This window comes from Chiloscyllium plagiosum, unplaced genomic scaffold (genome assembly GCF_037043375.1).
Source record: "Chiloscyllium plagiosum isolate Xiang-an unplaced genomic scaffold, Cpla_swu_hap1 HiC_scaffold_14, whole genome shotgun sequence".
NCBI classification, from domain to species: domain Eukaryota; kingdom Metazoa; phylum Chordata; class Chondrichthyes; order Orectolobiformes; family Hemiscylliidae; genus Chiloscyllium; species Chiloscyllium plagiosum.
The window spans coordinates 1978291-2210936 of record NW_028270152.1 but is presented as its reverse complement, the minus strand read 5'-3'; the positions used below and the strand labels follow the sequence as shown (position 1 = coordinate 2210936).

The 232646-nt window shown below is 44.5% G+C and overlaps 2 protein-coding genes across 9 annotated transcripts; one reads left to right on the top strand and one right to left on the bottom strand.

Annotated features, from left to right (window-relative positions):
- The first annotated feature begins 21603 nt into the window (after nt 1–21603).
- On the top strand, nt 21604–195355 carry LOC122561367 (musculoskeletal embryonic nuclear protein 1-like). Of its 5 annotated transcripts, none has more exons than XM_087994035.1 (4): nt 21604–21796; nt 21879–22002; nt 49235–49663; nt 194896–194942. In XM_087994035.1, exons 1-4 carry the CDS (start codon nt 21788–21790, stop codon nt 194925–194927), a joined length of 594 nt encoding a protein of 197 aa, XP_087850161.1. In that variant the 5' UTR covers nt 21604–21787; the 3' UTR covers nt 194928–194942. The 5 variants fall into 5 exon arrangements, with proteins under 5 accessions (XP_087850161.1, XP_087850164.1, XP_087850163.1 ...); XM_087994038.1 differs by lacking the exon at nt 194896–194942 and adding an exon at nt 195333–195355 and having other exon boundaries at nt 21605–21796; XM_087994037.1 differs by lacking the exon at nt 194896–194942 and adding an exon at nt 92992–93220 and having other exon boundaries at nt 21605–21796.
- rft1 (RFT1 homolog) lies at nt 30923–132226 on the bottom strand. 4 transcript variants are annotated; one of them, XM_087994032.1, is made up of 14 exons: nt 131789–132225; nt 129667–129841; nt 129107–129192; nt 123116–123232; nt 104476–104665; nt 99140–99241; nt 88150–88284; nt 81969–82047; nt 60232–60282; nt 56523–56653; nt 53378–53522; nt 49928–50033; nt 45860–46109; nt 30923–41105 (listed from the first exon to the last, which is right to left on the bottom strand). In XM_087994032.1, exons 2-14 carry the CDS (start codon nt 129754–129756, stop codon nt 40947–40949), a joined length of 1641 nt encoding a protein of 546 aa, XP_087850158.1. In that variant the 5' UTR covers nt 129757–129841; nt 131789–132225; the 3' UTR covers nt 30923–40946. The 4 variants fall into 4 exon arrangements, 3 of the variants coding, with proteins under 3 accessions (XP_087850158.1, XP_043569058.1, XP_087850160.1); XR_015759355.1 differs by having other exon boundaries at nt 40970–41105; nt 45860–46038; nt 131789–132226; XM_043713123.2 differs by lacking the exon at nt 129667–129841 and having other exon boundaries at nt 131789–132224.
- Nucleotides 195356–232646: the final 37291 nt, after the last annotated feature.

Here is a 232646-nt window from a genome sequence, read left to right as displayed (position 1 = left end):
TCATGGTGCAGCTGAACAGGACATTAGGGATTCAAAACTGGTCTCCCTGCTATAGGAAAGATGTTAAACTTGAAAAGGTTCAGAAAAGATCTACAAGAATGTTGCTGGGAATGAAGGGTTTGAGCTACAGGAAGAGGCTGAATAGGCTGGGGTTTTCTTTTCTGGAGCATCGGAGACTGAGGAGTAACCTTATAGAAGTTCACAAAATCATGAAGGACACGCCATCGCCAGAGGCTTGGAATTGTCACTCAAGGCCGGGAATCATCACCAGAGGCCACGAATCGAAGAGAAGGAAAAACAGCACTAAAAGGAAGAAAAGAAGAAGAATGAGGGGAGCAGACAAACTCCAGCTGGAATGTCATACTCCACTGCCATCTTTCTTAATTTTCCCAGGATAGGAGAGTCCAAAACTCGAGGGCATAGGCAGAAAACTAGCCACCAGGATACATGAACACCAACTAGCCACCAAAAGACATGACTCTCTGTCACTAGGATCCTCACATACGGATGAGGAAGGACACCATTTCGACTGGGACAATACATCCATCCTAGGACAAGCCAAACAAAGACATGCACGAGAATTCCTAGAAGCATGGTGTTCTAACTGGAATTCTATCAACAAACACATCAAATTAGACCCCATCTACCACCCCCTGAGAAAAGGAACCAGGGGGGTGACTTCACCACAGGAAATAACATCACCACAGGAAATGACATCACCAATCCAAAGTAACCCAAACATATAAATAGAAAGCAGGAATTTTCAGCATTGCTTCACATGAGGTCCACTGAAGATGTTACCTTGTAAGGTAAAGAAACGTCTGGAAATGAACCTTTCATCTCAGCGAGCAAACCTACATCCAAAACCTCAATCTGAGCATCACATTTTGTGAAAACTCAAGGGCATAGATGTATGTGAGAGGTGAAAGAATTAGAAGAGACCTAAGGGGCAACTTTTTAATGCAAAGGATGGCATGAGTGTGAAACAAGCTGCCAGAGGAGGTGGTGGAGACTGGTACAATTAAAATATTTAAAAAGAATCTGGATGGGTGCATGAATAGGAAGGATTTAGAAGGATATGGGCCAAATGCTGGCAAATGGGGCTAGGTCAGTTTAGGATTTCTGAAGGGTCTGTTTCTGTGCTGCACAACTCTATGACACTAACAGGCAGATAGGTAGAGTAGGTGCGATTGTCTTGTTTGTAATAAATTTAATCAATAGCAAGAAGTGATATAGGGTCAGAAGCTATAGAACCTATGTGGGTAGAGTTGAGGAACCACAAAGGGAAACATCAGAGTCGTTGGGATGTGGAGCAGAAATTTGATCAGGAGATAGAAAAGGCATATATGAAAGGCACTGTTACAATAATCATAGGGGACTTCAAATGCAGGTTCTCTGGGAAAATCAGAGAGAGAGAATTTCTATGGAGATGATTTTTCTTTGGTGAAGCTTGTGGTAGTGCCCACTAAGAAACTTGGAATCCCTGCAGCATGGAAGCAAGACATTAGGCCTATTGATTCCACACTGACCATTTGAAGGCATACCATCCAGAGTCAATCCTTACCCTATCCCACTAACATTTTCCATGACCAATCCTACATAAACTGCATATCTTTGGACTGTGGGAGGAAAACTCACACCTATATGGGGAGAATGTGCAAATTCCACAGTCACCCAACGGTGGAATCAAACCTGAAACACTGGCAGTGTGAGGCAGCAGTGGTAACCACTGTGTCAGCCCAAAAAATATGCATGTATTCTCCTGCCTTGTTTGTCCTGCCCAAGTCCTGCATCAGAGGTCAGATCAGTTTTCCTTCGTGTGGATCCAAGGAAAATGAGGGGACCAGACGGAGTACAAGGCCGTGCACTCAGAGCATGTGCAGATCAAATGGCAGAGGTCTTCCCGGGCATCTTCAACCTCTCCCTGCAGCAGGCCACTGTCCCTGCCTGTTTCAAGAGGGCTAACATCATCCCTGTGCCTAAGAAGGCTCATGCAGCATGTCTCAATGACTACCGCCCAGTGGCCCTAACTTCGGTGGTCATGAAGGGCTTTGAAAGGCTGGTTATGGCATTAGTCAACTCCAACCTCCCCACTACTCTTGACCCACTCCAATTTGCCTATTGGATCAACAGATCCATGTCAGATGAAGGCGATAGGTCAGAGAGAAGGGTGGAGTGGATAGGTGGAAAGGAAGATAGGCAGGTAGGACAAGTCATGGGGACAGTGCTGAGCTGGAAGTTTGGAGCTGGGGTGAGGTGGGGCAAGGGGAAATGAGGAAACTGGTGAAGTCCACATTGATGCCCTGGGGTTGAAGTGTTCCAAGGCGGAAGATGAGGCATTCTTCCTCCAGGCATCAGGTGGTGAGGGAGCGGCGGTGAAGGAGGCCCAGCACCTCCATGTCCTCGGCTGAGTGGGAAGGGGAGTTGAAATGTTGGGCCACAAGGCGGTGTGGTTGATTGGTGGGGGTATCCCAGAGATGTTCCCTAAAGCGCTCTGCTAGGAGGCGTCCAGTCTCCCCAAGGTAGATGGGACCGCATCGGGAGCAACGGATACAATAAATGATATTGATGGATGTGCAGGTAAAACTTTGATGGATATGGAAGGCTCCTTTGTGACCTTGGATGGAGGTGAGGGAGGAGGTGTGGGCGCAGGTTTTGCAATTCCTGCGGTGGCAGGGGAAGGTGCCAGGATGGGAGGGTGGGTTGTTGGGGGGCATGGACCTGACCAGGTAATCATGGAGAGAATGGTCTTTGCGGAAGGCAGAAAGAAGCGGGGAGAAAAAAAATGCCCTGGTGGTGGGGTCTTTTTGGAGGTGGCGGAAATGTCATCGAATGATTTGGTTTATGTGAAGGTTGGTAGGGTGGAAGGTGAGCACCAGGGGGGGTCTGTCCTTGTTACGGTTGGAGGGGTGGGGTCTGAGGGCGAAGGTGCAGGATGTGGATGAGATGCGTTGGAGAGCATCTTTAACCACGTGAGAAGGGAAATTGCGGTCTCTAAAGAAGGAGGCCATCTGGTGTGTTCTGTGGTGGAATGGTCCTCCTGGGAGCAGATACAGAGGAGGCGGAGGAATTGGGAATACAAGATGGCATTTTGCAGGAGGTAGGGTGGGAAGAGGTGTAATCCAGGTAGCTGTGGGGGTCGGTGGGTTTGTAAAATATGTCGGTGTCAAGTCGGCCATCATTAATGGAGATGGAGAGGTCCAGGAAGGGGAGGGAGGTGTCAGAGATGGTCCAGGTAAATTTAAGGTCAGGGTGGAATGTGTCAGTGAAGTTGATGAATTGCTTAACCTCCTCGCGGGAACACGAGATGCTGCCAATGCAGTCATCAATGTAATGGAGGAAGAAGTGGGGAGTGGTGTCGGTGTATCTACGGAAGATGGACTGTTCTACGTAGCCAACAAAGAGACAGGCATAGCTGGGGCCCATACAGGTGCCCATGGCTACCCCTTTGGTCTGGACGAAGTGGGAGGATTCGAAGGAGAAATTGTTGAGGGTGAGGACCAGTTCAGCCAAACGAATGAGAGTGCCAGTGGAAGGGTACTGTTGGGGACAACAGGAGAGGGAGAAACGGAGGGCTTGAAGGCCCTGGTCATGGCAGATGGAGGTGTAGAGGGATTGGATATCCATGGTGAAGATGAGGTGTTGGGGGCCGGGGAAACGGACGTCTTGGAGGAGGTGGAGGGCATGGGTGGTGTCTCGAACGTATGTGAGGAGTTCCTGGACTTGGGGGATAGGACAGTGTTGACGTAGGTAGAGATGAGTTCAGTGGGGCAAGAGCATGCTGAGAGAATGGGTTGGCCAGGGTGGTCAGGCTTGTGGATCTTGGCAAGAAGGTAGAACCGGGCAGTGCAGGGTTCCTGCACTATGAGGTTGGAAGCTGTGGGTGGGAGATCTTCTGAGGTGATGAAGTTCTGTATGGTCTGGGAGATGATGGTTAGGTGATGGGGAATGGGGTCATGGTGAGGGGGCGGTAGGAGGAGGTGTCTTTGAGTGGCGTCTGGCTTCAGCGGTGTGGCTTTGGGGTGGCTTGATGGTGAGGTCGGGATTGGAGCAGAGGGAGTGGAGAGCTGCTCGTTGTGAGGGTGAGAGGTTGGAGTGGGGGAGGGGAGTAGACAGGTTGAGGTGGTTAATGTCCCGGCGGCAGTTGGAAATGAAGAGGTCGAGGGCAGGTAATAGGCCAGCACAGGGTGTCCAGGTGGATGGAGTGTGTTGGAGGCGAGTGGAGGTGGGCGGGATTCCTGATTGTATAAGTATGCTCGGAGGCGGAGGAAGAAATGTTCGACATCACGGCGATATTTAATTCATTGATGCGTGGGTGGAGGCATTTACAAGTTCGCTGATGACACCACCATAGTTAGTCGAATCTCAGATGCGACGAAACAGATTATTGATGGAAGGTGGAAGACCTGGAAAAATGGTGCACTGAGAACAACCTAGCTCTCAATGCTGGCAAAACCAAGGAACTCATTTCAGCGGGATGTCACTCATACCCCCCTATACATTAACAGCACAGAGGTGGAACGAGTGGAGAGTATCATGCTCCTGGAAGTGGTCATCCACAACAAGCTTTCTTGGACTCTTCATGAGGACGCACTGGTTACAAAAGCCCTCTTCCTCAAGCAGCTGAGAAAATTCAGCATGATGGCAAATATCCTTGCCAACCTTTATAGGTGCACCATCGAGAGCATTCTGTCTGGGTGTATCACCACCTAGTATGGCAACTGTACCATTCAAGATCTGAGACAGTTACAGAGAGTGGTGAACTTGGCCCAGACAATCACAAAGGCCAACCTCCCATCTATAGAATCCATCTACAAGGCCTGTTGTCAAGGAAAGGCTACCAGCCTTCTCAAAGATCCATCCCACCCTGGCAATGTGTTTCTACAACCGCTACCATCAGGGAGAAGGTACAGAAGCCTGAACACATGCACCAGCCGGTTTTGTAACAGTTTCTACCCTACTGTTGCTAGAATACTGAATGTACTCACAAACTCTTAACATTCACCTGTATCTGTGTTTTTGTTTTTGCAGCTGTTTACCTATTATTTACTTATCTATGCTACCTAACTCTGTGATCTGCCCTGTATTACTCACAAGACAAAGCTTTTCACTGTGCCTCTGTACACATGACAATAAATCCAATTCAAATTCAATTCAAGTGTATCACCTCACATTTATTTAGATTGAATTACTTTTGCTGCTTCTGACCAACACTATGTTTGCATTACTTATTAATTTCTTAAAACTTGTAGAAAATTGTACTACATGTTCTTATATTTCCAGTTAGACATCTCTCACATTTTAATTTCTCCCTTTGCTTTCTTGATCAATCTTTGTATTCTGCCCAAGCTGCCAGGAGTGAGGGTATAGAAAAGTATTTAATTGGGGGAGGGGGAATTACAATGTTATTAGGCAGGAATTGTGGCACGTAATATGGGAGCAGATATCCTCAGAGAAATACACGACAGAAATGTGGAGGTTGTCTAGGGAGCACTTGCAGATAGTGCTGGATAGGTTTGTCCCACTGAGGCAAGGAAGGGATGGTAGGGTGAAGGAACCTTGAATGACAAGAGATTTGGAACATCTAGTCAAGAGGAAGAAGGAAGCTTATTTAAGATTGAAGAAGCAATGATCAGACAGGGCTCTAGAGAGTCACAGGTAGCCAGGAAGGAACTGACGAATGGACTTAGGAGAGCTAGAAGTGGGCATGAAAAAGCTTTGGCAGGTAGGATTAAGGAAAACCCCAAGGTGTTCTACACTTAAGTGAGGAACAAGAGGATGGTCAGAGTGAGGGTAGGGCTGATCAAGGATAATGGAGGGAACTTGTTCTGGGAGTGAGAAGAGGTCGGGGAGGTCCTTAATGAATATTTTGCTTCAGTATTCACGAGTGAGAGGGACCTTGTCATTTGTGAGGACAGTGTGAAACAGGCTGATATGCTCAAACAGGTTGATGCTAAGAAGGAGGATGGACTGGAAATTATGAAAAACATGAGGATAGATACGTCCCCTGGGCCAGACGGGATATACCCAAGGGTACTACGGAAAATGAGGGAAGAGATTGCTGCGCCTTTGGCGATGATCTTTGCATCCTAATTGTCCACTGGAGGAGTATCTGATGATTGGAGAGTGGCAAATGTTTTTTCCTTGTTCAAGAAAGGGAATAGGGATAACCCTGGGAATTACAGACCTGTCTTACACTGGTGGTGGGCAGTTATTGGAAAGGTTTCTGAGAGACAAATTTTCATGATTATGGAAAAACAAAGATTGATTATAGATAGCATGGCTTTGTGCGGGGCAGGTCATGCTTCACAAGCCTCATTAAATATTTTGCAGTCACTTGCCAAGGGGCCAATCAAGAGCTTTTTACAATGCTGGACGCTCCTGAGACCACAACAACTGGTGTTGATTGAAAAGACATTTAGAAGACTGTCTCTTGGCAGAGTTGCATTGAACAGACAGACACGCGCGCGCGCACGCACGCACACACACACACACACAAGCACAATAGATTACAGAGAGTTGTGAATGTCAACCCAATCCATCATGAAACTGGAAGCCTTCCTTCCAGTGACTCCATCTACACTTCCCGTTGCCGTAGTAAAGCAGCCAGTACAATTAAAGACCCATCCCACCTTGGTTATACTCTCTTTCACCCTCTTCCGTTGGGCAGAAGACACAAAAGTTTGAAAGCATGTACAACAGATTCAAAAACAGCTTCTTCCCCACAGTCATCAGACTTATGAATGGACCTCACAAGAATTAGAGTTGATCTTTTTCTGCTCCTTTTCTGTAGCTGTAATACTATATTCTGCATTATGTTCTGTTACCCTGATGTATTTATTTAAGGTATGATTTGTCTGGATAGAGTCAAAACAATACTTTTTACTGTAACTGGATGGATGCAACAATATAAATCAAATCAAAATTTATCTATAATTCTTGCTTTCACTTCTCTATGAGCGAACATCGCACATACGACTCACAACGTTTTTAAAGTTTCAAACATCATCCTATTCAGAGTTTTCCATCATAGAAACAGGCCCTTTGGCTCACCACATCAATGCTGGGCAACAACACCAAACTACGCTAATCCCAATTACCTGCACTGGTCCATAGCCTACCGTGCCCTGGCATCGTAAGTGCTCTTCCAGATACTTCTTAAATGTTGTGACAATACCTGTGTCCACCACCCTCTCAGGCTGCATGCTCCATTTGTCCACCATCCTCTGGGGAAAAAACATTACTCAGAAATCTTCTAAATCACTTACTCATCACCTTAAACCTATGTCCTCTGCTCTTAGACACATTTGCCATGGGAAGAGATTCTCATGATCCACCCTGTCCATGCCTCTCATAATTTTGTGTACCACAATCAAATACTTGCTCAGCCTCCTCTGCTCCAGGGAAAACAAGCCCAGCCTATCCAGTTTCTCCTCATAACTGAGATTTTTCATCACAGGCAATATCCTGATGAATCGCCTCTGCACCCTCTCTAGTGCAATCACATTTTTCTGATTGTGTGGTGACTGGGACTGTACACTATTTTTTTTATTCACTCAGGGGATGTGGATTTCAGTGGCTGGGCCAGCAATTGTTGCCTGTCCCTAGTTGCCCTTGAGAAGGTGGTGGAGAACTGTTGTAGTCCACGTGCTGTAAGTTGGACCCACAATTCCTTTAGGGAGGGAATTCCAGAATTTCAACCCAGTGATAGTGAATGAAAGGATGGGGACCTGCAGGTGGTAGTGTTCCTATGTGTCTGCTGCCCTTGTTCTTCTAGATAGAAGTGCTTGTGGGTTTGTAAGGTGCTGACTAAGGATCTTCGGTGAATTTCTGCAGTGCCTCTTGTAGATAGTACACACTGCTGCTCCTGAGTGTTGTTGGTTCAGGGTTAGGGTAACCTGGGTCTAATTGCCTTGCTTCTGTGTGATGCAAATGTTACTTGCCATTTGTCAGCTCAACCCTGGATATTGTCCAGGTGTTGCTGCACTTGAACATGGACTACTCCAGTATATGTGGAGTCCTGAATGATGCTGAACATTGTGCAATCATCAGCGAACATCCCCACTTCTGGTCTTCTGATGGAGGGAAGGTCATTGAAGAAACAGCTGAAGATTGTTGGGCCTTGGAGACTACCCTGAGGAACCCTGCAGAGATGTCCTGAGATGACTGACTTCCAACAACTATGACCATCTTCCTAGACTTTAGATTTAGACTTTATTGTTACATATACTCAAGTACAAAAACACAGAAGAAAAGTGAAAAGTTTTCAATGTCATCACACATGCCACAATCTTAGGTACAAGTACCCAGGAACAAAAGTTTAAGAGCAAAATAGAAAGAAATAAGGAACAAAGTTGAAAGTTAAACTTTACAGTCCATCTTAGTATTAAATCAAAACATAAAGAAATAAAGCTAAGCATCCATTCATACATTTCTTCTTCAGTGCTTAGCCATGCCAGGACCGCATTTCCAACAAGGACTCAATCTCCTCTGCTTTGGTACCATTGCCTTATGCCTGGCTTAATCACCCCTGCTTTTGTTATCATTGTAGATGTCATGGGAACCTCCATCACTGCATTGGGCTTGTTCCTAGGATCTTAGACAACCAAAGTCCTGAACCAGGCCTTCAGGCACTGCCACACACTGGAACACCAAAGACTCTCTGCCTCGCCTTCAGCCTGTGCACTGGGCATTGGAAACTTGCAAGGTCAGAAATCACATGACACCAGGTATAGTCGAACAAGTTTATTTGACATCACCTGGCGAAGGGGCAGCACTCTGAAAGCTTGTGATTTCAAATAAACCAGTTGGACTATAACCTGGTGGTGGTGTGACTTCTGACCAGTGTTGTAGCCGCATTGCAACAGCTTAGCTAAAAGAACAGGATGTTATAGAGCCAAAGCTTTCAGTACAATTGTCAGACTGTTGTCAATGCCCATAGCCTTTGCTATATCCAGTGTCTCCAACAATGTTCTTGATATCACACAGACTAAATCAGGTTGGTTGAAGTCTGGTATCTGTGATGCTGAGGAGCCCTGGGGGAGGCTGAGATGGATCATCCACTTATCATTTCTGGCTGAAGGCTATTACTAATGTTTCAGCTTTATCTTTTTGCACTTACGTGCTGGGCTGTTCCCGCATTGAGGAAGGGGATACTTGTGGAGCCTCCTTCTCAACTGAGTTGTTTAGTTGTCCACCACCATTTGTGATTGGATATGGCAGGACTGCATAGGTTATATTTGATCCATTGGCTGTGGGATCACTTAGCTCTGTCTATTACTTGCTGCTAATGCAAGTAGTCCTGTTTGGTAGCTTCCCCAGGTTGTCACGTCATCTTCAGGTATGCCTAGTGTTGATCCTGGTATGGAAATGTGTTGCTGGAAAAGCGCAGCAGGTCAGGCAGCATCCAGGGAACAGGAGAATCGACGTTTCGGGCATAAGCCCTTCTTCAGGAATCCTGGTATGCCCTTCAGGATCCTGGTATGCCTTTCTGCACTCTCCATTGAACCAGGGTTGATCCCTTGGTTTGATAATAATGGTTGAGTTGGGGATGTGACAATACTATGACTTTAAGAGTTGTATTTTGCCCTTTTTTTATGAGGAGAGGTTGAGACAGAGGTGTTGAGTGGTCTGTTCCAAGCCAATAAGGTTAGCAGCTTAAGAACAAAGAAAATTTACGGCCAGGAATAGGTCCTTCAGCCCTCCAAGCCTGGGCCGATCCAAATCCACTGTCTAAACCTGTCGCCCAATTCCTAAGCATCTGTATCCCTCTGCTCCCCACCTACCCCTGCATCTGTCCAGGTGGACCTCATATGAATCTACCATACCTGCCTCTACTACCTCTGTTGGCAACACATTCCAGGCACCTACCACCCTCTGTGTAAAGTACTTTCCGCATGTATCCTCCCTAAACCTTTCTTCTCTCACCTTGAATGCGTGACCTCTCGTTATTGAATTCTTCACCCTGGGAAAAACATTATCTCTATCTACCCTGTTTATACCCTTCATGATTTTGTAGACTTCAATCAGGTCCCCCCTCAATCTCCTTTTTTCTAATTAAATCAATCCCAACCTACTTAACCTCTCTGCATAGCTAGCACCTTCCATACCAGGCAACATCCTGGTAAACCTTCTCTGCATCTCTCCAAAGCATCTATATCCTTTTGGTAATGCAGTGACTAGAACTGTACACAGTATTCTAAATGTGGCTGAACCAACGTTGTGTACAATTTTAACATGACCTGCCAGCTCTTATACTCAATTCCCCGTCCGATGAAGGCAAGCATACCATATGCCTTCTTGACCACTCTATCCACCTAAGCAGCAACCTTCAGGATAAAATGGACCCGAACTCCCAGATCTCTCTGCTCATCAACTTTTCCCAAGGCTCTTCCGTTTACTGTATAATTTGCTCTTGAATTGGACTTCCCAAAATGCATAACCTCACATTTGCCTGGATTGAACTCCATCTGCCACCTCTCCGCCCAACTCTCCAGTCTATTTATATTCTCCTGTATTCTTTGACAGTCCCCTATGCTTTCTGCTACTCCACTAATTTTCGTGTTGTCTGCAAACATGCTGATCATACCAACAGTGCCCTCTTCCAGATCACTTATGTATATCACAAACAACAATGGCCCCAGCACTGATCCCTGTGGAACATCAATGGTCACCTTTCTCCATTTCGAGAAACTCCGTTCAACTACTACTCTCTGCCTCCTGCTGCTCAACCAGTTCTTTATCCACCTAGCTAGAACACCCTGCACACCATGTGACTTCCCTTTCTCCATTAGTTTACCATGGGGAACCTTATCAAACACCTTACTAAAGTCCATGTATATGACAACTACAGCTCTTCCTTCATCTATCAACTTGGTCACTTCCTCATAGAACTCTATTAAGTTGGTAAGGCACGATCTCCCCTGCACAAAACCTATTGCCTGTCACTGATAAGCTCATTCTCTTCCAATATAAATAGATCCTATTCGTCAGTACTTTTCTAGCAACTTTCCCACCACTGACGTCAGGCTCACTGGTCTGTCGTTACCTGGAATATCCAGAATACCCTTCTTGAACAGGAAGGCAACATTAGCAACCCTCTAGTCCTCCGGCACTTCACCTGTGTTTAAGGATGCTACAAAGATATCTGTCAGGGCACCAGCTATTTCCTCTCTCGCCTCCCTCAGCACACCTGTGATAGATCCCATTCAGTCCTGGGGAATTATCCACCTTAATATCCTTTAGCCTACACAACACATCTTCCCTCCGTATGTCAACGTGATCCAGAGTAAACAAACTTCTATCTCTAATCTCAACATTCATCATGTGCCTCTCCTCAGTGCACACTGATGCAAAGTAATCATTGAGAATCACACCCATTTTCTCAGAATAGACACACAACCTTCCTTCTTTATCCTTTAGTGGACCAACCCTTTCTCTAATTACCCTCTTGCTGCTTATAAATGAATATAAGGCCTTGGGATTCTCTTTAATTCTGCTCACTAAAGTTATTTCATGACCCCTTTCAGCCCGCTTGATTCCTTGTTTAAGATTGGTCCTACTCTCCTGATATTTCTCCAAAGCCTGTTCTGTTCTTAGCTGCCTGGACCTTATGTACGCTTCCCTTTTCCTCTTGGCTAGTCATATGATTTCTCCTGTCATCCATGGTTCATGCATCTTTCTTTTCCTATCCCTTGTTTTCAAAGGGACAAGCCTAGCCTGCACTATCTTCAACCTATCAATGAAAGCCTCCCACATATCAAATGTGGACTTTCCTTCAAATAGCTGCCCCCCCAATCCACATTTCCCAGCTCCTGCTGAATTTTGGTATAATTGGCCCAGTTTAGTACTCGTCCCTTAGGACCACTCTCATCTTTGTCTATGAGTATTCTAAAACTTACAGAATTGTGGTAACTATTCCCAAAGAAATCCCCCAATGCAATTTCTACCACTTGGGCTGGCTCATTTTCCAACATCAGGTCCAGTATGGACCCTTCCCTCATCGGACTATTGACATACTGCTCTTCAAAACATTCCTGGATGCTCCTTACAAATTTTGCTCCATCTAGACCTCTGACACTAAGTGTATCACAGTCAATGTTGGGAAAATTAAAATCTTCCATCAAAGTTTGGGAGAAGATTTGTCGCTCGGGTGCTCGTTGTTGTGGTTCTGTTCACCGAGCTGGGAATTTGTGTTGCAGACTTTTTGTCCCCTGTCTAGGTGACATCCTCAGTGCTTGGGAGCCTCCTGTGAAGTGCTTTTGTGATCTTTCCTCCGGAATTTATAGTGGTTTGTCTCTGCCGCTTCCGGTTGTCAGTTCCAGCTGTCCACTGCAGTGGCCGGTATATCGGGTCCAGGTCGATGTGGTTGTTGATTGAATCAGTGGATGAGTGCCATGCCTCTAGGAATTCCCTGGCTGTTCTCTGTTTGGCTTGTCCGATAATAGTAGTGTTGTCCCAGTCAAGCTCATGTTGCATGTCATCTGAGTGTGTGGCTACTAACGATAGCTGGTCATGTCATTTCGTGGCTAGTTGGTGTTCATGGATGCAGATCATTAGCTGTCTTCCTGTTTGTCCTATGTAGTGTTTTGTGCAGTCGCATGGGATTTTGTACACTACTGGAACTGGACAGCTGGAACTGACAACCGGAAGCGGCAGATACAAATCACTATAAATGCAGGAGGAAAGATCACAGAAGCGCTTCACAGGAGGCTCCCAAGCACTGAGGATGTCACCTAGACAGGGAACGAAACGTCTGCAGCACAAATTCCCAGCTTGGCAAACAGAACCACAACAATCTTCCATCACTACTACCCTGTTGCCTCTACATTTTTCTGTTTACATAATCTGTTTGCCTATTTGTTCTTCTACCTCCTGCTCACTGTTGAGTGGCCTAACAGCATAGGCTGTCAGGGAAGGATGTCCTTGAAATGTGGAACCTTTTCAAGGAACAGATACGACATGTCCTTGATATGTATGTACCTGTCAGGCAGGAAAGAGATGGTCGTGGGAGCGAATCTTGGTTGACGAGGGAGGTTGAATGTCTTGTAAGGAGGAAGAAGGAGGCTTACATAAGGTTGAGGAAACAAGGTTCAGACAGAGCATTGGAGGGATACAGGATAGCCAGGAGGGAGCTGAAGAAAGGGTTTAGGAGAGCTAAGAGAGGGCATGAAAAATCTTTGGCGGGTAGGATCAAGGATAACCCCAAGGCCTTTTATGCATATGTGAGAAACATGAGAATGACAACAACAAGGGTAGGTCAGATCAAGGACAGTAGTGGGAGACTGTGTATTGAGTCAGAAGAGATAGGAGAGGTCTTGAATGAATACTTTTCTTCAGTATTTACAAATGAGAGGGACCGTATTGTTGAAGAGGAGAGTATGAAACGGACTGGTAAGCTAGAGGAGATACTTTTTTTTTTTAGATTAGATTACAGTGTGGAAACAGCCCTTCGGCCCAACAAGTCCACACCGACCCGCCGAAGCGAAACCCACCCATACCCCTACATTTACCCCTTACCTAACACTACGGGCAATTTTAGTATGGCCAATTCACCTAACCTGCACATCTTTGGACTGTGGGAGGAAACCGGAGCACCCGGAGGAAACCCACGCAGACACGGGGAGAACGTGCAAACTCCACACAGTCAGTTGTTAGGAAGGAAGATGTATTGGGCATTTTGAAAAACTTGAGGATAGACAAGTCCCCCGGGCCTGACAGGATATATCCTAGGATTATGTGGGAAGCAAGACAGGAAATTGCAGAACCGTTGGCAATGATCTTTTCGTCTGCACTGTCAATGGGGGTGGTGCCAGGGGACTGGAGAGTGGTGAATGTTGTGCCCCTGTTCAAAAAAGGGAATAGGGATAACCCCGCGAATTACAGGCCAGTTAGTCTTACTTCAGTGGTAGGCAAAGTAATGGAAAGGGTACTGAGGGATAGGATTCATGAGTATCTGGAAAGACACTGCTTGATTAGGGACAGCCAGCACGGATTTGTGAAGGGTAGGTCTTGCCTTACAAGTCTTATTGAATTCATTGAGGAGGTGATCAAGCATGTGGATGAGGGTAGAGCAGTGGATGTAGTGTACATGGATTTTAGTAAGGCATTTGATAAGGTTCCCCATGGTAGGCTTATGCAGAACGTCAGGAGACATGGGGTAGTGGGAAGTTTGGCTAGTTGGATAGAGAACTGCCTAACCGGTCGAAGTCAGAGAGTGGTGGTAGATGGTAAATATTCAGCCTGGAGCCCAGTTACAAGTGGAGTTCCACAGGGATCAGTTCTGGGTCCTCTGCTGTTTGTAATTTTTATTAATGACTTGGAAGAGGGAATCGAAGGGTGGGTCAGTAACTTTGCAGACGATACGAAGATTGGTGGAGTTGTGGATAGTGAGGAGGGCTGTTGTCGTCTGCAAAGGGACTTAGATATGATGCAGAGCTGGGCTGAGGAGTGGCAGATGGAGTTCAACCCTGTCAACTGTGAGGTTGTCCATTTTGGAATACAGGGTTAACGGTAGGGTTCTTAGTAAGGTGGAGGAGCAGAGGGATCTTGGGGTCTATGTTCATAGATCTTTGAAAGTTGCCACTCAGGTGGATAGAGCTTGTAAGAAGGCCTATGGTGTATTAGCGTTCATTAGCAGAGGGATTGAATTCAAGAGTCGTGAGGTGATGTTGCAGCTGTATAGGACCTTGGAAGGGCCACATTTGGAGTACTGTGTGCAGTTCTGGTCGCTTCATTTTAGGAAAGATGTGGAGGCTTTGGAGAGGGTGCAGAGGAGATTTACCAGGATGTTGCCTGGAATGGAGAATAGGTCGTACGAGGATAGGTTGAGAGTGCTAGGCTTTTTCTCATTGGAACGGCGAAGGATGAGGGGTGACTTGATAGAGGTTTATAAGATGATCAGGGGAATAGATAGAGTAGACAGTCAGAGACTTTTTTTCCGGGTACAACAGAGTGCTACAAGGGGACATAAATTTAAGGTGAAGAGTGGAAGGTATAAGGGGGATGTCAGGGGTAGGTTCTTTACCCAGAGAGTGGTTGGGGCATGGAATGTGCTGCCTGTGGGGGTGGCAGAGGCAGAATCATTGGTGACCTTTAAGTGGCAATTGGATAGGTACATGGATAGGTGCTTAAGCTAGGACAAATGTTCGGCACAACATCGTGGGCCGAAGGGCCTGTTCTGTGCTGTATTGTTCTATGTTCTAACGCACATCTCCTACAATGTAACTGCACCCTTCTTACTCTCAGCTCTGCCCATAATGCTTCACTAGTGAAGCCTCCGTAGTGTCCTCCTTTAGCACAGCCATGATATCATCCGTGACCAGCAATGCAACTCCTTCCCACTTTTACTCCCTCTCTGTCCTGTCTGAAAGGTCTATATCCTGGAATATTTAGTTGTCAATCATGCCCTTCTTTCAATCAAGTCTCTGCGATCGCAATAATGTCATACTCCCAGACACCAATCCAAGCCCTAAGTTCGTCTGCCTTACTCACTATATTCCTTGCATTAAAGTATATGCACTTGAGGCCGCCAGTTCTTTTGCGTTTATTGCTCTCTGCCTATTCTTCTCCTTGATAATGCTAACTTCATGATCCTGTTCCTTACAGTCTCCAGTTTCCTCCTCACTGTCTAGTAGTCTTCTCTTCTGGTTCCCAGCCGCTTGCCACATTAGTTTAAACCCTCCCCAACAGCAGTAGCAAAAACTCCCCCAAGGACATTAGTTCTATTTTGGTTCAGGTTTTGACCATTTAATTTGTAATCATCCTACCTTCCCCAGAACAGGTCCCAAAGTCCCACAAATCTGAACCCTTCCGTCCTACAACAACCTGCAAGCCATGTGTTTATCCAGCCAATTCTTTCATTTCTACCCTGGCCAGCATGTGGCACTGGTAGTAATTCTGAGATCACTACCTTTGAGGTCCTCCACTTTAACTTCTCTCCTAGCTCCCTCAATTCTTCTTTCAGGACCTCATCTCATTTTTTTTAACTTATATCATTAGTGCCTATCTACACCACAACAACCGGCTGTTCATCCTCCCCTTTCAGAATGCTCTGCAGCTGATTGGTGACATCCCTGACCTGAGCACTTGGGAGGCAACATTCCATCCGGGAGTCTCATGTTCGGCCACTGAACCACCTTTACAATAGAATCCCCTATGACTATGGCCCTGAGACTTTTTCATGCCCTTATGAACAGCAGTGCCCATCAAGGTGCCATGATACTAGCAACTGCTTCCCTCCCCTGGTGAGCCATCTCCCCCAAAAATATCCAAAATGGTATACCTGTTTTGGAGGGAGATGACTCCAGGGGACACCTGCACTGCCTTCCGACTCTTTCTCTGCCTTTTGGTCACCCATTCATTGTCTCCCTCAGCAATTCTAATCTGCAGTGTGACCAATTCATTAAATGTAGTATCCATGATCTCCTCAGCATCACGGATGCTCCACAGTGAGGCCAACCACCGCTCCAGAGCCGTCATGCGGTCAAACAAGAGCTGCATTTGGACACATTTAAGTCATAGAGATGTCCAGCATGGTAACAGACCCTCTAGTCCAACCCGTCCATGCCGACCAGATAGCCATATCCCTCCAAATCCTTCCTATTCATATACCTATTGAGATGCCTTTTAAATGTTGAAATTGTACCAGCCTCCACCACTTCCTCTGCAACTCATTCCATACGCTTACCACCCTCTGTGTGAAAACGTTGCCCCTTAGGTCTCTTTTATATCTTTCCCCTCTCACCCTAAACCTATGCCCTCTAGTTCTGGACTCCCCCACCCCAGGGAAAAGACTTTGTCTATTTATCCTGTCCATGTCCCTCATGATTTTATAAACCTCTATAAGATCATCCCTCAGCCTCCGACGTTCCATGAAAACAGCCCCAACCTATTCAACTTCTCCCTATATAGCTCAAACCCTCCAGCACTGGCAACATCCTTGTAAATCTTTTCTGAATCCTTTCAAGTTTCACAATATCCTTCTGATAGGAAAGAGACCAGAACTGCACGCAATATTCCAAAAGTAGCCTAATCTATGTCCTGTACAGCTGCAACATGACCTCCCTGTACTTAATCCTGTACTCAATACTCTGACCAATAAAGAAAAGCATACCAAACACAGTCTTCACTATCCTATCTACTTATAAGGAGCTATGAACCTGTACTCCAAGGACTCTTTGTTCTGCAACACTTCCCAGGACTTTACCATTAAGTGTATAAGAGTCGAGATTAGGGTGGTGCTGGAAATGCACAGCTGGTCAGGCAGCATCCGAGGAGCAGGAAAATCGATGTTTTGGGCAAAAGCCTTTCATCAGGAAGTGAATAAGCCCTTCATCATTAAGTGTATAAGTCCTGCTAATATTTGCTTTCCCAAAATGCAGTACCTCACGTTTATCTAAATTAAAATCCATCTGCCACTTCTCAGCCCATTGGCCCATCTGATCAAGATACCATTGCAATCTGAAGTAACCTTCTTTGCTGTCTAGTTCTTGCAAGTGTAAAAGTCAGGGACATCAGCCACATCCCTGAGCTCCTTCATTAAGCAAGAGACATATGCCACAGGTCTGAGGTCCCCTGCCATTGTTAGCCTTAGTTCTAACTCAACTAATACCAAACAATGCACTTAAATATATAAAAGAAAAAGCCTTACTCTACAGAGTCACAGAGTCATAGAGATATACAGCATGGAAACAGACCTTTTGGTCCAACCTGTCCATGCCGACCAGATATCCCAACCCTATCTAGTCCCACCTGCCAGCACTTGGCCCATATCCCTCCATACCCTTCCTATTCATATACCCATCCAAATGCCTCTTAAAAGCTGCAATTGTACCAGCCTCCACCACTTCCTGTGACAGCTCATTCCATACACATACCACCCTCTGCGTGAAAACGTTGCCCCTTAGGTCTCTTTTATATCTTTCCCCTCTCACCGTAAACCTATGCCCTCTAGTTCTGGACTCTCCGACCCCAGGGAAAAGACTTTGTCTATTTATCCTATCCATGCCCCTCATAATTTTGTAAACCTCTATAAGGTCACCCTTTTCTTTTGGTTAGAGGAGGGGGGGGGGGGGGGCAGGAGGGAGATACTACCTGTGTAGTATCTTGGGTTTAGCCGCTCCCCAAATGTATACTAAGTCCTTACCTTCCCGGCAACCTCCTGGTCCCGTCACCTCTGCTCTGTCTCCCGCTGCTCCTGGACAGGAAAAAGCTTGTGAGGCCTTTGGATTTTTTTTTAAACTTTTGAACGGACCTCTCAAATGTTAATTCTGATCATTCTCTCTCTGTGCCTTAACAATGTATTCTGCATTCTTTTTGCTGAAACTGATACACTTTGTACAGTATGATCTGCTTGAACAGCATGCAAAGCAACACTTTTCACTCTATCTCAGTATATGGTGGCTCAGTGGTTAGTACTGCTGTCTCACAGTGCAAGGGACCTGGGTTTGATTCCACCTTCAGGTGACTGTATGGAGTTTGCACATTCTCCCTGTGTCTATGTGAGTTTCCTCTGGTGTTCCAGTTACCTCCCACAGTCCAATGATATACAGGTTAGATGGATTGGCCATGGGAAATTTCCTATAATGTGCAGGCTGGAATTACCCATGGAAATATGCAAGGTCACAGGGATGGGTAGGGTGATATTCAGAGGGTTGGTATGGGCTGAATAGCCTGCTTCCACACTGTAGGGGTTCTATGATTCTACATGACAACAAATCAAACTCATTTTCTGTAATGATCTTCAATAAAGAGCTGTATGAATGTATTAATTAAGATATTAATTGTCCCAGTACCATCAAGGAGCTGTTCTCTTTCCAGGACCCAACTGGATATGAACTATTTTCTTCTGTCAAATAAATTTAGTGGTTGCTAGTTTGAGAAGTCAAGAAAAGTAGCTATAGTTTTCTGGGAGGAGTGAGATCGAGTTAATAATGGTTCACTTTCACATATTGAGCCATGACTTAACTTCAGCTTTATGGGTGGTATTTCTAGTCCAATGAGATGAAATATTGGGTGATGTTGGAAGTGAGAGAAATGGGGGTGGCACGGTGGTACAGTGGTTAGCACTGTATTCCTGATGAAGGGCTTTTGCCTGAAACGTCGATTTTACTGCTCCTCGGATGCTGCCTGAACTGCTGTGCTCTTCCAGCACCACTAATCCAGTGGTTAGCACTGCGGATTTGTTGGGCCGAAGGGCCTGTTTCCACACTGTAAGTAATCTAATCTAATAGGGTCCTGTGTGATAATATATGTAACTTGTAGCACACACAAATGAAACCACTTTAAAATACGACTAAATTGGTTTCTGGTGCAATTCTTAACACACTTTGAATTTAATGAATTATTTAATGAATGTTGTTCCATAGCAGAATCACATCTAGCATTGGACACACTGTTTTGCATTTTTGCAAGCATGGGCTAGTTTATGTGGTCAATAAGCTGCTCATTGTGAACAGTCAACAGGGCTTATTGTTTCAGGAGCATGGTACTGGAAAAGCACAGCAGGTCAGGCAACATCCAAGGTCCTGGAAAATCAACATTTCAGACATAAGCCCTTCATCAGTAATCAGGAATGAGTTCTCCTCTCTCTACAAGATCTCCTAGTTGATTTAAACCTTACTGTGAAGGCTCTTCCAAGGGTGCCTACCTTGAAGACGTTCTCCTCCTCTCTCTACAAGGGTGCCTCATTTCTGATGAAGAGCTTATGTCCAAAATGTAAATTTTCCTGCTCCTCAGATGCTGCCTGACCTGCTGTGCTTTTCCAGCACCACATTCTCGACTCTGATCTCCAGCATCTGCAGTCCTCACTTTCTCCTAGGGTTTATTGTTTGATTGGTCTGTCAGTAATTGGGACAAACAAACTATATAACTGGCATCACACCAGCACTGAAACACAAATATCACATTACTTAGTTGTGTTGTAGGCAAGACATCTTTTTGACTTGATTACAGCATTCTGTTAGTGGAGAAAATCACTATGGCTTATTAGCAGTTTGAGACAGCAAGCTTCATCTGTTGCTTAAACATTTGAGACACCTTCACTTTCCAGGTAATATAGTGTTTCTTTTTAAAGTTTGGTTTCTTCTGTCCTGGTCTGGTGAATACATGATGAAATGCTTTATTTCATGTGTCTTTTTTGCAAAGTTTAATATCCCATTTTCTCAATAAATATTAAAATAGTTGCAGAATTTCTCCAGTCACATCTTATTCATTCCCATTCCTTCCTTGCCTTTCAGCTATTTTGTTAGTTGAATCAATAATTTGTTTTCAATTCCATGAGTTTCAATTTCAGATTACCTCCGATTAAAGACTTAATCAAATCCTGCCCGACAGTTCAAATAATTGAAATTAATTAGATTTCCCTGTACACTATTTCAGTCATCTCTTAAAAAAAATCAGTTCTATACCTCAAATGTAATGTGATCTGTCAAATACTCCCGAGTGTGAAAACCAATCTTCATGTAACTGCCTCAACTCAAGCTCCCAGAGTTTTTTTTCAGGCAACTTCGATGAACCTTTACCTAGCTTTAGTTTTAATCATCCACTGTCTCACTGTTTAGACCTAGAAAACCAAAGATGACTTAAATCAACATGAATTTGGTACTGAATTGGCTATTTACGAGCCTGAGAATTAAACAAGACTTAAAAACAATGATTTCTCAGCAAAAGGGGCAAACTCAGATTGAAGTTTTGTACAGAAGATGGGAAATGAACAGTTCATAAACTGAAATTAATTTGGGTTGAAGCATAATGATCTACAGCATTGACCTGCAGCCCACTGTGTCCACACGGGTTCAAAAGCAACACCCTAACTATCCTAATCCCACTTTCCAGCACGTGGCCCATAGCCTTGGTGTCATAAGTGTACATCTAAATACTTATTAAACTTTATAAGGGTTTTTGCAACATCACTCTTACAGACAGGTATTCTTTGGGTATTATTTTTTCCACAACAGGTGGAACAGTGAATAGAGAAAGATCCAGGTGTCATTTGAGATGGAGACCACTCCGTTGACAATCTCCAGTCTGGACAATGGCCAAAGATAATCTTCTTCAATCCTAGATATGAATCTTCTCACAGAATGTTCATCACCATCAAATCCATGTAAAGATTATGATGATATTCTGTCAGCTGCAAACATTTTGAATATTTTGATCATGAAATTAAAGAGGGTACAAACATTGGGCAGTCTCTCTAAATGTCAGTATACAAATATAGGACCTGAGTCAGGAACAGCAGCTGGTTCTGAAAACCCCCAAGTCTGGCATTACCCAGCAGATACTTCATGAATTCTCTTCTTCCTGGTTCCCCCGTTAAATTTGCAACTGGCCCAATGATAATCAGTATATAATCCAGTTTCCCAAAAAAACCCGAGAGCGTAGTGATTCACCGAATTTCCCCCACCCCATCCCAAATTTTCTGACCAAAAAATACAAGATCTGCGATGACAGCTCCTGATGATGGCATGGGTTTTCCTATACGGAGTGGGGACTTTGATACACCCGAGAATGTTCTGTCTCTGTTATAAACTCACGTCATCTTACCCAGTTCAGCTGCAGCTCTCCCCAGCCCTCTCTTGTCAGTCTCTGCAGCTGCTTATGAACATCAAACATGTTCAGGAAATTCTGCAAACAAGAATCATGGGTCATAATAAGCGGCTGGTGACGAGCTCTGAGCTCATTCTCCCCAAAATTAGAAACTGAGCAGCAGCAACAAAACGCGGAGCAGCTCCTTGGATTCCAAGCGAGAGGCTCCGACGCTGGGTCACTTTGCAGCTCGCAGACCATGTCGCAGGTAAAACACTGCTTGTCTGCGCGGCTTTCGTTCACTGTTTTCTGTATGTTCTCAACCAGTTCTTGTAAAATGTACTGTCTAGGAAGTGCACGTTGTTAAGAAGAAACGGCCACCGATGAAGGAGGAAGATATTAAAGGAGCTCGAAGTAAACTGGGAAAAGAACAGAAAGTCCAGTCGAAAACGTTCCGCGTAATGCAGCAATGCGGTGAGTGTTCTTGGGGGTAGTTTCTAGGGAAGGGAAGCAGCTGAAAACTCAGCCATCCGTGCAGAATTGAACAAAGCGAATTCTTATTTTAAAGAGAGAGGTCGATTTTTTTGGGAACGATTCTTATTCGAGAAGGTGGAATTGGAATTCCTTTCAACGCACAACAAACTGACTTTATACACGGAGCCAGTTACTTCAGGAGCAAACTCAACCAATAAATAAATAAATACACGAAATAGAGAAACTTTTCAGTGGGAGAGCACTTTGGAAACAGTGATCCCAACTCCTTAAGTTTGAAGATAGCTATGAATAAGGGTAAGTCAGGACTTTGAGGGAAGGTAGTAAATTGGGGAGGTCAAATTACTTCAGTATTAGACAGGAGTTAAGAGTTAATTGGGAGGAGCTGTTATGGGGAAAATCCACATATGACGTGGGAATTGTTTAAAGACCTGATGAGAGTTAAAGACCGGCATGTTCCTATAAGGAGGAAGGACAAGGATGGCAATGGTAAGGGGGACCTTTGGATAGCGAGGGAGGTTGTGAATTTAGTCAAAAGGAGGGAAAAAAGCATATGTAAGGTTTAAGAAGCTAACATCGAACAGGACCATGAGGAACATAAAGAAAGCAGAAAGTACTCAAGCAGGGAATTGGAGCAAGAAGGGGCCATTAAATGACTCCAAAGGGTTGCACCCGAAACGTTGACTTCTGCACCTCCTGATGTTGCCTGGATTGCTGTGTCCTTCCAGCCTCCTGCTTGTCTACCTTGGATTCCGGCATCTGCAGTCTTTTTGTCTCTAATTGACCCTGGCAAGGAGGGTTAAAGAGAATCCCAAGGCATTCTGTAGATATTTAAAAAAAAGAATAACTAGGGTGAAGCTAAGACCACTCAAGAATAAAGAAGGGATCTTGTGCTTGGAGGCGCAGGATGTGGGTGAGATCATAAATGAGTACTTTCCATCGGTATTCACCCAGAAGAATGATATGGAGTATAGTGAGATGAGTGTGGGGCATTTTGAGATCAAGAAAGAAGTGGTACCTACCCCAGGTTATTGAGAGATGCAAGAGGGGCTCATTCCTGATGAAAGGCTTTTGCACAAAATGTCGATTTTCCTGCTCCTCAGATGCTGCCTGACCTGCTGTGCTTTTCCAACATCACTCTAATCTTGACCTCAAGATCTTTGTGTCCTCACGAGCCACTGGAGAGGTCCTGGAGGACTAGCAGGTAGCTAATGCTGTTCCTCTGTTCAAGAAGGGGAATAGGGATAATCTGGGAAACTATTGACCGGCGAGTCTCACACTGGTGGTTGGGAAGCTACGGGAGAGAATTCTTAAATATAGGATTTAGCATATTTGGAAAAGCATGGCCTGATTAGGGACAGCCAGCATGGCTTTATGCAGGACAGGACATGTTTTACAAATTTGATTGAATGTTTTGAGGAGGTGACAAAGGTGATTGATGAGGGTAGAGCTGTGGATGTTGTTTACATGGATTTTAGTAAAGCTTTTGACAAGGTATGCTCATCCAGAAGATTAAGATGCATGGGATCCATAGTGACTTGGCCATGTGGATTCAAAATTGATTGCCCCCTAGAAGGTACTGGTAGAAGGGTTTTTTTTAGGCTGGAGGTCCATGACTGGTGGTTTTCTGCAGGGATCTGTATTGTGACCTCTGCTGTGTGAGTATATATATAAAAAGCTCACTTGAATAAAAATGTAGATGGGTGGGTAAGTAAGTTTGCAGACAATATAAAGATGGGTGGAGTTGTGGGTAGCGTAGAAGGTTGTCAAAGGATACAGTGGGATATAGATTGGTTGCAGATATGCGCGGAGAAATAGCAGATGGAGTTTAATCTGGGTAAGAGTGAGGTGCTGCACTTTGGGAGATCAAATGTTAAGGAAATGTATACAGTTAATGGTAGGTCCCTGAGCAGCATTGATGTACAGAGGGATCTTGGGGTTCAAGTCCACAGCTCCCTGAAAGTGGCCATGCAAGTGGATAGACTGGTAAAGACAATGTATGGCATGCTTGCCTTTATTGGTCAGGGAACTAAGTACAAGAGTCAGGATGTCATGTTGCAGCTTTATAAGACTTTGGTTAGACCACACTTAAGAGTATTGAGTTCAATTTTCGTCGCCATATTATAGAAAGGATGTGGAGGCTTTGTAGAGGGTATGAGCTAAACGGGGAGCCTAAAAAAACTCTGGTTGTTTTCTCTAGAGCGGCTAAGGGGAGACTTGATAGAAGTCTATAAAATTATGAGATGCAGAGTTGACAGTCAGAATCTTTTTTCCCCAGAGTTGAAATGTCTAATACTATGGAGTATGCATTTAAGGAGAGAGGGGGAAAGTTCAAAGGAGACATGAGGGGCAAGTTTTTTTTAATACAGAATGTTAGAGCTCTGGAATGTCCTGCCAGGGGTGATGATGGAGGCAGAAATAACAGGGACATTTAGATAGCACATAATATGTAAGAAATGGAAGGATATGGACCAAAGGCAGGAAGTAGGGATTAGTTTAATTTGGTGTCATGTTTAGCTAACATCATGGGCTGAAGGCCCTGTTCCTGTGCTGTGCTGTTCTATGTTCTAACTAACTGTTTAATCCACTACTCATAAATAAAATCTGTCTATCTCAGATTTGAATATACTTTAAGACCCAGCCTAGAATAAAAAATTCTACAGATCGACTACCCTCTGAAAGAAGAAATCCCCCCTCATCTGTTTTAAACATGCAACCCCTTATTCTAAGGTGATGCCTTCTGGTCCTAGACTCTCCCATAAAGGGAAACACCCTCTCCACATTTACAATTGTCAAGCCCCCTAAGAATCTTGTATATTTCAATAAGGTTCCCTCTCACTCTTTTGATTACAGACCCAAATGACTCCACCTCTCCTCATAACATAGTAACTCCATATGTGGGTTGAGTATATCAGTCCTTAGACAAGGTGCCCAAAACTGTTCAGTGCATTCCAGCTGTGGTCTGACTAGTGCCCTGTATTGTTTTAGCAAGATCTCCCTGCTTTTCTATTCCATGCCCTTTGAAATAAAGGCCAACATTGCATTTGCCTTAGCTATTATCTACTGAAGGTGAATGCTAGCTTTTTGTGATTCAGGTACTCAGATCGCCAAATCCCTTTATTCTGTAGCTTTCTCTGATCTTTCTCCATTTAAATAATATTCAGCTCCTCTATTCTTTCTGCCAAAGTGCATCTCACATTTTCCTATATTATACTTCATCTGATAAGTTTTGCCAACTCAGTGGACAGAACAGTGGCTCAGTGTTAGCACTGCTGCTTCACAGTGCCAGAAACCTGGGTTCGATTCCATCTGTAGCTGACTGTCTGTGTGGAGTCTGCACATTCTTGCTGTGCCCGTGTGGGTTTCTTCCAGATGCTCTGGTTTCCTCCCACGGTCCAAAGATATGAAGGTTAGGTGAATTGGCCATGGGAAATGCAGGGCTACAAGGATAGGGGTGGGTTTGGGTGTGATACTCTTCAGAAGGTCGGTGTGGATTTGATAGGACAAATGGCCTCCTACCACACTGTAGGGACTCTATGATTTAGCCTGTCTGTCCCTCTGCAGACTGTGTCACCTCATGTCTTCCCATCATATTGTCAATCATTTGTGGCCTTTGAGACCTGGTTCACACTTGTAAGGCTACACTGAAGTACTGCAAACAATTCTGGTTGCTCTGCTATATGTTATTAAGCTGGAAAGGATACAAGAAAGATCACTGATACTGCACGGTTTGAGTTATATGGAGAGGTGATATAGGCTGGGATTTCATTTGCCTGAAACATAGGAGACTGAGAGGTGACATTATAGAAGTTTATAAAATCATGAGAGGTATAGATAAAGTGAATAGTCAAGGTCTTTTTCCCAGGGTAGGACAGTCCAAAACTAGAGGCCATAGGTTTAAAGATGAGAGGGGAAAGATTTAAAAGGGACCTGAGGGGCAACGTTTTCACACAGAGGGTGGCAAATGTATGGAACAACCTTTTCGAGGAAGTAATAGAGACAAATACAATTACAACATTTCTTATTCATGCAAATGTATTTTAAAAGTTTAGAGGCATATGGGCCAAATACAGGCAAATACGACTAGTTCAGTTTAGGCAACCTGGTTGGCATGGACCAGTTGGGTCAAAGGGCCTGTTTCCATGCTGTATGACTCTGTGACTCTATTGGCTGGGTTCAGCAGTAACAGATACCTCACAGAAAAGAGCCTGTGGAGCATATCTGTTTTCTAAAGGATTGCCCATTAACAATGCAGGCAGCATGGTGGCACAGTGGTTAGCACTGCTGCCTCACAGCGCCAGAGACCCAGGTTCAATTCCTGCCTCAGGCGACTGACTGTGTGGAGTTTGCACATTCTCCCCCTGTCTGCGTGGGTTTCCTCCAGGTGCTCCAGTTTCCTCCCACAGTCCAAAAATGTGCAGGTTAGGTGAATTGGCCATGCTAAATTGCCCATAGTGTTAAGTGCAGGGGTAAATGTAGGGGAATGGGTCTGGGTGAGTTGCGCTTCAGCGGGTTGGTGTGGTCTTGTTGGGCCGAAGGGCCTGTTTCCACACTGTAAGTAATCTAATTACACAAACACTAATAATAGTGTACTGTTTCTTTGCTGGGATGCATCTAATTTGTTTGGTAAATTCTTCATAAAACCATAAAATATATGACAGAACTAGGGCACTTGGATTGTCTTCTCAGCCATTTGATCATGGCTAGTATGCTTCACATCCCCATTCTTCTGCCTTTTCCCTGTAACCCTTGATCTCCTTACTAATTAAGAATCTATCAATCTCTGTCTTAAATACAGCCAAATAACTTGGCCTCCACAGCCTGCTGTGGCAATGAGTTCCACAGATTTTTGATCAACAATCTAACAAATCCATTCACCCTTCATGAGGCATTCTGACCTATCAGTAGTAGAATTAAAGATAATTGACCAATCAGTATCAGCATAATATGGCATAACTCTCACTGTCCTTTCAGCACAGGGATAATGACCTACTCTGGATTAATAATACATAGAACAGTACAGCACAGAACAGGCCCTTTGGCCCACGATGTTGCGCCGAGGATTAATCCAAATGTAAAATAACTTAACCTTCGCACCCCTCAATTCACTGCTATCCATGTGCTTGTTTAGCAGTCACTTAAATGTCCCTAATGACTCTGCTTCCACCACCACTGCTGGCAATGCATTCACAACTCTCTGCTGAAAGAACCTTCCTCTGACGTCCCCTCTATATCTTTCTCCTAATATCTTAAAACTATGACCCCTTGTGCCAGTCAATCCTGCCCTGGGGAAAAGTGTATGGCTATCGACTCTATCCATGCCTCTCATTACCTTGTATACCTTAATCAGGTCACTTCTCTTCCTCCTTCTCTCCAGAGAGTAGTACGAACTTAGTCAACCTCTCTTCACAAGGCAAGCCCTCCATTCCAAGCAGTATCCTGGTAAACCTTCTTTGCATTTCTCCAAAGCCTCTGTATCTTTTCTATAGTAGGGTGACTAGAACTGGACACAATATTCCAAGTGTGGTCTCACCAGTGACTTGTAGAGCTATAGCAAAATCTCGTGGATCTTAAACTCGATCCCCTGTTAATGAAAGCAATAGATAGAAAGCATGCTGGGAACTGAAAGCCTGAAAATGAGATTTCAAAAAAAATTTTTTTAAATCTCATCGAAGTTCCCAAGAGTTGATTCACATCTAGAATGAAGCTGGTTATGGCTATCCATGATTAAGCGTTTATGTATTGCAGGTTGAGTCCTAGCTTAAGCCTTGTGATCAATTCTGGACACCATCTTTTATGGAAGGTATCAAGATCTTGGAAAGAGTATGGATTTCATGTAGAGGGGGAGGGACTTTAGTTGCATGAAAAACTAATGAAGTTAAGATTTTGGAGAGAACATTAAAGTAAGATTAGGTTTGTGTGTTCAAAAACATGACAGAATAAATAAGAAGCTGATTGCAATAGCAAAATGATTAGTAACCAGAGAGCACAAATTTACAATCAGGATGTAATCACTTTATGGTTCAGCCTTTGGAATTGGTCTCAAGCATAACCTCTGGCTGTTCACCAACCTCGTTCAGAATGTCCTGCAGCTGCTCAGTGACTTTTTTTTCCAAGGAGGCAACATGGAATTGTCCTGTGTAATAAAGGTTCTTTCGTACACACTGTTTAAATGTGCTATGCTGCTCCTGAATGCTTCTACTCTAGATGTGGGATTGAAGTATAAAATAGGAGAAGTAGGCCATTCCAGCCATCAAGCTTGCTGTGCCATTCGATTTGACCAGAACTGAACTTCTATCTCAGTGACAGAATCCCAATCTCCCCAACCCATTGATGCCTTTAGTGTCTAGAAATCTACATTTCTTCCTTAAATTGGCCTTCACTGCCTTTTGCAATTAAGAATTTCATAGGTTCCTCATCCTCGAGTGAAGAAATTTCTCATTTCAAACCAATATTGTCTAATACATATCCTGGGACCATGACACCTTGTTTCAGGTCTCACAGAGAAACATCCTGTCTGCATCTAGTCTGTCCAGTTGTCATAATTTAATGTTTTCAGCAAGCTCACTATTATTCTTCTGAACTCCACTGAATACAAAGTCGAGAGTGTGTTGCTGGAAAAGCACAGTAGGTCAGGCAGCATCCGAGGAGCAGGTGAATTGACGTTTCGGGCCAGAGCTCTTCATCAGGAATCCGGATGAAGGGTTCTAGCCCGAAACATTGATTCTCCTGCTCCTCGGATGCTGTCTGACCTGCTGTGCTTTTCCAGTAATACACTCTTGACTCTGATTTCCAGCATCTCACTTTCTCCACTGAATACAGTCCTAGTCAACCCAATCTCTCATCATCTGAAAACTTGTCATCCCAGAAATCAGTCTGGTGAACCTTGGCTGTGTTTTTTCTATGGCAAGTACATCTATTCTTAGGTAAGGAAATCAAAATGGAACAAAATGGTTCAGGTGTGATCTCTCCAAGGCCCAGTACAGTTGTAATAAGATATCCTTGTTCCTGTACTTAAATTCACTTGCGAAGAGGTCAAAATATCATTTGCCTTCCTAAATCTTTACTGCACCAATAAGCTTGCTTTCAATGATTGATGAACAAAGATATCAAGGTACAGTCTACCATTTAAATAATACACTGCCATTCTGCTTTTCCTACCGAAGTGGGTAACTTCGCATTTGGGTAAAAACAATGACTGCAGATGCTGGAAACCAGATTCTGGATTAGTGGTGCTGGAAGAGCACAGCAGTTCAGGCAGCATCCGAGGAGCAAAAAATTGACGTTTCAGGCCCTTCAGCAGGAATACAGGCAGAGAGCCTGAAGGGTGGAGAGATAAATGAGAGGAGGGTGGGGGTGGGGAGAAAGTATCATAGAGTACAATAGGTGAATGGGGGTGGTGGATGAAGGTGATAGGTCAGGGAGGAGGGTGGGATAAGGTAGCAAAGAGTACAATGGGTGGATGGGGATGGGATGAAGGTGATAGGTCAGAGAGGAGGGTGGAGTGGATAGATGGCAAGGAAGATAGGCAGGTAGGACAAGTCATGGGGACAGTGCTGAGCTGGAAGTTTGGAGCTGGGGTGAGGGGAAATGAAGAAACTGGTGAAGTCCACATTGATGCCCTGAGGTTGAAGTGTTTCGAGGTGGAAGATGAGTCAGTTATTGGCATGGAGGTCCTAGGCCTCCTTCACCGCCACTCCCTCATCACCCGACGCCTGGAGGAAGAACGCCTCATTTTCCACCTCGAAACACTTCAAACCCAGGGCATCAATGTGGACTTCACCAGTTTCCTCATATCCCCTCCCCCCACCTCACCGCAGCTCCAAACTTCCAGCTCAGCACTGTCCCCATGACTTGTCCTACCTGTCTATCTTCCTTTCCACCTATCCACTCCACCCTTCTCTCTGACCTATCATCTTCATCCCACCCCCATCCACCCATTGTAATCTTTGCTACTTTCCCCCACCCTCTTCCCTGATCTATCACCTTCATCCCCACCCCCATTCACCTATTGTACTCTATGCTACTTTCTCCCCACCCCCACCCTCATTTATCTCTCCAACTTCACATTTAACCATGTTATAATACAAGAGTTAACAACATTTTGGCATGGATAGAGGACTGGTTAGCTAAGCGGGAACAGAGTGGGTATAAATAGGTAATTTCTGAGTGGAAAAAAGTGACGAACAGAATATCACACAAATCACTGCTTCACCTCATCTATTTATAAAGTATATAGAATAGGTACCCTACAATGTGGAAATAGGCCATTCAGTCCACTGAGTCCACACTGACCCTCCAAAGAGCATTCCACCTAGACACGCCCTCCTATCATATCCCTGTAACCCTGCATTTCCCATGGCCAATCCATCTAGCCTGCACATCTTTGGACACTCTAGCCAATCCACTTAATCTGCACATCTTTAGACTGTGGGAGGAAACCAGAGCACCCGGTGCAGACATGGGGTGAATGTGCAAACTCTACACAGGCAGTTGCTTAAGGCTGGACTTGAATCCAGGTTCCCTGGCACTGTGAGGCAAAAGTGCTAACCACTGTGCAACTCTTTAAGCTATATAAATGACTTTTATGAAGAGGTCTAATGCATGGATACTACATTTACTGATGACAATAGGAATCAAAGTTGTGAAGAGAGCATAAAATCTGCAAAGGGGTGTAGTTAGGTTCATGGAGAGGTGGTGGCATTGTGGTAATGTTGAACTAATCCAGAATCCCAGACTCTAATGTTCTGTAGCCATGGGTTCAAATTCCACCATGAATTCAACAGAAACCAGAATTTGTGCAGATTTAACTGTTCGCTTCAGTCTTTTTAATGATGAACCAGAAAAATTTGAGACTCATCCATACTTAAGATTGAAGGAAAATGAAACTCAGATATTTAAATAAGTCAGTAAACAGGTTTTGTTTTTACTGGTCAACAAATAAAACAGGTACGTTTGCATGAACAAATATATAATAGGTTGCAGTGCTTTGATTTACAGAAACAGCAAAAGGGACAGAGGCTTGGCCCTCCCAGTGCAAGATATTTTCAAGCTAAACAGCTTCTGAAGCACAAACAAATGCTTATTCCCAATTACATCTTATCAGAGCTACTACGGATAGCCAATAACTGCTGGCGTCACTGGTGTTCATGTCCTGTGAATGAATAAAAATATTTCCAGCTACTGACTGCCTCTGATTATTAGAGATGTCCTGAATTTAAAACACAGCAAACTGCTTGCTCACCTTATGGCAGTTCATAGAAAGACACTGCACGGGAAGACATCATTCAGACTTCCTTGCTTGTGCCAGTTCTCTCAAAGACCTACTTCTCTGCTCTTTCTCCACATCTCTGTTCTCAATTAATTATTTTACAGATGGTAATGCTACATGTGTCCTCCTTCTCCACAAGGTCATTCCTTTGGTTATTCCATTCCGAACAGTCAGTGATAGGTAGTTCAGTGAGGGCAAGGTCAAGCGTTTTATATTACCTCATTGCTTCAACACCCAAGAGAAGTACAGTTTAGCAGCTATGTCTTTCATGATCAAATTACCTTGGCCAATACAGGTGCTATCCAGTCACCCAAACCATATTCATTACCCTTCTACTCTTAGTGCCTCTTACAAGTGGTGTTCAGCAGAGATTGCTGAATCATCAGCTGAGGAAGACAGACAGTGTTTCCTTATACTTGTCTAACCTGATTAATAGGTTTTCTTGGGGTCTGGAGTTAATGTCAAGAACTCCCAGGCAATTTCCTCCTGACTATATACTATTGCTGCTCGCCCTGGTGAGTGTGTCATGTTGGTGGAATTGGACATTCTCAAGGATAATGATGGTGGTATCTGGAATGTTCGCTGTAAGTTATGACTCAATGAACAAGACTTTATTAGGCGTCTATCTCACAATTTCACCAGAAGTTCCCAGATGTCAGTGAGGTGGACTGGACAGGAATGGTAGTCCCTTATTGTGTTTTTGAGTCTTTGGTCAATGTCAGTGATATATATGGTATATGTCACTTGCGGTTTGATGCAGTTGGGTGGCTTGCTAGTCATTTCAGAAAGTGGTTAAGAGGTAACCACTTTACTATAGATTTGAAGTCAGCTGTTAGCTAGACAGGTTAAGGACAGCAGCTGTTCCTCCCTCAAACAGTAGCAAACCAGGCGGTTTACAACAATCCTGCAATTACACGATTACATGTTATCTAACATGCCTCACTCGTGACAGAGGATTGTTTTTATTTAAGATTTAATTAAGTGTGTAATTTTAGGATTAGTCAGTCTATAAATGGTAAATAATATCTGCACCACACAATTGCCAGGTCATTACCATCTCCAGGAAGAAAAATATTGAACATCCCCAACCTGGTCCCCAGTATTGCTGAATCTGGGCTCACACTGATTGTGGCTCTCTTGGTTTCAATTCTATAATGATTGCCAGCAATGGTGGGACTGTTCTGTAACTACGCAAATGTTTCTGAAGTTTACATGCTTTGTTTGTACTAACAGAGAAGGAAGGTGGAGCTGCTCCTTCTGTTTTCAGTGCCGCGAGAACAGGACAAGAGACAGTTTTCACAAAGGGAACCAGCGATCAGCCGAAGAGCGTCTTCAATAAATGAGAAAAGATCTGCAAAGTCACATCTGATTCTAAAGTGACAATAGCTATAAGCTAATTTTGTTAAGCCTTAGTATTGTCTGGAGTGAAAAAATACTTATTTTTATATAAATAAAACAACAAAAAAATGTTGTTTCCTGATTTTATATCACATACTCCATTTGAGGTCTGTGGTTTGAATTAGAAGATTTCACAGTTATTTAGCTTTTCCATCTGGTTTTCAATCAGACCACATTAGTACTGAAGCAGCACAAATCCAATCTGCTAAATCAGTGTACAACAGTCAGAGTTCTAATTCAAGGGCAGGACTATGTATTAAAAATTCCTGAATACAAGTTGTCCAGGAAAGGAAGGGGAGGGCTGGTAGTCCTGTTTAAATATAGCACTGCAATGCTGAAGAAAGAGGATTTCCCAGAGGAATCAAAGAAATTATTCATTTGAATAGAGTGAAAGAACAAAATAGGTGCAATTGCATTGGTTGGTGTTGTCTACAGATCATCCACTAGTGAGAAGGATGTAGAAGAACAAATTTGCAAGGAAATTATAAAGATATTATTGAGTAGCTATATTGGGAACTTTAATCATCTGAAAGCTGAAATGGAAGTAGTGTATAAGGCAGACCCATGTGTTGCTGGAGTATGTGGAAATTTTTTCGCAGCCGTATACGGAGCATGCATTTCTGGATCTGGCTCTTGAGAATGACTGGCCAAAGTGAATCAAGTGTCAAAGCGAGACCATTTAAGGGACAGTGGTCTTTGCATCATAACTTTAGGTTGGTTATAGAAAAAGACAAGAACTAACCAAAATAAGAATAAGATGAAGAAAAATTGTGTTTAGTCAAATAGGTGAATAATACAATTGAGAACTAGGCCAAGAAAGACATTTTGAGGGGACCTAAAAACAATGTAAGGAAGGAGAAAAAGATTGGTTTCCCCTTTATGTTAGCTGCAAAAATGTTCACCAGCTTATGATGAAAAAGGAGGCTGTCATGCACTTCAAGGTTTCAAAATAGATAAGGAGGAACCTATGAATAGGCTGCATTTAAATGTTCATAAAACATTTGGGTACTGAGGAAAGGGAGAGCAGAATTTGCAGAGGCACCAGCCAAAATGTCCAACCTTCAGCTAAGGATGATTCTCAGTTCTGCAAAATGATGTTGTGGCTAGTGCACCTAACTCCAGCTCCTCGAAAACCGCGTGACTGAACTGGAGCTGGATGAATCATTCGGGAGATGGAGGGGTTATTGAAAAGAGTTACAGGCAGGTAGTCACACCTCAGGTAAAAGAAGAAGGTAAATCGGTTACCATCATGGGACTGAAAGACAACCGGCATGCAGTGCAGGGATCCCCTGTGACCATTCCTCTCAACAACAAGTATACTGTTTTGGATACTGTTGGGGGGAACGACTTACCAGGGGAAAGCAATGGGGCACAGGTCTCTGGCACAGAGTCTGTCCCTGTTGCTCAGAAGGGAAGGGGGTAGAGGAGCAGAGCATTATCCATTGGGAATTCCAATAGTTAGGGGGACAGATAGGAGGTTCTGTGGGAATCAGAGAGACTCACGGTTGGTGTGTTGCCTCCCAGGTACCAGGGTTCGTGATGTCTCAGATCATATTTTCGGGATTCTTGAGGTGGGGGAGCTGCCGCAAGTCATGGTTCACATAGACACCAACGACATAGTTAGGAAGAGAGATGGGGATTTAAGGCAGAAATTCAAGGAGCTACAGTGGAAGTTTAGAGCTAGAACAAACAGATGTTGTCTGTGGTTTGTTGCCCTTGCCACGTGCTAGCAAGGCAAGGAATAGACAGAGAGAGCAGTTGAACATGTGGCTACAGGGATGCTGCAGGAGGGAGGGTTTGGATCCCTGGACAATTGGAACCTCTACAAACAGGATGGTCTTCACCTGAACCATAGGGGTACCAGTTTCCTTGGGGGGGGGGGGGGGATTTGCTAATGCTCTTTGGGTGGGTTGAAAGATGGGAACTGAAATTGTAGTTCGAATATATGGAAGGTTGAGAGTAGTGAAGTCAGAACTAAGATTTCAAGATCACAAGAAGGCACTGGCAAGCAAGAAGTTAGTTTGAAGTGTCTACTTCAACGCTCGGTGCATCCAAAATAAGGTGGGTGAACTTGCAGCATCGGTTGGTGCTTGGGATTTCGATGTTGTGGCCATTTCAGAGACATTGGTAGAGCAGGGACAGGAATGGTTATTGCTTGAGAGTTACAAGTTAGCCAGGAAAGACCTAAAGAGAGAGAGCTAAGCAGAGCCAGGAGGGGACATGAGAAATCGTTAGCACACAGGATCAAGGAAAACCCTAAGACTTTCTACAGGTATATCAGGAATAAAAGAATGACTACAGTAAGATTTGGGCCAATCGAGCATAGTAGTGGGAAACTATGCGTGGAGTCAGAAGAGATAGGGGAAGTGCTAAATGAATACTTTTCTTCAGTATTCACATTACAGGCTACTAGAGTGGATGGGATTGAGGTGCAGAAGGAGGTGGTGTTAGCAATTCTGGAAAGTGTAAAAATAGATATGTCCCCTGGGCTGGATGGTATTTATCCTAGGATCCTGTGGGAAGCCAGGGAGTAGACTGCTGAGCCTTTGGCATTGACCTTTATGTCGTCATTGTCTACGGGAATGGTGCCAGAAAACTGGAGGATAGCAAATGTTGTTCCCTTGTTCAAGAAGGGGAGTAGAGACAACCCTGATAATTATAGACCAGTGAGCTTTACTTCGGTTATAAGAGATAGGATTTATAATCATCTGGAAAGGAATAAGTTGATTAGGGATAGTCAACATGGTTTTGTGAAGGGTAGGTCGTGCCTCACAAACCTTATTGAATTCTTTGAGAAGATGACCAAACAGGTGGATGAGGGTAAAGCAGTTTATGTGATGTATATGGATTTCAGTAAAGCATTTGGTAAGGTTCCCCATGGTAGGTTATTCCACAAAATATGGAGGCACGGGATTGATGTTGATTTAACGGTTTGGATCAGAAATTGGCTAATTGAAACAAGATGACAATGGGTGGTGGTTGATCAGAAACATTCATCCTGGAGTTCAGTTACTCGTGGGGTACTGTAAGGATCTGTTTTGGGTCCACTGTTGTTTGTCATTTTTATAAATGACCTGGGTGAGGGCATAGAAGGATGGGTTAGTAAATTTGCAGATGACACCAAGGTCACTAGAGTTGTGGATAGTGACGAAGGATGTTGTAGGTAACAGAGAGACATAGATAAGCTGCAGAACTGAGCTGAGAGGTGGCAAATAGAGTTTAATGCGGAAATGTGTGAGGTGATTCACTTTGGAAGGAGTAATAGGAATGCAGGCTACTTGGCTAATGGTACGATTCTTGGTAGTGTAGATAAGCAGACATCTTGGTGTCCATTTATACAGGTCCCTAAAAATTGCCACCCAGGTTAATAGGGTTGTTAAGAAGGCATACAGTGTGTGAGCTTTTATTGGTAGAGGGATTGAGTTTCGGTACCATGAGATCATGCTGCAGCAATACAAAGCTCCAGTGTGGCCACATTTGGAGTATTGTGTACAGTTCTGGTCACCGCATTATAGGAAGGATGTGGAAGCTTTGGAAAGGGTTCAGAGGAGATTTACTATGATTTTGCCTGGTATGGAGAGAAGGTCTTATGAGGAAAGGCTGAGGGATGTGAGGCTGTTTTCGTTAGAGAGAAGGTTGAGAGGTGACTTAATTGAGACGTACAAGATAATCAAAGAGTTAGATAGGTTGGACAGTGAGAGCCTTTTTCCTCGGATGATGATGGCTAGCACGAGGGGACATAGCTTTAAATTGAGGGGTGATAGATTTAGGACAAATATCAGAAGTAGTTTCTCTACTCAGAGAGTCGTAGGGGCATGTACTGCCTGCACCAGTAGTAGACTCACCAACTTCAAGAGCATTTAAATGGCCATTGGATAGGCATATGGACGAGAATGAAATAGGGTAGGTGAGATGAGCTTCAGACTGGTTCCACAGATCGGTGAAATGTCAAGGGCCAAAGGGCCTGTACTGCGCTGTAATGTTTTATGTTCTATGTGCACACATTGAGAGGATGCAGAAGAGATTTACAAGAATGATTCCAATGATGAGAATCTTCTGTTAAATAGATAAATTGGAGATGATAGTATTTTCTCTGGAGAAGAAAAGGCTGAGAAAGGCTTTGTTAAGCTTATTTGAGTCATGAATGTTCAGGTCAATAGGGTGAAGGTAGTATAGGTACAATGGCCCAAATAGTCTTCTTCTGTATAGTAATCATCTTATGATTATGAAGACAGTATTTGTTTCAACCAGTCCCTGCCTGGGGGAGTTCCACATTCTCACCAGTCTCCAGCTCAGGTGATTTCTCCTGAATTCCTGAACTTTGTGACTCTAATACTGATGGCCTCTCATTTGTTCTTCCCCACAAGATGAAACATTCCCTCTGCATCCATTCAATCAAAACCTTTATTTTAAAGATCTCCGCTTGATTACCCTCAGGCATTTCCCCTGAGAAAACAGACCCAGCTGGTCAATCCTTCCTCGATTTTTCTGGCATCATCCTCATAAACCTTCCCTGACCCTTGCCAGTACCTCTACATCCTTTTTTAATAAGATGGTGACCAGACTGCCTGCATAGATTCACCGATTCATACAGCACAGAACAGGCCCTTAGCCCATCGAGTCTACACTGACATAACTACCACGAAAAGTGCACTATTTCAATTTCCTGCACTTGGCCCACATCCCTTGAAGAACACATCCAAACATTTTTCTAAAGATTGTAAGGTTTCCAGTCTCCACTACGTTTTCAGATTCCCACCATTTGCTGAGTGAATAAGTTTTTTTCCCCCAAATCCACTCTGAATCTCCTGCCCCTTACCTAAAAACCATGCCCTCATGTGATTGACCCTTCAACCAAGGGGAATAGCTACTCTATATTCACCCTGTCCACACCCTTCAAAATCTTATGCACCTCAATCATGATTCCCACCCCCCCACCCCAGCCTTCTCTGCTCTAAAGAAAACAATCCAAGCCTATCTAGTTGTCTTTATAGCTCAACATCTCCATTCCAGTCAAGACCTGGTGAACCTCTTCTGTACCCCCTCTAGTTCTATCACGTCCTTCCTGCAATGAGGTGACCAGAACTACACATAGTACTCCAGCTGTGGCCTAACCAACACGCTGTATGACTCCAACATTACCTCCTTGCTCGTATACTCTATGCCACACCTGATGAAAGCAAGTATCCCATATGTCTTCTTAACTATCCTATTCACGTGCTATGCTGACTTCAGGGATCTGTGAATAATCCTTCTGTCCCTCTAAGCCAGTATCCTGCCATTCATTAAACACTTCCTCATCTTGTTTCTTCTTCAAAAGCGCATCACCCTGCACTTATCAGAGTTAAATACTATCTGTCACTGGCCTGCCCATCTGACCAACCCATCTATATCTGTATGTGATCGTATTTGCTATTAACCAGGAGAAAGTGAGGATTGCAGATGCTGGGGATCAGTGTCAAAAAGTGTGGCGCTGGAAAAGCACAGCAATTCAAGTGGCATCCAAGGAGCCGCAGAATCGACGTTCAGGCATAAACCCCTCATCAGGAATAAGCCCACATTCCTGATGAAGGGCTTATGACCGAAATGTTGATTCTCCTGCTCCTCCAATGTTGCCTGGCCTGCAGTGCTTTTCCAGTGCCACACGTTTTGATTTTGCTATTCACCACTCTACCAATCTTAGTGTCATCTGCAACTTTACTTAACATTCCCCCACATTTTCATCTATATCATTTATTTATATAACAAACAATAAGGGTCCTAGTACTGATTGTTGTGGTACAGCACTGGACATTGGCCTCCAGTGACTCAAACAGCCTTCTATTACTACCCTTTGCGTTCTATTATTAAGCAAGTTTCTGATCCACCTTGCCAATTTACTCTCAATTCAACATGCTTTAACCTTCTCAGTCTCTCATCTGGGACCTTGCCAAAAGCTTTGCTAAAATCCATATAAATTACATCAATTAAACTTCCCTCATCCACACACTCCGCCTCCCTCTGAGGAAGCCATGCTGACTTCCTAAATAATCCAATGCTTTCCAACTGGGTAATAATTCACTCCTTTAGAAGTTCCTCCAATAGTTTTCCTATCTCTGGCATAAGACCTAGTGGTCTGTAAGTTCTGGTTCATCTCTATCAAATTTCTTAAAAGGTAGAACTGCATCTGCAGTCCTCCAGTCCTTTGACATTTCCTCCATGGCCAGACTGAAATTAAAAATTTGTATAAGTAAGAACCCCTGTGATTTCCTGCTTCACCTCCCACAGCAGCCTGGGGTACAATTCAGCTGGGCCAGGAAACTTGTCTATTTTTAAGCCCAACAAAACCTCCAATACCTCCCCATTTCCTATGTCAAACTGTGCAAATTCCTCACAGTCCCTTTTCCTGAATTCTATACAAATGTACATTATAAGAAGGATGTGGAAGCTTTGGTAAGGGCTCAGAGGAGATTTACTAGGATGTTGTCTGGTATGGAGGGAAGGTCTTATGAGGAAAGGCTGAGGGATTTGAGGCTGTTTTCATTAGTGAGAAGGTTGAGAGGTGACTTAATTGTGACATATAATCACAGAGGGTTAGATAGGATGGACAGTGAGAGCCTTTTTCCTCAGATGGTGATGGCTAGCACAAGGGGACATAGCTTTAAATTGAGGGGTGATAGATATAGAACAGATGTCAGAGGTAGTTTCTTTACTGAGACAGTGTAGGGGTATGGAACGCACTGCCTGCAACAGTAGTAGACTCACCAACTTTAAGAGCATTGAAATGGTCATGAGATAAATATATAATGTAGGATAGACAGGCTTCACCTTGGTTCCACAGGTTGGCGCAACATCGAGGGCTGAAGGGCCTGTACTGCATTGTCACGTTCTATGTTTTCCTTTTCCAGCGTGAAGACCGGAGAGAAGTATTCATTTAAAGCCCTTCCAATATTCTGCAGCTTTATACACAGATTACCCTCTCAGTCCTTAATGGGCCCTACTCTTTTCCTCGTTTACCTCTTGTCTTTAAAGCATTTATAAAATATCTTAGGATTCTTTCTAATCCTGTTTGCAAGTCCTTTCTCATGCCCACTCATTGCTCTTCTAATTGCTTTCTTAAGTTTCCTTCTGAACTTCCTGTATTCCTCTATGAACATAGCAGAATTGCTTCCTTTGGACTTGCTAAAAGCCTTACTCTTCTTCTTTATCCAGCTCTGTATTATCCAGGATTCTCTGAACATTTTGCTCCTACACCTCGCTCTAAAGGGTACATGTTGGACTTGTACTCTCCCATCTCCTTTTTGAATGACCCCCATTGCTCCATTGTAGACTTACCTGCAAAGAGCTGATCCCAGTCTACTGTGGCCAGATCCTGCTTTATTTTAATAAAAGCTGCCTTCCCCAATCTACAGCCCTTGTAGGACATTTTTTGTCCAGAATAAATTTGAGCCATACTATATTGAGGTTGCTATTGCCTAAATGTTCCCCCACTGCCTTTGCGAACACTCACCCAGCTACTTTTCCCAGAACCAGATCGGGCACTGCACCGTCTCTTGTTGGGACTTATGTATTGATACAAAAAACTCCCCAGATACAATTCAAGAAATCCGCTTCCTCTAAACCCCTACACTAATACTATCCCAATTTATGTTGGGCAAGTTGATATTTCCCAGTATAATTACCGATAATTACTTTTACAGTACACATAAATGTGGTCTAAACAAGGTTCAGTACAGGCTTAACATAACTTCTCAAATTTTGAATTCTGTCCTTTTTACTGTAGCATCTAATGCCTGTGATACAATCTTTAGTAGTCGGTGTATTTTGCTCCTTTTAGTCCACCAGTCACATACCTTCCATGGAATAACTAACTCGCTGACACTTCCCATCAAAAAGTACACCCCCATATTTATCTGTGTTGAAACTTCATTTGCTGATTTTACTTTCCTCCCAACACCACATTGGGAATGCATTAATTCCCATCTCCCCTATATTCCATTTATCTGTACAGTGCAAAATGAAGTATGAAGATAAGGCTGTTAAGAGATAAACAAAATTTGAACTCAATCTATTCAATAAATACAGTGCAGCAGGCTTGTTTCAAATCTCTGGTGAAATCCATCCCACACATTTGGAGCTGATGATTCCATGACTACTTTGAGTCTCTGTGATTTTATAATAATTAAAATGCAAAATTTTCATCCATCACCCTGGAAGTCCTCTGGTGTTGGTGTCTCTTGGCTTTGGAATCACCATTCTGCTTGTTTCATTCTCAATTCTACATTTCTTTCTTGCCCTGAGAAAGGAATTGAGTTCTAACGAACCAAACAAGCCTGGGCTCAGTGAAGAAGATCGTGACAAGGGTGATGGATAAACACAAAGCCCCTAGCAGAACATGGACCAACTGGGACATCAAACACTGCTCACTCAAAGTAGCCTGGGAAAAAACAAAACAATTCATTCAAAGCAACAAGGTCACATAAAGCATTGTATCAGTATCATCAAGACTGGTGAGGAGGCGGCGGTGTTCAGCACTAGTGTTCCACTGTGGGTGTTTCACTGGGCCAGGGGCCAGGGTCGCAGTGGCGCTGGGCCAGGGGCCAGGGTCGCAGTGGCGCGGGGCCAGGGTCGCAGTGACGCGGGGCCTGGGTCGCAGTGACGCGGGGCCAGGGGCCCGGGTCGCAGTGACGCGGGGCCAGGGGCCCGGGTCGCAGAGACGCGGGGCCAGGGGCCCGGGACGCAGAGACGCGGGGCCAGGGGCCCGGGTCGCAGAGACGCGGGGCCAGGGGCACGGGTCGCAGAGACGCGGGGCCAGGGGCACGGGTCGCAGAGACGCGGGGCCAGGGGCCCGGGTCGCAGAGACGCGGGGCCAGGGGCCCGGGTCGCAGTGGCGCGGGGCCAGGGGCCAGGGTCGCAGTGGCGCTGGGCCAGGGGCCAGGGTCGCAGTGGCGCTGGGCCAGGGGCCAGGGTCGCAGTGGCGCTGGGCCAGGGGCCAGGGTCGCAGTGGCGCTGGGCCAGGGTCGCAGTGGCGCTGGGCCAGGGTCGCAGTGGCGCTGGGCCAGGGTCGCAGTGGCGCTGGGCCAGGGTCGCAGTGGCGCTGGGCCAGGGTCGCAGTGGCGCTGGGCCAGGGTCGCAGTGGCGCTGGGCCAGGGTCGCAGTGGCGCTGGGCCAGGGTCGCAGTGGCGCTGGGCCAGGGTCGCAGTGGCCCTGGGCCAGGGTCGCAGTGGCGCTGGGCCAGGGTCGCAGTGGCGCTGGGCCAGGGTCGCAGTGGCGCTGGGCCAGGGTCGCAGTGGCGCTGGGCCAGGGTCGCAGTGGCGCTGGGCCAGTGTCGCAGTGGCGCTGGGCCAGGGTCGCAGTGGCGCTGGGCCAGGGTCGCAGTGGCGCTGGGCCAGGGGCCAGGGTCGCAGTGGCGCTGGGCCAGGGGCCAGGGTCGCAGTGGCGCTGGACCAGGGGCCAGGGTCGCAGTGGCGCTGGGCCATGGTCGCAGTGGCACTGGGCCAGGGGCTAGGGTCGCAGTGGCGCTGGGCCAGGGTCACAGTGGCGCTGGGCCAGGGTCGCAGTGGCGCTGGGCCAGGGTCGCAGTGGCGCTGGGCCAGGGTCGCAGTGGCGCTGGGCCAGGGGCCAGGGTCGCAGTGGCGCTGGGCCAGGGGCCAGGGTCGCAGTGGCGCTGGGCCAGGGGCCAGGGTCGCAGTGGCGCTGGGCCAGGGGCCAGGGTCGCAGTGGCGCTGGGCCAGGGGCCAGGGTCGCAGTGGCGCTGGGCCAGGAGCCAGGGTCGCAGTGGCGCTGGGCCAGGGTCGCAGTGGCGCTGGGCCAGGGTCGCAGTGGCGCTGGGCCAGGGGCCAGGGTCGCAGTGGCGCTGGGCCAGGGTCGCAGTGGCGCTGGGCCAGGGTCGCAGTGGCGCTGGGCCAGCGTCGCAGTGGCGCTGGGCCAGCGTCGCAGTGGCGCTGGGCCAGCGTCGCAGTGGCGCTGGGCCAGCGTCGCAGTGGCGCTGGGCCAGCGTCGCAGTGGCGCTGGGCCAGCGTCGCAGTGGCGCTGGGCCAGCGTCGCAGTGGTGCTGGGCCAGCGTCGCAGTGGCGCTGGGCCAGGGGCCAGCGTCGCAGTGGCGCTGGGCCAGGGGCCAGCGTCGCAGTGGCGCTGGGCCAGGGGCCAGCGTCGCAGTGGCGCTGGGCCAGGGGCCAGCGTCGCAGTGGCGCTGGGCCAGGGGCCAGGGTCGCAGTGGCGCTGGGCCAGGGGCCAGGGTCGCAGTGGCGCTGGGCCAGGGGCCAGGGTCGCAGTGGCGCTGGGCCAGGGGCCAGGGTCGCAGTGGCGCTGGACCAGGGGCCAGGGTCGCAGTGGCGCTGGACCAGGGGCCAGGGTCGCAGTGGCGCTGGACCAGGGGCCAGGGTCGCAGTGGCGCTGGACCAGGGGCCAGGGTCGCAGTGGCGCTGGACCAGGGGCCAGGGTCGCAGTGGCGCGGGGCCATGGTCGCAGTGGCACTGGGCCAGGGGCTAGGGTCGCAGTGGCACTGGGCCAGGGGCTAGGGTCGCAGTGACGCTGGGCCAGGGGCTAGGGTCGCAGTGGCGCTGGGCCAGGGGCCAGGGTCGCAGTGACGCAGGGCCAGGGTCGCAGTGACGCTGGGCCAGGGTCGCAGTGACGCTGGGCCAGGGTCGCAGTGACGCTGGGGCAGGGGCCAGGGTCGCAGTGACGTTGGGCCAGGGTCGCAGTGACGCTTTGCCGGGCGCAGTGGCGCTGGGCCAGGGGCCAGCGTCAGAGTGTTGAAGAGCCAGAGGCCAGCGTCAGAGTGTTGAAGAGCCAGAGGCCAGCGTCAGAGTGTTGCAGAGTCAGGGGCCAGAGGCCAGAGTCGGAGTGTCGTTGGGCCAGGGGCCAGGGTCGCAGTGGCGCTGGGCCAGGGTCGCAGTGGCGCTGGGCCAGGGGCCAGGGTCGCAGTGGCGCTGGGCCAGGGGCCAGGGTCGCAGTGGCGCTGGGCCAGGGGCCAGGGTCGCAGTGGCGCTGGGCCAGGGTCGCAGTGGCGCTGGGCCAGGGTCGCAGTGGCGCGGGGCCAGGGTCGCAGTGGCGCGGGGCCAGGGTCGCAGTGGCGCGGGGCCAGGGTCGCAGTGGCGCGGGGCCAGGGTCGCAGTGGCGCGGGGCCAGGGTCGCAGTGGCGCGGGGCCAGGGTCGCAGTGGCGCGGGGCCAGGGTCGCAGTGGCGCGGGACCAGGGTCGCAGTGGCGCGGGACCAGGGTCGCAGTGGCGCGGGACCAGGGTCGCAGTGGCGCAGGGCCAGGGTCGCAGTGGCGCAGGGCCAGGGTCGCAGTGGCGCAGGGCCAGGGTCGCAGTGGCGCAGGGCCAGGGTCGCAGTGGCGCAGGGCCAGGGTCGCAGTGGCGCTGGGCCAGGGTCGCAGTGGCGCTGGGCCAGGGTCGCAGTGGCGCTGGGCCAGGGGCCAGGGTCGCAGTGGCGCTGGGCCAGGGGCCAGGGTCGCAGTGACGCTGGGCCAGGGGCCAGGGTCGCAGTGACGCTGGGCCAGGGGCCAGGGTCGCAGTGACGCTGGGCCAGGGTCGCAGTGACGCTGGGCCAGGGGCCAGGGTCGCAGTGACGCTGGGCCAGGGGCCAGGGTCGCAGTGACGCTGGGCCAGGGGCCAGGGTCGCAGTGACGCTGGGCCAGGGGCCAGGGTCGCAGTGACGCTGGGCCAGGGGCCAGGGTCGCAGTGACGCTGGGCCAGGGGCCAGGGTCGCAGTGACGCTGGGCCAGGGGCCAGGGTCGCAGTGACGCTGGGCCAGGGGCCAGGGTCGCAGTGACGCCTGGCCAGGGGCCCGGGTCGCAGTGACGCTGGGCCAGGGGCCCGGGTCGCAGTGACGCTGGGCCAGGGGCCCGGGTCGCAGTGACGCTGGGCCAGGAGCCCGGGTCGCAGTGACGCTGGGCCAGGGGCCAGGGTCGCAGTGACGCTGGGCCAGGGGCCAGGGTCGCAGTGACGCTGGGCCAGGGGCCAGGGTCGCAGTGACGCTGTGCCGGTCGCAGTGGCGCTGGGCCAGCGTCGCAGTGGCGCTGGGCCAGGGTCGCAGTGGCGCTGGGCCAGGGTCGCAGTGGCGCTGGGCCAGGGGCCAGGGTCGCAGTGGCGCTGGGCCAGGGGCCAGGGTCGCAGTGGCGCTGGGCCAGGGGCCAGGGTCGCAGTGGCGCTGGGCCAGGGGCCAGGGTCGCAGTGGCGCTGGGCCAGGGGCCAGGGTCGCAGTGGCGCTGGGCCAGGGGCCAGGGTCGCAGTGGCGCTGGGCCAGGGGCCAGGGTCGCAGTGGCGCTGGGCCAGGGGCCAGGGTCGCAGTGGCGCTGGGCCAGGGGCCAGGGTCGCAGTGGCGCTGGGCCAGGGGCCAGGGTCGCAGTGGCGCTGGGCCAGGGGCCAGGGTCGCAGTGGCGCTGGACCAGGGGCCAGGGTCGCAGTGGCGCTGGACCAGGGGCCAGGGTCGCAGTGGCGCTGGACCAGGGGCCAGGGTCGCAGTGGCGCTGGACCAGGGGCCAGGGTCGCAGTGGCGCTGGACCAGGGGCCAGGGTCGCAGTGGCGCTGGACCAGGGGCCAGGGTCGCAGTGGCGCTGGACCAGGGGCCAGGGTCGCAGTGGCGCTGGACCAGGGGCCAGGGTCGCAGCGGCGCTGGGCCAGGGGCCAGGGTCGCAGCGGCGCTGGGCCAGGGTCGCAGTGGCGCTGGGCCAGGGGCTAGGGTCGCAGTGACGCTGGGCCATGGGCTAGGGTCGCAGTGGCGCTGGGCCAGGGTCGCAGTGGCGCTGGGCCAGGGGCCAGGGTCGCAGTGACGCTGGGCCAGGGGCCAGGGTCGCAGTGACGCTGGGCCAGGGGCCAGGGTCGCAGTGACGCTGGGCCAGGGTCGCAGTGACGCTTTGCTGGGCGCAGTGGCGCTGGGCCAGGGGCCAGGATTGGAGTGTTGAAGAGCCAGAGGCCAGGGTCAGAGTGTCGCAGAGTCAGGGGCCAGGGTCAGAATGTCGCAGTGACAGGGGTCGGGGCCAGGGTCGGAGTATCACAGTGAGAGGGGCCTGGGGCCGGAGTGTCGCAGTGACAGGAGCCAGGGTCGGAGTGTCATAGGGCCAGGGGCTGAGATCGCCACGTCAATGGGTCAGGGACCGGGGTCAGTGTCACGTAGTAGCTTTCCTCCAGCAACTTTGGAATGGTGACCATCTTTTGATTTTCTGCACCCACCTTCCCCAGTACCTACCTGTGAAAGTGCTGTCACTGTGCCACTGCCAAGATAGACTAGCAGTAAAGGCCCAGGGATCAGAAGGCCCTTGAGGGGCTGACTCTTGCTATGCTTGAAGTAACGGCTGATATACTGAAGGCTGTGAGTAATTCGGAGTCCCATGTTCAGGCAGTTTGCTAAAATAAATCCAACACCTCCTTGCCACCATGTCAAACAATAGGAAAAGCCAAGAAATGTAAGCGACAGAGCCAGCATCATAAAGTTATACCTTCAATAAAACAATCAAACATTAAACAAAATATTGAAGTACCTAATGGATCAACGAAGATTTGCAATTATTACAGAAACTTATGATCTTATGCACCTGCACTGAAGTATGTCAGAAACATTTCTCCCAGGGATTTTAATTGGCGCACTTGGTGCATACACTAAGAAAATCAAGAAGTGAAACTGTTAAATCTTGAAATCAGACCAGTGATATCTGGAAACTAGGTTGTTTCAGGTTCTAATGAATTGTATTCTGACATTTGACCAGCTTGAATACTGAACTTGGAACTGCAAAGCATTTGAATGTCTAACCACCAGATGTGTTGCAAACTCTAAACCTTAGAATCCTAGAATCAAACAGGAGAGATCCTTCAGCCTATTGAGTCTGCACTGACAAAAATACACAAGTGCCATTTTCATACATTAGGCACTCAATGTTATGATATTTCAAGTGCTCACCCAAGTACATTTTAAAGGTTGTGAGCTTTCCCACCTCACTCCCCTCCCAGGCCCTCACCACCCTCTGGGTGAAAAATATTTTCCTGCAATCTCCTGCCTTTTGCTTTAAGATTATGTCCCTTGTAATTGACTTATCAACTAACAACTGCTTTCTATTTATCATGTCCATGCCCCTCATACTCTTATATACCTTAATCTGAGCCTTTGCTATTCTAAACAAAACAACTAGAGTTTAGAGTCATAGAGATATACAGCATGGAAACAGATCCTCTGGTCTTACTCTTCCATACCAACCAAATATCCTAAATTAACCTAGTCACATTTGCCAAAATTCAGTCAGTAACTCTCTAAACCCTCTCTATTCATATATCCATCCAGATGCCTTTAAATGTTGTAATTGTACCAGCCTCCACCACTTCCTCTGGTAGCTCATTCCATACAAACACCACCCTCTGTGTGAAAAGGTTGCCCCTTAGGTCCCTTTTAAATCATAGAATCTCTACAGAGTGGAAACAGACCCTTTGGCCAAACAAGTCCACACTGACCTTCTGAAGAGTAACCCACCCGGACCTATTCCCGTTCCATATTACTCCACATTAACCCTGACTAATACACCTAACCGACACATCCCTGAACACTATTGGCAATTTTACACGGCCAATTCACCTTACCTGCACATTTTGGATTGTGGGAGGAAACTCGAGCCCCTGGAGGAAACCTACGCAGACACAGGGAGAATGTGCAAACTCCACACAGACAGTCGCCCAAGGCTGGAATTGAACACAGGTCCTTGGCACTCATTCCTCTCTCATATTAATCTATGCCCTCTAGTTTTGGACTCCCCACCGCAGGGAAGACATTGTCTATTTACCCTATCTATGCCCCTCATGGTTTTATAAACCTCTACAAGGTCAGCCCTCAGATTCTAACGGTCGAGGGAAAATAGCCTTTGCCCATTCAGCCTCTCCCTATAGCTCAAACCCTCCAACCCTGGCAACATCCTTGTAAATCTTTTCTTAATCCTTTCAAGTTTCACAACACCCTTTCTATAGCAGGGAGACCAGAACTGCATGCAGTATTCCAAAAGTGGCCTAATCAATGTCCTGTACAGCTGCAACATGACCAACCAACCCCAACACACAGTGCACTGACCAATAAAGGCAAACATATCAAACACCTTCTTCACTAACCTGTCTCCCTGGGACTCCAGATTCGTGGCACTATGAACCTGCACTCCAAGGTCTCTTTGTTCAGCAACACTCCACAGGACCTTACCATTAAGTGTATAAGTCCTGCCCTGATTTGCCTTTCCAAAACCTCACGCAGCACCTCACATTTATTTAAATTAAACTCCAATTGCCATTCCTCGGCCCAATGGCCCATCTTGATCAAGATTGCATTGTACTCTGAGGTAACCTTCTTCACTGTCCACTACACCTCCAATTTTGGTGTCATTTGCAAACTTACAAACTATACCTCCTATATTCACATCCAAATCATTTATATAAATAAGAAAAGCAGTGGACCAAGCACCGATATTTGTGACACACCGTTGGTCACAGGCCTCCAGTCTGAAAAGTAGCCCTCTACCACCATCTTCTGTCTTCTACCTTTGAGCCAGTTCTGTACCCACATGGCTAGTTCTCCCTGTATTCCATGTGATCCAATCTCACTAATCAGTCTGCCATGAGGAACCTTGTCAAAAGCCTTACTAAAGTCCTTATAGGTCACGTTCAACACTCTGCCCTCATCAATCCTTTTTGTTACTTCTTCAAAAAACTCAATCAAGTTCATGAGACATGATTTCCCACACACAAAGCCATAGCCTAATCAGTCATTGCCTTTTCCAACTATGTGTAAATCTTGTCCCTCAGGATTCCCTCCAACAACTTGCCCACCACTGACGTCAGGCTCACCGGTCTATAATTCCCTTGCTTGTCCTTACCAACTGTCTTAAATAAGGGCACCACGTTAGCCAACCTCCAGACTTCTGGCACTTCATCTGTGGCTATCTCAGCAAGGGCCCCAGCAATCACTTCTCTAGCTTCCCACAGAGTTCTTGGGTACACCTGATCAGGTCCTGGAGATTTATCTACGTTTATGCATTTTAAGGTATCCACAGCATCTTCTCTGTATTATGGACATTTTTCAAGATATGGCCAATTTATGTATCATCCACAAACTTATCACTCCCCACATTCTCATTAACATAACTTACGGATATCACAAAAAAAGGGACTAGCACGGATTCCTGTGGTACACAACTACACACTGGGCTCCAGTCACACAACAGCCTTTGCCCACCACCCTCTGTCTCTTGCCACAAAGCCATTTTTATATCCAGTTTGCCAAGTTGCCCTGAATTGCTTGTGTTATTACCTTCTTTATCAGTTTCCTATGTGGGACCTTGTCAAAGGCTTTGCTGCAATCCAATGCAAACTACATCGGTTATTCTCTTCTGCTTGACATACATAGACTATCTTGGGATTCTCCCTAATTTTACCCACCAGTGTTCCGTCATGCCCCCCCATTTTTAAAGTATTATTGCATTTTATATATGTGTAATAAATTTATAATGAGCTGACATTAATGTTTCAAGAAGCTTACTGATTTTAATAGTTAGGTTTAGCTTCACAAACAACTTCAGCTATTTTTGACTTTTGGCAGGATGTCACTCATGCCCCCTACACATCAACAGCACAGAGGTGGAACAAAGTCAAGCTCCTGGGAGTAGTCATCCACAACAAGCTTTCTTGGACTCTTCATGTGGATGCACTGGTACAAAGGCCCAACAACGTCTCTTCTTTCTCAGGCAGCTGAGGAAATTTGGAATGACGGCAAATACCCTTGCCAACTTTTATAGGTGTTCCATCGAGAGCATTCTGTCTGGATATATCACTACCTGGCATGGCAACTGTACCATTCAAGATCGGAGATGGTTACAGAGAGTGGTGAACTCGGCCCAGACAATCACAAAGGCAAACCTCCCATCTACAGAATCCATCTACCAGGCCCGCTGTCAAGGAAAGGCTGCCAGCATTCTCAAAGATCCATCCCACCCCGGCAATATTTTCTACAACCTCTATCGGGGAGAAGGTACAGAAGCCTGAACACACACACACACACACACACACACACATTTCGTAACAGTTTCTACCCTACTGTTGTTAGAATACTGGATGGACTCACAAACTCTTAACATTCGCCTGTGCCCGTGTTTTTGTTTTTGCCGCTGTTTACATATTATTTACTTATCAAATCTACTTAACTATGTGATCTACCTGTATTACTCGCAAGACAAAGCTTTTCACTGTGCCTCGGTTCAAGTGACAATAAATTCAATTCAATTCAGCTACTTACCGGTCAACTTCTTCCTTACTCATTGCAGCGAATGTGAAACATTCGGTCACTCCATTTATAGCCAGGAGCAGTACATAGACACAGTAACAGCGCAAAAGAGTTGGACCTACAGAGAAACAGCAAACTATTACATAGAGCATTACAGTATAGTACAAGCCCTTTGGCCCTCAGTGACCAGTGGAGTGCCACAAGGATCGGTACTGGGTCCTCTACTTTTTGTCATTTTCATAAATGATTTGGATACGAGCATAAGAGGTACAGTTAGTAAGTTTGCAGATGACACCAAAATTGGAGGTGTAGTGGACAGCGAAGAGGGTTACCTCAGATTACAACAGGATCTTGACCAGATGGGCCAATGGGCTGAGAAGTGGCAGATGGAGTTTAATTCAGATAAATGCGAGGTGCTGCATTTTGGGAAAGCAAATCTTAGCGGACTTATATACTTAATGGTAAAGTCCTAAGGAGTGTTGCTGAACAAAGAGACCTGGGAGTGCAGGTTCATAGTTCCTTGAAAGTGGAGTCACAGGTAGATAGGATAGTGAAGAAGGCGTTTGGTATGCTTTCCTTTATTGGTCAGAATATTGAGCACAGGAGTTGGGAGGTCATATTGCAGCTGTACAGGACATTGGTTCGGCCACTGTTGGAATATTGCGTGCAATTCTGGTCTCCTTCCTATCGGAAAGATGTTGTGAAACTTGAAAGGGTTCAGAAAAGATTTACAAGGATGTTGCCAGGGTTGGAAGATCTGAGCTACAGGGAGAGGCTGAACAGGCTGGGGCTGTTTTCCCTGGAGAGTCGGAAGCTGAGGGGTGACCTTATACAGGTTTACAAAATTATGAGGGGCATGGATAGGGTAAATAAGCAAAGTCTTTTCCCTGGGGTCGGGAGTCCAGAACTAGAGGACATAGGTTTAGGGTGAGAGGGGGAAGATATAAAAGAGACCTACGGGCAACTTTTTCACACAGAGGGTGGTACGTGTATGGAAGGAGCTGCCAGAGGAAGTGGTGGAGGCTGGTACAATTGCAACATTTAAGAGGCATTTGGATGGGTACATGAATGGGAAGGGGTTGGAGGGATATGGGCCAGGTGCTGGCAGGTGGGACTAGATTGGGTTGGGATATCTGGTCAGCATGGACGGCTGTACATCTCTATGACTCTATAACCTGTGAGGCCAATCTGAAGCCTATCTATCCTACAATACTCCAGTTTCATCCATATTTTTATCCAATGACCATCTAAATGCCCTTAAAGTTGGCGAGTCTACTACTGTTGCATGCTGTGCGTTCCACACCCCTACTACTCTGAGTAAAGAAACCATCTCTGACATTTGTCCTACAACTATTACCCCTCAATTTAAAGCTATGTCCCTCGTGCTAGCCAACATCATTCGAGGAAAAAGGGTTTCATTGTCCAACCTATCTAACCCTCTGATTATCTTATATGTCTCAATTAAATCACCTCTCAACCTTCTTCGCTCTAATGAGAACAACCTCACGTCCCTCTGCCTTTCCTCAAAAGACCTTCCCTCCATACCAGGCAACATCCTAGTAAATCGCCTCTGAACCCTTTCAAAAGCTTCCACGTCCATCCTATAATATGGTGACCAGAACTGTACGCAATACTCCAAGTTCGGCCGCACCAGAGTTTTGTACAGCTGTAACATGACACTCAATCCCTCTACCAATAAAAGCTAACACACCATATGCCTTCTTAACAACCCTATCAACTTGGGTGGTGACTTTCAGGGATCTATGTACATGGACACCAAGATATCATTGCTCATCCACACTACTGAGAATCTACCATTAGCCCAGTAGTCTTTCCTCCTGTTGCTCCTTCCAAAGTGAATCACCTCACACTTTTCCACATTAAACCCCATTTGCCATAACATTTTGCCTTCTTTTGTCAATTCTTTCTCTCATGGTGTATATCCATGCTGAAAACTACTTCAACAGCAAATGTTACTCTCCACTGGTTCCCTGAAGTGAATGTTCTTCAATGTAAAATTCAAGGCAATGATTATTCAGATGAATTATTTGACTATGTGTCAACAGCTGAAATCATATTTGTCCTGAGTATAAGGAAAAGAATTTGCATGGGTCTGCAACTCATTTCCAACTGCTGGATAACAATATTAATGAAATAGTTAAAAAGTTGAAGCGCTGTCATCAACAATAGAGATGTGTTTTTATAGTGCCTTTAACATCATATTAAGTCTCAAAGTTCTTGGGGGAAATGTTATCAAAGAATGCGAGTTGATGCATTTTGGAAGGTCGAATTTGAAAGCTGAGTACAGGATTAAGGATAGGATTCTTGGCAGTGTGGAGGAGCAGAGGGATCTTGGTGTGCAGGTACATAGATCCCTTAAAATGGCCACCCAAGTGGACAGGGTTGTTAAGAAAGCATACGGTGTATTGGCTTTCATTAACGGGGGGATTAAGTTTAAGAGTCGTGAGATCTTGTTGCAGCTGTATAAATCTTTGGTTAGACCGCACTTGGTTGGACTGGTTCCGATTGCCCTATTATAGGAAAGATGTGGATGCTTTGGAGAGGGTTCAGAGGAGGTTTACCAGGATGCTGCCTGGACTGGAGGGCTTATCTTATGAGGAGAGATTGACTGAGCTCGGACTTTTTTCATTAGAGAAAAGGAGAAGAGGGGACCTAATTGAGGTATACAAGATAATGCGAGGGATAGATAGAGTCGATAGCCAGAGACTATTTCCCAGGGCAGAAATGACTAACACGAGGGGTCATAGTTTTAAGCTGGTTGGAGGAAAGTATAGAGGGGATGTCAGAGGTGGGTTCTTTACACAGAGAGTTGTGAGAGCATGGAATGCGTTGCCAGCAGCAGTTGTGGAGGCAGGGTCATTGGGACATTTAAGAGACTCCTGGACATGCATATGGTCACAGAAATTTGAGGGGGCATACATGAGGATCAGTGGTCGGCACAACATCGTGGGCTGAAGGGCCTGTTCTGTGCTGTACTGTTCTATGTTCCAAGTAATATTTGGCATAAGGAGACACTGAGGCAGGATCTTGGTTGAAGGCAAGCTGGAAGGGACATTTTAAAAGAGTAAAGTCAGACAGGTTTAATCAAGGAATTTGCTTAAGGGACTGGCAATAAATGCTGGTCCAAACAGCAGAGCCCATATCCCACGATGGAGTAAAATAAAATGCTACCCCCAACACAATGAGCTTTTATCCTCTATATACACCTTATCAGAGCATGTGGACCACAGCGGTTCAAGAATGCAGCTCACCCCCACCTTTTCTAGGGAAATTAGGGAATGAGCAGTAATTGCTGATCTTCCTAGCCTGCCCATAAAACAAAAATGAATTTTTAAAAATTGCTTCTGAATTGCTGTTTCATGAAGTTGCACAAATTCCTTCTCTTGGGATTCCACAAAAAGATGTGTTGAAATTCAACACTCTACACAGAGACAGAAATACCTGGGCCCAAGCTCAGCATCGATCCACCATAGATATTCAGGGCCAGATGGGAGTATGAGTATCCAAACACAGTGATGGTCAGTCCAATCAACATCATCAGCTTCATAAGCATCTCCAGAACATTGGCTGCCATAGAAACATCCTCCTGGTAACCAAACAGGAAGTTTTGTGAGTATTCTATTCTTCATAATGTGGCAGCTATCACGACAAAAATTAATCCAGAGCATGATCATAAAATAGGAAGTGATACCCAGGCCATTGCACATCTGCTAGTTCTTTGAAACAGCTACTCAATTAACCATTATCTTCTGCATTCTATCCTCAGCTCAACAAAGTCCAGCTTCACATATTTATCCAATTCTCTTTGAAAGTTACTCCAGTATGAATCAGTTTCCAACATGTTACTGAAGTCCCTTATCCATAGCACATCTCCTCTGCATTCTCTCTAAGGCCTTGATATCCTTCCTAGAATGTGATGTGAACTAACTCAGTAAGGTAAAGAATTTTATAAAAATCAGCATAACTACCTCTTTTCCATACTCTTGGGAGTGATTTGGAAATCCAAGGATCTCATCTGCTTTTTTTAACATGTTCTTTTCCTGCCACCTGTGCATTTCTCCCTGCTCTTACAATTCCATCATATCTGTACCATTTACTGTACTTAGCATCTTCTTTCTCCTACCAGAAGGTAGCACTTGGCAGTTCTCGGTGTTAAACCAACTGTCATGAGTTTGCCTATTTCATCAATTTGTTCATGTCCTCCTGAAGTCTGTTAGCACACCCTTCACTGTTTACTACAGTTCCCTGTTTAAATGGGCAAATTTAAAAATTATTCTCCGTGCACTCCAATCTAATGTATGTTAAAAAAAGGCAAAGGCCCCAATACCCATCACTGGCAAACTCCTCTGTATAATTTCCTGAAGTCTGTAAATTCAACATCATCAAGACTGATCCTCTACCTCATTGCTTCATTTCCACTTTCACCCCAAGCTCCTTAACATCACTCCCTCAGGGCTCAATTATTAACAAATCTGTTTCATGATATTTTGTCAAATATATCTTGAAAGTCCACATAAACAATATCAACCTCTCATTCTTTGGAAGAACTTAATCAAGTTAATCAAACACAATCTGCTTTTAATTAATGGAGTGATGAGCGTAAAGATGGCTGCCCAAATGGTTGCTTGTGCACATAAAGATGGGCATGGTGATTGCTTTATTTAATATTATCATGGTGATGTCAGTTACTGGAGATTGATGTACCAAGCCAGAATTAATCTATGTTTGGTGCACAACAACATTGCACTGGTTGTGCATATGCAGGTGGCCTTACTGAGACCAAAGCTCAAGTAGCGAGGATAAAGTCTGGATATGAGGTCAAAGACTGGAAATTGAAGCAAAGGTCACAACAGTAGAGCCAAGTGTTCAGCTGGGCAGTTTTTTATGATGGGGGGATACAGTGGCTGTGAGCTCTATTGTACTTGGGGTGTGTTGTAGGGGGTCAGTGCTGATTGCATTGAGGACTTCACCCAGCCTGACACTCATCAACAATTACTTTGGTGAACACCAGAAGGCTCGTTAAACAGACTACACTTCTAGTCAGCTGCAGCTATCACTTGGCAGTGGCACAGTACTACTAGATCAAGTTTCTGTACCTGTGCTACGTACAGGTTGCATTTCTACAAAACACAGCCTTTAATCAATTCATATGGATATTCATTTATTCACACATCCTTTTAAAAATGTCAATTTATTTTGCACTGGATTAACATCTCTAAATGTTTTCCACTATTGTTGTTAGGCTGACTACTAGGTTTTTATCCTTCTCTCTTTTTTAAACATGAATGAAACATTTACAATTCCCTGGCACCTCAAACCCAAGGCCATAGCCTCCAGTGTTTCCATCTTTTCAACATATTTCAAAATTCATTGCCATCCAGATTAGATGTATTTCCCACTTTGACAGCTGTGAATCTTTTAAATATCCTCTTTTTATTCCTATTTATCCAATATCACTTCTGCCTCTTCCTCCTCTGCTTAGACACTGGCACAAATACCCTCCCTACTGAAGAATCATGCAATGCACGTATCCCTGTTAGGAGAAAGTGAGGACTGCAGATGCTGAAGATCAGAGTCAAAAAAAAATGTGGCGCTGGAAAAGCACAGCAGGTCAGGCAACATCCGAGGAGCAGAAGAGTCAACGTTGTATCTCTCTGGAAACAATGCATCATCCTCCACCATTTCCGCCACCTACAGTCAGATTCCACCCCCAGAGATATATTTCCCTCCCACCTCTACCAGCATTTTGCAGAGACCATTCCCTCCATGACTCCCTCATTAAGTCCACACACCCCACCAACCCACCTCCACTCCTAGCACCTTCACTTTCTCCGGCAAGAGGTGTAAAACCTGTGCTCACAACACCGCCCTCAATTCCATCCAAGGCCCCAAAGGATCCTTTCACACTTGTCAGAGATTTTCCTGACCATCCAAACACCTCATCTACTGTGTCCGCTGCTCCTGATGTGATCTCCTCTACATTGGGGAGACAGGCTGCCAACTTGCGGAACAGTTCGGGGAACATCTCTGGGACACACGCGCCCAACAAACCCACCACCCTGTGGCCGACCACTACAACTCCCCCTTCCACTCCACCAAGGACATGCAAGCCCAGGGCTTCCTCCACTGCCAAATCCAAGCCACCCGACACCTGGAGGAGGAGTGCCTCAACTTCCACCTTGGGACCCTCCAACCATACTGCATCAATGTCGATTTCACCAGTTTCCTCATCTCCCCTCTCTCCATCTTATCCCAGATCCAACCCTCCAAATCGGCACCGCCCTCTTTAACTGTCTTACCTGTCCATCTTCCTTTCCAACTATCCGGTCCACCCTCTGCTCCGACCTATCACTATCACACCCCACCTTCATCTACCCATTGCCTTCCAAGCTACCTTCCCCCGCAGCCCCACCCCCTTCCCATTTATCTCTCAGCCCCCTTGGGCACCTCTCCCCACCCCTCTCCCCCACCCCACCCAACACATTCCTGAAGTTGACGCTCCCATTTATTCCTGTCAGTATAGTAACAGGATCTCGAGATACCACAACACCTGACAGTCTGGCAGTTTGCTGCAGAAAGGCATTACCTGCTTCTGGTGTCCAATGTCCTTTCCTCGCTCAAGCACTTTGACAAAGAAAACATAGAAGCTTTCCTCAATGGGAAGGAACATGAATCTGGCCACCAGCGATCCCAAATTATTCACAACGTCATACACACCTGCATCAAAAAGCACATATAAGCAGTCATTCTAACACATTGCAAACACTTGTGCAGCCAGCACAACCTTTTATTCTACTTTTATTCTACTCTAAGATCAAACTGAGTTACATACCCTCCATTTTACTATCATCCATGTGCTGTTGCAAGAGTCACTTAAATGTCCCCAATGTATCTGACTCAATTACCACTGTTGGCAGTGCATTCCACACACCCACCATTCTCTGCGTAAATAAATGTCTGACATCTCTGCATAAAGAACCAATCTCTGATGTGAGCCTTACGTCTATTGTAGGAAATGTTTTGGAAAGGAGTATAAGAGATAGGATTTATAATTACTTAGCAAGCAACAATTTGATTGCAGATAGTCAACATGGTTTCATCAAGGACAGGTCATGTCTCACAAACCTCATTGAGTTTTTTGTGAAGGTCACCAAGCATGTAGATGAGGGTAGGGTAGTTGACTTGGTATACATGGACTTCAGTAAAGCCTTTAGTAAGGTTCCACATGGTAGGCTGTTGGAGAAAATACAGAGGCATGGGATTGAGGGTGATTTAGCAGGTTGGATTAGGAACTGGCTTTCTATAAGAAGGCAGCAAGTGGTGGTTGATGAAAAATATTCAGCCTGGAGTCCGGTTACTAGTGGTGTGCCACAAGGATCTGTTTTGGGACCACTGCTATTTGTCATTTTTATAAATGACTTGGATGCAGGCATTGGTGGATGGGTCAGTAAGTTTGCAGATGACACTAAAGTTGGAGGAGTAGTGGACAGTATGGAAGAATGTTACAGGTTGCAGGGGGACTTGGATAAACTGCAGAATTGGGTTGAGAGGTGGCAAATGGAGTTCAATGCAGCTAAATGTGAGGAGATTCATTTTGGTAAGAATAACAGGAAGGCAGAATACTGGGTCAATGGAAAGATTCTTGGTAGTGTGGATGTGCAGATTGATCTTGGAACCACGTAAATAGATCCCTGAAAGTTGCCACGCAGGTTGATAGTGCTGTTAAGGCGGCATACGGTTTAGAACATAGAACAGTACAGCACAGTCACCCATGACAACAACTGTGTTACTTCTGCACCTTTCCAAAATCTGCCTCCCACAAAGTCTTTGTGGATACTGGGGGATCTATAGAAAACTCCCAATAAATCGAATGCTGAATATAGGATTAAAGATAGGATTCTCGGCAGTGTGGAGGAACAGAGGGATCTGGGTGTGCAAGTACATAGATCCCTCAAAGTTGCCACCCAAGTGGTTAGGGTTGTTAAGAAAGCATATGATGTTTTGGCTTTCATTAATAGGGAGATTGAGTTTAAGAGCTGCGAGGTTTTACTACAGCTCTACAAGTCTCTGGTGAGACCACACTTGGAATATTGTGTTGAGCTCTGGTCACCCTAATATAGGAAAGATACAGAGGTTTGGAGAGGGTGCAAAGAAGGTTTACCAGGATGCTGCCTGCACTGGAGGGCTTGCCTTCCGAAGAAAGGTTGAACAAACTCAGACTTTTCTCTCTGGAGAGAAGGAGGAAGAGAGGAGACCTGATCGAGGTATACAAGATAATGAATGGAATAGATAGATTCAATAGCCAGAGACTTTTCCCCAGGGCAGGATTGACTGGTACAAGGAGTCATAGTTTGAAGATATTAGGAGGAAGGTATAAAGGAGACGTCAGAGGTAGGTTCTTTACACAGAGACTTATGAATGCATGGAATGCGTTGCCAGCTGTAGTGGTGGAAGCATAGTTATTGGGGACATTTAAGTGACTGCTGGACATGCACATGGATAGCAGTGAGTTGAGGGGTGTGTAGATTAAGTTATTATATTTTACATTAGGATTAAACCTTGGCACAACAAAGTGAGCTGAAGGGCCTGTTCTGTGCTGTACTTTTCTATGTTCTAAAGTGATTGCTCTTTTCCCTGTTTCTGACTTCCACCCATACTGACTCAGTAGACAAACCCTCCTCGACGACCTCCCTTTCTGTAGCTGTGATACTATTCCTAATTAGCAATGCCACTCCCCCACTTTTTTCACCTCCCTCCCTATTCCTTCTGAAACATCTAAACCCTGGAACATCCAAAAACCATTCCTGCCCCTGTGATATCCAAGTCTCCGTAATGGCCACTGACCCAAGCTCTAAGTTCATTACTCTTATTCCTGACTCTTGCATTAAAAAAGACACACTTCAACCCATCACACTAACTGCAACTTTGCCCTATCAATCGTCTATCCTTCCTCACAGAGTCAATGCATGCTCTATCTGCCTGTTCACCAGCTACCACATCCTCTGATCCGTAGATCCAGTTCCCATCCCCTGCCAAATTAGTTTAAACAATCCTGAAGAACTCTAGCAAACCTTGCACCCAGGATATTGGTGCCCCTCCAGTTCAGATGAAACCCATTCTCCTTGTAGAGGTCCCATCTTCCCCAGAAGGTGACCCAATGATCCACATATCTGAAGCCTTCCCTCCTACACCAGCTCTGTAGACACGTGTTGAATAGTCAGTGAGACAAGAATATCATGAACTAAGGGATAGATGGGCATTATCTTATTAATGTTTCTCCCTTCTGATGTTTCAAACAGATTCTGTGATAGAACATAGAACATAGAAGAATACAGCGCAGTACAGGCCCTTCGGCCCTCGATGTTGCGCCGATCCAAGCCCACCTAACCTACATTAGCCCACTATCCTCCATATGACTATCCAATGCCCGCTTAAATGCCCATAATGAGGGAGAGTCCACCACTGCTACTGGCAGGGCATTCCATGAACTTACGACTCGCTGAGTAAAGAACCTACCTGATGTTTCTCCCTTTCCATTCCCATTGCTTTGTGAAAACAATAACCATTTCAACTGTACGCAGTAAGCAACAAAACAACATATGTTCTATCCATGAACAGTCAGAAAAATCACAGCAACAACCAGACTCTCTGCTAGTCTCAACAATTGAGACTTGTGGAGTCATAGAGATGTTCAGCAAGGAAACAGATTTTTTGGTGCAATTCGTCCATGCTGCCCAGACATCCTAAGTAATCTAGCCCCATTTGCCAGCATTTGGCCAATATCCCCCTAAACAGTTCCTATTCATATACCCATCCAGATGGCTTTTAAATGTTGTAATTGTACCAGCCTCCATCACTTCCTCTACCAGCTCATTCCATACATGCACCACCCTCTGCATGAAAGTTGTCCCATAGGTCTTCTCTCTGTAGTTCCCAAGATCCACCCGTTAATCCTTTCAAGAATGTTCAGCACCTGCTGCCAAGCAAGAGAAACCCATGCTTCCCATCTAACCTAGAGTCTAATTTAATGACTGCTGAATGGTGCATAGTACTGCAGCGTGCAGTCTACCTCCTTGTAGCACTCGACTGATGTCTGAAAGTGCTTAATTTCTACCCTCTTGGTCTCAAAACCTGGTAGTGCTGCTAGTGAGGCAAGGTGGCTCATTCAAGAGCTGCACACGCTATTTCCCTCAGTATGACAGAGAAGTATCATTACTAACACTATTGTACATCTTTGTTATAAAGCACTTTAAATTCAACTAGACAGACTCTATCAAGAAAATAAAAAAACATACCTTGATCTCCAAAATTTAACACATTTAGAAAAGTCATGACATATCGCTCACCTGGAATACAAACAGAAAACACGGGGGAGTTTAAAACTCTAACTCTGTCAATCTGGACCTAAAAGAGAAATTGGGAGAATTTTGCACACTTATTTAAAACTTTTAACTCTTGGTGATGAATCCAGGAATAACGGAGCTTGATTTCTAATGCATGACTCCAGTGAGATCCAACCACAACCAACAGGTTGAAAAATATGTGTTAAAATCAATACTTTAAACAGTTTATTTCTTTTACATTATGGATGGTTTCAGAGATCTGTTTGTTTATTTCAATTGTTGCAGAACATGGGAACCTCAGGACATCGCATGTGACTTAGATTCAAAGAAATCTATAGCACAGAGAGAAGCCAATCAGTCTGACGGGTGTGTTGTCTCTTTGAAGGAAGTAATTTGCCTAATCCCTTCCCCTGCCTTTTTCCTGCATACATGGTGTTTCTTTTTCAAATAATGTGTGACCATGCATGCAGGAACTATCTCCAGCTCATCCTCAGCATTTCCAAATTTAGCTGGAAAGCTGGATTCACTGTGCAACATCAGATAGGATGGCAGTTTCCTAGGTCATATATTCTAGGAGGTAGTCACTCCATGGACAGTGAGTGCAATACGTGGCCAACCACAAGAGCAGGAAAAGACAAATAATAAAGGTCTTGGGGTTGTGAGCCAATCTCAAACTGGACTCAGCACAGCTGCAAGTGAAACAATGCAGTCTAGGCTCTATGCAACAGGAAAGGAACTGTACAGGAGGGAACATTAATGTGAATAAATACAGTCGCTAAAGTAGATTCTATCATTAGAGGGACAGAGAGGCATTTCTGTAAATGTCATCATGAGGTTTGTCAAGGTAAATGACATCATGGAGAAGGTGCAGAATATGCTGCAGGGAGAATGAAGTGAACCAGCATCCTCAGTATGTTGGTACTGAGGATGGAGAAAGACATGATCGAAAAATATAAGGTCCGGAGAGGTCTTGACTTCTTGGGCTTCAAGGTAGATGTCTCGAGTCTTGACGGTAGATGTGGAGAGGATATTTCCTATTCTGCAAGCATCTAGAATGAGGGGTCACTGTTTAAAAATCAACAGAGATGAGACAATTGCTTTCCTTTTTGAGGGTTGAGAGTTGTAGAACACTTCTAGTTACAGTCAGATGAGCTAAGATCTTACTAAATGATGGCGCAGGCTTGAGGGACCAAATGACCAACTCCTGCTCCATATTTGTACATACATATTGAGGTCATAAATTCAGATTTTCAAGAGCTGGGGAGGAAATTAAAAAGGAGGACCTCAAGAGTAGTCCCACTGCCAAACATAGCCAAAGTAGAAATAGGAAAATAGGGACAAACAATCAAATAGAATCTCTTGTCAAGAGAAAGAAGGCAGTTTATGTTATGATGAGACGTGAAGGCTCAGTTAGGGTGCTCGAGTTACAAGTTAGCCAGGAAAGACCTAAAGAGAGAGCAAAGAAGAGCCAGGAGGAGTCATGAGAAGTCGTTGGCAGATAGGATCAAGGAAAACCCTAAAGTTTTCTTTAGGTATATCAGGTATAAAAGAATGACTAGAGAAAGATTAGGGCCAATCAGGGATTCTCCTTCTCCTTTGATGCTGCCTGACCCGCTGCGCTTTTCCAGCAACACATTTTTAAGCTCTGATCCCCAGCATCTGCAGTCCTCACTTTCTCCTTGCCAATCAGGGATAGTAGTGGGAAGGTGTGCGTGGAGTCCGTGGTGATGGGGGAAGCGCTAAATGAATATTTTTCGTCAGTATTCAGACTGGAAAAAGACAATGTTGTCGATGAGAATACTGAGACAGGCTATGAGGCTAGATTGGATTGAGGTTCATAACGAGGAGGTGTTAGCAATTCTAGAAAATGTGAAAACAGGTAAGTCCCCTGGGCCAGACGGAATTTATCCTAGGATTCTCTGGGAAGCCAGGGAAGAGATTGCAGAACCTTTGGTTTTGATCTTTATGTCATCATTGTCTACAGGAATGGTGGCAGAAGACTGGAGGATAGCAAATGTTGTCCCCTTGTTCAAGGAAGAGAGTAGAGACAACCTTGGTAATTATAGACCAGTGAGCCTTACTATGGTTGTGAGTAAAGTGATGGGAAAAGTTATGAGAGATAGAATTCATGATCATCTAGAGGAATAAGTTGATTAGGGATAGTTAACACAGTTTTGTGAAGGGGGGGGTTGTGTCTCACAAACCTTATTGAGTTCTTTGAGATGGTGACCAAATGGATGAGGTTAAGGCGGTTGATGTGGTGTATGTAGATTTCAGTAAGGTGTTTAATAAGGTTCCCCACAGTAGGCTACTGCACAAAATACAGAGGCATGAGATAGAGGGTAATTTGGATCAGAAATTGGTTAGCTGAAAGAAGGCAGAGGATGGTGGTTGATGGGAAATGGAGTTCAGTTACTAGTGGAATACTGCAAGGTTCTGTTTTGGGGCCACTGCTGTTTGTCATTTTTATAAATGACCTAGATGAGGGCATAGAAGGATGGGTTAGTAAATTTGCGGATGACACGAAGGTCGGTAGAGTTCTGGATAGTGCTGAAGGATGTTGCAGGTGACAGAGCGACATAGATAAGCTGCAGAGCTGGGCTGAGAGGTGGCAAATGGAGTTTAATATGGAAAGTGTGAGATGATTCACTATGGAAGGAGTAACAGGAATACAGAATACTGAGCTAATGGTAAGCTTCTTGGTGTCCATATGCACAGGTCCCTGAAAGTTGCCTCAGGTTGATAGGATTGTTAAGGCGGCGTATGGTGTGTTAAAAGTCATACAACACCAGGTTATAGTCCAACAGGTTTATTTGAAAGCACTAGCTTTTGGAGCGCTGCTTCATCATCTGGTAGTCACAGCCACTTGATAAAGGAGCAGCGCTCTGAAAGCTACTGATTCCAAATAAACCTGTTGGACTATAGCCTGGTGTTGTATGATTTTTAAATTTGTACAGCCCAGTCCAACATCGGCACCTCCAAATCACGATTCCATACAGTGTGTTATGTTTTATTGGCAGAGGGATTGCGTTTCAGAGCCAAGAGGTCATGCTGCAGCTGTGCGAAACTCTGGTGCGGTTATACTTGGAGTATTGCGTACAGTTCTGGTCACCGCGTTATAGGATGGATGTGGAAGCTTTGGAAAAGATGCAGAGGAGATTTACTAGGATGTTGCCTGGTATGGATGGAAGGTCTTCTGAGGAAAGGCTGAGGAACTTGAGGTTGTTTTCATTACAGAGAAGAAGGTCGAGAGGTGACTTAATTGAGGCATATAAGATAATCAGAGGATTAGATAGGGTGGACAGTGAGAGCCTTTTTCCTCCTATGGTGATGGTTAGCACAAGGGGACATAGCTTTATATTGAGGAATGATAGAAATAAGACGGATGTTAGAAGTAGTTTCTTTACTCAGAAAGTAGGGGTATGGAAATCCCTGCCTGCAACAGTAGTAGTCTCGCCAATTTTAAGAGAATTTAAATGGTTATTGGATAAACATATGGATGAAATGGTATAATGTAGGTCAGATAGGCTTCAGATTGGTTCTGCAGGTCAGCGCAACCGAGGGCCGAAGGGTCTGTACTGCGCTGTAATGTTCTACGTTCTAGAAGTAAAACATTGCAGATACTAGAAAGCTAAAGTTAAAACAGAAAGTGCTGAAGAAACTGGCTAAAGAGGATTGAGTGTCTTTGGAACTCCTTGCCAGAGTATTTATATATATTTAAGGCTGAGATAGTCTCTTGATGATTTGAGGCATCAAGGATTATGGGGAAAGGGCATGAAAATGTAAGTGAAGAGTGGAAGAAACTTAAGGGGCCAAATGGCCTACTCTTGTTCCTATTTCTTATGGTCTTATTACATCCATAAGGATGGAACAGTTAACATTTCAAGTCCACTGTTCATTGAAATTCAAAAAGTCTTTGGAGAAGTGTTTTTGAATACAAAATTTTAATTCTGCTTCTCTTTCTAGAAATAGTGCAAGAACTGTTGAATTTTCCAGCATTTTCTCCTTTTATGTTCAGCAGGAACAATGTGTGCTTGAAGCAAGGTAGATTATTGGAACATTGGGACCAGTACTACTTCCTGAAGAAGGGCTCATGCCCGAAACGTCGATTCTCCTGCTCCTTGGATGCTGCCTGTCCTGCTGTGCTTTTCCAGCAACACATTTTCAGCACCAGTACTAGCATACAGAAATAAAAGAGATAAGGTCCTGGAAGTGTATTTTGGGCAGGAATAAAGAGGAAAGTTGTACCATGCTGGGGGGAGGAAATGACCTAGTGCCATTATTGCTGGACTATTAATTCAGAGACCCTCATAATGTTCTGGGGACTAGAGTTCAAATCCTGCCACAGCAATTGGTGGAATTTGAATTCAATTTTAAAAAATATTGAAATTAACAATCTAAATGATGACCATTAATCTATTGTCAATTGTTGGGAAAACCCAACTAGTTCACTGATGTCCTTTAGGGAGGATAACTGCCATCCTTGTGGTCTGGCCTATGTATGATGCCAGACTCTCAGCAATGTGGTTGACTCTTAGCTGCCCTCTGGACAATTATGGATGGGCAATAAATGCTGACCCAGCCAGTGACATCCTCATCTCATGAATGAATTAATAAAACAAAATCAGTAGGAGCAGACTAAGAAGCACTATGATGAATGCAAAGATAAAACAATAAAGTACGACTGTAAATACACAAAACGTGGGGCAAAGAACAGTTACAGAACAGGACCTTTGGCCCACCAAACCTGCACCCACACATGATGCCTTTCTAAACTACAAACCTTTTGCCTCTGTGTGGTCGGTATCCCTATATTCCCTGCCTATTCGTGTATCTGTCAAGATGCCTGCTGAACACTGCTATTGTATATGCCTCCACCACCTCCTCTGACAATATGTTCCAGGCACTTACCACCCTCTGCATAAAAGACTTGCCTCTCATGTCTCCTTTGACCTTTCCTCAACTTACATTAAACCTATGCCCGAGTAACCGACATTTCTACCCTGCGAAAAAGCTCGAACTATCCATTCTATCAGGCCATTCCTTAGCCTCTAACAGTCAAGTGAAAATAAATTGAGTTTGTCCAATTTCTCCTCACAGCGAATACACTCCAAACCAAACAACATCCTGGTAAACCTTTTCTGTACCCTCTCCAAAGCCTCCGCATTCTTCTGATAGTGTAGCGACCAGAACTGTACACAATATTCCAAATGCAGCTTAACTAAAGTTCTAAACAGCTGCAACTTGTGCCCCAATTGATGAAGGCAGGCATGCAATTTGCCTTCTTGGCCAACTTATCCACTTGTGTCACCTCTTTCAGGGAACTTTGAACCTCTAGCCTAGATCCCTCTGTATTTTAATGCTTCGAAGGGCTTTGCCCTTTACTGTGTAATTCCCTCCTGCATGAGACCTTCCAAAATGCATTATCTTGCATTTGTTTGGATTAAATTCCATTGTCATTTCTCTACCCAAGACTCAAGCCTATCTATGATCTGGAGTAGAGTGGTGCTGGAAAAGCACAGCTGTTCAAGCAGCACCCGAGGAGCAGTAAAATCGATGTTTCGGGCAAAAGCCCTTCATCAGGGATACAGGCAGAGTGCCTGAAGGGTGGAGAGATAAACCTCCTCTCATTTATCTCTCCACCCTTCAGGCACTTTGCCTATATTCCTGATGAAGGGCTTTTGCCCGAAACGTCGATTTTACTGCTCCTCGGATGCTGCGCCTTTCCAGCACCACTCTACTCCAGAATCTGGTTTCCAGCATCTGCAATCATTGTTTTTATCAAGCCTATCTATGTCTGTCTGTATTTTCTGGCAATCTTTCTCACTATCTGCAGTTCCTCCAATCTTTGTGCTATCCACAGCGTACTAATCAGACCACCTACACCCTCCTCCAAATCATTTATATACATTACAAATAACCAGGGTACAGCACTAATCCCTGGAGAACAACACTGTTCACAGATCTCCAGTCAGAAAAACACCTTTCCACTGCTTGCAACATTTAAAAGACATCTGGATGGGTATATGAATAGGAAGGGTTTGGAGGGATATGGGTCGGGTGCTGGCAGGTGGGACTAGATTGGGTTGGGATTTCTGGTCAGCATGGACGAATTGGACGGCAGGGTCTGTTTCTGTGCTGTAAATCTCTATGACTCTATGCTACTTTCTGTCTTCTATGACGAAGCCAGTTCTGTATCCATCTTACCAGCTCACCAACGATCCCATGGAGTTCACCTTCTGTGCCAGCCAGCCATGAGGAACCTTGTCAGAGGTCTTGCTAAAGTCCATATTAGTAACAACCACCACCCTGCCCTCATCAACCATAGAACACAGAACATTTCAGCGCAGTATCAGCCCTTCAACCGACTTTTCACCGACCTGTGGAACCAATCTAAAGCTCATCTAACTTACACTATTCCATTCTTGTCCATATGCCTATTCAATGAACATTTAAATGCCCTTAAAGTTGGCAAGTCTATTACTGTTGCAGGCAGTGCATTCCACACCCCTACTACTTTCAGAGTAAAGAAACTACCTCTGACATCTGTCCTAAATCTATCACCCCTCAATTTAAAGCTATGCTCCCTCATGCTAGCCATCACCATCTGAGGAAAAAGACTCTCACTGTCCACCCTACGTAACCCTCTGGTTATCTTGTATGTCTCAATCACGTCACCACTCAACCTTCTTCTCTCTAACGAAAACAGCCTCATGTCCCTCAGCCTTACCTCATCAGAACTTTCCTTCATACCAGACAACATCCAAGTAAATCTCCTCTGAACCCTTTCCAAAATTTCCACATCCTTCCTATTATGCAGTGACCAGAACTGTACATAATACTCCAAATATGGCCGCTTGAGAGTTTTGTACAGTTGTAGCAGGATCTCATGGTTCCAAAGCTCAATCCCTCTACCAATAAAAGCTAACACACTGTATGCCTTCTTTACAACTCTATCAACCTGTTTGGCAACTTTCAGGGATCTATATACCTGGACACAGATCTCTCTGCTTATCTATGCTACCAAGAATCTTACCATTAGCCCAGTAACCTGCAGTCCTGTTACTCCTTCCAAAGTGAATCACCTCACACTTTTCCGCATTAAATTCCATTTGCCATCTCTCAGTCCAGCTCTGCAGCTTACCTATGTCACTCTGTAACCTATGACATCCTTCATCACTATCCACAACTCTAGTGACCTTAGTGTCATCTGCAAATTTACTAACTCATCCTTCTATGCCCTCATCCAGGTCATTTATAAAAATGACAAACAACAGAGGACCTAAATCGGATCTTTGCAGTACTCAGCTAGTAACTCAACTCCAGGATGAATATTTCCCATCAACCACCACCATGTCTTCTTTTCTCAACTAGCCAATTTCTGATCCAAGCGACTAAATCACCCTCAATCCCATGCCTCCATATTTTACACAGTAGCCTACTGTGGGGAACCTTATCAAATGCCTTACTGAAATCGATATACACCACATCAACTGCTTTACCTTCATCCACCCAGTTTGCAAAGACGTTTCATGGCCTTTTTTAGCCCTCCAAATTCCTTATTCAAGTTCTTTATTGCTGTCTTTATATTCTTCAATGACTCCTTTAGATATATCTCCTTTTACATTTTGACTAAGCTCACAATTTCTTGTGTCATAGAGTCATAGAGATGTATAGCATGGAAACAGATACTTCGATCCAACCCATCCATGCCGACCAGATATCCCAACCCAATCTAGTCCCACCTGCCAGCACCCGGCCCATATCCCTCCAAACCCTTCCATGTACCCATCCAAATGCCTCTTAAATGTTGCAATTGTACCAACCTCCACCACTTCCTCTGGCAGCTCATTCCATACATATACCACCCTCTGTGTGAAAAAATTGCCCCTTAAGTCTCTTATATATCTTTCCCCTCTCACCCTAAACCTATGTCCTCTAGTTCTGGATTCCCTGACCCCAGGGAAAAGACTTTGTCTATTTACCCTATCCATGCCCCTCAATTTTGTAAACCTCTATAAGGTCACCCGTCAGCCTCTGATGCTCCAGGGAAAACAGCCCTAGCCTGTTCAGCCTCTCCCTATAACTCAAATCCTCCAACTCTGGCAATATCCTTGTAAATCTTTTCTGAACCCTTTCAAGTTTCACAACAAGTTTGTAGGCGGCACGGTGGCACAGTGGTTAGCACTGCTGCCTCACAGCGCCAGAGACCCAGGTTCAATTCCTGCCTCAGGCGACCGACTGTGTGGAGTTTGCACATTCTCCCCGTGTCTGCGTGGGTTTCCTCTGGGTGCTCTGGTTTCCTCCCACAGTCCAAAAATGTGCAGGTTAGGTGAATTGGCCATGCTATATTGCCTGTAGAGTTAGGTGAAAGGGTAAATGTAGGAGAATGGGTCTGGGTGGATTGCGCTTTGGCAGGTCGGTGTGGACTTGTTGGGCTGAAGGGCCTGTTTCCACACTGTAAGTAATCTAATCGAAAAAAAAAATCTTTCTGACAGGAAGGAGACCAGAATTGCACGCAATATTCCAACAGTGGCCTAACCAATGTCCTGTACAGTCACAACATGGCCTCCCAACTCCTGTACTCAATACTCTGACCAATAAAGGAAAGCATACCAAACACCTCCTTCACTATCCTATCTACCTGTGACTCCACTTTCAAGGAGCTATGAACCTGCACTCCAAGGTCTCTTTGTTCAGCAACACTCCCTAGGACCTTACCATTAAGTGTATAAGTCTTGCTAAGATTTGCTTTTCCAAAATGCAGCACCCCACACTTATCTGAATTAAACTCCATCTGCCACTTCTCAGCCCATTGGCTCATCTGGTCCAGATCCTGTTGTAACCCTCTTCGCTGCTCACTACAGCTTTAATTTTGGTGTCATCTGCAAACTTACTAACTGTACCTCATGCTCGCATCCAAATCATTTATGTAAATGACAAAAAGTAGAGGGCCCAGCACCGATCCTTGTGGCACTCCACTGGTCACAGGCGTCCAGTCTGAAAAACAACCCTCCACCACCACCCTCTGTCTTCTACCTTTGAGCCAACAAGGTTCTTGAATCTTGTCATCCTTGTCTTTTATTTTCATAGAACTGTGTTGGTCCTGAACTCTAACCAACTGGACTTTCAAAGATTCCTACGTGACAAATGTGGATTTACCCTCAAACAGCCACCCAGAATCTACATTCCCAAGTTACTGCGTAATATTGTGGTAGTTAGCCTTCTCCCAATTTACTCTCACCTGAGGACTACTCTTATCTGTATCCATAAGTCACTTAAAACTAACATAATTATAATCATTGTTCCCGAAATGCTTCCCCACTGAAACTTCAATCACCTGGCTGGCATCTTTCCCCAATACTGGCTCTACCACGGCCCCTTCCCTAGGTGGACAATTTAAATGTTACTTCAAAAGACCCTCCTGGACACACTGAACAAATTCCCTCACATCCAAGTCCCTGGAACTAAGGTAGTGCAAGTCAATAAATTGGAGGTTAAAATCACCACCATAGCAATCCTGTTGTTTTCACATTTTTCCACGATTTGTCTACATATCTGTTCCTCCATTTCCGCTGGCTGTTGGGTGTCTGTAGTACAACCCCATCAAAGTAATTGCAGTCTTCCTACCATGCCTGCTTCTACCACCTCTGCTGGCAACGCGTTCCAAACGCCCACCACCCTCTGTGTGAAGTACTTGCCATGTGTATGCCCCTTAAACTTTCCACCTCTCACCTTGAAAGCGTGACCTCTCCTTATTGAATCCTTCACTCTAGGAAAAAGCTGGTGTCTATCCACCCTGTCTATACCTTTCATGATTTTGTAAACCTCAATCAGGTCCCACCTCAATCTCCTTTTTTCTAATGAAAATAAACCTAACCTACTCAAACTTTCTTCATAGATAGCACCTTCCATGGCAGGCAACATCCTCGTAAACCTTCTCTGCACCTTCTCCAAAGCGTCCACATCCTTTTGGTGATGTGGCGACCAGAACTGTACACCATTTTCTAAATGCGGCCAAACCAATGTCTTGTATAATTTTAACATGATTTGCCAGCCCTTTATACTCAATACCCCGTCCAATGAAGGCAAGCATACTATATGCCTTCTTGACCACTTCATCCACCTGTGCAGTAACCTTCAGGGTACAATGAACCTGCACTCCCAGAACTCTCTGCCCATCAACTTCCGTTCATTGTATAATTCTGTCTAGAATTAGTCTTGCCTGAATGCATCACTTTACATTTGTCTGGATTGAAAGCCGTCTGCCACTTTTCCGCCTAATCTCCAGTCTATCTATATCCTCCCGTATTCTCTGACAGTCCCTTATGCTTTCTGCTACTCCACGAACCTTCGTGCCATCTGCAAACTTGATCATACCAACAGTACCCTCTTCTAGATCATTTATGTATATTACAAACAACAGTGGCCCCAACACTGACCCCTGTGGAACACCACTGGTCAACTTTCCCCATTTCGAGAAACTCCCTTCAACTATTACTCTCTGTCTCCTGTGGTCAACCAGTTCTTTATCCACCTGCTAGAACACCCTGCACACCATATGACTTCACTTTCTCCATTAGTCTACCTTATCAAACGCTTTACTAAAGTCCATGTATATGACATCAACAGCCCTTCCTTCATCTATCAACTTGGTCACTTCCTCGAAGAACTCTATTGAGTTGGTAAGGCACGATCTCCCCCGCACAAAACCATGTTGCCTATCACTGATAAGCCCATTCTTTTCTAAATATAAATAGATCCTATTCCTCAGTACCTTCTCCAGCAACTTTCCCACCACCGATGTCAGGCTCACCGGAATATCCCTACTACCTTCTTGTACAGGGAGACAACATGAGCAACCTTCCAGTCCTCCGGCACCTCACCTGTATTTAAGGATGCCACAGAGATATCTGTCAGGGCCCCAGCTATTTCCTCTCTCGCCTCCCTCAGCAACCTGGGATAGATCCCATCCAGTCCTGGGGATTTGTCCACCTTAATAACCTCTAGCCTACCCAACACATCCTCCCTACTTATGTCAACATGATCCAGACTAATCAACCTTCTATCTCTAATCTCAAGATTCATCATGTTTCTCTCCTCAGTGAAAACTGATGCAAAGTAATCATTCAGAATCTCACCCATTCTCTCAGGTTCGACACTCAGCCTTCCTTCATTAACCTATAGTGGATCAATCCTTTCTCTAGTTACCTGCTTGCTTCTTATAGAAGAATAAAATGCTTTGGGATTTTCCTTAAATCTGCTCGCTAAAGCTATCTCATGACTTTTAGCCCGCTTTATTCCTCGTTTAGGACTTGTCCTACTCTTGAAATATTCCTCCAGGCCCGTTCTGTTCGTAGCTGCCTAGTCCTTACGTACGCTTCCCTTTTCCTCTTGGCTAGTCATACAATTTCTCCTGTCATCTACCGTTCAAGAATCTTGCTCTTCCTATCCTTTGCTTTAAATGGGACATACCTATCCAGACACTGTCATTAACCTATCTTTGAAAGCCTCTCAAATGTGGACTTCCCTTCAAGTAGCTGTGTCCAATCCACATTTCCGAGCTCCTGCCTAATTTTGATATAATTGGCCTTGGCCCAGTTCATTACTTTTCCCTGAGGACCACTCTCTTCTTTTCTACGAGTATTCTAAAACTTACAGAATTGTGGTCACTGTTCCCAAAGAAATCCCCCACCACAACGTCTACCACCTGTCCTGGCTCGTTCCCCTGTACCAGGTCCAATGTGGCCCCTTCCCTCGCCGGACTATTGACATACTGCACTAGAAAACTCTCCTGGACGCTTACAAATTCTATCCCATCCAGACCTCTGACGTTAAGTGTATCCCAGTCAATGTTGGGAAAATTAAAATCTCTCATCAGCACTACCCTATTGCCTCTACATTTTTCCATAATCTGTTTATCTATTTGTTCTTCTATCTCACGCTCACTGTTGGGAGGCCTATAATACAGTCCCAACAGTGTGACTGCATCCATCTTATTTCTCAACTCCACGCATAATGCCTCACTACCCAACACCTCCATAGTGTGCTCCTTTAGCACAGCCGTGATATCGTCCTTGACCAGCAATACAACTTCACCCCCCCTTTTACTTCCCTCCCTGTCCTGTCTGAAGCATCTATATCTTGGAACATTTAATTGCCAATCATCATGTCCTTCCTTCATTCTCCCTGCCCGCTGCTCCTCTTAGCCTTATTGGCCTTAGTCTCTCACACCTCCTTGGTCATTTCACTTGCTGAAATTCTGCACTAGTACTTCAAACCCTCCTGAGTGACACTATCAAGTGTACCTGCCAGAATATTGGTGCCCCTCCAGTTTAGGTACAACCTGCCTTTCTGATGTAGGACTGCCTGCCAGCTGCTCTGGAAGAGATTCTAATGATCCAAATATCTGAAACTGTCCTCCTACATCAACTCTTTAGCCACGTATTTAATCATACTTTCTTCCTATTCCTAGCCTTACTGGTAACAAAAATGTGTCCATGAGCTTCAAGCACAAACAGCAGAGTGCAACTATGTTGCGGCAATAATGGAAATGAGGCTTAAAATGGTGAGAACTTGGGCATTTAAATAAAGATATAAACTGTTAAAAATATAGAGAACGATAAAAGGGTGGTGGGATGACAGTACTGAATAAGAAAGACATTGTAATATTGAAGAGACAGGGCATGTCCCTGAGAGGGAAATAACAGAGTCCAATTGGTTGGAGTAGAGAAGCAAAAAGTGTAAGACCACACTATTTGGATATTTAATACACCTACAAAAAGTAAGAGGGAGAGATAGAAATTGGGATAATGTTGGAGTAAAATTCAAGAAGGGGAGGAACTTTGGAAATGCGTTCAGGAGATCTTGCTCAATTAGTGGGCATTTTCAGTCTCAAGATAATGCTGGTTCTGGTATTAGGAGATGTCAAGTGGACCAAATGTCAGTGGAAAATACTTGGGTAAGAGAAACTGAGGTATTGGAGGCAATGGGCTGTGTGGAAAGTGAAAGGAAGATGACTGTGGTGGAAAGGTTGGCCAATATTAGGATAGTAAAAGTCACCCGATACCTACAATCCCAGGTTGCCAAAAGTGGGAGTGAAAAACAACAGAAAGACGGATCTCAAATCTGCCTTAAAGTTGGTGAAGCTTCTAGTGTCCTAAAGAGTGCAAATATGACTCTGTTATTCAGGAAAGACTGTACAGAGAGTCCTAGAATCTACAACCTGATTAGTTTTTCATTAGTGATAAGTAAGGCTTTAGAAACATCAGTCAGAAAAGTATCAGCGAAAAGCTGAAGAGGTTGAAGACAATTAAGGAAAGACAACATGTTTTTGTAAAAGACAGATGATGCTTGACTAATCAAATTAATATTTTGATGAAGTATCAGAAAAGGTAAATCAAGAGAATGCAATGGATGCTGTTCATATGTATTTTAAAGAAGTTTACAAGTTTTTTCATATAAAAGGCTGGTTAACAAAATTGAGATTTGTGATAGGAGGGCCAGTGTGCATTGGATAAAAAAGCTTTAGGTCAGAATACAGCAAGTCATGGTAGATAAATCAAATTGTTAGAGAAAATCAGGTCTGGCAGCATCAGTAAAGTGTGAAAAACAGAGTTAACATCTCAAATCGGATATGACTCAGTCAAATCTGAAGAAATTGGACTTGAAACGTTAACGGCTTCTTCATCACCACTTGTCTACATTTCTCCAGCATGCACAATAATTAGCTTTTATTTTGACATGGTGGATGATTGTGTTAATTTGGTTCTTGGGATACAGAGTAAAATTTCAAAATTCAATAATGATACCAAACTTGGAAAAGAGACAAAATAGATAGGTTTCAAGAACACATTGGTGGATTACATTGTGTACAGAGGGGTCCCTGGAGACAGCATACAACTTCTAAACAGCTCATTTGTTTAAACCTTCAAGCATGACCTGTTCTATATGTAAGAGATGGCAAATTTCATATTGGACTTATTGGAATTCCAAGAACCCACTGAACAGGCATGAAATCAAATCATTCCTGATCTTGAAGGACTGCCTAGGAGGAGGAGATTCTGGATTAGTGGTGCTGGAAGAGCACAGCAGTTCAGGCAGCATCCAAGGAACAGTAAAATCGACGTTTTGGGCAAAAGCCCTTCATCAGGAATAAAGGCAGAGAGCCTGAAGGGTGGAGAGATAAGCTAGAGGAGGGTGGGGGTGGGGAGAAAGTAGCATAGAGTACAATAAGTGAGTGGGGGAGGGGATGAAGGTGATAGGTCGGGGGCGGGGGGAGGGTGGAGTGGATAGGTGGAAAAGAAGATAGGTATGTAGGACAAGTCAGGACAAGTCACGGGGTCAGTGCTGAGCTGGAAGTTTGGGACTGGGGTTAGGTGGGGGAAGGGGAAATGAGGAAACTGTTGAAGTCCACATTGATGCCCTGGGGTTGAAGTGTTCCGAGGCGGAAGATGAGGCATTCTTCTTCCAGGCGTCTGGTGGTGAGGGAGCGGCAGTGAAGGAGGCCCAGGACCTCCATGTCCGCGGCAGAGTGGGAGGGAGAGTTGACATGTTGGGCCACAGGGTGGTGGGGTTGATTGGTGCAGGTGTCCTGGAGATGTTCAACCCACCCTCCCATCCTGGCACCTTCCCCTGTCACTGCAGGAACTGCAAAACCTGCGCCCACACCTCCTCCCTCACCTCCATGCAAGGCCCTAAAGGAGCCTTCCACATCCATCAAAGTTTTACCTGCACATCCACCAATATCATTTATTGTATCCGTTGCTCCCGATGCGGTCTCCTCTACATTGGGGAGACTAGACGCATCCTAGCAGAGCGCTTTAGGGAACATCTCCGGGACACCCGCACCAATCAACCACACCGCCCTGTGGCCCAACATTTCAACTCTCCCTCCCACTCTGCAGAGGACATGGAGGTCCTGGGCCTCCTTCATCGCCGCTCCCTCACCACCAGCCGCCTGGAGGAATAACACCTCATCTTCGGCCTCGGAACACTTCAACCTCAGGGCATCAATGTGGACTTCAACAGTTTCCTCATTTCCCCTTCCCCCACCTAACCCCAGTCCCAAACTTCCAGCTCAGCACGGTCTCCGTGACTTGTCCTACCTGCCTATCTTCTTTTCCACCTATCCACTCCACCCTCCCCCGCCCCATCACCTTCATCCCCTCTCCCACTCACCTATTATATTCTATGCTGCTTTCTCCCCACCCCACCCTCCTCTAGCTTATCTCTCCACACTTCAGGCTCTCTGCCTTTATTCCTGAAGGGCTTTTGCCCAAAACATCGATTTCGCTGTTCCTTGGATGCTGCCTGAACTGCTGTGCTCTTCCAGCACCACTAATCCAGAATCTGGTTTCCAGCATCTGCAGTCATTGTTTTTACCTAGGAGGAGGAGACACAAGCTACCAAAATGGATTGCAATTGGTAGATGTAATTCAATACACACAAGTGAGAGGATAATGCATTTTGGCATATGGAATAAGGAGAGGCAATATAGATTTAATAGCATAATTCTGCAGATTGTTCAGGGACAGAGACCTGAGGGTGGATTTGTATTAATCTTTGAAGGTGGCAGGACATATTGTGAGTGGTCAGCACAGCATATGGAATCGTTGGCTTCATGAATAGAGGCTGAGTACAAAAGAAGTATATCTATGCTAACCAAAGCACACCCAGAGTATTACATCCTGTTACAGTCACATTTTAGAAAGGATGTGAGGATCCTTGAGAGGGCGCAGAGGAAATTTATCTGATTAGTTCCAGGGGTGTTAGCTAGAACATTAAATAGCAGAGGATGAAGGAACAAAGAACAAAGAGAACAAGGAAAATTTACAGCCCAGGAACAGGCCCTTCAGCCCGCAAAGCCTGAGCAAATCCAAATGTACTGTCTAAACCTGTTGGTCAATTCCTAAGCATTTGTAACCTTCTGCTCCCCACCTACACATGCATCTGTCCAGACGCATTCTAAATGAATCTACCGTGCCTGCCTCTACCACCTCTGCTGGCAACAGGTTCCAAACGCCCACCACCCTCTGTGAACTACTTGCTGTGTGTATCCCCCTTAAACTTTCCACCTCTCACCTTGAAAGCGTGACCTCTCATTATTGAATCCTTCATCCTGGGAAGAAGCTTGTCTCTATCCACCCTGTCTATACCCTTAATGATTTTGTAAACCTCAATCGGGCCCCACCTCGATCTCCTTTTTTCTAATGAAAATAAACTTAACCTACTCAAACTTTCTTCATAACTAGCACCTTCCATGGCAGGCAACATCCTCTGCACCCTCTCCAAAGCGTCCACATCCTTTTGGTAATGTGGCGACCAGAACTGTACACAGTATTCTAAATGCGGCCGAACCAATGTCTTGTACAATTTTAACATGACTTGCCAGCTCTTATGCTCAATACCCCGTCCAATGAAGGCAAGCATACTATATGCCTTCTTGACCACTTCATCCACCTGTGCAGCAACCTTCAGGGTAAATGGACTTGCACTCCCAGATCTCTCTACCCATCAACTTTTCCCAAAGCTCTTCCATTCATTGGAGAAAGTGAGGACTGCAGATGCTGGAGATCAGAGCTGAAAAACGTGTTGCTGGAAAAGCGCAGCAGGTCAGGCAGCATCCAAGGAGCAGGAGAATCGACATTTCGGGCATAAGCCCTTCTTCGGGAATAATTCGCTATAGAATTAGACTTGCCTGAATGCATCACCTTACATTTGTCTGGATTGAAATCCATCTGCCACTTTTCCGCCCAACTCTCCAGTCTATCTATATCCTCCTGTATTCTCTGATAGTCCCTTATGCTTTCTGCTACTCCACCAATCTTTGTGTCATTTGCAAACTTGCTGATCATACCAACAGTGCCCTCTTCTAGATCATTTATGTATATTACAAACAACAGTGGCCCCAATACTGACCCCTGTGGAACACCACTGGTCACCTTTCTCCATTTCGAGAAACTCCCTTCAATTACTACTCTCAGTCTCCTGTTGCTCAAACAGTTCTTTATCTACCGAGCTAGAACACCCTGCACACCATGTGACTTCACTTTCTCCATTCGTCTACCTTATCAAACCTTACTAAGGCAACCTTGTCAAACACCTTATTAAAGTCCATGCATATGACATCAACAGCCCTTCCTTCAGCTAACAACTTGGTCACTTCCTCGAAGAACTCTATTGAATTGGTAAGGCATGATCTCTCACGCACAAAACCATGTTGCCCATACTGATAAGCTCATTCTTCTCTAAACATAAATAGATCCTATCTCTTAGTACCCTCTCCAGCAACTTCCCCACCACCGACGTCAGGTTCATTGGTCTGTAGTTACCCAGAATATCCCTACTACTCTTCTTGTACTGGGAGACAACATAAGCTACCCTCCAGTCCTCCGGCACCTCACCAGTATTTAAGGATGCCACAAAGATACCTGTCAGGGCCCCAGCTATTTCCTCTCTCGCCTCCCTCAGCAACCTGGAATAGATCCCATCCAGTCCTTGGGATTTGTCCACCTTAATAACCTCTAGCCTACCCAACACATCTTCCCTACTTATGCCAACGTGATCCAGACTAATTAAACGTCTATCTCTAATCTCAACATTCATCATGCCCCTCTCCTCAGTGAACACTGATGCAAAGTAATCATTCAGAATCTCACCCATTCTCTCAGGTTTGGCACACAGCCTTCCTTCATTATCCTTTAGTGGACCAATCCTTTCTCTAGTTACCCGCTTGCTTCTTTTTTTTTCTTATAGAAGAATAAAATGCTTTGGGATTTTCCTTAATTCTGCTCGCTAAAGCTATTTCATGACCTCTTTTAGCCTGCTTGATTCTTTGTTTAAGACTTGTCCTACTCTTCCGATATTCCTCCAAGGCCCGTTCTGTTCGTAGCTGTCTAGACCTTACGTACGCTTCCTTTTTCCTCTTGGCTAGTCGTACAATTTAGAACATAGAACATAGAAGAATACAGCGCAGTACAGGCCCTTTGGCCCTCGATGTTGTGCCGATCCAAGCCCACCTAACCTATACTAACCCACTATCCTCCATATACCTATCCAATGCCCGCTTAAATGCCCATAAAGAGGGAGAGTCCACCACTGCTGCTGGCAGGGCATTCCATGAACTTACGACTCGCTGAGTGAAGAACCTACCCCTAACTTCAGTCCTATATCTACCCCCCCTTAATTTAAAGCTATGCCCCCTTGTAATACCCGACTCCATACGCGGGAAAAGGTTCACACTGTCAACCCTATCTAACCCCCTAATCATCTTGTACACCTCAATCAAGTCACCCCTAAACCTTCTTTTCTCTAATGAAAACAGCCCCAAGTGTCTCAGTCTTTCCTCATACGATCTTCCTTCCATACCAGGCAACATCCTGGTAAACCTCCTCTGCACCCGTTCCAGTGCCTCCACATCCTTCCTATAGTATGGCGACCAGAACTGCACACAATATTCCAGATGCGGCCGCACCAGAGTCTTATACAACTGCATCATGACCTCAGGACTCCGGAACTCAATTCCTCTACCAATAAAAGCCAGTACGCCATATGCCTTCCTCACCGCACTATTTACCTGGGTGGCAACTTTCAGAGATCTGTGTACATGGACACCAAGATCCCTCTGCTCATCCACACTACCAAGTATCCGACCATTAGCCCAGTACCCCATCTTTTTGTTATTCTTCCCAAAGTGAATCACCTCACATTTAGCTACATTGAATTCCATTTGCCACCTTTCTGCCCAGCTCTGCAGCTTCTCTATATCCTGCTGTAACCTGCCACATCCTTCCTCACTGTCAACAACTCCTCCGACTTTCGTATCATCCGCAAACTTGCTCACCCAACCTTCTAACCCCTCTTCCAGGTCATTTATAAAAAAGACAAACAGCAATGGTCCCAAAACAGATCCTTGCGGAACACCGCTAGTGACGGCACTCCATGAAGAAACTTTGCCATCAACTACTACCCTCTGTCTTCTTCCATCCAGCCAATTCCTAATCCAAACCTCCAACTCACCCTCAATGCCATATCTCCGTATTTTCTGCAGTAGCCTACCATGGGGAACCTTATCAAACGCCTTACTAAAATCCATATATACCACATCTACCGCTTTCCCCTCATCAACCTCCTTCGTCACCTTTTCAAAGAATTCAATAAGGTTTGTGAGGCACGACCTGCCCTTCACAAAACCATGCTGACTATCCTTGATCACATTATTCCTATCCAGATGTGCATAAATCCTATCCCTTACAATTCTCTCTAAGACTTTGCCCACAACAGAAGTGAGACTCACCGGCCTATAGTTACTAGGGTTATCCCTACTCCCCTTTTTGAACAAGGGAACCACATTTGCTATCCTCCAGTCTTCTGGCACTACTCCTGTAGACAAAGAGGACATAAAAATCAAGGCCAATGGCTCTGCAATCTCCTCCCTTGCTTCCCAGAGAATCCTAGGATAAATGCCATCAGGCCCAGGGGACTTATCTATTTTCACCTTTTCCAGGATTTCCAACACCTCTTCTCTACATACCTCAAAGCCATCCATTCTACTTATTTGTGACTCAGTATTCACATCGACGACAATGCCCTGTTCCTGAGTAAATACTGAAGAAAAGTATTCATTCAGTGTCTCCCCAATCTCTTCAGCCTCCACACGCAACTTCCCACTACTATCCTTGACTGGACCTATTCCTACCCTAGTCATTCTTTTATTCCTAACATACCTATAGAAAGCCTTAGGGTTTTCCCTAATCCTACCGACTAAGGACCTTTCATGTCCCCTCCTTTCATTTCTCCTGTCATCCGCGGTTCAAGAATCTTGCCCTTTCTATCCTTTGCCTTCAACACGACATGCCTATCCTGCACTACCGTTAACCTAAACTTGAGAGCCTCCCACATCTCAAATGTGGACTTCCCATCAAATAGCTGTGTCCAATCCACATTTCCCAGCTCCTGCCTAATTTTGATACAATTGGCTTTGGCCCAGTTTAGTACTCTTCCCTGAGGACCACTCTCTTCTTTATCTACGAGTATTCTAAAACTTACAGAATTGTGGTCACTGTTCCCAAAGAAATCCCCCGCCGCAACTTCTACCAGTTGTCCTGGCTCGTTCCCCAGTACCAGGTCCAATATGGCCCCTTCCCTCGTTGGACTATTGACATACTGCAGTAGAAAACTCTCCTGGACGCTTTGTACAAATTCTACTCCATTCAGACCTCTGACACTAAGTGTATCCTAGTTAATGTTGGGAAAATTAAAATCTCCCATCACCACTACCCTATTGCTTCTACATCTATTCATAATCTGTTTACCTATTTGTTCTTCTACCTCACACTCACTGTTGGGAGGTCTGTAATACAGCCCCAACAATGTAACTGCACCCATCTTATTTCTCAGCTCCACCCATAACGCCTTACTACCCAAGACCGCCATAGTATCCTCCTTTAGCACACAGCTGTGGTATCGTCCCTGACCAGCAATGCAACTCCACCCTCTCTTTTACTTCCCTCCCTGTCCTGTCTGAAGCGTGCATATCCTGGAACATTTAGAAGAATATTTTGTTTTATACACAGAGTGGTAATTAGGTGGATAAGATGGTCAAGAAGGCAGACAGCATACCTGTGTTCATCAGACTGGGCATCAAATATAAATGTTGGCAAGTTATGTTTCAGCAGTACAAAACTTTAGTTGGGCCAAGTTTGGAATACCAAAGCGCAATTCTGGTCGTCACACTATCAGAAGGACGTGGATGCTTTGGAGATGGTAAACCTTCTCTGCACCAGGGTGTTGCCTGGTCTGGAGGGTTTTAGTTATGAGCACAGGTTGGATAAACTCGGATTGTTTTCACTGGAAAGATGGAGGCTGAGGGGAGATCTGATATGGGTCTAAAATTATGAAAGGTATAGACAGAGTAGATAGTCAGAGGCTTTGTCAAGGTGAGAGAGGAAATGTTTAAGGAAGAAGTGCAGGCAAATATTTCACACAGAGGTTGATGGGTGTCTGGAACACACTGCCAGTGGAGGTAGTGGAAGCAGGTACATTAGCAATGGTTGAGGCGTATCATGACAGACACATGAACTGGAGGTGAACAAAAGGATAGAAACTTATTGCATGGGTAATAACTGGCAGGTCTAAATAAGTATTGGAACTGGTGCAGGCCTGGTGGGCTGAAGGGTCTGTTCCTGTGCTAAATTGAATTGTTATAACCTGGAACCCACTGCCAATGATGGAGATAGAAATGCAGGCCAAACAATAATTTCAAAAGGAAATTGGATGGATATTTGAATAAAATAAACTTAGAAAGCAAGTAGTAGGATTGATCAAATTGCTCTGTGGGGAATTGGCACACTCAATGGGCCAAATGACTTCCCTTTTTGCCATAAATGTCTCTATGACTAAGTTACTCTAATAAACTTTCTCTACTAGCATTAAGAACATTACATTGCTCACTCGAAGTTGGATAACGTCAATTTTTGATACGTAATTTGTGGCTTCTATTATGAAGGCAGACACAAAATATTATTCAATGTCTGAAAATACTGCCATTCTGACACATAGATATATTTCTGCACAAGCAGAGAGAGTATGTAAAGATGGTGAGACATATACAGAAAAAATGTAAAGCTTCATCTTGGGAGACAAACGTGTTTAAAGTCATTTGATCAGTGCCTGTAACCTACTCGCACCTTCTGTCAGGATCTGCTTCAGAAAAGATTGTTTGTAGAAGCTCCAAGTAAGAACAGCCAATCTCAGATCGATAATAGGCTGAAAAATAAAATTGATTAGCAGGAATATACCCTATATTGGCATTTAAAACACACAAGAAATTAAAATTACTTCCAATAAAATCAGATGTGAAGTCCATACATTTATGTCACTAAGCAAGTTTACAATTTGAATGGCTACAAATAAAATTGTTCACTGTTATTAGTATGTCTAAATTGGGGACAACAGGGTGATACAACTCCTTTCCCTCTCGCCTGCTGCAAATTGTATCTTTCACAGTAATTTAAATATATTTGAGAAACCAAAGCTAATGTTGAGATCGTCACTATCTTTGTTTTATTTTCTTCATTTTTGGCTTGGAACTGAGAGTTGAAGTTGAGAATTGAACTTTGAACAGCAGCTTGCTTTAAAAAAATACAAACAATTGATGTTTGTTGTTGGGAACTGACCTGGAAAGATAATGCATGTTAATTACTGTTCTAAGAACAGTGTCATCAATTTGGCACTAAGATGTTTTTAGGTTCAGGGACTGGCACCTGGTTAGATGTTAAATTGATCAATCAAGGGAGGATCAGTGCTGACTAGCCAATCACACAAAAAAGAAAGAGAAAACAAAGAATGAACTGGCTTTGACAGGGTTCTGGGCAGAAGGTAGTCTTTGCTTTGGAAGCTGCTGGACATGGCCAGGTGTTTTGGTTTTGCTCTCAGTTATCAACTTACTGAAGTTCTCAGAAAAGAATCCAGTCATAAGAAATAAGTAAAAGTTTCCTGCAGTCTGCTAAAGTGGTTTGCATTGATGAGCAAGTTTAGATTTCAAGCAAGATGTACACTACCACATGCCTGTAATACAACGCATCATGAAAAGGATTTCATGAAGGCCTAGTATTCATCATTGAGATTGTTATCAAACTGACAAATTACAATGCTTGCAGTTTCTTTTTAAATTTAATCCTTAACTGTGTGTGTGTCTGTCAGTGTATTAGTGTGGGTTTATATTCAACAAGATCAGGTTTAATCATACATGTTAATTAGTTTGCCTTGTGGTCCGTCTGTGCTCTGCTAAAGTTACATTCTTAATGATAAATTGCTCATGCAAGTTTTGACAAGATTAGTAGCTCAGGTTGAGGTTTTGGATGTAAGTTTGCTCGCTGAGTTGGAAGGTTCAGTTTCAGACGTTTTGTCACTATACTAAGTAACGCCATCAGTGAGCCTCCAGATGGAGCACTGGTGGCATGGCCCACTTTTCATTTGTGTGTTTAAGTTTCCTTGGATTGGTGACATTTCCTATGATGCAGGTAGTAAATGGGATCCTAGTCAACACGTTTGTTGAGTTCTGGTTGGAATGCCATTCTTCTAGGAATTCTCACATGTGTCTCTGTTTGGCTTGTCCTAGGATGGATGTGTTGTCCCAGTCGAAATGGTGTCCTTCCTCATCTGCATGTAAAGATACTAGTGAGAGTGGGTCATGTCTTTTTGTGGCTAGTTGATGGTCATGTATCCTGGTGGCTGGTTTTCTGACTGTTTGTCCAATGTAGTGTTTGTTACAGTTCTTGCAAGGTATTTTGTAAATGACATTAGTTTTGCTTGTTGTCTGTATAGGGTCCTTCAAGTTCATCAGCTGCTGTTTTAGTGTGTTGGTGGGTTTGTGGGCTACCATGATGCCAAAAGGTCTAAGTAGTCTGGCAATCATTTCCGAGATGTCTTTGATATAGGGGGGAGTGGCTAGGATTTCTGGACGTGTTTTATCTGCTTGTTTGGATTTGTTGCCGAGAAATCAGAGGACTGTGTTCGTTGGGTACCTGTTCTTTTTGAATACACTGTATAGGTGATTTTCTTCTGCTCTTCGTAGTTCCTCTGTGCTGCAATGTGTGGTGGCTTATCGAAATAATGTTCTAATGCAGCTTCATTTGTGGATGTTGGATTTCTTCTGTAGTTCAGTATTTGGACCTTTGTGTTGTTTTCCTGTAGACGCTGGTTTGAAGTTCCCCATTAGCTGTTTGCTCTACTGCAACATCTAGGAATGGCAGTTTGTTGTTGTTTTCTTCCTCTTTAGTGAATTTTATGCCAGCAAGGGTATTATTGATGGTCTTGAAGATTTCCTCTAACTTGTTTCGTTTAGTGATGACAAAGGTGTCATCCACGTAGCGGACCCAAAGTTTAGGTTGGATGGTTGGCAGAGCTGTTTGTTCAAGTCTCTGCATTAGTGCCTCTGCGAAGAACATTACAGCCTCTGCTAAAATGAATTTCACTATTTTGGAAGATAGTGTCATACTACATAGAAACAGTCCCTTTGGTCCAACTACTCCATGCCAATCAAGTTTCCTAAGCAAAACTAGTCCCACTTGCCTGCCTTAGCCCATATTTCTCTAAATCTTTCCTATCCATATACCTGTCCAAATGTCTTTTAACTATTGTAATCATATCTGCATCTACCACTTCCTCTGGCAGCTCATTCCATATATGCAACACCCTCTGTGTGAAGAAGTTGCCCTTCAGGTCCCCTTTAAATCTTTCCCCTCTCACCTTAAACCTATGCCCCCTCATTTTGAATTCCCCTACCCTAGGGAAAACACCTTTGCTATTCATGATTTTATAAACCTTTATACAGTCCCCCTCAACCTCCTATGCTTCAGGGAAAAAAGTCAAAGATTATCCACCCTCTTCTTATAACTCAAACCCTCCGGTCTTGGTAACATCCTTGTAAATATTTTCTACACCCTCTCCAATTTAATAATATCCTTCTAACCAGAATTGTACGCAGTACTCCAAAAGTGGTCTTCTTAATGTCTTGTACAACTGCAACATGATGTCCCAACACCTATACTCTGTGCACTGACTGATGATGGCAAGCATGCAAAATGCCTTCTTGACCACCCTGTTTACCTGTCAATGTAATATTTTTGTTTAGGAAAGAATGAAGACCAAAAGCACAGGCCAGTTATCCTAACATCCGTCAGTCTGAAGATTCCACAATCCATTGTTAAGGAAGTTAGAGCATTAACCCTAGAAAATCGTAATGCAACAGCAGACCTAACAAGGGCTTAGTGAAAGGCAAATCATGTTACTAAAAATTTTTACAGAAGTAAAAAGCAATGTAGATAAAGCAAAACCTGTAGATATGACCTCAGTAATCACAATCTATATCAATGATTTGGATGAAGGACCAAAAAGCATGGTAGCAAAATCTTCCGATGACATCAAGATAAATAGGAAAGTAAGTTGTAAAGAGAGGAGAGGGAGTCTGCAAAAGGATGTAAATGGATTAATAGAGTGAGGAAAAATTTGGCAGAAGTAGTACAATGTGAAAAAATGTAAAGTTGTCCGCTTTGGCAGGTAAAATTGAAAACGCTGTATGTTACTTAAATGGAGAGAGATTGCAAGTCTCATGTAAATCTGGTTGACCTGATGCATGGCAGAAGGTTAGTACTGAGGTCCAGCAAGAGGTTAGGAAGACAAATGAAAAGTTAATATCTCTTGTAAGTGCAATCAAGTATAAAAAGTGGGTGTTTTTGCTGCAGCTGTATAGGGTCTTGGTAAGTCCCCAACTGGAGTCATGGATACAATTTTGGACTAATTATTTGAAAAAGATATAATTGCTTTAGAAGCAGTTCAGAGAAGGTTCATGCTACTCATTCCTAAGACCATAAGATCTCAGAGTGTAAATAGGCCACCGAATCCATAGAGTGTGTTCTGCTGTTCAATGAGGTTATGGCTGATCTGATAGTCCTGGACTCCACATCCCTGCCTTTTAGCCATAACCCTTGATCTCTTAGTGATTAAAAATCTGTCTATTTTCGTGTTGAATAATCTTAATGACCAAATTTCAACAGCCCTTTACAGTAAAGAATGCCACTGACTCATAACCCCCTACCCAACGACTCCCCCCACCACTGGTATCAGTCCCTCCACACCTGGTATCAGCCTAGTGAACATTCTCTGGACTGCCTCCAATACTCGCATCTTTCCTTAGATATGGGGTCCAAAATTGATCACAGTATTCCAGCTGTGGTCTGACTAGTGCCTCGTACAGTTTTAGCAAAATCTTCCTACTTCTATACTTCATTCCCTTTGAAATAAAAGCCAACGTTCCATTTGGTTTCCTGTTTAACTTGGGTGCTTTTTGAGATTCATGGACAAGGACTACCAAATTCCTCTGTTCTGTAGCTTTTGCAGTCTTTCTTCATTTAAATAATTTTCAGCTCCTCTATTCTTCCTGCCAAAATGCATTACCTCACGTTTACCCAAATTATATACCACCTGCCAAGTTTCTGCCCACTCACTTAACTTGTCTATATCCCTCTTCATGTCATCTTTGCCATTGTCTTACCAACTATTTTGTGTCATCTGCAACTTGGCTATAGGACATTCACTTTTCTCATCCAAGTCACTAATATGTATCATAAATAATTGAGGTCTCAGCACCAATTTCTATAGCATAGTTATAGGCTGCCATCCTGAAAATGTCCACCATATCCCAACTCTCTGTCTTCTATTAGTTAGTCAGTCCTCTACCCATGCATATACCAACACTGTGAGCAGCATTTTATCCATCTTGTTGGTTATGCCCTTAAAACATTCCAGTATATTTGTCAGGAATGATTTCCCCTTCATGAAGCCATGCGGACTCATTCTGATTATAACTTTTTCTAAAAGCTGTTCTATTACATTCTGTATAACAGACATTTTCCCAATAACAAATGTTAAGCGCTAGCTGGTTTATGGTCACCTTTTTTTGTTTCCTTCCCTTTTTCAATAAAGGTGTAACATTGACAGTTTTCCTCTGGGACCTTTTGAGAATCTAAGGATTCCTGGAAGATTACTACCAGTGCATCAAGTATCTCTGTTGCTACTTCCTTTAATGTCTGGGGCTGCATCTCATCAGGTCCAGGGGATTTATCAGTCTTTAGCCCCGTCAGTTTTGCTCATACTTTTTTCCCCCGTGATAGTTATTGTATTTATTTCCACTCCTCCTTTTGCCCCCTGATTATTTACTAACTTTGGAATGTTATGGGTTTTTTCTATTGTGAAGACTGATGTAAATTATTATTTTAACTCCTGTGCCATTTCCTGCATTCCCATTATTGTTTTTCTAGTCTCCTTCTCCAAGGGATTCATGCTCACTTTTGCTTCTCTCTTTCTTTTTATACATTTAAAAGGAGTTTTTGTTGTCCGCCGTGATGTTATTTGCAAGTTTACCTCAAAGTTTATTTTCTTCCTCTTCCTTTTTTTTGTGATCTTTTGTTGGTTTTTAAAACTTTTTAAATCTTCTGACTTAACACTAATCGTTGCCCCACTGTATTTCATTCCTTTCAATTTGATGCTACCTTTAACTTTTCTTGTTAACCATTGTTGACTTCCTAGAATTCCTCTTCCTCATTGGGAGATATCTTTGCTGTGAGCCATGAGCTATTTTCTTAAATATCTGACATTGTTCCTAGAGTGTCTTTGCTGCTAAATTCCTTTCCCAGTCTGTTCCATTCCCTTCTATTTGCCTTACTTAAAATTAGCACAATTATTTTTAATCTAAGTCCTACCCTCTCAAACGCAAAGCTAAATTCTGTCATGTTATAGTCACTGCTTTCTTGGGAATCATTTACACTAACATTATATTGTAAGTCCATCTCAATACCCAATACCAGATCCAAAACAGATGGACAATAATACTAAAAGAAATAGGAACCGGAGTAAACTGTTTGGTCCCTCGAGTCTGCACCCTAGAATATAATTCCTCCGGAGTGGGGTCTCTGTAATGGATGGCATTGGGAAATAGATTGAAAAAATTTGTTCTAATCTGATTTTTCTGACTTATAATTGTAATATATTGTAATAGAAATATATGATACAATCACAAAAAACATATATGGCATATCAATCCAGGTATCATTCTTAGGTCAGACTTGTCTAATATTGCTATTAGCTGAGATCTTAACCCAATGAACGGTGAGGGAGGGAGCAGTGAACAATGAGCAAGGGACAGTAAAGGTGACAGCGGGGGCAGTGAAGGTGAGGGAGGGGGCAGTGAGGATAAGTGCGGGGAAGTAAGGATGAGAGAGAGGGCAGTGAGGTTAAGGGAGGGGAACAGTCAGTGGTTTGTGGTGGGTGTGGTGTTAACAAGCAGTGATTAAAGAGCAGTTCACTTACCTGATTACAATGATATTTAGGCAATACGTCGCTTACTGTGGAGAGAGGGAAGGATTTTCTTTGCGCTTCCTGTGAACCAATATACTTCATAAAATACAGCACGTAACAAGTAAGGAGGCAACCTGAGTAAAGCAGCTGTCAGAGAAAGGAAACAGTCAGATTAACATCAGTTTACAGAGATTATGGCAGCACAGTTATAGAGTCATAGAGATATACAGCATGGAAACAGACCCTTCGGTCCAACTCGTCCATGCCGACAAGATATCCCAACCCAATCTAGTCCCACCTGCCAGCACCCGGCTTATATCCCTCCAAACCCTTCCTATACCTATCCAAGTGCCTCTTAAATGTTGCAATTGTACCAGCCTCCACCACTTCCTCTGGCAGCTCATTCCATACACGTACCACCCTCTGCGTGAAAAAGTTGCCCCTTAGGTCTTTTTTATATCTTTCCCCTCTCACCCTAAACCTATGCCCTCTCGTTCTGGACTCCCCGACCCCAGGGAAAAGACTTTGTCTATTTATTCTATCCATGTCCCTCAGAATCTTGTAAACCTCTATAAGGTCACCCCTCAGCCTCCGACGCTCCAGGGAAAACAGCCCCAGCCTGTTCAGCCTCTCCCTATAGCTCAAATTCTCCAATCCTGGCAACATCCTTGTAAATCTTTTCTGAACCCTTTCAAGTTTCACAACATCTTTCTGATAGGAAGGAGACCAGAATTGCACACAATATTCCAACAGTGGCCTAACCAATGTCCTGTACAGTCACAACATGACCTCCCAACTCCTGTACTCAATACTCTGACCAATAAAGGAAAACATACCAAACGCCTTCTTCACTATCCTATCTACCTGCGACTCCACTTTCAAGGAGCTATGAACCTGCACTCCAAGGTCTCTTTGTTCAGCAACACTCCCTAGGACCTTACCATTAAGTGTATAAGTCCTGCTAAGATTTGCTTTCCCAAAATGCAGCACCTTGCATTTATCTGAATTAAACTCCATCCGCCACTTCTCAGCCAATGGTCAAAAGATCCTGTTGTAATCTGAGGTAACCTTGGAACTTAAAAGGGAACGTAGGGCCACCTTCAACTTCTGGCACATCCTTAAGGTTCCCCAAAGGCATAGCCTCCGATTTTGCAAAGTTAATCTTATATCCTGAAATAGCCCCAAATGAATTGATACATTGTATCAAATGGGGTACAGAGGTCATCGGGTTCGATAAAAACAGAAGGACATCATCCGCATACAGCGTAATCTTGTATGTCCTCAATCCCATTTCCGGAGCGGTTATGTGGACGTTCTGACGAATGGCCTCTGCCAGATGCTCTATCACCAACGTAATCAACAATGGTGAGAGGGGGTAGCCTTGCTGACTACCCCTACCAATCCTAAAATTCCCAGACTTCATCCCATTGGTGATGAGCGCGGCCAGAGGGTGGCAATATAAAACCCACCTAACAAAGACTCCACCCAACCCAAACTGTTCTAAGACATAAAAAAGATACGAATCAGGGCCAGGCGCTTTCAGGAATCCTGAAGAAGGGCTTTTGCCCGAAACGTCGATTCTCCTGTTCCTTGGATGCTGCCTGACCTGCTGCGCTTTTCCAGCAACACATTTTCAGCTCTGATCTCCAGCATCTGCAGTCCTCACTTTCTCCTCCATAAAAAAGATACGGCCATTCCACCCGGTCAAATGCTTTCTATGCATCTAAGGAAATCACCAACCCCTGAATCAATTGTTGCTGACAAACTTAGACCACATTCAGCAATCTTCTAATATTATTAGAGGACCTACGGCCCCTTATAAACCCTCTCTGGTCCTCTTTAATAATATGGGGCAACACCCTTTTCAATCTCAGTGCCAGGATTTTGGACAGAATCTTGAAATCTGAATTTAATAGAGAGATGGGCCTGTATGAGGCACAATCCTCAGGAACCTTCCCCTTCTTAAGAATTAAGGAAATATTAGCTTCTCTCAAAGATGGTGGTAGGCATTCATGCATATAGGAGTGATTGTACATCTCCAACATCGGCCCTGACAGAATCCCTATAAACTCCTTATAAAATTCACCCGGGAGACCATCAGGGCCAGGTGCTTTCCCACTCTGAAGTTGCCTAGCGACCTTCTGTATTTCCTGAACTGTCAAGGGGGCATTAACCTGTTCCAAGGTTACCCCTGGGAGGTCCAGGTTCTTAAAAAAGGCCTCCATTTTAGCCCTCCTGTCTTCGCAACCTTCAGACCAATACAATTCAGAGTAAAAATCCAAAAAACCTCATTAATCTTTTTAGCATCGTATGTAAGGATCCCGGCGCTGTCTCTGATTGCACTAATGGATTGGGGAGCACGCTTTTTCCTAGTCAGGTACACTAAATACTTCCCTGGCCTATCCCCATAGTCGAACAGCCTTCGTCTAGCAAAAGCAAGTTCTTTCTTTGTGTTTTGTGTCAATATTGAATTCAAGGCAGCCAGAAGGGCCGTGATACGCTGTAGTTTAGTCACCGAAGGCCACGCAAAATGTGCCGCCTCCGGCGCTTTCAACCGCATCTCAAGTAGACGCTGCTGTTCCTCCTTCTGTCGTTTCCAGCTAGCCGAATAGGAAATAGTTAAGCCCTTAGCAGTCTCCCTTGGCATAGACAGACTACCAGCTGTGCATGAGTTGATAGTCAAGAATTCCTGAAACTCCTTCAAAATATATTCCACAAATTTGGAATCCTTAAGGAGAAAAGGGTCCAAAAGCCAGTGCCGCAAACCTAGCCCTTCACTCTTGGCCTTAACCTCCAAATATACTGCCACGTGATCAGAGATAGCTATATTCCCAATTTTACAACCCATAATCGAATCCAGAAGGGCCGAGGGAGCCAGAAAGAGGTCAATCCTCGTGTGACATTTATGCGGGTTTGAGAAAAAGGTGAAGTCCCTGCCGGTAAGGTGAAGACATCTTCAAATATCCACCAGCCCCAACTCCTCGCGTAAGTCAACCACCTGCTTGGCCTGCGAAGAAATAGTTGGAGGCCCACAAGGCATCCTATCCACTGTCGGATCCAAAAGACAATTAAAATCCCCCCCTATAATAATGCGCCATGTTCCAAAAGCACACAACTTAGAGAAAGCACTAATCAAAAATTTGAGGGGATGCGCCGGAGGACAGTAGACGTTTAAAATGCCATATTCCACCCAATGTATCAGGGCTTTAAGTATCACAAACCGTCCCTGCTCATCTTTCACCTGCTCTAATAACGTGAACAGAAGATTTATCTAGATAAGTACCGCCACTCCCCTACTTTTAGTAGTAAAGGATGAAAAGAATACCTGGTCATAACCCCCCTGTTGTAATTTCAGGTGTTCCCATCATCAAGATGGGTTTCCTGCAACAAAGCGATATCAACCTTTTCCCTCAAGTCTAGAAAGCATTTTTTCCTTTTAACAGTTGAATGACTTCCCTTAATGTTCCAGGTGCACCATTTAATAAGACACTTAGCCATCTCCCCTTTCAGACATCCTTGAACCCCTCGGAGGGAGAACCTTGCTTACAAAGCGCCAAGCATAAGTAAATAAAGACTCAGAATCGAAAAACTATATATACAAAAACTACTCTATCATAACTATAAACAACTATTACTATCAAAGAAAACTAACTCTAAAACCTCGAATGGAAGATCTTCCCCCTGCCCAAAGAAGGCACTCACCCTACCCCTCCCCTCCTTCACAGCTCCTTCAAACCCAGACTGTGCCCCAGCCTTAGGCCAGAAAAAAAACAAGGAGATAATCCTTAAATCAACAGAAAAAAAGACAAAGTAAGGATGAGCACTCCATCCATCCCTGGCTTCATATCACCCGTACTTGTAACTAAAAGAGAAGCAGAACAAACAAACAAAAAGAGGGAGAGACAACAAAGTCGCCTCAGGCGACTGACTGTGTGGAGTTTGCACGTTCTCCCCGTGTCTGCGTGGGTTTCCTCCGGGTGCTCCTGTTTCCTCCCACCATCCAAAGATGTGCAGGGTCAGGTGAATTGGCCATACTAAATTGCCTGTAGTGTTAGGTAAGGGGTAAATGTAGGGGTATGGGTGGGTTTCGCTTCGGCGGGTCGGTGTGGACTTGTTGGGCCGAAGGGCCTGTTTCCACACTGTAATCTAATCTAATCTAATCTAATCTAAAGAACATCCACAAAATTTCCCACCAGAAAATCCAGTTATTGAAAAAAACAGGAACAACTTATTCCAAAGTCTTCTCCCCCCTTTTCAAAAAAGAAATTACTAGGGAGAAAGAAAGGAATAAAACAAAAGGAAGGGAAAACATGGTGAAAGATAGAAAAGAGAACAAACGTTAACGATATTCTTCAGGCCAATCTGTCTATTTTAAAGTGTCCACAAAGTTTTTAGCTTTATCCGCGGAGTCAAATTATAAACTGAGTCCTCGTGGCTGAAACAAAGCACTGCGGGGTATCTCATGAAGTACTGGATACCCAGGTTCCTCAGCCTCTTTTTAACTTCATTGAAGGACTTCCTCTTTTGAATTACAGCTGCAGAGAAATCCTGGAAAAACATGCTTTTTGACCCCTTGTACAGCAGTGCCTGTGGATCTTTTCCCAGGGATCTGGAAGCTTCTATGACTTTTTGCTTGTCCTTATATGAATGTAAGTGGACTAGGACCGAGTGGAGGCGCTGCACTGGGCCTGACCTGTGCACTGTAACCCGATAAACTCTTTCAATCTGAAGCCTGCTGGACTCGACATGAAGGCCAAAAAACTTTGGCAGCCAGCTTTCAAAGAAGCTGACTGGCTGCTCACCTTCAGGGAGCCCGACAATTTGGAGATTTATCCTCCAACCTTGATCTTGCAGGTTGTTGATATGGTCTCGCAAGGCCTGCACCTCTCACTCCAGCACCTGGATCCGATTGGATGAGGACTCCATTGCAGCTTCCGAGGCCGTAGTTCGACCCTCCCTCCCCTCCAGCTGCTCCCCAAGGCCCTGGATCTGCTGCTCATGCTTCTACAGCATGGATGCGATAGGTTGGACCTGGGCACGAATCTCCCCACGGATTTCCTCAATTGCGGCTGCAACCTTCAAGGTAAGTCTCTCCATCGCCGCAGCCAATTCCAGTAAATCTGTCAGGTGCCTGGGGGGTTCAGGAGAGGCTGCTGCTGCTGCAGCAGTCTCTGGTATGCCTGGTGCTGCAGAGGAGTGTCCTCCGTGCTGTTGTTTGCTTGCTCCTTTTCCCTTTAACATTCTTCCCCCTCCCAAATATTAACAAATATGTGTTCTGTAAGGTTTTAAACTAATAATTCCACCACATAAGTTGGCCAGGGATGGCAAAAAAACACCAGTATGCCTTGGCTATTGGGCAGAGCTGTCCACAGCAGTTCTACAGAATCGCCGCCATCTTGCCGAGTCTGACTATGCCCTTCATAACTTGATACAAGCAGACCTCCCCCCCTCACCTCGATCTCCTCTTCTCCAAGGAAAACAACCTCAGCCTGTCCAATCTCTCTTCATAACAAACTCTCCAGTTCAGTCAATATCCTGGTAAACGTCCTCTGAACCCTCTCCAATGCTATCACAGCCCTCCTATAATGTGGATTCCAGAATTAAATACAATATTCTAGCTATAGACTAAGTAACATTTTATATATTACCAGTATAATCTCCCCGCTCTTAAATTCTACATCTCAACTAATGAAGTATACCATATGCCTTAATAAACATTTTATCCTCTGTCCTAATACCTTAAAAGACCTGTGGATATGCACACCAAGAATGTCTGATCTGTCCCTCTGATCCTCTATGCTTCCCAGGTTCCTACTATTTGTTATGTATTCCCTTACCTTGTTTGTCCTGCCCAAGTGCATCATCTCACATTTATCTGAATTGAATTCCACTTGCCACTGATCTGCCCACCTGACCAGCCATTTATATCCTCCTCACTATTTACCCACCCATTAATTTGTGTATCACTTGCAAAGTTACTGTTGAACCCTCCTACATTCAAATCTAAATCATTTATATATTCACCACAAACAGCAAAGACCCCAATACTGACCCTTGTGGGACAACTGTTATAAATCAGAAGTTGACCACCCTCTAGTAACTAAAACCAAAAAAAAAACCAGAGAGGAGCACCTCACCTTATAATCTGTTGAAAAGGCGTGTGAGAAGGGGTGTAATCCATTTTCTTCAGCAACTTCTAGTGGTTAAATAAAACAAACCCTGACACTCACTTTATAATCAACAAGTAACAATTTATTTCTCTAACTCTAACAGTGTACAAAATAACTAAACTATTAACAGTCCAAACAATTCCCCTCTAACTACTAACCATTCCCAAATAACGCAAGATTCTAATGGTATGCTGTTCCAATAAGTACAAGTCCCACTTATGTACAATAGAGCTTAGTCTCTTGAAATTACAGCCAGGTTATATCTTCCAGAACCTTATGAATCTTCCCCGATGATCCTTCTGTCAGGAGGGTTCTCTCTGTAGATTCTTCTGTCAGGATTTTAGATGGCATGCTGTGGTACTGTGTTAAAGAGATGGTGTTTTCTCTAAGAGCGGAGAGCTGCTTTCTCTTAGCAGTGGGTGCCACGGTGGCACAGTGGTTAGCACTGCTGCCTCACAGCGCCAGAGACCCGGGTTCAATTCCCGCCTCAGGCGACTGACTGTGTGGAGTTTGCACGTTCTCCCCGTGTCTGCATGGGTTTTCTCCGGGTGCTAAATGCCCTCATCTTTTATAAGCTTGATGTCAAGGTTGGTCTTAAATTTATATGTGATAGTTTTGACAATCTAACAGGTTTTTGTTAGCTAAGGGCCTGATTTAAATTGATCGGCTAAATTTGAAAAGACTGTTGTCTTGATAAAAATGCTGCTTTGCCTGCTAACAGTATAGCCTTTTGATACAAAAGTTTCAATTCAGGTGCTCTGTGCATCTGCAAACCCACAGACATTCTTTTTGAATCTCTAAGCATAGGATATAACACCATCTTTTAAAAGGGCCACACAATGTTTTCCCTATTTTACCATTTCACAATTTTACACACAATACTGGACACAGACTTCCGGTTAGAAAAACACCCCTCACTCATCACCCTCTGCCTCCTGCCACTTAGCCAAACGTGGATCCAAATTGCAAAATATGGATCCCATTGGATCTTACCTTTGATAGCAGTCTCTCTTGGGGGGCGATCTTATCAAAAGAGATCAGGAATTCTCAACAACCCTTATCTTTTCCCATTTAAGTCTACAATCAAAAATACAGGAAAGTATATAAAAAATAATCAGATAGCTCCTGGAAAAGTGTGTAGAGTTTTGGTCCATGTATTTGATAAAGGATATATTGGCACCGTTTCCAGGGGGTGGGGGGGGCCACAAGAGATTCAAACAAGATTCACTAGACTGACCCCTAGGATGAAGAGGTTGACATCAAGAACACCTTGAACAGGTTAGATCTTTTTCAGTAGAGATTAGAAGAATGGGTTTATTGGGGTAGATGTTGAGAAGATATTTTCACTCATGGGGAAGTCTCTAATTCAGGGAGATAGTTACAGAATAAAAAGGGACTGATTAAAAATTGAAACGCAAGTGAATTTCTTCTCTCAAAGGGTAGTGAATTTCGAGAATTCTCTACTCCAGAGAGTTGCTGAGGCGAGATCACAAATAGTACTTCAAAAGGAGGGAGATAGACTTTTCAAATATGAAGAAGTTGAGGATGATGAGTACCTGGCACTACAAAGATAGCTGATCTGTCCCAGGTATCAACATGATGTTATTGAATGGTGGGGCAGGTTTAAAGGGCTGAATGGCTGATTCTAGTTCTTTTATTCTTGCGTTTTGGAGCAGAGATAATGTGAAACAGCTGCATCACTAGAGGGAGCCAGAAACTGGAACAAAAACATTCAAACCTGAGAAACGCAAAGTGACTTAACTGGATACACCGCACCCGGAAAAGCATCCAGGTACACCACATCATGAAAAACACGCAGACAAATTGCACCCAGAATAACAGGCGGATACACTGCAACCGGAAAAACTTCCGGATACACCCAAAACAGAAAAACAACCGAACACTCTACACCCAGAAAAACATCTGAATACACAACAATCAGAAAAGGACCCAGATACACTGCACCTGGAAGAGCATCCAGATACACTGCATAAGGAAAAACACGCAGACATACTACACCCAAAGTAATACTTGGATACATCACATCTGGAAAGCTTCTGGATACATCCAAAACAGAAAAACATCCAGGTATTCTGCACCCAGAAAAACATCCGGATGTGACAATGCTGCTCCTTTAACAAGGTTATGCTGTCCTTGGCTTTTTCTTCACAGAGGTCGTAAAAACAGCGATTCTGAAAGTCTGGGTTTAACTACTTCAGAATGCTTTCAAGTTTCTTAAAAAAAACACTTGTGCAATGAAAGGGGAGTGGCCATTCTCCCAGCTCAACTTCCCTCTGGTTTGGTTTGAGCAGTGTGACTGTTCACTGAAAGCAGTCAGTCAGTTTTGAAGCTGCTGGACCCAAAGAAGCAAGTCCATGCTGATCCTCCCTCTCTCTGGATTCTCTCCTGTAAGACACTGTCTTTGATTTTCCCTTTTTTGCCAAGGGCTGTTTATGGGATTGTTGCAAGTATTTAGAACAGCATCATTAAGTTAAGATTGGGGCAGCTGCATCACTCCTGGAATCTTCACTACACACCTGCTTAAAACAACCACCAAAGTTAGGGTCCGGGCTACTTTCTTGAAATGTTTTGATGGGGTCTGGCCTAGTCCATAACAAGGATACATTGCAAACGGAAAAACATGTGGATGAAAATGGAATAGTGTAGGATAGATAAGCTTCAGTTTGGTTCCACAGATTGACGCAACACCAAGAGCCGAAAGGTCTGTACTGAGCTGTAATGTTCTATGTTCTTAATACATGGATACACCACACCCAGAAAAACACCCCAAAAGAGAAAAAACACCCGGAAAAACAGCCAATACACCTCAAATGGAAAACACCCAGATACACCTCCCCCCCAGAAAAACAGCTGGATACTCCACATCCAGATACACTGCACCTGGAAAGACACCTGGATACGTTGCACCCAGAAAAACACCCAGAGCCACCACAACTGGGAAAACACTCATCAACACACAGATAGACTGCACCCGGAAAAATCTGGATACACCGCACCCAGAAAAGCACTCAGATATACTGCACCTGGAAAAACATCCGGATACACCAAAACCAGACAGACCACATCTAAATAAACACCAGATGCACCACAACTGATAAAATATTTGGACAAACACCCAGATGTTTCACAACCAGGAAAACACCGAAGTACACGGTGGCACAGTGGTTAGCACTGCTGCCTCATAGCGCCAGAGACCCGGGTTCAATTCCCGCCTCAGGCGACTGACTGTGTGGAGTTTGCACGTTCTCCCCGTGTCTGCGTGGGTTTCCTCCAGGTGCTCCGGTTTCCTCCCACCATCACAAAGATGTGCAGGGTCAGGTGAATTGGCCATGCTAAATTGCCTGTAGTGTTAGGCAAGGGGTAAATGTAGGGGTATGGGTGGGTTTCGCTTCGGCGGGTCGGTGTGGACTTGTTGGGCCGAAGGGCCTGTTTCCACACTGTAATCTAATCTAAATCTAAATCTACACTATACCCGAATGCACCGGAAAAACATCAGGATATACACCACAACCAGAAAAACACCTGGATACACTGCACCCAGAAGAACATTCGGATACATGGCACCGGAAAACACCTGATAACATCCATCTACATGCATCTGGAAAAACACTAAGATACATGGCACCAGGATACATCTGAATAAACATCAGGATACACTACACCTGAAAAAACACTAAATTGTTGTAATCTGGAATGCAAAGTAGATTCAATCGTAACTTGCGAAAGGTGAGCTTAGATAAATTATTTTATTCTTTCATGGGATTGGGCATTGCTGTCATTTGTTTCCTGCTCCCTTGAACTGAGTTCAAGGACAGTTGAGAGTTAATCACATCCCTATGGGTCTGAAGTCTCACGTAGGCCAGACCATGTAAGTATGACGGAATTCCTTCCCTGAAGATCATTAGCAAATCAGATGCGTTTCTATTATGACTGGCATTTGTTCATTGTCACCATGACTAAATTACCTTTCAATTCCAGATTTAGAATCTAAGAGCTAGGAGCAGGAGTAGACATTCTGCACCTCCAGCTTGCTCTAACATTCAATACAATCATGGATGATTGCATCTTTGCTTCAACATCACTTTCCTGTCTGCTCTCTATAACCCTTCAATCCATTACTAATTAAAAAATCAAATTTGTCTGTCTGTCTATCTCCTCAAATGTATCCAATGTCTCAACTGTCCACTCACTCTGGGGGAGTGAATTCCACAGATTCACGATCTTCTGAGTGAAGCAATTTCTTATCCCAAACCTATGGCCTCTTGTTCTAGATGGTGCCTTATATACCTATTTTGTCAACCTCCTTTACATCTTATACACCTCAATTCAATCTTCTCTCAATTTTCTAAAGTCCAGAAAATATAGGCCTAAACTACTTAATGTCTCTTTATAAGACAAATCCCTCATTTCTGAAATTAATCTAGTGACCGTTCTGAATTTATTAATTAAATTCAAATTACACCACCTGTCACGGTGGGATTTGAACCCATGTACCCAGAGAATTAGCTTAGACCTCAGTATTACTACTTCAATGATATTGTCACAATGCTCCATCACACTCTGGAAGGGAAACACTTGATGTGCTACGGGGAAGAGCAGGGTGTGTGAAACTAACTGTTGGTTACTGTCTACAACAGTACCACATTAATGAGCATTCTGTTCATCGAAACATTGGCCTTGAGGCAAACGCTTTAATCGTGGGGCAAGATTATCATACTATCATGGGTAAGTAACAGTCTACCCAAACAGCTTTCTTTTAACTCATTCTAGTTTCAGTGATCTGTATATTTAGACTCAATTTAAAAACCCACCTGAGCCACAGAGAAGATGTAGAGACCCCAGTGCGGTACGATTGTGATACACAGAACAGTCAGCACACACTTTGCAACAATAGCAAGACTCTCAGCAATCACCTGCAAAGTGAGAAACAGAAGTACAGACAAAGCATGAAAGCCAAGAAATTACAGACACTGACCCCTTCCCCCTCCCCCCTCCCCAGACCCGAAGGTCCACAAACCACAGAAATTTACCCTTCCCTCTAATACCTGAGGATCCACAAACCACAGATATTGACTTCCTCCCCAGGCAAGAGGAAGTGCAAAACACTAAGACAGAGCCTTATCCCAAACCTTATCTTTTTTCTTGCTCTCAGGATGTGGATATTGTCCAGATCATTAATGCATAATTCTGAACACTTGTGATCCCAACAATGACACCTGCGGAACAAAATGTCACCAGCTACCATCCTGAAAAAAGACCCTTTAATCCCCACTTTCTGCCTTCTGCCAGTTAGCCAATGCACTATCCATGCCAGAATAGTGGGGGACTCAGTGATGATGATGCCATTGACTATCAAAAGCCAATAGGTACTTTTGCTGGAAATGATCATTCACTGGCACCTGTGTCATGCAAATATTATTTGCCACTTATCAGCCCAAACCTGCATATTCTCCAGGTCTTGCTCAATATAGGGGCGGCACAGTGGCTCAGTAGTTAGGACTGCTGCCTCACAGCACCAGGGACGCGGGTTTGATTTCAGCCATGGGCAACTTTAAGTTCTTCAGTTTCCTCCTGCAGGTTAGGTGGAAGGGCCATGCTAAATTGCTCACAGTCTCCAAGGATGTGTAGGGTAGGTGGCCATGGGATATGCAAGGTTACAGAGGAAGGGTAGGTGGTGGGGCCGGATGGCCTGCTTCCACGCTGTAAGAATTCTATAGATATGGACTGCTCCACTATCAAAAGAATCACAAAGGGTGCTGAATATCAGTGAACATTTCTTTTTGTGACCTTTTGATGGAAGGACGGTAATTGATATTGGAAATGGGAGTCTCCTTCAAAACTGAAAAAGAATCATGGAAACATCGAACATAGGAACAGGAATATGCCTGTTGGCCCTACGAGCCTGCTCCACTATTTAACATGATCATGGCTGCATCCAACTCTGTACCCTTTTGCCACTTTCTCCCCCGATCCTTTGATCCTTTAAGAACTATACCTACATCTTTCTTCAAAGTCTTTTCTATTTTGGCCTCAACAATTTCTTGTGGCAGAGAATTCTCCAGGCGCACCACTCTCTGGGTGAAGAAATTCCTCCTCACCTCTGTCCTAAAAGGCCAACACCATAACTTTAGATTGTGACTCCTGTTTCTGGACTCCCTACTCATCGTAAACCTCCTTCCTCATATGCCTGGTCTAATTCTGTTAGCATTTTACAGGTTTGTAGGAGATCCTGCCTGCCCACCTATTATCTTCTGTATTATATACTTTACACAGAGGGTGGTAGGTGCCTGGAACGAGTTGTCAGCAGAGGTAGTAGAGGCAGGCACGGTAGATTAATTTAAGATACGACTGGACAGATGCACGAGTAGGTGGGGAGCAGAGGGATACAGATGCTAAGGAATTGGGCGACAGATTTAGACAGTGGATTTGGACCGGCTCAGGCTTGGAGGGCGGACGGGCCTGTTCCTGGGCTGTAAATTTTCTTTGTTCTTCTTAGTTCTTTATATCTTTCTTTCATTTCTATCTTTGTTTTCCTCACTTCTGTTTCCCCGATCGGGTTTCCAAACCACTGCCACGTGCTATAGATACCATAGTGCTAATGTCGTTTTACTCATAAGAGAGAAATGCAGTCTAATGCAGTGGTAACAGTGATATAATTAGGGCAACTGGTAGAATTTAAACTGAATCAATATATCTGGATTTGAAAGCAAGTCTCAGTAATGGTGACAATGACAGCTGCCACTGATTGCTGTACTTACAACTTCAGACCCACAGCAATATGGTTGAGTCTTAATTATCCTCTGAAGGGGCGAAAAAAGCCATTTACTTCAAGAGCAACTAAGGACATGCAGCACATGTTGTCTGTCCCACAAAAAGAATAAAGCAAAAATATCTAATAACTTGGTCAAACAGGAATCCTCTTCCTTATTCTTTCATAGAATGTGGGAAACAACACATTGCCCATTCCTAGTTTTCATGGAACTATGTGGATTTCTTGGCTATTTCAGAAGACAGTCAAAACTTATCTACACTGTAGTAGTCTGAGTCACATGTGGGCCAGATTACCTAAGAACAGTAGACTTCATTCACTAAAGAACAGTACTGAACCAGATGGCTTTTCTCCAATAATAAGTGATAGATTCCTGAGATTAGCTTTCCTTTTGAAATATATTAATCAAATTTAAATTCTACCATCTGCTTGGTGGAATTCAAACTTGTGTCCCCAGAACCTTGAAATGACTAATCCAGTAACATTGTCATTATGCCAATGTCACCCCCAAAAATGCATGCTGACTTGTTCTAATAATACTACGCTTTACTAAGTGCACTGTTAAGACTTCCTTATGAGCATCAACTACCACAAAATGACATGACCTTCTCTCACTAATATCTCTACATACAAATGAGGAAGGACACCACTTCTACTGGTACAACACATCCATCCTAGGACAAGCCAAACAGAGACACACACGAGAATTCCTAGAAGCATGGCAGTCCAACCGGAACTCTATCAATAAGCACATTGACTTGGACCCGATTAACCACCTCCTGAGAAAAAGAACGGGAAATGACATAACTAAAGGAAATGGCATTGCCGCAGGAAATGACATCACCAACCTAAAGATATAAATAGAAAGCAGGAATCATTAGCAATGCTTCGTCCGGAGGCACACTGAATACCTAGTATGGTGAAGAAATGTCTGAAAATGAATCTTCCAGCTCAGCGAGAAAACCTACATTCAGAAACTCAACCTGAGCTACAAATCTTCTTAAGACTTGCTTCCTTTTTAACAATTTCCAACACTTTCAAGATGACTGATAGTAGTGACCTTTTTTGTAGATTGTTCTCTTCCTTTTTTGAATAGTGGTAACATTTGTGAGTTCCAATTCAGAATCTAAGGAAGTATACACTCCATCTCTGTATATATCTCTTTTACAATAATAGGACACAGGCCAGTATGAACTGTCCAATTTTAGTCCCTTGAATTTCTCCAGTACTTTTTACTCTGTTGATATTAATTATCCAGAGAACCGACTCGTGTGGTGACCCATAAGAAGTGGCAAATGGAATTTAATGCAGAAAAGTGTGAGGTGATTCACTTTGGAAGGAGTAACAGGAATACAGAGTACTGGGCTAATGATAAGATTCTTGACAGACAGATCTCTGCTCATCCAAGGAACAGGAGAATCGATGTTTCGGGCATAAGCCCTTCTTCTTATGCCCGAAACATCGATTCTCCTGCTCCTTGGATGCTGCCTGACCTGCTGCGCTTTTCCAGCAACACATTTTCAGCTCTGATCTCCAGCATCTGCAGTCCTCACTTTCTCTCAAAGATCTCTGCTCATCCACATTCTTTACTCTGAGAATAGTAGGAGCATGGAACGCACTGCCTGCAACAGCAGTAAACTCAGTAACTTTAAGGACATTTAAATGGTCATTGGATAAACAAATGGATGAAAATGGAACAGTGTAGGGTAGATGGGCTTCAGATTAGTTCCACAAGTCAGCGCAACATCGAAGGCTGAAGAGCCTGTACTGCACTGTAATGTTCTATCTTGGTATCCATGTGCATAGACCCCTGAAAGTTGCCACCCAGGTTGATAGGTTGTTAAGGTGGCGTATGGTGTGTTATCTTTTATTTGTAGAGGATTGAGTTTCAGAACGGTGGCACAGTGGTTAGCACTGCTGCCTGCCTCACAGCGCCAGAGACCCGGGTCCAATTCCAGCCTCAGGCGACTGTGGGGAGTTTGCACATTCTCCCCGTGTCTGTGTGGGTTTCCTCCGGTTCCATTCCACAGTCCAAAAATGTGCAGGTTAGGTGAATTGGCCATGCTAAATTGCCTGTAGTGTTACGCGAAGGGTAAATGTAGGGAAAAGGGTCTGGGTGGGTTACGCTTCGGCGGGTCAGTATGGACATGTTGGGCTGAAGGGTCTGTTTCCACACTAAGTAATCTAATCTAACCATGAGATCATGTTGCAGCTATAGAAAACTCTGGTGCAGCTGCACTTGGAAGTATTGCGTACAGTTCTGGTTGCCACATTTTAGGAAGGTTGTGAAAGCATTGGAAAGGATGCAGAGGAGATTTACCAGGATGTTGCTTAGTATGGAGGGATGGTCTTACGAGGAAAGGTTGAGGGACTTGAGACTGTTTTCATAAGAAAGAAGGTTGAGAGGTGACTTAGTAGAGACATACAAGATGATCAGAGGATTTGATAGGATGGACAGTGACCGCCTTTTTCCTCAGATGGTGATGGATAGCACAAGGGGACATAGCTTTAAATTGAGGGGTGACAGATATCGGACAGATGTCAGAGGTAGGTTCTTTACTCAGAGTAGTAAGGGAGTGCAATGCCCTGTTTGCAACAGTAGTGGACTCGCCAACTGTAAGGACATTTAAATGGTCATTGGATGAATATATGAATGATAATGGAATAGTATAGATTAGATGGGCTTCAGATTGGTTTCACAGGCTGGCGCAATATCGACAGCCAAAGGGCCTGTACTGCGCTGTAATGTTCTATGTTCTATCCAAGGTCAGGGAACTGCAACTCCTAGCCAACTGAGACCTGTCGTCAAGGAATTGACTAATCCCCCACCACCTCCTAACCCAACTTACATAATACAATGCAAGGGAAACATTCCCAGGTACAAGTCTCCAACTTATTATATAATCAGTGTGTTTGCTTTGGAAATAATTACATCAACCCACAACTAGAGAAAGCAAATGAATTACATGTAAATTCATATAGAACCAGCTCCAACCTGAGACATCAATGATATCCTGATCAACTGACCAATGGTTCTCATAAATTATCCATAGCCTGTGCAGCTATGAAGTGCTTGTTTGAATTGACAAAGATCAGCCAGGTTTCCTGCACTTTGTCATTATTGAAAGACCGTTGTAGATGTAGAAATTAGGTCAGGCAGGATCAGGCTTGGTTGTGCTGCCACCCGGGGTAAAAAAGTGCCAATGCTCACTGACTAGCACCACACAAAACCAGCAGCCACATGGGCAGAGCAACCAAGCTGTCAGCCAATCAGGTTCAAGACCAGCAACTTCAGGGGAAGAGAATCTTGGAAAAATAAAAATATGAAACAAAAGTTTTTAAGATCCACAAGTCAGTCACAATTTATGAACTACTCACCTTTAGCCTCACCAACATATGCACCTGTGCCAGGATCCACAACGGCTCAGAGAGGAGTTCTACTATAGCAGAGAGGCCGAACGCTGCCACGCCAACTTCATAATGAGGTATTAGAGCTGGGTCTGGGGTTGTTACTAAATGGAGCCAAACCCAACCCAAAAGTAATGACCAGAGCACTCCAAGTGGAACACTGAAATAAAGAGCAAGCACAAAATCATTACTACAAACTATCAATGGGTTGCTTCAGGGTGGTACAATAGTTCTTTGTCCTCATTGATCTGATCCTCATTTCCACGCCAATCTGAAGTTTACATGATTTCAGTTTGTGAAATAAACTGGAGAACAGACGGAGCTAGTCAACTGGATACAAAATTGGCTTAAAGATAGAAGGCGGATGATGGCGGTAAAGTATTGGTTTTCGGACTGGAGGCCTATGACCAGCAGTGTCCTGCTGGGTCCAGTGGCTTTTCATCATTTATATAAATGATTTGGATGTGAATATAGGAGGTATGGTTAATAAGTTTGCAGATGACACCAAAGTTGGTGCGGTGGACAGTGAAGAAAGTTATCTCAGAATACAACAGAACCTCGATCAGATGGGCCAATAAGCCAAAGAGTAGCAGATGGAGTTTAATTTAGATAAATATGAAATGTTGCATTTTGATAAGACTAATCAGGGCAGGACTTGTACAGCTAATTGTAGGAACCATTACAGCTGGGTAGTGTTGCTGAACAAAGAGACCGATTGATGCAGGTAAATAATTATTTGAAAATGGAGTTGCAGGTGGACAGGTTGGTGAAGAAGGTATTTGGCCCACTGGCCTTCAATGGTCAGTGTATTGAGTAGAGGAGTTGGGACATCATGCTGCAGCTGTACTGGACATTGACCACTGTGTTCAATTCTGGTCTCCCTGCTCACGTTATTAAACTTGAAAGCATTCAGCAAAGATTTGCAAGGATGTTACTGTGATTGGAGGATTTAAGACATAGGGAGAGGCCAAATAGGCTGGGGCTTTTTAATCTCTGGAGTGTCAGAGGCTTATAGAGGTTTTTAAAATCATGAGGATTATAAACAGGGTGAACAGCCAAGGGCTTTTTCCCAGGGCGGGGAGTCCAAAACTAGAAGGCATAACTTTAAGGTGAGGAGTGGGGTGGGGAGGGGAATTTAAAAGGGACCTGAGGAGCAGTTTTACATGCAGAGAGTGGTACATGTATAGAGTGACCTAGCAGAGATGGCTTTGGAGGTGAGTACAAATAAAACATTTAAAAGGCATCCGGAATGGGTACATGAATAGAAAGGGTTTAGAGGGACATAGGTCAAATGCGGGCAGATGGACTAGATCAGTTTATGATATCTGGCTGGCATGGACAAGTTGGACTGAAGGATCTGCTTCCAATAGACAACAGCTGCAAGAGTAGGCCTTCGGCCCTTCAAGCCAGCACCACCATTCATTATGATCATGGCTGATCATCCACAATCAGTATCCTGTTCCAGCCTTATCTCCATAGCCCTTGGTTCCACTATCTTTAAGAGCTCTATCCATCTCTTTCTTGAAAGTATCCGGAGACTTAACCTCCACTGCCTTCTGGGGCAGAACATTCCATATATCCACCACTCTCTGGGTGAAGAAGTTTCTCTTCAACTCTATTCTAAATGGCTTACCCCTTATTTTTAAACTGTGTCCTCTGGTTTGGGACTCACCCATCAGCGGAAAAATGCTTCCTGCCTCCAGAGTGTCCAATTCTTTAATAATCTTATACGCCTCAATCGATCCCCTTCATGCTTCTAAACTCAAGTACATACAATCCCAGTTGCTCCAATCTTTCAACAGATGATAGTCCCGCCATTCCGGCAATTGACCTAGTGAACCTACGCTGCACTTCCTCAATAGCCAGAATGTCCTTCCTCAAATTTGGAGACCAAAACTGCACACATTACTCTAGGTGCGGTCTCACCAGGGCCCTGTACAGCTGCAGAAGGACCTCTTTGCTCCTATATTCAATTCCTCTTGTTATGAAGGCCAGCATGCCATTAGCTTTCTTCATGGCCTGCTGTACTTGCATGCTTGCTTTCATTGACTGATGTACAAGAATACCTAGATCTCATTGTACTTCCCCTTTACCTAACTTGACTCCATTCAGATAATAGGCAAAAGTGAGGACTGCAGATGCTGGAAATCAGAGTCTAGATTTGACGCTGGAAAAGCGCAGCAGGTCAGGCAGCATCCAAGGAGCAGGAAAATCCATTTAAATAGTAATCTGCCTTCCTGTTCTTGCCAAAGTGGATAACCACACATTTATCCACATTAAACTGCATCTGCCATGCATCCGTCCACTCACCTCGCCTGTCCAAGTCACCCTGTATTCTCATAACATCGTCCTTACATTTCACCCTACCACCCAGCTTTGTGTCATCAGCAAATTTGCTAATATTACTTTTAATGCCTTCATCTATATCATTAATGTATATTGTAAACAGCTGCGGTCCCAGCACCGAACCTTGTGGTACACCACTGGTCACCGCCTGCCATTCCGAAAGATAACCGTTTATCACTAATCTTTGCCTACTGACAGCCAGCCAATTTTCAATCCAAGTCAGTATTTTGCCCTCAATACCATGTGCCCTAATTTTGCTCATTAATCTCCTATGTGGGACTTTATCAAAGGCTTTCTGAAAGTCCAGGTAAACTACATCCACTGGTTCTCCCTTGTCCATCTTCATAGTTACATCCTGAAAAGATTCAAGAAGATTATTCAAGCATGATTTCCCCTTTTAAAATCCATGCTGACTCTGACCTATCCTGTTACTGATATCCAAATGAGTCGTAATTTCATCTTTTATAATTGACTCCAGCATCTTTCCCACCACTGATGCCAGGCTAACCGGTCTATAATTCCCTGTTTTCTCTCTCCCTCCCTTCTTGAAAGTGGGACATTAGTCACCCTCCAATCTGCAGAACTGATCCTGAATCGATAGAACATTGGAAAATGATTACCAATGTGTCTATGATTTCTAGAGCCACCTTCTTAAGTAGTCTGGGATGCAGACCACCAGGTCCAGGGGACTTATCAGCTTTCAGACCTAACAGTCCATCCAACACCATTTCCTGCCTAATATAAATTCCATGCTGTATAACTCTATAACTCTTCACAGTTCTTACATAATGAGTCCAGTGAACAACTGCTCAGAATTTGACATTTATTGATTTTTTTTTGGTCTTAATTTGATTTCATAGATTTTACTGTAGTGCACACTTATTATACTATACAACCTACAATAGGCTAAATAATTGCAACAATGGCAGAAGAGCAGCGAAGATTGTGAGGCCCTTATCATAATGATAGCAAGGTGGTTCAGTGGTTAGCACTGCCGCCTCACAGTGCCAGGGATCTGGTTTTGATTCCAGCCTTGGGTGACTGCCTATATGGAGTTTGCAATGTTCTCCCTGTGCTTGTGTGGGTTTCCTCCCACAATCTAAAGATGTGCAGGCTAGGTGGGTTAGCCATGGTAACAGAATTGTGTCGGAAGGTGGGGGGTAAAGGGAGGCAGAAGGATGGGGAGGGAAATGGAGGAATGCTCTTCAGAGGGTTGGTGCAGACTTCAATGGACCAAGTCTACACTGTAGGGAACCTATGATACTTCTATGATTCAATGGTGATGGTACATTAAAACCTTGTGCAAGGATTAACAGTAGGACTGGATAAACTTCTAGAAAAGGGAAGCAACCAGTAGTTATGGTTCAACTGTGAACCAACAACATAGGGAGATGCTTGGAGATGCAGACTTAGTTTCATGCTTTAGAGAGTAGGTGGAACACAGGATCCCCAAGGCAGTAATCTCAGAAATACTACGTGTGTGACGAGCTTCACAATTTAAGCAAGTCAGATCAGGGAGGTAAATGTATGGTTGAGGGATGTTGTAGAAGGAAGTTGTTCAGAAGAGAGGGGTTTCACCTGAACAGAAAAAGACCTGACCTCCTGGCTGAGTGCATAAATCGTACAGTGCAGGTGGAGTTAAAAATGTAAGGCAGAGGGCAAATGAGACAAGACGGGGTACAGGGAAAAAGAAGTGAGGGAAGGCATAAGTGTTAACAGTGAACACGAAGAGGTCACCTTCCAAAGGACACAATGAACAAAACTGGGGAACTGGAAGCAGAAACTGCTCTAGGGAGGTATACATAGTAGCATTGACAGAAACGTGGCTCAAGCCTGAACAGGACTGAATATTTAACAGGAGAAAGTGAGGACTGCAGAAGCTGGAGATCAGAGCTGAAAATTTGTTGCTGGAAAAGCGCAGCAGGTCAGGCAGCATCCAAGGAACAGGAGAATCGACGTTTCGGGCATAAGCCCTTCTTCAGGATATTTAACATCCTAGGTTATAAGGCTTTTTGTAGACACAGAGTTGGTAAAGAGAGAGGAAGTGCAGTAATCTTGGTCAAAGTTAGTATTATTACCCTTGAATGGAGATGCAGTTCCTGAATTAGAATCTACATGGTTGGAGGAGAGAAACAGGAAAGGAGTGGTGACCTTGTTGGGTATTTATTATAACCTTCCAAATTGTGGGATGGAAGTAGAAGAGACCATATGTAGGCAGATTATGGAAATCTGCAGGACAAGCTGGGTTGTGATAACTGGTGATTTCAATTATATCTTAGGGTACCCTGGAATAAAGTTAGTGTTTGGGGCAAGGAAGGAGAGAAATTCTTGCAATGTGTGCAGAAGAACTCTCTGTAATAGTATATTTCCCATCCTACCAGGCAGGGAGCTGTGCTGGCAGGAAAGAAGGTAGGTCAAGTGGAAGATATCAGAGGAGCATTTTGAAAATAGCAATCATAATATTAAATTGTAAAAGGATAAAAATTAGTCAATGACTAAGATCCCAGACTTGAAAAGGGCAGAGTTTAGGGGTCAAAAAGTTGAACTGGAGCACGTTGATTGGAAATGCATTTTGGTGGATAAAACAATAGCTGAAAATGGGGGTATTTAAAAAAAATGAACAGGGTGCAAGTTAGGTATATACCCATGGGAAATAAATACAAGGTACCCAATGCTACAGTACCCTAAATGTCTAAGGATATGAGGAGGAGGTAAGGAGGGAGAAGTAGGCATATGATGCATACTGGAATAAAAATAGCAACAGAAGTTAGGAAGAGTATCTCAAATACAGAGAAGAGGCTAAGGCTGGAATAAGGAAGGCTAAGAGAAGGCATGAGGTGGCAGGCTCCACTAAAACAGCAAAATATTCTTCAAACACATTGATAGTAAAAGATTAGTGAAGGATAGAGTGGCCCATAAGGAACAAGCAAGGTAAACTGCTCACTGAAACAAAGGGTATGGTTGAGGTATTAAATTAGTGCTTTGCTTCTGTCTTTTCCAAATTAGAAAATGGTGACAATGGCCCAGTTGAAAACATGAGGGTTGAGCAACTGAGCAGTATAGTGATTAAAAATAAAAGGTGCTAAAAAGGCTGGTGACAGTCCATGTACAGAAGTCACCAGCCCTGACTGTAAACATCCTAGATTGCTGAAAAAGTTAAGGAAGCAGTCCGCAGAGCCGTTGATAAAAAGGATTTCAGACTTCTCTGAACATAGATTAGTCCTGGGGTACAGGAGTTTCCAAATATGACGCCATTGTTTAGAAAGGGGCAAACGTAACCCAGGAAATGACAGAACCGTCAGCTGACATTAATAGGGTGAAAACTGATGGAGATTATAATATGGGTTCAGGTAAATATACACTTAGAGAAAAATAAGTTAATACTAGACAGTCAACATGGCTTTGTCAAGGTCAGATCCTGTCTTGACAAATTTCATCGAGTTCTCTGATAAGGTAACACAGGCAGTGAATGGAGGATAGTGCTGCAGATGTTGTATATTTAGACTTCTGAAAGCATTTGATATGGTGCCAAGTTTTAAGGTTGGTTAGCAAATTAGAAATGTTTGGGACTGATGTGTCCTTGGCAGCATGGACTAAAAGTTGACAAAAAATAGGAAACAGAGGGTAGGTATAGATGGGCATTTCTCAGATTGGAGACAAGTTGAAAGTGATGTTCCCCAGGGATCAATGTTGGGACCCTTCCTTTTCTAATTTACATGAATGATTTGGAGATGGAGTGCAAAACCTCTAAATGTGCAGATAACACTAAGCTAGGGAGAATAGTGGGTTTTGAGAAGATTTGTAGCTCAGATTGAGGTTCTGGATGTAGGTTTGCTCACTGAACTGGAAGGTTCATTTCCAGACATTTCATCACCTTACTAGATAACATCTTCAGTGGGCCTCCAGGTGAAGCACTGTTGATAATTCCTGCATTCTATTTATAGGTTTGGGTTTCCTTGGGTTGGTGATGTCATTTTCTATTGTGATGTCATTTCCTGTTTTTCTCAGTGGGGTGGTAGATGGGGTCTAATTCGATGTGTTTTTTGATAGATGCAGGCTCAACGTTACAACTTTGAAGGGCATATAAGAGCAGAGAGACCTTGTGGTTCACATACATAATTCTCTGAAGATGGCCAGACATGTTGAAATAGTTGTTAAGAAGGCTTACAAGATTCTTGGGTTTATAAATAGATGTTAAAGTATAAAAGCAAGGAAGTCATAGAGATGCACAGCACAGAAACAGACCCTTAGTCCAACTCATCCATGCTGACCAGATTCCTAAACTAATAGGACATAGAACATAGAAAAGTACAGCACAGAACACACCCTTTGGGCCACGATGTTGTGCTGAGGATTATTTCTAATCTAAAATAAAATAATCTAACCTACGCACCCCTCAATTCACTGCTGTCCGTGTGCATGTCTAGCAAATGGTCCTATCTAGTCCTATTTGGCAGAACTTGGCCCATATCCCTCTAAATCCTTCCTATTCATATACCCATCCAGATGCCTTTTTAAATGTAATTGTACCAAATTCCACCACTTCCTCTAACAGCTCATTCCATACATTCACCACCCTCTGTGAAAAAGTTGCCTCTTAGGTCCTTTTAATTTTTTCCTCTCTCACCCTAAGTTTATGCTCTCTAGTTCTAGGCATTGCCACCCAGAGAAAAGACCTTGTCTATTTACCCGATCCATGCCTCTCATGACATTATAAACCTCTAAGTTCACTCCTCCACTTCTGACACTCCAGGGAAAGCAGCCCCACCTGTTCAACCTCTCCCTATCGCTCAAACCCTTCACTCCTGTTAACATTGTTGTAAACCTTTCCTGAATCCTTTCAAGTTTCATAACATCCTTCCAATTGGTGGGAAACCAGAACTGCACGCAATATTCCAAAAATGGCCAAACCAATTTCCTGTACAGCTGTAACATGACCTCCCAGCATCTTTACTCGATGCTCTGACCAATAAAGCAAAGCATACCAAATGCCTTCTTCACTATCTTACCTACGTACTACTCCACTTTCAAGGGACTATGAACCTGCAGTCCAAGGTCTCTTTGTTCAGCGACACTCCCCAGGTCCTTACCACTAAGTGTATAAGTCCTGCCCTAACTTGCCTTTCCAAAATACAGTACCTCACACTTATGCAAATTAAATTCCATCTGCCACTCCTCAGCCCACTGCCCCATCTGATCATCCCGCTGTACTCTGAGATAATCTTCTTTGCTGTCCACTACACCTTTGCAGTGTCACCTGCAAACTTACTAACCATAGCCCCTATGTTCACATCCAAATAATTTATATAAATGACGAAAAGCAGTGGACGCAGCACCAATCTTTGTGGCACACTGCTGGTCAAAGGCCTCCAGTCTGAAAGGCAACCCTCCATCACCACCACCTCTGTCTTCTATCTTCAAGCCAGCTCTTTGTCCAAATAGCTAGTTCTTCCTGTATTCCATGTGATCCATAAGTTTACAGTCTTTCAAAACAGTAGACTTTGGGTTTCTGATATCTCACCATTTTAGCTTTTGTTTTCTTTATTCTGTCATTGAATGTGGGCCTTACTTTGCCCATCACAAATTTCCCTTGACCCAAGAGTCTTGCTTGGCCATTTAAAAAGGCTATTAAGAGTTAATCACAATGCTATGTGCCTGAAGTCATATGTAGGCCAGACCAGGTAACAGTGACAGATTTTCTTTGAAAGGACATTAGTGAACCAGATGGTTTTTGTGTGAGAATCGTTAATAATTTCATGGTTACTATCACTTTCAATTACAGATTTGTTAATTGACTTATTGCCACTCTGCATACAAGAACTTTCGAACCCTCAACATCAACCCTCACTCTTTCTGTCCTCATATTTACATTCCATCTCTGCACATCCATCCAACCCTCACACACCTCTCTCCCCCTCACCTTTTACAACCTTTAACCTAACACTTGGAATGCACAGCAGCTCAATTCCCTATATCCAGGATCCCCACCCATGTACGCAGTTCACCACATGCAAGTGCAGCATTCAGACTCCCATCATCAGAGCAAACACAGTACTAATGTGTTTCAGGCATCATGCTCTGTGCTAAGGAAAGTTATGTAATTTATTTGTATTAATACAATGTTCTTTTGAATGTTTGGATTCCAAATCTGTGGCATTTGGTGTTGGTCTATTTTGTGTTCAAGGGGTTTAATAATTAACTAGATCAGTCTTCTTGGAACTATGACTTTAAATCAGTGCATATCAGAGAGCAGCATGGAAACCTCCTGGAAAGTTAATGGAAGCTTGTTTAGATTGTGGGATTTTATGACAAGAGAAGAGAAAACATTAAGTTTGGGAATAAAACAACTTGCATCTTCCAGTTATCACCCACAATTGGAAAGATAGCATTAAGATGGGAGGCAATGGCCTAGTGTTATTATCACTGGACTGTTAATCCACAGACCCAGGTAATGCTCCGGGGACCTGGGTTCGAATCGTGCCATGGCAGATGGTTAAAGACAAATAAAACTGCAGATGCTATAATCCAAGGCAAACAAGCAGATGGATGGAAGAGCACAGCAAGCCAGGCAGCATCAGGAGGTGGAGAAATCGACGTTTCAGGTGTAACCCTTCTTCATAATTGGGCAGATGGTGACATTTGAATTCAATACATATCTGGAATTAAACAGCCTAATGATGACCATGAATCACTGTCGATTATCATAAGAACTCATCTCGTTCACTAACGTCCCTTAGGGAAAGAAATCTGTCATGTTTACCTGGTCTAGCCTACGTGTGACTCCAGACCCACAGGAATGTGGTTGACTCGGAACTGCCCTCTGGGAATTTGGGAATCAGCTATGAGGGTCAGTATTGGGATGAAGGAATTCCATTGTTAGGTGTAAAATTGCAGCAGATTAGGTCACTCCAGCCGGATCAGGACATTCCAGCCGGAGCTCGTCCACTCTTTCTCTTCTTTTCTTCCCTTTCTTATCACCCCCTTAGTGTTTTTTCCCTTCTCTCCCAGCCTCTAGCGATGACTCCCGGCTTCCAATGACTTGCAACCTCCAAGCCTGGCACGGTAGCTTCCTAATGTGGCGTGGCAACTTCCCAGCTTTGCACAGCAGTCTCCCAGCATGGGATCTCCCAGCCTGGCATAGCAGCTCCCCATATCATGCATGACAATGGCAACCTCCCAGCCTGGTACAGTGTCTTCCCGTAGCGGCCTCCCGGCCCGGCATCCTCCTTGTCTGGCATGGCAGAATGAAGCAATCTCCCAGCCTCATGATCCTCAGGTGAAGTCCGACGCGGTCTGGAGCCAAGACCCAGTGCAGATTGGAGGCTAGGTACCAGTGTGGTCTAGGTTGGAAGACTGTGGTTCTGAACTTTTATTTCTGCAATGCTGGACATTTTATTTCTCTATTCTCTAAGATCTGTAACTAAACAAGCTATACCTAGAGTACCTTTGTACCTGAGATGGCTGTAAGTGGCAATGTATGAAATTTTCACTGCACTCTGAGTACACGTGACAATAAAGTTTAATTCTAATTCTATGACTGTTTGCTATTAGGGGTGCTTCTAATGAGGCTACAGCATTCAGTCTTTTTGAGTGATACTCTCAAAGAGTTGAGAGGACTACTTAAATTGATTTTTAAAATAAGATAAGCCAGAACTTAGAGATTATACCTCCAGTCTGGGTTTTTAATTTCAGAGAAAACTAAACAACTTACGTGAATTGACCAAGAAGCATTCAAAAGAGTTCTCGACAAACAGTGAAAACTTGAGCAGATTAAAAAGCTAAAATTTTGTTGCTGGAGACAAAGTGTTTGTATTGTTACCTGTCTCTGAGAAACCATTAAAAACAATGTTCACTGGACCTTATCAAATCAAAAAGAAATTCAATATGGAAATTATGTAGAAAATAATCTAGACAGGAGGAAAAAGGATCAGTGAATGTGTCATCATAATATTCTAACTAAATATTATAAGCATGAAAGTCAGGAGAAAACTGTATTTAGAATAGCAGACCAACAGGAATTAAAATTAAAATGTCAGAACAATTAGAGAATGAATTTGGATTAGTGGTGCTGGAAGAGCACAGCAGTTCAGGCAGCATCCGAGGAGCAGTAAAATCGACGTTTCGGGCAAAAGCCCTTCATCAGGAATAAAGGCAGACAGCCTGAAGCGTGGAGAGATAAGCTAGAGGAGGATGGGAGTGGGGAGAAAGTAGCATCGAGTACAATAGGTGAGTGGGGGAGGGGATGAAGGTGATAGGTCAGGGAGGAGGGTGGAGTGGATAGATGGGAAAGAAGATAGGCAGGTAGGACAAGTCATGGGGACAGTGCTGAGCTGGAAGTTTGGAACTAGGGTGAGGTGGGGGAAGGGGAAATGAGGAAGCTGTTGAAGTCCACATTGATGCCCTGGGGTTGAAGTGTTCCGAGGCAGAAGATGAGGCGTTCTTCCTCCAGGCGTCTGGTGGTGAGGGACCGCCAGTGAAGGAGGCCCAGGACCTCCATGTCCTCGGCAGAGTGGGAGGGAGAGTTGAAATGTTGGGCCACAGGGCGGTGTGGTTAATTGGTGCGGGTGTCCCGGAGATGTTCCCTAAAGCGCTCTGCTAGGAGTCGTCCAGTCTCCCCAATGTAGAGGAGACCACATCGGGAGCAATGGATACAATAAATGATATTGGTGGATGTGCAAGTAAAACTTTGATGGATGTGGAAGGCTCCTTTAGGGCCTTGCATGGAGGTGAGGGAGGAGGTGTGGGTGCAGGTTTTACAGTTCCTGCGGTGGCAGGGGAAGGTGCCAGGATGGGAGAGTGGGTTGTAGGTCTTTGCGGAAGGCGGAAAGGGGTGAGGAGGGAAATATATCCCTGGTGGTGGGGTCTTTTTGGAGGTGGCAGAAATGTCGGCGGATGATTTGGTTTATGCGAAGGTTGGTAGGATAGAAGGTGAGCACCAGGGGCGTTCTCTCCTTGTTACAGTTGGAGGGGTGGGGTCTGAGGGCGGGATGTTGGAGGGCATCTTTAACCACGTGGGAAGGGAAATTACGGTCTCTAAAGAAGGAGGCCATCTGGTGTGTTCTGTGTCCCAGGTGGAACTGGTCCTCCGGAGAGCAGATACGGCGGAGGCGGAGGAATTGCGAATACGGGATGGCATTTTTGCAGGAGGTAGGGTGGGAAGAGGTGTAATCCAGGTAGCTGTGGGAGTCGGTGGGTTTGTAAAAAAATGTCAGTGTCAAGTCGGTCGTCATTAATGGAGATGGAGAGGTCCAGGAAGGGGAGGGAGGTGTCAGAGATGGTCCAGGTAAATTTAAGGTCAGGGTGGAATGTGTTGGTGAAGTTGAATTGCTCAACCTCCTCGCGGGAGCATGAGGTGGCGCCAATGCAGTCATCAATGTAGCGGAGGAAGAGGTGGGGAGTGGTTTTTACCTAATAAAAGAATGAAGCAGACCATGAAAAGTCAGGCATTGATGCTCCTGTAATAAGGTCACATACAATGGAGGTACTTAAAGATTAGATGGCATACTGGATGTTGGTTTGCTCACTGAGCTGGAAGGTTCGCTTTCAAACATTGAAGAGGTTACCTAGTATGGTGACGAAATGTCTGAAAACGAACCTTCCAGCTCAGCAAGCAAACCTACGTCCAGAAACTCAATCTGAGCTACAAATCTTCTCAAAACTCATTAGATGGCATAATATTTTATCATCCATAAAACTATTAAAATGATTTACAAAGGACTTTACAAAATCATACATCAATTTTATGGGAACTGGCCAGGAAAGTCACCATTAAACGTTCATTACATTAATGTGGGGAATGTATTACCTATAAACAACACCCTTACAGACTCAATCCAGAGAAATTACCTCAAGAGGGAAAAGAATAAATTCATGATAGACAACGATATTAATGAACAAAGCTCACCTACTGTGATGCTGTAGAAACCGAACTGTTCGCAAACATTCTGTATTGACAAGATCAATGTGGTTACAAAACCAGACTCGTGTCCTATTCCAAGATTGGAGAATTGCTTTGAAAGAACCAGACCCACATAATTCATCAATAAAATTGGTAACCTAAAAGTAAAATTGGCAAGTCCTGTTGATTGACAGAACCAAAGAAATACCAACTTTTGTAACAGTTATGGACTTTACTAATAAAAAGTCATGTAGTTGGAATGAAAAATGTACCAATAATGTTCCAATAATTAACTAATAAAGTAATTGAAGTACTATATAACTTAACAACTCAACTGTATTCAGCGAAACAAAGGAAGAACACTTATACTGCTTGACTGAACTGTCTGGTTGGCTACAAAGAGGCAATTTGATTATAGATCTAGTTAATGGTGAATTTGCCAAATTAAATGAGACTTTTTGGGCCACACAAGTGACACCTTGAGAAATGAAAGTAAAAGTTATTTTGGATCTTCCTGTGCTTGGGATAAAATGTGAAATTTTATGATACACTGAAATAAGGTACAAAGAACAATACAGCACAGAAACAGGCCCTTTCTACCCACCAAGCCTGCACCATTTCCTAATCCTTATTTAGATCCACGACTTACTGCCTATGCATAGTTTCTATCCCACTGTTTGACTCCCATTCATGGGTCTATCAAGATATGGCTTAAACACTGCAAACGTACCGGTTTCCACCACTTCCACTAGCAGTGTGCACGCACCACCCTCTGTGTGAAATATTTTATCCACACTTCTCCCGTAAACCTTCCCCCTTTTACCTTGAACCTGCGCTATCTTGCAGTTGACCTTTCCACCATAGGAAAAAGTCTCTGGCTATCTACCCTATCTGTGCCTCTCATAATTTCATAGACCTTGATCAGACCACCCTTAAGCTTCCAGTGAAACCAATCCAAGTTTATCCAACCTCTAAGACCTAAACCCTCCAGGCAATATCCTTGTCACCCTCCTCTGCACCTTCTCAAAGCATCCATGTCCTTCTGGTAGTGTGACAACCAGAACAACACGCAATATTCTAATCCTGGCCTAACTAAATTTTATACAGCTGCAATATAATTTTCTATCTTTGACATTTGCTGCCCCAGCCAGTGGAGGCAAGCATCCCAAATACCTTTTTGGCCACATTATCCACTTGTGTTGCTACTTTCAAGAATCTGTGGTCCTGTACGCCCAGATTCCTCTGTCAATGCTCCTCAGGGTTCAGCCATTCATTGTACAGGTTTCCAAAATGCATCACCTTGCATTTGTCCAGGATAAACTGCATCTGCCATTTCTCTGCCCAAATCTGCAATCTATCTATATCCTTTGACAATCCTCCTCACTGTCTGCAACTCTACCAATTTTAGTGTCATTCGCAAACATACTTATCAGACAACCTATATTTTCCTCCAGATCATTTATATATATATTACAAACAACAAAGGTCCCAGCAACAGTGGATTTTATTGGAATTTCCACCACAAATGGAATGTTCCTGAAGTAGAATTCAAACTGTACATCACTGTCTCCAGAGAAGTGATGTATGCCAGCCATAATTGATCCAGGAAAACACCTCAGAGCCAAGAATGCATGCAAAGTGACTTCAGCTACAGAACAACATTTGGATATAGAACATAGAAAAGTACAGCACAAAACAGGCCTTTTGGCCCACGATGTTGTGCAGAGATTTAATTCTAATGTAAAATTTAATAACATAACCTACGCACCCCTCAACTCACTGCTATCCACGTGCATGTCCAGCAGACGCTTAAATGTCCTCAATGACTCTGCTTCCACTACCACAGCTGGCAACGCATTCCATGCATTCACAACCCTCTGCGTAAAGAACTTACCTCTGACATCTCCTTTATATCTTCCTCCTAATATCTTCAAATTATGACTTCTCGTACCAGTCAATCCTGCCCTGGGGAAAGGTCTCTGGCTATTGACTATCTATTCCACTCATTATCTTGTACACCTCGATCAAGTCTCCTCTTTTCCTCCTCCTCTCCAGACAGAAAAGTCCAAGCTTATTCAACCTTTCTTCATAAGGCAAGCCCTCCAGTCCAGGCAGCATCCTGGAAAACCTTCTTTGCACCTTCTCCAAAGCCTCTGTATCTTTCCTATAGTAGGGCGACCAGAACTGGACACAATATTCCAAGTGTGGTCTCACCAGGGACTCGTTAGAACTGTAGCAAAACCTTGCAGCTCTTAAACTCGATCCCCCTGTTAATGAAAGCCAAAACACCATATGCTTTCTTAACAACCCTATCCACTTGGGTGGCAACTTTGAGGGATCTATGTACTTGCACGCCCAGATCCCTTTTTTCCTCCACACTGCCAAGAATCCTGTCTTTAATCCTATATTCAGCATTCGAGTGCGACCTTCCAAAATGCATCACTTCGCATTTATCCAAGTTGTTCACCATCTGCCATTTCTCAGTCCAGCTCTACATCCTGTCTATGTCGGACTGCAGCCTGCAGTAGCCCTCTATATTGACGACACCTCCAACCTTTGTGTCATCTGCAAATTTACTAACCCACCCCTCAACCTCCTCATCCAAGTCATTTATAAAAACTACAAAGAGCAGAGGCCCAAGAACAGAGCCCTGCGGGACCCCACTCAACACTGACCTCCAGGCAGAATACTTTCCATCTACAACCACTCTCTGCCTTATGTCAGCCAGTCAATTCTGAATCCAGATAGCTAAATTTCCCTGAATCCCATACTTCCTGACTTTATGACTGAACCTACCATGGGGAACCCTATCAAATGCTTTGCTGAAGTCCATATATACCACATCCACTGCTCGACCTTCGTCGACCTGTCTTGACACCTCCCCAAAGAACTCAATAAGATTTGTGAGGCATGACCTGCCCCTCACAAAGCCATGCTGACTGCCTTTAATCACACTATGCCAAATAGTCATAAATCCTATCCCTCAGAATTCTTTCTGAAACTTGGCTGACCACAGACATAAAGACTGACTGGTCTGTAATTGCCAGGGACTTCCTATTACCCTTCTTGAAAAAAGGGAACAACATTCGCCTCCTTCCAATCCTCCGGTACGACTCCTGTGGAGAGTGTGGAGGCAAATATCCTCGCCAGCAGCTTAGCAACCTCCTTTCTCGCTTCCTGGAGCAGCCTAGGATAAATCTGGTCTGGCCCTGGGGACTTATCAATCATAAAGTATCCAAAATTTCTAGTACATCAACTTCATTAATCTTGACCTGGTCAAGATTGTATCCCAGCTCCTCTAAGTTTTCATTTACAACAAGTTCCCTTTCCTTGGTGAAAACCAAAGCAAAAAACTCATTTAGGGCTTCCCCCATCTGCTCAGACTCCACGCACGAGTTCCCTCCGCTATCCCTACCTTCTCCCTCATCATTCTCTTATTCCTCACGTATGAGTAAAATGCCTTTGGGTTCTCCCTAATCCTTCTTGCCAAGCATTTTTCGTGCCCCCTCCTGGCTCTCCTCAGTCCATTTCTGAGCTCCTTTCTAGCAAGCCTGTAATCCTCTAAAGCTGTGCTAGATCCTTGCTTCCTCCACCTTACATAAACTGCCTTCTTCCTTTTGACGGGAAGTTCCTCTGTTCTTGTCATCCAAGGATCCTTCATCTTACCCCTTCTTGTCTGTCTCAGAGGAACAAATTTGTGCATCACTCGCAACAACTGCTCCTTAAATAGTCTCCACATGTCTGCTGTGCCCTTTCTGTGGAATAATTGCTCCCAGTCTGTACTTCCCAACTCCTGTCTGATAGCGTCATAATTTCCTTTTCCCCAATTAAATATCTTCCCTTGGTAAATGCTCCTTTCACTCTCCAAGGCTATGCTAAATGTGAGGCAGTTGTGATCACTTTCACCAAAGTGTTCTCCCACCGTGAGATCTGACACCTGTCCTGGCTCATTGCAGAGCACCAAATCCAAAATGGCCTCTCCCCTCGTCGGTCTGTCTGCATACTGAGTAAGGAAGCCATCCTGAACACACTTGACAAAAACGGCTCCATCCAAACCATCTGCACTTAGGAGGTTCCAGTCGATATTGGGAAAGTTGAAATCACCCATAACAACCACCCTGCTACTTTTGCATTATTCCAGAATCTGGCCACCTATAAGATCTTCAACTTCTCTACTGCTATTAGGTGGTCTGTAGAAAACCTTCAATGCTGTTCCCTTGCTGATCCTAACTTCCACCCATACTGACTCAGTAGACAAACCTTCCTCAACAACCTTCGTTTCTGTAGCTGTGATGCACTCTCTGATTAGCAATGCTACACCCCCTCCTCTTTTTCCACTCTCCCTGTTCTTTCTAAACATTTTAAACCCTGGAACATCAAGCAACCATTCCTGCCCAGTGAAACCCTTGTCTCCGTTATGGCCACAACATCGTAGCCCCAAGTATCTAAGAATAATTATATTTTCCTAAATTTAACAGCTATTTGGCCAAAGTACTTTAAAGACAACGCTGCAGAATTTTACAGCTCAAAGCTTTAGTAAATGATTTGTACATCTTTTATCTTCTATGGTCTGCATGTAATAAACTATTCATAGAGTCCTACAGCACGGAGACAGGCCCTTTGGTCCATGTTGGCCAAATTGTTCATCCATGCTAACCCCATTTCCCTACACTTGGCCCATATCCTTCTAATCCTTTCCTATCTATGTCTTGGTCCAAATGCCAATTAAAATATTGCTAATGTACTTGCCTTAACCACTTCTGCTGGCAACTCATTCCATGTGTACCAGCCTCTGTGTAAAAAAGTTGCCTCTCAGGTTCCCTTTTATTCTTTCCCCTCTAACCTTAAATTGATGCCTTCTAGACTTTGATTCCCGAACCATAGGAAAAAGACTGAGTGCATTCACCCTATCCATGCCTCTCATGATCTTATTACCTCTATAAGAACCCCCCCTCCCCGAGTCTTGTACGCTCTAAAGAAAATGATCCTAGCTTGTCTAACCTATAACTCAGACCATTGAATCCAGACAAAATCCATGTAAATTTCTGGTGCACTCTGTCCAGTTTAATAACATCCTTCCCATTACAAGGTGACCAAAACTGAACACAATAATCCAATTGCGGCCTCACCAACATCCTGTATAACTGAGTATAGAAGTTGGGAAGTTATGTTTCAATGTCCTGACTGATGAAGGCCAGTGTGCCAAAAGCCTTCTTCACTGCCCTGTCTACCTGTGACTCCACTTTCAGAGAACTGTGAACCTGAACTCCAAGATCCCTCTGTTCCAATACACTCCTTAAGACCCTACCATTCACCATGAAACTCCTACGTTGATTTGACTTTCCAAAATGCAAGACCTCACACTAATCTATATTAAACACCATTTGCCAATTCTTGGCCCAAATCCCCAGCTGATCAAGGTCCTGCTGCAATTTCTCTTAACCTTCCTCACTATCCATATACAGCCTATTTTAGTGTCATCAGCAAACTTACTTATGATATCTTGTACATTCTCATCCAAATCATTGATATCGATAAACAGTAACAGGCCCAGCACTGACCCCAGACGTACTCCACTAGTTACAGGCCTCTTGTCCAACAAGCATCCTTCCACTATTACCCTTTGCTTCCTACTATCAAGCCAATTTTGCATCCGATTTGCCAGCTCGCCCTGGATTCAATGCCATCTAACCTTCCAGAGCAGTCTGCCATGTGGAACTTTATCAAAGGCCTTACTGAAATCCATTTATTTTTTACTTGAGAAAATTCTAACTGACTTGTTTCAGATATTAAACAATGAGCAGACTGAAATCCCTTCTTTTCTAAATTAAAACTTTGTTTTGACCAATGGACAAGTGGGACAAAGTGAGAAATCAGCTCATCACCCTTCCAAACTGATCATATCAATAAACTCAATCGTAAGGATGCTGATGTTTCATTGTTAAAGCTGCATTTGGCAAAATAAATTAATGCTTGTGAAAACACACATTCAAGCACATGCATTGGGATGTTCCAATTGTCTTAACAGTTATAATTTATAATTGTCATAATTGTAGCAGAAGATAAATATACAACAGAGGCGAGTTTGCTATTCATGCGAGTCTCCTCCATCATATAAGCAAATTTGAAATGTATTAGGACTCATCGTATTGGACTTTCACAGTGATCATTCCTTGTCAATATTTACAATGAGGACCAACCAGAAAGAAACTTTAATAAGCTGCAGTTTTCTGATTGTGATTATTGTCATTATAATATCATCGAGGAGGCTTCTATTCCAAAGATACTCCATCTGTTGAGGAGATAACTGACCAAAAACAATTCGTTGAGACATGCTGGCACTGTTAACTTCTGCTGGATACTTACGTTAACCAGAGCAGGTTTATAACCTGGGCCCATTTCTGTTCCACACCAACATTCAGGCATGCTTTCCGAAAAGCTTCTCGTGCAAGGAAAACGACTGTAGAATACAGCAGTGTGAGCCTGCATGGAGAAAGACCAGCAGCAGTTACCCAAGTACAATGTGGCTTATAGTCAAAGGTAAAGTCAGAAAGAGTACAAAACTTGCACCTGCCCTGAATTTTATTCTGAATCAGAATTCAATCAGGATCAGGGGATCAGCAAATTATTGAACTGCATAACTAAGACGGTCATTTAGCTCATCAAGGTGGTAAAAACAATGACTGCAGATGCTGGAAACCAGATTTCTGGATCAGTGATGCTGGAAGAGCACAGCAGTTCAGGCAGCATCCGAGGAGCTTCAAAATCGACGTTTCGGGCAAAAGCCCTTCATCAGGAATAAAGGCAGCGAGCCTGAAGCGTGGAGAGATAAGCTCGAGGAGGGTGGGGTGGGGAGAGAGCAGCACAGAGCACAACAGGCCAGTGGGGGAGGAGATGAAGGCGATAGGTCAGGGAGGAGAGGGTGGAGTGGATAGGTGGAAAAGGAGCTAGGCAGGTCGGACAAGTCCGGACAAGACAAGGGACAGTGCCGAGCTGGAGGTTTGAAACTAGGATGAGGTGGGGGAAGGGGAAAATGAGGAAGCTGTTGAAGTCCACATTGATGCCCTGGGGTTGAAGTGTTCCGAGGCGGAAGATGAGGCGTTCTTCCTCCAGGCGTCTGGTGGTGAGGGAGCGGCGGTGAAGGAGGCCCAGGACCTCCATGTCCTCGGCAGAGTGGGAGGGGGTGTTGAAATGTTGTCCGGAAACCCTGCACTGCCCGGTTCTACCTCCCTCCCAAGATCCACAAGCCTGACCACCCTGGCCGACCCATTCTCTCAGCATGCTCCTGCCCCACTGAACTCATCTCTACCTACCTCGACACTGTCCTATCCCCCCAGTCCAGAAACTCCCCACATACGTTCGAGACACCACCCACGCCCTCCACCTCCTCCAAGACTTCCGTTTCCCCGGCCCCCAACGCCTCATCTTCACCATGGATATCCTATCCCTCTACACCTCCATCCGCCATGACCAGGGCCTCCAAGCCCTCCGTTTGTTCCTCTCCAGACGTCCCCAACAGTACCCTTCCACCGACACTCTCATTCTTTTGGCCGAACTGGTCCTCACCCTTAACAATTTCTCCTGTGAATCCTCCCACTTCCTCCAGACCAAAGGGGTAGCCATGGGCACACGTATGGGCCCCAGCTATGCCTGTCTTTTTGTTGGCTACGTAGAACAGTTGATCTTCCGTAATTACACCGGCACCACTCCCCACCTCTTCCTCCGCTATATTGATGACTGCACTGGCGCCATCTCGTGCTCCCGCGAGGAGGTTGAGCAATTCATCAACTTCACCAACACATTCCCCCCTGACCTTAAATTTACCTGGACCATCTCTGACACCTCCCTCCCCTTCCTGGACCTCTCCATCTCCATTAATGACGACCGACTTGACACTGACATTTTTTACAAACCCACCAACTCCCACAGCTACCTGGATTACACCTCTTCCCACCCTATCTCTTGCAAAAATGCCATCCCGTATTCCCAATTCCTCCGCCTCCGCCGTATCTGCTCCCAGGAAGACCAGTTCCACATAGAACACAACAGATGGCCTCCTTCTTTAGAGACCGTAATTTCCCCTCCCACGTGGTTAAAGATGCCCTCCAACGCATCTCGTCCACATCCCGCACCTCCGCCCTCAGACCCCACCCCTCCAACCGTAACAAGGACAGAACGCCCCTGGTGCTCACCTTCCACCCTACAAACCTTCGCATAAACCAAATCATCCGCCTACATTTCCGCCACCTCCAAAAAGACCCCACCACCAGGGATATATTTCCCTCCCCACCCCTTTCCGCCTTCCGCAAAGACTGTTTCCTCCGTGACTACCTGGTCAGGTCCACGCCTCCCTACGACCCACCCTCCCATCCTGGCACTTTCCCCTGTCACCGCAGGAACTGTAAAACCTGTGCCCCACACCTCCTCCTCACCTCTATCCAAGGCCCTAAAGGAGCTTTCCACATCCATCAATGTTTTACCTGCACATCCACTAATATCATTTATTGTATCCGTTGCTCCCGATGCGGTCTCCTCTACATTGGGGAGACTGGGCGCCTCCTAGCAGAGCGCTTCAGGGAACATCTCCGAGACACCACACCAATCAACCAAACCGCCCTGTGGCCCAACATTTCAACTCCCCCTCCCACTCTGCCAAGGACATGGAGGTCCTGGGCCTCCTTCACTGCCGATCCCTCACCACCAGACGCCTGGAGGAAGAACGCCTCATCTTCCGCCTCGGAACACTTCAACCCCAGGGCATCAATATGGACTTCAACAGCTTCCTCATTTCCCCTTCCCCCACCTCATCCTAGTTTCAAACCTCCAGCTCAGCACTGTCCCTTGTCTTGTCCGGACTTGTCCGACCTGCCTAGCTCCTTTTCCACCTATCCACTCCACCCTCTCCTCCCTGACCTATCGCCTTCATCTCCTCCCCCACTGGCCTGTTGTGCTCTGTGCTGCACTCTCCCCACCCCCACCCCCACCCCCACCCTCCTCTAGCTTATCTCTCCACGCTTCAGGCTCACTGCCTTTATTCCTGATGAAGGGCTTTTGCCCGAAACGTCGATTTTGAAGCTCATTTAGCTCATCATACCTATGCTGGCTCTTTGAAGTATCTATTCAAAGAATCCAGTTTTTCTGCTCTTGCCACACAACCCCTAAACTTTTTTTGTTGTTAATTCTCTTTGGAAAGTTACTATGAATCTGCTTTTAACAACTCTTTTGGAGAGCACATTTTTGTTTATTCTTCCATGGAATGTCAGCATCGCTGAAAAGTGTTCATACCTATGAAAAATAATGGCCTGAATCTGATGTTGCTTTTTGGCTATGGGTCAGTTTTGTCCAGTATCTGAGTTTTTTTCTCTGTGAGTGCCAGCAAGAGCTTAGCTGTATCTTATCAAACTTGCCTCATTACCCACCAGCCCTGAAGGTGCCCCTCACCTGATTCCAGCCTCATTCTTCCACTCTGTTTCTTGAAGAACTCACCACACTCAGAACACTTGCCACAAGATCATCATTCTACACACCTATGTCATCTTTAAAGACAGGCCTGCACCCAGAGGAACCCTAGTTCTGAAGTTACCCTGCTCCCCTATACTGGGACAGCTTGGCTAGGGAAGTGGCAAGTTTTGAAGCACGTCTTCAGTACTATTGGCAGAATGTTGTCAGGGCCCATAGTCTTTGCAGTAACCAGTGCCTCCAATAGTTTCTATATGTCATTTGAAGTGAACTGGATTGGCTGAAGACTGGCATCTGAGAGGTTGGGGTCTCTGAAGGAGACTGAGATTGGCACTTGCAGCTGAAGATTGTTGCTAATGCTTCTGGCTTTTGCAATTAGATTAGATTAGATTACGTACAGTGTGGAAACAGGCCCTTCGGCCCAACAAGTCCACACCGACCCGCCGAAGCGTAACCCACCCATTCCCGTACCTTTACCCCTTTACCTAACACTACAGGCAATTTAGCATGGCCAATTCACCTGACGTGCAGATCTTTGGACTGTTGGAGGAAACCGGAGCACCCGGAGGAAACCCACGCAGACACGGGGAGAATGTGCAAACTCCACACAGTCAGTCGCCTGAGTCGGGAATTGAACCCGGGTTTCTGACGCTGTGAGGCAGCAGTGCTAACCACTGTGCCACTGTGCCGCCCACACGGTGATGTGCTGGGCTCTCCCATTACTTAGGAGAGAGATATTTGTGGAGCCTCTGCTCCAGTGAATTGTTTAATTGTCCACCACGACTGAAGACTGGGTGTTACTGGACTGCAAAGCTTAGATTTGATCCATAGGTTTGGGGATTGCTTAGCTCTATCTACCACTTGCTGCTTATGCTATTTGGCACACATTCAGTAGCTTCACTAATTGTCCTCCAGTTTTACACAGATTGTCCCCTTGGTCCCTAGTCAACTTCTTTCTGCTAACCAAAGTTCCAGTTGTACACATCCTTCAGCTCCATGTCGTCTACAAACTATACATCAGTTACTGCTTGAACAAGTTGTTGTGTAAACAATACTTGCAGTGAATCTCTGGTTGCTTGCATGCAAAACAAAGAATTCGTCCAGTTCTCTTTCTCATTTCAGTATACAAATAAAAATACAGAAAATTAATAAGACACAGTCTTTAGAATATATCCTCCTTAATCCCAAGCACAAACCAACATTCATAAAGGCACAATACAAATATATATGTATATAAAGCACATCTCTACTTAGTGGAAAAATAGAGAAACCCTTCTGGATTAAGAATGCAAATCAAAAAGGCAGAATGAGATAATGGAACATAAAACAGTACAGCACAGTAACAGGCCCTTCGGCCCACAATGTTGTGTCGACCTTTTATCCTACTCTAAGATCAAACTAACTTACGTACCCTTCATTATACTATCTTCCACGTGCCTATCCAAGTTAGTTGCTTAAATGTCTCTAATGTATCTGACTACTACACTGCTGGCAATGCATTCCATGCACCCACCACTCTGTGTAAAGAATCTACCTCTGACATCTTCCCCCAATTACCTTAAAATTATGCCCCTTCATGACAGACATTTCCGCCCAGGGAAAAAAGTTTCTGACTATCCACTCTACCTATGCATCTCAACATCTTGTACACTTCTATCATGTCGCCTCTCATCTTTGCTTCAATGAGAAAAATGCTAGCTCCCTCAACCTTTCTCCAGTCCTGACAGCATCCTGCTAAGTCTTCTCTGCACCCTCTTGAAAGCTTCACATCTTTCCTATAATGAGGCGACCAGAACTGAACACAATATTCCAAGTGTGGTCTAACCAGGGCTCTGTAGAACTGTAGCATAACTTTGGAGCTCTTAAACTCAATCCCCTTTCTAATAAAAGCCAACACATCTTCTTAACAACCCTATCAATGTGGGTGGCAACTTTGAGCGATCTATGGACATGGACCTTGCTTCCTCAGCCTTTCAGTCTCTGTGTAAAGACCATGTCTTTTTATTTTTTTGAAGTTTTGAATGTGAAGAAGACTGTTTTAAAAACCAAGGATCGTCAAAAGATTGCGGCACTTTTTAAACGCAAGTAACTGGATACTCATTGTAAGTGTTGTTTACATAGCTACTTGTTTAAACTGTAGCGAAAGTCCAGCTTGCAGACAAGCTGAAACTAGGACAATGTACAAATGGAGATTTGGTTTAGAACAAGTTGCCTAAATGGTCTAAGCACTAGTAACCAGTTATCAATTACAAAGGCTTTCTGCATGCAACAACTATGTGATTAGTTCTCAAGTAGAACAGTTTGGGTGTGTAAATGAAATAGGCAGGAGCTATCTATTTTCTCTTTAAACTGGCTTTCTTCAGGATTAAGGTGTATTTAAAGGAGATTCCCTCAGCAGTTGCTAAAGCTGTGGCCTCTTAACCAGTGGGCCAGAGACTTTATAAGTGTGAACCAGCCACGCTGTGTCTTTTGTAAGTGAGTAAAAGTATCTAGGGAATGTGAACCAAGGAGTAGTACATTCTGAACAGCCAAAAGGATCATCTCAGCAAATTCTGTACACAGGCCACTGAACTGCCTAGCTAGTTCTTCCCACTGCCACCATGATGACACCTATGTTTTTTTGGGTCCGCCTACACATATATCGAGGGAAGGTCCGTGAGGGAATTACAGCTTTGATTAGTTGAGCTACATGTTGACAGGTATAATTGTTTGTGTAGCTAGAGTCTATTTAACTTGTGATAAATAATATTTCTTGTTAAGTAGAGAAGGGGAGTCTCTTTTCTGTCAACTTGATTCTGAACATTTTGCTTACTTTTACAAAAACCTTTCATATTGTATCTTAGAAACAAAAAGGCTGAAATTGAAAAGAGTTAAAAGACTGAAATGCCAAGCTCTTACCTCACATTAACAATGCCAATGGTCTCCTTTGAAACATACCTCAGGGTGTATGCATTCAACAGAAAGCTGAGTAGTCGAAACAACACCTGACAGTCACAACAAAAAACAGTGAGAAATCGGTCCAATAACCAAAATACCAACTTACTCTGCAGTTAAATGAGGGGTAGAAATGGAGAGGGGGATGGGATGGGTGAGAGGGATGAGGGAGGAGAAGGGGGAGGGGGACTTAGAACATAGAAGAATACAGCGCAGTACAGGCCCTTCGGCCCTCGATGTTGCGCCGATCCAAGCCCACCTAACCTACACTAGCCCACTATCCTCCATATGCCTATCCAATGCCCGCTTAAATGCCCATAATGAGGGAGAGTCCACCACTGCTACTGGCAGGGCATTCCATGAACTCACGACTCGCTGAGTAAAGAACCTACCCCTAACATCTGTCCTATACCTACCCCCCCTTAATTGAAAGCTATGCCTCCTTGGGACGGGAGCAGACAGGAAAAGGAGTGGTGGGGAGGGGTTTGCACAGTTTTGTGAAGGGTAGGTCATGCCTCACAAACCTTATTGAGTTCTTTCAGAAGGTGACCAAACTGGTAGATGAGGGTAAAGCAGTTGATGTGGTACATATGGATTTCAGTAAGGCATTTCATAAGGTTTCCCACGGTAAGCTATTGCACAAAATACGGAGGCATGGAATTGATGGCAATTTTGCTGTTTAGATCAGAAATTGGCCAGCTGAAAGAAAACAGAGCATGGAGGTTGATGGGAAATGTTTATCCTAGAGTTCAATTACGAGTGGTGTACTGCAAGGATTTGTTTTGGGGCCACTACTGTTTGTCATTTTTATAAGCAACCCGGATGAGGGGATAGAAGGATGGGTTAGTAAATTTGCGAATGACACAAAGGTCAGTAGAGTTGTGGACAGTGCAGAAGGATGTTGCAGGTTACAGAGGGACAAAAATACGCTGCAGAGATGGGCTGAGAGATGGCAATTGGAGTTTAATGTGGAAAAGTGTGAGGTGATTCACTTTGGAAGGAGCAACAAGAATAAAGAGAACTGGGCTAAGGGTGAGAATCTTGGTAGTGTTGTTGAGCAGAGGGATCTTGGTGTCCATGTACATAGATCCTTGAATGTTGCCACCCAGGGTTGATAGGATTGTTAAGAAGGCATATGGTGGTGGGGGTGGTGGGGGAGGGAAGGTGGAGAACAGTGGGGGGGGGGGGGGGGGGAGGAGAACGGTGGGGGGGGGGGGAGGAGAACGGTGGGGGGGGGGGGGGGGGGGAGGAGAACGGTGGGGGGGGGGGGAGGAGAACGGTGGGGGGGGGGGGAGGAGAACGGTGGGGGGGGGGAGGAGAACGGCGGGGGGGGGGGAGGAGAACGGCGGGGGGGGGGGGAGGAGACCGGCGGGGGGTGGGGAGGAGAACGGCGGGGGGTGGGGAGGAGAACGGCGGGGGGTGGGGAGGAGAACGGCGGAGGGTGGGGAGGAGAACGGCGGAGGGTGGGGAGGAGAACGGCGGAGGGTGGGGAGGAGAACGGCGGGGGGTGGGGAGGAGAACGGCGGGGGGTGGGGGGAGGAGAACGGTGGGGGGGGGAGGAGAACGGTGGGGGGGGGGGAGGAGAACGGTGGGCGGAGGAGGGGGGGGAGAACGGTGGGGAGGAGGGGGGGAGAACGGTGGGGAGGAGGGGGGGGAGAACGGTGGGGAGGAGGGGGGGGGGAGAACGGTGGGGAGGAGGGGGGGGGAGAACGGTGGGGGGGGGGAGGAGAACGGTGGGGGGGGGGGGAGGAGAACGGTGGGGGGGGGGGAGGAGAACGGTGTGGGGAGGAGGAGAACGGTGTGGGGAGGAGGAGAACGGTGTGGGGAGGAGGGGGGGGAGAACGGTGTGGGGAGGAGGGGGGGGGAGAACGGTGGGGGGAGGGGGGGGAAGGAGGGGGGGGAACGCGGGGGGGGGGAAGGAGGGGGGGGAACGCGGGGGGGGGGAAGGAGGGGGGGAACGCGGGGGGGGGGGAAGGAGGGGGGGGGAACGCGGGGGGGGGGAAGGAGGGGGGGGGAACGCGGGGGGGGGGACGCGGGGGGGGGGGACGCGGGGGGGGGGACGCGGGGGGGGGACGCGGGGGGGGGACGCGGGGGGGGGGGGAACGCGGGGGGGGGGGAACGCGGGGGGGGGGGGAACGCGGGGGGGGGGGAACGCGGGGGGGGGGGAACGCGGGGGGGGGGAACGCGGGGGGGGGGAACGCGGGGGGGGGGGAACGCGGGGGGGGGGGAGCGCGGGGGGGGGGAACGCGGGGGGGGGGGAACGCGGGGGGGGGGGGAACGCGGGGGGGGGGGGGGAACGCGGGGGGGGGGGGAACGCGGGGGGGGGGGAACGCGGGGGGGGGGGAACGCGGGGGGGGGGGGAACGCGGGGGGGGGGGGAACGCGGGGGGGGGGGGAACGCGGGGGGGGGGGGGGAACGCGGGGGGGGGGGGGAACGCGGGGGGGGGGAACGCGGGGGGGGGGAGCGGGGGGGGGGGGGGACGCGGGGGGGGGGGGGACGCGGGGGGGGGGGAACGCGGGGGGGGGGAACGCGGCGGGGGGGGGGAGGGGATAGTGTAGGAGGGAGTAGAGGAGAGGGCTCAATGGGATTCCGGTTGCTGAGTGGTTTCCATGGTGACACAGGCCCCAAGCCTCGGCCTCCCTGTACCTGTAGCCCCGCGCTGTATGACGTTAGTTTAGCCGCGTTCGTCAGCGCCTCCTGGGATCGCATCGCCGCCCAGTCCCCGGCTCTAGGCCGCACCGCCTCAACCCTCTCCCAAAACCAGAGACTGGCGCAACCGCCGCTTCTTCAGCAACGCGAGGGGAGCGAGGGCGGAGCTTCATCCACCCCCGGTGAGTGTGAACACCCAGAGGGGGAGAGGGACGCCGAGTGTGAACACCCTGAGAGAGCCCTGTGTGAGAGAGACGCTGAGTGTGAACACCCAGTGGGTTCGAGTGTGAACATCCAGCATGTGAGAGGGATGCCAAGTGTGAACAGCCAGAGTTTGAGAGAGACGCTGACTGTGAACACCCAGAGAGGAACCTGAGCTTGAACAGCAAATGTGGAGCCACTGAGTGTGAGAAACTGAATGTAAACAGCCAGGTTGACTGTCACTTGTATGAGGGGGCATCTATTATTATGATCACAATAATCAATCGGTAGGTGGCTTGGGAAATCTGACTGGTAGCACATCTCAAGATAAGGTTTTCCTGAAAAGTCTACAAGATTTCTTTTTAGTGCAACATGTGACTTGGTAGGGAACAGGCGATTCAGGATTTGGTGATGTGTATTGATGTAGACTTGATTGGGGAGTTGAACAAAAGAGAAGTACAGCTCAGGAACGGGTCTTTAGGCCCTCCAGGCTTGTGCTGATCATCTAACTAAACTAAAAATAAACCTTCTGCCCTTATTCAGTCCGTATCCCTCTATTCCACCCTATTCAAGTAACCATCCAGATGCCTCTAAATGTCACCAACATGCCTGCTTCTACCACCTCATCTGGCAGTGTGTGACACTGCATGAAAAACATCCCTCACACATCTCACTTGAACTTCCCTACCTGTCACCTTGAACCTGTGCCCCCTTGTAATTGAAACTTCAACCCTGGGAAAAAACTTCTGACTATCCAGCCTACTTATGCCTCTCATAATTGTGTAAACCTCTATCAGGTCTCCTTTCAGCCACCGTCTTTCCAGTGAAAACTATGTTTTTCCAAATAGCCTTAAGTCGTATCTCTCAGAATCCTTTCCCAAACCTTGCTTACCACGGATAGAAGACTGACTGTGAACATACTATCTCAAAAAATCTCCCTGGACACATCTAACAAGTCACCACCACAACTACCATGTTTTTTTCACTCTTTCCCAGTATCTGACTACATATCTGTTCTTCTGTCTCCCCTGTGCAGTTGAGAGGTAGACAATAGACAATAGGTGCAGGAGTAGGCCATTCTGCCCTTCGAGCCTGCACCACCATTCAATATGATCATGGCTGATCATCCTTAATCAGTATCCTGTTCCTGCCTTATCTCCATAACCCTTGATTCCACAATCCTTGAGAACTCTATCCAACTCTTTCTTAAATGAATTCAGAGACTGGGCGTCCACTGCCCTAGCATTCCACACAGCCACCACTCTCTGGGTGAAGAAGTTTCTCCTCATCTCTGTCCTAAATGGTCTACCCCGTATTTTTAAGGTGTGTCCTCTGTATCGGCACTCACCCATCAGCGGAAACATGTTTCCTGCCTCCAGAGTGTCCAATCCTTTCATAATCTTATATGTCTCAATCAGATCCCCTCTCAGTCTTCTAAACTCAAGGGTATACAAGCCCAGTCGCTCCAATCTTTCAGTGTAAGGTAATCCCGCCATTCCAGGAATTGACCTCGTGAACCTATGCTGCACTCCCTCAATAGCCAGAGTGTCTTTCCTCAAATTTGGAGCCCAGAACTGCACACAGTACTCCAGGTGTGATCTCACCAGGGCCCTGTACAGCTGCAGAAGAACCTCTTTGCTTCTATACTCAATCCCTCTTGTTATGAAGGCCAGCATGCTCTTAGCTTTCTTCACTACCTGCTGTACCTGCATGCTTACCTTCATAGAACATAGAACATAGAACAATACAGCACAGAACAGGCCCTTCGGCCCACGATGTTGTGCCGAACATTTGTCCTAGCTTAATGTTGTGGTTCTGTTCGCCGAGCTGGAAGTTTTTGTTGCAAACGTTTCGTCCCCCGGCTAGGCGACATCATCAGTGCTTGGGAGCCTCCTGCAAAGCGCTTCTTTGATGTTTCCTCCGGTGTTTATAGTGGTCTGTCCCTGCCGCTTCCGGTTGTCGGTTTCAGCTGTCCGCTGTAGTGGTTGGTATATTGGGTCCAGGTCGATGTGTTTGTTGATGGAGTTTGTGGATGAATGCTATGCCTCTAGGAATTCCCTGGCTGTTCTCTGTCTGGCTTGCCCTATGATAGTAGTGTTGTCCCAGTCGAATTCATGTTGCTTGTTGTCTGCGGCAGGGACAGACCACTATAAACACCGGAGGAAACATCAAAGAAGCGCTTCGCAGGAGGCTCCCAAGCACTGATGATGTCGCCTAGCCAGGGGACGAAACGTCTGCAACAAAAACTTCCAGCTCGGCGAACAGAACCACAACAATGAGCACCCGAGCTACAAATCTTCGCACAAACTTTGTCCTAGCTTAAGCACCCATCCATGTACCTATCCAATTGCCGCTTAAAGGTCACCAAAGATTCTGACTCTACCACTCCCACAGGCAGCGCATTCCATGCCCCCACCACTCTCTGGGTAAAGAACCCACCCCTGACATCTCCCCTATACCTTCCACCCTTCACCTTAAATTTATGTCCCCTTGTAACACTCTGTTGTACCCGGGGAAAAAGTTTCTGACTGTCTACTCTATCTATTCCTCTGATTATCTTATAAACCTCTATCAAGTCACCCCTCATCCTTCGCCGTTCCAATGAGAAAAGGTCTAGCACTCTCAACCTATCCTCGTACGACCTATTCTCCATTCCAGGCAACATCCTGGTAAATCTTCTCTGCACCCTCTCCAAAGCTTCCACATCTTTCCTAAAGTGAGGCGACCAGAACTGCACACAGTACTCCAAATGTGGCCTAACCAAAGTTTTGTACAGTTGCAACATCACTTCACGACTCTTGAATTCAATCCCTCTGCTAATGAACGCTAATACACCATAGGCCTTTTTACAAGCTCTATCCACCTGAGTGGCAACTTTCAAAGACCTATGAACATAGACCCCAAGATCCCTCTGTTCCTCCACCTCACTAAGAACCCTACCGTTAACCCTGTATTCCGCATTCTTATTTGTCTTTCCAAAATGGACAACCTCACACTTGGCAGGGTTGAACTCCATCTGCCACTCCTCAGCCCAGCTCTGCATCATATCCAAGTCCCTTTGCAGCTGACAAGAGCCCTCCTCACTATCCACAACTCCACCAATCTTCGTATCATCTGCAAATTTACTGACCCACCCTTCGACTCCCTCATCCAAGTCATTAATAAAAATTACGAACAGCAGAGGACCCAGAACTGATCCCTGCGGAACTCCACTTGTAACTGGGCTCCAGGGTGAATATTTACCATCTACCACCACTCTCTGACTTCGACCGGTTAGCCAGTTTTCTATCCAATTGACCAAATTTCCCTCTATCCCATGCCTCCTGACTTTCCGCATAAGCCTACCATGGGGAACCTTATCAAATGCCTTACTAAAATCCATGTATACTACATCCACTGCTCTACCCTCATCCACATGCTTGGTCACCTCCTCAAAGAATTCAATCAGACTTGTAAGGCAAGATCTACCCTTCACAAATCCCTGCTGGCTGTCCCTAATCAAGCAGTGCCTTTCCACATACTAATAAATCCTATCCCTCAGTACCCTTTCCATTATTTTACCTACCACCGAAATAAGACTAACTGGCCTGTAATTCCTGGGGTTATCCCTATTTCCTTTTTTGAACAGGGGCACAACATTCGCCACTCTCCAGTCCCCTGGTACCACCCCCGTTGACAGTGAAGATGAAAAGATCATTGCCAACGGTACTGCAATTTCCTCTCTTGCTTCCCACATAATCCTAGGATATATCCCGTCAGGCCCGGGGGACTTGTCTATCCTCAAGTTGTTCAAAATGTCCAATACATTTTCCTTCCTAACATGTATCTCCTCTAGCTTACCAGTCCGTTTCACACTCTCCTCTTCAACAATATGGTTCCTCTCATTGGTAAATACTGAAGAAAAGTACTCATTCAAGACCTCTCCTATCTCTTCCGACTCAATACACAGTCTCCCACTACTGTCCTGTATTGGACCTACCCTCGTTCTCGTCATTCTCATGTTTCTCACATACGCATAAAATGCCTTTGGGTTATCCTTGATCCTATCCGCCGGAGATTTTTCATGCCCTCTCTTGGCTCTCCTAATCCCTTTCTTCAGGTCCCTTCTGGCTATCCTGTATCCCTCCACTGCTCTGTCTGAACCCTGTTTCCTCAACCTTATGTAAGCCTCCTTCTTCCTCTTTACAAGACATTCAACCTCCCTCGTCAACCAAGGTTCCCTCACACGACCATTTCTTTCCTGCCTGACCGGTACATACATATCAAGGACACGTCGTATCTGTTCCTTGAAAAAGTTCCACATTTCCACGACATCCTTCCCCGACAGCCTATGCTCCCAACTTATGCTCCTTCATTGACTGGTGTACAAGAACACCCAGATCTCTCTGTACTGCCCCTTTACCTAAATTGATTCCAATTAGGTCGTAATCTGCCTTCCTGTTCTTGCCAACCAAGTGGATAACCATACATTTATCCACATTAAACTGCATCTGCCATGCATCTGACCACTCACCTAACTTGTCCAGGTCACCTTGTAATCGCCTAACATCCTCCTCACATTTCACCCTGCCACCCAGCTTTGTATCATCAGCAAATTTGCTAATGTTATTACTAATACCACCTTCTATATCATTAACATATATTGTAAAAAACTGCGGTCCCAGCACTGATCCCTGCGGTACCCCATTGGTGACTGCCTGCCATTCCGAAATGGAGCCGTTTATCACTACTCTTTGTTTCCTATTAGCCAACCAACTTTCAATCCAATCTAGTACTTTGCCCCCAATACCATGCGCTCTAATTTTGCTCACTAACCTCCTATGTGGGACTTTATCAAAAGCTTTCTGAAAGTCCAGGTACACTACATCTACTGGATCTCCCTCATCCATCTTTAGAGTTACATCCTCAAAAAATTCCAGAAGATTAGTCAAGCATGATTTCCCCTTCATAAATCCATGCTGACTCTGACCTATCCTGTTACTACTATCCAGATGTGTCGTAATTTCATCCTTTATAATAGACTCAACCATCTTTCCCACCACTGAGATCAGACTAACTGGTCTATAATTTCCTGTTTTCTCTCTCCCACCTTTCTTAAAAAGTGGTACAACATTAGCCACCCTCCAATCCACAGGAACTGATCTCGAATCTATCGAACTCTGGAAAATAATCACCAACGCATCCACGATTTCTCGAGCCACCTCCTTCAGTACCTTGGGATGTAGACCATCAGGCCCCCGGGACTTATCAACTTTCAGACCTAACAGTCTCTCCAACACCAATTCCTGGCAAATATAAATTCCCTTCAGTTCAGGTCCTTCAGCCACTGCTTGTGTCTTCCCCAGTGAAGGAGAAAGTGAGGTCTGCAGATGCTGGAGATCAAAGCTGAAACTTTATTGCTGGAACAGCACAGCAGGTCAGGCAGCATCCAGGGAACAGGAGATTCGACGTTTCGGGCACAGGCCCTTCTTCAGGAAAAGTGAACACAGATCTGAAGTACCAATTCAATTCTTCTGCCATTTCTTTGTTCCCTGTAATATATTCCCATGTTTCTGCCTTCAAGGGCCCAATTTTAGTCTTAACCATTTTTTTTGCCTTTCACATACCTAAAAATACTTTTACTATCCTCCTTTATATTATTGGCCAGTTTACTTCATACCTCATTTTCTCTCTGCGTATTTCCTTCTTAGTAATCCTCTGTTGTTCTTTAAAAGCTCTCAGTCCTCCGTTTTCCCACTTATCTTTGCTATGTTATACTTTTTCTCTTTTAACTTTATATGTTTCTTAACTTCCCTTGTCAGCCACGGCCACCCATGCCTCCTCCTAGGATCTTTCTTCCTTTTTGGAATGAACTGATCCTGCAACTTCTGCATTTTCCACAGAAATATTTGCCATTGTTCCTCCACTGTCATCCCTGCTAAGGTATTGCACCATTGATATTTGGCCGGCTCCTCCCTCATAGCTCCATAGTTCCCTTTATTCGATAGAAATATTGTCACTTCCGATTGTAGCCTCTCCCTCTCAAATTGCAGATTGAAGCTTATTATATTATGGTCACTACTTCCCAATGGCTCCTTCACTTCGAGGTCCCTGACCAATTCTGGTTCGTTGCACAATACCAGATCCAGAATTGCCTTCTCCCTGGTCGGCTCCAGCACCAGCTGTTCGAAGAATCCATCTCTGAGGCACTCCACAAAGTCTCTTTCTTGAGGTCCAATACCATCCTGATTCTCCCAGTCTACCTGCATGTTGAAATCCCCCATAACAACTGTAGTAACATCTTTGCAACAGGCCAATTTCAGGTCCTGATTTAACTTACATCCGACATCCTGACTACTGTTTGGGGGCCTGTAGATAACTCCCAAGAGGATCTTTTTACCCTTAGTATTTCTCAGCTCTATCCACACTGACTCTACATCCCCTGATTCTAGGTCCCCCCGCGCAAGGGACTGAATATCATCCCTTACCAACATGGCCACCTCACACCCCCTGCCCATCAGTCTGTCCTTACGATAGCACGTGTAGCCTTGAATTTTCATTTCCCAGGCCCTGTCCACTTGAAGCCACATCTCAGTTATCCCCACAATATCGTATCTGCCAATTTCCAAAAGAGCCTCAAGCTCATCCATCTTATTTCTAATGCTTTGTGCATTCATGTATAGTATTTTTAATTTGTTACTACCCTCACCCTTCCCATCAACTCCTATTTCACTCAACCTTACAGCCTGATCCCTTTCTGAGTTTTCTGCCTCATTGATACAGTTATCTTTCTTGACTTCCCTTGTTCTAACTTTCCCTCCAATTTCCTTCTTAAACATTCAGTTTGTCCCCTCCCCCCCGCTACTTAGTTTAAACGTAGCAGTGTTGCAGTAGCAAACCCGCCTGCCAGAATGCTGGTCCCTAACCTATTCAGGTGCAAACCGTCTCTCTTGTAGAATTTATGCTTACCACAAAACGTACCCCAGTGATCCAAGAATTTAAATCCTTGCTTCCTGCACCAGTTCCCCAGCCACACGTTCAAGTCCATTATCTCCCTGTTTCTGGCCTCACCAGCCTGAGGAACTGGAAGCAAACCGGAGATAACCACCTTGGACATCCTGCTTTTCAGCCTTCTTCCTAGTTCTCCAAAGTCCTGCTGTAGTATGTTCCTCCTCTTCTTCCCGACATCATTTGTGCCGACATGTACCACCACCTCTGGCTCTTCACCTTCGTCCTTGAGGATTTCCTGCACTCTGTCTGTGATGTCTTTAACTCTGGCACCAGGAAGGCAACACACCATCCTTATGTCCCGTCTGCTGCCACAAAAACCCTGGTCAGTTCCCCTCACTATGGAGTCCCTTATTACCACAGCTCTGTGCGATGTCCGACTCTTTCGCTCTGCCTCTGCGCCAACTTTTGATTGACAGACCTGGCCGCTTCGCGGACTGGCAGTGTCATCTGTCTCTACTGTTTCCAAAAGATTCAACTTGTTCCTGACAGGTACTTCCCCCAGGGTCTCTTGCACCTGTCTCCTCTCTGCCTTCCTCATCATCTGCTCTCTTCTGCTCTCTTCTGGTACGATTGGTGTAATAACATCGCTGAAGGTCTTGTCCAGAAAGATCTCATTCTCTCGTATGAGCCAAAGGTCCTCGAGTTCTTTCATCAGTGCTGCAATATGCTCTGTCAGTAAATGAATGTGCACACACTTTCCACACTTATAGGAGCCATTCACACCAGAATCGTTGACCTCCCACATCAAGCACGTAGCACACTGAACCAGCTTGGCAGTCGCCGTACCGACCAGTACCCTTCCACTGACACCCTCCTTCGACTGACTGAACTGGTCCTCACCCTGAACAACTTCTCTTTCCAATCCTCCCACTTCCTCCAAACGAAAGAAGTAGCCATGGGCACCCGCATGGGCCCCAGTTATGCCTGCCTCTTCGTAGGATATGTGGAACAGTCCATCTTCAGCAACTACACTGGCCCCACCCCCCACCTTTTCCTCCGCTACATCGATGACTGTATCGGCGCCGCCTCGTGCTCCCACGAGGAGGTTGAACAGTTCATCCACTTCACCAACACCTTCCACCCCGACCTCAAATTCACCTGGACAGTCTCAGATTCCTCCCTCCCCTTCCTCGACCTTTCTATTTCTATCTCAGGCGACCGAATCAACACGGACATCTACTACAAACCGACCGACTCCCACAGCTACCTGGACTACACCTCCTCCCACCCTGCCCCCTGTAAAAACGCCATCCCATTCTCCCAATTCCTTCGACTCCGCAGCATCTGCTCCCAGGAGGACAAGTTCCAAAAACGCACAACCCAGATGGCCTCCTTCTTCAAGGACCGCAATTTCCCCCCTGACGTGGTTGACGATGCCCTCCACCGCATCTCTTCCACTTCCCGCTCCTCCGCCCCTGAGCCCTGCCCCTCCAACCGCCACCAGGACAGAACCCCACTGGTCCTCACCTACCACCCCACCAATCTCCATGTACAGCGCATCATCCGCCGTCATTTCCACCACCTCCAAACGGACCCCACCACCAAGGATATATTTCCCTCCCCTATCAGCATTCCGTAAAGACCACTCCCTCCGTGACTCCCTCGTCAGATCCACACCCCCCACCAACACAACCTCCACTTTCGGCACCTTCCCCTGCAACCGCAGGAGGTGCAAGACTTGCGCCCACACCTCCCCCCTCACCTCCCTCCAAGGCCCCAAAGGAAACTTCCATATCCGCCACAGATTCACCTGCATCTCCACACACATCATCTATTGCATCCTCTGCACCCGATGTGGCCTCCTCTATATTGGGGAGACAGGCCGGCTACTTGCAGAGCGTTTCAGAGAACACCTCTGGGACACCCGGACCAACCAACCCAACCACCCTGTGGCTCAACATTTCAACTCCCCCTCCCACTCCACCAAGGATATGCAGGTCTTTGGACTCCTCCATCGCCAGACCACAACAAAACGACGGTTGGAGGAAGAGCGCCTCATCTTCCGCCTAGGAACCCTCCAACCACAAGGGATGAACTCGGATTTCACCAGTTTCCTCATTTCCCCTCCCCCCACCTTGTCTCAGTCAAATCCATCGAATTCAGCACCGCCTTCCTAACCTGCAATCTTCTTCCTGACCTCTCCGCCCCCACCCCAGTCTGACCTATCACCCTCACCTTGACCTCTTTCCACCTATCACATTTCCGACGCCCCTCCCCCAAGTCCCTCCTCCCTACCTTTTATCTTAGCCTGCTGGACAAACTTTACTCATTCCTGAAGATGGGCTTATGCCCGAAACGTCGATTCTCCTGTTCCCTGGATGCTGCCTGACCTGCTGCGCTTTTCCAGCAACACATTTTCAGCTCGGTCATGTCTTAACCCTCTTCAACTGTGGCGTAATCACTTCACTCAACCTCCTTGTCAAAGACACCTGAGCTAAAGCCTCACTCTTCAATCCACAGGAACTTCCTTGGAAAAGCTGTGATTTCACCCTTCCTGAGCATCCATAATGCCTCACTGCAAGATCCCTCCAATGTGTCCTCCCTCAACCCAGCTGTGATGTGATCCTTAATCAGCAATGCAACTCCCCATCCTTTTTGATTTCCTTTCTGTCCCATCTAAAACAGCAATATCCTGGAATGTTAAGCTGCCATCCTGTCCCTCCTTTAATGATGTCTCTGTAATGGCAATAACATATTAATTCCATGTAATTATCCATGCTGTTGGTTCATCTTACCTGTTATACTTCTTGCAATGAAGTAAATTCCCTCCAGGACTCCAGTCCCGCTGAGCCCTGCAACTTCCCACTGCCTGCTCTTACTCTATGCTGTGCATTTCTCAGTCTCACCTTTGTCCCCAGTCCCTGTACTAGCTGGCCCATTTTTCTGGTTCCCATTCCCCTGCCACGACAGGTGAAGGAACCCCTAGAATGCAGTGACCATGATGTGATAGAATTCATCCTGCAGTTTGAGAGGGAGAGGCATTACTGCAGAAAGCTGTGGAGACCAAGTCATTGAGTATATTTAAGATGATTGTATATGATTAGATAGGTTCTTTATTATGGAGAGAAGGCAGGAGAATGCGGTTGGGAAACATATCAGCCATGATCGAACGGCAGAATATACTCGATGGGCCCAATGGTCTAATTCTGCTCATGTTCTGGTCTTATAGAATCTGTGAGGAGAGAAAGACAGTTAATATTTCAGGTTCAGAACCAGATGTAAGTTTGCTTGCTGAGCTGCAAGGTTCATTTTCAGACATTTTGTCACCATACTAGGTAACATCATCAGTAAGCCTGCGGTGAAGCACTGGTGTTATGACCCGCATTCTATTTATGTGTTAAGTTTCCTTGGATTGGTGGTGTCATTTCCTGTTCTTTTTTCTCAGTGGGTGGTAAATGGGATCCAATGTGTTTTCCTATGCTCTTTGGAGTTCCTCTGGGCTGCAGTGTCTGGTGGCTCGTTGAAATATGTTCTAATGCAGCTTCATTTGTGGGTGTTGGGAAGATTGCTTCTGTAATTCAGTATTTGCTACATATGTGTTGCTTTCCTGTAGACGCTGGTTTGAAGTTCTCTATTGGCTGTTTGCTCGACTGTTACATCTAGGAATGGCAGTTTGTTGTTGTTTTCCATAACAAACACTATATTGGACAAACAGGCAGAAAACCAACCACCAGGATACATGAACATCAATTAGCCACAAAAAGACATGACCCACAATCACTAGTATCCTTACATACAGATGAGGAAGGACACTACTGGGACAACACATCCATCCTAGGTAAAAACAAGGACTGCAGATGCTGGAAACCAGAGTCTAGATTAGAGTGGTGCTGGAAAAGTACAGCAGGTCAGGGAGCATCCGAGGAGCATCCTAGGACAAGCCAAACAGAGACATGCACGAGAATTCCTAGAAGCATGAGTTGGACCCCATTTACCACTCTCTGAGAAAAAGAACAGGAAATGACACCACCAACCCAAGGAAACCTAAACATATAAATAGAAAGCAGGACATAACACCAGAGGCTCACTGATGATGTTACGTAGTATGGTGACATTCCAGCTCAGCGAGCAAACTTACATCCAAAACCTCAACCTGAGCTACAAATCTCAAAACTCGCTTGTTCAGAACACTTGAGGGGACGCTGAGTGTGACTACGATTCTGAGAGAAGGCACCAAGTGTGACCATCAAGTGTGGGGACATTCAGTATGAACACGACAGTGAGTGAGGACACTGAGTTTCTTCCAAAATTCTACAGATTGGAGGGTGTCAAATGTATCCATTCCTGAAGAAGGGCCTGTGCCCGAAACGTCGAATCTCCTGTTCCCTGGATGCTGCCTGACCTGCTGTGCTGTTCCAGCAATAAAGTTTCAACAATGTCAAATGTAACCCTACTATTTAAAAAAGGAGGTAGAGGAAATACAAGAGAATTACAGACCTGTTAGCCTGACATCAACAGTGAGGAAAATGGTAACATCTATTATAAAAGATGTGATAACAAAACGTTTGGAAAACATCAAAAGAACTGGACAAAGCCAGCATAGGCTTTTGAAAGCCAAATCATGCTTAATAAGTCAGCTAGAGTTTTTTGAGCATTTAATTAGTTGAGTAGATAGGGAAGAACCAGCATGCACTTGGATTTTCTGAAGACATTTCATAGATTCCTCTGAAGAAGTTTGTGGGTAAAGTTAAAACCTCATGGGAAAGGTAATAGATCAAGAATTGGTTGACATGCAGGCAACAAAGAGTGATTAGTTAGTCAATCCTTTATATACTTAAAAATATATATCACTCAAAGGGTAGTGAATCTATGAATTCTCAACCACTGAAGGCTGTGGGCAGCAAATAACTGGGTATATTAAGAGATGAAGTTTTCAAAATTAAATGCATCAAGGAATGTTGGGAGAAAGTGGGGTATGGCTTTGAGATAGATGATCAGTAATGATCCAATTGAATAGTGGAGTAGGTTGAAGGACCAAATGGTCTCTCTGGCTCCTAGTTTCTGTATTTCTAAATGTGAAGAGTGAAAGAGCACTGAATGTGAACACTGAGTCTAAACATTGAATGTGAGAAGGCACTAAGTGTGAGCATTGCAAGTTAGAAAGCACTGACTGTGAGAGGGTGCTGATTGTGAATAGTGAGAGTAAGAGAGCACCAAGGATGACCAGAAAGTGAGAGGGTACTGCATGTGAATATAGAGTATGAGAAGGCAGTATTGAAAGTGAAGGAGCACCAAGGAATACAGAATGTGATGGGTTCATCACATGTTCTTCGGTTTGGAAGAATCATGGGGCTCAACAGTGACTCTGCTTTCTTCAGCAGTTTCTGTTTTTGTTTCAGATCTTCAGTGTCCACAGTTCTTGGCCTTATTTTAGTGATTCCCCTGCCCCCCCCCCCCCCCCCACCCAGGCACCCCCATATAAGACCAAAAGACGTAGGAGCAGAGATTAGGCCATTCAACCCATTGAAACTGCTCCAGCATTCAGACTGATACGTTTCTCAACCTCATTCTTCTGCTTTCTCCCCCTTGACAGTCAAGAACCTCTCTATCTTTGTTTTAACTATACTCAATGACCTGGCCTCCACAGCCTTCTGTGGCAATGAATTCCATAGATTCGCCACTTTCTGGGTGAAGAGGTTTCGCCTTATCTCCCTTTGAAATGCTCTTTCCTTTACTGTAAGGCTGTGCCCTCGGGTCCTTGTCTCTGGTTCCTGAAGAAGGGCCTGTGCCCGAAACGTCGAATCTCCTGTTCCCTGGATGCTGCCTGACCTGCTGTGCTGTTCCAGCAATAAAGTTTCAACTTTGATCTCCAGCATCTGCAGACCTCACTTTCTCCTCTCTTACCAATGGAAACATCTTCCCAATATCCACTCTGTCCAGGCCATTCAGTGTTCTGTAAGTTTCAATTAGATCCTCCCTCATCCTTCTAAACTTCTTCGAGTATAGTCGCAGAGTCCTCAAACGTTCCTCATATGTTAAGCCTTTCATTTCGTGAACCTTCTCTGGACCTGCTCCAGGGGCAGTACATCCTTCCTGAGGAATGAGGCTCAAAACTGCTCACAATACTTGAACTATGGTCTGACCAGAGTTTTATAAAGCCTCAGAAGCACATTCCCTGCTTTTATTTTCTAGTCCTCTCGCAATAAATGCCAACCTTAAATTTACCTTCCTAACTACTGGCTCAACCTGCTCAACTACTGACTCCTGAGTTCTTTTACAATTCAGATTTCTGAGTTTTCTCTCCAGTTAGGAAATAGTCTGTGCCTCTATTCTTCCTACGGAAGTGCATGACTTCACACTTTTCCACGTTATATTCCATCTGCCACTTCTTTGCTCACTCTCCTAACATATCTAAATGCTTCTGCAGCCTCCCTGTCTCCTCATGCTACCTGTCCCTCTACCTATCTTTGTATCATTTGCAAACTTAGCCAGAATGCCCTCAGTTCCTTCATTTAGATCATTAATGTATAAAATGAAAAGTTGTGGTCCCAACACTGACTGTTGCGAACACCACTAGTCACCAGCTTGCCTTCCTGAGAACATAGAAGAATACAGCGCAGTACAGGCCCTTTGGCCCTCGATGTTGCGCCGATCCAAGCCCACCTAACCTATACTAACCCACTATCCTCCATATACCTATCCAATGCCCGCTTAAATGCCCATAAAGAGGGAGAGTCCACCACTGCTACTGGCAGGGCATTCCATGAACTTACAACTCGCTGAGTGAAGAACCTACCCCTAACTTCAGTCCTATATCTACCCCCCCTTAATTTAAAGCTATGCCCCCTTGTAATACCCGACTCCATACGCGGGAAAAGGTTCACACTGTCAACCCTATCTAACCCCCTAATCATCTTGTACACCTCGATCAAGTCACCCCTAAACCTTCTTTTCTCTAATGAAAACAGCCCCAAGTGTCTCAGTCTTTCCTCATACGATCTTCCTTCCATACCAGGCAACATCCTGGTAAACCTCCTCTGCACCCGTTCCAGTGCCTCCACATCCTTCCTATAGTACGGCGACCAAAACTGCACACAATATTCCAGATGCGGCCGCACCAGAGTCTTATACAACTGCATCATGACCTCAGGACTCCGGAACTCAATTCCTCTACCAATAAAAGCCAGTACGCCATATGCCTTCCTCACCGCACTATTTACCTGGGTGGCAACTTTCAGAGATCTGTGTACATGGACACCAAGATCCCTCTGCTCATCCACACTACCAAGTATCCGACCATTAGCCCAGTACCCCATCTTTTTGTTATTCTTCCCAAAGTGAATCACCTCACATTTAGCTACATTGAATTCCATTTGCCACCTTTCTGCCCAGCTCTGCAGCTTCTCTATATCCTGCTGTAACCTGCCACATCCTTCCTCACTGTCAACAACTCCTCCGACTTTCGTATCATCCGCAAACTTGCTCACCCAACCTTCTAACCCCTCTTCCAGGTCATTTATAAAAAAGACAAACAGCAATGGTCCCAAAACAGATCCTTGCGGAACACCGCTAGTGACGGCACTCCATGAAGAAACTTTGCCATCAACTACTACCCTCTGTCTTCTTCCATCCAGCCAATTCCTAATCCAAACCTCCAACTCACCCTCAATGCCATATCTCCGTATTTTCTGCAGTAGCCTACCATGGGGAACCTTATCAAACGCCTTACTAAAATCCATATATACCACATCTACCGCTTTCCCCTCATCAACCTCCTTCGTCACCTTTTCAAAGAATTCAATAAGGTTTGTGAGGCACGACCTGCCCTTCACAAAACCATGCTGACTATCCTTGATCACATTATTCCTATCCAGATGTGCATAAATCCTATCCCTTACAATTCTCTCTAAGACTTTGCCCACAACAGAAGTGAGACTCACCGGCCTATAGTTACTAGGGTTATCCCTACTCCCCTTTTTGAACAAGGGAACCACATTTGCTATCCTCCAGTCTTCTGGCACTACTCCTGTAGACAAAGAGGACATAAAAATCAAGGCCAATGGCTCTGCAATCTCCTCCCTTGCTTCCCAGAGAATCCTAGGATAAATGCCATCAGGCCCAGGGGACTTATCTATTTTCACCTTTTCCAGGATTTCCAACACCTCTTCTCTACATACCTCAAAGCCATCCATTCTACTTATTTGTGACTCAGTATTCACATCGACGACAATGCCCTGTTCCTGAGTAAATACTGAAGAAAAGTATTCATTCAGTGTCTCCCCAATCTCTTCCGCCTCCACACGCAACTTCCCACTACTATCCTTGACTGGACCTATTCCTACCCTAGTCATTCTTTTATTCCTAACATACCTATAGAAAGCCTTAGGGTTTTCCCTAATCCTACCGACTAAGGACCTTTCATGTCCCCTCCTTGCTGCTCTTAGCTCTCTCTTCAGGTCCTTCCTGGCTACCCTATAACTCTCAATCGCCCCAATTGAACCTTCACGTCTCATCTTGAGATAGGCCGTCCTCTTCCATTTAACAAGGGATTCCAATTCCTTATTAAACCACGGCTCCCTCGCACGACCCTTTCCTCCCTGCCTGACAGGTACATAATTATCAAGGACACTCAATAGTTGCTCCTTGAGCAAGCTCCACATATCATTTACACTCTTGCCTTGGAGTCTACTTTTCCAAGCCACACATCCTTAATCATTCCTCACCGCATCATAATTTCCCTGACCCCAGCTATAACTCTTGCCCTGTAGTACACACTTATCCCTCTCCATCACGAGAGTAAAACTCACCGAATTATGGTCACTATCCCCAAAGTGCTCACCTACCTCTAATTCTAACACCTGGCCTGGTTCGTTACCCAGAACCAAATCCAGTATGGCCTCACCTCTTGTTGGCCTGTCTACATATTGTGTCAGGAAACCCTCCTGCACACATTGAACAAACACTGACCCATCTAACGAACTTGAGCTATAGCTTTCCCAATCAATATCAGGAAAGTTAAAGTCCCCCATAACAACCACCCTATTACTGTCACTCATCTCCTGAATCACCTTCCCTATCCTTTCTTCAATGATTCTAGGACTATTAGGAGGCCTGTAAAAGACTCCTAACAGGGTGACCTCACCTTTCCTATTCCTAACCTCAGCCCAAACTACCTCAGATGGCAAGTCCTCATCCATCGTCCTTTCCACCACTGTAATACTATAGGACCCTTTTATCCCCACTCTGCTTTCTGCCAGACAGGTAAAAACAATGACTGCAGATGCTGGAAACCAGATTCTGGATTAGTGGTGCTGGAAGAGCACAGCAGTCCAGGCAGCATCCGAGGAGCAGTAAAATCGACATTTCGGGTAAAAGCCCTTCATCAGGAATACAGGCAGAGAGCCTGAAGGGTGGAGAGATAAGTGAGAGGAGGGTGGGGGTGGGGAGAAAGTAGCATTGAGTGGGGGAGGGGATGAAGGTGATAGGTCGAGGGAGAGGGTGGAATGGATAGGTGGAAAAGAAGATAGGCAGGTAGGACAAGTCATGGGGACAGTGCTGAGCTGGAAGTTTGGAACTAGGGTGAGGTGGAGGAAAGGGAAATGAGGAAACTGTTGAAGTCCACATTGATGCCCTGGGGTTGAAGTGTTCCAAGGCGGAAGATGAGGCGTTCTTCCTCCAGGCGTCTGGTGGTGAGGGAGCGGCGGTGAAGGAGGCCCAGGACCTCCATGTCCTTGGCAGAGTGGGAGGGGGAGTTGAAATGTTGGGCCACAGGGCGGTGTGGTTGATTGGTGTGGTGTCCCGGAGATGTTCCCTTAAGCGCTCTGCTAGGAGGCGTCCAGTCTCCCCAATGTAGAGGAGACCGCATTGGGAGCAACGGATACAATAAATGATATTGGTGGATGTGCAGGTAAAACTTTGATGGGTGTGGAAGGCTCCTTTAGGGCCTTGGATGGAGGTGAGGGAGGAGGTATGGGCGCAGGTTTTGCAATTCCTGCGGTGGCATGGGAAGGTGCCAGGATGGGAGGGTGGGTTGTAAGGGGGCGTGGACCTGACCAGGTAGTCACGGAGGGAACTGTCTTTGCGGAAGGCGGAAAAGGGTGGGGAGGAAATTATATCCCTGGTGGTGGGGTCTGTTTGGAGGTGGCGGAAATATCGGCGGATGATTTGGTTTATGTGAAGATTGGTAGGTTGGAAGGTGAGCACCAGGGGGGTTCTGTCCTTTTTACGGTTGGAGGGGTGGGGTTTGAGGGCGGAGGTGCGGGATGTGGACGAGATGCGTTGGAGGGCATCTTTAACCACGTGGGAAGGGAAATTGCAGTCTCTAAAGAAGGAGACCATCTGGTGTGTTCTGTGGTGGAACTGGTCCTCCTGGGAGCAGATACGGCAGAGGAATTGGGAATACGGGATGGCATTTGTGCAGGAGGTAGGGTGGGAAGAGGTGTGATCCAGGTTGCTGTGGGAATCCGTGGGTTTATAAAACATGTCGGTGTTTTTTTTCAAGTCGGTCATCATTAATGGAGGTGGAGAGGTTCAGGAAGGGGAGGGAGGTGTCAGAGATGGTCCAGGTAAATTTAAGGTCAGGGTGGAATGTGTAAGTGAAGTTGATGAATTGCTCAACCTCCTCGCGGGAGCACGTGGTGGCGCCAGACAGCCAATCTTCTATCCATGCTAGCACCTTGCCTCTAATACCATGGGGCCTTATCTTACTCAGAGTTGAGAGTGTGTTGCTGGAAAAGCACAGCAGGTCAGGCAACATCCGAGGAGCAGGAGAATTGACGTTTCGGGCCACAGCCCTTTATCAGGAATGATTCCCGATGAAGGGCTGAGGCCTGAAACGTTGATTCTTCTGTTCCTCGGATGCTGCCTGACCTGCTGTGCTTTTCCAGCAACACACTTTCAACTTTGATCTCCAGCATCTGCAGACCTCACTTTCTCCTTACCTTACTCAGCAGACTGATAAAGAAGGTAAACACTCAAAGGATCCAGGGTAACTTGACAAGTTGCATCCAAAATTTACTTAGCAGGAGGAGACTGGTGGTAGTAGAAGGCTGTTTGTGCGACTGTATCCAATGGCATATCCCAGTGGTCAGTGTTGGGTCCCTTATTGTTTGCGATATATAAAAACGATGTAGTTGAGAATGTGGGGGAGATGATAAGTAAGTTTCCAAATGACATGAAGATTGGCAGGCGATTAATAGTAAGGAAGAAAGTTGTAGGCTACAGGAAGGTATAGATGGGTTGGTCAGATGGGAGATAAGTAGCAGATGGGATTTTACCTCCGGGTGCCCTCAGTGAATGGTAGGACATGAAGAAGTTCAGAGGAATAGGGGTATCTTAGGTTGCTTGTCCACAGATCCCTAAAGGTGGCAGAACAAGTTAATAGGGTAGTTAGCAAGGAATATGGGATACTTGCCTTTATAGAGTCTTAGGGTGTACAGCATGGAAACAGACCCTTCTGTCCAACCTGTCCATGCCGACCAGATACCCCAACTCAATCTAGTCCCACCTGCCAGCACTCGGCCTATATCCCTCCAAACCCTTCCTATTCATATACCCATCCAAATGCCTCTTAAATGTTGTAATTGTACCAGCCTCCACCACATCCTCTGGCAGCTCATTCCATACACGTACCACCTTCTGCGTGAAAAAGTTGCCCCTTAGGTCTCTTTTATATCTTTCCCATCTCACCCTAAACCTATTCCCTCTAGTTCTGGACTCCCTGACTCCAGGGAAAAGGCTTTGTCTATTTATCCTATCTATGCCCCTCATAATTTTGTAAACCTCTATAAGGTCACCCCTCAGCCTCCGACACTCCAGGGAAAACAGCCCCAGCCTGTTCAGCCTCTCCCTGTAGCTCAGATTCTCCAACCCTGGCAACATCCTTGTAAATCTTTTCTGAACCCTTTCAAGTTTCACAACATCTTTCCGATAGGAAGGAGACAAGAATTGCACGCAATATTCCAACAGTGGCCGAACCAATGTCCTGTACAGCTGCAACATGACCTTCCAACTCCTGTACTCAATACTCTGAACCAATAAAGGAAAGCATACCAAACGCCTTCTTCACTATCCTATCTACCTGCGACTCCACTTTCAAGGAGCTATGAACCTGCACTCCAAAGTCTCTTTGTTCAGCAACACTCCCTAGGACCTTACCATTAAGTGTATAAGTCCTGCTAAAATTTGCTTTCTCAAAATGCAGCACCTCGCATTTATCTGAATTAAACTCCATCTGCCACTTCTCAGCCCATTGGCTCATCTGGTCCAGATCCTGTTGTAATCTGAGGTAACCCTCTTCACTGTCCACTACACCTCCAATTTTGGTGTCATCTGTAAACTTACTAACTGTACCTCTTATGCTCGCATCCAAATCATTTATGTAAATGACAAAAGGTAGAGGGCCCAGCACCGATCCTTGTGGCATTCCACTGGTCACAGGCCTCCAGTCTGAAAAACAACCCTCCACTACCACCCTCTGTCTTCTACCTTTGAGCCAGTTCTGTATCCAAATGGCTAGTTCTCCCTGTATTCCATGAGATCTAACCTTGCTAATCAGTCTCCCATGGGGAACCTTGTCGAACACCTTAATGAAGTTCATATAGATGGCATCCAGTGCTCTGCCCTCATCAATCTTCTTTCTTGCTTCGTCAAAAAACTCAATTAAGTTTGGGAGACATGATTTTCCACGCACAAAGCCATGTTGACTATCCCGAATCAGTCCTTGCCTTTCCAAATACATGTACATCCTGTCCCTCAGGATTCCCTCCAACAACTTGCCCACCACCGAGGTCAGGCTCACCGGTCTATAGTTCCCTGGCTTGTCTTCACCGCCCTTCTTAAACAGTGGCACCACGTTTGCCAACCTCCAGTCTTCCGGCACCTCACCTGTGCTATCGATGATACAAATATCTCAGCAAGAGGCCCAGCAATCACTTCTCTAGCTTCCCACAGAGTTCTTGGGTACACCTGACCATGTCCTGGGGATTTATCCACCTTTAACCGTTTCAAGGCATCCAGCACTTTCTCCTCTGTAATCTGGACATTTTGCAAGATGTCACCATCTATTTCACTACAGTCTATATCTTCCATATCCTTTACCACAGTAAATACTGATGCAAAATATTCATTTAGTATCTCCCCCATTTTCTGTGGCTCCACACAAAGGCCGCCTTGCTGATCTTTGAGGGGCCCTATTCTCTCCCTAGTTATCCTTTTGACCTGAATATATTTGTAAAAACCCTTTGGATTCTCCTTAATTCTATTTGCCAAAGCTATCTCATGCCCCTGTTTTGCCCTCCTGATTTCCCTCTTAAGTATACTCCTACTTTCTTTATACTCTTCTAAGGATTCACTTGATCTATCCTGTCTATACCTGACATATGCTTCCTTCTTTTTCTTAACCAACCCTCAATTTCTTTAGTCATCCAGCATTCCCTATAACTACCAGCCTTCCCTTTCACCCTGACAGGAATATACTTTCTCTGGATTCTTGTTATTTCATTCCTGAAGGCTTCCCATTTTCCAGCCTTTTACCTGCAAACATCTGCCTCCAATCAGCTTTCGAAAGTTCTTGCCTAATACCATCAAAATTTGCCTTTCTCCAATTTAGAACTTCAACTTTTAGAGCTGGTCTATCCTTTTCCATCACTATTTTAAAACTAATAGAATTATGGTCGCTGGCCCCAAAGTCCTCCCCCACTGACACCTCAATCACCTGCCCTGCCTTATTTCCAAAGAGTAGATCAAGTTTTGCACCTTCTCTAGTAGGTACATCCACATACTGAATCAGCAAATTGTCTTGTACACAAATTCCTCTCCATCTAAACCCTTAACACTATGGCAGTCCCAGTCAATGTTTGGAAAGTTAAAATCCCCTACCATAACTAGCCTATTATTCTTACAGATAACTGAGACCTCCTTACAAGTTTGTTTCTCAATTTCCCTCTGACTATTGAGGGGTCTATAATTCAATCCCAATAAGGTGATCATTCCTTTCTTATTTCTCAGTTCCACCCAAATAACTTATTTGGATGTATTTCTGGGACTATCCTCCCTCAGCACAGCTGTAATGCTATCCCTTATCAAAAATGCCACTCTCCCTTCTGTCTTGCTTCCCTTTCTATCCTTCCTGTAGCATTTGTATCCTGGAACATTAAGCTGTCAGTCCTGCCTATCCGTGAGCCATGTTTCCGTAATTGCTATGATATCCCATTCCCATGTTCCTAACTATGCCCTGAGTTCATCTGCCTTCCCTGTTAGGCCCCTTGCATTGAAATAAATGCAGTTTAATTTATTAGTCCTACCTTGTCCCTGCCTGCCCTGACTGTTTGACTCACTTCTGTTCTCAGCTGTACCCATCTCAGATCGATCTCTTTCCTCACTATCTCTCTGGGTCCCACTCCCCCCCACCTTACTAGTTTAAATCCTCCCAAGCAGTTCTAGCAAATCTCCCTGCCAGTATATTAGTCCCCTTCCAATTTAGGTGCAATCCGTCCTTCTTGTACAGGTCACTTCTACACCAAAAGAGATTCCAATGATCCAAAAATGTGAATCCTTCTCCCATACACCAGCTCCTCAGCCATGCATTCATCTGCTCTATCCTCCTATTCCTGCCCTCACTAGCTCATAGCACTGGGAGTAATCCAGATATTACTCCCCTTGAGGACCTCCTTTTTAAATTTCTGCCTCACTCTCTGTAATCTCCCTTTAGAATCTCAACCTTTTCCCTTCCAATGTTGTTGGTTCCAATGTGGACAATGACTTCCTGCTGGCCCCTCTCCCCCGTGAGAACATTCTGCACCCTCTCTGAGACATCCTTGATCCTGGTACCAGGGAAACAACACACCATTCTGCTTTTTCTCTGCTGGCCACAGAAACATCTGTCTGTACCTCTGACTACAGAATCCCTAACACAATTGATCTCTTGGAAGCCGATGTACCCCTCGTTGCATTAGAGCCAATTTCAATACCAGAAACTTGGCTGTTCGTGCTACTTTCCCCTGAGAATCCATCACCCCCTACGTTTTCCAAAACAGCATACCTGTTTGAAATGGATATATCCACAAAAGACTCATAGAACATAGAACATAGAAGAATACAGCGCAGTACAGGCCCTTTGGCCCTCGATGTTGCGCCGATCCAAGCCCACCTAACCTATACTAACCCACTATCCTCCATATACCTATCCAATGCCCGCTTAAATGCCCATAAAGAGGGAGAGTCCACCACTGCTACTGGCAGGGCATTCCATGAACTTACGACTCGCTGAGTGAAGAACCTACCCCTAACTTCAGTCCTATATCTACCCCCCCTTAATTTAAAGCTATGCCCCCTTGTAATACCCGACTCCATACGCGGGAAAAGGTTCACACTGTCAACCCTATCTAACCCCCTAATCATCTTGTACACCTCAATCAAGTCACCCCTAAACCTTCTTTTCTCTAATGAAAACAGCCCCAAGTGTCTCAGTCTTTCCTCATACGATCTTCCTTCCATACCAGGCAACATCCTGGTAAACCTCCTCTGCACCCGTTCCAGTGCCTCCACATCCTTCCTATAGTATGGCGACCAAAACTGCACACAATATTCCAGATGCGGCCGCACCAGAGTCTTATACAACTGCATCATGACCTCAGGACTCCGGAACTCAATTCCTCTACCAATAAAAGCCAGTACGCCATATGCCTTCCTCACTGCACTATTTACCTGGGTGGCAACTTTCAGAGATCTGTGTACATGGACACCAAGATCCCTCTGCTCATCCACACTACCAAGTATCCGACCATTAGCCCAGTACCCCATCTTTTTGTTATTCTTCCCAAAGTGAATCACCTCACACTTAGCTACATTGAATTCCATTTGCCACCTTTCTGCCCAGCTCTGCAGCTTCTCTATATCCTGCTGTAACCTGCCACATCCTTCCTCACTGTCAACAACTCCACCGACTTTCATATCATCCGCAAACTTGCTCACCCAACCTTCTAACCCCTCTTCCAGGTCATTTATAAAAATGACAAACAGCAATGGTCCCAAAACAGATCCTTGCGGAACACCGCTAGTGACGGCACTCCATGAAGAAACTTTGCAATCAACTACTACCCTCTGTCTTCTTCCATCCAGCCAATTCCTAATCCAAACCTCCAACTCACCCTCAATGCCATATCTCCGTATATTCTGCAGTAGCCTACCATGGGGAACCTTATCAAACGCCTTACTAAAATCCATATATACCACATCTACCGCTTTCCCCTCATCAACCTCCTTCGTCACCTTTTCAAAGAATTCAATAAGGTTTGTGAGGCACGACCTGCCCTTCACAAAACCATGCTGACTATCCTTGATCCTTGAACTCCTGCCCTAGTTGCCGACCACTCTCACCCTTCCTGGAGTTAACCCATCTATGTGACTGTATCTGAGACGTTCCCCCCTTCCTATAACTGCCATCCATCACGTACTGTTGCTGCTGCAAATTCCTCATCACTTCTATCTGTCTCTCCAACCGATCCACTCGATCTGATAAGATTCACATCCAACAGCATTTATGGCAGATATAATCCGCAGTAACCCTTAAACTCTTTTTAAACTCCCACATCTGACAAGATGGACATATCACTGCAAAGGCCATTTTTGCTCCTTCACAATCTACAGACCCAGAAAATAACACCGTCTTATTCCTCTACAAACACTGCCCCAGGTTAAATTAATAGCTATGGCTTATACTTTAAGTTTAATCAAGATACTTATCTCCAAAAACATATAATCAAGAAATAATCCACTATACTCACTACTGCAGCATTTCTCTTGGACAGACTTAAAACAACAATTAACTTATCTGATTCTGTGCTGTGAACTTCGCCCAACAGTTCCTCCATGGTTAGTTGTGAATTTCACTGTTTGTTAATTTTCCCAGATACACTCCGATGTCCAGCGGTACACGAATTGAAACAGTAAAGGTGGTAACTGTGCAGGTTCTCTCTCTCTCTCTCCTGCACTGTCCACACCATGTGCTTCCTTTGTCTGCTCTTCTCCCTTTTAAACTGCTGTTGTTTTGACTTTTTTTTCCAAAGTTCCAAAACAATGCAACAGCATATAAAACAGTAATTGCTGCTCCTGGAATTCAAGGAAATCACCTCCAACACCTAAAATACAGCTGGAGGAAGTTGTGCGTGGAGACTGAGGAGATAGTAGAAGCACTAAATGAATATTTTTCGTCAGTATTCGCACTGGAAAAAAATAATGTTGTCAAGAATACCGAGATACAGTCAATTAGACTAGACGGGATTGAGGTTCACAAGGAGGATGTGTTAGCAATTCTGGAAAGTGTGAAAATAGATAAATCCCCTGGGCTGGATGGGATTTATTTTAGGATTCTGTGGGAAGCCAGGGAGGAGATTGCAGAGCCGTTGGCTTTGATCTTCATGTCGTCATTGTCTACAGGAATATGCTAGAGACGGGAGGACAGCAAATGTCCCCTTGTTTAAGAAGGGGTGTGGGGATAATCCTGGTAATTATAGACCAGTGAGCCTTACTTTGGTTGTGGGCAAAGTGTTGGGAAAAGTTATAAGATAGGATTTATAATCATCTAGAAAGGAATAAGTTGATTAGGGATAGTTAACCCGGTTTTGTGAAGGATAGGTTGTGCCTCACAAACCTTATTGAGTTCTTTGAGAAGGTGACCAGACAGGTAACCATTTAAAGTGGTTGATGTGGTACATATGGATTTCAGTAAGATATTTGATAAAGTTCCTCACTGTAGGCTATTGCACAAAATACAAAATACGGAGGCAAGGGATTGAAGGTGATTTAGCGGTTTGGATCAGAAATCGGCTAGCTGAAAGAAGACAAAGGATAGTGGTTGATGGGAAGTGTTCATCCTGGAGTTCAGTTACTAGTGACAGACTCCAAGGATCTGTTTTGGGTCCACGGCTGTTTGTAATTTTTATAAATGACCTGGATGAGGGCGTAGAAGGATGCGTTAGTAAATTTGTGGACGACATGAAGGTTGATGGAGTTGGGGATAGTGCTGAAGTATTTTGCAGATTACAGGGGGACATAGATAAGCTGAGAGGTGGCAAATGGAGTTTAATGTAGAAACCTGTGAGGTGATTCACTTTGAAAGGAGCAACGGGAATGAAGAGTACTGGGCTGATGGTAAGATTCTTGGAAGTGTAGATGAGCAGAGATCTCAGTGTTCATGTAAATAGATCCCTGAAAGTTACCACCCAGTTTGATAGGGTTGTTAAGGCAGCATACGGTGTGTTAGCTTTTATTGGTAGAGGGAGAGAGTTTTGGAGCCATGCGGTCATGTTGCAGTTGTACAAAACTCTGGTGAGGCCACACTTGGAGTATTGCGTACAGTTCTGGTCACCGCGTTATAGGAAGGATGTGGAAGCTTTGGAAAGGGTGCAGAGGAGATTTATGAGGATGTTGCCTGGTATAGAGGAAGGTCTTATGTGAAAAGGCAGAGGGACTTGAGGGTGTTTTCATTAGAGAGAAGGTTGAGAGGTGACTTAATTGAGACATATAAGATAATCAGAGGGTTAGATAGGATGGACAATGAGAGCCTTTTTCCTCAGATGGTGATGGCGAGCACAAGGGGATATAGCTTTAAATTGAAGAGAGATAGATATAGGACAGATGTCAGAGGTGGTTTCTTTACTCTGAGTAGTAGGGCGTGGAACACACTGCCTGCAACAGTAATAGACTTGCCAATTTTAAGGGCATTTAAATGGTCATTAGATAAACATATGAATGAAAATGGAATAGTGTAGGATAGATACGCTTCAGATTGGTTCCGCAGGTCAGCGCAACATTGAGGGCCGAAGGGCCTGTACTGCACTGTAATGTTCTATATACACTACCCCAAAGAGCTGTAACAAGACTGACAGGGGAAGATGTGTTTGGTGGATGCACTATGCAGGAGTTGACGAAGGATGATCCACTGAATGTGAAGACTGCTGGGGTGGAAGAAGGAGAACACTATCTTGGTTTCTTTATTTTTCAGGGAGGAGAAAGTGAGGACTGCAGATGCTGGAGACCAGAGTCGAGAAGTGTGGTGCTGGAAAAATACAGCAGGCCAGGCAGCATCGAGGAGCAGGAGAATCGATGTTTCGGGCATAAGCCCTTCTTCAGCTTATTCCTGAAGAAGGGCTTATGCCCGAAACGTCGATTCTCCTGTTCTTTATTTTTCAGACACACTTTGAGCAAATTTATTATGATCTTTATTGCAATTGTTGCCACTCCCTTTTCCTTTTGTTCCATGATGTTATGTGCGATTTAATCTCTTCTGTCATCTACCTTATTCCAGACATTCCATTTTTTCCTGTCTCCCCCCTTTGATGCCAAAAAAACTCAAATATTTTTCTACATCAGTTCTGAACATGTCCTTAAGACCATTAGACATAGAATTTATAGCAAAAGATTACAATGTCATACAGCTGAAATTATATATTGCACAAACCTAGATTCTTGTTAAGTCATTCATCTTTTAGAATGGATTGCAGGGTTCGGCTCATTAATATGTAAATCCCAGAATTTCTTTTAAGTCACATTCTCGAGATAACTTAAGGTTTTAGAACAAGAGGTGACATGTTGGCTCAGACAATGCATTAAAGTTAAGAGTATCCTAATCTTGAGTCAGACTGCTTCTATTTCCAAAGTGGAATTTGCAAACTATTCCATGTATTCACTGCCTGCAGATTGTGAATTTTTTGAGCAAAATAGAATGTATCTGCAAATATAATTCTGCAAATACAAATTCACCCCATAGACTTATGTGTGTGTGAAAGTTAGTGTTTCCAAATAAACCTGTTGGACTATCACCTGGTGTTGTGTGATTTTTAACACTGTCCCTTTAATCCTTGACTTCAGATTTGCTGTATTTTGGTACTTTGTCAAACACTTCTTGAAAGTTCACATACACATTAACTGTACAATCAGAACTGTTATGGTGCAGGAGGGTGCCATTCAGTCCATGGTGTCTGCACTGGCTCCTGAAAGAACTACCCAACTAGTACCATTCTACCAGCCCTATCTTCATAGTCTTCTAGCTTCATCACTTTCAAATATATATATATATATATATATATATATCTAGCTCTCTTTTGAAACCACCTATAGAAACTGCCTCCAAGGCAGTGCATTCCAAACCCTAACAACTCAATGAGTAAAGATATTTCTCATCTCACTCCTAGTTCTCTTGCTGATTCCTAATTACTGATAACTAGTAAAACCAGAATATCCTTCTTTCCCCTGTCGAAATTGTTCATAAATTTGAACACCTCAATAAGGTCACCTCTTTTCTACTCCAAGGAGAATAAGGCAATCTTTCTAATTGTTCCTTGTATCCAAAATCCTTCATCTAGGTATCATTCTAGTAAATTTTTCAAGTCCTTCCTTAAATAAAGTGCCCAGAACTGAACACAATAATCCACGTGTCCTGACCAATAATTTGTAAAGGTGTTGTATCACTTCCTTGCATTTATACTCTATGCCTTGATTTATAAGTCCTTCCTGACAACTATTTCAGCTTGCCCAGCCACCTTCAGAGAATCATGGGCGTTAACCCCAAGATCTCTCTGCTCATGTACACCCCTCAAATATGAACCATTGAGCCAATAGTGGCCTCTCCATGTTTCATCTACCAAAATTCATTACCTCACATTTGTCTGCATTGAAATTAATCATAGATTAATCATAGATTATAAATCTTTTTTTGGAGGGTTCCCAACTAGAAAATGAGATGCAGCTTACACTGAGCTTTGCTGGAGCATTGCGGTAAGCCTGAGACAGAGATGTTGGCCAGGCAACTTGGTGATGTTTTGAAGTGGCAGACAATCAGAAGCTGGTCCACCCTTGTCACAGGGAAGGCTTGAGTATTAACAGTGATGAAAGAAACAGTTGCCTTCCAATAGGCAAAAAAAGACAAGAGTGGGGTTAAATTGTGCATATGTAAATGCCCAGAGTACAGTGAACAGAATTGGGGAACGGAAAGCAGAAATTGCCCAAGGGGATATGATATAGTACCATTCACAGAAATATGACTCAAGCCAGAACAGGACTAGACATTTAACATCCCAGGTTATAAGGTTTTTTAGTAAAACCAGGATGAGTAAAAAGGGAGAGGTGTAGCAATCTTGATCAAACATAGAACACAGAACAGTACAGCACAGTACAGGCCGTTCGGCCCTCAATGTGCCAACCTTTTATCCTACTTTAAGATCAGAATAACCTACATACCCTTCATTGTACTATTTTCCATGTGCCTATCCAAGAGTCGCTTACATATTCCTAATGTATCTGAGTCCAGTCCAGGCAGCACCCTGGTAAGACTCCTCTGCACCATCTTGAAAGCTTCCATAATGAGGCAACCAGAACTGAACACAGTATTCCAAGTGTGGTCTAACGAAGGCTCTATAGAACTGCAGCATAACCTTGCAGCTCTTAAACTCAATTCCCCTGCTAACAAAAGCCAACACATCATACGCCTTCTTAATAGCCCTATCAACTTGGGTGGCAACTTTGAGGGATCTATGGACATAGACCCCAAGATCCCTCTGTTCTTCCACACTGCCAAGAATCCTGCCTTTAACCAGTATTATGCATTCAAATTCGACCTTCCAAATCACTTCAGACTTTCCAGATTGAACTCCATCTGCCACTTATCAGCCCAGTTCTGCATCCTATCAATGGCCAGTTGCAACCTACGACGGCCCTCCACACTATCCACAACTCCACCAACCTTCGTGTCATCGGCAAACTTACCAACCCACTCCTCCATGTCCTCATTCAAGTCATTTATAAAAATCATGAAGAACAGAGGTCTCAGAACCGATCCCTGTGGAACACCACTGGTCACTGAGCTCCAGCCTGAATACTTAAAGTTGAGGATGCAAGAATCAGACAAGGCTCTACCACCATCTTCTGTCTTCTATAGTCCAGTCAATTCTGTATCCAGACAGCCAGATTTCCCCATATTCCAAGTCTCTTTACCTTTTGAAGCCTACCTTGGGAAGCCTTATCAAATGCCTTGCTAAAATCCATGAGGTAAATGTACACCATATTCACCACCTTCATCAATGTGTTTTGTCACATCCTCAAAGAATTCAATAAAGTTTGTGAGGCATGACATGCCCTTCACAAAGCCATGCTGATTATTTCTAATCAAACTAAGGTTTTCCAAGTAATCATAAATCCTGTCTCTCAGAATCCTCTTCAATACTTTGCCCACCACTGACATAAGACTGACTGGTCCGTAATTCCCAGAGTTATCCCTATTCCCTTTCTTGGGAAAGGAATAACATTTTCTCAGGGAATTTTCTACCCTCCAATCATCTGGCACTACTCCAGTGGATAGTGAGGACACAAAGCTCATCAGCAAAGGCTTAGCATTCTCTTCCCTTGTTTCTTGTAGTAACCTAGGGTATATCCTATCTGGCCCATGGTTACTTATCTATCTTTAAGTTTTTCATTATTTTCAGCACATCCTCCTTCCTAACATCGACCTGTTCTAGCATATCAGTTCACACTGTCCTCAGAAGCGTCAAGGCTCCTTTCAGTAATGAATACTGAAGCAAAGTATTCGTTAAGGACCTTGCGTATTTCCTCTGACTCCAGGCGCAAGTTCTCTCCACTATCCCCAATTGGCCCTAACCTCACTCTTGTTCCTCACAAAAGTGTAGAATGCCTTAGGGTTTTCCTTAATCCTACCTGCTAAAGCTTTTTCATGACCTCTTCTGGCTCTCCTAAGTCCATTCTTCACTTCCTTCCAGGCTACCTTGTAACCCTATAGAGCCTTGTCTGATCCTTGCATCCTCAACTTTAAGTAAGCTTCCTTCTTCCTCTTGACTAGATGTTCCACATCCCTTGTCATCCAAGGTTCCTTCACCCTAATACCCCTTCCTTGTCTCAGTGGGACAAACCTGTCCAGCACTATCAGCAAGTGCTTCCAAAACAACCTCCACAGTTCTGTTGTGCATTTCCCTGAGAAAACCTGTTCCAATTTAGGCACCCCAGTTCCTGCCTAATAGCTAGATTTCCAAAAGATCTTTGAAAAGTTGCCACATAAGAGACTGTTGCCTAACATAAAGATACATGGTGTTATGGGTAAAGTACTAACATGGATAATGTTCCCCATGGTAGGCAATTCCACAAAATACAGAGGCATGGGATTGAGGGTGATTTAGCAGTTTGGATCAGAAACTGGCTAGCTGAAAGAAGACAGAGGATTGTGGTTGATGGGAAATGTTCATCCTGGAATTCAGTTACTAGTGGTGTACCGCAAGGATCTGTTTTTGGGCTAAATGCTGTTTGTCATTTTTATAAATGAATGAGGGCGTAGAAGGATGGGTTAGTAAATTTGCGGATGACACTAAGGTCGGTGGAGTTGTGGACATTCCGGAAGGATGTTATAGGTTATAGAGGGACATAGATAAGCTGCAGAGAAAAGCTGAAAGGTGGTCTGTTTCCATGGTGTACAACTCTATGACTCTAAATGGAGTCTAATGTGGAAAAGTGTGAGGTGATTCACTGTGGAAGGAGCAATAGGAATAAGGAGTACTGGGCTAATGGTAAGATTCTTGGCAATGTACATGAGCAGAGAGATCTCGGTGTTCATGTACATAGATCCCTGAAAGTTGCCACCCAGGTTGATAGGGTTGTTAAGAAGGCATACGGTGTGTTAGCTTTTATTAATAAAGGGATTAGGTTTCGGAGCCACAAGGTCATGTTGCAGCTGTACAAACCTCTGGTGCGGCCGCACTTGGAGTATTCCGTACACGTGTGGTCACCGCATTATAGGAAGGATGTAGGAGCTTTGGAAAGGGTTCACAGGTGATTTACTAGGACGTTGCCTGGTATGGAGGGAACGTCTTATGAGGAAAAGCTGAGGGACTTGAGGCTGTTTTCATTAGAGAAAAGAAGGTTGAGAGGTGACTTAATTGAGACATATAAGATAATCAGAGGGCTAGATAGGATGGACAGTGAGAGCCTTTTTCCTCAGATGATGATGGCTAGCATGAGGAGACATAGCTTTAAATTGAGGGGTGACAGATATAGGAAGATGTCAGAGGGAGTTTCTTTACTCAGAGATTAGTAGGGGGCATAGAATGCCCTGCCTGCAATAGTCGTGGACTCACCAACTTTAAGGGCATTTAAATGGTCATTGGATAAACATATGGATGAGAATGGAATAGTGCCGGATAGATAGGCTTCAGATTGGTTCCTTAGGTCGGCACAACATCGAGAGCCGAAGGGCTTGTACTGCGCTGCAATGTTCTATGTTCTAGATTCTGGTCGACCTGCTGAATATTTCCAGCAATTTCCGTTTTTGTTTCTGATTTTCAGCATCTGTAGTTCTTTGGTTTTATTTTCTCCCTGAATCCTCCTCAGTCACTTCCCACCACCTAGAAATATTCAATGGCTTTGCCTCCACCATGTTCTAATGAAGAGAGTTTCACAGGCTCTCAATAATCTAAGAGAAGAAGATTTCCTTTCATCTCTATCATGCTGCCTTCAATTACTTGACAGAGATATTTGGCCTTTAACAAGCTCTTACTGCTGTCATTTCTTTTCTCAACTTTTTCCAATTTGTTTTTGTTTTTAAAATATTCCTCACTATTTACGTAAGTTGGCTTTTGTTTCAGGGTTTATTCCTGTTTTTATGAAGGCAATGATGAAGAACAGAAGCATTTTATTCTCTTCTGCTGTACAAATATGAATACTTCATGTTAAGTAATTGAACCAAGATCTTCTAATGATGCTAGTGTGTCAATTGGAAGGTTATACTCAGGAGAATTTCCATTTAGGAATTGGAGGCAGATGTTCAGTCCCCTCAAGCTTGTTCTGACATTACACTCATTGCACCATTTGGTCAGAATTGTAACTTGGCTCAAGTTACTTCTTCAAATGATCAAATTTATGAATTGCAAGCCTTGTTTGATATTGAATTAAACTTGTAAAGTTAGAAATGTTAATTATTTGGTAGCGATATACAAAAATGCTATACTGTTGTGATTTATAGATTACTTATTACTTATTCTGACCTGAATTTCTGTAAGGACATTGAGATGAGGGGAGGTTTAAAATATATATGTTTCTATTAAACAATGACAGAAGCAGAGCAATGTCCCAATTTGGCATCAACGGTTAAAATACATGGAATGAGTCCATCTGTTATGCAAGTCCCACTGCCTTAGCATTCAACAGACACCAAAAAGCTCAATGAGAGTGAACTATTAGGCATCCTTGAATAGAATTTTAAAATGGGTTAAGGTCCTAGAATCATATCTCTTTGAAGAAAGGTCACATGATGGCCTTCCATCTCGTTTCTTTCCCTGATTTGTTCCTTTGCAAAGATAGGAGTTGTTGATGTATGAAAATCTGGCTATATTCCTCCTCTTTGACACCTGCGTTAATAATACATATGTCAAAGTGAACAATGTAAATGGAACACAGCATCACACCAGCACTGTCAGCATCACAGGAGCTGCTCTACTTAACAATTTATATAACAGTATGTCCTAAATTTAAAGTACTCGCTGTGTGGAACTTGAGGAAATGTTTGAATTGCCAAGTGTTATACTTTGCAACAACGTTTTGAAAATTTTGCATAAACTGGAGACTGGGGTCCAAGCTGATTCTGAGTAGAGATAGAGTCAGTCTTTAGACCAGCAGTGAAATTAGAAATAGGAATTAGGAATAAGCATTTAGCACTTTGAACCTGCTTTGCCATTCAATATGATCATGGTTAGGCATCCAATTCATTTCCATGTTCCCGTTTAATCCCCATATCTTTTGGTACCTTTAGCCCAAAGAGCTATATCTAACTCCTTGAAAACATGCAATGTTTTGGCCTCGACTGCTTTACACTGGCAGAGAATTCCACAGGCTCATCACTCTCTGGGTGAAGACATTTCTCCTTATCTTAGTCCTAAATGGGTGACCCTATATCTGTGGACTGTGATCCCTGGTTCTGGACTCTCCAGTCATCAGCCACATCTAGATACAGCAAGATCATGGTCCTTTGCTTAGGAGAAAGTGAGGTCTGCAGATGCTGGAGATCAGAGTCAAGAGTGTGCTGCTGGAAAAGCCCGGCAGTTCAGGCGGCATCTGAGGAGCAGGAAAAATTGACATTTTGGGCCAGACCCCTTCATCAGGAATGAGGCTGGGAGCCTCAGGGATGAAGAGATAAATGGGAGGGGAGATGGAGCTGGGGAGAATGTAGCTAAGAATAGGTGGACAGAGGTGGGGTAAAGGTGATAGGTCAGAGAGGAGGGTGGAGCGGATAGGTGGGAAGGAAGATTGACAGGTGGGACGGGTCATGAGGACAGTGCTGAGCTGGAAGGTTGGAACTGGGGTAAGGTGGGGGGAGGGGAAATGAGGAACTGGTGAAGTCCACATTGATGCCCTGGGATTGAAAGGTCCTGAGGCAGAAGATAAGGCATTCTTCCTCCAGGCATCGAGTGGTGTTGAAGTGGTGATGGAGGAGGTCCAGGACCTGCATGTCCTCGGCAGAGTGGGAGGAGGAATCGAAATGTTCGGCCACGGGGCGGTGGGGTTGATTGGTGCAGATGTCTTGGAGATGTTCTCTAAAGTGCTTTAGAGCACATGGAATACAGGTAGAACTAGCCATTTAGATACAAAATTTGCTTGAAGGTAGGTTACAGAGGGTGATGATGAAATCTTTTTTTAGACTGGAGGCCTTTGGCCAGTGGTGTGTCAAAAGGATTGGTGCTGTGTCCACTGCTTTTTGTTATTTATATAAATGATTTGGATGTGAATACAGGAGGAATGGTTAGTAAGTTTACAGATGACACCAAAACTGGTGTTGTAATAGACAGTGAGGAAGGATACCTTAAAGCGCACCAGGACCTTGATCAGATGGGCCGATGGACCAAGAAGTGGCAGATTGAGTTTAATTTAGATATGTGAGGCATTACATTTTGGTACGGCCAATCAGGACAGGACTTATACACTTACTGGTAGGGTCCTGGGAACTTTGCCGAACAAAGAGACCCTGGAGTCCAGGTACAAGTTCCTTGAAGGTGGAGTCACAGGTAGACAGGATAGTGAAAAAGGTGTTTGGTACACTTGTTTTTATTAGTCAATGCATTGAGTATAGGAGTTGGGATGTCATGTTGCGAGTATAACGGAACATTGGAATACTGGATCTCCCTGCTATTGGAAAGATATTGTGATACTTAAAAGGGTGCAGAAAAGGTTTGCAAGTATGTTGCTGGGGTTGGAGGGCTTGAACTATAGAGGGAGGCTGAATAGGCTGGGGCTATTTTCCCTGGAGCATTGGAGTTTGAGGGGTGACCTTATAGAGGTTTATAAAATCATGAGAGACATAGGGTGGATAGCCAAGGTCTTTTTCCCAGGGTAGGGAGTCTAAAACTAGAGGGCATAGGTTTAAGATGAGAGGAGAAAGGCATAAAAGGGAAATAAGGGGCAACTTTTTTCATGAAAAGGTAGTGCATTTATAGAACGACTTGTCAGAGGAAGACGTGGAGGCTGCTACAATTACGTTATTTAAAAGGCATCTGGATGGGTATACGAATAGGAAGGGTTTAGAGGGTTATGGGCCAAATGATTGGCATGGACAAGTTGGATCAAAGGTCTGTTTCCATGATGTACCTGATGTGGAGTGTGGGGGCAGTGATCCGGTGTGGAGAGTGGCGACAGTGACCCTGGTGTGGAGAGTGGGGGCAGTGTCCTGGTGTGGAGTGTTGGGGCAGTGACCTGGTGTGGAGTGTGGTAGCAGCAACCCGATGCATGAGCCGGAGTAGCAGCTCAGTGGAGTGTGGCGGCATGAGGGGAGCATGTTGGCAGTCAGTGGTCAGGCAGCATCCAAGGAGCAGAAGAATCGACGTTTCGGGCATAAGCCCTTCTTCAGGACATTCCTGAAGAAGGGCTTATGCCCGAAACATCGATTCTCCTGCTCCTTGGATGCTGCCTGACCTCCTGCACTTTTCCAGCAACACATTTTTCAGCTCTGATCTCCAGCATCCGCAGTCCTCACTTTCTCCAGGCAGTCAGTGGTCAGACCACATGAAGGCCCCTTGCGCTGGTCTGCTGAAGACAGGCCTTGGAAAGAGACTGTGATGTTTGTCTCTTTAACTTGCTGCTTGTTTTTCTGACCATTAGTTATGCTGTGTATAGCTGTAACGTACCTTTTTTCTTCATTATTCTGAAACTCAGGATTGTGCCGAGGTACTCTGTACCTAAGATGGCGCCACGTGTTGGTGACATTGTTACACTGTAACGAAGAAGTTGTACCTGGGTATCTTTGTACCTGGGTACCTTCATTCCCCTACGCTCTTGGATTAATGAGTTCAACACACGGCCTGATATTGAACAATTCTTCCGCCGCCTTCGCCTCCGCGCCTACTTCTTCAACCAAGACTCTCGCCCACCCTCTGACGACCCCTTCTCACGCCTCCAACACACCCCATCCACCTGGACACCCCGTGCTGGCCTCCTACCTGCCCTCGACCTCTTCATAGCCAACTGCCGCCGCGATATTAAACGCCACCTGAACTCTCCCACCCCTCTCACCTACTCCAACCTCTCACCCTCGGAACGTGCAGCCCTCCACTCCCTCTGTTGCAACCCCAACCTCACTATCAAACCAGCAGACAAGGGAGGCACGGTAGTAGTTTGGCGCACCGACCTTCACACCGCTGAGGCCAAACGCCAGCTCGCAGATACCTCCTCCTACTGCCCCCTTCACCATGACCCCACCCCCCACTACCAAACCATCATCTCCCAGACCATCCATAACCTCATCACCTCGGGGGATCTCCCATCCACTGCCTCCGACCTCATAGTCCCACAACCCCGCACCGCCCGTTTCTACCTCCTGCCCAAAATCCACAAACCTGACTGCCCTGGCTGACCCATTGTCTCCGCCTGCTCCTGCCCCACCGAACCCATCTCCGCATACCTTGACACGGTCCTGTCCCCCTTAGTCCAAGAACTCCCCATCTACGTTCGGGACACCACCCATGCCCTCCACCTCCTCCATGATTTTCGCTTCCCCGGTCCCCAACGCCTTATCTTCACCATGGACATCCAGTCCCTGTACACCTCCATCCCCCATCATGAAGGACTCAAAGCCCTCCGCTTCTTCCTTTCCCGCCGAACCAACCAGTACCCTTCCACTGACACCCTCCTTCGACTGACTGAACTGGTCCTCACCCTGAACAACTTCTCTTTCCAATCCTCCCACTTCCTCCAAACCAAAGGAGTAGCCATGGGCACCCGCATAGGCCCCAGTTATGCCTACCTCTTCGTAGGATATGTGGAACAGTCCATCTTCCGCAACTACACTGGCCCCACCCCCCACCTTTTCCTCCGCTACATCGATGACTGTATCGGCGCCGCCTCGTGCTCCCACGAGGAGGTTGAACAGTTCATCCACTTCACCAACACCTTCCACCCCGACCTCAAATTCACCTGGACAGTCTCAGATTCCTCCCTCCCCTTCCTTGACCTTTCTATTTCTATCTCAGGCGACCGAATCAACACGGACATCTATTACAAACCGACCGACTCCCACAGCTACCTGGACTACACCTCCTCCCACCCTGCCCCCTGTAAAAACGCCATCCCATTCTCCCAATTCCTTCGTCTCCGCCGCATCTGCTCCCAGGAGGACCAGTTCCAAAAACGTACAACCCAGATGGCCTCCTTCTTCAAGGACCGCAATTTCCCCCCCGACGTGGTCGACGATGCCCTCCACCGCATCTCTAAAAACTTCCCGCTCCTCCGCCCCTGAGCCCTGCCCCTCCAACCGCCACCAGGACAGAACCCCACTGGTCCTCACCTACCACCCCACCAATCTCCATGTACAGCGCATCATCCGCCGTCATTTCCGCCACCTCCAAACGGACCCCACCACCAAGGATATATTTCCCTCCCCTCCCCTATCAGCATTCCGTAAAGACCACTCCCTCCGTGACTCCCTCGTCAGATCCACACCCCCCACCAACCCAACCTCCACTCCCGGCACCTTCCCCTGCAACCGCAGGAGGTGCCAGACTTGCGCCCACACCTCCCCCCCTCACCTCCCTCCAAGGCCCCAAAGGAAACTTCCATATCCGCCACAGATTCACCTGCACCTCCACACACATCATCTATTGCATCCTCTGCACCCGATGTGGCCTCCTCTATATTGGGGAGACAGGCCGCCTACTTGCGGAGCGTTTCAGAGAACACCTCTGGGGCACCCGGACCAACCAACCCAACACCCTGTGGCTCAACACTTCAACTCCCCCTCCCACTCCACCAAGGATATGCAGGTCTTTGGACTCCTCCATCGCCAGACCACAACAAAACGACGGTTGGAGGAAGAGCGCCTCATCTTCCGCCTAGGAACCCTCCAACCACAAGGGATGAACTCAGATTTCACTAGTTTCCTCATTTCCCCTCCCCCCACCTTGTCTCAGTCAGATCCATCGAACTCAGCACCACCTTCCTAACCTGCAATCTTCTTCCTGACCTCTCCGCCCCCACCCCAGTCTGACCTATCCCCCTCACCTTGACCTCTTTCCACCTATCGCTTTTCCGATGCCCCTCCCCCAAGTCCCTCCCCCCTACCTTTTATCTTAGCCTGCTGGACAAACTTTCCTCATTCCTGAAGAAGTGCTTATGCCCGAAACGTCGATTCTCCTGTCCCCTGGCTGCTGCCTGACCTGCTGCGCTTTTCCAGCAACACATTTTCAGCTATCTTTGTACCTAAGATGGTACTGTAAGTGACAACCTCTAAATTTCTCACTATACTCATTTGAGTACACGTGACAATGAAGAAATTTAAATTCAATTCAATATTCAATAACAAAAATTTTATGATTACCAAAAGCGCACAACAAAATATATTCATCTATTTTTGAATTCATCTGTTCATCTATTCCCAACATTATCACTTTACTGTATTCACCTGCCAGAGAGAGAGTTCCGTTGTCTATCACTTCTATAGGTTTGATGCAATTGTTTCTTTTTAGATTAGATTACCTACAGTGTGGAAACAGGCCCTTCGGCCCAACAAATCCACACCGACCCTCTGAAGAGAAACCCACCCCCTATATTTACCCCTGACTAATTCACCTAACACTATGGGCAATTTAGCATGGCCAATTCACCTGACCTGCACATCTTTGGACTGTGGGAGAAAACCGGAGCACCTGGAGGAAACCCATGCAGACATGGAGAGAACGTGCAAACTCCACACAGTCAGTTGCCCGAGGCGGGAATTGAACCCGGGTCCCTGGAACTGTGAGGCAGCAGTGCTAACCACTGAGCCACCGTGCCGCCCCAAATGTCCTTTAATGTCCTGTTTTGAGAGTTTTTTTAGCATTTTCCTTGAATAATCACACAACCAACTTTAAACTTTCTTATTTTCAAATAATCCCTTCAGGTTTCTAGCAAACACTTCTAGTCTGGAGTTTTCAAACTAAAGTCCTTACACTGAAATTACCTATTTCCTAGCTGCTCTGCTTTTCCCCTTTATGCTACCCTTGCTTTGTCTTCTGCAAACTGAAGGATCTCCAATTCTTCTAAACCAAAAGCAAGCTAATGCTTTTCCATGTCCACTCTCTTAGGTTGTAAAACTCTCACAATTCAAGCAGATTCCTGTTATCACTACAGAAACTACACTGACACACATACTGGTTTAAAAATCATAGCTCCAAAAGACTGGCAAATTAACCATTAAACCACATTATACACATAGACCAATCCTTCAGGCCACAAGTTCAAAATCCAAGCTCTAAAATAAATGATATTAATATGTACATCCTACATTACACTAAGCTGCAATGGGCATTGGCCTAAATTGTTCAGCCTTTCTTAATAAAATAATCTCTTCATCCTACAACTAAGCTGATTATTTTCTCCAAACGATTTTTTAATGTATTTATGTTTTTTCAAAGAAAGACACCAAAATTGTACACTGTGCTTCAGATGTGGTGTCACTAGGCCCTGTACAGTTGTAGTAAAATGTCTTACTTTCAATTCTATTCCCCATGCGATAGACTTTATTTGTTATCTAAAACGTAAGAGAGTGGCAAGAGTGGACTTTGGACCACTGGAAAATGAGGCTGGAGAAGTAGGAATGTGAAAACAAAAAAATGGTGGAAGAACTGAATAGGTACTTTGCATCAGTCTTCATGGTGGAAGACATCAGCAGCACATCAAAACTTCAAAAGAATCAGGGAGCAGTGGTGGGGGTACTGACAATCATTAAGGAGAAACTGAAAGGTCTGTGTAATCATTGTAATGAGGTCAGGCAAGTGAAAATCATAGTATATGAGTTCCCTGATTGGGGCTGTTAATCTGGTCCTATCAGGAAGCCCTGACTGATATAAACAGAAGTGTCAGACTTCCTGTTCACTCTGAGAGCTGGCTCTCAGGAAGCCGGACCAGTGTCAAGGACTCTCCATGTGTAAATAAAAGATGACTTGATGATGGGAAACCAGCCTCAGTAGAGTTATTTCAGTGTGAAGGTGGATAATTCACCTGGACCAGATGGACTACAACCCAGAGTTTTAAAGGAAATAGCTGAGGACATTTTAGAGACATTGGTGGTTATCTTTCAGGGATCACTAGAATCAGGGAGGGTCCCAGAGGATTGAAGATGGCTAATGTTATACCTCTGTCTAAGTAGGGAAGGAGACAGAATACAGGAAACTATAGGTGATTAGCCTCATAGTCATAGAGTCATAGAGATGTACAGCCAGTCCCACCTGCTAGCACACGGCCCATATCCCTCCAAACCCTTCCTATTCATATAACCATCCAAATGCCTCTTAAATGTTGCGATTATACCACCCTCCACCACTTCCTCTGGCAGTTCATTCCATACCCGTACCACCCTATGTGTGAAAAAGTTGTCCTTCAGGTCTCTTTTATATCTTTTCCCTCTAGTTCTGGACTCCCTGACCCCAGGGAAAAGACTTTGCCCATTTACCCTATCCATGCCCTTCATAATTTTGTAAACCTCCACAAGGTCACCCCTCAGCCTCCGATGCACCAGGGAAAACAGCCCCAGCCTGTTCAGCCTCTCCCTATAGCTCAAATCCTCCAACCCTGGCAACATCCTTGTAAATCTTTTCTGAACCCTTTCAAGGTTCTCAGCTTGATCATCTTTGGGTTTTAGAGTCCATTACTAAGGATGAGATTACAGACCACTTGCAGGTGCATGGTAAAATAAGGCTGAGTCACCATGGCTTCATCAAGGCGAGGTCCTGCCTGACAATTCTGTTAGTATTATTTGAGTAGGTAATGAGCAAGTTAGACAAAGAGGAGCCAGTGGATGTGAAATATTTGGATTTCTAGAAGGCATTTGACAAGGTGCCACACAAAAGGCTGCTAGATAAAATAAGAGTCTATGATGTTAGGGGCAAGGTACTGGCATGGATAGAAGATTGGCTGACTGGCAAAAGGCAGGGAGTTGGGATAAAGGGGTCTTTTTAGGATGGCAGCTGGTGACCGATGGAGTTCTGTAGGGGTCAGTATTGGGACCACATAATTCACTGTTATACATTAATGATCTTAATAAAGGAACTGATTACATTGTTGCTAAGTGTGCAGATGACACAAAAAACATTTGGCGGGGCAGGTAGTATTGAGGAAATGAGAAGGCTGCAGAAGGGTTTGGATAAGCTAAAAGACTGGGCAAAGAATTTGCAGTTGGAGTAAAATGTGGCAAAGTCTGAGGCCATGCATTTTGGTTGGGAGAAAAAAGGTGCAGCCTATTTTCTAAATAGGAAAAGACTCAGAAATCTGGAGCACAAAAGGGCTTGGGATTCCTAGTTCATGATTCTCTTAAGGTTAACATGCACGTTCAGTTGGCAGTTGGGAAGACAAAAGCAATGTTAACATTCATTTCAAGAGGGCTAGAATATAATACTGCTGAGGCTGTATAAGGCTCTGGTAAGACTGCATTTGCAATATTATGAGCAGTTTTGGCCCCGTATCTAAGGAAGGATGTACTGGTGTTGAAGGGGGTCCAGACAAAGTTTACAAGAATGATTCCAGGAATTAACAGCTTGTCAAATGAGGAGCGGTTGAGGACTCTGGGTCTGTATTCAGTGGAGTTTGGAAAGATTGGGGGGGTGGGCAGGGGGAATCTCATTGAAACTTACAGAATGCTGAAAGGCTTGGATAGAGTAGATATGGAGAAGATGTTTTCATTAGTAGGAGGAATTAGGATTCCGTGGGCACAGCCTCAGACTGAAGGGACGACACTTTAGAATGGAGATGAAGAAGAAATTCTTCAGCCTGAGGGTAGTGAATCTGTGGAATTCATTGCTGCAGAGGCCTGTGGAGACTGAGTCATTAAGTGCATATAAGACAGAAATATATAGGTTCTTGATTGATATGGGAGAAGGCAGGAGAACAGAGTTGAGAAACATATCAGCCATGATCAAATCGCGGAGCAGACTCAATGGGCCGAATGGCCTAATTCTATCCTATATTGTATAGTCCAACTACAATATTCCATTTCGCTTCCTAATCACTTGTTGTATGTGTACAGTCCTGTTTAGTGATTCAATGACCAGGAGTTCAGATTAGATTGTTCCTTATTGGAGATGATCATTGCCTGGCATTTGTGTAGTGTGAATGTTAATTGCCACTTGTCAGCCCAAGCCTGGAAAATGTCCAGATTTTGCTGCATTTTTTTAACATGGACTGCTTTAGTATCTGAGGAATTATGATTGGTGCTGAGCATTGTGCAATCATTAGCGAACATGTGGACAATTTTCCACATTGTCAGGTAAAGTCCAGTGTTATAACTTGACTGGAAATGCTTGGCTAGGGAAATGGAAAATTCAGGAGCACACGTCTTCAGTACTATTGCTGGAATGTTGTCAGGGCCCATAGCTTCCACAGTTTCCAGTGTCTCCAACTATGTCTTGATATCATGTGAAGTGAATTGAGTTGGCTGAAGAGTGGTGTCTGTGATGCTGCGAACCAATGGAGGAGGCTGAGATGGATCATTCACATGGCACTTCTGGCTGAAGATTGCTACAAATGCTTCAGTCTTTTATCATTGAGGATGGGAATATTTGTGGAGCCTCTTCCTCCAATGAGTTATTTACTCAACCACCACAATTCACAACTGGATGGGTCAGGACTGCAGAGCTTAGACCTGATTCATGGTTGTGGAATTGCTTAGTTCAAGTCTCTTGCTACTTATACTGTTTGACATGCAAGTTGCCCTGTTTGCTGGAGTACAATTATGTTGCTATTAATGGCCCACAGTGCTTCATGAATATCCAGTCTTGAGTTGCTAGGAGTAGGTCAATCTGACATTTGAGTCGGCTGTGCTCTATAACAGCATTCTGGCTGATCTGATTGAAAGCTCACATCCCCATTCTTGCCTACTCCTGGTAAACTTTAACCCCCACTTGCTTACTAAAGGTTACCCACCTCTGCCTTGAAAATATTCAACAACTCTGCTTCTACCACCTCTTCAGGAAGTGATTTCCAAAGGCTCATAACCCTCTGAGAGAAAAAAAAAGCCACAACTGTCTTAAATGGGCAACTCTTGTTTGTAAACAGAGACCCCAGGTTCTAGACTCACTCACATGAGGAAACACCCTTTCCACATCCAACATATGAAGTCCTCTCAGGATCTTATATGTTCCAACCATGCCACCTCTTACACATCTAAACTCCAGTGGATGCAAGCCTTGCCTGTCTAACCTTTCTTCATTAGACTATCCACCCATTCCTGGTATTTCAGGTATTAACCATATAAATCTTCTCTGAACTTCTCTGAACTGCAATGCATATATATACTATCTTGAATAAGAAGGCCAATAATGCACATAATGCTCCAGATGTAGTCTCACCAATACTCTGTATAACTGAAGCATAGTCACCCTATTTTTGTGTTTTGTGGACTGCAAAATTCAAACAGGATGAGTTTTGTGAGTTGTTGGGACTACACATTTACGCAGACTATGTGGAAAACTGTATTAATGAATTGGACTGTTTGGGTACTTTGTGGATTTATCAGGATTTTTATTGAAGAATGAAGTTGACAGTTTAAGGTCTGTGATCCACCTGCTAATTACAGAAAGGCAAATTACTTTGGAAAAATAGTTAAGCAAAGCTTTTAGAGTGATAAGACATTGGCTTTATTGCCATTAATTGCTGGGAAGCATGATTTTTGAAGAGACTGTTGGGCTCCTGTGTTAGAACATAGAACATAGAACAGTACAGCACAGAACAGGCCCTTCAGCTCACGATGTTGTGCCGACCACTGATCTTCATGTATGCACCCTCAAATTTCTGTGACCATATGTATGTCGAGAAGTCTCTTAAATGTCCCCAATGACCCTGCCTCCACAACTGCTGCTGGCAACGCATTCCATGCTCTCATAACTCTCTGTGTAAAGAACCCGCCTCTGACATCCCCTCTATACTTTCCTCCAACCAGCTTAAAACTATGACCCCTCTTGTTAGTCATTTCTGCCCTGGGAAATAGTCTCTGGCTATCGACTCTATCTATGCCTCTCATTACCCTGTATACCTCAATTAGGTCCCCTCTTCTCCTCCTTTTCTCCAATGAAAAAAGTCCGAGCTCAGTCAACCTCTCCTCATAAGATAAACCCTCCAGTCCAGGCAGCATCCTGGTAAACCTCCTCTGAACCCGTTCCAAAGCATCCACATCTTTCTTATAATAGGGCGACCAGAACTGGACGCAGTATTCCAAGTGCGGTCTAACCAAAGTTTTATAGAGCTGCAACAAGATCTCACGACTCTTAAACTCAATACCCCTGTTAATGAAAGCCAAAACACCATATGCTTTCTTAACAATCCACTTGGGTGGCCATTTTAAGGGATCTATGTACCTGCACCCCAAGATCCCTCTGTTCCTCCACACTACTAAGAATCCTATCCTTAATCCTGTACTCAGCTTTCAAATTCGACCTTCCAAAATGTATCACCTCGCATTTATCCAGGTTGAACTCCATCTGCCACCTCTCAGCCCATCTCTGCATCCTGTCAATGTCCCGCTGCAGCCTACAACAGCCCTCTATACTGTCAACGACACCTCCAACCTTTGTGTCATCTGCAAACTTGCTGACCCATCCTTCAATCCCCTCATCCAAGTCATTAATAAAAATTACAAACAGTAGAGGCCCAAGGACAGAGCCCTGTGGAACACCACTCACCACAGACTTCCAGGCAGAATATTTTCCTTCTACTACCATTCGCTGTCTTCTGTTGGCCAGCCAATTCTGTATCCAGACAGCTATGTTCCCCTGAATCCCATTCCTCCTGACCTTCTGAATGAGCCTACCATGGGGAACCTTATCAAATGCCCTGCTAAAGTCCATATACACCACATCCACAGCTCGACCCTCATCAACTTTTCTAGTCACATCCTCAAAGAACTAAGGTAGATGGTTGCCAGCATTTGTTTCTGGTCTTGGTTCCTGTTTCAAAAATCTGGGGAGTCAGAAAGAATGAAATCTCACTGTCTCTCTCTCTCTCTCTCAGTTGAAATAATTTAGTACTCTATCTGTGGCTATTACGGAGACATGGCTAGAACAGGGACAGGATTGGCTGTTGCAGGTTCCAGGATTTAAATGTTTTAGTAGGGTCAGAGGTGGGGGTAAAAGAGGGGGAGGTGTGGCATTGCTTGTCAAAGATAGTATTACAGTGGTGGAAAGGACGATGGATGAGGACTTGCCATCTGAGGTAGTTTGGGCTGAGGTTAGGAATAGGAAAGGTGAAGTCACCCTGTTAGGAGTCTTTTACAGGCCTCCTAATAGTCCTAGAATCATTGAAGAAAGGATAGGGAAGGTGATTCAGGAGATGAGTGACAGTAATAGGGTGGTTGTTATGGGGGACTTTAACTTTCCTGATATTGATTGGGAAAGCTATAGCTCAAGTTCGTTAGATGGGTCAGTGTTTGTTCAATGTGTGCAGGAGAGTTTCCTGACACAATATGTAGACAGGCCAACAAGAGGTGAGGCCATACTGGATTTGGTTCTGGGTAACGAACCAGGCCAGGTGTTAGAATTAGAGGTAGGTGAGCACTTTGGGGATAGTGACCATAATTCGGTGAGTTTTACTCTCGTGATGGAGAGGGATAAGTGTGTACTACAGGGCAAGAGTTATAGCTGGGGTCAGGGAAATTATGATGCGGTGAGGAATGATTAAGGATGTGTGGCTTGGAAAAGTAGACTCCAAGGCAAGAGTGTAAATGATATGTGGAGCTTGTTCAAGGAGCAACTATTGAGTGTCCTTGATAATTATGTACCTGTCAGGCAGGGAGGAAAGGGTCGTGCGAGGGAGCCGTGGTTTAATAAGGAATTGGAATCCCTTGTTAAATGGAAGAGGGCGGCCTATCTCAAGATGAGACGTGAAGGTTCAATTGGGGCGATTGAGAGTTATAGGGTAGCCAGGAAGGACCTGAAGAGAGAGCTAAGAGCAGCAAGGAGGGGACATGAAAGGTCCTTAGTCGGTAGGATTAGGGAAAACCCTGAGGCTTTCTATAGGTATGTTAGGAATAAAAGAATGACTAGGGTAGGAATAGGTCCAGTCAAGGATAGTAGTGGGAAGTTGCGTGTGGAGGCGGAAGACATTGGGGAGACACTGAATGAATACTTTTCTTCAGTATTTACTCAGGAACAGGGCATTGTCGTCGATGTGAATACTGAGTCACAAATAAGTAGAATGGATGGCTTTGAGGTATGTAGAGAAGAGGTGTTGGAAATCCTGGAAAAGGTGAAAATAGATAAGTCCCCTGGGCCTGATGGCATTTATCCTAGGATTCTCTGGGAAGCAAGGGAGGAGATTGCAGAGCCATTGGCCTTGATTTTTATGTCCTCGTTGTCTACAGGAGTAGTGCCAGAAGACTGGAGGATAGCAAATGTGGTTCCCTTGTTCAAAAAGGGGAGTAGGGATAACCCTAGTAACTATAGGCCGGTGAGTCTCACTTCTGTTGTGGGCAAAGTCTTAGAGAGAATTGTAAGGGATAGGATTTATGCACATCTGGATAGGAATAATGTGATCAAGGATAGTCAGCATGGTTTTGTGAAGGGCAGGTCGTGTCTCACAAACCTTATTGAATTCTTTGAAAAGGTGACGAAGGAGGTTGATGAGGGGAAAGCGGTAGATGTGGTATATATGGATTTTAGTAAGGCATTTGATAAGGTTCCCCATGGTAGGCAACTGCAGAAAATACGGAGATATGGCATTGAGGGTGAGTTGGAGGTCTGGATTAGGAATTGGCTGGATGGAAGAAGACAGAGGGTAGTAGTTGATGGCAAAGTTTCTTCATGGAGTGCCGTCACTAGCGGTGTTCCGCAAGGATCTGTTTTGGGACCATTGCTGTTTGTCATTTTTATAAATGACCTGGAAGAGGGGTTAGAAGGTTGGGTGAGCAAGTTTGCGGATGATACGAAAGTTGGAGGAGTTGTTGACAGTGAGGAAGGATGTGGCAGGTTATAGCAGGATATAGAGAAGCTGCAGAGCTGGGCAGAAAGGTGGCAAATGGAATTCAATGTAGCTAAGTGTGAGGTGATTCACTTTGGGAAGAATAACAAAAAGATGGGGTACTGGGCTAATGGTCGGATACTTGGTAGTGTGGATGAGCAGAGGGATCTTGGTGTCCATGTACACAGATCTCTGAAAGTTGCCACCCAGGTAAATAGTGCGGTGAGGAAGGCATATGGCGTACTGGCTTTTATTGGTAGAGGAATTGAGTTCCGGAGTCCTGAGGTCATGATGCAGTTGTATAAGACTCTGGTGCGGCCGCATCTGGAATATTGTGTGCAGTTTTGGTCGCCATACTATAGGAAGGATGTGGAGGCACTGGAACGGGTGCAGAGGAGGTTTACCAGGATGTTGCCTGGTATGGAAGGAAGATCGTATGAGGAAAGACTGAGACACTTGGGGCTGTTTTCATTAGAGAAAAGAAGGTTTAGGGGTGACTTGATTGAGGTGTACAAGATGATTAGGGGGTTAGATAGGGTTGACAGTGTGAACCTTTTCCCGCGTATGGAGTCGGGTATTACAAGGGGGCATAGCTTTAAATTAAGGGGGGGTAGATATAGGACTGAAGTTAGGGGTCGGTTCTTCACTCAGCGAGTCGTGAGTTCATGGAATGCCCTGCCAGTAGCAGTGGTGGACTCTCCCTCTTTATGGGCATTTAAGCGGGCATTGGATAGGTATATGGAGGATAGTGGGTTAGTATAGGTTAGGTGGGCTTGGATCGGCGCAACATCGAGGGCCAAAGGGCCTGTACTGCGCTGTATTCTTCTATGTTCTATGTTCTATGTACACAAATATACTATCTCCAATGCCGTGGCTTCTTATCTCACGAGTTAACCTATTGTGAGGTACCTTGTTGAATGCCTTCTGGAAATCCAAATTCAACCTACCTACTGGTCCCTCTCTATCCATTCTGGTTGAGACTTCCATGAAAACTCCAATAAATTAGTCAGACACAATTTGCCTTTCATGAAATCATGCTGACTCTGCTTGATTAGATTATGGTTTTCTGTTATTATTTTCTTAATAATCGATTCTAATATTTTTCCAACAATAAATATTAGGCTAATTAACTTACAGTCACATGTTTTCTGCCTCCCTCCCTTTTTGAAGGGTAGCATTAACAGTTTTCCAATCCTCTGGTACTTCTGCAGAATCCAAGTAAGTTCTCAGGGCCAGGGCACGTATCTACCTTTAGTCCCATTAGCTTGCATAATACTACTTCACTGGTGGTGGTGGCACTTAATGCCTTCTCCACATTCTTTAGTAACAATGGTATGTTCAGCATATCTTCGACAGTAAAGACTGGTGCAAAATATATGTTTAGCTCTTATTGTCCATGATTTTAAAATAATTTATTTCAATGTGCATCAAATGTATCAGCTATTTTGTAGTGAGGTATTAAAGTGACATGGATAATGGGTTAATAATACATTGTATTGAGTAGGCCATTAAAACAAAAAGTACTTTTCATTTGATGTGGGCATCACTGACTGGGTCAGCATTTATTGCCTATTTCTAATTGTCCAGTAGGCAATTCAGGGTCAACCACATTAATGTTGGTCTGGAGTCACGCGTGGACCAGACAAGGTACGGATGGCAGATTTCCTTCCCTAAAATCTGTTAACACATATGTTTCGATTTATCTTAATGGATAGAGCAGTGCATGTGTAGAATTCACTTCCAGAGTTAGTAGTTTTGGCAGTATTTTTGTCAACATTCACAATTAGATTTGTGGAGTAATTATTTGAACATAGAACATAGAACATTATAGCACAGTACAGGCCTTTCAGCCCTCGATGTTGCACCAACTTGTGAAACCAATCTGAAGCCCATCTAACCTTGAGTGAAAAGAAGGAAAGTTTTGCATTTATACAGTGCATTTCATTTCAGTCCATGTCCTCAGGACATCCCAGAAGACTCAACAGGTAATGAATTTATTTTGAAGTTGTAATCTGGAAAGTTAGTGTGTGATCAATCTATATAACAGGCTGTCGAGGGAGATATCAGAAGAAGTTAATAAATTGGAGACATTTCCTTCAAAAATCAAGTATTTTCAACATCAGTCTTTGAGTAATTGGAGACATGAGGTGTGTTGAGTAGAACGTGTTCAGCAAGAGCAGGTGACTTTGGGCCTATGGTTGGCAAAAACCTTAGGGTGTTATCTTCACCCCAGGCTTCATTTTCAAGCTCTGAGATGAAGATAAGGATAGGGACTGAAGAATGACATTTGAGCAGTTCCTGATTCATTTCCACTGGTGAGGAACTTTGCCAAAGTTGGGCTTTGAGAGAATTGTTTTTTTTCAAGAATCTGGGCAGCTAATTATTGTGGTTAAGGTTCTAGTTGGGGATGATTCTGCAATGTGAACTTTTCCACCTGCGGTGTGGTTTCCCACTGCATGAGGAGACCACCCACTCATTGCAGGCTGATTTGCTGCAACAGGCTGGGAGTGGCAAAGCCACCAGAACACGAGGCTCCAGACCCCTAAGGCACATGGATGAAAGCACAACTGTGGTCGTGGCTGTTCCTGCAGAGCATTTTGCTGCAGATATCGATAAGTCAGAGGTAGGTTCTTTACGCAGAGAGTTGTGAGCTCGTGGAATGTATTGCCAGCAGTGGTGGTGGAAGCAGAGTCATTAGGGACATTTAAGCGATTGCTGGGCATGCACATGGACAACAGTGAATTGAGGGGAGGGTAGGTTAGGTTATTTTATCTTAGATGAGGATTAATCCTTGGCATAACATCGTGGGCCGAAAGACCTGTATTGTGCTGTACTTTTATATGATCAATGCTCTATGTTCTATAGTGGGGGCTTTGGTCCTCCATTTGGTTCTGACACTGGGTCCCAACTGAGTTGTTCTGGATTAATTCATGAGATTTATCACGACTAACTCTATTACAGTATCACTGCACTTCTCACTGTAGGCCTATTAGAAAGTGAACTCAATAGACCATAGTATTTCCACATTCACAATGTCTCTGGCAGAATTGGAGAGATAACTGGACAGAAAGAGATTGAAGGGTATGGGAATGGAACTGTGAATGTGGCAGGAATTGTGTGCTCTTGGGAATGGTTAACAACACAACAGAATGGTTAGATCAAATGATCTTTTTACCATCTTGATGCTTGAATGAAGTTATATCTATCATAAAATCGTAGAAACTACATTGAGACAAATAATTGCTTTGATAGTTTGGGTCAGATGTTGCCAAAGTTGACTGTGCTGCTTTTTTAAACTATTATGAATTCTTCACCAGCTGTCTGATGCAGTCCATGGACCAGTGGAATTTGGATTTAACATCTCATTCAATAATGCAGTCTCCCTCCTATTTCCTCAGAAATGTTTACCTAGACCTCTTGCTAATATGCTGAACTGGAACTGAGAACTTGAGCAAAATTGAACTCCCTGTTGCCTCCTCTGCAGTTCCCCAGCTCATCCACTGACCCATATTCCTCTCATAAGTAAACTGGGTCACAGCTGATTGTTTAATGAACTGACAGATTGAATCAGTACCAGCCAGGATAAAATTCCTGTTAACCCTGTCACTGCATACCCAAATACAGTCCCTATTATCCCTTTCATCGCGGTGCCAGGTATAGACAATGTTAAGTTTCTCACTGGTGTCCCAATAATAATCCCTGTTAACCCTCCTGTTACCATGCCAGTACAGTCCCTCTTAAATCTTTTGTTGTTGCTTGGCTTCTGTCAATGTTAACCCTCTCTTTGCTGTCCCAACAAAGTTCTCTGCTAAAATTCCACTGTATCCTGGATACAATTAATGTTAACTAATTAATCCCATTACTGTGCCAGGTACAGTCAATGTTAACCTTCTTGGTGCTGTTCTGGGTAGAGTTAACCCCCTCAGTGCTGTCCAGGACATCGTTCATGTTGATCCTCTGGTACTGACCCAGACACAGTAACTGTTATATCTCCGTGCTGCCCAGACACGGACTCTGTTAATTATTTTGGTGCTGACATGGGTAGAGTTGCTATTAACACTTTTAGTGTTGTCTTGGATACAGTCATGATGTATCCTCTCAGAAAAGCATTGGAAATAGGAGCAGGAGTAAGATATTCAGTCCTTGAAGCTTGCCCTGTCCTGTCTGATCTGCCTCATTAGTTTGAGACTAAAAAACTGCAGATGCTGGAATCCAAGGTAGACAAACAGGAGGCTGGAAGAACACAGCAAGCCAGGCAGCATCAGGAGGTGGAGAAGTCAACGTTTTGGGTGTAACCCTTCTTCAGAACTGGGGGTGAGTGTAAGGGGAGCTGCAGCTAAAGGGGCAGGGGGATAGGGAAGGGTTTCTGGTGAGGAGTGGTGAGGTAGGGATAGGTGAACACAGGCAGAGAGTACGACCTGGTTGCTCGATGGGAAGAATGAATCTGGTTGGTAGCTTGAAGGGAGGGTCAGTCAGAGGAATGGAAGGGAGGAGGAGGGGCTGGAGAGGGAGTTTGGATAGGAAGGGAGGTTATTTGAAATTAGAGAACTTAATGTTGAGCCCACCAGGCTGTAGGCTGCCTGGGTGGAAGATTAGGTATTGTTCCTCCAATTTGTGGTCTGATTTGCTGTGGCAATGGAGGAGGCTGAGGATGTGTTCCTCCAATTTGGCACACTACCCCCCTCACCTCCATCCAGAGCCCCAGACAATCCTTCCAGGTGAGACAGAGGTTCCCCTGCCCCTACTCCAACCTAGTTTACTGTGTCTGGTGCTCCCAATGTGGTCTTCTCTACATTGGTGAGACCAAACGTAAACTCAGGGCATGTTTCATCAAGCATCTCAGCCAGGCCTGGAGGGGCCTGTCTGACCTCGCAGTAACCGCACATTTACATTCTCTCTCTCCCACTCCCTTTCCGACATGACCATCCTTGGCCTCCTCCATTGCCACCGTGAATCAGACTGCAAATTAGAGGAACAACACCTCATCTTCCACCTGATTAGTCTATAGCCCGGAGGACTCAACATGAAGTTTTCCAATGTTGAATAGCCTCCCTTCCCATCCTCCAACTCACTCATCTGCCCCTGCCCCTGCCCCTCCCTTCCATTCCTCTGACCAACTCTTCCTTCCAGCTACCAGCTGGATTCATTCCTCCTGTCGACCAACCAGGTCATACCTTCTACCTGTGCTCACCTATCCCTACATCACCACTCTGTCCCCAACCCCACCTCCCCTTTATCTGAAGAAGAGTTATACCTGAAATGTTGACTTCTCCATCTTCTGATGCTGACTGGATTGCTGTGTTTTCACAGCCTCCTGCTTGTCTACCCTGCCTCATTAGTTTGTCAAGTACTTTGTCTCATGTGACAGAGACCTTTCCTCCCATTAGCACCATGTTTATCTGTCATCTTTGGGATATTTATAGTGTCTTCCATCATGAAGGATGCAAAATGTCAATTTAAATTAAATACTATTTCCCTGTTGTCCCTGGTTGCATCCTCTAAGGGCTCTCCACTTACTTTGCTACCCTCTTTTTATATGTACATAAAAGCAACAAACAAGGAAATTGAACACAAAAGTAGAGAGATTTTATACATGCATTGGCAATATCACAGCTAGAATATTGCATTGGCCACCCTATTTAAGAAGGCAATACATTGGAGGCAATTCAAAGAATGTTCACTCGACTAATACCTAGAATGGGTGAGCTGTCTTATAAGGAATGGTTAGACAGGAGGGTTTGAGGGTGCTGGAGTTTAGAAGAGTAAGATGTGATTTTGATTCAAACATTTGAGATTCTGAGGGACAGGGTATATGTGAAGAAGATGTTTCCTTTTATGGGTGAATCTATAACTGTTTAAAATTAAGGACAGCTATTCAAAACAAAAAAAGGATAAGATTAGAGAGGTAAATCCGTGGCTGAATGATTGCTGTAGAAGAAATGCGTTGTGATTCATGGAACACTGGCATCAGTTTCAGAGAAAGAGAAAGCTGTTCCACTGGGACAAAGCTGGGACCAGGATCCTGGTGAATTGTATAACTAGAGGTTAACTTGATACAACTTTAAACTAATTAGTGAGGGTTTGGTTCAACTAAAGGTTCAACTAAAAAATCAGGAGGGTCATAGTAGTAAAGTGATGAATGATAAAGCATGACAGAATGGAATACAAAATCTACTCAGGAAAGTGCAGTAGATATTAGAACTAGGGAGAATAGTAATGGCAACAAGTCAATGCTTAATGCACACACCATTTAGAACAAGATTTTTAAGGTGATGGTACAAACAGAAAGAAATTAATATGACATTGTAGCTATTAAAGAGACAAGGCTTCAAGGTGACCAAGTAGCTTCGAAATCGACGTTTCGGGCAAAAGCCCTTCATCAGGCTTTTGCCCGAAACATCAATTTCGAAGCTCCTTGGATGCTACCTGAACTGCTGTGCTCTTCCAGCACCACTAATCCAGAATCTGGTTTCCAGCATCTGCAGTCATTGTTTTTACCTTCAAGGTGACCAAGACTGGGAACTCGAGTCATTTGATGTTGCAGAAGACTAGGTAGAAAGGAAAAGAAGGTGGGGTAGCTTTGTTGATAAAGGATCATATCAGTGCAGTGGTGAGTAGGGACAGAGACCATAAGACATAGGAGCAGAAATTAGCCATTCAGCCCATCGAGTTTGCTCCACCATTCAATCTTGGCTGATAAGTTTCTCAACCCATTCTCCCACTTTTCCAGTGTAACCCTTGATCCCCTTGAAACTCAAGAACCTACCTATCTCAATCTTAAATGTACTCAATGGCCTGGCCTCCACAGCCTTCTGTGGAAATGAATTCCATAAATTCACCACACTCTGGCTAAAGAGGGTTCTCCTTATCTCCATTCTAAAAGGTCTTCCGTTTACTCTAAGGCTATGCCCTCAGGTCCTAGTGTCTCCTACTGGTAGAAACATTTTCTAACAGCCTCTCTTTCCAGGTTATTCAGTATTCTGTAAATTTTAATTAGACACCTCCTCATCCTTCTAAACTCCGTCGAGTATAAACCCAGAATCTTCAAATGTTCCTCATGTGTTAAGCTTTTCATTCCTGGAACCATTCTCATGAACCTCCTCTGAGCACACTCCAAAAGCTAGCATATCCTTCCTGAGGTATGGTGCCCGAAACTGTTCACAGTACTCCAAATGTGGTCTGATCAGAGCCTTATAGAGCCTCAGAAATACATGCCTGCTTTTATAGTTGAAAAGTTTGGTGCTGGAAAAGCACAGCAGGTCAAGTAGCATCCAAGGAACAGGAGAATCAACCTTTCTGGCATAAATCCTTCATCAGGAATTCCTTCTTTTACATTCAGGTCATCGCAAAATAAATGCCATCATGCATTTGCATTCCCAACTACTGAGTCAACCTGCAAGTTTACCTTAAGGGAGTCCTGGCCTAGAACTCCCAAGTCTCTTTGTACTTCAGATTTATGACTTTTCTCCCCATTTAGAAAATAGTCCATGCCTCTATTCTTCCAATCAAAGTGCATGACCTCACACTTTTCCACGTTGTACTCCATCTGCCATTTCTTTGCCCATGCTCCTAAACTTTCCAAATTCATCTGCAGCCTCCCCGCCTCCTCAAAGATACCTGTCCATCTACCTATATTTGTATTGTCTGAAAATGTAGCCAGAATGTCCTCAGTTCCTTCATCTAGATCATTAATGTATAAAGTGAAAGCTTGTGGTCCCAACACTGAACTTTGCGGAGAACCACTTGACATGGGCTGCCATCCTGAGAAGGACCCTTTTATCCCCACTCTCTGCTTTCTGCCAGACAGCCAAGCTTCTATCCATGCTAGCACCTTGCCTCTGACACCATGGGCCCTTACCTTATTCAATAGCTTCCTGTGTGGCACCTTGTCAAAGGCCTTCTTAAAGTCCAGGTAGATAACATCCATTGGCTCTCCTTGGTCTAACTTGCTCATTAGTTCCTCAAAGAACTCAAACAGGTTTGTCAGGCATGACCTCCTCTTGATGAAACCATGCTGACTTTGCCCGATTTTACCATACCGTATTCAGAAATCTTATTCTTCACAATTGATTCCAGGATCTTACCCACAACTGAGGTCTGTAATTGGCCTGTAATTTTCCATCTTTTGCCTTACTCCCTTTTTAAATAGAGGTGTCATATTAGTGATTTTCCAGTCCTCTTGGGTCCTCCCGGATTCTAGCAATTCCTGAAAGATCACCACAAATACCTCCACTATCTGTTCAGCTATCTCAATTAAAAATCTTGCGTGTGGTGCATCTGGTGCAGGTGATTTGTCCACCTTCAAGCCATTCAGTTTTTCTTGCACCTTTCCTTGGTGATGGTCACCATACTCAGATCTGCCTCCTAATTCTTTTGGAGTTTTGGGATATTACTCAAGTCTTCTACTATGAAGACTGACGCGAAGTAATTATTCAATTCCTCAGCCATTTCCTTGTTCCCCACAACTGCCTCTCCGGCATCATTTTCTACTGGCCCAATATCCACCTTTGCCACTCTTTTGCCATTTATATACCTAAAGAAACTCTTACATTTTTCCTTTATATTACTGGCTAGCTTATCCTTATATTTAATCTTTTTTTTTGTTGCCCTCTATTGGTCTTTGTAAGCTTCCCTATCCTCTGGTTTCCCACTGCCCTTTGCCACATTATATGCTTTCTCTTTTGACATAAGTAGGGAAGATGTGTTGGGTAGGCTAGAGGTTATTAAGGTGGATAAATCCCCAGGACCAGTAGGATCTTTCTCAGGTTGCTGAGGGAGGCGAAAGAGGAAATAGCTGGGGCCCCTGACAGATATCTTTGTGGCACCCTTAAATACAGATGAGGTGCTGGAGGACTGGAAGGTTGCTCATGTTGTCCCCCTGCACAAGAAGGGTAGTAGGGATATTCCGGGTAACTACAGACCAGTGAGCCTGAGGTCAGTTGCTGGAGAAGGTACTGATAAATAGGATCTATTTATATTTAGGAAAGAATGGGCTTATCAGTGATAGGCAACATGGTTTTGTGTGGGGGAGATCGTGCCTTACCAAATTAATAGAGTTCTTTGAGGAAGTGACCAAGTTGATAGACGAAGGAAGGGTTGTTGATGTCATATACATGGACTTTAATAAAGTGTTTGATAAGGTTCCCCTTGGTAAACTAATAGAGAAAGTGCAATCACAAGATGTGCAGGGTGTATTAGCTAGGTGGATAAAGAACTGGTTGAGCAACAGGAGACAGAGAGTAGTAGTTGAAGGGAGTTTCTTGAAATGGAGAAAGGTGACCATTGGTGTTCCACAGGGGTCAGTGCTGGGGCCACTGTTGTTTGTGATATACATAAATGATCTGGAAGAGGGCACTGTTGGTATGATCAGCAATTTGCAGATGACGTGAAGATTGGTGGTATAGCTGAAAGCATATGGGACTGTCAAAGAATACAGGAATATATATATAGACGGGAGAGTTGGGCGAAAAAGTGGCAGATGGATTTCAATCCAGACAAATGTGAGATGATGCATTCAGGCAAGACTAATTCGAGAGCAAATTATACAATGAGCGGAAGAGCCTTGGGAAAAGTTGATGGGCAGAGAGATCTGGGAGTGCAGGTCCACTATACCCTGAAGTGGTGGAGGATGATGCGATGTATGCGGAGGTTGGTGGGGTGGAAGGTGAGGTCCAGGAGGGTTCTCTCCGTATTGCATTAGGTGGGGTGGGGTTCAAGGGCAGTGGTGTGTGAAGTGGAGGAGATGCACTGGAGGGCATCTTCAACCACATGGGAAGAGAAGTTGCGATCATGGAAGAAGGAGGCCATCTGGGACTTTCTGAGGTAGAATTGGTCATCCTGGGAACAGTTGCAGCGGAGACGAAGGAGTTGGGAATAGAGAATGGCATTTTTACAGGAGGTAGGGTGGGCGGAGGTTTAATCTAGATAGCTATGGGACTCAGTGGGCTTGTAGTAGATGTCTGTGGTTAGTCAGTCGCTAGAAATGGTGATGGAGAGGTCCAGTAAGGGGAGGGACGTGTCTGAGGTTGTCCAGGTGAGTTTGAGTCAGGGTGGAAGGTGTTGGTAAAGTTGATGAACTATTCAACCTCCCCGTGGGAGCACGAGGTGGCGCCAATACAGCAGAAGAACAGTGGGGGTGATACTGGTATTAACTCCAGAAGATGGACTGTTCCATGTATCCGACAAACAGGCAGGCATAGCTGGGTCCCATGCGGGTGCCCATGGCTACCCCTTTGGGTTGGAGGACGTGGGAGCATTGGAAGGAGAAGTTGTTGAGGGTGAGGACCAGTTCAGCTAGGCGGATGAGGGTGTCGGTGGAAGGGTACTGGTGGGAACGCATGAGAGGAAGAAATGGAGGGCTTGGAAACCTTTGTTGTGACAGATCGATGTGTATAGGGACTGGATGTCCATGGTAAAGATGAGGAATGGGGTCCGGGGAAATGTAAATCCTGGAGGAGGTGAAGGGCGTGGGTGGTGTCACAAACGTAGATGGGGAGTTCCTGGACTAAGGGTGACAGGACAGTGTCAAGTAGGAAGAGATGAGTTTGGTGGGACAGGCGCAGGCTGAGACAATGGGTCGACCAGGGTAGTCAGGTTTGGGAGTCTTCGGTAGGAGGTAGAATTGGGCAGTGTGGGATTCATGGACAACGAGGTTGGACGCTGTGGGTGGAAGATCCCCAGAGGTGATGAGGTTGTGGATGATCTGGGAGATGATGGTTTGGTGATGGGAGGTGAGGTTGTGATCAAGGGGACAGTAGGAGGAGGTGTCTGCGTGTTGGCATCTGGCTTCAGTGGTGTGGAGGTTGGTGTGCCACAATGCTACTGCGCTCCCCCCCCCCCCCACTCCCGTGTCTGCAGGTTTGATAGTGAGGTGGGGGTTGGAGGTTTCTCCTGTTCCCCAGTGGGCTTCACCGCAAGCTGCTCCAAAAAGCCATCTTGTAGACATTCCACAAATTCCTTTTCTTGCAATTCACTACCAACCTGATTTTCCCCGTCCTCTTGCATATTGAAATCCTCCATGATCACTGTAACTTTACCTTTCCTACACATAGAACATAGAACATAGAAAGGTACAGCACACAACAGGCCCTTCGACCCACCATGTTGTGCTGTGGATTAATCCTAATGTAAAATAAAATAACCTAACCTATGCACCCCTCAATTCACTGCTATCCATGTGCATGTCCAGTAGTCACTTAAATGTCCCTAATGACTCTGCTTCCACCACCACCATTGGCAGCACATTCCATGCATTCACAACTCTCTGCTTAAAGAACCTACCTCTGACATCTCCTCTATACCTTTCTCCTAATGTCTTAAAACTATGACCCCTCATGCCAGTCAATCCTGCCCTTGGGAAATATCTCTGGCTATTGACACTATCCATGCCTCTTATTACCTTTATTTGGAGATGCTGGTGTTGGACTGGGGTGTACAAAGTTAAAAATCACACAACAACAGGTTATAGTCCAACAGGTTTAATTGGAAACACACTAGCTTTTGGAGCGACGCTCCTTCATTACCTTGTATACCTCGATCAGGTCACCTCTCTTCCTCCTTCTCTCCAGGGCTTAGTCAACCTCTTTTCATAAGGCAAGCTCTCCAGTCCTGGTAGCATCCTGGTAAATCTTCTTTGCACCCTCTCCAAAGCCTCTATATCTTGCCTATTGTAGGGTGACCAGAACTGGACACAATATTCAAAGTGTGGTCTCACCAGGGACTTGTAGAGTTGTAACAAAACCTCGCGGCTCTTAAACTCAATCTCCCTGTTAATGAAAGCCAAAACACCAAATGCTTTCTTAATAACCCTATTCACTTGGGTGGCAACTTTGAGGGAGCTATGTACTTGCACATCCAGATCCCTCTATTCCTCCACACTGCCAAGAATCCTGTTTTTAATCCTATATTCAGCATTTGAGTTCAACCTTCCAAAATGCATAACTTAGCATTTATCCAGGTTGAACACCATCTGCCATTTCTCAGCCCGGCTCTACATCCTGTCTATGTCATGTTGCAGCCTGCAGTAGCCCTCTATACTATCGACACACCTCCAACTTTTGTGTCATCTGCAAATTTACTAACCCACCCCTCAACCTCCTCATCCAACTCATTTATAGAAACTACAAAGAGCAGAGGCCCAAGAACAGCCCTGTGGGACCCACTCAACACTGACCTCCAGGCAGAATACTTTCCATCTGCATCACTCTCTGCCTTCTGACAGCCAACCAATTCTGAATCCAGATAGCCAACTCTCCCTGTATCCCATACCTGCTGACTTTATGAATGAGCCTACCTTGGGGAACCTTATCAAATGCTTTGCTGAAATCCATATACACTACATCCACTGCTCAACCGTCGTCGACCTGTCTTGTCACCTCCTCAAAGAACTCAATAAGATTTGTGAGGCATGACCTGCCCCTCACAAAGCCATGCTGACTGCCTTTAATCTCAGTATGCTTTGCCAAATAGTCATAAATCCTATCCCTCAGAATTCTTTCCAAAACTTTGCTGCCCAAAGATGTAAGACTGACTGGTCTCTAATTGCCAGGGATTTCCCTATTACCCTTCTTGAAAAGAGAAACAATGTTTGCCTCCCTCCAATCCTCCATTACAACCCCCGAGAAGAGTGAGGAAGCAAAGATTTTCACCAGTGGCGTAGCAGCTTCCTTTCTCGCTTACCAGAGGAACCTAGGATAAATGTGGTCTGGCCCTGGGGACTTACCAATCTTAATGTTTGCCAAAATTTCCAGCTCATCAACTTCCTATTTTTTCTATCTCCTGCTGTATCTTGCACCCCAGCTCCTGACTACTATTTGGAGGTGTGTACATAACTCTAACAAAGGTTTTTTTACCTCTGCAGTTCCTCAATTCTACCCACACAGATTCTACACCATCTGACCCTACTTTGTTTCTTACTATTGATTTAATTTTGTTTCTTACCTAATAAGGCAAACCAACCCTCTCTGCCCGCCTACCTACCTTTTTAATAGGATGTATATCCTTGAATATTCAGCCCCCAATCCTGATCCCCTTGCAGCCACATCTCTGTGATGCCCATCATGTCATACCTGCCAATTTCGAACTGCACCACAAGCTCATTTACTTTATTCCTTATACTGTGTGCATTCAAATATAATATCTTCAGACCTGTATTAACCATCCACCTTCTCATTGTCATTTGTTTGTCCAGTGTGCTTGAAGTTTGATTACTAATCCTTTCCCATAGGTGAGCAGTGGTAGAAATATAAGCAGACATAATGCTCAGCAAAAGTTTATTCTGGTCAAAGAGAATAACTTGATGAGATGAACTACCCATGGTTAACAAAGACAGTGAAGAGGAATACCACCAGTGGATGACTAAACAACTAATAAGTAGAGAAAATTGATTCTGAATATAAGTTGGCAAGAATCTATGAAATATAAAAACAATAACATTCTATTAGCATCTGATTACTTGCTGTACCTGCACACTAACCATCTGCAATTAATGCACAATGACACCCAGATCTCTCTGCATCTCAGAGCTCTTCAATCTCTCACCATTTAAGTAACATGTTTAATTTTTCTTCTTTTGGTCAATCTGAACAATTTCATATTTTCCTACATTATGCTGCATTTTCTTTGCAGATCAATTTATCTTATTTCTATATATTTTTGGAACCTTCTTATACCCTCTTCACAATTTACTTTGTACCTACCTTTGCATTATCAGCAGATTTGGATTATTGCATTGCACTGAATGCAGAAAGGGACACCCGTGCATGCGTAGAAATGAGCCATGACATCAGCTGGCCATGACAAGCACAGAAAATGTCTCCTTATGCTTCATTGATGTCTTTGCATTCTGTGCAGACACAAACAGCACCCTCTGAGTCTGCAATAGGAGGAACAATTTATTATTGTCATGGAGAAACAATGGGGATTTAATGAAACATTGCACTCATTTCTTTTTCTTATGGAAAACATTGATCCCATTGATTTTTTAAATGAGTAAAACAGTTTATCTCTCACATAATGCTTACCCAAAGTAATCTCAGGTGATGACAGCACAAACCAGAAATCATTTTCAATACTAGAATTGTATCAGGTATCTTACTGCAGCTTAAGACTCTCTCCTTTAGGATTAGGTTGTACTGGTACCTGAAGCCTTCCAGTAACAGATCCAAATTGCTTCTGGTACGACTATAAACAATATGCATTATCTATCATATTATTCCTTTAGTATGGAGGGGTAAGTTTCACAATTAAGACAGATCTACCTTCACCAATCTTTTTTCATTGAAAGTAGCAGTCCTACATAGAATCAATAGGGTCATCAACCCTCCTAGATTATCTGGAAGTCCTCGGGAATAAACTACTAATCTCCAAGTCATTGCTGTTGGCAAAACAGGAGGAAAACACTTCACATTGACACTTTATACCTGTACATCTACATCACTGGAGGTCATAGATGATCCAGAACCGCTAGCGAGGAACACAAAGTAATAGTTTGTTATTGTATCAATTGCAAAAGTGTATATTAAATAAAAATGGACAATGACATCTCAATGTAAAAACCTTATCAAGTTTATCAATATAGTCAATAGCTGTGACTTTGTATTTGGGTTTCTGATACCTTCCAATACCAAGGGCACTTAAGTTTCTGTTCACTTCCATTATTTTGTCACCTAACTCCCATTTCCTAGTTCTCCAGTTTCATTTTGAATTAGAATCTGATCCATGATTCATTTAGTTAATGGAAGGTGTCAGTACTCAGAATATACAACATTCCAGAATTTGCCTTAATCAATTAGCGTACAACTACAGAAGTGTCAATTGATGAATTTAGTAGCTGGTGCTAATGTTCCATGTATGAATACAGGGATCTGATTTCATGATCTAACAATAAATTGTTGTTGTCATGGCTCACTGGAATAGTGTGCTGCAATTCAAGCCCCACTATTCCTGGAGACATGACAAGTGAATATTTGATGAAGCCACTGAATTGCCCCATTTTAACCTTGTAGATAATTAAAATAATATGTACACAAGATTTTTCCATGAACAAGAAAATAATTATTTATTGCAATCAAACTCCTTTTACCTAATGACAAAGAAGTAGACAAGATGAATTACTAATTTATAACTGTATAACTTAATCACTTTTTGACTTAAAACTTTAGGACAGGAATTCTAATGTATGGAACTTAACCTTTACCCCTTTTGATAAATCCCACTCAGGCAGATATGCCAAGATAAACATGAGTATTTTGAGTGGACAAAACAAACCAGTGGAACACCATTTGATAGCATCAGTTTGGACACAGACAGCAAAGAGTTGTTTTATTTCAATTCCATCTGACTCTTTGTTGGTGAAGTGAGGTTGTGCTTACACCAATTCTCATTCGCTGGTTGAAAATTTCAGTGACTCTAAAGGTGTCTATCCCTTTTTCATTTCAGTAGTGGTTTTGCAGAGAGAGCAGTTCACAGAAGAAAAACGAGGCTCAGTAACTCGCCACAAGGGATTTACTTTTGTTTGTCCACACAGAAGGAGAAAAGAGAGAGAGAGAGAGAGATGGCTGCTTTATCTTAGCAGGATAAGTGTTTCAGCTGCAATATCCATACAAAATGCTGTTGTCACCTGTCCAGGAATTAATCAAGAGGTTGTTACTATGCTGTACTCTCCTGAGAGTACATTATGACTTGTATAAAGTGTTACTACATATAATGTAGGAGACTGTTTGTGTGACACGATGCCAATGTCCAGTGCTGGGTCCTTTATTGCCTGTGATGTATATAAAAAATGTAGGTGGGAATGTGGGTGGGGTTGATTAATAAATTTGCAGATGATGTGAAGGTTGGCAGGGTGATTAATAGTGAATTGAATTGAATTTATTGTCACGTGTACTGAGGCACAGTGAAAAGCTTTGTCTTGCGAGCAATACAGGCAGATCACATAGTTAAATAGCATAGATAAGTAAATGTTAGGCAAAGAACGGCTAAACAAAAAAACAGGTACAGGTGAATGCTAAGAGTTTGCTAATGAGAAATAGGGTTTAGGTTAAAGGAAAATGCTGTTCTTCCAGTTTGTGCTGAATCTAACTGGAGCATTGCAGCAGGTCCTCTGTATTTGGGAGTCAAAATGTACACTGGGTGATCACAGAACATCTACATTCTGCCTGCAAAAGTAACCCCGAGCTTCCATTTGTCTGCCACTTCAATATACTACTGTGTTCCCTGGCCAATATCTCTGTCTCAGGCTTCCTGCAGGCTCCAGTAAACCTTAGCTAAGTTCCATGAACATTATCTCATTTTCCATTTGAGGGCCCTGCAACCTTCAGAATTCAATATCAAGTACAATCATTTTAGAGTCTGAACCCCTCCTTCCGTGTCCTTTACCCACCTCCATATCCCAGAGTCCTCACTCCTTTATCATCCCACCCCCAGTCTTCAGCATATATGCTACCATTTCTTAGCTACTATTAGTTTGGAAAAAGGGTCACTGGACCTGAAACATTAACTCTGCTCTCTCTCCACAGATGCTGCCAGACCTGCTGAACTTCTCCAGTGATTTTTGTTTCATATCCAGTATTTCCATGGCTACCTCCTTTCAGTCCCTGGAATATAGTTTATCAGCCTTCAGTCAAATTAATTTCTTCAGCACTTTGTTTTTAGCTAATGTTAATTTCCTTCAATTTCTCCTTCCCAAATACTCTAGCTTCCCAAGCACTCCAGAAAGTTATTTATACCTTTTATTTTTATATGTAGACAGAACAAAAGTAGTTATTTAAATGCTGTGCTGGTTTGTTGCTCTCATTATCAATTCTTCCATTTCAGACTGTAAGAGGCCTACATAGTCCTTTGATTTTTACATACTTATAGAAGCTCTTACAGTTCACTTTTAATTTTGTTGCAACTTTAGTCTCATGCTCTATTTTTTTCCCTTCTTAATCAATCTCTTGGTTCTCTTTTGCAGAATTCTAAACTGCTCCCAGTCCTCAGGCTTTCTACCTTTTTCAGCAACTTTATATGACTCCCGTTTGGATCTAATAATATCTTAATATCTTTGTTAACCAAAGTTGATTAATTTGTCTTGATGTGTCTTTCACCTGACAAGAATGTATAAAAGCTGCAGTTATTGCATTTGCTTGTTAAGTACTAACTATTGCTTTCACTGTCATACTTTCATAGCTCAGTTGGCTGGCTAGCTGCTTTAAAATGCAGAGTGATACCACTAGCATGGGTTTCAATTCCCACACTGGCTGAGGTTACCATGAATGACTTTCCTTCTCAACCTCTTCTCTTGCCTGAAGCATAGTGACCTTCAAGTAAAATGAGATAGCAACCCTGGTCTGGTAAGACTACAGTGACTTATACCACCTTTTCCCCATCCTTTCAGAACCATCAGTTCTGAAGAAGGGTCACTGGTCTTGAAATGTTAACTCTGCTTTCTCTCCAAGATGCTGCCACACCTGCTATTTCTCCAGAAAGTTTGGTTTAGTTTTATTTTACCTTTGCCTTGATAGTTTTGGATTTGATGAACTTCACTTTCTATCCTAGTGAAGAATTCTATTGTGTTATGATCACTGTTTCTAGAATCATAGAATTTCTACAGAAAATGCAGAAAAAGGCCAGTCAACCTATCAAATATTCAACGACCCTACAAAGTGCATCCCACCCAGACCCACCCCATCACCCTGCATTGGCAAGGCCAATTATATCAAAATTAGGCAGGAGCTGGGAAATGTGGATTGGACACAGGTATTTGAAGGGAAGTCCACATTTGATATGTGGGAGGCTTTTAAAAATAGGTTAAAGATAGTGGAGAATAGGCATGTCCCGTTGAAAGCAAGGGATAGGAAAGGCAAGATTCGTGAACCGTGGAAGGGAGGAGAAATCGTACGACTAGCCAAAAGGAAAAGGGAAGCGTACGTAAGGTCCAGGCAGCTAAAAACAGAACGGGCCCTGGATGAATATCGGAAGAGTAGGACCAGTTGTAAACGAGGGATCAAGCAGGCTAAAAGGGGTCATGAAATAGCTTTAGCAAGCAGAATTAAGGAGAATCCCAAAGCATTTTGTTCTTATATAAGAAGCATGCGAGTAACTAGAGAAAGGATTGGTCCACTAAAGGATAATGAAGGAAGGCTGTGTGTCAAACCTGAGAGAATAGATAAGATTCTGAATGATTACTTTGCATCAGTGTTCACTGAGGAGAGGAACATGATGAATGTTGAGATTGGAGATAGAAGGTTGATTAGTCTGGATCATGTTGACATAAGTAGGGAAGATGTGTTGGGTAGGCTAGAGGTTATTAGGGTGGACAAATCCCCAGGACCGGATGGGATCTATCCCAGGTTGCTGAGGGAGGCGAGAGAGGAAATAGCTGGAGCCCTGACAGATATCTTTGTGGCATTCTTAAATACAGGTGAGGTGCCGGAGGACTGGAAGGTTGCTCATGTTGTCCCCCAGTACAAGAAGAGTAGTTGGGATATTCTGGGTAACTACAGACTAGTGAGCCTGAGGTCAGTGGTGGGAAAGTTGCTGGAGAAGATACTGATAAATAGGATCTACTTATATTTAGAAAAGAATGGGCTTATCAGTGATAGGCAACTGGTTTTGTGCAGGGGAGATCGTGCCTTACCAACTTAATAGAGTTCTTTGAAGTGACCAAGTTGATAGATGAACGAAGGGCTGTTGATGTCATATACATAGACTTTAGTAAAGCGTTTGATAAAGTTCCCCTTGGTAAACCAATAGAGAAAGTGCAGTCATATGATGTGCAGGGTCTACTAGCTAGGTGAATAAAGAACTGATTGAGCAACAGGAGACAGAGAGTAATAGTTGAAGGGAGTTTCTCGAAATGGAGAAAGGTGACCAGTGGTGTTCCACAGGGATCAGTGCTGGGGACCACTGTTGTTTGTGATATACATAAATGATCTGGAAGAGGGCAGTGTTGGTATGATCAGCAAGTTTGCAGATGACGTGAAGATTGGTGGCATAGCAGAAAGCATATGGGACAGTCAAAGAATACAGGAGAATATAAATAGATTGGAGAGTTGGGCGGAGAACTGGCAGATGGATTTTAATCCAGACAAATGTGGGATTTCAATCCAGACAAATGCATTTTAGGAAGTCTAATTCTCGAGCGAATTATATAATGAATGGAAGAGCCTTGGGAAAAGTTGATGAGCAGAGAGATCTGGGAGTTCAGGTCCATTGTACCCTGAAAGCTGATGCACAGGTGGATAGAGTGGCCAAGAAGGCATATGGTATGCTTGCCTTCATCGGGCGGGGTATCGAGTATAAGCGCTGGCAGGTCATGTTAAAATTGTACAAGACATTGGTTCGGCTGCATTTGGAATACTGTGTATAGTTCTGGTCACCACATTACCAAAAGGATGTGGACGCTTTGGAAAGGGTGCAGAGCATGTTTACGAGGATGTTGCCTGGTATGGAAGATGCTAGCTATGAAGAGAGGTTGAGTAGGTTAGGATTGTTTTCATGAGAAAAAAGGAGATTGAGAGAGGAACCTGATTGAGGTTTACAAAATCATGAAGGGTATAGATAGGGTAGATAGAGATAATCTTTTTCCCAGGGTGAAGGATTCAATAACGAGAGGTCACGTGTTCAAGGTCAGAGGTCAAAAGTTTAAGGAGGATACACACGGCAAGTACTTTACAGACAGAGGGTGGTAGGTGCCTGGAACGCGTTGCCAGCAGAGATGGTAGAGGCAGGCACGGTAGATTCATTTAAGATGCATCTGGACAGATGCATGAGTAGGTGGGGAGCAGAGGGATACAGATGCTTAGGAATTGGGCAACAGGTTTAGACAGTAGATTTAGATTGGCTCAGGCTTGGAGGGCTGAAGGGCCCGTTCCTGGGCTGTAAATTTGTTCTTGCCATAGCGAATCCACCTTGCCAGCACATCCCTTGATACATGGGGCAATTTAGCATGGCCAACCCACTTGTTGAAGGTGTTAGCCCCCTGTGTTCTCTGTCTATGACCTGATGTTTAGATTGATTCTAATCTAAAAAGTGAGATAACAGAGTTTTACATAAATTCATGCAGTTTTTGAGCTCAGAGTTCTACACGAATATATGCAGTTTTTGAGCAAAGTGCAATGTAACTCTGCAAGTACAAATTTACCACACAAAATATATGTGTGCATGTGGGTCTTTGTCTGTCTGTGTGTGTCTGTCTGTGTGGGGTGGGGGTTGTGAGTGTGAGAAAGTGTGTGTGTGTGTATGTGTAGTGAGTGCAGAGTGTCTTAAGTCTGTGAGTCTTAAGTCATGTCACATTACAGGTAATCACCATTGCACTACACACACACACAGATATTCCTACACACACACACTCTCACATACACACGGACACAGGTACACACAGACGTGCACACAGACACCCACACACACCCTTATAGACACACACACTCCCACACATGCAACCCCTCACAGACTTAAGACACTCTGCACTCACTACACATACACACACACTTTCTCACACTCACAACCCCCACCCCACACAGACAGACAAAGACCCACATGCACACATATATTTTGTGTGGTAAATTTGTACTTGCAGAGTTACATTGCACTTTGCTCAAAAACTGCATACATTCATGTAGAATTCTGAGCTCCAAAACTGCATGAATTTATGTAAAACTCTGTTATCTCACTTTTTAGATTAGAATCAATCTAAACATCAGGTCATAGACAGAGAACACAGGGGGCTAACACCTTCAACGTATTGTCTAGCTATCACCATTGTTAACAGCTAACCCGAGAATGCAACTTTAAAAAAAAGGGTTTTGTGATTTACACATGAAAGAAGTGAAACTATCACTGTATTCTAACAGATGAAAGGCTTAACAGACAATCAATTCTTCAATGTATAATTTCAATTACATCACACTGCAAATTTTTGCTATAAATTCTGTGTTACCGAGCCCCCCACAATCACCTGATGAAGGAGCGTCGCTCCGAAAGCTAGTGTGCTTCCAATTAAACCTGTTGGACTATAACCTGGTGTTGTGTGATTTTTAACTTTGTACACCCCAGTCCAACACTGGCAGCTCCAAATCATGACCAGAAATGGTGATATTGTATACTTTTCACTGTACTTGAGTACATATGACAATAAATGTAATTTTATTTCTGATTCAAAACTGCACACAATACTCTAGGTGTGGTCTCACCAACATCCTGTACAATTGCAGCAAGGCATTCCTGCTCTTGTTCTTGAATCTTCTTGCTAAGAAGGCCAACATACCGTTTGCCTCTTAATCACCTTATGTACCTCTGTATTTACCTTCAGTGATGAAGATACCTAGGTCTCATTGCACAATCCTGTCTTTCAATTTACGGCCATTCAAATAATTTGCTTGGCAGTTTTTTTCTTCCAAAGTGGATAATCTCACATTGATCCACATTATACTGCATCTTTCATACTTTAACCCACTCACTCAGCCTGTCCAAATCACATTGAAACATCTCTGCAACATCCTCACAGCTCACCCTCCCATCCAGCTTTGTGTCATCTGCAAACTTGGAGATATTACATTCAGTTCCCTCATCTAAGTCATTAATGCATATTGTGAATAGTTTGGGTCCTAGCACTGATCTCTGCAGTAGCCCACTAGTCACTGCCTGCCATTTGAAAGAAGACCCATTTACATAAAACAGTACAGTACAGCCCACAATAATGTATAGAATCATAGAATTCCTACAATGTGGAAGCAAGCCCTTTGGCCCAACAAGTTCAGACCAACCCTCCGAACAGTAAACCACCCAGATCCATTCCCCCTACCCTATATTTACTCCTGACTAATACACCTACACATCCCTGAACACTGAGCAAGTTAGCACAGCCAATTCACCGAACCTGTACATCTTTGGCCTGTGGGAGGAAACCAGAGCACCCGGAGGAAACCCACGCAGACACAGGGAGAATGTGCAAACTCAACACAGACAATCGCTCAACGCTGGAATCAGACCCAGGACTGTGAGGCAGCAGCGCTAACCACTGAGCCACTGTGCCTCTCAGTTGTTATGAGCATTTATGTTAACCAAAGATTAACCTAACCTACACACGCCTCAATTTACAGATGTCCATGTGCTTGTCCAGCAGTCACTTAAATGTCCCTAATGTCTCTGACTCTACTACCACCGCTGGCAGTGCATTCCACCACTCTCTGCGTAAAGGACCTAACTCTGACATCTCCGCTATACCTTCCTCTAATCACCTTAAAATTATGACCCCTTGTGACAGCCATTTCTAGAGTGGGGAAAGGTCTCTTGCTTTCTTCTCAATCTATGCCTCTCATTGCCTCTATCAAGTCACTTCTCTTCCTTCTTCTCTCCAATGTGAAAAGTCCTAGCTCACTTATACCCTTTTCATAAGACAAGCCGTCCAATCCAGGCAACACCCTGGTAAATCTCCTCTGCACCCTCACTAAAGCAGCTACATCCTTCCTACAATGAGGTGACCAGAACTGGACACAATTTTCCAAGTGTGGTCTAATCAGAGTTTTATTGAGCTGTAGCAAAACCTCCCGGCTCTTAAACTCCATCCCCTGTTAATGAAAGCCAAAACAATATGCCTTCTTAACAACCCTATCCACTTGGGTGCCAACTTTGAGGGATCTATGTACATGGACCCCAAGATCCCGTTGTTCCTCTACACTGCCAAGAATCTTGTCTTTAACCGTCTATTTAGCATTCAAATTCAACCTTCCAAAATGAATCACTTTGCATTTATCCAGGTTGAACTCCATCTGCCACTTCTCAGCCTAGACCTGCATCCTGTCAATGTCTTATAGCCTGCAACAGCCTTGACACTATCTACAACACCACAGACCTTTGTTTCATTGGCAAACTACTAACCCACCCTTCCACTTCTTCATCCAAGTCATTTATAAAGACTACAAAGAGCAGATGCCCAAGAATTTTTGGGTTCTGGGTAATCCAAGATGGAGGATGGGAAAACATTGTGACTGAAAGAGCTGCTCCTTTTTTGAGGTATTTTAGGTGTTGGAGGTGATTTCCTTTAATTCCAGGAGCAGCAATTATTATTTTATATGGCGCTGCATTGTTTTGGAACTTTGGGGGAAAATAGATCAAATCAACAGCACTTTTAAAAGGAGGAAGACAGACAAAAGGCAGTGACCACATAATCAGTGAGTGAGAGAAAGAAAGATATCTACACTGCTAACTGACACAGCAGTGAGTCTGCACAGTTACTGACTTTGCTGTTTGAGTTCATGTATTTCTGGACATCGGAGTGCGTCTAGGAAAAATTAACAAACAGTGAAATTCAGAGCTGAGCTTAGAGGAACCTGTGTGGGAGAACTCACAGCACAGGAACAGATAAGTGCATTGTTTTTTAGTGTAACCTTGTGGCAGTCTATATTAGAGAGTAGAGTGGGTTCTTTCTTGCTTATATGTTTCATTGAGATCTGTCTCTTGATTAAATTTTTAAAATATAAACCGTAAATAGTAAGTTCGTCTGGAGCACTGCTTTTCAGAGCAAAAAGATGGTGCGATTTTCCTGTCTGTTGATTGTGAAGGAGCAAAGATGGCTTTTAGGAGAGTGATATGTCCTTCCTGTCAGATATGGGAGTTTAGGGAGATTTTCCAAGTTACTGATGATTATGTACGCAGGAAGTGTCTTTGGTTGTGAATCCTATCAGATCGCATGGATTGGTTGGAGCATCAGTTAGAGTCAATAAAGTGCTTACAAGAGCTATGGGCAAGATGGATGGCATTTATAGAAAGGGAGAAAAGCTGTAGAAACAGTCAGGTCGATGGGTTAACTCCAGGAAAGGTAGGAGGGATAGGCAGGTAGTGCAGGAGTCTTCTGTGGCTATCCCCATTTCAAACAAGTATGCTGTTTTGGAAAATGTAGAAGCATTGGACTCTCAAGGGAATGTACTATGAACAGTTTCTGGTATTGAGACTGACTCTAATGTAATAAGGAGCATGTCAGGTTCCAAATTATCAATTGTGATAGACTACTCTCTTGTAAGCAGCACAGAGAGACATTTCTGCAGCCAGCAGTGAAAAATTAGAATGGTGTGTTGCCTCCCTGGTGCCAGGGTCAAGGATATCTCAGAGAGGGTGCAGAATATTCTCAAAGGAGTGAAGGACCAGAAGGACGTTATTATTTGAACTAATGACATAGGAAGGGAAAAGGATGAGATTCTGAAGGGAGAATAGAGAAAGTTAGGCAGCAATTTAAAAAGGAGGTCCTTGAGGGTCATAATATCTGGATTATACCCGGTGCTATGACCTAGTGAGGGTAGGAATAAGATGGTAGAGCAGGTGAATATGTGGCTGAGGAGTTGGTGTAGGGGAGAAAGGTTCACATTTTTGGATCATTGGAATCTCTTCTGAAGTAGAAGTGACCTGTACAAGCAGATGGATTGCACCTGAATTGGAAGGGGACTAATAGACTGGCAGGGAGATTTGCTAGAGCTGTTCGGGAGGATTTAAACTAGTAAGATGGGGGGATGAGACCCAGGGAAATAGTGAGGAAAGAGATCAGTCTGAGACTGGTACAATTGGGAAAAGGAGCAAGTCAAACAGTCAGGGCAGATAAGAACAAAGCAGAGAACAAGGTAGGACTGATAAATTAAACTGCATTTAATTTAATGCAAGAGGCCTAACATGAAAGGCAGATGAACTCAGGGCGTGATTAGGAACATGGGACTGGGATATCATAGCAATGGCATAGCAATCCGGGTGGACAGGACTGGCAGCTTAATTTTCCAGGATACAAAAACTATAGAAAAGATAAAAAGGGGGTAAGAGAGGAGGGGAAAGCTGGATGACGAGAGAAATTGAGGTTTTGGTTAAGAAAATGAAGGAAACATATGTCAAGTATATACAAGATAGATCAAATGAATCATTAGAAGAGTATTGAGGAGTAGACTTAAGAGGGAAATCAGGAGGGCAAAGGAGAATCCAAAGGGCTTTTATAAATACGTTAAAGACAAAAGGGTAACTAACAAGAGAATAGGGCCCCTCAAAGATCATCAAGGCAATCCATGCGTGGAGCCACATGAGATGGGGGAGATATTAAATGAGTATTTTGCATCAGCATTTATTGTGGAGAAGGACATGGAAGATATAGAATGTACAGAAATAGGTGTGAAATATTGAAAATGTCCATATTACAAAAGAGGAAGTGCTGGATGTCTTGAAACACATAAAAGTGGATAAATCCCCAGGACCTGATCAGGTATACCCGAGAATTCTGTGGGATGCTAGGGAAGTGATTGCTGAACTTCTTGCTGAGATACTTGTATCATTGTTAGTCACAGGTGAGGTGCTGGAAGACTGGAGGTTGACTAACATGATGCCACTATTTATGAAATGTGGTAAGGAAAAGCCAGGGAACTATAGACCTGATATTGGTTGTGGGCAAGTTTTTGGAGGGAATCCTGAGGGACAGGATTTACATGTATTTGGAAGAGCAAGAACTGTTTAGGGATAGTCAGCCTGGCTTTGTGCATGGGAAATCATGTCTCATGAACTTGATTGTCTCATGAACAAAGAGGATTAATGAGGGCAGAGCAGTAGACGTGATCTATATGGACTTCAGTAAAGCAATCAACAAGGTGTCCTCATGGTAGACTTAGCCAGGTTAAATCTCATGGAATACAGGGAGAACTAGCCATTTGGTTACAAAACTGGCTCGAAGATAGATGACAGAGGGTGATGGTGGAGGATTGCTTTTTAGACTGGAGGCCTGTGACCATTGGTATGCCACAAGAATTGGTGCTGGGAGCACTGCTTTTCCCTGGGGTAGGAGAGTCCAGAACTAGAGAGCATAGGATTAAGGTGAGAGGGGAAGATATAACAGGGACCTAAGGGGCAACATTTTCACACAGAGGGTGGTACATGTATGGAATGAGCTGCCAGAGGAAGTGGTAAAGGTTGGTACAATTACAGCATTTAAAAGGCATCTGGATGGGTATGTGAATAGGAAGGGTTTGGAGGGATATGGGCCAAGTGCTAGCAAATGGGACTAGCTTAGGTTAGGAAATCTGGTTGGCATGGAAGAGTTCGACCGAAGGGTCTGTTTCTATACTGTACATCCCTATGACTCTATAACAGATCCCTGCACCACTGGTAACCGACCTCCAGGCAGAATACTTTCTGTCCATAATCACTCGCTGTCTTCTTTTGGCCAGCCAATTCTGTATGCAGACAGCCAAATTTATCCTGTATCTCATACATCCTAATTTTCTGAATGAGCCTACCATGGGGAACTTTATCAAATGCCTTACTGAAATCCATATACATCACATTCACTGCTTAACTTTCATCAACTTGTCTTGTCACATCTTCAAAGAACTCAATAAGACTTGTGAGGCATGACCTACTCCTCAGGAAGCCATGTTGTCTCTCTTTAATCAAACTATGTTTTTCAAAGTAGTCATTAACCCTATCTCTCAGAATCCTTTCCAGTACCTTGCTTACCACAGACGTAAGACTGACTGGTCTGTAATTTCCAGGGATTTCACTGTTCCCTTTCTTGAACAGAGAAACAACATTTGCCTCCCTCCAATCAGCTGGTACTACTCCTGTGGAGAGTGAGGATGTAAAGATCATCTCCAGAGGTGCAGCAACTCATTCTTTGCTTCCCATAGTAACCTAGGATATATCTGGTCCGGCCCTGGGGTCTTATGTATCTTGATGCTTCCCAGACCGTTTTGCACATCCACTTCCTTCATATCAATCTGTTCAAATAGATTAATCTGGTCCATGGTGTTCTCACTGTCAACAAAGTCCCTCTTTTTAGTGATTCCTGAAGCAAAAAACTCACTTAGGGCCTCCCCCCACCTCATAGAGTCATAGAGATGTTCAGCATGGAAACAGACCCTTCAGTCCAACCCGTCCATGCCGATCAGATGTCCCAACCCAATCTAGTGCTACCTGCCAGCACCTGGCCCATATCCCTCCAAACCCTTCCTATTCATATACCCATCCAAAAACCTCTTAAATGTTGCAATTGTGCCAGCCTCTACCACTTCCTCTGGCAGCTCATTCCATACACGCACGACCCTCTGTGTGAAAACCTTGCCCCTTAGGTCCCTTTTATATCTTTCCCCTCTCACCCTAACCCTATGCCCTCTAGTTCTGGACTCCCCCATCCCAGGGAAAAGACTTTGTCTATTTATCCTATCCATGCCCCTCATAATTTTGTAAACCTCTATAAGGTCACCCCTCAGCCTCCGCGCTGCAGGCAAAACAGCCCCAGCCTGTTCAGCCTCTCCCTTATAGCTCAAATCCTCCAACCCTGGCAACATCCTTGAAAATCTTTTCTGAACCCTTTCAGGTTTCACAACATCTTTCCGATAGGAAGGAGACCAGAATTGCATGCAATATTCCAACAGTGGCCTAACCAATGTCCTGTACAGCCGCAACATGATGTCCTAATTCCTGTACTCAATGCTCTAACCAAACACCTTCTTCACTATCCTATCTACCTGCAACTCCACTTTCAAGGAGCTATGAACCTGCACTCCAAGGTCTCTTTGTTCAGCCACACTCACTTACCATTAAGTGTATAAGTCCTGCTAAGATTTGTTTTCCAAAAATGCAGCATCTGAATTAAACTCCATCTACCACTTCTAGACCCATTGGCCCATCTGATTCAGATCCTGTTGTAATCTGAGATAACCCTCTTCACTGTCCACTACATCTCCAATTTTGGTGTCATTTGCAAACTTACTAACTGTACTTCTTATGCTCATATCCAAATCATTTATGTAAATGACAAAAAGTAGAGGACCCAGCACTGATCCTTGTGGCACTCCACTGGTCACAGGCCTCCAGTCTGAAAAACAACCTTCCACCACCACTCTCTGTCTTCTACCTTTGAGCCAGTTCTGTATCCAAGTGGCTAGTTCTCCCTTTATTCCTCTTCAGACTCCAGGCACAAGTTCCCTCCATTATCCCCGATCAACCCTACCCTCTCTCTGATCATTCTCTTATTCCTCATGTGCATGTAGAATGCCTTTGGGTTTTCCCTAACCATTCCTGCCAAGGTTTATTCGTGTCCCCTCCTAGCTCTCATCAGTCCATTTTTGAGTTATTTCCTAGCTATCCTGTAATCCTCTAAAGCTGTGCAAGATCCTTGCTTCCTCAATCTTAAGTAGGCTTCCTTCTTCTTTTTGACAAGAAGCTCCTCTGCTCTTGTCATCCAAGGCTCCTTCCCCTTACCATTCCAATCCTATGTCAGTGGGGCAAAGTTATCTGTCACTCGCAACAAGTGCTCCTTGAACAGCCTTTACATTTCTGTTGTGCATTTCCCGTAGAACAATTTATGCCAATTTATCTTCCACAGCTCCTATTCTTTATTCCTACTCTTTGTTTCCTGTCTGCTAACTTTGAAATACAGCAGAAATATTATGGAAAATATTCAGCCTGGAGTCCAGTTACTGGTGGTGTGCCACAAGGATCTGTTTTGGGACCACTGCTGTTTGTCATTTTTATAAATGACTTAGGTGCAGGCATAGGTGGATAGATTAGTAAATTTGCAGATGACACTAAAGTCGGTGGAGTAGTGGACAGTTTGGAAGAATGTTACAGGTTGCAGGGGGACTTGGATAAATTGCAGAATTGGGCTGAGAGGTGGCAAATGGAGTTCAATGCAGCTAAATGTGAGGTGATGCACTTTGGGAAGAATAACAGGAAGGCAGAGTACTGGGTCAATGAAAGATTCTTGGTAGTGTGGATGTGCAGAGGGATCTTGGAGTCCATGTACATAGATCCTTGAAAGTTGCCACCCAGGTGAATAGTGCTGTTAAGAAGGCATATGGTGTATTAGGTTTCATTGGTATAGGGATTGAGTTCCGGAGCCGCAATATCATGCTGCAACTATACAAAACGCTGGTGCGGCCACACTTGGAATATTGTGTACAGTTCTGGTCGCCATATTTCGGGAAGGATGTGGAACCAGGTGCAGAGGAGATAAACCAGGATGTTGCCTGGTCTGGAGGGAATTATGAGGAAAGGATGAGAGACTTGGCTCTGTTCTCATTGGAAAGAAGAAGGCTAAGAGGGGATTTGATAGAGACATACAAGATGATCAGAGGATTATAGAGTCATAGAGTCATAGAGATGTACAGCTGTCCAGATTACAACAGGATCTGGACCAGATGGACCAATGGGCTGAGAGGTGGCAGATGGAGTTTAATTCAGATAAATGTGAAGTGCTGCATTTTTGGAACAGACCCTGCCTGTTCAGCCTCTCCCTGTAGCTCAAATCATCCAACCCTGGCAACATCCTTGTAAATCTTTTCTGAACCCTTTCAAGTTTCACAACATCTTTCCGATAGGAAGGAGACCAGAATCGCACGCAATATTCCAACAGTGGCCTAACCAATGTCCTGTACAGCCACAACATGACCTCCTGTACTCCTGTACCCAGTACTTTGACCAATAAAAGAAAGCATACCAAATGCCTTTTCACTATCCTATCTATCTGCAACTCCACTTTCAAGAAGCTATGAACCTGCACTCCAAGGTCTCTTTGCTCAGTAACACTCCATAGGATCTTACCATTAAGTGTATAAGTCCTGCTAAGATTTGTTTTCCCAAAATGCAGCACCTCACATTTATCTGAATTAAACTCCATCTGTTTACATATGAAACCTGCTTTCTTCTCTTAATTCTGTGACTGAATTGCTATGTAAAACCAATCAAAAACTGTTGCTGGACAGTTTTTCAAAGCAAAAGCTCCAGGTACCTGCAAGTTTAAAAGTATCAAGTCCCGTTTCCCATAAATGTATACGCTCTTGTATAACTAATGAATGGGCACCTCGTCGTTCCACTTGCTTTGAACTATTAAAAAGAAATTCGTTCTTTCTCTGCAACACCACAATACAAACTCTATTTTCCAGTTTGCAATTCAAATAAAATATATCTCGTCCTTACAATTCACTATCTTCTACTGTAATGGGACCTTTCCCTGAAACAAGGGAACTTTGGAAATTAAAACCAATGCATCAACTATTTCACTTGACACTCCTTTTAAGATTCAAGGATGAAATCAATCAGGATACAAGCACTTGTCAGCCAACAGTTCCAATAATTTATTTCAAACAACCTCTTGATGATTGTTAGTTTCCTGAGTCCTCCATCGCTTGCACTTCCCGATCTATAGCTGCATCTGGGATGTACCTTCTGTACTTTATAATGAAGACTGAGGCAAAAAAACTGCTCAATAGTTTCAATGTTCACTTTGTCCATCTTTTTGTAAATATTTGTGGAAACTTATTATCTGTTATTATATTTCTGACTGTCTCTCTTACTCTCACTTTTCCTTCCTTACTGGCTTTTCAGTCATTTTAAAATATTTTTAAAATATTTTGTCCAATATTCTGACCTACCACCTGTTTTTGCACAATCATATGCCTTTTCTTTCAGTTTGGTTCTCTTGCTAACATCCCTTGGAACAGTTTCTTACATATTGGAATGTTTCAATTCTGTATATTCTGAAATTTCCCTTGAAATGTCTGCCATGACATCTTGATTGACCTGACCTTAACCAATTCAATTTAACTTGCTCTGTTTTCATGGTGTCATAATTCCCCATACAGTATTTAAATTTTAAAAAATAGTCTCGGATCCTCGCTCCTTCAGATTAAGTGTAAAACTTAATCAATTACTACTTGATACCATTAATTAATCCTATCTGATTCCCAGATCTAGTGTAGGCTGCTCTCTCGTTGACCCAGAGTGTGCTGTTTTAAGAAATTATCCCCAAAACATTCTATGAACTGCCCACCTCACTTTCTCCCTTGACTATCATTGTGCATTACTGATAAACTTCCAATATTTCTTCATCTATACTGCACCCTGCCACAAAACTCCTGTGAGACAGCCTGTTCACCACTTCTAAAATGAGCTTTTGCTTTTCACATTCCTCATCTCTACCCATTTCACATCCTGGTTTCCTAGACTTAGATCATCTCTCTCCATCGTTAACTAATATAGCCAGCCCTCCACCTTCTCCAAGCTTTCTGTCATTTCTAAATAGACTCCTGTTTACATTGTACAAGGAGACTGTTTGGCATCTGTACCAATCAACAAAGGGCCTTTTTCTGAGCTGTAGGCCTCTACTATCACAACAGATCCACTCATCCCTGGAATATCTGGATAAGAAGGGCACCTATGTCAGTCTCCTATTTATTGACTTTAGCTCTGCCTTCAACACCATAATTCCAGTCATCCACGATAATCCCCAAAACCAATGCCCCACAAGGCTGTGTACTCATCCCCTTAATATACTCCTTTTCCATGCATGACTGTGTGACCAAATTCAGATCTAACTCTAGTTACAAATTTGCTGATGACACCACCATAGTGGGTTGAAACTCAAAAAATGATGATACAGAGTACAGGAGAGAATAGAGAGTTTAGTGGCATGGTATAAGGGCAATAATGTATTCTTCAATGTCAGCAAAACAAAGGAGTTGTTCATCGACTTTAGGAAGCAAGGCAGAGGGCATGCCCCTCTCTGTGTTAATGTGCCAAGGTGGAGGTGGTAGACAGCCTCAAGTTACTCAGAGTAAATATCACCAATGATCTATCCTGGTCCATCCACATTGACGCTACAGTCAAGAAAGTGAACTAATGCCTCTACTTCCTCAAAAGGCTAAGAAAATTTGGCATGTCCACAACGACTCTTACTAATTTTTATAGATGCACCATAGAAAGCATCCTATCTGGATGCATCACTGCTCAGTATGGCAACTGCTGTGCCTAGGACCGCAAGAAATTTCAGAGAATTGTGAATGCAGCCCAGTCCATCATGAAAACCAGCCTTCTATCCATTGGCTGTCTTTATACTTCCTGCTGCCTCAGGAAAGCAACTAACATAACAAAGAGCCCTCCCACCCTGGTTATACTCTCTTCCACCCTCTTCCATCAAGCAGAAAATATAAAAGTTTGAAAACTTGACCAACAGATTTAAGAACAGCTTCTTCTTCAATATTATCAGACTTATGAACAGACCTCTGGTATTTAGAGTTGATCTTTCTCTGCACCTTCTATGTAGCTGTAACACTATATTCTGCATTCTGATCTCTTACCCTGTTGTACTTATCTAAGGTGTGATTTGTATGATTAGCACACAAACAATACTTTTCACTGTATCTCGGTACTCATGACAATAATAAATCAAACCAAATCAAGTCAAATCAAATCAAATAACTCTAACTATAGTTTGCACTTTTTTTCTGCTTTTGCCCCATAGCCCTGGAAGCTACCTAACTCAAGATGTCATAGAGTACAGAAAAAAGCCTACTGGCCCAAAGTCTGTGCTGGTCAAAAATAACAGCCTAACTATTCAAATCTCATTTTCCTGCATGTAGCCCATATTCCTATATGCCTTTCCATCACTAGTGTACATCTAAATATTTCTCCAATGTGATGAGGGTTTCTGCCTCAGTCTCCATTTTACAGGCAGTGAACTCCAGATACCTACCATCCTCTGGGTGAAAAAGCTTTTCTTCACATTTCCTCTCAATCTCATGACCCTTAATTTAAATCTATCCTTCAAAGTCATTGATCCTTCCACCAAATGGAAAAATTCCTTCCTGTCCACCCTATGTCCCTGATTATTTTATACATCTCAATCGTGCTCCCACCTCAATCTCCTCTCCTCCAAGGAAAACAACTCCAGTCTGTCCAATCTCTCTTCATAACTGAGATTCTCTAGCCCAGACAACACATCCTTCATATCATGTGGACTCCAGAACTGCACACAATACTCTAGCTGAAACCTAACAATATTTTGGCAGGCAGACTAGAGAAGATAGATATTACCAAAATGAAGAAAGACAGCAGAAAGCTTCAGAACACAGAATATGGGAGTCATTGTCCATGAATTACAAAACCTTACAATCAAAGATCAGCAGGTAATAGAGAAGCTGCTGAAAATGTGTTGCTGGAAAAGCGCAGCAGGTCAGGCAGCATCCAGGGAACAGGAGAATCGACATTTCGGGCATAAGCCCTCCTGAAGAGGGGCTTATGCCCGAAACGTCGATTCTCCTGTTCCCTGGATGCTGCCTGACCTGCTGCGCTTTTCCAGCAACACATTTTCAGCTCTGATCTCCAGCATCTGCAAACCTCACTTTCTCCAGGTAATAGAGAAGGCAAACAGAATGTTGACTTTTAGTTCAAAAGGAGTAAAAATAGGGAGGTTTGCTAAAACTGTACAAGACCCTTATCAGACCATAACTGGAATACTGTGAACAGTTGTGGGCCCCTATCTAAGGAAAGAGACACTAGTATTTGATGTAGTCCAGAGAAGGTTCACTAGTGTTATGAAGGTGGAAGGGGTACTGCGCTTTTAAAAGACTCAGAGAAGCACAGTGAGTCCAGAACAAGGTAGCAATGTAATGCTTGGTCAGAACAGCCAGCACTGGCTGAGTTGGTATGAGACAAAAACAAATTCATATTATGCCTCAAAATACCAAACCCTAATCAATTTTGAATTTAGTATTTTGACAATATTAACACAAATGAAGCAATCCAATGCTTTGGGGTATAAAACTGAAAAGAAAAATTGAACAGTTGGAGGATAACTGCCAAGCCACCAGCATGTACAGACTGCCTGAAAAATAACTTAAGGTACCTTTATCTATCAAGGATCTGTGAAACATAATTACTAAGAAGAAGAAAAGAAGACTGAGGATGATACAAAAAGAAGATTCGACAGCTGCCTGGTGTTGAAATTTGAATTTTTTTGGTAAATCTTAACTGGAGGTTTTATCAGACCAGTATTATAGAAGGGTAAGTAAAAGATAGAATCGAGAAAGGAGTTGTAAATAGTTGTTATATAATTATTCTCTATTAGACTTTTAAAAAATGTTAATTTTTACTTTAAATAGTGACCTTTGGGATAGTTCTTGGCCTCTCGAATTTTCACAGATTACAGCATGGGGTGAATCTTTTCTGTGCATCAGGTTGAAATTAGCAGAGGGGTTTACCCTGTGTCATAACAGTCTACAGGCTCATCATTGGGATTTGAACTGGTTTAGACTGATTTGAATAGATTTGGGGGTACAAAAAATCCCAGCAGATTTAAGCACTTGCAGATTAGTGTCCTAGATCTTTTATAAAAATATATTTTTATTGAAAAATGAATTTTTAAAATTTTAACAACAAATCCAAAACAATACAAAAAAAAACACGAAACAAATTTTAAAAACCCAAACTACCCTCATGTATAAATATATACAAAAAATATTAAAAACCCAACTAACTACTTAACAAAATAAATAATAACTAACAATAAGCTAATAAATAATAATAATATAGCTCAGCAAAACAAAACACTAACTCTCGAATATTGACAGCATTACTTTTCACATATTTATACATTTGCAGTTTCCCTTCTCTGGATATTGGCATGTAAACATAGAAAAGTACAGCACAGAACAGGCCCTTTAGCCCATGATATTGTGCCGAGGTTTAATCCTAAACTAAAATAGGACTCACTGCTATCCATGTCCATGTCCAGCAGTTGCTCAAATGTCCCCAATGACTCTACTTCCACCACCACAGCTGGCAACGCATTCCATGCATTCACAAGTCTCTGCATAAAGAACCTACCTCTGACGTTTCCTTTATACTTCCTCCTAATATGTTCAAACTATGACTCCTCGTACCAGTCAATCCTGCCCTGGGGAAAGATCTCTGGCTATTGACTCTATCTATTCCACTCATTATCTTGTATACCACAATCAGGTCTCCTCTCTTCCTCCTTCTCTCCAGAGAGAAAAGTCCAAGCTTATTCAACCTTTCTTCATAAGGCAAGCCCTCCAGTCCACGCAGCATCCTGGTAAACCTTCTTTGCACATTTTCCAAAGTCTCTGTATCTTTCCTATAGTAGGGCGACCAGAACTGGACACAATATTCCAAGTGTGGTCTCACCAGGGACTTGTAGAGCTGCAGCAAAACCTTGTGGCTCTTGAACTCAATCCCCCTGTTAATTAAAGCCAAAACACCATATGCTTTCTTAACAATCCTATCCACTTGAGTGGCAACTTCGAGAGATCTATGTACTTGTACGCCCAGATCCCTCTGTTCCTCCACACTACCAAGAATCCTGTCTTTAATCCTATATTCAGCATTCGAGTTCGACCTTCCAAAATGTATCACTTCGCATTTATCCAGGTTGAATTCCATCTGCCATTTCTCAGCACAGCTCTGCATCCTGTCTATGTCACGCTGCAGCTTGCAATAGTACTCTATACTATCAAGGACACCTCCAACCTTTGTGTCATCCCCAAATTTACTAACCCACCCCTCAACCTCCCCATCCAAGTCATTTATAAAAACTACAAAGAGCAGAGGCCCAAGAACAGAGCCCTGCAGGACCCCACTCAACACTGATCTCCAGGCAGAATACTTTCCATCTACAACCACTCTCTGACTTCTATCAGCCAACCAATTCTGAATCCAGATAGCCAAATCTCCCTGTATCCCATAATTCCTGACATTATGAATAAGCCTACCATGCGGAACCTTATCAAATGCCTTGCTGAAGTCCAAATACACCACATCTGCTGCTCAACCTTCATCGACCTGTCTTGTCACCTCCTCAAAGAACTCAATAAGATTTGTGAGGCATGACCTGCCCCTCACAAAGCCATGCTGACTGCTTTTAATCAAACTATGCTTTGCCAAGTAGTTGTAAAGCACAACTGTCAGGTCTATAAAAAAGTCCTCATTAGTGTGGCAGACAAATCTGTGTCCAGGTAGTCCAAAAAGGGCTGTCATGTCTTATAGGAATTCTCAGTTTTGTGGGGTACCATACTTGTAAGAAAATCCAAGGGGATATGCTCCATAACAACCTTATGCCAACCAGACAGGCCCAGGGGATTTTTGGAAAGCCAACCTAACAAGGTATTCTTTCTTGCGTAGGAAGTGAGGGTGTTGAAAAGCTTTCTCTTATGCACATCTACAGGGAATACACTGGGCAGGTCGAGAAGAAGAGAGATTGGGTCCTTGTCCACCCTTACACTTAAAATCCCCTCCATTGCACCTGCCACAGCACTCCAGTATGTTTGAAGCCTACCACAGGACCAGAGACAATGGGTAAGAGTGCCCCTATTAACTCTACACTTGGGGCATGTTGAAGATACCCCTGGTTTAAATTTTGACAAATGATCCAGAGCCAAGAGGACCCTGTGGAGAACCTTCAACTGTAATGCATGGATCCTATTGCAATTTGATATCTTTCTTGCATTTTCCCAAATATCTTCACATGCCTCTGAGGAGATCTCAATGCCTAGCTCTCTCTCCCACACCCTGTAGAGTCGATCGAACTCATCTGAGGGGGCACCCCCCCCCAGTTGATGATGTAAAGTGCTGACAGAAAGTGTACTCTTAGCACTGAGCATCCTCCTCTCTATGTCGGATTTGTAGGGATCAGTCAAAAGTGTAGTTTTTTTTGCATAAAATCCCTAACTTGAAAGAAATGAAAGCGGTCCTACCAGATAGCTCATATTTCTGTGCTAACTGATCAAAAGACATAATTGTGTCTTCCTCAAATAAATCACCCATGCAAGACACACCCCTAGCTGACTAGTGTTTGAATCCTGATTCCATGATCCCCAGTTGAAAACCCGGCACTCCCACTATAGGTGTAAGAAAAGATGTTTTGCCAATATTACCTTTCCCCTGCCAAATTGCCCTCCATGCATTAACAGTATTGATAACTATTGGGTTATGGCAATATTTCTTAACAGCCCTCATTTTGTCCAAAAACAGCAAACTAGTAAGGAGACACTGCCTGAGAGGTTTCAATATCTAACCATTATTGATAAAGGGTCCCCACAGCCCAATCACTCACATAAGATATAAGCGAGCTTAGTTGATAGTTTTTAATGTCTGGGAGATCCACTCTGTGAAGCAATTGCAGTTTAGCTAATTTACTAAGGAGCCGCTTATGATGCCAAATAAAAGAGCTGAACCAGTCATTTAGTCTCCTGAACATTTGCTTATCAAAAATCAGAGGGAGCATCCGTATAGGGTACACAATCGGGGTAGAATATTCATCTTAGTAAGAGCTCTCCGACCTAATCATGAGACTGCAAGCGCCTCCCATCTTTGATGGTCTTGTTTGATTTTGTTGAATAATTGAACAAAATTAGCTTTAAACAACCGATCAAGAACTGAAGTGATGAAATATGCCCGAATACATAACACCACCCCCTCCCCTCCCCAACAGTGACCGCTTAAATGGGAATCGAGATTCACCCTCAAAACCTTGTACCTTTGTAAGACCACCCATAGGAATAGCTTCTGATTTTGCAAAATTAATCTTGTACCCCGAAAAGGTGCCAAACAAGTTGATGCATTGTGTCAGGCGACGCACTGAAATGGCTAGATTTGACAAAAAAAAATATGAGGACGTCATCTGGGTACAATGAAATTGTATGTAATTTTGACCCCAATTCTGGAGCTGATATATTGGTTTCCCTATGAATGGCCTCCGCCAATGGTTCCCACACCAACGTAAAAAAGCAATGGCGAAAAGGGGACAGTCCTGTCTGCTGCCCCTAAAAATACTAAAATTGCTTGATTGTACCCCATTGGTGATGACTGCAGTGAGAGGGTCACTGTAGAGAACTTTTACCCATCTTGTAAAGGCTTTGCCCAAGCCAAGCCACTCTAGAGTATAAAAAAGGTACGGCAACTCAACTCAGTCAACTGCCTTCGCTGCATCTAGAGAAATCATCAATCCCTGTAGTGACTATTGTTGACATGCTTGAATTACATTAAGCAGCCTCCTAACATTATGGGATGATCTGCGGTCCTTTATGAAGCCTGTCTGGTCCTCTTTAACAATAGAAGGTAACACAGTCTTCAGCCTTAACACAAGAGTCTTAGAGAGGATTTTAAAATCAACATTTAAGAGTGAAATGGGCCTGTAAGAAGCACAGTCATCCAGGACCTTTTTTTAAGAATAAGTGAAATATTGGTCTCAGAGATGGCGAGAGACAATCATGACTGTACGAGTATTGAATATGTTGAGCATTGGACCTGACGATATGCTTATAAATTTCTTAAAGAATTCATGGGGAAGTCCATCAAGGCCAGGTGCCTTTCTATTCTGAAGCTGCTTCACAGCCTCCTGCACCTCTTGCTCTGATAAGTGGGCATTGAGAAAAGATTCTTGTTCAGGGGTCATACCCGGGAGTTCCAGATTCTTGAAAAAGGACTCCATCTTGGCCCGCCCCTCCTCACAATCCTCAGATTGATATAATTCAGAGTAAAATCTCTGGAATGCCACATTAATCTTTTTGGAATCACATGTTAGGTTCCCAGACCCTTCCCTAATTGACTTAATGGCTTGAGGGGCACTCCTTTTCCTGGCAAGATACGCTAGGTACTTGTCTGGTTTGTCATGTTCATATAACCTTTGTTTTGCGAAAGTAAGCTTCTTTGCTGTTTGCATGAGCACGGAATTCAATGCAGACCGCAGCGCTGTAATCCTCTATAGCTTGGCCAATGAGAAGGTAAGCCTTCTAAGCTGGTCCTAGATCTTAAATAAAATGAAGGTGAGATAATTTGTTTAATTACGGTAACTTGTGGTTGACTAAATCGAAAGTGTGAGAAATGGCTCTTAAAATTGCTAAAGAGGTTCTGCGATTTGAAGATGACTCTCAAATTTTCCATAAAAGTTTAGAAGGAAAGGAAAAGGCCACACTTTTAGAATTGGAAAGAAGCTGGACAATAATAGACAATAGACAATAGGTGCAGGAGTAGGCCATTCTGCCCCTCGAGCCTGCATCACCATTCATTACGATCATGGCTGATCATCTTCAATCAATGTCCTGTTCCTGCCTTATCTCCATACCCTTGATTCCACAATCCTTGAGAGCTCTATCCAACTCTTTCTTAAACGAATCCAGAGACTGGGCCTCCACTGCCCTCTGGGGCAGAGCATTCCACACACCCACCACTCTCTGGGTGAAAACGTTTCTCCTCATCTCTGTCCTAAATGGCCTACCCCTTATTTTTAAGCTGTGTCCTCTGGTTCGGGACTCACCCATCAGCGAAAACATGTTTCCTGCCTCCAGAGTGTCCAATCCTTTAATAATCTTATACGTCTCAATCAGATCCCCTCTCAGTCTTCTAATGTCAAGGGTATACAAGCCCAGTCGCTCCAATCTTTCAACATAAGATAGTCCCGCCATTCCAGGAATTGACCTCGTGAACCTACGCTGCACTCCCTCAATAGCCAGAATGTCTTTCCTCAAATTTGGAGACCAGAACTGCACACAATATTCCAGGTGTGGTCTCACCAGGGCCCTGTACAGCTGCAGAAGAACCTCTTTGCTTCTACACTCAATCCCTCTTGTTATGAAGGCCAGCATGCTATTAGCTTTCTTCACTATCTGCTGTACCTGCATGCTTGCTTTCATTGACTGGTGTACAAGAACACCCAGATCTCTTTGTACTTCCCCTTTACCTAACTTGACTCCATTTAGGTAGTAATCTGCCTTCCTGTTCTTGCCACCAAAGTGGATAACCATACATTTATCCGCATTAAACTGCATCTGCCATGCATCTGTCCACTCACCTAACTTGTCCAGGTCACCCTGTAATCTCCTAACATCCTCATCACATTTCACCCTGCCACCCAGCTTTGTATCATCAGCAAATTTGCTAATGTTACTATTAATACCATCTTCTATATCATTAATATATATTGTAAAAAGCTGTGGTCCCAGCAATGATCCTTGAACTACCCAACTGGTCACTGCCTGCCATTCCGAAAGGGAGCCGTTTATCACTACGTTTTGTTTCCTGTCAGCCAACCAACTTTCAATCCAAGTCAGTATTTTGCCCCCAATACCATGCGCCCAAATTTTGCTCACTAACCTCCTATGTGGGACTTTATCAAAGGCTTTCTGAAAGTCTAGGTACACTACATCCACTGGATCTCCCTTGTCCATCTTCAGAGTTACATCCTCAAAAAATTCCAGAAGATTAGTCAAGCATGATTTCCCCTTCATAAATCCATAGTGACTCTAACCTATCCTGTTACTACTATCCAGATGTCTTGTAATTTCATTCTTTATAATAGACTCCAGCATCTTTCCCACCACTGCCTGAAGGGCCTGTGCCCGAAACGTCGAATCTCCTGTTCCCTGGATGCTGCCTGACCTGCTGTGCTGTTCCAGCAATAAAGTTTCAACTTTGATCTCCAGCATCTGCAGACCTCACTTTCTCCACCACTGAGGTCAGACTAACTGGTCTATAATTTCCTGCTTTCTCTCTCGCTCCTTTCTTAAAAAGTAGTACAACATTAGCCACCCTCCAATCTGCAGGAACTGATCCTGAATCTATCGAACTCTGGAAAATAATCACCAACGCATCCACGATTTCTCGAGCCACCTCCTTCAGTACCCTGGGATGTAGACCATCAGGCCCCGGGGATTTATCAACCTTCAGACCTAACAGTTTCTCCAACACCAATTCCTGGCAAATATAAATTCCCTTAAGTTCAGGTCCTTCAGCCACTGTTACCTCAGGGAGGTTGCTTATGTCTTCCCCAGTGAACACAGATCTGAAGTACCAATTCAATTCTTCTGCCATTTCTTTGTTCCCCATAATATATTCCCCTGTTTCTGTCTTCAAGGGCCCAATTTTAGTCTTAACCATTTTTTTCCCTTTCACATACCTAAAAAAACTTTTACTATCCTCCTTTATATTTTTGGCCAATTTACCTTCATACCTCATGTTTTCTCTGCGTATTTCCTTCTTAGTAATCCTCTGTTTCTCTTTAAAAGCTTGTTGTGGTTCTGTTCCCTGAGCTGGGAATTTGTGTTGCAGACCTTTCATCCCCTGTCCAGGTGACATCCTCAGTGCTTGGGAGCCTCCTGTGAAGCGCTCCTGTGTTGTTTCCTCCGGCATTTATAGTGGTTTGTCTCTGCCGCTTCCGGTTGTCAGTTCCAGCTATCCGCTGCAGTGGCCGGTATATTGGGTCCAGGTCGATGTGTTTGTTGATAGAATCTGTGGATGAGTGCCATGCCTCTAGGAATTCCCTGGCTGTTCTCTGTTTGCCTTGTCCTATAATAGTAGTGTTGTCCCAGTCGAACTCATGTTGCCTGTCATCTGCGTGATTTGCTACTAAGGATAGCTGGTCGTGTGGTTTCGTGGCTAGTTGGTGTTCATGGATACGGATCGTTAGCTGTCTTCCTGTTTGTCCTATGTAATGTTTTGTACAACAACCAGCACCCGAGCTACAAATCTTCTCACAATCTTTAAAAGCTTCCCAGTCCTCCATTTTCCCACTTATCTTTGCTATGTTATACTTTTTTTCTTTTGACTTTATATGTTTCTTAACTGCCCTCGTCAGCCATGGCCACCCCGCCTCCTCATAGGATCTTTCTTCCTTTTTGGAATGAACTGATCCTGCATCTTCTCATTATACCCAGAAATACTGCCATTGTTCCTCCACTGTCATCCCTGCTCAGGTATTGCACCATTGAACTTTGGCCAGCTCCTCCCTCATAGCTCCATAGTTCCCTTTATTCAACTGAAATATTGTCACTACCGATTGTACTCTCTCCCTTTCAAATTGCAGATTGAAACTTATTGTATTATGGTCACTACCTCCTAATGGCTCCTTCACTTTGAGGTCCCTGATCAATTCTGGCTCATTGCACAATACCAGATCCAGAATTGCCTTCTCCCTGGTAGGCTCCAGCACCAGCTGTTCTAAGAATCCATCTCGGAGGCAGTCCACAAAGTCTCTTTCTTGAGGTCCAATACCATCCTGATTCTCCCAGTCTACCTGCTTGTTGAAATCCCCCATAACAACTGTAGTAACATCTTTGTGACAGGCCAATTTCAGCTCCTAATTCAACTTACACCCTACATCCATGCTACTGTTTGGGGGCCTGTAGATAACTCCCAAGAGGGTCTTTCTACCCTTAGAATTTCTCAACTTTATCCATACTGACTCTAAATCCCCTGATTCTAGGTCCTCCCGCGCAAGGGACTGAATATCATCCCTTACCAACAGGGCCACCCCACCCCCCCTCTGCCCATCAGTCTGTCCTTACGATAGCACGTATAGCCTTGAATATTCATTTCCCAAGCCCTGTCCACTTGAAGCCACGTCTCAGTTATCTCCACAATATCGTATCTGCCAATTTCCAAAAGAGCCTCAAGCTCATCCATCTTATTTCTAATGCTTCGTGCATTCATATATAGTATTTTTAATCTGTTACTGCCCTCACCCTTCCTATCAATCCCTATTTCACTCAACCTTACAGCATGATCCGTTTTTGAGTTTTCTGCTTCATTGATTTGGGTTTAACCAAGGACAAAAGTAAAGCTGAAATTTTAAGGAAATTACTCAAACACTTAGGTCTGCCAGAGAGACAGACAAGTGCAGTAGAGGTAGAAAAACTTAAATTACAATGAGGAAAATGGAGTTAGAAGATAAACAGTGGGAGAGAGAAAGAGAAAGACAGAGAGAAGTGAGAGAGAGAGAGAGAGAGAGAGAGAGAGGAAAACGAGAGAGAGAACGTTCTTAGCTGAGTAGAAAGAGAGAGAATTTGAACTTGAAAAGTTGCGACTTAGTCAGCAAAGTCAAGTTAACAGGATGGAGATTAAAAGAGATGGCAGTGATATATACAAATATGTCAAAGCTCTGCCACATTTTGATGAGAAAGATGTCAAAGGCTTCTTTATTTCATTTGAAAAATTGGCTAGGCAGATGGAGCGGTCCGAGGACTTATGGATAGTGCTAGTTCAGACTAAACTGGTAGGCAGAGCTAGTGAGGTATTTGTCGCACTGTCAGATGAGGAGTCAAGAGATTATGAAGAAGTTAAACAGGCTATTTTAAGTGCTTATGAAGTGGTACTTGTAGCATATAGACAGTGGTTCAGAAACATAAAGAAGGAACTAGATCAGATTTATGTTGAGTACGAAACAATTAAACATAGTCTTTTGATAGATGGGGGCGTGCTTTAAAAATAGATAGGACCTTTTAGGCTCTATGAGAGATTATTTTGTTGGAAGAGATGGTAAGAATTCACATCGAGGAACAGAAAGTTCAGGATGTGAGAAGGGCAGCAGAATTAGCAGATGAATACATGTTGGTGCATAAGACAAGCTTCCGGCCAGAATTTCATCATGTGACGGATAGAAGTTGGGAGAAGGAGAGATCCTACACTAAGAAACCAAGAGTAGAGAACACTGGTAAGAATTTACCACAGGTTAAAAAAGAAGTCCATGAGGGTGGAAAGGAGGTGAAATGCCTCAGGTGTTTCCATTGTGGTAAAGTGGGAAAGGTAAAGTCACAGAGTTGGTCCTTAAAGAAAAGCACTGTGGGAAAAGATGTGGTAAAAGAAGCGAAGCCAGTGGCATTTGTGAAGGTAGTAAAGGAGACTCCAAGAAGAGCCGAGGAGCTGCAGGAGAGTGCACAGCCTGGGCAGGGACTGGCTCTGGAGTTAGTACTTGATCTTTACAAAGAATTCGCCTCTGTGGGTAAAGCTTACTCAGAAAGAACAGGGGGAGAAAGACAAGAAGTTATAATTTTGAGAGATACAGGAACTAACCAGTCGCAGATAGTAAGGGATGAGTGAATATGCACTCTTTCTGATCTAATTCCCGAGAGTGTGGTAATTTGTGGGATAGATAGACAGAAATTTAGCGTTCTCCTATGTAAGATCAGGTTGGAGTGCCAATCCAAGACTGGGGAAGTAACAGTGGGAGTGATTGACAGAGTGTCAGTTCCAGGAATTCAGTTTGTTCTTGGGAATGATTTGGCAGGATCCAAGGTGGGAGTGACACCCCTTGTTGTGGAGAAGCCCAAGGAAGACCAAGAAACCGAGGAGTTAAAACAGAAATATCTTGGTATTTTCGCAGACTGTGTGATAACCAGATCCCACTATCATAAGTCACAGCACAAAGTGGAAAGTAAAGAGAAAGATGAAGGAGTTGAGGTTCAGTTAGCGGACATCCTGTTTAATGTAATAGTGCAGGATAAACCGGAACAGGCAGAGGGTCAGACAGAACTGTTTAGTCCTGAAAGACTAAGAGACTTGCAACAGCAAGACAAAACAATAAAAGATATATGTGTGGATGCGTACTCTGAAAAGGAAGCAGAGGATATTCCGGAGTATTATTATCTGATAGGTAGTATTCTATGACAGAGACCACAGCAGGTTAGTGCAGAGGAGAAATGGGTTGAAGTGCACCAGATTGTGTTTCTGGTAGCATACAGACAGGAGTTTCGGGTGGCACATGAACTACCTATAGGAGGTCATCTAGGGGTATGAAAGACTCAGGCTAAGGTACTAAAACATTCTTATTGGCCTGGAATGCACAAGGATGTGGTTAACTTTTGCTGTACATGTCATACATGCCAAATGCTAGGTAAGCCACAGGGGGTAATAAAACCAGCACCTTTGTTGCCAATTCCCACATTTGAAGAACCTTTCACATGGATTATAACTGATTGTGTAGGTTCCCTCGAGGGAAATAGGAGAGAGAAAGAACTGGAGGAACAGGTGTTAGCTACTGCCCCACAGAGTGAGGATTCAAATCCAGATAATGTGGATTTTGATGTGCCTCAAAATAGATTAAAAAATGAAGAAGTCCTTGAGGAGTGGGATAGGTTAGTAAGCTCTCTGTCTCATTAGCATAGAACACAGTTGAAAGACTTGTTACAGCAGTATAAGAACATATGTAAGGATCAGATGGGGAGACTAACAATATTGTACATGAAGTAAATGTAGGAAATACAGCTCTGATAAAACAACACACCTATCGGCTTAATCCTTTCAAAGCCAGACAGGTCCAGATGGAGGTGGAGGCCATACTCAATGAATATCATCAAACTGAGTCAGAACGAGTGGAGTTTGCCAGTTGTCTTAGTTCCCAAACCGGACTGGACTCAACGATTCTGCGTAGATTATCAGTAGGTCAATGCCATTACAAAATCAAACTCATATCCAAAACCAAGACTGGAGGACTGTATCGAGAAAGTCGGACAAACCAGTTACATCACCAAGTTGGATTTACTGCGTGGTTACTGGCAAGTACCTTTATCAGAGATGGCAAAAGAAATCTCTGCGTTTGTAACCCCAAATGGGCTATATCAATTTAAAGTGATGCCCTTTGAAATGAAGAATGTACCTGCCACATTCCAAAGACTCATGAACAGTGTTGTGACTGGGTTAAAAAACTGTGCAGTCTATTTGGACGATGTAGTGATCTTTACTAAGTCCTGGAAAGATCACATGGTACAGTTGGCAGTGATCTTTGAATGACTGCAAGAAGCAAAACTGGTATTAAACTTAAATAAAACTGAATTCGTAAAAGCAGAGGTGACATTCTTGGGATATAATATTGGAACGCAAAGATGAAGGCTGTCGAGGAATTTCCACAACCAACCTTGAAGAAAGAGGTGCTTCGATTCTTCGGACTCAGCAGATTCTATCAGAGATTTGTTCCAAACTTCAGTAGTGTAGTGGCACCGTTAACTGATTTGCTGAAGAAGAGCACAAAGTTTTGGTGGACAGAACAATGCCAGGAGGTATTCGACCATTTGAAAGCAATATAAACCACCAAACCAGTTTTAGCTACACCAAACTTTTCAAAACCTTCTAAAGTTGCTATTGATGCTAGTGACATAGGAGTTGGGGCTGTACTAATACAAGAATGGGATGGGATTGAACTGCCTGTTGGTTACTTTTCAAAGAAGCTCAGCATCCACCAGAGGAAATATTCCATGACTGAAAAAGAACTATTGATTTTGGTACTGGTCTTGCAACATTTTAATGTGCATGTCACGAACGATGTGTTGGAGACAGTTTGTGTACATGGGTCACAATCCTCTTACATTCTTTGAACACTTTAAAGACAAGAATACGAGACTATTTCATTAGAGTCTTACGTTACAGACTTTTAATTTAAAAATCGTACGGTCATAAGAATGAATTGAATTGTATTGAATTGAATTGAATTGAATTTATTGTCATGTGTACCGACGCACAGTGAAAAGTTTGGTCTTGCGAGTAATACAGGGCAGATCACATAGTTAAGTAGATTAGATAAGTAAATAATATGTAAACAGCGGCAAAAACAAAAACACAGGTACAGGCAAATGTTAAGAGTTTGTGAGTCCATTCAGTATTCTAGCAACAGTAGGGTAGAAACTGTTACAAAACCGGCTGGTGCATATGTTCAGGCTTCTGTACCTTCTCCCTGATGGTACAGGTTGTAGAAAAACATAGCCAGGGTGGGATGGATCTTTAAGAATACTGGCGACCTTTCCTTGACAGTGGGCCTGGTGGATGGATTATATAGATGGGAGGTTGACCTTTGTGATTGTCTGGGCTGAGTTCACATCGATAGCAACTTTAAAAGGTTTTGAAAAGTTTGGTGTAACCGTCTCCGATCTTGAATGGTACAGTTGCCATACCAGCTAGTGATACATCCAGGCAGAATGCTCTCGATGGTGCACCTATAAAAGTTGGCAAGGATATTCGCCGACATGCCAAATTTCCTCAGCTGCCTGAGGAAGAAGAGGCGTTGTTGGGCCTTTGTAACCAGTGCGCCCACATAAAGAGTCCAAGAAAGCTTGTTGTGGATGACCACTCCCAGGAGCTTGACACTCTCCACTTGTTCCACCTCTGTGCTGTTAATATGTAGGGGGGCATGAGTAACACCCGCTGAAAGTCAATAATGAGTTCCTTGGTTTTGCTGGCATTGAGAATGAAGTTGTTCTCAGTGCACCACTTATCCAGGTCTTCCACCTGTAGTCTGTAGTCTGTTTTGTCGCCATCTGAGATTTGACTGACTATGGTGGTGTCACCAGCAAACATGTAAATGGCATTAGTCTGGTAATTGGCAACGCAGTCATGGGTATACAATGAGTACAGAAGGGGGCTGAGTATGCATCCCTGGGGGAATCCAGTGTTGAGTGTTAGTGAGGATGAAATCTTGCCCCCAGTCTTCACTGATTGTGGACTGTGGGTCAGGAAACTGAGGATCCAGTTGCAGAGAGTGGGGCTTAGTCCGAGATCACTAAGTTTAATAATCAGTCTCGAGGGGATATAGTGTTGAAGGCTGAACTGTAGTCAATGAGCAGGATTCTTATGTAGCTGTTCTTGGTGTCAAGATGTTCTAGGGAGGGGTATAGGGCAAGTGATATGGCATCTGACGTGGATCTGTTGGTCTGACAGGCAAATTGGAGTGTGTCAAGAGTGTTGGGGAGGCTGGAGTTGATTAATGCCATGACAAGCCTTTCAAAGCACTTCATGACCACCAAAGTTAAGGCCACTGGGCAGTAGTCATTGAGACATGCTGCATGAGCCTTCTTAGGCACAAGGATGATATTGGCCCTCTTGAAACAGGCAGGGACAGTGGCCTGCTGCAGGGAGAGTTTGAAAATGTCTGAGAAGACCTCTGCCAGTTGATCTGTTCATGCTCTGAGTGCACGGCCTGGTACTCCTTCTAGTCCCATTGTTTTCCTTGGATTCACACAATGCGCTATTGCGGATTTAACTGATAAAGATTGGATGAGATTTGTATTTTATATATATATAATATATATATATATATATCACAGGTATCTGGGAAGAAGTTAAGGTGAACCTAGATTAAAGTTATCTGTCTGTTAGAGTAATTTGTTTAAAGAATAGAGATAAAAAAATGAAGCCATCTTTTCGTTCATTTTTTCTTAAGGGCAAGGTGTTATGAAGATGTAAGAGGTACTGTACCTTTAAGAGAGTGGAAAAGCTAGCAAGGACATGGAGAAGCATAGAGAGTCCAGAACGAGGTAACAACGTAGCGCTTGGTCAGAACAGCTCGCACTAGCTGGGTTGCTATAAGACAAAAATAAATTTAAATTCAGTCAATCAGTTCAAAATACCAGACTCCAATCAAGTTTGAATTTAGTATTTTGACAATATCAACACCAATGAAGTGATCCAATGCTTTGGGGTATAAAACTGAAAAAAAATTGAACAGTTGGAGGAGAACTGCCAAGTCACCAGCATGTACAGACTGTCTGAAAAATAACTCTCTTAAAGGTACCTTTATCTATTAACGACCTGTGAAAGAAGACAGAGAATGATACAAAGAGAAGATTCGACAGCTGCCTGGTTTTGAAATTTGAATTTTTTGGTAAATCTTAATTGGGGGTTTTATCACTTTTAGTATTATAGAAGGGAAAGTAAAAGATAGGTTGAGTAAGGAGTTGTAAATAGTTGTTAGATAATTATACTCTGTTAGACTTTTTAAAAAGTTGTTAAGTTTTACTTTAAATAGTGACCTTTGGGATAATTCTTGGCCTCTCGAATTTTCACAGGTTACAGCATGGGGTGAATCTTTTCTGTGTGTTGGGTTTAAATTGGCAGAGGGGCTTACCCTGTGTTGTAACACTAGCCTGGCCCCAGGTACAGTGGGATGTTTGTGAGAAGAATAGATTTGGCCTGTACTTGTTGGCATATAGAAGATTGGGAGGCGTCCTTATTGAAGCATACACAATTCTTAAAGGAATTGACAGAGAATGCGAAAAGGATGTTTCCCCTTGTGGGAGTGTCTAGGACCAAAGAATAAGGGGTTGAATATTTAAGACAGAGATGAGGAGAAATGTTGTCTCTCACGGGATTGTCATACTGTCATAGAGATGTAGAGAAATAGACCCCTTGGTCCAATTTGTCTATGCCAACCAGGCATCCTAAATTAATCTGATCCCATTTGACATCATGTGGCCCATATCCCTTTCAACCCTTCCTATTCATATACACATCTAAATGCCTTTTAAATGTTGTAATTGTACCAGCTTCCACCAACTGCTCTGGCAGCTCATCCCATACACGCACCATCCTCTGTGTGAAAAGGTTGTGAGTTTTTGGAATTCTTTATCACGGACTGCTGTCGCAGTTGGGTCAATAAGTATATTCAAGGCTGAGATCGACAGATTTTTAATAAGTAAGGGAATCAAGAGTTATTGGAAAGAGCAGGATATTGGAATTGAGGATTATCAGATCAGCCACAATCCCATTGAATGGCAGAGCAGATTTGATGGGTTGAATGACCTTCTGCTCCCATGTTATATGGTCTAATGATGCTGACTGCCTCGAGGTGCTCTTTGCATGTGCACTTCTAGATGACTCTGCGTTTCTTTGAGTGCCACTTAGGTGCTCCCTCCCTTTGCCTGCTCTTAACTTGGGCTATTAGAGCTCCAAAAGCCCCCTACTTTAATCAGAACTAGCTGTGGACACAGGGTCTATTGCTCTTTTGTGGACTTTTGACCACAATACTTATACAATTGACTTGGTACATCAAAATAAAGTAGTGATCACATTTGTGGTTTGTAATCATTATCAAAACCAAAACAAAGAAGGGATGTGAATAGCTACTAGCCTGTTGTAATGTAACTGATTTCAATTAATAAACAGTTTCTATCCTCTGTAAGAGTCTACTCTGCTTATTGTTTAATAGCATTTCAATACCATGACATCCTCTATGTTATTACAACCCAGGATCCTGCTTTGGAATCCCACAATCAATTAATCACTAAACAGCAAATCTATGTTCAAAACAGGAATTGTAAAAATAATTTTTTGAAAAATTTAAATGTTCTCACATTAAACTCAGTGTTGCAAAGGATCAGATTCTTAAACTATGTTTGATGCAACATGTCATGGAGTCATACAGCATGGAAACAAACCCTTCGGATCAACTTATCCATGTCAACCAAGTTTCCCAAACTAAACTATTCCCATTTACCTGCATTTGATCCATATCTCTCTAAACTTTTCCTATCCATGTCTGAATGTCTTTCAAACATTGTAACTGTACCTGAGTCTACCACTTCCTCTGGCTTCATTCCACATACAGACTACTCACTGTGTGAAAATGTTATCTCTCAGGTCCCTTTTAAATCTTTCTCCTCTCACCTTAAAATTATGCGACTTAGTTTTGAACTCCCCTATCCTAGGGAAAAAAAACCTTTGCTATTCACCTTATCTGTGCACTTCACGATTTTGCAGACTTCGATAAGATCACCTCTCAACCTCCTACATTTACTGTCCACTATACCGCTAATTTTGGTGTCATTCAAAACTTATTGACTATGCTTCCTATCGTCTCATTCAAATCATTTATACAAAAGACAAAAAACAGTGGACCTAGCACTGATCCCTGCAGAACACAGGCCTCTAGTCCAATAAACAACGCTCAAACACAACCCTCTGTCTCCCACTGTCAAACCAATTATGTATCCATTTGGCAAGTTCTCCCTTGATCCCATGTGATCTAACTTTATTAACCAGTGTACCATGTGGAACCTTGTCAAAGATCTTGCTAAAGTACATGCAGACAATCTCTACTGCCTCGCTCTCATCTCTCTTCTTAGTCATGTTCTCAATCAAGTTAGTGGACATGATTTCGCCTGCAAAAAGCCATACTGACTACCCTAATCAGTCCTTCCCTTTCCAAATACTTGCAATTCCTGTTCCTCAGAATCCCCTTCAACAACATACCCACCACTGATGTCAGAATCACCGGTCTATAGTTCCCAGACTTCTCCATGCAGCCTTTCTTAAATAAAGGCACATTAGTCACCCTCCAGTCTTCTGGCACCTCACACTTGGCTGTAGATGATACAAATTTAACAAAGTCAAAATAAGCATGGAACACAATTGGTACAGGAAAAGTCGGGATAGAGAGAGAATAGAGCATGAAAGGGACAAGAGCTGAAAATGTGTTGCTGGAAAAGCGCAGCAGGTCAGGCAGCATCCAAGGAGCAGGAGAATCGACGTTTCGGACATGAGCCCTTCTTAGGAATCCTGAAGAAGGGCTCATGCCCGAAATGTCGATTCTCCTGCTCCTTGGATGCTGCCTGACCTGCTGCACTTTTCCAGCAACACATTTTCAGCTCTGATCTCCAGCATCTGCAGTCCTCACTTTCTCCATGAAAGGGACAAGACAGGGACAGGAAAGGGAGAGGAAAGGGAAAGGATGTTTGCTCAGGGATGCTCCTGGTGACTGTTATAATAAGTCAATCTTTCCCCTCTTCCCAGATTCTGGCAATAACACCTACTTTTTTAAATACAACCAGTAATAAACTTTCTACTGCAAATATACAGCCTTCTTACATGTACATTAGGAACTTAATGAGCCAGTTACTGACTGAAAAATAGACACTGTTTTGTCATAGCTCTCAATTCTTACCTCTTACCAGTACAGTCGTACCATCCTACAGCATGAGACAGGCCCTTTGGCCCAAACTGGCCCATGCTGATCAAAATGTCCATCCATACTAACCCCATTTCCAGCACTTGGCCCAAATCCTTCTTAACTTTTCTTATCCATATATTTATCCAAATCCCTTTTAAATGCTGTTAATGTATCACCTCAACCACTTTCCCTGGCAATTCACTCCATATGCGTATCACCCTCTGTATAAAAATGCTGCCCCTCGGGTTCCCTTTTATTTTTTTCCCTTCTAACCTTAAACCGATGTCCTCTAGTCCTTGATTACTCAACCCTGGGCATTCACCCTATCCATGCCTCTCATGATCTTATATACCTCTTTAAGGTCCACCCTTAGTCTCTTACATTCTAAAGAAAACGTCCTAGCTTGTCCAACCTCTCCCTATCACTCAGACCATTGAGTCAAGGCAACATCCTTGTAAATTTCTTCTGCACTCTTTTCAATTTAATAACATCCTTTCTATAACAAGGTGACTAAAACCTAACACATTTCTCCAAATGCTGCCTTACCAACGTCCTGTACACCTGCAACATAACTTCCCAACTTCTATACTCAATGTCCTGACTGATGAAGGCCAGCGTGCCAAAGCCTTCTTCACTGCCCTGTCTACACATGACTCCACTTTCAGAGAACTCCAAGATCCCTCTGTTCCACTACACTCCTTAAGGCCCTACCATTCACCATGGATCACCTAACTTGATTTGACTTTCCAAAATGCAACACCTCATACTTATCTATATTAAACTCCATTGGCCATTTCTCTTCCCTTTCTCACTATTTTAGTGTCATCAGCAAACATACTTATTATGTCTTGTACATTCTAATGATAACAACAGCAATGGGCCCAGCATTCCACTAGTCACAGGCCTCCAGCAACAAGCATCCTTCCACTATTACCCTCTGCTTCCTACCATCAAGCCAATTTTCTATCCAATTTGCCAGATTGTCCTGGATTCCATGCGATCTAACCTTCCAGAGATCCCTACCATGTGGAACCTTATCAAAGGCCTTACTGAAATCCATATGAATTACGTCTACTGCCCTGCCTTCATCAACCTTCCTGGTCACTTCAGCAAAGAACTCTAACAATTTGTGAGGCATGATCTCCCACTTACAAAGTTGTGCCGACTATTTCTAATCAAACCCTGTCTTTCCAAATACATGTATATCTTATCCCTCAGAGCCTTCTTACGTAACTTACCCAGCACAGATGGTAGGCTTACTGGTCTGTAGTTCATAGGCTTTTCTTTGCAGCCATTCTTGAGTAATGGCACAACATTCACTATCCTCCAGTCTTCTGGGACCTCACCCGTGGATACGATGATGTAAAAATATCAGCCAGGGCCCCCACAATCTCTTCTCTAGCCTTTTGCAGTGTTCTTGGATCTAGCTGGTCAGGACCAGGAGATTTATCCACCTTCATATATTCTAATACATTCAACAGCACCTTTACTGTGATATGGACTGTCCCTAATACATCACCACTAACCTATCCAAGTCTTCATGTCTTTCTCCACGATAAACATAGAGGAGAAATATTCTTTGAGAACCTCATCCATCCTGCAGCTTTACACATACATTTCTACTTTGATCTTTGAGGGGCCCTATTCTCTCTCTAGTTATTCTTTTTCCTTTAATATACTTAAAGTACCTCTTCTGATTCATCCTAATCTCCTCAGCCAAGGCTGTCTCATGTCCCCATTTCGCCCTCCTGATTTCCTTCTTCAGTAAACTCTTGTATTCCCTTTATACCTCCAGGGATTCCCTCAATCCCAGATGCCTGTACATGAGTCACGCCTCCTCCTTTTTTCTGATCAAAGCATCAATATCTCTTATCATCCAGGGTCCCTTATTCCTGTCAAACTTGCCCTTCACCCTCACAGAAACATAAAGACCTTGAACTCTAGCTATCTTACTTTTAAAGGCTTCCCACTTGCTAGAGGTCCCTTTGCCTGCAAACAAACTACTCCAATCAAACCCTGCAACCTGATATGATAAGGCAGAGCAGGTGATTGAGGAGTCAGTGGGGCAGCTCTTTGGGGCCAGTGATCATAATTCTATTGGTTTTAAAGTAGTGATGAAAAAGGATAGATTGGATCTAAAACTTAAAGTTCTAAGTTGCAGAAAGGTCAATTTTGGAGGTATAGGCAAGAACTTTCAAAAATTGACTAGGGGAGGCTGTTCACAGGTAAAGGGATAGCTGGAAAATGGGAAGCCTTCCAAAATTAGGCAACAAGAGTACAGAGACAATATGTTCCTGTTAGGGTAGGATAAGGCTGCTAGGTGTAGGGAATGCTGGATGACCTACAGAAATTGAGGTATTGGTTCAGAATGAGTAGGAAGAAATGTCAGGTATAGACAGCGAGATTGAGTGAATGCCTTGAAAAATATAAAGGTGGTAGCAGTATACTTAAAAGGGAAATCAGGAGGGCAAAAAGAGGACATAAGATAGCTTTGGCAATTAGGTTTAAGGAAAATCCAAAGTGATTCTACAATACATTAAGGACAAAAGGGTAACTAGGGAGAGAACAGGTCCCTTAAATAACAGCAAGACCGTCTATGTGTGAAACTGCAGGAGATGGGGAGATACTAAACAAATATTTTGCATCAGTGTTTACTGTGGAGAAGGATATGGAGAATAGAGAACATGAGGAAATAAATAGTGACATCTTGAAAAATGTCCATATTACAGAGGAGGAGGTGTTGGACATCTTAAAATGCATAAAGGTGGATAAGTCCTCAGGACCTGATCAGGTGTACCCTAGAATTCTGTGGGAAGATAGGGAAGTGATTGCTGGGGCCCTTGCTGAGATATTTGTAACATTGATAGTCACAAGGGAGGTTCTGGCAGACTGGAGGTTGGCTAAAGTGGTGTCGCTACTGAAGAAAGGTGGTAAGGAAAAGCCAGGCGAGACCGGTGAGCCTGATATCAGTAGTGGGCAAGTTGTTGGAATGAATCCTGAGGAACAGGATTTACACATATTTGGAAATGCATGGATTGATTGGGG

What these genes read in the sequence shown, in the direction of transcription:
- LOC122561367 (XM_087994035.1), top strand. An exon ending in CCGCGTAATGCAGCAATGCG is followed by an intron (nt 22,003 to 49,234) that starts GTGAGTGTTCTT and finishes GACTTTTGGCAG; the next exon opens with GATGTCACTCATGCCCCCTA. An exon ending in CAACCTCTATCGGGGAGAAG is followed by an intron (nt 49,664 to 194,895) that starts GTACAGAAGCCT and finishes CTCTCTCCACAG; the next exon opens with ATGCTGCCAGACCTGCTGAA.
- rft1 (XM_087994032.1), bottom strand. Translation starts at nt 129,756, where the DNA reads ATGAAATGCCTTACTGAAATCCATATGTACCACATCAACTGCTTTACC. An exon ending in ATTGGCATTGTTAATGTGAG is followed by an intron (nt 123,233 to 129,106) that starts GTAAGAGCTTGG and finishes TTCTCCATGCAG; the next exon opens with GCTCACACTGCTGTATTCTA. An exon ending in GTTAAATTTTGGAGATCAAG is followed by an intron (nt 56,654 to 60,231) that starts GTATGTTTTTTT and finishes TTTTTGATGCAG; the next exon opens with GTGTGTATGACGTTGTGAAT.